The sequence below is a fragment of the Schistocerca americana genome, chromosome 1 (genome assembly GCF_021461395.2).
Source record: "Schistocerca americana isolate TAMUIC-IGC-003095 chromosome 1, iqSchAmer2.1, whole genome shotgun sequence".
Classification (NCBI taxonomy): Eukaryota; Metazoa; Arthropoda; class Insecta; order Orthoptera; family Acrididae; genus Schistocerca; species Schistocerca americana.
Genome location: NC_060119.1, coordinates 1,168,294,675 through 1,168,583,032, shown reverse-complemented (window position 1 = coordinate 1,168,583,032; position 288,358 = coordinate 1,168,294,675). Strand labels below are relative to the sequence as shown.

The window sequence follows — 288,358 nt, the reverse complement described above, 5'->3', positions numbered from 1 at the left end:
TGTTATTATCTCGCTACAGATCGACCGGAACCCGTCGATGTGCTATGACAGCGTATTTAATGAAAAATCGATGGTAGGTCCGCAATTACATTTCGTTTACTGCTTTTGAAAAGAACAAATGTCATCTCCCAGACAAGCTTGATCGTTCGTGCAGGTTTGTGTTAACGCTCAAGATTGCATTAATCTGGATAATCTATAGTGCACCATAGTATTTCGTGTTAAGAGGTCCAGGTTTCGATATATTACGCTATTAATCACGTTACACCCTATATATATGTGCTAAAGAACCATTTTCTACTGCTGGTAACCTTTTCCTTAATTATTAAATCTGGGGTTAAGCGGCAGTTTGTGTAAATTTCAATCTCTTCAAGGATATCCAGTGTTCTACCTCTTTGTTCCGATTGCAAAATGCTGAGGCTGTTTTTGCTTGAGTACAAACAGTGATATTGTTACATAATGGTTCTTTATCATTTTTGACGAGTTGTTGCTGAACAAATAGAGGTTAAAAGTAAGCACAAAAAACTGGTGTTTCCATGTATCTTTCTGTTAGTTTGTGGTTATCTGTATGCTTTATGGTTCATTTTGTATTTCTTAGCTCATGACACAAGGTTTAATCTGATCTTTTACGTAAATATGCTTACTGAAAAAGCATGTCATTTTAAAGCTGTCTCTATTCTTATGAGACTGTTAATTCAAGCTGGCCTTAACTCTTATAAGAAAAATTTACTGTTCGCGAAAAACTTCATAAATTCTGTAACTGATAATATCATTTCTATTTGTAATGACATATCAGTCATGATGGCGCGCCACAGGGTGAACGCCACCTACCTCCTATCACTTCTCTTGCAATACTGGAACGTGCCACAAAAATACAAGTGGACTTCCCCTTCTCCATGACAACACAAGGCTTCACACAAGAGTGTGCACCTGAAAGGAGCTCACAAAACTTCACTGGACAGTTCTTCCTCATCGACGCTACAGCTCAGTTCTCACACCTTCCGACTTCTATCTGTTTGGCTCAATGAAGGATGCACTCTGTGAGAAGCAGTATCAGGATTTTTTCTCTTGCATACTTGTTGCTGTGTAGCAGCACTGTTGTGGAAGATTTAGCTGGTATTAACCATTGCCCAGGGATCGCCTGATTGCAGTGCCCAGACTCTTCAGGGCGGCTTCTTTCTTGATCCCCAGTATGTGCATGATGGGGATGTTATTTATGCAGCAAGATATTAGCTCTGATGTCGATCAGTAGAGTGGTACCATGTGAACATACAGGCCCTGCCAGTAAGGTGGGTAATGCCTTCGCATTGAATGGAGATTATGTCGAAAAGTTGAGTTTTGTAGCCAAAAGAGTGGGGAATAATATGGTATATTGGAGTCCTCAATAAAACCAACCTGATTTCAGAAATAATTTTTTGCATCACTTATTGAATGTCCCTCACATTTTTTGAGCTGGAAACTTACTGAGTCTAAGTCTCTCCAAGGTCGTAAAACTCCATCTGAGCCATCAGAAAATATAACTATAGAGGTTGCACGAGGCAATCAAATCTTTTGAGAAGGTAGGAATGGAAATTTTAGAACCTATCAGCCAGGTGAGAAACGATTACATTCTTACTACTACTCATAATTTCTCACGAATTATAGTAATAATTGCCACTCCAAATCAACATGCAATTCCAGTGATGCAGGCCATGGTGAATAGTTGGTTGCTTAAGTTTGGTGTCCCTGAAATAATAAACACAGACCTAGGTTCATCATAGACAAGGGTGTCGTCAGAGGCGCTCCAGTGAAGCATGATAGGAATTCTGTTGTTCTCTATATGCATAAATGATTTGGCTGACAGGGTGGGCAGCAATCTGCAGTTGTTTGCTGATGATGCCATGGTGTACGGTAAGCTGTCGAAGTTGAGACACAAGAGGACTTAGACAAAGTTTCCAGTTGTTGTGATGGATGGCAGCTAGCCCTAAATGTGGAGAAATGTAAGTTAATGTGGATGAGTAGAAAGATCAAACCTGTAATCTTCGGATACAGTATTACTAGTGCCCTGCTTGAAACAGTGAAGTCGTTTAAACATCTGGGCATAGCACTGCAAAGCGATATGATGTGGAATGAGCATGTGAGAACTGTGGCAGGGAAGGCAAATGGTCCACTTCGGTTTATTAGGAGAATTTTAAGAAAGAGTGGTTCACCTACAAAGGAGACCCCATATAGGACGCTAGTGCGACCTATTCTTGAGTACTGCTCAAGCGTTTGGGATCTATACCAGGTCGGATTGAAGGAAGACATCTAAGAAATTCATAGGCAGGCGGCCAGATCTGTTACCAGTAGGTTCGAACAACATGCAAGTGTTACGGAGATGCTTCAGGAACTCAAATGCGAATCCCTGGATGGAAGGTGATGTTCTTTTCGAGAAACACTATTGATAAAATGTAGAGAACTGGCATTTGAAGCTGACTGCCGAAAGATTCTACTGCCGCCAACATACATTGTGCGTAAGGACCACGAAGATAAGATACGACAAATAAAGGCTCATATGGAGATATACAGTGTGACAGGAAAGGAAATGACAAGTAATGGTAGAGGATAACCTCCACCATGCACTGTGCCCTGGCTTACTGAGTATCTCTGTAGACGTAGATATAGAAGGTAGGTTGATTAGTTGATTTGGGGGAGGGGACCAAGCATTGAGGTCAATGGTCCCATCGGATTAGGTAAAGATGGGGAAGGAAGTCGACTGTCCCCTTTCAAAGGAACTATCCCAGCACTTGCCTGAAGCGATTGAAGGGAAATCACGGAAAATATAAATCAGGATGGCCCGATGCAGGTTTCAACCGTTGTCCTCCCAATTGCGAGTCCAGTGTGCTGGTCACTGTGCCACCTCATTCGGTAAAGACCAAGGTACTAACTTCATGTCAGACATGATGAAGCAGTGATTCCACTTATTTTGGGTTCACACACTATGGACTGCACCCACAAGCTAATGGTAGAATGGAACATGTACATCATGCTTTTGGTAAGATGTTTAGTTATTACATCAACAGCCACCATAATGATTGTGATGTTTACTTCCCATTCGTAGCAGTGGCAAATAATTCCAAAGTATATACTGGCACAGGGCTTTCTCCATATGAGGTAGTGTATGGGAGAAAAATGCCTTCATCGTTTGATGTAGTCAAACTGTGAATCTGGGGAAATGGAGAGCCAGCTCGAAATTTCACAAGAACATTGAAGAGAGTATGGAAACGTGTACACAGGACAAACACCAAAGCCCTGGAGGGTCAGGAAGAGGTAGGAAAACGTGTAGCAAAGGTGCCAGTGTATAGATTGGGTCAATGGATAGTGATATCAAGTCCGTACATCCCAAAGGACAAGACAAAGAAGTTTATAACACGGCACAAGGAGTGGTACCAGGTGATAGAGATGACGTCACCAGTAAATGTCAAGCTACAATTGCCAGCTCAAATGATTATAGTTCACGTCAAATGCCCCAGACCATTTCAAAGTGCTCCAGATTCATTGGCGAAAGTATCGGCACCAACCTCTTGGAAAAGGGCAGGGAAAAATAAGAAGAACGGAGAACAGAACGATCTTGCGCCGTCTGGATGCAAGATGCCGTGTGGTTTAAGATCGCGAAAGTGAGAAACGAGATAGTGAAGAATCGTTGTGTTATGTTTCAGTGTAGGCAGTGTGTAAGATTATTTTGGTTTTTAATGTTACTTAAGGTGTTATTATTATGCAGGAAGGGGAGGACAGCTTGCAGTTGCTTCATAATATGATTTCATTGGCAGAAGAAGTTTACAGATTAACCTTTGTTGTTGTAATTATTTTTTTTACGTCATGGGCGTAGTCACTCGTAAGGGATTTTATCTACAGGTACATCAGTACTCCATAAACTACCTGACGGTGTGTGGCGTAGGGTACTTGTGGTACCATTAATCAGATATCTACTTCCCTGTTTCTTTCGCGAATAGTGCATGGGGAGAAAGCTTGTAACTAAACCTCTGTTTTAGCTCTAATTTCTCGAATACTCATGTCGTGATCATTTCGCGAGACATATGTGGAAGGAATTAGCATGGTGTCCGACGCTCCCCGACACGTACTCTCCCGGAATTACAATGGTAAATAACTCCTTGATGCACAACATCTTTCTTGGACGTCTGCCAGTGGAATTTGCTAACCATTTCTGCAATGCTCTCCGGTAGATTAAACGACCCAGCGGCAAAACACACTCCTCTTAGTCGGATCTTAGTCCAGGTTTCGAGGAGGTGCGTTTCTGGATGAGGTATCGAATATATTGCTTCCCCCTACGTATACCTCCCGAGGAGATCACGAATGTAAAATCAGAGAGATTCGAGCGCTCACGGAGGCTTTCCGGCAGCCGTTCTTCCCGCGAACCATACGCGAGTGGAACAGGAAAGGGAGGTAATGACAGTGGCACGTAAAGTGCCCTCCGCCACACACCGTTGGGTGGCTGGCGGAGTATAAATGTAGATGTAGATGTAGATCTTTTCTTTTCATCTATTAATTCTATATTTTAAGGGTCCCAGAGTTGTGAGCAATACTCAAGAGTCGATCGAACAGGCGTTTCGTAAGACACATTTCGTCAAGATTCTTTCTGTGAATCTCAGTCTAGCATCTGCTTCCCCTACTTTTTGTTTTATGTGGTCGTTCCAGTTAAGGCCACTCTGATTGGGTACTCCTCGGTATATTAAGACACATACTAATTCCAGCAATTTATCATTAATAGTACAGTTGTGCAGCAGGGGACTTCTTCTCCTGTGTACGCGCGTTATGTTACGTTTATTTACTTTCAAGGTCAACTGCCAGTGCCTTCACCGTTCATCAATCACCTGCACGTCTTTTTGCAAATCATTACAGTCTTCTGGTGATGCTACATTCTGATAGACAGCCGCATCATCTGCAAACATTGTTAAAGAGCTTCGACTCTTTCTACTAAGTTATTTTTACTCATTGTAAACGGTAACGGCCATGTCACACTTCTGTGAGATATCCTGAAATTACCTTTACATATGTAGATTTTGTTCCGTTACGAGCGGCGTGTTGAGTCCTCTCTTCAGGAAAGTCTTGAATGCAGTTGAAAATCTAGGCTGATACTCGCGAAGCTCGTAATTTTTTCACAAAACAGCATTACGGGACAGTGTCAAATTCTTTCCTGAAGTGTAGGTACACGGCATCAACCTGAGCGCTGATGTCTGCAACAATGAGGATCTCGTGGAAAAACAGAGCGACCTGAGTTTCACAAGACTTCTGTTTGTGGAATTCACGTTGAGTTTTATAGAGGGGATTTTTCGTTCTCCAAAAGCGGCGCAGTACGTAAGCATAAAATGTGTTCGATAATTCCACAACAGATTGACGTGAGCAATATAGACCTATAATTAAGTGCATCTGTCCTGCGAGCCTTCTTGGAAACGGGAATCATCTACATATTTTTTTTTTCTTTTCGCTAGGTGGCTTTCGTTGCTCGACTGACCTATGATAACCTGCTGTTAGTAGGGGTGTAAGTTTTTTTCACATCATCTCTGTAGAACCTTTAGGTATCTCATCTGGTCCTGATGCCTTTCCATTACTAAGCGACTGCAGTTACTTTTCTATCCAACAATCACATATCTTGGTAACTGCCGTTTCTATGCTCGTGTGACGTTTGGAAGGAGAGACTATATTACTGTCTTTCGTGATGAAACAATTTTGGAAGACTGAATTCAGGATTTTTGTCTCCCCTCTGTTACCTTTCGTTTTGGTGACAGTATGGTTCCTGAGTGACTGAGTAGATGATTTCGCTCCGCTTACTTGTTTTATGTAAGACCAAAACCTGTGAGGGTTTTTAGTCAGATCGATTGACAAAATTTTACTTTCAGTTTCATTGAACGTTTCTCTCATTGGTCTCCTCACACTTCTCTTAGCTTCGTTAACTGTTCACTCGAGCAGTTCTGTTGGCGTACGTTGGGTCTTTTGAAAGAGGGAGGGAGTGTAATTACAGCTACCTTTTCTGAGGTTGCTGCACGCCAGATATGGGGTGAAATGGATCAAATAGCTCTGAGCACTATGGGACTTGACATCTGAGGTCATCAGTCCCCTAGAACTTAGAACTACTTAAACCTAACTAACCTAAGGACATCACACACATCCATGCCCGAGGCAGGATTCGAACCTGCGACCGTAGCGGTCGCGCGATTCCAGACTGTAGCGCCTAGAACCGCTCGGCCAGCCCGGCCGGCGAGGTGTAGAAGTTGGAGGAGACGTTTTCTAAATTACGTCGCCAGACAGAGAGGAAAGAAGTGTTCATAGAAGCAGGGGGGGGGGGGGGGGATACCGCGGATTGCATATGTGCTACAAGCGATTGTGAAAGTAACTGCAGCAAGCTTGTAATGGTGAAAGAGGGGATGTTTGGGTACTGCTGGGGAGATATGGGAAACAGTATTTGGGACTGCCGATGGGTATAATATCCGAGAGCTGAATGGCACCATGGAATGAATAGGGGAAGTTACAGGCAGAAATAAGGCAGTACTAGAAAGGCACACTAGGCAGTTCTCGAACTTGGGGCGGGCTATGCTAAGAAACACACATAAATTGCGAAAGCTGACAACGGGGCTGGAAAGTATACAAGGACAACCGTTGACACAGTGAACCGGAATCTGGACGCTATACAGACCTGACTGAATTCGCTGAACACGAGGGTGGTGGTGGCTAGGCTTTCACAGTCTCTAGCCATCAGCATACGGGATACTCAGACTGAAGTGACAGAGTTACAGGAAGCCACACACCTTGCAGTCCATAGTCAGCTGAGTCCAGAGTTGCTGTTGCCATTGCAGTCCCTCATGAGCTTACAAAAGGTTCAGATCGAGTTATCACTAGAGTTGGGACTCATTGCCATACTAGGGAAGCAAAATCTACCACCATACTATCATGTAGCGTCAGTAGATGTCAGGACTGACCAATCACAGCTCTATGTGTTGGGCCAGTTCCTGCATGCAAAAACCCATGCATGTTGTAAATGTTCCACCATCCACCATTACCCGGTAAAATTGGTGGCCCTAAGAAAGTATGTGCAGTTAAAGACAAGGGAGATGATGCTAATTTCTGAGGATGGGGACAAGTAAGCTTTAGTGTCAACAGAAGTATTCCATCCCTGTCACAGGGAACAGGTTGCAATATGCCCAGCTTGAGTGATCCAGACTGATAAGGACACATCGAGATACAGTTATTTTTAGGTGAAGTAGTCGGCCAGCGATATCTATAGGATATCCTGGAGCCGCAAGACTACTTCCAATGAACACGGCTACACTGGATCTACTCCATGTACGACACCTTAGTAGTGCTAACGAATTGCTATGAGGAGGGGAAGCTTGGAGAGGCAGTGTGACTGGAACCACTGATCAACTGGACAACTTGTGGTGTAATGGGGCCGACATCCAGCCTCTCATACACTGTTACGGGGATCAAGAGGACGAATATTACTCAGCCAGTGCTGTACTGGTAGGATAAAATGCTGGGGATACTCCCAACGCAAAACCTGACATAACTCAACAATGCTCTAGAACACAACCTTATCCTATATCTCAACCAACTCACAGCAACCCAGGAGAGAACGATTTCTGCATAACAGATGCTTCAGCACGTGCGGCAATACCGAGATAATCAACGTCGATGGTCGTTACCATAATAGCTCTGACTCTGTTCTGTGGAGCCATCATCTACGTTAGGTGGAGAACCACCCACCAATGTGTCACCCCTGTACACCAGCTACCAATAGATTCGACTACCTGTCGAATGTAGAGTACAACTAAGTGAAAAAACCTATTGTCAAGAGAGTTTGGTCATAGACAAAAGAATTTTCCAGTATTGTTTTTAGTTTCTTCCATATTTGTTGGTGATGGTATTAGATGGTTCGTTATTTGACGGGAACATTCCCTGTGATTAGTGTTAAGAATATAATTCTCAGTGATTAAGACGTTTAATGAGTGGCATTGCATTTTCCTCTCTTGTGCTGTAATACACTGATGCAATTAATGACATAGTGTCCTCAAGCAACTTTTTGTGTGATAATTAGCATGGAATGTAATCCATTTACAGCACATTGAACATTTGCTAGTGGTTACGTCGCCCAGTAGGAGTCAGTGTTAACAGTTGTATTCTGTTTTACAGAATTTTACAGGGTATTTAATAAGACAATTTCTTGTTTAATAGGTTCGTAAGTATTCATTCAAGAAGTCATTGATCATCTACATCTGATAATACGTACGTTAAGTTCACAGGCAATGAATCTTATGGTTTAAACTGACTTTTCTCAAGAAAACTGTGCTCTACACAAGTATCAGTGTGGAAATGTATGCTGAGTCTACGCAGAATTACCCTGATGGAGACCATATCTGCCAGAGAGGTGAGGTGTGTAGTGCTACCACTATTTTGGCACTACTGAGTACAATAGCGTCACTACCACAGTTATTGCAAAACGCCATGGAAGCCAGAGAGCGCAGAGCTGACGAAAAGACTATTACGTCAGATGCGATGCCATCAGTCGATTTGCACATATTGGACCGAACCAAGGGCCAGCAATTCAATAATGTCGATACAGAAGAAAGGCAGGGAAATAGTAGTACTGGCAGGCCAGCTACTGCATCTCCAAGCCATGCGCTTGTTTTAACACATGTGGTTGGAAGCAATGCTCTGGGAAAGCAAGTAGACAGTGAAGCAGTATAAATATCCATTATCATTAGTCAAAGGGAGCGGATGTCTATGCCAGTCAATGGAGCGACACGGTCCTGCAAGCAGCCACCACAGGATGTAGAATCCACCAACTACAGGCCTACTGCTGGTACTAAGACTTCCGCTGTGGCTTTAATGCCTTCCAGCCAGTGGGACACCTCTGGGTCCACTTCAGCCACAGTCAGCCTTCTGCTCTGGAGGGCAGCTGCTCGAGACCAGGACTGTGCAGCCCCTTACCCAATTGTATCTGGGTGGTCTGCTTTTGTACACGTCCACTTGTATCTACACCTACATGACTGCTCCACAATTCACAATTAGGTGCCTGGCTCTGATCTCTCTTATTGCAATGATCATTTCCTCATATGTAGGCGGGCGCCAACGAAATATTTTCGCATTCTGAGAAGAAAGTTGGTGATTGAAATTTAATGAGAAGATCCTGCTGCAACGAAAAAGTCTTTGTTTTAATGATTGCTGCAACAATTCACATATCATTTGTTCTTTGAACTTTTTGATGTCCTCCTTCAGTCCTATCTTATGCACATCCCACACTGCACTACAGTACTCCAGAACAGGACAGGCAAACATAATGTAGGTGGTCTCTTTAGTAGACCTACTGAATCTTCTAAGTGTTCTGCCGAAAAAACGCGGTCTTTGGTTTGCCCTCCCCATAACGTTACCCAAGTGATCGTTCCAATTTAAATTTTGTGTAATTGTAATCCTTAAGTATTTAGTTGAATTCACATGCTTTAGATTTGTGTGATTTATGCTATAACCGAAGTTTAGCGGATTGCTTTTAGTACCATGTGGGTAACTTCACACTTTTCATTATTTAGAGTCAGTTGTCACTTTTCGCACAGAACCGTTGCGCAATCAATAGCTCGCGCCACGTCTCATGGAACACGATCTTTGGCCTGAAGGGGGTGTGGCACGTTTACCTGCGAATGGCGCTCAGGTGGTCTTCAGGGATAGACAGGGAGTGAAACAGCACGTACAGCACTGGTCTGCAGGGCAACGGGCTGGCTGTTTGCTCTACCACCTATGTGACTTCCAAGTTTGTCTGGCTGAGTATCTTCTGGACTTAACGAACATGTACCAGAAATGGGAGTAGACACATTATTCCTTTCTCCAACAGATTTGGAGACGGATGGTGGGTCTTCGTCATCCACGCATTTCCTGGTGGCTCCAAGTTTCTCCACTGTTTGTCACCGCTCAGTGGATTTGGATGCTCGGCTGTCATTGTATGTTGTGCTTTGGGCACACTCCCATTGGTTACTTAGAAAAGGAGGGATGTGGTGAGATTCGTATCGGGCCTGCCCTAAGTAATTTCGGAGCCGTTCGTTCAGACCACATTGTCCAACGCGTGATGGTTTCACATCAAGCAGCTATAATTTTCTCGGTTTCCTTTTAGTGATCTCCCGTTAGGTAAACTTGAATTATTTGTTCTAATTTTGTCAAATGCATTCTAAAGATGTTTACTGCCTGCCTGTTTTGAAGATTGTTTTCCCATCGTGTTATACTTGTTATAAAACATTGTTATTTCCTCATTCTTGAGTTTTGTACTTAACATTTGAAGAGATTGTTTTATCGATTATTAATTTCTCTTAAATCGTTTAATCTACTTGGATGGTTTTATTTTAATATTTCAAGGCCCTGTTGACCTAATTGGTAAAGTTACTTTTCCTGAGGAGTGTTCATAAAAATCTTGATATCAATTATGTTTAATCCTTATTTTGACCGGTCCTTCCACTATCAGGCAACCTTATGCCAGTAGTTTGTACGATTCTGGTACCTAGTGTGTGGTTGTTTCTGGAAGCTGAAGGACTGAATTATACCGAAAAATCATTATTTTATATATATTATATTAATACTTGTATTGCGTCTGGCTAGGCACAATCTGTCATTTTTTTGCTTTGGGTTTCAGATGCATTCGTCTGTTATGGAGTCTCGACTCGTGGTGGGAGTGGGCTGTCTCCCCAAGGAGCAGTTGAAATATGAGAATAAAACCCGGGGATTGGCAGAGGATGGGAACGTCGCCGAGCTATCGGCACGTGTTCGCGCGGCTGTGGGGGCACCGGTGCAGGTGGCGGCGGTGCGTATTGGTGAGGTCAGCGTGGTCATCGAGCACTGCGTTGCTCCCCTGACAGAGATGGAACGGACATTAAAGTTTCTTCAGTTTGACGCCCCATCATGCACTCAGCTGAACCTCATTCATGCGCAGATTACGCATTGGTTGAGGAGAGTTGAAGATCTGGCTTCGGTAACCATGGACTTCCAGTTCAAACCTGAGGCTGACCAACTCGAGACTACAGTGATAAATTTCCAGATTAGTTTGAGTGCATTGAGTGGAGAGTGACAAGGGTCTCAGTGAACTGCAAAGACTTTGGTTACTGAGAACGGAACTGTTTCTCCGAGGCCCAGATGTTGTGATGTAGAGAATCTGCTGTCCAGTTTTGCTAAATTGCCTAATCCTTCTTGAATGTGTTGCACGGGATAGAATGCCTTATTATTGATACTCATCAAAAGTTTGTAAAATTTTTGTGGTTTACTGTTACCTTAGAAGAACAGTTAACGTTTTTAAAATGTCTTGGGAATTTGTTTTTCGGTTGATGTATCCTTTGTGTCAAGGGTCCTTGACTGAAATGATCGGTGAGGTCTAGCAAGGAAAGGCTATTTAAGGGAATTGCGCGTCCACATGCTAAGGGAGAGCCTATCTGGTCAGGGTTAAGGGCAACCTCATTTATCAATATTTTTGGTGTCCGGCATGATTACAAGAACCTAGTTGAGTATATTCGAGAAGTACACACTGCAGCCGTGGCCTTTGATCTAGCTTTGGATGAGCACGAGATTATTGCCACCATTTTTCAGAGGATTAAACCAGAGGTTCATTCCAGGGTCTTGTCTGTCGAGAGCCCAACTACCTATCGTCACTTGGATAACTTAGTCACTCTTGTGGAGGGCGTTAAACAAGCCGATAGAAGGAGAGGCTGTGAGAAGGCATCATCTCAATCTTACGCCAAACTCATCTCAGGCGTGGTTTCCGCTAGTAAGATGAGGTTCTCCCAATGTGGGTGATATAACTGTGGTCAGCAGGGGCATTTTGCTCGCCAGTGTGAGATCAATGGAAACCGGCGTTTCGACAGCTGACGCCACAGGCAGAGACAGCGTGACATCTTTCTCCCGTTGCCCAGTCCATGTATAAAGTAAAAGAAAAGACCCACAATCCTCTTCAGCTTGTGTGCGTGTACGTCAATCATGAGCTGATCTGTGCACTATTAGATTATGGAAGCAGTCTTTTCTTAATGAGTCGTATGTGGTACTGCAGATATGCTATGATCTTTCCCAATTTAAAGCCCGTGGGTAGAACTGTTAGCGGTCAAGCTCTCTCCTTTGATAGGATGCATACGCATTTCTTGTCCATGGAGGAGTTTGTGGCGGAGGGTTTAAGCACCGACCTCCTCTTGCGGTGCGATTTTGTATGTAAAACGGGATTAGTTTTTGATTATGCCCTTGGGAAATCTTACTTAACCAATTTCTACATGAATAGTATATATCGGATATAAACAAAGACATCGATGAATAATATATTTATAAGCATGCTGCTACCGCTTTTTTGTCTAACTGTGGAGTACTTATGGCCTGACACGATCGATAGCAATCGGCCACTTTGACCTCCAATAACTCATGTACTATTCAAGCTACATGCCTGTAATTTCTACCAATTTAGGTTTACACTAATAGCTTTCTAAAGACACATCGATCGACAAAATCGGATGAACAGTTTAGATTTTGGAAATCCGTTGCTTGGTGTTAACTTGTATAATTTACAGTCAGATACTAAACTTTAAACTGATAAAGATATTGAAAATCTGATTACAGCGTCAGAATCGTCGTTTCTTTTTGAGGTATCATGATTCATCTGGCTATTATTAATTTCTACACGAACTGTGAAATGTCTGCCATTAAGGTTTCACAAAGTCCGCCATCTTTGGCACTCCCGGTGTGTCTCCTTCATCGACACAACGTCACCATGGAGTTCCCAGCCACGCGGCTGGACCACGTGCTGGGGCTACCCATCATGCTCAGCTAACGTTCGACGCCACGTGGTTGCTTCTGGGCCGCGGCCCACCGAGATACCCCCGCACGGCCATGCCAACTCCGAACTTAGAATATTTCCAGGGCGCCACAACTCACCCGTTACCTCACACCCTTGGCATTCCCCTCCTGGAGATCCGAGTAGGGGACTGTTCCGGAATATTTTGACAATGGAGAGATCATCATGACCCTTCCTCAATTGCAGGCCACATGTCCTGTGGATACACGTTACTTGTCTTTAATGCAGTGCTTTCCATTGCCTTCTCCATCCTCATGCCATTGACCATTGCTGATTCTTCCGCCTTTAGGGGCAGTTTCTCAATCCTAGGACAAGAGTGTGCCCTGAACCTCTATCCGCTCCTTCGCCCTCTTTGACAAGGCCGTGGGCAGAATGAGGGATGACTGCTTATGCTGGAAGTCTTCGGCAGCCATTGCTGATCATTAATCAAAATTTAAACAGCGGCGGGATTCGAATCTGAGACCGTAGACGTTTTGATTATGAATCATAGACACTACCCTTCTTTATTGTATTCATTTTGTTTGTTGCATTTGTTCCGTGCGGATGTCCCATGACACCCGTTCGAGGTCATGATGAGCCGTTGACACAGTTTTTTTTATTACAGAGGGCAGCTAACCCTCTGACCGAACACGCTGAACTACCGTGCTGGCTAACCCTAGACCACAGGTACGACACAGAAGATAGATTAAGGAAATGCAAACCTACGTTTCTAGCATTTGTAGACTTAGAGAAAGCTTTTGACAATGTTGACTGGAACACTCTCTTTCAAATTCTGAAGGTGGCAGGAGTAAAATACAGGGACCGAAAGGCTATTTAGCCGGCCGGAGTGGCAGAGCGGTTCTAGGCACTACAGTCTGGAACCGTGCGACCGCTACGGTCACAGGTTCGAATCCTGCCTCGGGCATGGATGTGTGTGATGTCCTTAGGTTAGTTAGTTTTAATTAGTTCTATGTTCTAGGGGACTGATGATCTCAAACGTTAAGTCCCATAGTGCTCAGAGCCATTTGAAAGGCTATTTACAAAATGGTTCTGAGCACTATGGGACTTAACATCTGAGGTCATCAGTCCCCTAGAGCTTAGGACTACTTAAACCTAACTAACCTAAGGACATCACGCACATCCATGCCCGAGGCAGGATTCGAACCTGCGACGGTAGTGGTCGCGCGGTTCCAGACTGAAGCGCCTAGAACCGCAAGGCCACACCGGCCGGCAGGCTAGTTACAATTTGTACAGAAACCAGATGGAAGTTATAAGAGTCGAGGAGCATGAAAGAGAAGCTGTGGTTGGGGAGGGAGGGAGACAGGGTTGTAGCCTATCCCCGATGTTATTCACTCTATATATTGAGCAAGCAGTAAAGGAAACAAAAGAAAAATTTGGAATAGAAATTAAAATCCATGGAGGAGAAATAAAAACTTTGAGGTTTGCCGACAACATCAGCAAAAGCAAAGCGAGGATAATGGAATGAGGTCGAATTAAATCGGGTGATGCTGCGGGAATTAGATTAGGAAATGAGACACTTAAAGCAGTAGATGAGTTCTGCTATTTGGGGAACAAAATAACTGATGATGGGCGAAGTAGAGAGGATATAAAATGTAGACTGGCAATGGCAAGGAAAGCGTTTCTGAAGAAGAGAAATTTGTTAACATCGAGTATAGATTTAAGTGTCAGGAAGTCTTTTCTAAAAGCATTTGTATGGAGTGTAGCCATGTATGGAGGTGAAACATGGTCGATAAACGGTTTAGACAAGAAGAGAATAGAACCCCTTTCGAAATGTAGTGCTACAGAAGAAATGCTGAAGACTAGATGGGTAGATCACGTAACTAATGAGGAGGTACTGAACAGAATTGGGGAGAAGAGGAATTTGTGGCACAACTTGACTAGAAGAAGGGATCGTTTGGTAGGACATGTTCTGAGGCATCAAGGGATCACCAAGTTAGTATTGGAGGGCAGCATGGAGGGTAAAAATCGTAGAGGGAGACCAAGAGATGAATAAACTAAACAGATTCAGGAGTATGTAGGGTGCAGTAGTTACTTGGGACGAAGAAACTAGAACAGGATATAGTAGCATGGAGAGCTGCATCAAACCAGTCTCTGGACTGAAGACCACAACAACAACAACACAAGACTGGTTTGGTTTCTCGATTTGATAACGGCTATATTGGCACACACTGCTAGATGAAACAAAATCTTTCTAATATTGCGGCAATTGTAACACACGCCAAATAAGCGAGACTGTTTTGGCACAAATGGTCATTTTTATCCACCTCATCTACATAAATAACACGACAGAATATAATTCACGAAGTACCAGTATCAAATGCCTATTAGGCCTACTACAAGCAAGAAGGTTTGGGTCAGGAAATAGTTTCACATTTCATTCATACGCTCCGGTTTCTCAAGCATTGAGTCGAAAAGTCGTAGTACAAAATTTTTATATAAATTTGGAATCGTCATATCCTTCCATATAATTTGTGTAATGTTCCCGTTTCTTCACCTTCCTTGTTCTAACAAAATCTTGTCATCACTAATTCTGTAATTAGTCCTGCCATTCTCAAAATGTATTCTCAGGTTAACTTCGCTAGCCGTGCCACAATTACCAGTTTAGTTATCCCACCTTTATTCTCCGGTTAGGCGTTATTACGTGTTCGTACAACGCGTTTTCCGCGCTATTCCGAGACTACAACTTACAGCGGCAGCTAACCAGGGACTGTACAACTGGCCCTTTGTGGTGTACCGATCTGGCAAAAATTTTCTCTCAAAATTTCGTTTTCTTCGATGCACCGAGAAGATTAATTATCTTTCTTACCTGTTATTTACATTGTTAGTTGTTTATTTCTATTCTGGTAGTCTGAACCTATGGATTTCGCTAAGAATTATAACAACGCTGATCATTCGCACACCCAATCAACCACGTAATACTGATGTTTCCTTTGTGAATAGGCTAGTGCATTACGTACATGTGAGTGATCGTCTAGTGTTTAGGTGCTGCAGGGCACACTATCCAGTGTACCTGCATAAATGTTTTTATGTTGGGACATAATTCTCTAGCATTTTAACTATTCCCACTATATAAAAATAAAATATAAAAATATAAATACAGAAATAAAAAATGAATTGTGTTTGCATAGGCTGATTTTCAAAACAACCCAATTATTCGCTCAACCTTTCATGATCATCTTTTACTCTCTTCACAAAATATACGTCATAGTACTAAAATGCGTTAAACCTAAGAAATATTCAGCAATCTCTAAGTCTTCCTTCTAACACACAGAGATAACAACCTTATACCCCTACAGAAGACAAACTTGGCATTATGATATATACAGCAGTGTTTATTCACTGGTTTTGTGTACAGTGAAACTTTTTAAAATCTTTGTGTAGATAGAAACCTTGAATCTTATTGGTTCTAGGATTTATGAGCAAATAACTATCTGGAAAATGTGTTATGACATATGAACCTTCATAAAGTAGTGCCGACTTACAGTTTTGTTGTTAATCTGTGAAGATTTGCGGTGAGTGCTGAGCAGAAAAAAATTTCCTACTTGACAAGTTTACTTGCTTCTGATAGTCTTGTCGTAATGAAATTTTCTAAGATGAGCCTGGCGAGTGAGTGCAATTAACAATTGTCTTGGACGAGGAGATTAGTGTTTAACGTCCCGAATTGTCTTGGAAATTTTCTAAAAGTGTCTACCTACTCGTTGAAATCCAACATCAAGTCTGAAGGAGTGTATTGTGTGTCATAAATAGGAAGATGATTCTCAACCTACTCAAACAAATCTAGTCACTGCACCCAACACGTGTGTTGCTTATAGCTGTAAGTGCGTGTGAGCCTATTTCATTCGCAGAACGCACAATCACAAGGATTTGCTTGCGGGTTAAAGTATACTATGTAAACGATTTGTATGTCATTTTCTTGCAAAACCTGTCTCCATTTATAGCCAGTGGAGTAAGATGCATCGTCTGTTAGCAGTGACTTGGGTTTTTCTGCTGTGGGAATGTAATCATTTGAAACTCTTTGATAATTACTACAGCCGCAGCATATAGCTTTAAAAACTTGGAAAGAAATGTCATATAAAGCTATAACGTATTTGATACCTCTAAGAGCTGTCGGATGTAGACCAGCAATATCAAGAGCTAAGACTTCAAATGGCTTACTGGGCAAAATAGAGTGCAGTTCAGTCTTACTAGTTTTGTTGGTGGATTTTGCTTTCTGACAGATGACACAATGGCGTACTAATTGATGTACTGTTCGTCTCATATTGGCAAAGCAGCGAAATAGGATGAGTTTCCTTACACATTTTTTGGTACCGTTATGTTCCGAGGTATGACATGTATACAAAGTAAGTTTACCTTCGCTTTCAGATACTCACCAAATGTCAGTGTTGGAATGCCTTCTGTAGAACAAAACGTTATTGTTTGAGGGGTAATATTGTTTCAAACTGCTAGCATGATTCTATTTCAACGGTGTTCTCACCTTGTGCCAAGGTGGGTCTGCTTCTTGTAACTCTTTCTGTTTCTGCACATGTCAGTGTGCAGTCATGTCTGCGGCGTTTGCCTCCATGAGTAAAATGCGATATCTGTTACTTGTTCTAGTATTTCTGTATTTTCTGTTAGACCTTGAGGCAGTCTAGATAATGTGTCACCTCAGTTTCTTGTTTTCCTGCTATGTGAATTGCTTCAAATGAATATTCTAGGCCGGCCGGAGTGGCCAAGCGGTTAAAGGCGCTACAGTCTGGAACCGCACGACTGCTACGGTCGCAGGTTCGAATCCTGCCTCGGGCATTGATGTGTGTGATGTCATTAGGTTAGTTAGGTTTAAGTAGTTCTAAGTTCTAGGGGACTGATAACCTTAGAAGTTAAGTCCCATAGTGCTCAGAGCCATTTTTGAGTTTTTGAATGTTCTAGTAAAGACAATGCCCAACGTACCAAGAAACTCAAAACTTGGTGATCACTGTATACCTTTATGTTTCTGCCATAAATGTAGTATTTGAATTTTTTGAATGCCCACACAGTTGGTAGAGTTTCCAGGTCTGTTGTTGAATACGCACACTCGCAACCAGTGAGTGTTCTACTTCCAAAGCTAATCACTTTTACTTCATACTTACCCTGTTCTTGATCCATTTGAAACATACAGGAACCCATACCTGTGTTTGAGGCATCTGTAGTGACACAGATATCTTTGCAATTATCGAGATGTCACAGGGTATCTCAATTAATTAAAGGTTTTTATTTTCGTGAAATCATTGGTGCGTTCCTGTGTCCAAAGTTATAAAGAGATCATCTTAAGTAAACTTAGTGACGCTTTTCTACTTAATAATTGGTCTGGAACGAAACATCGAAAGAAAGAGCGGCGTCCATAGAATACTTTTAACTGTTTCTTGATGTTTGGATATGGGAAGTTCTTGACTGCGCTAACTTTATCAGGATCTGGTCATATTCCTTGTGAGGATGTTATATGGCCAAATAACGTGAGTGGTCTTCCCAAGTATCTGTTGCACTGAGAATGTCATCAGCATACAGTCTTATATTTTCTAACAGGACCTAGAATTGTTTCTAAAGCAGTGATGAAGACTCCAGAACTAACATTAAGTACGAAAGGTACACAAAACTTACACAAAACTGATAACTTCTACCACCAAAACTGAAGGCCACATGCCTTATAGATTCTGGCGTTTGTTTTACCTGCAAATATGAACTTTTGAAATCACTATTTGACACCATGGAATTTTTGTATCTGTTCTTCAAGGTTTCCAAGTCATGTGCATAAAGGTACAATTATTTTATTTATGGCTCAAGCGTCTAAAACGAGATGAAAGGAATGTTTACCACTAACAACTGACCACAGTATGGTGACATAAATGGTTCAGTTACGTTCCACATTAAAATTTGCATGTTCTCATCTTTTACTGCTGCTCGCTTTGACCAAGAGATCATATACGTGTTGTGGCAAAATACATCGTGGAGGCGAACTTATATATTGTAAGTATAGATTTTAATAACACATACCTGCAAATTGTGTAGTAGGAGGTCGTGTAACTTACTTTGTTGATCCCTTGTAGTTACTGTAGATTCAATCACTTTATCGCTTACGAGTTCCTTCAGGTCTGGTATTTTATCTTTTGTTATGTGATGGCTAATGTTATGGCTGTCGTAATTGCCTAACAATTATATATGATAGCTCTGGCAGTATCTGCCATGATTTAACTTTTGTCTATCCAGAATTACTTAAGTCTTTTCGCCATTGTGCATCAAGAAATATTTTCCCACGGAGAAATTAATTATTGCATCTTTTTCTCTCAGAAATTCTATGTTTATCAGGCAATGAGCAACTAAATGATCAGTTACTAGGAATGGGCATTATATCACTCTGTTCCCCAGTTTCTCACAAAAACCTGCATCCTAACCCCATGTAACTTAATGCCAGCTGGACTCACGATTCGGAATTCGCCACTTCAATTATATTCACACGAGGACGCTGTGGCCTCCAGTCACATTGAACCACATTATTTTGGCGAGCTATTTTGTTTGTTACTGTTTTTACTATTGTAGGTAAACGGGTTCCCAGGACAATTATTATTTTTATTTGATGGGTATCACTGCCATTGTCCGTTTCCATGACTAGTGTTATTGCCGTTACTATGGCAGTTACCACAATTATGGTTCCCATTGTCATTCCTGTTTCCATTCCAGTTGTTTCGTCTGTCTTAACTGCCATTATATCCTGGAGGGAAACGGTTTCCATTCTTTCTTTTCTTATTTGGCTATAGTTCTGAAGAACCGGATTCACATATGTCGGCTGATTAGCCGGCCCCGCGCATGTATTCCTGGATTAAATCCACTGAGTCGAGTACAGACATAAAGCATTCTGTGTCTATTTCTTGAACTTGTATAAGTCCTTCACATATCCCAAAACGTAATTTATCTGTAAGTATCCTCAATAGATCAAGTTTAGAGAGAAGAACGCCACAATACTGCGTCATATTTAGGTAGTTTTCAAAATAACTTATTAACCTACCTTCACGTGGACTGAACGATTCTGACTCAAAAACATATTTTTTACATCTCTCCCAAAACCGAGCCTAACCAAAATTTGTCCAGGAAAGCACGTTCAGATTTTTCGTAAAAGATAAGTTATCCGCTATATCGTTTGCCCATATGGCGGTCTCACACTGAATGTCTCACACTGCATGTCACATAATTAATCTTTTGTCGGCCAGCCAAGGACCTACGCAAAGCTGACTGTAATAAAACATGAAGACACTGATGTCTGCGGTAACGTGAATCAGATAATTCCTTATTTAAGAAACAAAATTATATTTCTGTGTGGTCGACTTAGTTCTTTCTGAAGTTATGCTGAAACGTTGAACTCTGAAAAACCGTGATTCAATATAAAATGGTTCAAGTGGCTCTGAGCACTATGGGACTTCTGAGGTCATCAGTCCCCTACAACTACTTAAACCTAACTAACCTAAGGACATCACAGACATCCATGCCCGAGGCAGGATTCGAACCAACGAACGTACCGGTCGCGCGGTTCCAGACTGTAGCGCCTAGAACCGCTCGGCCACCCTGGCCGGCCTCAAAATAAAAGGCGCAGCCTTTACTTTTGCGCTTTACATGGGAATCTCATGTTTGTTCAGACACGTAACGAGCCACTTTCTAGATGGACGCTTGGAAGACTCCATAACGCTTGCCCATCCGTAGCAAATGATTCATTTTGCCTCAACGACGCCACATCCCGAGTCGAGATAATATATAGACAAATTGTATGCTACTGTGAGTGTCCTCCTGAATTCTTTGGAGAAAGGTGTGAGATCAAAAGAAAAAGTGATGAAAATCCAGTGAGTAACTGTACGATTGCAGCCTGCAATCATCCAGAGAAGAAGTCAGACTTTTTCAAATCAATCATACAGCATGGAGAGGTTATCAAACCACGATATGCAAGACACTTACAAACTCCTTTCTTTTAAAATTTTGAAATATTTTAATTGGCAGAGAAGGAACCCAACTCATACTTTTTTTCCGTTTCCCAGAAAATCATGTAGCGCTAAATATCAGGGAGTAGTTAGATATAAAGTTGTTTCAAAATGGAACATCGAAAACAACGTCGGAAATATCACAGTTGACATCGCCAGTAACATTACAGCAGCCATTCAGCTTACTGACAGCAGCGGTATAGATAGGCAACAGGGGTCTTATTTAGCACACACCATCATTTAAGTTGTGAAAAGTTCTTAAAACAGTAACAGTAAAGCATTCATCGCGCGGGAAAAGTCCAGAAAAATGGTCAGTTATTTTGAAACAAACTGCAAAGCTAATGAAAAATTCCATAACATCCAAGATCTAATAGAAAAAGAACTCTACATAAATTGATTCAGGAAACCGAAATCCGATGGAACAGTACATTTTGTATGCTACAACATCTACTGGAGCAAAAGGAATGCACTGCAACCTGTTTATCGTCTTTGTATTCAAGCGCGCAGAACTTCACTGCTGACGAGTGGTGATTTTTGAAAGAATGTTTAAATGTAATGGAGACTTTTGAACTGGTAACAGGTGACATCTGAACTGAAAACTACACTTCTCGAGATCTGTTCCAACACCGAAACAGCAAATCCAGACCGTACGCCAAGGAAAGTGGGCTACTGCGATAGCGCAAGAACGGCAACACCTACACAACTCACTTATAGCTAGGCTAGAAACAAACGCAGTGTATACCGCTGCTTACCGTGCTCAATCCAAGATTCAAAGTCCCATTCATTCAAACAATGCTGTTGCAAGCCTAATTGCAGATCGCACGCACGTGATAGAGGCCTCAAGATCCACTAATTCGCTCGCTAAAGACATTCGTCACGATTACCATTTAGGGCAAAACGCCAGTAGTTCCTGATGGGCTTTCTCGATGAAGAAGCTTCCAATAAAAATCTAATGAAAAGCGGGCATGATAGTGTGGACCTGCAGGTCCAACGGGACTTGGAAGAACCGTGTCCACAATGCAATGTTCTCGAAGGGAAATGAGAACAGTTACCCAGGTCTTGCTGTCGTCACAAAAAGATATCTCGCAATATCTGCAACTTCTATGCTCAGTGAGAGAATATTTTCCAAAACAGGACTACTTACAAACAAAGAGGCAGACTAAAAGGCCAACTGGTTAATAAAATCGTATTTCTAAACAAAAATCGACGGTAGTACGTTTAACAGGGCGTAAAACTAAATTCTGATGAATAACTTTTTTTTTTCTTTCAACAGTAAGTAAATGTGTGTAAGCGGTTCCTGGGTACAACAGGTTATAACATTTCTCTTTTATTTAAGAACACATCCGGGCAGAATGCGTAAGTTATTTTTTAAGAACAAAGTTTTTGTTTCATGCGAGATCTGTGTTTCCTGATAAATGTGTTTGGTCAAATGTCTGTGAATTGCTAAGGGACCAAACTGCGGAGATCATCGGTCCCTACACTTACACACTACGTAAACTAACTTATGCTAACAAGGGAACCTCCCCATCGCACCTCCCTCAGATTTAGTTATAAGTTGGCACAGTGGATAGGCCTTGAAAAACTGAACACAGATCAATCGAGAAAACAGGAAGAAGTTGTGTGGCACTATGAAAAAAATAAACAAAATATACAAACTGAGTAGTCCATGCGCATGATAGACAACATCAAGGACATTATGAGCTCAGGAGCGCCGTGGTCCCGTGGTTAGCGTGAGCAGCTGCAGAACGAAAGGTCCTCGGTTCAAGTCTTCCCTCGACTGAAAAGTTTATTTTCGCAAATTTATCATCTGTCCGTTCGTTCATTGACGTCTCTGTTCACTGTAATAAGTTTAGTGTCTGTGTTTTGCGACCGCACCGCAAGACCGAGCGATTAGTAGACGAAAGGACGTGCCTCTCCGATGGGAACCGAAAACATTTGATCGCAAGGTCATAGGTCAACCGATTCCTCCACAGGAAAACACGTCTGATATATACGACACTGGTGACGGCATGTGCGTCACATGACAGGAATATGTTGTCGACCTACCTAACTTGTACACTTGGCGAATGGGTAAAAAGATTCTTCTACCTTGCCCGATTAAGGGTTTCTTGTGGATGCGATAATCACTCCGAAAAAAGTGATGAAAACATAAGAGTTTGTCACATAAACTGCAACAAATGAATACAACAGTTTCACGGCCGCACAGTTTTCCCTGTGCTCTGTCAAAACATGTTTTTAACGTTTTCAAATTTTTCCGTGTGTAGACCGTTAAAATCCTGCATGTGCCCAAGCAAATCTGAACATGTCCTGGAATTTCGGAGAGCGAAGTTGCTTATGTGTGAGTGCCTGAACTTTGGTAATTGTCTGAAAATAAAAAATTAAAACTTTCATTCGAGGGAAGACTTGAACCAAGGACCCCTCCTTCCGCAGCTGCTCATGCAAACCACGTGACCACGGCGCTCCTGAGATCATATTATCCTTGATGTTCCCTGTCTTGCGCATGGACCACTCAGTTTGTATATTTTGCTTATTTTTTTCGTAGTTCCATACAACTTCTTCCTGTTTTCTCGATTGATCTGTGTTCAGTTTTTCAAGGCATATCCACTGTGCCAACTTATAACTAAATCTGAGGGGGGTGCGATGGGGAGGTTCCCTTGTAAAAACACCACACACACACACACCCATGCCCGAGAGAAGACTCGAACCTCTGGCGGGAGGGGCCGTGCACTCCGTGCAAGTCGCCCAAAACCGCGCGGCTTCTGATAAATATACAACTACTTCAACATAAATTAATGAAAGTAATATACTTGATACCAATGTAGGAACTACAATTACAAATTATTCTTTGCACACAAGGAAGACAACGATTACGAGTGCTGCAACCATGGACCTCCACGTCTGCGGCTCAATGCTTTGTTGTTCCGTTCTACAATAGTTACGCACAATCTCATAGAGAGCACAGAACCGTCGATAACTTCTCGAGAGGACCAAGAAATTCTCAAGAATTTGCTTTTGCGTCGCGCGTTTCTCGAGCGTGATAATAGTGTGCGCACTGGAAACTGGACCAATGGGCCGTGTTGCAACTGGAGGTAGTCTTGAGTGGAAATAGAATAGATTTAACGTTTAAGTGAAATAAATGTCAAAGGTAGATAAGATGTAGAAATGTGATGAGATGAAGAAAATTGGAGGATTCGGCAGAAAAGGTGTGAATAAAAAGTTATGAAGAAGCAAGTTCATTGCGGTGGCCATTTCAAAAGACAAGGCTTAGACATTGCTTTCAATCCAGACAACTCAATCTAAAAGTATTCCCAAGAACAAAAAAGACATAGACATGTATCAGAAGGTAGGAATATACCAATTACTATGTAACACATGTGACAGAGGGTATTTAGGACAAACTGATACAGCATTTGACATCCAATTGAAAAAGCATATGAGAGCCTGAAAGTGTAGTACAAGCTACTCAAATTTTGCGTAACATTTAAGGGAAATGGATCATAGACCAATTAGAAGAGAGAAAGGCATCAGAATAGTTATAACAAATAATGAAAGAAGCCTGCCAACTCTATAAGCAAAGTGTAACCTCCCCCTCACTTGTCGACCTCAATGACAGTGAAAAAATTAAACCGTGTGCACCTAATGGAAATTTGGGAAAAGCAATCGTCACCGAAGTTAATTTGTCGGTAAAGAGGGAGGAAAGGGTTACATCTAAATGAAAGGAAAAATGCAAATGAAACTGGTGGAAATTAATTCTGAGAAAAGGGTAAAATTAATAAAGAAAGTAAAAGTGCGGTCGTTACATTAACAATTAACTAGCGGTAATTAGATATTTGAGATTTGGGGGAAATTACAGTCGCCAGTCCTATGGACAATTACTATAGTAACTGAAAAAGAAAGGTTATTACACATATAATTAGCACTAGAAGCGTGGCAACTGAAGGTTGACACGTGTAGTGTGAAAACTGAATGTTTGTCAGAAGTAATAAATTTCGCTACACTTTGACTTAATTTAGCAAAAGAATTAATAAAACCGGAAAATTAAAAGTTAATTTAGTGACTGAAATTAATAGTGAGCTTTGTTTCTGAAGCACATCGAAATTCAGTAAAAGACAGTTAGTCTTGGGCTACCTCAAAATCATTTCAAAAGCTACTTGAATCTATGCAATTTAGAAATAAGAGATTTAACTTTGAACTTGTATTAAATGATTCTGAACAATTAACAATAGTAAAATTTAGTACATACCAAGCCGAGCTGCAGTCACAGGTAAGCTAAAATACGGTAACAAAACTCGCACTCTTAATTTGTGCTTGTGTAATCTAAATATTGTAGCCAGCTATGAATACCTTAACTGAACTTTGAAATTAAAGCAGTGAAATCGAATCATATTACTTTAATGCTGGCGTTTGAATTTCAACGACACTCGGGCTCATTCCGGAAAAGGAAGGGACCCTGCTTGGTAATGCAATTGGGACAATGAGCAACAAAGGTTCATGCTACGTTGCTGTAATTTAGTGAGAAGAATTTAACAGTTTGAAAAGCTGAGGTCTGCCATACAGTTCTAAAACTTTACATGCTACCAGTCTTCCTTGTTGGTTGATTGAAGTTTTGAAGCAGTCGATCAAGGAGATGGCGACAGTCACTCATTGTCGGCCGTCGCTGATGCAGAAGCTGGATGTTGGCGCGCCTTCTTCTCGACACGGTCACCAGGCGAAACGGCCTCTCGACGTGCGCCAGCTAATGCTTCCCGTCCGCGTCACCGTGTCAGAAACTATCATAGCAATTCGAGCGCAATTACATGCTGCCAAACCCCGAAAGCGCGGCAACTCGCGGGAGCGTCACACAACACACCTGCTCCACTGCAATACCCCAGCCAGACCCTCTCTGCTCTGCCCGCGCTCCACACGGCAGAGTTAACACTACCAAAGAACCTAAACACTTTGGTTCCCCACACGACCTATCGACAGTGTTGCCAATTTAGGGACTTTGTCGCTAGAAATGGCGACTTTTGCCTTCGTCTTAGCGGCAAAAAAAACTTTTTAGCGACAAAAATTATTTAGCGACTTATCTGGCAACTTTTGGAGTACTGACGACTTTTGAAGTACAAATCAAAACTATTTTCATTAACAAAACTAAGATTTTAACTATAGAATGGGTACTACACTGACTTTATCCAGATTTACTAAGTTTAATTAAATTCTTAGCAGATCATGTAGCATTGTTCAGCATTTAGTAAACCTGAATGTGGGAATTGCCTGCAGAGTAAGAAAACCTTGGCTATAGAACAATTCATTAATCATTACCCACTAGCCTGTTATCGTCGATAGCTATCGATCTATAACTCTTCAACTTTTGAACTCCCTTTATTTTTCGAATTGACAAAAAACAAACGTAATATTAAGTATAATAAAATACATTTCTGTCCAGCAACCTCTAATTTTTCGAAATGTTAAGTCGCAGTCAAATTATTACCACATGCACAGTGGTAACGCAAGAACAATTCGGTGGGGGTATCTCAGACACTACTACGTTTTAAACAATGAACAATAGGACTGATATGGAGTAACCGAGTGAGTAGATTGTTTCATGACCTCTAGTTCGCCTGAGTTTTAATGTATTTTCAGTGATTATAAATTGGTGAAACTTATGTTGCGGTGGATTACATAATGGATTTACCACAGAAGAAGAAGCAGTACGCTCAAAAATATCGGGATGCGTGGGAAGCAGAACCTTAATTCAATGGGTGTGGCCGGCCGCGGTGGTCTCGCGGTTCTGGGCGCGCAGTCCGAAAATGCGCCGCTGCTACGGTCGCAGGTTCGAATCCTGCCTCGGGCTTGGATGTGTGTGATGTCCTTAGGTTAGTTAGGTTTAAGTAGTTCTAAGTTCTAGGGGACTGATGACCACAGCTGTTAAGTCTGATAATTTTATACATATAAAAAAAATTTTTTTTAAATCAGTGGGTGGCTGAAACCAGTCGTTGGAGACTTATTCAAGGCAAGATGTCAAGTACGTGCAACAGAGTTTTATGCTAAATTGTGTGATATTAGAAAGCATTCGAAAACCATTAAGCATAAACAAAAAATTGATTTAAAAGAAACACAAACCACCTTACCTGTGAAAATTGTTCCGAAAACTACAGTTAGAATAGCAAGCAGAGCGGAAGGCGCCCTTTCTTTATTTATTGCTGAACATTGTTCTATTTTAGCTGTAGATCATTTAGGAATACTGTGCAAGAAGGTTTTTTTCCGTTGATGAGGGCGCTAAAAACATGCAATTACATCGTACAAAGTGCACTAACATTATAACTGAAGTTTTGGCTCCGTATTTTACACAATCATTGGTTGAAGATATAGGTAACCAAAAATACAGTGTACTAATAGATGAATCCACAGATGTATCAATATCTAAAATGCTAGGTATCGTTATACGGTACTATAGTGTAAACAACCAAATCATTAGATCAGCATTTCTCAAACTCGCTGTAGTAGAAACGGCTGATGCAATAAATCTGGCTGCTTTTCTTGTGAATTCTTTGAAAGATCTCAAACTTCCAATCGCTAATATGGTGGGAGTTGGCACAGATAATGCATCTGCAATGGTTGGAATAAACAATGGGCTTTTCGAACAACTCAAGAGAGAATATGGTTTGAAGCATTTGGTATTGTTCCGTTGCAGTTGTCACTCTCTTCAGCTTGCAGTTTCGCACGCCTCAGTGAATACCCTACTTGGAAACATAGAGTTTCTTGTACGGGAAACCTACAATTGGTTCTCCATTTCATCCAAAAGACAAAAGGAATATAAAAAGCTTTCTGAAACCATAAATTGTGGAAAACAGCCACTAAAAATTTTGAAGGTCTGTGCAACACGTTGGCTTTCAATTGAACCAGCAATACGAGGAATTCTGGAGCAGTTGTAAGAACTAAAGCTACATTTTTCACTTGCCATGTTTCAAGACAATTGTTACACTGCCGATCTTTTGTACAATCTTTACATGTTTTACCTTAAACATGCTTTAAAAGACGTACAAATAGCAATAAAAGCTTTTGATGGAGAAGACAATGACCCCACTGAATTACTAGATACACTTGTATTTCTCATACAGTCACTCGAACAAAACATAGTTTTTCCAACCGTTGATTTGTTGACAACACCAGTTCCAAGCGAATGTATGTACACAAATCCGAACCTTGGCTTTATGTTTGAACAGAAATTGTCTGAGTCAAGTTTGTCTGAAGAAAAGAAAGTTTATTTGAAGAAGAGATGCATTCAGTTTAGTGTGAAACTCATAAAAGAAATTCAACAAATACTGCCAAGTAACGTTACGATCCTGAAAAAAATGTCAATGATGAATGTTGAAGAAACACTAAAAGTGAATGAAAATAGTGGTGTAGCGTATGTAGCCAAAGAATTGGGTTTTAGTGGCGATTTCATAGACGGTATGCTGCAAGAATGGCATAATATCAACTTCATTAGGTGGAATAACACTTCGAACACTGTTCGAGTTTGGAGTAAGGTTTTGCAGTATGAAAATGCCGCATGGGTGAATCCGTTCTCTTTGATTTCACAGCTAGCAATGACTGTTCTATGTCTATCGCATTCAAATGCAGAAGTGGAAAGAATATTCAGTTCTATGAACATTATAAAAACTAAACAACGTAACAGATTATCTTTAAAGACAATTAATGCTTTGATCATATTGAGAGACCAGCTGAAGAAACAAAATAAAGATTGTGCATGTTTTGACATACTGTCAGACGTATTGGAGCTTACTGGAACGAACATAAGTTACTCTTTTGCGACAAAACCAGTCGAAATGCAACATCATCTTTTCAGCGACGTTTAACCCTCTACATCAACTACACCTCTGTCAGAGCACGAAACAGAAGAGTTATTCGAACTTCTGAGTGACGACCATGAATAGCTCACATACCGGTGTGTATATATTTTGTAACCTAATTTGAGCTCTTGCTATCTTTTGTTACAAATATAGCTGTATATTTCTAGTATATTTGACTACTGTGATTGAAACAACAATTTATGTGTTGCGTCAGTTACGATAACAGCGTATTTTATATGTATGTTGTTGCAAGCGATGCGTCATTTAATTAAGACAATATAGCAATTACGTTTGAGACAATTTTTATTAACGTTTTATTACCCCCCCCCCCCCACTGGCTTATTGCACCTTTCACAGGACGAAATTTTCAGTACACCCCTAGTAAAATCAGTTTCAGCGACTTTCTAGCGACTTTTGATATTGAATCTAGCGACTGGGGTTTTTTAAAGTTGGCAACACTGCCTATCGATGTATTCCTTCGATAGCATAGTTTTCCCTAGACAAGACCCAGCGTAAAAATACAAATAGTATTTACAAAACAAACCAATTATACATCGTCATAAATGCATAAACGTATATATACAAATAGTAAAACAACTACAATATACAAAGACGCAGCAACGTCATATCTTCAGGTAACAAAATAAGGAAAAAAATTTATAGTACAATAGATGGAAATAGGAGGATACGCATTTCCGGCGTTACACGTGCCACACATTGTCTGAGGATGTTCGTGTAACCTAAACAGACTCAGAAAATGTCCCAAAAAAGAAACAGCGGAAATGCATATGCTCAAAACATCAACAAAATTTAGCATTCGTCTAATTAACCATAAATCAATTGTTAGACCATAATAATTGAGTGGAGACACTCCTAATCTTATTCCACTCTGTCATCTTGCACAAAATAAAACAGGTTTACAACATATTAAAATTCATAGAAAACATAGAAAATGGTTTAGCTATTCCAAAATCATTAAAATTCGTAACACTATCAAGAAATGGAATTCTATTTACAAAATTAACCAGAGTACATGGTCATAAAAAACAGGTATATTAAAATACCCAAAATAATAATTAATTACATAGAATACACATTTTATATAACATTTTCATAGTTAATATTCTCGTCATGTGAGTCCACTTAACGCTAAACAAGGAAATAATATACAGCAGATCGACAAAAACATAAATATTGACAGCAGAATTCTTTCACATTCGCTGTCCGGGAAGAAAAACTACTCCGTCTTCCGTACCCGCAAATACAAAGAATGCCGACAGCTGCACAAGAGCCGACAGCGGCTCCGTCTCGCCAGTATTGTTGCGCCCGCCTGTGCGGCACGCTTGATCTTACTCGCCCTCGTAACGGCATTTCCAGAACGTCCGTTTCACTGAATTCTTTCGGAAAAACTCACTCCGAAGTAATCTCAAGGAGTCCATTAACACTATCACAGAGGATAACTTGACACTGTCCATCATCGCACGCATGTACTAGCCTGAAACTTAAAACAGCGTCTAAGTACATCGGCAACTGACTAGTAAAACACATATTCATGAAATCTTACAGGTAGTTACAAAATCATATTTACATTGCTTAATCTACTGTGACTCAGCTGAAAACTTAAACTAGCAGCTTGGATTTTTCAATTGATAAATAATCACTCTCTCTTAAATCATTTAGTAAAATTAATTACTTATTAATTACAACTTCTTTAATGTCCTCTTGGTCAGGCAAAAGCATGGCAATCTAGCAAATCGTTAAATATTACACTCTATATTTACATACTGTACAAATTACCCATTCTGTGGTATTAATCAATCCGTGGTTGGTACAATTTCAAGTCTACAATGTTCCGTATACCTAATAGTTTTCCTGAGCTTGGATACTCTAAGCAATAAGCATTTGTGTGAGGTATACCAATGACTTTATATGGTCCATTACAAACAAACTTAAATTTAGAGATTTCATTGTCTATCTCGCTCGATTTCTCATGGGCTTTTACAAGCACTAAGTCTCCGATTGCAAACTTAGCGAAACGCGCTTTAGCGTCATGACGACGTATGCGAGCATCGGCTTTTAGCTTAATTACTTCTCGCAAACGATCTTTTTTCATACCAATACTCGGTTTGTCTGGAAACACACTCTTAATCCTCATTATTATTTCATACAGGCCTCGTCCCCCCCATGAACCATGGACCTTGCCGTTGGTGGGGAGGCTTGCGTGCCTCAGCGATACAGATAGCCGTACCGTAGGTGCAACCACAACGGAGGGGTATCTGTTGAGAGGCCAGACAAACGTGTGGTTCCTGAAGAGGGGCAGCAGCCTTTTCAGTAGTTGCAAGGGCAACAGTCTGGATGATTGACTGATCTGGCCTTGTAACAATAACCAAAACGGCCTTGCTGTGCTGGTACTGCGAACGGCTGAAAGCAAGGGGAAACTACAGCCGTAATTTTTCCCGAGGGCATGCAGCTTTACTGTATGATTAAATGATGATGGCGTCCTCTTGGGTAAAATATTCCGGAGGTAAAATAGTCCTCCATTCGGATCTCCGGGCGGGGACTACTCAAGAGGATGTCGTTATCAGGAGAAAGAAAACTGGCGTTCTACGGATTGGAGCGTGGAATGTCAGATCCCTTAATCGGGCAGGTAGGTTAGAAAATTTAAAAAGGGAAATGGATAGGTTGAAGTTAGATATAGTGGGAATTAGTGAAGTTCGGTGGCAGGAGGAACAAGACTTCTGGTCAGGTGACTACAGGGTTATAAACACAAAATCAAATAGGGGTAATGCAGGAGTAGGTTTAATAATGAATAGGAAAATAGGAATGCGTGTAAGCTACTACAAACAGCATAGTGAACGCATTATTGTGGCCAAGATAGACACGAAGCCCACACCTACTACAGTAGTACAAGTTTATATGCCAACTAGCTCTGCAGATGACGAAGAAATTGAAGAAATGTATGATGAAATAAAAGAAATTATTCAGATTGTGAAGGGAGACGAAAATTTAATAGTCATGGGCGACTGGAATTCGAGTGTAGGAAAAGGGAGAGAAGGAAACATAGTAGGTGAATATGGATTGGGGGACAGAAATGAAAGAGGAAGCCGCCTGGTAGAATTTTGCACAGAGCACAACATAATCATAACTAACACTTGGTTTAAGAATCATGAAAGAAAGTTGTATACACGGAAGAACCCTGGAGATACTAAAAGGTATCAGATAGATTATATAATGGTAAGACAGAGATTTAGGAACCAGGTTTTAAATTGTAAGACATTTCCAGGGGCAGATGTGGACTCTGACCACAATCTATTGGTTATGACCTGTAGATTAAAACTGAAGAAACTGCATCAGGGAGAGCATAAGGGAGCAATTGACAGGAATGGGGGAAATAAATACAGTAGAAGAAGAATGGGTAGCTCTGAGGGATGAAGTAGTGAAGGCAGCAGAGGATCAAGTAGGTAAAAAGACGAGGGCTAGTAGAAATCCTTGGGTAACAGAAGAAATATTGAATTTAATTGATGAAAGGAGAAAATATAAAAATGCAGTAAGTGAAACAGGCAAAAAGGAATACAAACGTCTCAAAAATGAGATCGACAGGAAGTGCAAAATGGCTAAGCAGGGATGGCTAGAGGACAAATGTAAGGATGTAGAGGCCTATCTCACTAGGGGTAAGATAGATACTGCCTACAGGAAAATTAAAGAGACCTTTGGAGATAAGAGAACGACTTGTATGAATATCAAGAGCTCAGATGGAAACCCAGTTCTAAGCAAAGAAGGGAAAGCAGAAAGGTGGAAGGAGTATATAGAGGGTCTATACAAGGGCGATGTACTTGAGGATAATATTATGGAAATGGAAGAGGATGTAGATGAAGATGAAATGGGAGATACGATACTGCGTGAAGAGTTTGACAGAGCACTGAAAGACCTGAGTCGAAACAAGGCCCCCGGAGTAGACAATATTCCATTGGAACTACTGACGGCCGTGGGAGAGCCAGTCCTGACAAAACTCTACCATCTGGTGAGCAAGATGTATGAAACAGGCGAAATACCCTCAGACTTCAAGAAGAATATAATAATTCCAATCCCCAAGAAAGCAGGTGTTGACAGATGTGAAAATTACCGAACAGTCAGTTTAATAAGCCACAGCTGCAAAATACTAACACGAATTCTTTACAGACAAATGGAAAAACTAGTAGAAGCCAACCTCGGGGAAGATCAGTTTGGATTCCGTAGAAACACTGGAACACGTGAGGCAATACTGACCTTACGACTTATCTTAGAAGAAAGATTAAGGAAAGGCAAACCTACGTTTCTAGCATTTGTAGACTTAGAGAAAGCTTTTGACAATGTTGACTGGAATACTCTCTTTCAAATTCTAAAGGTGGCAGGGGTAAAATACAGGGAGCGAAAGGCTATTTACAATTTGTACAGAAACCAGATGGCAGTTGTAAGAGTCGAGGGACATGAAAGGGAAGCAGTGGTTGGGAAGGGAGTAAGACAGGGTTGTAGCCTCTCCCCGATGTTGTTCAATCTGTATATTGAGCAAGCAGTAAAGGAAACAAAAGAAAAATTCGGGGTAGGTATTAAAATTCATGGAGAAGAAATAACAACTTTGAGGTTCGCCGATGACATTGTAATTCTGTCAGAGACAGCAAAGGACTTGGAAGAGCAGTTGAATGGAATGGACAGTGTCTTGAAAGGAGGATATAAGATGAACATCAACAAAAGCAAAACAAGGATAATGGAATGTAGTCTAATTAAGTCGGGTGATGCTGAGGGAATTAGATTAGGAAATGAGGCACTTAAAGTAGTAAAGGAGTTTTGCTATTTGGGGAGCAAAATAACTGATGATGGTCGAAGTAGAGAGGATATAAAATGTAGGCTGGCAATGGCAAGGAAAGCGTTTCTGAAGAAGAGAAATTTGTTAACATCCAGTAGTGATTTAAGTGTCAGGAAGTCATTTCTGAAAGTATTCGTATGGAGTGTAGCCATGTATGGAAGTGAAACATGGACGATAAATAGTTTGGACAAGAAGAGAATAGAAGCTTTCGAAATGTGGTGCTACAGAAGAATGCTGAAGATTAGATGGGTAGATCACATAACTAATGAGGAGGTATTGAATAGGATTGGGGAGGAGAGAAGTTTGTTTCACAACTTGACCAGAAGAAGGGATCGGTTGGTAGGACATGTTCTGAGGCATCAAGGGATCACCAATTTAGTGTTGGAGGGCAGCGTGGAGGGTAAAAATCGTAGAGGGAGACCAAGAGAAGAATACACTAAGCAGATTCAGAAGGATGTAGGTTGCAGTAGGTACTGGGAGATGAAAAAGCTTGCACAGGATAGAGTAGCATGGAGAGCTGCATCAAACCAGTCTCAGGACTGAAGACCACAACAACAACACAGGCCTCGTCTTTGTTCGTGTGTTACGTTTGACACACCGTCTACAATAGTTTCCAATTCACTTTCTACACTATTGTCAATGCCGAGATTCCTCACATTACAGTAGTTCAAATTCATACCTACGTCAATGGCATCCGGCCAGTTAAAAATGTGTATTGGCTGGTATTGCCTATGCACACCGTCTCCTGCCTCGTCAAAACTAACTACTATTGTTTTATCTTGTGACGTACATGTCAAAGTTTTGCTTTCGCAATTAATCACTACACGGTACTTTAATAGCCAATCTAACCCGATAATTACTTCCGTAGTTAAGTCTGGCACGATGACAAACTCTTGTTCAAATCGTGCCCCACATATCTCGAAGTTGACAAAAATCTGTTTTGTGACCGGTTTACTGGCCTTCCCAGTAGCACCGATAATTTTCACTCCTGTTACTGGCATAACTACGATACCAGGTCTGTCTTTCAGTAACTCAAATATTTTCCCAGATAAAGCACTCAATTCTGCACCGGTGTCAATCAACACGTTTAGTTGTAGGCCGTGCATATTAACAGACACTACTATCTGTCTACACTTGTTCTCGACTGTTTCTTTATTTTCCCACAGTAAATCCTCGTCTATATCCAGGTCATTCCAGAAAAAAACCATCCGGCTTTGATCCTAAATTCGGCTTATCTGGCGGCTTTTTCAGCCTCTGTTCACATACAGTTTTAATTTCAGCACGTTTGTCCTGAGGCTTAGTCTGTAGCTTCACCTCCAATGCCGAAACCTTTTCCTGTAACTCGTCAACTAGTGAGTGTTGCTTTGCTATCAATTCACTAATTGTCACCTTCGGTGATTCCTCTTTGGCCAGATTGATCTCATCCGCCAATCTACCTGGAGGAATGTGCCCAGTAGTCTCTGCAGTTGCTTCCTCTGGATCTGTGCAGCCCACACTGATACCGTCTGACCGTATAACGTCAGCTATAACCTCATATACGCTGTAATCTACGTGCTTTTCTACCAATCGTGTCCGGCTATCACTAAAATTCTCGTAATCTTTCTCCTCAATACTTTCGCAGTGTTTAAACTGGAGTTGTGCGTCGGATGGGTCGGCCACTTCTAACACTGTAACTTTCGGTAAAGTCTGCCGGTCAGGGCCAGAACTTTCCGTTACTACTTCAACATCCAACTCTTGCGGGACGAAACACGACGAATCTTGCTCGTGCTCCCCATTAACATCAACTATTTCTGGTAAAGTCTGCCGGTTAGGGCCAGAACTTTCTATCACTTCACAAACACTATCTTCCTGCGGGACGAGACGCAGCAAATCCTGCCCGCGCCCCCCATAAACACTTCTCCCGTACAGGCCCCTATAATCTCTTAGTTCCTCGTATAAGCGACCGAACTGCCTTAACCAGACCTCATCCCTCTCTGCATCCCCTCGCTCGATGACGGACGTGTTATCCGACATCTGATCTTCTCTCAACAATTGCGAATCATTCTTAAACTCAATCTCCAGTTTCGCTGTGGGTGTTACAGCTGCCACTTTATAATCGATTTCCGAAACACTACTTAAATTGTTCTCACAGTGAATGTATTTTCTACTGCCGTGTCTACAGCTGATCTACTACTCGTGGGCGCACTCCTTTCTCCGAACACTGGCACACTCTCCCGCCGTTGATTATTCCACACGGAATTTTCACATCGACGACACCTGGGTTTTCTCCTGTTATTGGGCCGCCAAAATTTCTCCACGCCCAGTCGGCCCCTCACCGGCGCGGCTAATGGTTTCCCTGTCTCGTCCCAGCAGATACGCTCCCCGGATACTGCTGAGGCGGCTGGTCACACCCTCTGGCGTTATTACTATTCTGTGAAGCCCGTATCACGTTAGTATGATACTGGTTTCCGTCATTCCTGTTATTATTTGCATTGTACCGATTGTTATTACGGTCCGAACCATTATTGTTATCGCTGCCATGGTTGCGGTATGCATTATTTCCATGGTTATCGTTGTTGTGGTACCCGTTGTTGTTACCACGGCCTCTACCACTGTCGCGATTATTGCGCCAATTGTCCTCGTCCTCAACTCTTTCCAGGAAATCATTGATTGTCTTGTAATTGCTTCCTATGTATCGTTTTGTATCATCTGGAAGCTTCTTGTAGAGTTCCCAGACTATTTCGGATTCCGTGCGGCGATCACGCAAATACTCCAACTTGCGGATCCAGCCCTCACAAAACTCCTTCATCGAGCCGCGCGAATTCGCATCGAAAGGCCTCGATACGACAAATTCGCGCCAGACACTTCGTTGTTTTTGCTCTGACCAGTATTCAGCCAGAAACAAATTTTTAAACGCGTCAAAAGTCAGGTTTCTAATGTTGAGGTTTAAGCCCCAACGCTTGGCATCACCAGCCAACACGTCAATAACTGCATTAATTTTTCTCTCATTAGTCCATGATCTGGGTAAAACTCTTTCACAATTTTTAATGAAATCCGTCGCGTGTATACCGCCTTTTTTCAAGGGGTCGAACCGTTCCTCTTTCGTCAACAATTCCGAACTATGTGCACATAGCTCTGTTTTTCGTCAAGTTTCTTTTCTAATTCCGACGCTCTCGTAATTACTTGGCAAGTGGTTGTCGCAAGCGTTTCCACTTCCCTCTTTTTCTCTTCGCAGGTATTAGCCTGCTTCCTCACTTTAGTATCTACTTCGGACACTGAAGCCTTTAAAGTTAACACCTTCTGTTGATCCTCTTTTCTCACTAATTGAATTTGTTCCTTCACCTTATTCTCGATGATCGGAGCAACTGCTTCTCCTACACTTTTCTCGATTCTGCTAATTTCGGAATCAAAACGAGTATTTATGCTCGCAATTTCCGCCTGAACACTTATCATTTCCTGTTTAAGATTACCGATTTCGGTATTAATTACAACAATATCTTGTTTGATTTTATCAACTTTTGTATTAACAACTCCAACATTGTTGTTAACAACATTAATAGCTTTGTTCTGATTGTCTAACTTCCGTTCAATTTTTTCATACTGAGCTTCTTGCTTGGCAGACTGAGCTTCTTGCTTGGCAGACTGAACTTCTTGCTTGGCAGCCTGAGCTTTAATTTCTGCCGATTGACTCTTGATTTCATTAATCAAAACATTCAATAAATCAGTTAAATTCCCGGAAACTACCGGTTTTACTTCCGTAGCTGGTTCCTCTATATATGTTCCCCCGTATTCGTCATCAAGGGGTACAGATTTGATTTTCGCTTCCGATTCCGAAACATTTTCTTAAGTTTGGAATTCCATTTCTGCTCTTTGTTGCGTTTCGGCGGTCGCGACTTTCATGCTAGCCGCCTGCCCCTGAACAATGGGTTCTGCGGTGCGTGTTTCCCACTGTTCGACCGATTGTTCCGTATCCAAGTTTACCAAATTTTGGTAATCGTTGCCTTCACTCATTTTAATAATTTTCAATATAAATGCCAAATCTCAAATATAATTAGGATTACAACCACTACTTATTCTCGCTGACGTAACGGCCTGTTCGTAATCAGTATTTGTTACGAGATTTGCACAATGCAAAATTCGTGTCCCGAACAACCTCAAATTTGAAGATTGTCCTGTCACCAGGTCGCCACGTGGAACCTCCCCCTCACTTATCGACCTTAATGACAGTGAAAAAATTAAACCGCGTGCACCTAATGGAAATTTGGGAAAAGCAATCGTCACCGAAGTTAATTTGTCGGTAAAGAGGGAGGAAAGGGTTACATCTAAATGAAAGGAAAAATGCAAATGAAACTGGTGGAAATTAATTCTGAGAAAAGGGTAAAATTAATAAAGAAAGTAAAAGTGCGGTCGTTACGTTAACAATTAACTAGCGGTAATTAGATATTTGAGATTTGGGGGAAATTGCAGTCGCCAGTCCTATGGACAATTACTATAGTAACTGAAAAAGAAAGGTTATTACACATATAATTAGCACTAGAAGCGTGGCAACTAAAGGTTGACACGTGTAGTGTGAAAACTGAATGTTTGTCAGAAGTAATAAATTTCGCTACACTTTGACTTAATTTAGCAAAAGAATTAATAAAACCGGAAAATTAAAAGTTAATTTAGTGACTGAAATTAATAGTGAGCTTTGTTCAGTAAAAGACAGTTAGTCTTGGGCTACCTCAAAATCATTTCAAAAGCTACTTGAATCTATGCAATTTAGAAATAAGAGATTTAACTTTGAACTTGTATTAAATGATTCTGAACAATTAACAATAGTAAAATTTAGTACATACCAAGCCGAGCTGCAGTCACAGGTAAGCTAAAATACGGTAACAAAACTCGCACTCTTAATTTGTGCTTGTGTAATCTAAATATTGTAGCCAGCTATGAATACCTTAACTGAACTTTGAAATTAAAGCAGTGAAATCGAATCATATTACTTTAATGCTGGCGTTTGAATTTCAACGACACTCGGGCTCATTCCGGAAAAGGAAGGGACCCTGCTTGGTAATGCAATTGGGACAATGAGCAACAAAGGTTCATGCTACGTTGCTGTAATTTAGTGAGAAGAATTTAACAGTTTGAAAAGCTGAGGTCTGCCATACAGTTCTAAAACTTTACGTGCTTCCAGTCTTCCTTGTTGGTTGATTGAAGGTTTGCAGTCGTCGGTCGAGCAGGTGGCGACAGTCACTCATTGTCGGCCGTCGCTGTTGCAGAAGCTGGATGTTGGCGCGCCTTCTTCTCGACACGGTCACCAGGCGAAATGGGCTCTTGACGTGCGCCAGCTAATGCTTCCCGTCCACGTGACCGTGTCAGAAACTATCATAGCAATTCGAGTGCAATTACATGCTGCCAAACCCCGAAAGCGCGACAACTCGCGGGAGCGTCACACAACACACTGGCTCCACTGCACTACCCCAGCCAGACCCTATCTGCTCTGCCCGCGCTACACACGGCAGAGTTAACACTACCAAAGATCCTAAACACTTTGGTTCCCCACACGACCTATCGATGTATTCCTTCGATAGCATAGTTTTCCCTAGGCAAGACCCAGCGTAAAAATACAAATAGTATTTACAAAACAAACCAATTATACATCGTCATAAATGCATAAACATATATATATATATACAAATAGTAAAACAATTACAATATACAAAGACACAGAAACGTCATATCTTCAGGTAACAAAATAAGGAAAAAAAATTATAGTACGATAGATGGAAATAGAAGGATGCATTTCTGTCGTTACAAAAGTTACCTCATATATAAAGCAAAGACAGAACAGAAACTACCATTAAATGACCAACTTAATCCATATCTATCTGCATCCACATCTATTCTCAACAAACACTGTGAAGTGTATGACAGAGGGTACATCTCACTGTACCAGTTATTATGCCTTTTTTGAGTACCATTCACATCCGCAGTGTAGGAAGAATGACTGACTGAATGTCTCTGCATGCACTGGAATTAATGTTGTCCACATGACCCCTATGGGGGTAATAAGTAGGGAATCATAGCATATTCCTAGTTATCATTTTAGGCTGCTTCTTGGTATTTTATAAGTACCATTTCTTGGAATAGTCTACAAGAACCTGCCAGTTCCATTCTTTCAGCATCTCCATGGTACTCTGACCATTCTGGCTGCCCTTCTCTGTATATGTTCAATGTCCCCTTTAGTACTATTTGATACACTTCCGACATGCTTTCTAGATTGATTGCATTTCCCTTGTATTCTATCAATACCTCAAAGTCTTCCACCAACTTTACCCCTGACTGAACCTACATAATCATTCCATTTCATGTACCTATAAAGTGTTACACCCATTTATTGGTATGAATTGACTGATTCCAACTGTAACTTATTGATATTATAGTCATAGGATACAACATATTTTCGTTTAGTGAAGGGAACAGTTTTATATTTCTGAACATATAAAGCAAGTTGCCAATATTAGGACTGCATTGAAATCTCATCAAGATCTCACTGAATATGTGTACAGGTTCTTTCAGACAGTACTTAATAATTATAGATGACTGCATCATCTGTGAAAAGTCTGAGGCTGCTATTAATATTGTCCAAAAAGTCATTAATACATAAAATGAATGGCAGTGCCCCCTACACACTTCCCAGGACTATCATCTATTGATGACTCTCCACCTAAGATAACTGTGTCCTCCCCACAAAGGATTCCTCAAACCAGCCACAAATTTTACTTGATACCCCATATAATCATATGTTTAATAACAAGCTTAGATGTGACACTGATGCAAATGCTTTTCAGAAATTGAGCCTGACTACCTTGATCCATGGCTTTCAGTATATCACGTGAAAAAAGTGAGAGTTCGTTTCACATGATCAATGTTTCCAAAATCCATGCTGGTCGGCATGGAGGACATAACTCTGTTCAAGATACCTCATATGTTTCAACTCAAAATATGTTCTGAGATTCTACAACAAATGGGCGTCAAGGATACTGGATGGTAGTTTAGTGGATAGCTTCTGCTACCTTCTGGGAGATGGGTGTGTCTTGGGCTGTTTTCCAGCAACTGGGCATGGTTTTTTGTTTGAGGATCTATGGTAGAATGTAGTTAGAAGAGGGGCTAACATGGTCACAAAGTCAGCACAGAAAATGATAGAGATTCCATTGGGCTGTGTGGCATTGTTCAATTTTAATGATTTTAGAAGTTTCTCAACATCATTGACACCTAATATCTCTCTCTCTCTCTCTCTCTCTCTCTATCTATCTATCTATCTATCTTTTCAGTAGTACAAGAATTAAATTGGGGCAGTACTTCTGGGTGGATATTCTTTTGTAAAGGGACATTTGAAAACAGAGTTTGGCATTTCTGCTTTTGGTTCGCTGCTATCAATTTCAGTGCCTGTCTCATCTGCGACCGAAACTTTGGTGCCATTAAAAGCCTTTGCACACCACCAGAATTTCTTTGGATTTTGCGATAGATCTTTTGACAGTATCCTGCCATGGTATTCCCTGAAGGATTCATCCATTGCTCTCTTAAAAGCCAAACTTATTTCATTCAGCATCTCTCTATCTGTAGCCCTGTGCTTTGTTTTACATCTACATACCTGCAGAGACAAATAACTCATTGTTTACACTATCTGAGAGGGGGAGGGGGGAGAGAGGGGGAGGGGGGGAGAGGGGGAGAAAGGGAGGGAGGGGGGGAGGGGGAGGGAGGGGGAGAGAGAGAGAGAGAGAGAGGGGGAGAGAGAGAGAGAGAGAGAGAGAGAGAGAGAGAGAGAGAGAGAGAGAACAAGGAAAAACATAAAAATCATGAACATTGGCAACTGGCATCACTTACAGAAACAAATGACATACTGCACACTGAAAATGGCAGTTCAATTAATGTTACTAAACACGAAAAAGTGCAACTTTCGACCTGTTTTCCACTGAAAGGGGGGGGGGGGGGAGGTCTGCATGATCTACAAATAATGAATTAAACATTTTAATGTATTTGTTCATTTTATTATAATAAAATATTTATGAACGGTTTAAAATCTAAAAATGAATATGTGAAAATGAAAAATCATGTTAACACCTTTTCATTTAATTATAGTTATATGAAATGTTTTCATCTAGAAACTAATACATGAAAACAGAAAATCATGACAATCGCAGAGTATGCCTTGTTAGAAAGGTGAATCGCATCTGGACGCATAAATAAAAATTCATTTGTAGCATGCATAAAGGCATTTCTTGCAAACTACTACAAGTTATGAAGGAAACTGCATTGAGAATGAAGTGGCTCAAGTGCTGAAAGTTAACAAGCATGTTCCTTGGAATGGTCAAGGATGATCTGAAGTAAAGAAAACCTCATAATTACCATATACCCTGCGAATACAGTTATGTCTTACATTGGTCATACCACCAGAACATGGACATAAGATGGAAAGAACACAAAAAAACATATCAAGCCACGACAGGCCACTAATTCAGCAATAGCAGAACACTGCCTGGAACTTGCACACACTGTGAATTATGACAAAACAAGGATCATGGCTCAAACCCCCACATCCTGTGATAGTGTCATCAATGAATCTACTGAAATCAAGATGGCCGAGAACCTTCTTGGCTGGGAAGCAGGCTACTAGCTCAGTACAATGTAGAACCTGGCTTTTGAAATACTACAGGAGCACCGGAAAAAAGTTCCCTTTTCCGGTAATGAACCTCAGATGATCATGGGTGTATTTAACAGGCTCAGTGTTCATACAAAGCACCATGCAGCAACTACCTCCTCCAGGCATAGCCACAGCAGCCACAGACACCATCACCCACCTGAAAACTCAGGCACTGCACAACCTGGAAGCAGACCTAATACGGTACACCAGACAATGGTTACCACCACAAGAGATTGCTGCAGCATGGGTTGACATAATACGAGACTCCAGCAGTCTGTCAAACCCTGGTCAAATGGTTGGAACTACATTTACTGGTACATGGGATCTACAACGAAAATTGAAGTCAGGCTTTATCTTTAGCAACAGTCAGTCCACAGGTGTATCGTTTAATTCAACAACTGAACCCTGAGCAGTCCCCTCGCGATCTCTCATTTACCCATATTAAGGGCTGCCTTTTTGAGTACTTTGACACACAAATACATGTCACCTCTGCCTGTCAGACTTCCTTTTCTTGTTGAAAGTCCCCAGGTCAGACATATCAGGAATGGATTATGACGCTCCAGGGTCTCTCACGCGATTGAAATTCCGGTCCCCGAAATTTTGCCTGCAAGCAGTCTAATTCCTCTTCTTTGATTCGCGATATGGTGGTGTTTCATGCACCAGACGAGGGCCTAGGGCTGATATTTTGAAATTACGGGACGCGTCCCTCGACACCTGTCGGCCAATCATTGGTGTGTTTGAACAATCTCACCGGCTACAACCACTGCGTATTTATCTGATTGTTTTTGTGGCTCGCCAGTTGCCTAGTGCTAAGCGGGAGTCTCGTCGGTATGTTGGCACATCCCGTGACAAAGTCTTTTGCCCGGCCAGTTTCCGGACTCACCAACGGTCGAAGTGCCCCCACTGGCAAGCAAGGTGCACAACTTGTAGCCTAATGGGCCATATCGCCATTGTGTGTCAGGCTTTCCAGAAATGTCGCATCGATGCCACGCTTCCCACAGATGCACAGGCCCATCACGAATCGACACCATCGGACCTGAAAGCCTCGCATTCCATTACCTGACGAGTATTCTCCATCATTTGGTTATTATTTTATTTTCAATGTCTTGTATTCTCATCTGGTTTTTGCCACCACAAGAATCGTTGTGCTTCTCGTTTTAATTAGTGCATGCCAAGAAGGCGTTTTTAGTTATAATAAAGTATGTTCAAACTTGATCGTTAGTCCTTTCTTGCCGACTGCAGGACACTATAGAAATGAGAGTAGTGATAAACTTAACATCATAACAAAATATTACACATGAAGCAAGGACATAAAAAATGCTAGCGGGCATTTCTGGCCAAAATAAGTATCAGACATCAGCCTTAATCTGATTAAGGCATTTATGAGAATGTACATTTGGAGCCCGGCATTGTATAGTAGTGAATGACGGACTGTGGGAAAACCGGAAAAGGAAGAATCAGAGTGTCTGAGATGTGGTACAACAGAAGAATGTTAAAGATTGGATGGACTGCTATGATAAAGACATGAGGAGGTTCCTTGCAGAATTGGTGAGGAGAGTACATGTGGCAAACATTGATACAAAGAAGAGCAGAATGACAGGTCACATTTCAAGCCACCAAGGAATAACTTGCATGGTTCTTGAGGGACCTGTGGAGAGCAAAAACTGTAGGAGAAAATATAGATTGGAATATAGTCAGGAAAAAATTGCAGATGTTGAGTGCAAGTCCTACTCTGTGATGAAGAGGTTTGCCCAGGGGGAGGAGGAGGTCATGGAAGGTGGCATTAAATCAGTCTGAAGAATGATGACTAAAAACATAAATCTATTACATCTATATCACTTTGATCAGTCAGTGCTATGGAGAAAGCAGCCTCTACTAAACACTGTAGCAGTGAAGCAGCAGCAGCTACGTTTTATCCACGTTTCACCTGATGTTCCCATGAATTTTCTATAGAACTAAGATAAGGTGATATTGTCAATAATTGTAGCCACTTCTCCTCACCTGCTAATTCAATTAGTTTTGCCATATGTTAGGAACATTCTGTCTTTTGCAACTGAGCCTATTCGTGTATACCAAACATGTCCATCACACTGGCCACACTTTCATACTGTACTTGTGCTGTCAAAACACTGACTTAATTGCTAAGGTATAAATTTACTGTCCTACTCAGTGTAGATACCAAAAGTCCTGCATCACTTGCCACATAGTGATTTGGTGGTCGTTAGAACAAATTTTTCCTTCATGTGGAACCGCAGTCATATAAAACTTAACGGAAACAAATGGTTCAAATGGCTCTGAGCACTATGGGACTTAACTTCTGAGGTCATCAGTCCCCTAGAACTTAGAAATACTTAAACCTAACTAACCTAAGGACATCACACGCATCCATGCCCGAGGCAGGATTCGAACCTGTGACCGTAGCGGTCGCGCGGTTCCAGACTGCAGTGCCTAGAACCGCTCAGCCACTCCGGCCGGCTTAACGGAAACATATAAATGCCATTTGACTGTATGATATGCTTCATTATACTATCCAGATTTCAGCCTTGGTCCATGTCCATTAATAAGTGTGTTCATAGTGAAACGAAGTGCAAACCTGTGATTTGGTCATCAATTTTATTTCACAGCCTTGTCATGTTAATAAGTCACGCAAATTGCCAGCCAATTAACACATCACAAAAATGTTCTCACTTTTACTTAGGAATCATCAGGTTATATGTATTTTAATTCCACACAAGTTAGATGATTTTTGACATTTGTAACACTTGACAATGGCCTAAGGCTGAAATTTGGATTGTGTACTAAAACATATCATATATGGTCAGTAACAACTAAGTTTATGCAAAGAATGGCTGGCTAGAAACAGTCCAAAACACAGGAGGCTTGTCATAATCATTCGAGATCAGTGTAGAGGGAATACCGAAAGAATGAAACTGTACAACAAGTAATAATAACAACACCCTACCAAACTCTGCAGTTCAAAGCCTTCTAGAGATGAAGTCTGCCCATTGTACTCTCTGCTTCTGCTGCTTACCGACTGATGAGAAGATGTTATTACTTACCAGCCACAGAGTCTCAGACTTCATATTTATAACGTAGCTTGATGGAGACTCCAAATAACAAGAGTAAAAAGCCAAATCTGTAATTGTAACTGTGTTGTCATAGTAAAGCTGGGTTATCATAGTATTGGTTATAGTTTCCAAGAAGAAGACAGGAGGAGTCTGTATTTGCAGTAGCCACCAAAAAGATCGCGGGAGGCGCACATCGCCACGGCGCGTCACGGACGGTAGTTGCCGCAAGTAAAGTCCCTCCTACCACAGGGCACGTGAGAATTCGGCCGCGCCCTCTGCCGGTGGAACAACAACAACTCAGGCAGCACGGGCCGTGCCCAGCCAGTTCACATTGGGCATGCCTAGCAGACAGTTCCCGGTCTACACTAGGTGAAGTGCGACGGAAACGTGAATCGTGTTACTACACAACTGGCGACGAGTAGGGTCGTTCTTTCGCGTGTTGCGACGTTGTTCCGGTTTTGCAGCTTATCCACGGCATGGAGGATTTAGTGCGGGTTTTGGTTGAGCAGCAGACGGAGCTCATGGCAACCACGAAACAAGTGCTTCCGGCGTTGCTCTCCGCGCAGTCTGCTCCCGCGCCGTTCCCTCCTCCCTTTCCCCAGTATGACGAGACGGCAGAGGATTGGGACGCATATGAACATGGCCTTCGGTAGCATTTCCAAGTGTTTCATGTTGCCGATGCGGAGGTCTGTCGTGCTCTTTTTTTGTCTCGGATATCTCCCTCGCTGTATCAAGTTTTGCGGCAGCTAGCGCCGTTGCAGGAACCCTCGTCCTTGTCTTTTGACGCATTGTGTTCATTTCTGTCTTCATATTATCGCCGCCGCACGCATGTTGTGGCGGCTAGGGTCGAGTTCTGTCAGTGCAAGAAACAGCCCCATCGGGCGTGGGCCGCTACCCAGCACGGTCTTAGTCGCAAGTGTCATTTTGTCACGGAGCAGTCACGAGAGTCGTATGCCCACGTTATGGTGCGCAACGTCATTGTTTGTTCGGCCCCTGATAGGGAGGTTCGGCAATGGGCCCTGCAGTTGGAAGACCATTGCCTTGAGCAAGTCCTGTCCATTGCTCAATCGTATGAAGTCTCTCACGCAGCAGGTCAACAGTTGGAGGGGTGGTGCGACCGTCGCGGCGGTTTAGGGTGGCGCGGCCGCGTCACTGCGTCCGGGGTGGACGACGTGCGAGCGGTACAATCCGGCCGTACGGCCGCTCCCGCACGGCGCGTAAACAGAGTTCCAGCCGCCGGCCCCTGTTACCGTCCTGTGCGTCGTGCTATATACATCATGATCGGTCAGAGTGCCCCCAGCATTGGGCCGTTTGTCGCAAATCTAATAAAAAAGGACACATTGCTAAAGTTTGCCGCTCAGCCTCAAAAGAATCGAAGGAAGCAGGTACAGAGGACATGGACTTTGACATTCAGGAGGTTTCATCGGGCCAGGCTCCCAACGCATCGGCACACAAACTCTTTATCGAAGTGTCGGTTCGGTCGCGCCGATTCCAACTGCAAGTAGATACGGGCGCGGCAGTTTCCTTGTTGAATGCACAAACGTACTCCGACCTTGGGTCGCCCCCGTTGGAGCCAGTTTACCAGCGTCTACGCGGTTATGGTAAACAGTTCATTCCCCTCCTGGGTCAATTCACTATCGACGTTACTTACAAATCAACTCGGCCTCTTACTTTTATTGTTGTCAGCGATGCGAGCTCCGCTAACCTTTTTGCATTAGATGCCTTTCAAGCTTTCGGTTTTTCTGTCGCAGACACCATACAGTTGGTCTCCGAAGACGTTCCCTATCAATCATTGGAATCTTTGATCTCTGACTTTCAGGATATCTTTGAGGAGGGCCTGAGGCGTGTTTCGGACCTTGAAGCTCACTTAACGTTGAAGGTGTCGGCTCGCCCGCGTTTTCTACGCGCGAGGCAGATCCCCTTGGCTCTCCGCCCTCAGGTAAAAGCAGAGCCAGACTGGCTCACAGCCCTTGGGGTCGTTCTTCCCATTTCTTCTAGTGAGTGGGCTTCGTCCCTCGTTATTGTCAGGAAACCCTCGGGAAAATTACGTCTTTGTGGCGATTTCAAGGCCACCATTAATCCCCAATTGGTGGTGGACACCTATCCTTTGCCTCGTTCTGATGAATTGTTCACCGCCGTGGCAGGAGGCCAATATTTTTCCAAAATCGATCTTTCGGAGGCTTATCATCAGATACCACTTGATCAGGACTCCAAACGGCTGGCGGTCATCAACACCCTGTTTGGCCTTTACCAATACCAGCGGTTGGCCTTCGGAATATCCAGTACACCGGCGATATTTCAGCGTTATCTTGAGCATGTCACGTCGACAATCGCTCATTGTATTAATTACCTGGACGACATAATTGTCACAGGCCGCAGCACGAAGGAACACTTGCACAACCTTCGAACCCTCTTTCTCAAATTCAGGTCCGTGGGCCTGCGTTGCAACCTGCGTAAGTCGAACTTCTTCCAACCGTCCATTGAGTGTGTGGGATACACCATCTCTTGACACAGCGTCCAGTCACTAGGAGGTTTGGTCCGAGGTATCGTCAACCTTCCCCGGGCCACTTCGCTGAAGGAGTTACAAGCTTTTTTTAGGCAAGATTGCTTATTACCACCATCTCATTCCCAGGGCTTCCACCATAGTCCGCCCCCTGTACTGCCTTCTGCGCAAGGGTGTTCCTTTTGATTGGTCGCCTGCATGCGAGTGAGCGTTCAACTCGTTGAAGAGCCTCCTCACGTCAGCGCCTTGTCTGGCTACTTTTGACCCCAATAAGCCATTGGTCCTGGCTACAGATGCTCCGCAGTATGGGGTGGGGGCGGTCCTGGCCCATCACAACGCGGATGGCTCTGAACAGCCACTGGCGATTGCGTCTAAAACTCTTAGTCCTGCGCAGGCCCATTACTCCCAGGTGGAAAAAGAGGCTTTGGACATCGTCTACGCTGTTACCAAGTTTCACCCTTTCTTGTATGGCTCGAAGTTTCAGTTAATCACTGACCATAAGCCGTTAATATTGTTATTTGGCCCCGCCTCTCAGACTCCGGGCAGCCCACAGACTGCAGCGCTGGGCCTTGTTCCTCTCTAACTACCATTATGACATTCATTTTCACCCTACCTGACAGCATGCCAACGCCAACGCTCTTTCCTGTCTTCCGGTGGGCCCGGATCCTAAGTTCGATTGGGAGAAGATTATGTGTTTTCATTTGGATGTGGCGTCCTGCCAAGCAATGGGTGGCTTCCCGATCACTAGTTGTAGAGTCGCCATGGAAACGGCAGCTGACCCAGATCTCTGGCAAGTAGTTCGCCTCGTTCAGCAGGGGTGGTCGTCCCGACCTCCAGGTCAGTCCTCGGACCCTCTTCATAATTATTTTGTTCTATGAGACTGCCTCTCAGTCTTGGAAGGAGTTCTCCTTCTGGCTACCGATGATACAGCTCCTCATGTGGTTTTGCGAAGCGAGGTCCTCACGTTATTACGTGAGGGGCACTGGGGTGTTTCCCATACTAAAACCTTGGCTCGCAGACATGTGTATTGGCAGGGTATTGACAGAGAAAATGAGCACTTGGTGGCCGCCTGTTTCCAGTGTGCGAGCCAACAGGAGTCTCCCAGGTCAGCGTTCTCTTCATGGCCGCCTGCAACCCAGGCATGGGAATGTGTTCACATAGAATTTGCGGGCCCGTTTCGCAATGGCTTTTGGCTCATTGTCATTGATGCTTATTCCCTATTCCCATATGTGGTTCACTGCTCCTCAACCACTTCAGAAGTTGCAATCCAGGCACTAGCAAAAATCTTTTCTGTGGAAGGTCTGCCAGTCACCCTGGTATCGGACAATGGACCTCAGTTTATTTCGCAGACCTTCCAGGATTTTTGTAGGCACTTCGGTATTCGGCACGTTTGCTCTCCCCCTTTCATCCACAATCGATGAATCCGCATGGTGCACACATTTAAGACGCAGATGAAAAAGTATGTGCACGAATTTCCCGCGGAGGATGCGTTGACGTTTTTCCTGACAGCATAGCAGACAACACCGAGCAGAGCTCCTCCACGGGCACCAGCCTAGGGCTCTGCTGCACCTCCTCCGGCCTGTTCCTCGCCAGTCTTCGCAAAACGGGGTACCTGGCTTTCCACCGGGTATGTCGGTCTGGGCGCGTGGGTTTGGCCGCAATCCATGTTGGATAATGGCGGTGGTCTTGCGCTGCAATGGCCGCCGGCTCTATACTTTGCAGGCGGGGGACCGCGAGGTACGTCGTCACCAAAATCAGCTACGTCCACGTTTGGGCACCCACCCTCCGACCCCTCGGGCGCCGGCTTCCCCATTGCTGGCACCCACATTGTTTTCTCAGGGGACAATACCACCCCTCCCACCTGTGACTCTGCCACATTGCGAGGGTTCTCAGCCTTGGCGGCCTCCAGTAGCTCCAGCACCGGCATCGCCATCGTTAGAGATGCCCCGGCGAGAGCCGGCCCCCCTCACAGGCCTGGTTTCCCGGGAGGCTGGTTCACCTGTGGTTGTCCCTTCCCCATCATCCCCGCCACTGGGTCTTGCCCCTCCCGAGGTGGACCGGGATCCGGCGCTCGACAGCTTGTCGCCCGTTCTGTCGCAGGCTCCGGTTGTGGGACGACGGGGGCCTCTTCGTGTGGATCACTTCCAACCGTATTCGAAGGTTCTGGCTCGAGGGTTGGCAGATCCCCCCGACTCCAGCTTTCCAATGGACGTGGAGATCATCGCTACTGCACGATGCTCCACCTTCCGACACAGTCAATCACAGTGGCTTCACCCCCCCCCCCCTTCCCGAAGGAGGAGGAGTGCAGCAGCCACCAGAAAGATCGCGGGAGGCGCACATCGGCATCACGGACAGTAGTTGCCGCAAGTGAAGTCCTGCTCACCAGAGGGCACACAAGAATTCGGCCGCACCCTCTGCCGGCGGAACAACAACAACTCGGGTAGCACAGGCCGTGCCCAGCCAGTTCACATTGGGCATGCCTAGCAGACAGTTCCCGGTCTACACTAGGTGAAGTGCGACGGAAACATGAATCGTGTTACTACAGTATTCATAACTAGGTCGATGTGGGTGAGAATTTGTATATAACTAACATAATGTAATGATGTGTGTAATTATTATTATAATAATATATAAATGACATATATCTAATTAAATTCAGGTTTTGACTTTCCACATCCTTGCATCTACACATGCTGATGCATCTATGGAATATGCTAAAAACGTAAATAATAAATTGAAAAAGGAAGAGCTATTTCACAACTTGTGCATATGAGTCCAAAGTGACCAGTTCATTTCAAGTGACCCATTTAGCGTTGTTATAAGAACTGCTCTCAATATCACTGCATGCATTTACAGGCACTTGCTTTCCTGTCCCGCACTACCCAGAGTAACTTCCCCCCTCCTCACCATCACAGTATAACAGTATGCAATAGTCACTGCCCATGCCTGTAAGCTTTCTCCGAGAACTACTTCCTAACTGCCTCTTCTGTATCAATGTCTTTCTTATAGCTTTCCCCTTCCTTCCTTCCTTCCCTTCATCTCCTCCAAGCAGGTGTGGATTCCACATTGGGTTCTGAGGTGGGTGTCGCAGTCTCTTATTTCCTCCTCCTGCACACTCCAATGGATACGCTGTCGCCCTTACTTTTAACATACCTTAGATGTCTAGAATTTTAATTATACCAACAATACATAAAATGTTTTAATATAATAATTTGTTTGTTAATTAAATCATTGTCACTTCTTGGTAGAAAAAATTCACAAATGAAAAGTACAATATTTTCTATTCTGCTATATTAATTTGTTATGTTACAGTTTTTGACTTATAAGTCTGATTATGGCCTTGTAAGCAAAAAACCATGTATATTACTTGGCTTGACTTGCAAGGAATTGCAGTTCAAGAAAATGTGTAAAATACTGGTTTGAAAATTTGAGGCATTCATGTGCCATGCTATTACTTTAACAAGTATAATAGCAACAAACTCTCAACTATGGCAACACCACAATATGTTGCTGTTATGGCCTTCAGTACAAAGGCTGGTTTATTGCATTTCTATTCAAAATGAACAATAAAGCAGCTGTCTTTGTATTTGATGTTAAGGATAAAAAAGAAAAGAAAAAAATTAATTTTAATGTGTATATTAACACAACTTTCGACTTCCACCTTTGCATTTATCAACTTTTCAACAAACTTGGAAACGTTGTTCCACTATTCTGAAATAAACAATGAAAACTTTAGAAAAGTCAAACACACAATTAGAATGGTGCTAACAAATCTGTGTAAATGTTAAATTATCTCATTTGTGTAATCAGTGCTTTGGTATGATTTTTAAAAAATGCATTTCCTCAAAAATTTACTTTTTTTCATTTATCAAGTTTTGAAAAATGCTGCTCAATTCCTTGATGCCTCAGGATGTGTTCTATTAACCACTGAAAATTTATTGAATTTCAATATTCCCCTCTCAATTTTTTTTAATGCACTATCTCTACATTTATGAGGACATCAATCTTAAAAATGGAGAATACATTGTTAAATTACGGTGATTTTTCTTCACATGGAGACACTGTATTATCATACGCCACAGCCAACAGTTTCTGAGACACTTGTGAGAACAGGAACTCAGAAACTCTGACTCCTAAATGTATCAGCAAACTATATGAAGTTTATTATGGGAAAACTGCATCTAAACAGAGCAACGATTAAAGCAATAGCATTACAATGAGAGGGGGAAAGTTGAGAAGTAGAAAAGTATTCTTTCAATACAATGAAAAGAAGTTGCTACTCACCATATAGCAGAGAGGCTGAGTCACAGATAGGCACAGGAAAAAGACTGTCGGAAAGTGAGCTTCCAGCCACAATGCCTTTATTTAAAATAGACAACATATGCACACAAACTCACACAAACACAGCTCACGCACACATGATCAGGCTCTGGCAGCTGAAGCTAGTCTTTTTACTGTGCCTATCTGCGACTCAGCACCTCCACTATATGGTGAGCAGCAACTATCCTTTTCATAATATTGTTACATTCCATCCCAGATTTTCCATTGTTTACAAGTATTCTTTCATTTCAATATTTATAACTAGCTGCCAACCCCACTTTGCCCGGTTATTCATTTTGCCAATCTCTTTTCTAATAGAGAACAAAAAAAAGAACTGTGTTTGTAGCGTAACATCCCAGACAGTTTGTATATGCTGAGCATAGCTGCTTCACGTGTCTACAACGCAATTTTGTAAAAATCTCTATGGCAGTGCCTATTCATAGCTCTATAGATGGCAACTGTTTTTACCTACAGCCATTTGCAATTTGCTGTTGACAACCATCAAAAGTGCTGCCAAGCATCAGGGATTTCCTCAAGTTGACTCAACTCTAGGAGAGTCTTGGTAGTAAAGAATAAATGTATTAAAACTTCATTCTGATATAGAACTTCTTCATGCATCTCAGTGTTTATGATGTCATACCTCTTGAACTGTACATCGTACAATGATATATTTGTGTAGGTATTTTCTGTGACATAAGTGGACACTATCTGCAAAATATGTTGTGAATGGAGTTATCAGCAAAAAAATAATAAATTTAAATGTCGTGTATGATGTGGCAGTTTTTCAAACATCTCACTGTTATGATGTCACAGGACATGAACTTTTTTGATAGGTAGCTGGTTCTTACCTCAACAGTAATTGTTGCCCAACACTAATGAATATGTGTACCAAGTTTTGGTGAATCCGGTCCACTGATTTAAGAGACGTGGAAGGCCCCCCCCCCCCCCCCCCCCCCCACACACACACATACATTCTTTTATAATATGTATGGATTTGTGTATTAAGTATGTACTCAGACGTCAGAGTGTATTAAAGGAAAAAGCAGCCTGAAAATTAAATAAAACGTAGCAAGTTGTGGGTGTACAGCTACTTGGCTGCTACAGCTATCTGAATATGTGTAAGATATTTGTTTGGCTGTCTCATTTTATTGTTGTCAAAACATTCTGTTATGACTTCAGGAAACGACTTATCTGTGATGGATAGATGTAATTCAACATATGAAGTGGATAGATTTCTTCTCACCAGGAAGATGATAAGTTGAGTTGCAGACAGATACTAGGGAAAGAATGTTACATATAAGTTTTTGGTCAAAGCCTCCTTCAGAAAAGAGAAGCAGAGTCTGGTTGGAGTGGTTGGAGGAAGTGGTTATATGTGTGCGTAAGGTGTGCTTGTTTGTGGGAATGTGTTTCTCTGTTTTGGAGTGAGCTTTACGTAACACTCTTTTCTTTGTGCCTGTCTGCAACTCAACAAGTCATCTTCATCTTCATGGAAAATATACCCAGATCAGAACAACAGAGTGATTGACAACTAGCTGTCTACAGGGCTGTTATCATAGCAAACGATAATCAGAGAACATCCTTGGCGCACCGCCTATTCCATTCACCATTGTCAAATCTCTCTGCTTTTGCAGGTAGCAGCTACTGTAGTCAGTTGCAAACAATGCTTGCAGCTGCTAATTTAAACAGCTGTGGTCGGTTTTGTTGTGTGCTTTGTTTCTCTGTGTGGTGAGTTTATTTTGCACTACAGAATGTCTGAAGCTCGTAGCGAAAGTGTGCAAAGAAGTGTGGTTGTTCAACAGAAAGTTCGGCAATCTTTCCATGTTTTGCATGATCGGACACTTGAGTTTGTTTGCTTGGTATGGTAATATATCAACAAGGTGAGAGACAATGGAGCAATTCTACTGCCCCTAACGAAGGTAGATGAAAGAACTGCAGACGCTTTGAGGAAACACAAAAATACTGTCCTCAAAATTTGTAAGGAAAAATACTGTGCAGAAGGGGAAGAGCCTGGTTCATCCAAACAGCGGATACCCAGTAAAAAGAGGACATTAGCATGTGTAACAAACTTGAACTCTTTTCAACAAGATGCAATTAATCGTCACATATATGGATATTACAGAGACGAGATCCAACTATTAAAAAGCTATGCAATTCTCTTTGTGAAGCAGAGCTACTCGGGGCCAGCAAGAGGTCTCTCTCAATGGTTGTCAGAGCACTCAGTTTTCGGTATTAAAAAATTAATGGACAGAAAGTTATAATGGAGAGAAGTGACATTGTAGCATGGCATTGTCGATTTTTAAGAAACATTGTTGAAGTGCCATTTGACGACATTGTGCAGCTTGATAAAACCTCGATAAACAGTTGTCATTCTGTCAGGAAAGGCTGGACAGATGATAGCATATGTGGAAGTTCTGCTGCTCTAATGGGAAAGGGTGCAAGAATTACTGTCTTGCATGCTGGAACTGCATCTAGTTTAGTACTTAATGATCATCTTGTTTTCAAATTGAGAAAACAGGCAGCTACCAAGAGGAGATGAACAACAATAGTTTTCTGAAGTTGTTCAAGGGGCAACTATTGGAAAATTTAAATCAGCTGTCTCCCATTGTAAGGAACTGTGCCCCATACCATTCAGTTATTAAAACAAAGCTCCAACAACGGCAACAAAGAACGCCAACATTGTTGAATGGTTGAAATGCCACAGTGTGAAAATTCAGGATGATTTATGTGAGGCTGAGCTAATGGAAATAGTGATGTATGTTGTGGGTGAGATAGCTAAAGAATATGGCCACAGGGTTCTTCGGCTTCCACCATACTACTGCCACTTCAACACCATCAAAATGATTTGGACACAGATTAAACGTTATGCATCAACAAATAACAAAAGCCTCACTGTGGCAGAAATTCAAAGACTATTGGAGGAGGCAGTGGCACAAATAACACCAGCGAAGTGGAGTAATGTTGTATGCCACACAGAAACGGTTGATAAAGAAGCATGGAAAAGTGGAGTGAGTGTAGAGAGTGATATTGAAAATATAATTATATCCTTAGGCAATTCCAGAGACTCCTCCATGGATTAGAGCTCAGATAATGACAGTGTTGAGGAAGAAAGTGATTCTGAACTAAGTGGCATTTACACTTTGCCTTAATTAGCAATTATTTTTGTGTTTGTGTTTCATATCTTTGGCTGAATGGTGTGTACTCCTCTGTACAAGTATGACACTCTACATGCTCACTACAGTGATTGATAAGTAGCTTCTATTATTTCAATGTTGTTAGTTGTATGTGCATCGATTCAGATCCATTATTGACAAAATAATTTAACTGGATCGATAAAAAATCTACCAACCAAGTGGCGGCAGACACACACATAAAAGACGGTTGTAATTGGCAAGCTTCTGGAGCCAGTGGCTCCTCCTTCAGGCAGGATATTTGAAAGGGAAGGAAGAAGGGGGGTGAAGTAGAAGGACTGGAGAGGTCTAGAAAAAGGTACAGATTTAAGGAAAGCCACCCAGAACTGCAGGTCAGGGGAGACTTACTGCACAGGATGAGAAGGAAAGACTGATTGCTGAGGACTGCCTCAAACGAGATTTGAAAACCTGAGAGCTTAAAGGTGGAAGACAGGATAATATGCAGACATCATGCATAAGTTAATAAGAGTGAAAAGCTAAGTGCATTGTACGTAACAGAGGTGAGACGGAGTGGTGAAAAATAGACGGGTAAGACAATGAAAGATTTAGAAAACTGAAATGGAGTGAAGCAAAGAGTACAAATACGTTTGCCTTGGATGCCAAGGCTGTATGGGAGGGAATGTTTGACATGGAAGGGATGGCAGCTGTCAAAATGTAAGTACTGTTATTTGTTGGTAGGTTTAACGTGGCCTCCTTCAGTGAGGACAAGATCAGTATCAAAATAAGTGGCGTGGGATTCAAAATACAACCATGTGAAATTTAATTGGGAGAAGATATTCAGAGATTCCAGGAATTTTAGCAGGTCAGCCTCACCAAGAGTCCATATGGTAAAGATGTCATCAATGTATCTAAACCAGACCAGGAGCTGAATACTTATGGATCCCAGGAAAGTGCCCTCCAAGTGACCCATGAAAAGATTGACATAGGAAGGAGCCAACCTGGTTTCCATGGCCGTACACTGATCTGTTTGTATGTCTGCCCCTCAAAGGTGAAGTAGTCATTGGTAAGTATAAAACTGATTACGGTGAGTAGGAAAGATGTCGTAGGTTTGGAATAAGGTGGGAACTGACAAGGAAATGTTCAGCAGCAGACAAACCATGTATGTGGGGGATGTTGGTATGGACGGAGGTGGCATCAATGGTGACAAGCAAATACCGCACATTAAAAGGCGGCGTGAGAAGGTCATCCAGTGAGGAACCACACAGATGTTGGTGCTGCACTCACACTGTGCATGCATGCACTGGCAAACCAATAACATTGGCCTCTTCTATGCTCAGTTGTGCTTCACTGTCGATCATTTTGTTATTCTAATCCAGGTATGGCAATTTTCGTAATACTGTTGATATTCCAATCTGGACCTTCCATAGTTTTATTTCAATATATGCTTGTTTAGCTTATTAATTAATTCATCATACGCAGAAAAAGTATTATATTTGAGTTTTATAACGCCAGAGCGAGATAAGACAGAAGACAAGAAATTAACTAAAATATAGAAGTGAGTCAATTTACGAGTCTTCATAACGGTAGCTGATCAAATCCTTGTGTAGACAACAAATAGACAATTTTTCAGATAGAGATACAGGAATCTTTATGGAACTGCACATGTAGATTCACATGGTGCAATATTATCATGCTCGTGTTTGATAAAAAGAAATAAAATTACGAGTGTTCAGTGTTTTATTTATCACATTACGCTTTCTTTGCATAAATACTGCAATGTTACTAAAATAACTTACACATGTTTACAACAGACAGTCAGCTGGTGAAGCAAGTCTAATTTTTCAATACAAAATTATTAAACAGCCTCCACTGCACTCTGCTACTACAAAAGTAGGCACTGTTTTTTCTGCTAACAGTATAAAGCACATACCAGTATTACTAATTAAATACAAAAATGTCAGTGGTTCTATCAACACTCCTGCATTCAAGCTGTCTGTCATCCATGTAGTAAAGCGCACAATTGTAAACCCAACTATGTACTACAAAAAGAATACTCATAACAACACAACAGAAGTAGTATTACCCAGTAATCACAATTTATGATCAAACCAGTGCAAATAAATCAAATATTTTGAAAAAAATTATGAAAAAACCACACACACACACACACACACACACACACACACACACACAGAGTCATGTATGTAAAGTGCAAAATCCACAATCTTAACAATTTACACTTCTGGCCATTCACAAGATTAAGGGACTTCTCAAGTTTAATTTACAAAGCACTGGTCAGAATTAAAACTGCTCATCCATGTTCCTGCATTTTCAAAAACACGATTCCAGAATCAAACAGAAAAAAGAAAAAGGCTATAAATTTCTCACTACAAAATTTCTGCAATTGTAACAACTGTCATACAGTAAACTTCTGCAAGATAATATGATGCAGTATATGTGTTAACAAAAGATGATCTGCATGCAGTGATTGAGATTTTTTCCCTTCTTATTGCTTTACAATTCTTAATTCAAACTGAAATAAAAACAGCAATAATTTTTTTTAAAAAAATAGACATAAAAACGAATTTTCAAGGAAAAAATAATAATATAGTGATTTTGAAAACTATGTTCTTTGCCTCCATCACAAATGAGAGTGGCTTGTAGATAGTGACCGCATCTAAGACAAAATGGCTATGACTGGTTAATAGAACTGACAAACAAAAATTCCATATTATCAAAACTGTAACTGCACCATAAACTGACATGTGTGCATAGTGGTTTATATTAATTCAGTATAAATCACACAAAAATAATAAATTATAAAAGAGAGAGACCCAACAATAATACTATGATTGCTGCAGTGCAGATGCTGATGTGTTATGTTACAGATATACAATAATAGGGCCCATAATGAATTGTTGAAGCCATGCCACTGAAAAAAAGTACACACAGTTACAGTGGTTATAAATGACCACAAACGGAAGACATTAATACCATCGGAAAAATAAATCCTTACATTTGTCATAAAATATATAAAATGGACAGCTGCCCATTACGTGTCTGAACTGTGTTTGATACTTTTATACCATCACTTTGTATCGATTTTCCTTAGCAGTCTTTAACACTGTACTTGCAATCACTATTCTCCAAAATTGAATTGTAATATGTCTGCTTTCGATGTTTTTTTTATTACCTGACATGCATTTCTAAATGCTGATAATATGTGATATGTGGACAAACATACAACATCCACCCACTATTTGCAAAATGGAATTAAGGGCTCTTCTTTTGTTCCACTTATTTCTCTGTCTTTCTCAATGAGACCACACCATGTCTCCAACAATGTGCTGCAATCTTTCATATTTGATAAGTGCAATGAAATGTTAAGACTTGCTATTACAAGTTTCCATAACTGTGATCCAACAGAAATCATTTTGTTCATATACTGCACAGGTTTAATTATCCTCAACTGCTGTTCTTGATCATAGTGATGCCAGGACTGGTTCAGAATGTAAAGCTGCTAATATGTTAACAAAATAACAACAGATCTTAATTGAAATAAATGATCAAAAAAAGTCTGACCATTGCAACTTTTTATTTACTTACTTTCTTGAATATTTCATTGGTTTCACTTTTACTGAAATGATTGTACTGTTTATGCCATTTTACTGCTATCCTAATGATGGATTAAAGCTGTTGTCGTCAAACTTTTGGTTCAAGAGACAATACTGATGTGGGGCAGCATCTAAGGTTGCATATGTACTGATTTTATTATTAACTGGTAATCTACATCAATTAGTATGTCATGAGCCCCCAACAGACTAGCTACAGTAAGGTCACGACAAGTTGGCCACCGGCCCCCCACGTACTGCTTGTTAAAAGTCGGCACCATTCGGAAGAAGCTTCATGTTCACTGAGATGTGGTCCAGATTGCAGCCAGCCTCAGCAGCCTAACAGTTGTGATACTACAGTTCCATGATGAAGCACTGTTGGTTTCATTATGTCTGTGAATCCCTTTGCTTAATAACAGTACTCGTATTTACACTTTGGGTATCACATAATAAGATCACCATTCTGCAACACACATTCACAAGTCCATGTAACTTCCATCTCAAAATTCATACCATAGCTGCTGATCAGTATGAGTTGCATACACCCATGAATTGTTAGTACTGGAACACAAATAGTAATATATTCCCCCTCTCATTCTCCAATCATGCAGTGGCCATGCCACGTCAATTACAGTAAGCACATCTTAAAATATTACTGTCTCTGTAAGTAATTTTGTTTGTTACAAAGCAGTTAAATTACTCTTAAGAACCTTTTAATGTTAGTTGAAGTTTTTAGATTCAGTTGTTAATTAGTGTATGCATATTATTATAAAATACGGCTGGGAACTGCAGGCCACATGAATACTTGATTTGGGCTGCATGTGACTCATGGGCCACAGTTTGACGACCACTGGCATAGAGGCTGAATTGTAGCCTAATATTCTAAATTTATAGATTCTGCTCCTCTCTCATTAGGAACATACTTTACAATGTTTTAGCCCCATGCAGTAATTGTTGCAATTGTTTAGTTGGCACTTAATTACTGCACTGTTCTATTTACAGATATGATTGTGTGATGTGAACCAGTTTGCAGACATTGCACTACAAACCTACTGATTGTGTTTCGTGTATGCAACTTGCTAGGTTTTGTTAACACAAGCAAACAATCATGACACAATAATATTGCACATATGGCTCAGTATTGATAACAAAGTTCTGCTGTATTTCATGTCAGTTCCAGTAAACAATAAAAATGTAATGACTAATTACACTGAACTCCATGAGATCAAGTGAATTATTTTGTAAATGCACCAGAAATAAAGTCTTGGTTTCCCCTCATAACCTGCTTGAATACAAACATATATAAAGACCATCATCAACAGGTCCACAGAATAACAAAAATGGTTCAAATGGCTCTGAGCACTATGGAACTTAACTGCTGAGGTCATCAGTCCCCTAGAACTTAGAACAACTTAAACCTAACCAACCTAAGGACATCACACACATCCATGCCTGAGGCAGGATTCAAACCTGCAACCGTAGAGGTCGCGCGGTTCCAGACTGAAGCGCCTAGAACCGCTCAGCCAAAGTGGCCGGCACAGAATAACAAGTGAAGCCCACAAAGAAATGTAAATTGATAGTAGTTGAAAATATACTATCAGTGTACTAGCCACAAATAATCACAATTATTAGAGCAACTGCACATTTACAGATTATATCTGTTACGTTTGTGCCCTGTGGATACGATTATCTTAAAGAAGTCATGTCTTCAGCTTCCTAATTCATTTATTACCTGTTCACATACTGTACCACTGTGAACTGAACTGCAGTATAAATTATAGTATAGTCTATTTTTCAGTAATGTGCCTTACACGCATCGCAAACAAAACTATCGTAATTACAGATCAGTTATACAAAGATTTATGAAAACTGATCGTGATTCTGGTCTTTCTTACACAATGTGACTGTTTCACACATATCTTCACTACATCCACTTGGGCCCCACACGTAACTCAGTGTAGCTGAAGCAGGAACTTTATCAAAGTTAACTGTTACAAAGGTAGTCACACCATACCAGGAACATTATAAAACTGTGCTATGTAAGTTGTAGTTTTTGTGGTTGTATGTTGTACATTAGGACTGCAATGCATACAACTAGAAAATTTTTCCATAATTTTTTATAATTTTTTGCTCCTTTCATGATACATATCCATGATTTTTTTTCCGTTTGGGGCATGGTAACCTTAGGAAAGTACAACCTAACACAAAACAAGTACATTATACCAGTAACAGATTTTACTGATCCTCTCTACACAGCACATCTGTTGACGATAAGCATACGGAGTGTGCACTTTAATGCAATCTCTTGCTACCTTTGTTTAATAGACACATGCTTCACCACTGATTTATAGCTCTTCAAATATCACAAGCATTATCACAAGCAATAATTTCCTGATAAAACCACAAACAATAACTGTATGATATTTGCAGTCTTTTCATTAAAATGAAAGTCATAAAAAATATATTTGTGAATGATGAAATGAATAGCTAACAAGACCATGTAAAAAGCCCAGCAACTTTTAACTTTCCAAAGGCAGACAGGATGAGGTAGCCCGTAAAATTGTTATAAATTTATGAATATCACGTGATATCAGTCTTCATTTGCCATCACATTCATCTTCTCAGGTCGACAACCTCTATACAGGCTCTATTATCCAGTCTGGAATGTTCTGCCGTCTTAAAAAAAAAAAAAAAAAAAAAAAATAAAGACATGTAAATTTCACGTATATTGTACATACATTAAAATGAAGATTAAGCAATTACCAAGAAACATCTAAAGTAATTTAACTGGTACAAATAAGAAATAAAATATGTGTCACACAGCCAATAACTATAATGTGTATGTGTTTTACGAAGAATGAAACAGTACTGTCAAACAATAGAAGACATCATAACTATATAAACAGAAATAAACAGATTTTCACAGCTCTGACAGAGCCATTCCTTGAGCTCAGAAGTAAGAAAATAGAAAGTATTATACAAGTTCTTTCTAAAAGTAAGTGCATCCTGTGTCTTCTAGCAGATCATCTACACTGCAACACATAGGCAATTCTGTCTTATTACGATAGTAAATAAATATATAAATGAGATTTCTGTTCCTGAGCACACTTCTAGTATGACTTTGGGAGAAAGGGGGGGAGGGGGGGGGGGAGGGGGGGGGGGGAGGGAAAGATGAAGGTCTCATTAGGAGTGGGGAGAGCCAGCCATTCCACACTTGACCAGTTTGTCAGTAGTACTCACAATGTCAGAGCAACAGGTGCACCCCTCCATTGTGCGACACATAATTATATAATTTCTTGCTCATGAAGCAGTTCAAGCGATGGAACATGATCCCCGTCCTCTCACCAGCATTACAGATGAAAACAATCATGCTGTTTGAGACATTCTTGAAGAAAATCATTTGGTGAATGTATCTGCAATTGCAGGATAGGTCGAAATAAGTTATGAGACCTGTCAAGCCATCATCACAAATGACCTGAAGTTCTGTAAAGTTTGTGCCAGATGAGTCTCTCAGCTTTTGACCACAGTTCAGGAGTTGAGACATTTTGAGGTCTGTCAGATTGTCACCTACGATGAAATGTGATTCCACCAATACACCATTCCTGAGTCAAAACAACCTGGTACAGAGTGGCAGAGGAAACGGGAGACAGACACATCAAAAGCCAAGACTCAACTATCAGCTGGCAAGGTTCTTTCAACTGTTTTCTTTGACTGGCAAGGCATTCAGGTAATTCATACGAACATAGCACAATCAAAGCTGCTTACAACTGCGAGCTGTTGAACCAGGTGAGATCTGCATACTGCCACAAAACATGAGACCACCCAATCTGAGAGGCCATCCTTCTTCATGACATTGCCAGATCCCACACTGCATGTCTAATGGTCTCAAAACATGAAGAAATGCACTGGACTCAAATTGATCACCCTTTTTAAAGCCTGGACCAACTGCCCTGCAATTTTCATTTGTTTGGGCTGCTTAAAGGATTTCTAGGAAGGTAACGATTTGGAGATGACCAAGGCATTGGGGGAGTTGAGTGCAATTGGCTACTGACACACTGACACAACCAGTTTGATTGTTCAATGCTGAGATTAAAAAAATCTTCCTTTTCCCCAGGGAAAATGTATTTCTAAAGTAGGAAACTACGCAGAAAAATAAATTATAGTTGCCTTTTATTTGTCAATAAATATTTTTTAAACTAAAATCCTGTTTATATTTGATTTACCATCATACTCAGTTTTCATATGTTTCTTTGGTCACTATCTTAACATACATTTTTTTTTTAATTTCCCTTCTCCTCTACATCTACATATACTCTGAAAACCACTGACATGCAAGACAGAGGTCTTTTCACTGTACCACACATGAGGATTTATTTCCTTACCAATCACATATGGAGCATGGGAAGAATAGCTGTGTAAATGCTTCTGCTTGTCTTGTAATTAGTATAATGTTGTCTTTGCAGTCACTGTGGAAGTTTTATGTAGCAGGATGTGGTATATCCCTAATTTTCCATGGACTACTGGTTGTAAGTAGGCATTCACAGTATATTTAATGCCTGTCATCAAGCAGCTGCCGGTTTAAGTTCTTCAGCAATTCTATATGCTCTCCTGAGAGGCAAAATAACCTCTATAATCATTTGTGCTGCCCTTCTTTGTACACTTTAAATACCCCTGGTTAGTCCTATTTGGTGTGAGTCCCACATTCTTGGGCAATATACTAGAATGAGCCACACAACTGTTTTGTGAGCAATCTCCTTTACAAACTAAATGCATTTTCCCATTAACCTACCAAAGAACCTTTCTGCCATCTGGTTTACATACAATTGTATCATTTCATTTCATATACCCACAAATTCCTATGCCTAGGTGTTCGTATGAGTTAGCTGATTCCAACTGTTACTCACTGATGTACAGGGTGGGCAAGACAAAACTGAACCAAAAAATATTTACTGCATGATGACATAGAATTAACCCTTGTTAATTAACATCACTGAAAATGCTGGAAATGACCACCAATGACGCTTATGCAGTGCCTCACTCAAATTATCAAGCTGAGAGAGAGAAGCATAGCAGCTTTGCCTGAGGGACAACAGTAATAGAGCACTTTCAATGTGCTGCTGTAGCTCTTCCAATGTGTGACAATATTTTGAGTATTTTGTCCCACATGTAAAAATCACAGGGAGAGAAATAAGGTGATCGAGGTGGCTAAGAGACTGTATTGCCTCTGCTGATTGTCCTCTCTTCGCTAAATACCTCATGCAATGTGTCGAGGCTGTCAAGGTGGCATGTGCTGCTGCTCCACCTTGCTAAAATCCCTACGGTCTTTCATCTTCTGAGAGTTGCTCCACATAAGAATTAAGCAGTTTCTGGACATACTGATTAGCAATAACAGTTTGTCAAAAGCACTGTGTTACGATGCGGGGACTGGGCAATGTGCACGAAGCATCAATCCTGAGATTATGCGCAACAGCCCTTCAGAATACTGACAGGGTTTTCTGATGCTTAATGGCACATGGTCTGTGAGTTCACATATTCTGACAGATTGAACCAGGCTTCATCTCAAGAAATGAAAAACCGAGGATCCAAACGTCCTAATTCCAATTCACTTAGAAACCACTGGCACAACTCAACATTTGAAAGTTTGTCTGGTCACTTTAACTAGGGCACAAGAGAAAATTTTCTGTGATGGCTAGTTCTCCTGTTCATTACCAAGGAATGTGGAATGTAGTTTATTCGTCTCATAACGTACAATTACAAATCAAAGATTTTTGTACAGGAGACAAGTCAAATTACTCTAAAAAAATAGGCTTATGGTAAGTAACATATTTCAGCAGGCATTTCTGCATTTTTACACAAGAACAATTTAACAAGAACGTACATAACACTTATGGTCATTTTGCAGCTTGCAATACAATTTATACGATATATTAACAATTTATTATACAATAAATAATCTTTATTGTTTCTCTTCTTTTCAAATTACCAAACTGTCTTGCATGAATCCTTCAATTTAATAATAACATTTTTCCACTGGTGTACTAAATAACAATCTTTTTCATGGGTCATACTCCATATTTAACAGATTTTTGTTATTTAATTTATTGTAAATTTTTAATCTCATGTACAATGGTGTTTGAGCATAAAGTTTTAAATTATGAGAGGGAAGTTTGAAGCTGTGTCTGTGGCGAGTACTGTAATTGTGGTTGAAATGAAAATTGTCAAGTGAGTTTTGATTTTTATATATGAAAATAAAAATTTCGTAGATGTACAGAGAAGGAATGGTTAGTATTTTTAATTTTTTTAAATAATGGGCCACATAATATTCTTTTTTGGACTAAACAAATGTTTCTTATGATTCTCTTTTGAAGTGTAAGTAATCTCGGGCTGTTCGTAGAGTTTCCCCAGAAAATTATTCCGTATCGAATTATAGTCTCTAAGTAGCTGTGGTAGACTATCTACCTGGTGTCCATAAGGGTGGAACCACATAAGACATTCATCGCATAAGCTAGGCTGTTTAGTTTGTTTGCTAAGAAGTCTATATGTGCCTTCCAATTTAAATTGTTGTCAAGTTTTAGACCTAGAAATTTTACATAACTTGCTTCAGTCATTTCCTGATCACTATGCACTATGGGGGATACTGATGATTTTTTAGCACTGAACTGCACTAATTGTGTTTTTGTGACATTGAGTTTTAATCCATTGTGCTGAAGCCATAATTCTAGGTTTCCCATTATATTTTCCACAGTATCATGAATTTGTTCTAAATTATCATTTTCAATTAAAACTGAGATGTCATCTGCAAATAAAATGGAGTGAACATCAATGTTTACAGGTAAATCATTTCTGTACAGCAGAAAAAGATAAGGTCCTAAAATTGAGCCCTGTGAGACCCCTGTACAAATCTTTTTCCAGTCTGAGAACGATTTTTTTCCATTTGAATTTAGAATAACTCTCTGTTATCTTTCTGACAAATAAGATTTGAACCATTGCAATGCCCTGCCCGTGATCCCATACCTCTCTAACTTGTGTAGAAGTAGTACATGAATGACCAAGTCAAAAGCTTTGGTCAAATCCCAAAAAATGCCTGTGACCTTTTTACCCTTGTCTAATGCAGAGTGTATCTTTTCAGTGAATTCCCTGATAGCATTTATTGTATTTTCCACTTTTGAGATGAAAATTGATTTTTAACTATAATATTGTTCTCTAAAAGAAAGTTTTCAAGATGTTTTGCAACAATCCTTTCTATCGCCTTAGCAAAAACTGGCAGCAGGGAAATAGGGTGGTAGTTTCCCATGTCATCTGGTGAGCCTTTTTTGAACCATGGTCTTATTTCATCATATTTTAACAAATAGGGTCAATCTGCGTAAGTTTTATACGTATTTTCCAGGACAGCTTCATTTTATCCATTCTCTAGTACAGGATATTACATTCTGCATTTTGTGAAAACCACAATTTTATAATAGTTACTACTAAAATCAGTCTTGATCACAAATTTATTTATTCTGGTAACCAGTTTTGACCATGCCTGTGGTCATCTTCAGACCAAAATGTTGTATTTTATATTTCTGAACATTGTGTACAAGTGCGCACATATATCTATCTGGTTCTTAAATATTGTGCTATCAATGACCAATGTACAGTAGGCTTAAAATATAGTGATAACAATCATTCAAGCACAAATACGAGTACATCTACATCTATTTATACACCCGTATGCAATATTCAGGACTTGAAATTTTTCTGCCAATATATTCTCATGGACGGGCAGTGTGGTTTCAGTTGCTGAGACTACAGTTGTGTGTGTAAGTTGCATTTGTGTGTGTGTGTGTGTGTGTGTGTGTGTGTGTGTGTGTGTGTCTACTGTTGACAAAGGCCATTGGCCTAAAGCTTTAAGTGTGAAAATCTTTTTGTTGTGCCTATCTGCGACTCAGCATCTATGCTATGTGGCGAATGGCAACTTTCCTTCTCAGAACATTGGAACTTTAAGTTTAGCTACTTAATCTGTCATATGGTTACTATTATGCATGAATGACTGTTATCAATATATTTGATGACTATATTGACGGGGGGGGGGGAGTAGCAAATTGTTTGGCTAGTGGAGGGTTGGTGGACAAATATGAGTGCATCTAGATCTACTTAAGCAAGTTGCCAATCTCTGCACCACTTTTTTTCTGATTGTTCTGTGAAGAAGCTATCCACTTGTAACGACAACAACGCTGTACTATTATACAAATAATATTTTTTTCTGATTTTTCGATAAATTAGTGTAATCGATGTACCAATTTCATTTCTTTTTTTTGTTTCATGCCATTATGTTAAAGAAACTGTAAACAATTTTCAATGTCAATATTAATGTTTATGTCAAATTTCAAGCAATATTGTAATAGAATTGAAGTGTAACAAATGTTGAATCTATTGTAACATGTTTAAAATTGTAATTGTGCGTCTGGTCCATACGTAGGCAATGTGTTAGAATATGTAGAATGCAAAACCTCTGGTGAATACCCTGTCTGTAGGGGAGCGGTAAAAGGTGGATGGCAGGTGAGCGCGGGAAAATGCACACGGGTGCTGCACGGCACAACGGGCTCAGCGGTAGTAGCCGGAGTTGGGCACTGGTCTGAGCAACACGTTCTGGATCGAGGAGGCTCTCCTGGAAGACGTAGTTTCATTGAGCCTCGGATATGCCGTTCCGACGCCCTTACAGCATGGCAAAATTCCATAGGCACTAAATGGAAAAGTATTGCGACGCTATGAAGAAGTAAAGTGCCGATACATCAAGAGCCATTGCTGTGGTTGTATGTGTGCTCCGTGCCTCGCCATCTCGCCGCCCGCCAACCGCCGCATCGATACGAACAGGTTGAAACTTTTAGTACTGTATTCGTGTGGACCAGTGTTACTTTTGTTCCATACTGTTCAATAACAACTTAAATTTTACCAGAACTGCCCTATCATTTAATTATCCTCACAACTAACCTAGCCAGGGTCCTTTCCAAATGTTGTGCAATCCGAGTGTCCCGAAATGAAGAATTAAAGTTTATGTTAATAATAATTACCTGCAGACCTAACTATGTTAGAATGATGTTTAAAGAACTTTTTTGTTAATGAACTAATAGACGAATAACAAAGGTCTGACAAAGTTGGAAGATAAATTTGATATTGATTTAGTAGTGAAGTTTAATCATTTCGAGACAGATATAATGGTATTTAAATGAGCAGGAAATAAAATGAAAAGAGTAGTAACTAATATATTGGAAATCTTGAGCACATAATGATTTCAGTAACGAATTTTTTAATACAGTGATCATAACAGTTTCAGGCCCCCCCCCCTTTTCTTTATTCATTTGAATTCTGAAGTGTTCTAAATTGATTTGACCAGCAAAAGTTAAAGTCAATATAAAAGCCAAAATTTATCAGTGTTTTATCTTTATCAAAATTGACATTGTATGTGTGACTCAAAAGTGCTATTTCTAGGGTAACCTATGCCCGATTTTAATCAGATCAATAGACAGTACGAAGTTTTGTAGTAAACATTATAGTGTAGTGTTATGTATTTATGGTTTATCCCTATCAGTACAGAAAGTGAAATTATCAGTTCAATAGATTTTCTGGTTCTAAAATTTACCATATTATGCTGTGTTACTACGTGTTGTTTTGCTTGAACGTACATCAATTTGTACAGGGAAGAAACTCAGTTAATTCCTAATTAGGCTGGCGACCATATTATTAACAAATTGGTAGCATCTTCTGTGTTGTTTCTTGTCCGTCCTGACGTGTAGTTGCATTTCGGACTTGCTTGATGTATCATTGTTATTACAGAGTGGGTGTAAGTCTGATTTGCCTCCATTCAGGTACACGCGGTCAATTTCTATACAAAAATCCTTTCTCATAAGGTGAAGCCCGTCAACTTACCATAGTACAGGCTTTAATGAGTATCGTGCCCCAAAGCGCAGTGTTACACACTGAGTCACGAAAGTAGCTCAGTCTTGGACTGTGTTACATTACAGGGAAAATGGCAAAGAGAGACATCTAAAAGAATAGGAGATTGAAGGAAAGCAAAAAGGACAATCTGAAATTCCTAAATTTGAAAACCAGTTGCCAATCATAAACAGTGTTACATGAAGTTCTAGCTAATTTACATATTGATTAGAGTCTTGGTAGGTAAATAATTTCATCTCTTCACTTTTAACCAATGTTGTGAAAAATATTTTACTCTCCAATGAAATCACATAAGTTACGGCAAGTGTTATACTACAGATTTCAGAAATCATATGGCTCTAATGACTAGCACACTTCTCACTGTGTGTAATAAGATCCTTATCTTCACAAAATGTACCAAATAACAATTAAATATAACCAGATGTTATCACCAATATATAAATAGATCCTCAATTTCATGTTTTACAAACTCAGCTCACATAGGCAGTAGTCTGGAAAGTTACTACGACGTCTTTTGCTTTTCTGCCTGTTCATTCTTAGAGATATTAATATAATAGAGGGAACCATTCCTCGTGGGCAAAATATATCTAAAAACAAAGATGATGATATATATAAAAACAAAGATGAGGTGACTTACCGAACGAAAGCGCTGGCAGGTCGATAGACACACAAACAAACACAAACATACACACAACAGTTTGTTGCGAAAGCTTGAATTTTGTGTGTATGTTTGTGTTTGTTTGTGTGTCTATCGACCTGCCAGCACTTTCGTTTGGTAAGTCACATCATCTTTGTTTTTAGATATGTTCATTCTTAGAAACGCAAAACTGTCCTAGAAGCCAAAAAAACCATGAGGAGAATAATTTTCCCAACTGGCGCAGCATCTACACAAACAGCAGCAACTATAAGACATGGTTGACACGGAATAATATATCAACATTCATATTACAATCTTCTTTCAACACTGATAGACAAGCCGCCACCTACACACACGATGAACACATCAGTGAGTCATCTTCGCAAATGACCATAAAGCAACTAAGTGGTTGCTCATGTAGAAACACGCAAACTGGCTGATGTCACTGACTGTTTATTTATCTATTTATTTATTTACATGTCAAGTTCCGTACGACCAAATTGAGGAGCAAATCTCCAAGGTCATGGAACGTGTCAGTACAGAAAATTACAACATAAAAGTAATAACAGATAAAAATAAAATGTTTATGAACTGAAAAAAGTCAATCCACAAGTTTAAGTAACACAATCAACAATACAACAAGAATCAGCTTAATTTATCGAGGAACTCCTCGACATAATAGAAGGGGTGACCCATGAGAAAACTTCAGTTTCGATTTGAAAGTGCGTGGATTACTGCTAAGATTTTTGAATTCGAGTGGTAGCTATTTGAAAATGGATGCAGCAGTATAATGCACACCTTTCTGCACAAGAGTTAAGGAAGTCCGATCCAAGTGCAGATTTGATTTCTGCCAAGTATTAACTGAGTGAGCATAAAAAATCTTTTATTGTGCCATGGTTAGTGATCCATCCCAAACCATCCCAGTTACTGGTCTGAGTCATATTCTAATTTGATCACTCGCCATAGAGTACGTAGCAGTGTTTTGACTGCTTAAGATGTTGCAATGTGCTGACTGCCACCAGAAGACTTAGCTGTACATTACAACTGGAGTCTTAACCCTAGGACGCCCAAGCCTTTTTTTCTAACTTGGATGCCTAAGAGGGGATTGGGGGGGGGGGGGGGGGGGGGGTTCGGCGAGCCCACAGGTATTAAATAAGTTTACTGACGAAAAATTCCAACTTTCAAAATGGTTTATGTATTTTAACTAAGGCATCGGTTTATAAATGTTGTTAATTGTTATAAATATTGGACTGAGTGAATAAAAAATTGACATATTGCAATACAAAATACAGATGTGTTCATATACAATAGACTACTCTGAGTCGTCAACTTCAAGGCAAGAGACACACTTCACAATTTTTTCTGAATGTGTGTACACACATGTTTATGACACTGTCCACAATACTGTTGTGGTTTACTTAGATTGTTGTACTTCTGCTTCTTTGTTTTAGCTTTTCTTACACAAATATGGCATCGACCTTTCCCTGCAGGAGGCTGACGTGCTTCTGTTGTCACTCCTTTGATTTTATTTTGTAGAATAGTCTCCATTGATTGAACAATTTAGTTGGATAACCCTCTTGCATTGGCACTTCTTTCTTTCTCCTGCAATTTCACTAGTTCCATCCCAGCTTGCAGAAGATAAAGTTTCCGTTTGTTGTGTTTCTTTTCATTCCATCTTGGATGTTGCTGGATGTATATGGTGGTTGCATTGATAGCACAAATGTCGATGAGAGAGTAAAATACAGATAGAGGCCATCTCTTTGTTCCTCTCTTGCAGGTGTACAGACGCGCCATTTGATCAATGGTATCAATGCCACCTTTAGTGGAATTATAATATGCATTTATCTCTGTTTTATTCTTCTCTCCTCCAACAGTGCCTTTATCTTGGTGCAGTGTTGCCAAAAATCAGTAAGTTTTTACTTGGTTTCGTTTTTGCTCTGTAGGACACCAAAGTTACTGGAGGCCTACGTGTTGGGAACTGCACTAACTCACTGCAAGTTTACAAGATAAATAACAGCTGACTGACATCAACAATCACTTCCTCTGAAAGTAAACCGATTGTTGTGAATAGTGAATATCTAGAATACCAACCAACAAGAAACTAACTTGCGTTGTTTTAGAGATGAGAAATACGAAATCCTACTAAGGGAAATTTTCTGTAGCATGGGAGCCTAAGGGGGGGAGGGGGGGGGGGGTTGTTGGACCCATAATAACTTTATTTATTTTTTTTTTTTCAAAGCAGGAATTTTCTATAAAATATATTGATACTAAGGTTTCATAAAATAGCCAACAAACACTAACTCAAAGGGAATATGTAGTATGAAAGTTACTTGGGCAAAAGCAGGGGACATAAAAAAATTGTGGGTTCAACGAACCCCCCCCCCCCCACCCCCCCTTAGGCGTCCTAGGCTTAAGACATTCACAGGATAAAGTACAAAAGATAGAAATGTAAATGAAACAAAATCTCACTGACAGAAAACATGAGGTAAAAATAGCTATTAATAATTGTAGAGGCAATTAAACTATAGTCTGTGGATACTGCAGACAGGTTTTTGGAAGGAAAGTGTTTTCTGACCTAAGATTATCAACAAGTCATGACACAAATACTATCAAAATAATTTGGAAAATTTATATACATAGTGGCAAGAAATGTCAACAATCTATAAATGATGATTTTGAAGAAACAAAAACAAAGCCATATGCATAAGTAACTGTAAAAGACTCAACAAAAGTATGTGCAAATGTTAAAAAGTGTTGGAAAGCAATTTGGCACAATATATGCCAATAACAGAAATTACTGGATAAAACAAGGAACTTAAATATTAGCACAATGATATGTCAATGGAACAAAAACTTTGAAAAGACTGTAATACAGTTTGGGCTTTAAAGTCATGTTCAGGGCATCAGCATTGTTGCATCTCCTCTGAAGGAAGTTCTACCAACACAGTAACAGAATCAACCAACATTTAAGAAATTGCGATTTACTACAATGCTTTACATGAAGCATCGTTCATAAGTAACATGTTTTTCTGAACACCTCCCAAGCATATGATGTGTACGTTCATATTTTCCCCAGTGTCAGAAGCATTTTGAAATGAGTGTATTAGCAGTCTCCAAGCCTATTCATTTTGATTGTCTCATTTCTTTGTCAAGAAACATCAAGAATTTCATGGCTCACTGGTAAATATGTTAGGTTAACTATTAAACATTTTACATAACTAATTTTGTGATAATGTGTGTACAACCTGCAATGAGTAATTAATTAAAATCCGAAGACTGATCTGACTCCAAACTGATTTAGTTGTCATAATCCATCTGGAGATCAACTCACTTAGCTTCATACTTGGTCCAGTGGTGTTCCAACAGCAACAACATAGTGCAACAGTGCCCAAAAGTTGAGTACAATCAAGAAACAAGAGTGTACTTCTGGACATGATGTCAAACAGGCTACAGAACAATGTGGACCTTATTAACAAAATACCTGGCACAGCATAGGGTCCTATACAAATAATTATAAAGGGTAAAGCCAAATAAACAAATTTTTTTAAAAGCGATGAACACGGAAAATCTCTTGTGTAATAACAAAAATGTCAACCATGTGTATGATTACCCCTAATGAACACACAATGACTCAGTCTCCACTGGAAATCAGTCCCATCCCGAGAAGAAGCTGCGCACAGCTCACAAGAATCCTTGATGTTAACTCACATGTGTAGTTCAACTTCCAAGATATGCTTTATTCAGATCCAATGACCTCACTGGTCAGTTCCATGTGATATACAGGGCTATTACAAATGATTGAAGTGATTTCATAAATTCACTGTAGCTCCATTCATTGATATATGGTCACGACACACTACAGATACGTAGAAAAACTCATAAAGTTTTGTTCGGCTGAAGCCGCACTTCAGGTTTCTGCCGCCAAAGCGCTCGAGAGCGCAGCGAGACAAAATGGCGACAGGAGCCGAGAAAGCATATGTCGTGCTTGAAATGCACTCACATCAGTCAGTCATAACAGTGCAACGACACTTCAGGACGAAGTTCAACAAAGATCCACCAACTGCTAACTCCATTCGGCGATGGTATGCGCAGTTTAAAGCTTCTGGATGCCTCTGTAAGGGGAAATCAACGGGTCGGCCTGCAGTGAGCGAAGAAATGGTTAAACGCGTGTGGGCAAGTTTCACGCGTAGCCCGCGGAAGTCGGCGAATAAAGCAAGCATGGAGCTAAACGTACCACAGCCGACAGTTTGGAAAATCTTACGGAAAAGGTTAAAGCAGAAGCCTTACTGTTTACAATTGCTACAAGCCTTGACACCCGTTGACAAAGTCAAACGCTTTGAATGATCAGCAATTCATGTCATGGCCTCCACGCTCTCCCGACTTAACAGCATGTGATTTCTTTCTGTGGGGTTATGTGAAAGATTCAGTGTTTAAACCTCCTCTACCAAGAAACGTGCCAGAACTGCGAGCTCGCATCAACGATGCTTTCGAACTCATTGATGGGGACATGCTGCGCTGAGTGCGGGAGGAACTTGATTATCGGCTTGATGTCTGCCGAATCACTAATGGGGCACATATCAAACATTTGTGAATGCCTAAAAAAACTTTTTGAGTTTTTGTATGTGTGTGCAAAGCATTGTGAAAATATCTCAAACAATAAAGTTATTGTAGAGCTGTGAAATCGCTTCAATCATTTGTAATAACCCTGCATTGTCATGAAAAAAAAAAAAAAAAAAAAAAAAATTCATTCACCACAGCAGGTTCATATGGACAAGCATTTGTGTCCATGAAGAGAAAGAATGGAGTAACAGACCTCAACGTGTCAAGTGTGTGGCTACAATACTTCATCTCTGCACTTCTGGGCACCGACAGAATCCCTCACAGTATGTAAGCTCATTCAACCACATCCACCAACAGCCAACAAAAAATTGGTCTCTTTCTATAATATTTTAGTGATTTTACTACCACTTTCCTACTAGACAAATGTGTGATTGGAACTGTTCTGCAAACTGACAGGGATTTCACCCAGTGAAGTGGACATCTTTCCACTGACTCGTGGTCTAATCTCAGGTGATGCTTACTCTACAATAATCAGATTCCACTCTGCACTCTCACAAGTGGGACAGAGTAACAGTGTTGGATGTTTGGCATACAGACCAACAACTTTGAACCTCTTATATACAGCTTGTAAGGAAACTGCAACTCCTGAAGCAGCTGTAAGCTTGGCATACAATGGTTATGCACAACATCATTCAATTATGTTCTGTACATGAGGCCAGATGATGGTCTCATGAAATGGTACTCTTTATCAATTTTATACTGGCAAGAACGAACATTTGTTGTATATTAGAAATGTCACCAAAGGTTCAAATGATATTTTGTCACATATTCAAGGCTTTTGAGACAACACTCCACACATGACTTTGATAGAGGCTACTGAGGATCACCCACACTATAATCCATAACTGAAAGCATTTCTGGAAGGCTTCTATTGGAAGGGCATTCAGCTGTTACACCGTGGCCCTCTCAATGTCGGGGAATGGTGACAAAACATTTTCCTTTAAGCATAGTTTTAATTTTTGAGGAGAGCCAGAAGTTGCATTGTACTAAGTTTGGGTAAGGTGGATGTAGACAGACCGGAACATTTTTCTGGCCAAAAGCTCATGAATCAAAAACAAGGTGCGGCACAGCATGTTGTAGTGATGAACAAGAAAGCTATTGGCCCAATTTTTCTGGTATTTTTCTTCGTGCATCATTTTGCAAACACTGCAGTACACTCCTATAAAATTGGGCATTTACAGTTGTTCACCTTGGAACAAACTCTGACTGCACTATGCTCTCAATATCGGAAAAAAACAATGAGTGTGACTGAATCCTATTTTGACTGACGTGCCTTTTTAGGGTGAGGAGATTCACTCGTTTTCCATTGGAAACTCTGGATATTCATCTCAAGGTCAGACCAACAGACCCCAGTTTCATCTCCAGTTATAGTTTGGATATGAAGTCCAGATATGAATGAAAATGATCCTTCACCTCCATGCAAACTGGCACATGATTTTCCTTCTGTTCATCACTCAAAAGTCTGGGTACAAATTTTGCGATCACTTGTCTCATTTGCAAATTACCTAGTAAAATGCTTTGCACAGATCCATATAAGATGCTAAGTTCTTTAGTAAGTCCTCAAAAAGTTAACTGCCTGTTTGAACGAACAATTTCTGCTCAAATGGCTCTGAGCACTATGGGACTCAACTGCTGAGGTCATTAGTCCCCTAGAACTTAGAACTAGTTAAACCCAACTAACCTAAGGACATCACAAACATCCATGCCCGAGGCAGGATTCGAACCTGCAACCGTAGCGGTCTTGCGGTTCCAGACTGCAGCGCCTTTAACCGCACGGCCATTTCGGCCTGCTGAACAATTTCTGCATCTAGGTTCATGGACGTTCTGAATGTTGTTCATCTTCTATTGACTCATTCCCACTTTAAAATTGTTCATATGAATTATAAACAGCCTTGAGAGTTACAGCATTATCACCATGCACCAATTTCAACATTACGTGAGTTTCTTTGGCACTTTTTTGAGACTTGAAGCAGAGCCTAATGTTCATCCATTGTTCGAAATCCATGCTGCACGCTGTTTAAAATCCATGGTGTGTTACAGACGCAGTAAATACAACCTCAATCCATCGTCTCTGGATGCTGACTGACAAGTCAGAACATAGACGCTACCTGTTTCAATGTATCAGGCTATCAGACAAATAACATAAATGATTGTAGCATCAGCAGATGATGCTAAAAAAATTTCATCCATCATATTTTTGATCACACTGCATGCAACACTTTGAAAAAAGAACAACTGAATAGGCCACCAAGGGCACTCACAACTATGAAGCAATTCATGTTATGAGTGCCTCCTCTGGTACATTCAGTTGCACTTTTACTGAAGTGCTGTACATATCCTTTTGTTGAGTTACATACTAATATATTAAAATCATGAAATGATAACTTTCTAAAAAGTCAAAACTTAACACACTTTGCTTTCTGAATCAGACACCCTTTCCTATACAAACTGCGTAATTTCCATACGTAAGAATATTTACTGTTTTCAGTAACTACTTTCCTTTTTCTTTCTACTCTTCTCTTTTCCTGATTATGCTTAATTTCTGGAAGCAAGTGTGTTTGTCTGTTGTTGAAACAAAAGACTCGTATTTGATAAATTAATCTGTGTCAATAAAATGCTTGCTAGGGAATACTTTATTATCTCTTGGTAGCAGCAAAAATGTAAAGTGTTTTGTTCTAATTATATTCTTCATCTACAATAAACTTATTCATAGCAGAAAAATGAGAGGAAGTAACTTACAGTAAACAGTGGTGGTTCAGTGGGATGAGGGTGGAATCCTGTCTGCCTGCAGTTTGCTATGAAGTCTAGACCATAATTTGGTGTTAGCATAAAGAATCCATTTCTGAAATAAAGATCATTTCCATACTATTAGTGACATATGGTAAAAATAAATTATTAATACAATGCATCAAGTAACAAAAAGAAGACACAAGACACTGGTAAGACAAATTAGAAAACATGCCCAAATTACTAATTGTTTGTGTGTGTGTGAGAGAGAGAGAGAGAGAGAGAGAGAGAGAGAGAGAGAGAGAGAGACAATGATGCACCAATAGTCAACATGTTGACCTTTCAAATAGGAACATACACATGAATGAAATCTTTGAAGCTTCTGGACAAAGTGCTTCCTCAGAACTAATTGATTAACAAAACCTCACATATGTAAAACTACATTGTCCTAGTGTGATACATTGTCCTGGTGTCGCAGGCTGACTGTGTGTATGTATGTGGTTTCGTTAGTCAGTCAGCTCAGAAAAGAACATTGTCCATGTCCTAAATCTTAGTAACAACTTCAATCTAGTTTAAGCACCAATCAATTGCTAAATGGCTTAAAATACTGTAATATGATTTTCTCAAGTTCATGGTGATAAAGTGTCCTGCAACCATTTCATCACTTTGCTGGCTGGCACTGACAAAATATTTGACACCTAAGAAATGGTTCGAAATTAAAATACACTACAAATTTGATAAATAATATAGGTAACGTGTGTCATCTCCCAGGTAGGACTTCTTTTAGTGCATAAGTTCTCTTAAGTGACAGGGCTGGCAAATATTATGATAGGATGATCCTGCTGGCACTTCTCACAAGGATATTAACATAATCGTAATAAGCCTCACAATAGTTCTTCGAAGCAAATGTTTGTCATTGTTAGCTGATAAGAGTAGTTATTGCTACAAGACTGGTGACATTCTTATGGCAGCATTCAAGTTCACTGGGCCAAAATTAGCAACCATGAATGAGTGCAAAAGCTTTTAGAGTTGAATGAAAGTAAGTGCTTGTAGGGTTTACTGCCAGGAGCTGATTAGAGGCCTCCCACATGTGCACTGTGACCAAAGCTTGTGCTGCCAACTGTTGGTGAGACTAAAAGCTGAATTAAACCTATGCAATGCACTGTACTGAGTCTGTAATCAGAGGGTCCTGTTTCTACCATTTTAATTAAACAACAGCTAGCACATGATTCAAGGCAGTGCTTAGATGAAATCTCACATCTCTATTGATGAGACTGCTGCAAAGTCATTCCAGTCAGGTTTCTCTTCCGGTTCTGGCAGTGGGCTCTGTGAGTCTTTCCAAGTACAAGGGCTTTTCCACACGTGTGAGTACCACCTGTGGCCCCACTGAATTTGGATGCAGCTGCGCAAACATCATCATCCATGTCTTGCAGCAGTAACTGCTGTAACCACCTGACGGTATCTAACTGGTGTTCTGAGGAAATAATATCGGACTCATATAATGTCATTCAGAGGCAAACACTGGTAAAGTATTTACAATAGGATCCTCCGAGCAACCCTGAAAGGTCAGAATATGGTAATAAATGGTTAATGATGGCACACAATATTGCCAGTATATTGAGAAGTGTTTGCACATTTCACAACAAAATCACTGAAAAATCATGGCCCTACTTTGCATTCCAGGATTGGTCAATACACTTCCTTGATTTTTAGAGGGCTCAGTAAGTTAGGACTGGTTATTGTGGCACAGGAATGTTGTGTGAACAGGATAGTGGGGTAAATGTGAAAGATGAAGGTTGTATGTTGCATACAATTTGAAATTACTTGTCTTTAGTTCATAACACAAGAGCTCTCTCTCTCTCTCTCTCTCTCTCTCTCTCTCTCTGTCTGTCTGTCTGTCTGTCTGTCTGTGTGTGTGTGTGTGTGTGTTCTTTCCACACCATAGGAGTTTAAACTTTACTAGGATTACAGGAACGCCACATAGAAATAATGGCCACATTACATATGCATAATTGTGACAACAGGCTGTACATACATATGTGCACTACCTCATTTAATGCCACAATCAGATGTTGTCATACAATGTGAGATCAGTAACTTTGCATTATTCACAATGAAAAAGTGTTTACTAATTAGTTTCGGAACAGTCTGAAGTCTGCAGCTATCAGTGGTAGAGTAATTATGACACTGAAGACCAAATAATTTTCTTATATGCTTTGTTAAATACTTCACAGTAATATATTTTAAAATGAATTTATACTTACTCATTGTACCTAGGTGCACAAACAATAGCAAGTGCCTCTGGCATCATACGTTGGTAAGAACAATGTGTGTGAAGATCCACACTAGAGAGGAATGCTGTCTGACTAGGATGTGTCTGTAAAAATTAGATAAACATGTATTTAAGTCAAGTGGAACCATATTAAAACATATTTACGTATGAACAACAATAGTGGAAAGTAACAGTTTGCTCTCCTTTTTTTACATATATATGTTTGTTTGTTTGTTTATATTGTAACTGGATGGATCTTCTCACCAAGCAGCATCACTAGAACACACATATATAGAAGTATTGAAATGCGAAAGCTTTCGGAGACAGTGGCTAATTCTGGCAGAAAGGTTGAAGAGGGAACAAAGAGGGATGAAGCAAAAGGACTGCGTGGTTTATGATATGGGAAGACTTCAGAAAAGTTGACAGAACCCCACATCTGGGAAGACTTACCAAACAGGATGAGAAGGAAAGACCGATTGTTGGGGACTGAATTATACCAGATTTTAAAATACGAGAGGTTAGTGGTGGAAGATAGGATAGTAAGCAAGACGAAGGTTACTGACAAAACATCGTGCTTTAGTTAATAAGAGCGGAAGCTAAGTGGTGGTTGGATGGGGAGGGGGCGGGAGAATAGACATGTCAGAAAAAAAAAAGATACAGAAAACTAAAAGGAAATCAAGACAGGAATAGTTACAGAGAAGAAATGCTGAAATAAAAAAAATTAAGGTCACATTAAACCTACTAACACACAGCAGCATTTACATTTTAATAGTTGCTATCCTTTCCATGTCAAACAGTCTCTCACATACAGCTATGCATTCAAGGCAAGCATATTTGTTCAGATGCAGATTCTTTACATCTACACACCAGCATTCTCACCTCAGCCTTCACTGGACATTATTACCCCACCAGTTTAGTTCAACAGCAGGCTTCCTGGGCCATCACAACCAATCCTGGTACTGTTTATTTCTCCAACAAACAACTTCGGAGTACCCCTCTTGTCATTCAGTATTGTCTTGGCCTTGAATGGATCAATCAGCTACTTCGACAAGGCTTTGACTTCCTAAAATCATGCCCTGAAATGAGGTCCAGCCTGTCCACCACTCCTAGAATATCTTTTTGTCACCCTCCCAATCTCTGCGATATCCTTTTCACACCCTATGCTCCTTCTGCATCCATTTCCCTGTCCTATTGCTCCCACATTTGTGACTGTCCCTGTGCTAAGGCTTGCCCTTCCTACCGCCACTTACACCAGCCCTGTAACTAGAAAAACATATTTTCAAAGGGAAAGCCACCTGTGAAGTGGCACAAGTCATGTACCAGCTGTTATATGGATTCTGTTTGGACTTTTACATTGGCATGACTACCACCAAGTTATCAGTAAGGATGAATGGACAGGGCAGAGAATGTATGGTGGCAGCACATGATATCCTGTTGCAAAGCATGCTCTACAACAATGTAGTCACGACATCCATGATTGTTTCACCACACGTGCCATCTGGATTCTTCTGCCAGACATGAGTTTCTCAGAATGCCACAGGTGGAACAGATCTTTGGTTCTCGCCACCCACCTGGCCATAACGTACATTAATTTCTCTGGCCTCCGCATTTCTTTTCAGTAACTATTCCTTTCTTCACTCCTGTTTAGTTTTCCTTCTGACCTGTGTATCCCTCCACCTCTACCACATAAAATCACTTAGCTTTTCTGGTCTTACTGATTCGTGCACAATGTTTCATCAGTAATATCTGTCTTGTGTATTGCCTCATCTTCCACCTTTCAGCTCTCAGGTTTTCAAATCTCATCCACTGCAGTCCCCAGCCATTCAGCCATTCTTTCTCATCCCGACCCCCAATCCACAGTTCTGTGCAACCTTTCCAACTCTCCCCATTTCCTGAACCTCACCAGTCATTTTCCTTCACCCTTCTTCATTTCCCTTCAACCCCATGGACCCATTGGCTCCAAAAGCTTGTAAGTTTCAATACCTTTATACGTGTGAACTTCTGGAGCCACATGGTTAGTAGACTTTTTTCTATCTATCCAATTATAATATATTTTCAAAAATTGAGTATTTTTGTTGCTATATCTTTATTTATTTTTTAATTTCATGGGTCCTTGATGTAAATGTATCACTGGATGTAGAACATGTCAGATTATTACAGTAATAACTATATTTAAATAGTCAATCTAAAACATACGTAAACAAATACATGAAAAGTGAGTCCCGAATGATCAAACATTAACACACAGAACAGCAGTAATAATGATCGTATGAACAAATTATAGAGCTTACATTCTATTTCATATAAAAAGCATTTTGTCAACAAGTGATATACCAGTGCTACATAGAAAGTTCACATAGTAATGATTAAAATTACACATATTTCACAGAGTATTACACACTGTCAAAAAATTTCTGTAAAGAACAGAAAGAGCTATCTAAAAAAAAAAAAAAAGCTGCATTTACACCACAGAATACAGAAACTTTATTCATAATTCAGGATATATGGCCTATCCCTGCCCTGCTTCTTTGGCAGGTATTTCACTTAGCAATCTGTCAGGCTACTTCACAACTATTTCATCAATACCTAGTTGCATTCACTACGAGTGAACTGTGGGCTTAGGTCAAATTCAAACTAGGCATTCTGTTTCCTTCTTGTTGGAAGTTTCAACACAACAAATCATTTATTTCAAATCATCTCCACTCTATAAAGCAGAAAATTTGTGTCAGTTATATGGTAGTGGCGTATAACATTACTAGTATACGTAACTCTCATGCTTTTCTGTTGTTTTCCGCACAATTCAATTTTTGCAATTATAACCCTCACTTGACTCCTCATTAGTTTCTTTACAGCAATTTTAATACATGTGCATTATTTTAAAATTTTATTACATGCCCATTATTAATAATCATTCTTTTCTTTATGTTGCTGTCTGATTCCTCTTAACAAATTAATGCCTATTATCTTCAGAATTAATACATTGATAAAACAATAAATCATCAGTTAGTAAATAAGTGAAATTATAAAAGGACTATGACTTACATGAATCCAACCTAATGTAATTAAATCATGCTGGTCCTGATAGTCAAATATTTCTTCCTCATTCTGTGTAGTGCATGAATCTGGTGTACCAGTCTGCTTAGGAACCAGCAAATGAGTTATAATCAACTGATTCTGTTCCTGTACAAAAGAAAGGAGTATATTACACAAAATAACTCAAAGAATAAAGTCACATTTATTATTATTTTTTATTAAGAGAGATGAATAATCAGCCATTGTGAACTGTATATTTCATAATGCAGGAGAACCTTCAGGGATGAGCTACAAGCCATTAAGTTCATTGGCACAAAGAGGTAGCTGTTAGCAACTGCATTTGTGTGCCACACAAATGTTAAACTTTCATTTCCCTGTGACCAGTTGGGTAAACCTATTCTCAGCCACGGTCATGAACACCACAGTGCTTTAAAAATCTTCAGACTGATAACTGCTTTCCTCTTTTTACAAACCACTGTGATTAATTTCTCCACTCTTGACTTCACTACATGAACCCCTGCGTGACTTACCTCTGTTTCACACACTCCAACTGCCTATTACTCTTTTGTCCTTGAGAAAGGAATTAACTGTTCCTAAAACTAGTGGTCTTGTCTGCTTCTAAACATTTGTTGGCGGTACTAGGCAACCATTATATATCCTTGTAATTTTATTGTTAGAACAATGTTGGATTTTCATATTTTTAACAAACACCTTTATGTGAACTTCACATGTGCTTCAAATTTCAATCTGCAAACAAGTTGCTGCTTTCAAATAAACCACTGTTTTTCCACTCACATTATTCAGTTACAATTTGTATACTACTGTGTACTTTCACAGCAACAAGTTTTAATAAGACGAGTAAATTTCAGTAGAATTTTAAATCTGGGGAAAGGGATTAAGATGATTACAAATAACCTGCTGAAGAGACTCAATAGCAGAATTGTAAATATTAAAATCTAAATGAATCATTGCCATGTCAGTCATTTTCCGTGCTGACTGTAAAACATTATCTGTTTAATAAAAAATATTCTCAGAATTTGTTCAGCTTGATATGGTTAGTCACAATGCACAAAAGCAAATGTTAACAAGCATCACCCTACTTTAACACAGCCCATTTTTCTCTTTTCAAAAAAGAAATCCGAGTCTTAGTTCTCTTCTCTATGTACTGCCCTGTTTCAATTGTCACGTAACAACTGACTTCATTATTCTGCAATGTCAATAGGCAGTCCAAAGCCAAGATGCCTGTGGATGGGGCAGGTGTGAGAGGTGAGGAGGAGGGTGGGGGGGGGGGGGGGGGGGGCTACTTACTGCCTGTTCTATTCTATCAGATATGTGACAGGCAGCAGTGAATCTGCAGTTCATAACCAGGAGCAATGTTTTCTTATGGCAAGATGTCAGTGCTGCGCGGCAGTTCTCTTGTGGATGCTTATACTATTTAACCTAGGTCTTGAAGAGATGCTGACTTGCAAATGCACATGGCACATTGGACTGGGACTACTGGCAGCCAGGACATTGGCACCTTTTAACGATCCTCCCCGTTCACACTGCTGGGGGAGTTAATCATCTAATACCCTCTCTTATTTTCTACTGCTCTACCTATGGTTGTGGAACAAGCACACAGGCTTCTTGAAAATTAATAGGTCAGCCACAATCCAAATGGCGTTTGGCTATTGCTGATCTTCTGTTTCCCTAGGCACACATAACAGTCACGCTCCGATATACAAGTTTTAATCAGTCACAGGTTTTGTCAATACAGATAGAAATAGATTTATGATCTTTGGTGCAGCAGACATAACATACAATTTGAAAAGACGACAGCCTTGTCTCACTTGTCAACATATTGTGATTCTGTTATAAAGGAGGTCATCAAGATTTGAATAAACAGTAACAATTTTAATGCAGACTTATAGACATTTCAGGACAGGCATAACAGTTTATATTTGGCATCGATGCATTGATTTTGAGTTTATGTTTCTGTATGTGATGCACTTGTGATGCCACAGGCACATTGTGTATTCTGGTTTGATCTCTTCCTCTAGTTTACACTGTTAAGTGGGACAGAATGAGGGAAACGTCGTCATGATAGATGGAGCAGAAGTGGAAGAAACTTTTTTACATGTACTACAGAAGATATCTAAATTGAAGAAGAGAGAAAATTTTGTCATATTACATAAGAGAAGCAGAAAGGAGAGTGTGAGTAAATAATAGAATTTTATAGGCACAAAGTAAAGGAAATCATTTAAAAAATATATAATAATAATAATAATAATAATAATAATAATGAGTAGTTGGCACTTTCCACTAAGTAATGCTTGTTTCCTAGTCAGTATAGTACAAATAACGGGAAAAAAAGAAAACACTCGTAACCTTTCGTGTAGAAGCCCAACACCTTGACCGTTACGGTAACGCAGCTCGTCTGTATACATTACTCCTTGAGATGTATAACACATCACGCAAAATACTGACAAACGCTGTTGGTATGACTATGAATATTCACGCTTCGTCGAAGTACAATAGGAAATAAACAATTACCGCTGTTCTTTATTGCGAAAAAGCGGTTCGTAAGATTGATACAAACACCTTTCGTTGCTATCGCTTGAATTAGGAGTCTTATTGCTTGTTTGGTTTAATTAATTAATAGAATATGAAGCAATTGGTATAAAGAATGCTTTTTCCAAACTTTCTATTAAAGAAAGTCTGCTATCAAGACATTGCTTTTGTTCTATTACTTTATTTATGACTGAACGTTTCTAAAACTGAAGACACTCGTCCATGCTCTGCACTGCAGCCGAGATCTGGGAACGTTGTTCTCTGTTCATTGGCTGACTGTGTTTTGTGACGTCAGATGCGCAGAACGAACCTAAACTCGGCCGCCAACATAAATGACGTGCACTTTAGTAGGGTGTAAAACAGGCTTTGGACTTCAGAAGAAGGTAGAGACAGATGCTCAATGCTTGTAGAGAGGAGGGCACGGTGGTTTCAAATGTGGTGCTTCTTGCACCACCTTTCGCATTGGTCCCATGATGGACTGAAGCCTGAAGATGCACAATTTGCCTTACTGACACACACACACACACACACACACACACGCACACACACACACACACACACGCACACACACACACACACACACACACACACACACCAGTTCGGTGCTTTCTGATTGGTTGCAAATGCTGTAATCATTCCCATTAAGTGGAAAACCATACCAGCTCCAGCAGTCAGTGGTTTATTACTCGAAACACCGATGGTGGAGAAAGGGATCGAAAGCTTGAGTGTTTCATTTGAAACAATGCAATTTGTAAACTGAAAAGATTTTATTCAGGCATGCTTTCTGTAATCATTTCATCACCCAGACTCATCAGCTTGTTATTTTTCATTAGACAAAAAGTAAACAATGGCTACTACCATTGCTATGTTACCAACTGTCTTTGGGTATTGTTATTGTCAAAACTCTTCAGACAGTTTTCTAATTTGGTGATTGAGTTGCTTAAGGCAGATGATGAAAACTGGTGGTCAAAAAGAGAAGTCCTTAAAGAGTTTCTCATTTTTGACTCTACAATAGTGAAGATAATTACTGGCAGATATCAAATTGTGGCACTGTTCAAACCAGAGTTAAAACACATCAGAATGTCTGCACACTAAGATATAGAGATTTCACTGCATGTTTGATTCAAGCAAGCTAGGCTTCGGAATGCTCTGATATTAGCAATTTCATTATTAGAGAGTCGATGAATTTTCAAAACAAATGTGTACTGAATTTTCTGCAAATCCAGGCTGATTGGAAAATTTCGAGGGAAGTTGAAAAAGTGGTTCATGGTGTGGGTTCCTGGTATCATGTCCTAGTTCATGAACCACAGGCAACGTATGAGTGGCCAAGTAAGTGGTCCTGACAGTCAGGATACCAGTTACTTTGGAATAAGGCTGGGCATCTCGGGACATATTCCGAGTCTTGGCCACCTTTGTGCTCAGACGGCAAAGACTACCAAATCCACCAGTTAGTCCCTCAACCATTAGGGGTAAAATTCAATGGGACCCGGGGCAAGTAGGGCTAGCAACCTGCTTCTCTGGTACTATAAATTTGATGCTGGCAACAATCAGAGCAAAATGCCTCGGACCTTTGGAGGCGACGGAGTCCCACCTCTAATTGACAAACCAGGAACTCCTACGATACGACTCGGCAAATGAATGGTAATGAGATGGGGAGCTATTAATATCAATGGGGGCTACTCTGGGAAGAAGGTAGAGCTGGCAGAGGCTGCAAGTAAGATGGGGTTGGACGTTTTAGCTGTTAGTGACATTCGGGTAAGGGGTGAGAAAGAAGAGGAAGTGGGAGAATACAAGGTCTACCTGTCAGGAGTCAAAGCAGAAATAGCACAATGGGGTGCAGGGCTTTTCACCAGGAAAGAAATGGAACCCAGCGTAGTTGCAATAAGGTATGTAAATGAACGACTGATGTGGGTAGATTTGACAGAATCTAGCAAGAAAATTAGGATTGTGTCAGTATATTCGCATTGTGAAGGGACAGATCAAGATAAGATGGATAGTTTTTATGACGCACTCAGTGAAGTAGTTGATAGGGTGAAGGACAAGGACAGTGTTCTGCTCATGGGTGATTTTAATGCCAGGATTGGAAATCGAACAGAAGGATATGAAAAGGTTATGGGTAAATTTGGAGAGGATATGGAGGCCAACAGGAACGGGAAACAACTCTTGGATTTCTGTGCCAGTATGGGCTTAGTAATCACAAACTCCTTTTTTAAACATAAGAACATTCACCGGTATACTTGGGAAGGCAGGGGAACCAGATCTGTCATTGACTATATAATAACAGATCAGGAATTCAGGAAGGCTGTGAGGGACACACGTGTATTCAGGGGATTTTTTGAGGACACTGACCACTATTTAATCTGCAGTGAAATTGGTATTGTGAGGCTGAAAGTGCAGGAGGTCAGGTCCATGTGTAGGAGGATAAGAGTGGAGAAACTTCAGGATAAGGAAATAAGACACAGGTACATAACAGTGATCTCAGAAAGGTACCAGTTAGTTGAATGTAGTCAATTGCAGTCACTGGAAAAGGAATGGACAAGGTACAGGGACACAGTACTAGAAGTGGCCAAAGAATGTCCTGGAACAGTAGTGTGTAAAGGTAGCATGAAGCAAACAGCTTGGTGGAATGACACAGTCAAGGCAGCCTGTAAAATGAAAAAAGAAGCCATATCAAAAATGGCTACAGACTAGAACTCAGGTAGACAGAGAAAGTTATGTTGAAGAAAGATACAAAGCCAAACAGACAATTACAGCATCCAAGAAGAAATCTTGGGAAGACTTTGGAAACGGGTTGGAGACCTTGGGTCAAGCTGCTGGAAAACCATTTTGGAGTGTAATTAGCAGTCTTCGAAAGGGAGTTAAGAAGGAAATGACAAGTATTTTGGACAGGTCAGGAAAACTGCTGGTGAATCCTGTTGATGCCTTGGGCAGATGGAGGGAATATTTTGAAGAGTTGCTCAATGTAGGTGAAAATACGATCAGTAATGTTTCAGATTTCGATGTACAATGGGACAGGAATGATGATGGAAATAGGATCACATTGGAGGAAGTGGAGAAAATGGTCAATAGATTGCAGTGCAATAAAGCGGCTGGGGTGGATGAAAATTAAGTCAGAACTCATCAAATACAGTGGAATGTCAGGTCTTAAATGGCTACACAGGATAACTGAAATGGCGTGGGAGTCGGGACAGGTTCCATCAGACTGGATGAAAGCAGTAATCACACCAATCTTTAAATATGGAAACAGAAAAGATTGTAACAACTACAGAGGTAAAATCTTCTCAGGTATTGTTGAAAGGAAAGTGCGAGTATTAGTTGAGGACACATTGGATGAAAATCAGTGTGGGTTTAGGCCTCTTAGAGGATGTCAGGACCAGATCTTTAGCTTACGGCAAATAATGGAGAAGTGTTACGAGTGGAATAGGAAATTGTATCTATGTTCTATAGATCTAGAAAAGGCATATGACCCCCGGTTCCTAGGAGGAAGTTATTATCTGTTCTACGTGATTATGGAATAGGAGGCAAACTTTTGCAAGCAATTAAAGGTCTTTACATAGATAGTCAGGCAGCAGTTAAGAGTTGATGGTAAATTGAGTCCATGGTTCAGAGTAGTTTCAGGGGTAAGACAAGGCTGCAACCTGTCTCCACTGTTGTTCATATTATTTATGGATCAAATGTTGGAAACAATAGATTGGCTGGGTGAGATTAAGATAGGTGAACACAAAATAAGCAGTCTCGCATATGCGGATGACTTAGTTGTGATCGCAGATTCTATTGAAAGTTTGCAAAGTAATATTTCAGAGCTAGATCAGAAATGTAAGGACTATGGTATGAAGATTAGCATCACCAAAACAAAAGTAATGTCAGTGGGAAAGAGATATAAACGGATTGAGTGCCAAATAAGAGGAACAAAGTTAGAACAGGTGGACAGTTTCAAGTACTTAGGATGCATATTCTCACAGGATGGCAACATAGTGAAAGAACTGGAAGCGAGGTGTACCAAAGATAATGCAGTGAGCGCTCAGCTACGATCTACTCTCTTCTGCAAGAAGGAAGTCAGTACCAAGACTAAGTTATCTGTGCACCTTTCAATCTTTCGACCAACTTTGTTGTATGGGAGTGAAAGCTGGGTGGATTCAGGTTACCTTATCCATAAGGTTGAGGTTGGTTGGTTGGTTGTTTGGGAAAGGAGACCAGACAGCGTGGTCATCGGTCTCATCGGATTAGGGAAGGAAGTCGGCCGTGCCCTTTCAGAGGAACCATCCTGGCATTTGCCTGGATTGATTTAGGGAAATCACGGAAAACCCAAATCAGGATGGCCGGACGCGGGATTGAACCGTCGTCCTTCCGGCATTTGCCTGGAGTGATTTAGGGAAATCACGGAAAACCTAAATCAGGATGGCTAGACGTGGGATTGAACCGTCGTCCTCCCGAATGCGAGTCCAGTGTCGAACCACTGCGCCACATAAGGTTGAGGTTACGGATATGAAAGTAGCTAGGATGATTGCAGGTACTAGTAGATGGGAACAATGGCAGGACGGTGTGGACAATGAGGAAATCAAAGAAAAACAGGGAATGAACTCTATAGATGTAGCAGTCAGGGCGAACAGGCTTAGATGGTGGGGTCATGTTACACGCATGAGAGAAGCAAGGTTACCCAAGAGACTCATGGGTTCAGCAGTAGAGGGTAGGAGGAGTCGGGGTAGACCAAGGAGAAGGTACCTGGATTCGGTTAAGATTGATTTTGAAGTAATAGGCTTAACATCAGAAGAGGCACCAATGTTAGCACTGAATAGGGATTCATGGAGGAATTTTACAAGGGGGACTATGCTCCAGACTGAACGCTGAAAGGCATAATCAGTCTTAAATGATGATGATGATGATGATGATGATGATGATGAGTTGAAAAACATCTGCAGCAATGTTAACTGAATTTACCATCTACACCTAAGATTTTCTGCAGTCTCCATTGCCTTCAGCACGGTACAATATGATGCAAAAGGTAACTTCAATGTCAGTAAAACTGACTTTTTTACTTCTTTTTCCTTCGGGGATGACAGTGATCAGGGGGGAATTATCTCAAACAAACGAATTAATGTTCTGGCAGGATGCACTTTGGATGGACCTGAAAAACTACCCTTACTATCATTGGCAAAAGTTAAAAAAAAACATCACCAGTCGAATATATGGAAAAAAAAAACGAAAACTGGGAAAAAGAGAATGGTGACCACTATGTTCACCAACTGAATTCTCAATTTCATTAGCGGTTCCTATGATAAAAAAAAAAGATTAAAGTGCCAATTAGATTTTCAGAAATTTATTATTTTCATAAAAAGCTATATTATATTTTGTCCCTAAACAATAGGATAATTTTACAACTTGTGGCAACCACTGATATGCAATTACTCTGGAATGAGAAGTGCTCTATCTTTGGATTCAGTGAGCTTTGGCTGTTTTCGTATTCTGTGCTGTACTTTCATGTGATCTTGTGTGAATTAAAGTGTTTCACCGTAAATGTTTGTTATTTCTATCCAATGACTCATTAGCATAGATAGAAAATCCACATTGGTGAGTCCAAGTCACATGAATACACTTGTGCATCACTTATTACCAGTTTTACGGCAACTCAAACAATGACTCAACTCCCAACCTTCCCAACAATGCAGGACGTCACTATTGTGGGACTAACTTTCGATTGTGAAGCACAACATTTTTCTGTGGGTGCTAGAAATACAATGAGAATGCTTGTTTTTCCATTGTTCATTCTGCCTCCTTTGTCATGGCAACCCAGGTGCAGCACGCACTTGCACTGATGCCTACTACTGGATTCTATGTCCAGCAGGAAGTTTCTTCTGCAGGAGATTCTGGTTTCCTCTCTCTGACGTTTCTACTTCACTCCACTAGGGACCACTTGGCTGTACAGTTTTGGGGTCGACATGCACGGCTCCCATCTCCCTAGTGTGGTCTGCTACTACATGCTTCGCACACCTTTGACGCCAACTTTCTCACCTATCACTCTCTGCCATTTAATGCGCCCATTTCCGACGGACCAATGGGACATTCTAGTTAACTGCGCTGGGATACTCCTGCATCTGCCCAACCTACTGTGCTGTGCAGATCTCAAGCGACGAACTAGCCATGGTTCCGCCATGTCACTTGGCACTCAACTGCAATCTTGTGTCTTCCTTCTGGAATCCATCCACGTCTGTCGTTGATGCTTCCACCTCAGGTTTTGCTTGTGGTCACGTGCTGCCCCTTCCTACACAGACCATGGACGATGAATCGCCTGCAGCACACCTCAGCACAGCTGCTTTTGTTTCAACCATCTTGCTTCACAATGCTCCATGCTGGCCATGCCGTGTTCGTTGTGTGGCCATACAGGTCCCTTCTCCACACGACCTGTGAGTGCTGGGCATCATATTGAGCCAATACAAGTGCTAGACTATCATCAGAACATCATGCCTGTCGCCATTGCACAGTTGATCCCAGTGGATGCTACTTCTCTGAACCCTCGCGCGGTCCATGCCCTACAGACTCTGCTGCAAACTCTCCCTCCAGGCCATTTTTCGAAGCTGCCGACAATACAAATGGACAACCCTATGATGTGATTTACCTACGTGGACAACTTGTTGGACAGACACAGTTTTATAGATCATGGTACTCATTTTGTTTGTTTGTTTGGCGAACCATTTGTATTACCATCTGGATCTTGTTAGTGCCTTGTTGCTAAATCCACCTGAGCATAACAAATAGGCTTCTGCTTGTGCTCGCCTCATCGAGTGTCTTTCACATATGCCAGCAGGTGCAATCCATGGCATCATTTACAATGACAGTGTAGGCGTCAGAACCCCTTCCCAGCTGTGATGACACCTTCATGTTGAGGTTACGACAGAGGTCATGCTGGACTTTAGCGCTCTGGGCACTGTGGTTAGTTAAACTGTCGCAGGAATTACAATTACAATTACTTCTTCATACCTCTTCATCACACAAGGATAAACTATGGTTGGCTGACCAGGTATGATGAATCGCCTGCAGCACACCTCAGCACAGCTGCTTTTGTTTCAACCATCTTGCTTCACAATGCTCCGTGCTGGCCATGCTGTGTTCGTTGTGCGGCCATACAGGTCCCTTCTCCACACGACCTGTGAGTGCTGGGCATCATATTGAGCCAACACAAGTGCTAGACTATCATCAGAACATCATGCCTGTCACCATTGCACAGTTGATATGCCATTAATCGACACCACTACCTACTTTCCTCACACAGTGCAGCTCTGCTACTGAGGCCGGAATGCCAGCACCTATACTTCCTCTCGGCTGGTAGAGATTGGGTGCAGGCTCACCTTGAGCAATGCAATGAACCACAGGCACCTAGCAGCCAGTAACAGTAACCACCTGCTGCCTCTTGCCAAACTTCACCAACTACAGCTGAGCCAGTGCAAGACCCCCACTCCCTCCAGGTTCTTATGATTCTAAGAATCTTATTCATTATGGCGACTTCTCTGCAAGAAGACGGGTTGAGAGTAGGCAGAGTTCCATATAACAACAATCCAAGAATCCTGAACATCCATCTCTTGAAACTTTTAGCTCCATTTCAAAAATAATCCCGAATTGTGTTTGACAAGTTAAAGCACAACGGAACAGGACTCAAAATCCAATACCTGCATTTCTCAGGCTGTCTTCTGTTCACTTCACTATCAAGTACATAACATTCTATCCAAGTGCAGCTTGCCACAGTCTTCTTTCCATTCCTGCCAAGTTTTACAGGTACTTTTCAATGCTGTTGTTGGGCTAGCACATTTGGGAGAGTGAATAGAGAGCTGAGTTCCGTTTCTCAATCAACTACAGTTTGTTACTGGGATGGAGTACTTCTACTCCTTTGCAGAGTATGCCTTTGTTAACTGAAATGACAATTTAAAACTGTGTGTAACAACTCAGATCACACCTGAAAACTGCTCTCCATGGACAGTGCTTGTATTAAGTTAAAACTGTCCACCAGTCCCTGTGGCGTGAAGTTGGCAGTGAGATATCTGCGAAAAAAATATATCCAGTTTTGGGTCCCAGACTAGTGCATAGATTTAACATGTCATATATAATCAACACAGTGTATGTTACTAAAATGGGAAGAAGGCTTCCACCTAAGTAACTTGATGTGTAGAGCACCTACTGAACTACAATTGTTTCTGAAGTGCAGAAACGTGCACAAAATAAGCTCACAAGGCACATACCTCTATAAGTAATAATCAAACCTTTTTAATAGAACATCTCAGTTAAATTTCAGTTACAATAAATTTCTCAAATCGGGAGCTGCAGAGTAATCAAAAAGCAAATCTATTGGGATATACTTTGTATATTGTCTCTGCACTGCCAATTTTACAAACTATGAATTTATTTGAATCTTTCTGGCATATTAAAACAGTGTGCTTGACTGAGACTGGAAGTGTAACCCCTGCATTTCATAGGAAATGCTCAACTGCCTGAAATACCAGGCACAAATAATGACCCGCTCTCACATATTTACTTCTGCCAGTACTTACCTCTTATTTGTTTATCAGATTTGGTAGTAAGGAAATGAACAATAAAACAAGATGCAGCAGTTACATTTGGCTTTGGGATTTTTTTTAAAAAAAATCAGTTACGATTTTGCAGTTTAACTCTAAATTTAGGAAACAAGAATACAAAACTGTCAATAAAATTCTTCTGGACTGTTGACCGCACTGTCAATATATTAAATGCTTGATGTCGGACAATTTTATATATTGACAATGCAGTAACAGCCCGGAAGAATTTTATTGAAAGTAACAATGGCCGCAGAAGCCTATGCTTATAAGAATACAAAAGTTTGGAAATTGTTATTCCATTTTCTTTTCCTTAATGGAATTGGCTAGAAAGATGGCAAATGAAACTAACTCCTTGTGCAACTATTCTATTCCTTTAGATAACTATCTCTCTTCTTCGAATTATAACACCGGTGGCAGATGAACCTCATTTACTTAAAAAGTCAAAATCCCTATCCAAGCAGCACTTCTGAAATTCATAGTTCACTGGATTATTTGAGTGCTGCTAATTCAAATGACACAGTTACTTTTCTATAAAACTTTAGTTTTCAAGATAAATCTGTAATTGAATTTGTTCCAATATCAAGTGATCATAAAAATTCTGTGAGCTACGAATTGTTTATTTATAAAGAGACATAGTTCATTCAAAATCTCTAATTTCCTTCTTTACAGTATTCAGTTTACTGTCCCTGAAAATACATTAACTACGAAATTATTTGTAATTAAAGTGTCGATTCAACTGAAAACACTTCTGTTATTTGAGCCTTTAAGCTTGTTCATCCCGGATCTAATGTTATACTTTTGTTGCCCTACTTTTTGTGATCCAGATAGTACATTTAATTATCTGAATAAATTATGGAAATTATGAACATGAGAAATTTACATGAACCCTATAAACCGCACATAAGTGCATATGGTATCAATAAAATGTCCAATGAACTTTATTACATATACAGTTGTCTTTCATACACTTAAACAAAATTACTACTTGGTTTAATAGAATGACACAATTACTAAATTTGACCCTTACATTATGAAGTGAAATGTGATTACTGATTTCATTAATTATCCCTTCGCCTGTCTTTATATACACTCAGTGAACAATAGGTCAGCAATCTGCATCGAACTATCACAAGCTAACATCTCTGTCAGTTCAGTTCATGTAATCACCAAGCAGCAGTCATTTTGTTACTCTGTTAGCAACAAATTTTGCACACTCTATGTGATTAAAGTGTGCACCCAAGAATCATCACAACCACCTAAATGTAACCACCACTCATGGATTAGGCTGCCTGCTGCCTGCAAGGCATTACAAGGACTGATCTTTTATCATGGAACATGTGATCAACATGTTGCCAAACCCTCCAGTCATTATTACCAGTGGATTACATGATGATGGGTGTCCTGTTGGGTAAAATATTCCAGCAGAAAAACAGTTCTACATTCAGATCTCTAGGTGGGGACTACTCACGAGGATGTTGTCATCAGGGGTCACAAAACTAGAATTCTACGGATCAGAGCATGGAATGTTAAGATTCCTTAATCAGGCAGGTAGGTTAGAAAATTTAAAAAGGGAATGGATAGATTGAAGTAAGATACAGTGGGAATTAGTGAAGTTCGGTGGCAGGAGGAACTGGACTTCTGATCAGATGAATACAAGGTTATAAACACGAGGTCAGGTAGGGATAATGCTGGAGTGGGTTTAAAAATGAATAGGAAAAAAGGAATGCAGGTAAATTACTATGAACAGCATAGTGAACACATTATCATAGTCTAGACAGACACAAAGCCCATACCTACCACAATAGTAGAAGTCTGCATGCCCACTAGCTCCGAGGATGATGAAGAGATTGAAGAAGTGTATGGTGAGATGAAGAAATTCTTCAGATAGTTAAAAGAGATGAAAATTTAGTTGTGATGGGGGACTGGAATTAGATAGTAGGAAAAGGGAGAAAAGAAAATAGGTCTGTTGCTATCTTAATATCAGCTTTCTGCAGAATTCTAGAACATATTCTCAGTCCAAATATAATAAATTTCCTAGAGACTGAAAAGCTCATGTCCATGAATCAGCATGGCTATCGAAAGCATCATTCGTGCAAAACCCAGCTCGCTATATACTGCGAAGTATGGATGAAGGGCAACAGGCTGATCCCATTGTTATAACAAGATGAAATTTTGAGCCATAGAGAAAAACACCAAACTTATGAAGTGCATAAATAATGGCCAAAGCTTCTTTCTCAATTTGAGAATACTTTTGTTGGGCATCCGTGAGCGTTTTGGAGGCGTAAGCAATGTGTTGTTCCGAACCGTCAGAAAAACAGTGCGCAAGGACTGGACCGACCCCGTATTGAGAGGCGTCTGTGGCAAGAACAAGACGTTGGCCAGGTCGACAAGTAGCCAGGCACGGGGCCTTTTTCAGCATCGTCTTCAATTTCTGGAAAGCAGCTTTGCATGACGCGGACCAGTGAAAAGGCACATTTTTATGCAACAGGTGATGCAACGGCTGAGCCACCGAAGCCGCAGACGTAAAAACTTGTGATAGTATGTTATTTTCCCCAAGAAGGCCTGCAGTTCCTTAACAGATGTAGGACTAATACCATCCCGAGAGAGTTGAAACCCCAAGTACGTGATAGATGCCTGAAAAAATTGTGATTTCTGAAGATTACACTTAAGACCGGCAGTCTGTAAGACATGAAAAAGTGTGTGGAGATTTTGAAGATGTTCTTCAGTGGAGGAGCCAGTGACAACAATGTTGTCCATGTAATCGATACACCCAGGGACAGGGAGCAATAATTGTTCCAAGAATCGCTGAAAGAGAGCAGGGGTGCTAGCAACTCCGAATGGCAAGCGTTGGTATTGATAGAGGCCAAAAGGCGTGTTAAGGACCAGAAACTGCCGGGAAGCAGCATCGAGAGGAAGTTGATGATAAGCTTCTGACAGGTCAATTTTAGAAAAATACTGGCCTCCAGCAAGTTTAGTGAACAGTTCTTCAAGACGGGGCATAGGGTAAGTGTTGATGGGGCATTGAGCATTTACAGTGGCTTTGAAATCACCACAGAGACGAATATCACCACTTGGCTTAGCAACGACAACGACAGGAGAGGACCACTCACTGGAAGTGACAGAAAGCAAGACCCCTGAAGTAGTGAGACGATTCAACTCCCGTTTTACCCGATCACGAAGGGCCACAGGAATGGGCCGAGCCCGAAAAAACTTAGGGGCCGAGCAGTGGGTTTGAGCGTGAAATGAGCTTCAAAATCGTTTGCACGGCCTAACCCAGGAGAAAAAAGGGACGAAAATGTCGTCGACAAGGAATCCAGTTGAGCATAAGGAATAGCATCAGAGACAATATTGACAGAGTCATCTATGGAGAACCCAAAAATGCGAAAGGCATCGAAACCAAAAAGATTTTCTGCGTTGCTCTGGTCGACCACAAATATGGGAACAGTGCGAACGACGGATTTGTGAGATACCTCAGCATTAAACTGTCCCAAGAGAGGAATCTTCTGCTTATTGTATGTCCGTAATTGCCGAGTGACAGGTGACAGGAGTGGAGAACCCAACTGAAGATACGTCTGAGAATTAATTATAGTGGCAGCAGAACCGGTATCCACTTGCACGCGAACATCTCGACCAAGGATTTGGACAGTGAGGAATAACTTCCCTGAAAGGGAAGAAGTGCAATTGACAGACAACACAGAATTAGAATCAGTATCATGTTCAGGAACATCATGTATGCGGTCGGATTTGCAAACAGAAGACACATGACCTTTCTTTTTGCAATTGTGACACACAGCCCAATGTTGGGGACAATCCTCGCGTGAATGTTTCGTAAAAAACCGCGGACATGAAGGAAGTTGCCGGGGGTTTTGCTGCAGTTTCTTAGCGGGTTGTTTACGGCTAGGCCGAGGCTGCGTGTGGGAGCGCACTGCGGCCATGTCGGCCGGTGGGGACGTGCCGCACGCGTCATCAACAGCGCACAGAGGTTGTATTTCCCCGACATCACCCCTCGCCTCTATTTGCGCCCCAGCGGCACGAGAAATTTCAAAAGACTGCGCAATGGAGAGAACTTCATCTAGAGTCGGATTCGCCAACCGAAGGGCACGTTGCCAAACTTCTTTGTTGGGCGCCGACCGGATAATACCATCCCGTACCATGGAATCGGCATAGGATTCTTTGTGAACGTCAGTAACAAATTGACACTTTCGACTGAGGCCGTGTAGTTCAGCAGCCCAAGCATGATAGGATTGATGTGGCTGTTTTTGACAACGATAAAAGGCAACACGAGAGGCTACCACATGCGTTTGCTTTTGAAAATAGACAGACAGAAGTGAGCACATTTCAGCAAAGGACAAAGATGCAGGATCCTTCAAAGGAGCCAATTGCAACAACAACCGATACATTTGAGGTGAAATCCAGGAAAGGAACAGAGACTTACATGGTTGTTCGTCCGTGACATGAATTGCCAAGAAGTGGTGTCGAAGACGTTTTTCATAATCAGACCAGTCTTCCGCGGTCTCGTCGTAAGGAGGAAAAGGAGGTACAGCCAACGACGAGAAACGCCCCGCATTTGACGCCGCGACGAAATCGTGAATCGCCGCCATGAGAAGCGTTTGCAGTTCAAGGAGATTTTGCAATAGTTGCTCGACAGTAGCCATGGAACCCTGTGGGTCAACGGTGAAAAGGAAAAATCCACTAACTTGTCGCCAATTGTTATAACATCAAGTTTAACAAATATATTTCAGAACGACACAACACATATAAGTCAGAGAGTAAGTTGACAAGCAAGACATGTGTACACATTAGCATTCAAATGAGCACTGAGTCCCAGTCTAGCGGCCGCTGCTCGGCTGGCCGCTTAGGTGGCGCAGCTGCTGCATGGCTGACAGACAGCACCGCACATAGAGGACGCACGTAATTGCGCGGCGGCGCTTTGAATGATCGGCAAGTCACAACACCCATATTTCTAGATTTTCGAAAAGCATTTGACATTGTACCCCACTGCAGACTGTAAACGCTGGTATGCGCATATGGAATAGGCTCCCAGATATGTGACTGGCTCAAAGACTTCTTAAGCAATAGAATCCAGTATGTTGTCCTCAGTGATGAGTGTTCATCAGACACAGAAGTGTCCCAGGAAATGTGATAGGAGCGTTGCTATTTTCTATATACATAAACGATCTGGCAGACTGCATGGGCAGTAATCAGCGGTTGTTCGCTGATTATGCTGTGGTGTACAGGAAGTTTTCAAAGATAAGTGACTGTAGGCTGATACCAGGTGACCTAGACAAAATTTCTAATTGGGGGTAATGAATGGCAGGTGGCTCTTAATGAAGAAAAATGGAAATTAATGTGGATGAGTAGGAAAAACAAACCTGTAATGTTCAGATGCAATATTAGTAGTGTCCTGCTTGGCACTGTCACATCATTTAAATATCTGGGCAAAATGTTGCAAAGCGATATGAAAAGGAACGAGCATATGAGGATTGTGGTAGGGAAGGTGGGGAGAATTTTAGGAAAGTGTGGTTCATCTGGAAAGGAGACTGCATATAGGACACTTGAGTGACCTAGTCTTGAGTGCTGTTTGAGTGTTTGGGATCTGCACCAGGTCAAATTGAAAGAAGACATCAAAGTAATTCAGAGGAGAACTCCTAGATTTGTTACATGTAGGTTAGATCAGCAAGCAAGTGTTACGGATATGCTTTGGAAGTTCAAGTGGAATCCCTGGAGAGAAGAAGATATTCATTTTGAAGAACACTACTGAGAAAGTTTAGAGAACCAGCAATTGAAGCTGACTGGAGAACAATCCTATTGCTGACAACATACTTTTCACGTAGTGACCACAAAGCTAAGATATGAGAAAACAGGGCTCGTACGGAGGGATAGAGACAGTCGTTTTTCTCTCACTCCGTCTGCAACTGGAACAGGACAGAAAACGACTGGTTGTCCTCAGGGTACCTTCCACCATGCGCCATATGGTGGCCTGCGGAGTATGTACATAGATGTAGATGTAGGAAAAGAGTAAGAGAATGAGGACTGGGTGTAAGGAATGAAAGATGAAGCCACTTGGTAGAATTTTGCACAGAACATAATTTTATCATCGTTAACACTTAGTTTAAGGATCATAAAAGAAGGTTGCATACATGGAAGAGATGTGGAGACACCAGTTTCAGGTTGATCATATAATGGTTAGAGAGATTTAGGAACCAGATTTTAAACTGTAAGACATTTCCAGGGACTGATGTGGAATCTGCTAACAATTGATTGGTTATGAATTGTAGATTACAGCTGAAGAAACTGCAAAAAAGTAGGAAATTAAGGAGATGGGACCTGGATAAGCTGAAAAAACAAGATGTTGTTGAGAGTTTCAGACAGTGCATTAAGTAACGGTTGACCAGAACAGGGGAAACGAATACAGTAGAAGATGAATGGGTAGGTTTAAGAGAAGAGTTAGTGAAGGCAGTAGAGTATCACATTGGTAAAAAGACAAGGCCTAGTAGAAATCCTTGGATAACACAAGAGACGTTGAATTTAATTGATGAAAGGAGAAAATTTAAAAATGCAGCACATAATGCACACAAAATGGAATACAAACATTTAAAAAATGAGATTAAAAAAAAATGGCTCTTAGAACTTTGGGACTCAACTTCTGAGGTCATCAGTCCCCTAGAACTTAGAACTATTTAAACCTAACTAACCTAAGGACATCACACACATCCATGGCCGAGGCAGGATTCGAACCTGCGACTGTAGCAGCCACGCGGTTCCAGACTGTAGTGCCTAGAACCGCTCGGCCACCAATGAGATTCACAAAAATTGTCAAGCAGGAATGGCTAGAGAACAAATATATGGGTTTATAAGCACATTTCACTAAGGGAAAGATAGATACCATTTACAGGAAAGTTAAAGAGGATTTTGGGGAAAAGAAGTAGCTGTATGAATATCAAGAGCTCAGATAGTAAACCAGTCCTAAGTAAAGAATGGAATGCTGAAAGGTGGAAGGAGTACATACAGGGAGATGAACTAGAAAGCAACATTGTAGAAAGAGAAGTGGAAATAGGTGAAGATGAGATAGGAGATATGATACTGTGACAAGAATTTGACAAAGCTCTGAAAGACCTAAGTCGAAAAAAGACCCCAGGAGTAGATGATATTCCATCAAACTGCTGATAGCCTTGGGAGAGCAAGTCATGACAAACCTCTTCCATCTGGTGTGCAAGATGTACGAGATAGGAGAAATACCCTCAGACTTCAAGAAGACTGTAGTAATACCAATTCCAAAAAGGCAGTTGCTGATAGGAGTTAAAATTACAAAACTTTAAGTTTAATAATTATGTTATGAGAAGGAAGGTTGCTACTCACCATATAGAGGAGATGCTGAGTCGCAGATACGCACAACAATAATTCATGGTTGAAAAATACTAACACAAAGTCTTTACAGAAGAACGGAAAAACTGGTAGAGGCTGGCCTCAGGGAAGATCAGTTTGGATTCTGGAGAAATGTAGGAAGAACATGCAATGCAATACTGATCCTACAAGTTATCTTAGAAGATAGGTAAAGGATAGACAAATCTACATTTTTAGACCTAGGGAAAGCTTTCGACAATGTTGACTGGAACATTTTCTTTGAAATCCTGAAGGTAGCAGGGGTAAAATACAGGGAGTGAAAGGCTATTAAGTTATAGACAAAACCAAATGGCAGTTATAAGAGTTGAGGGGCATGAAAAGGAGGCTGAGGTTGAGAAGGGAGTGAGATAGGGTTGTACCCTATCCCCGATGTTATTCAATATGTACACTGAACAACAAGCAGGAAAGAAAACCAAAGAAAAATCTGGAGGAGAAATTAAAGTTCAAGGAGAAGAAATAAAAATTTTGAGGTTTGCTGATGACACTGTAATTCTGTCAGAGACAGCAAAGGACTTAGAAGAGCAGTTGAAAGGAATGGACAGTGTCTTGACACGAGGATATAAGATGAACATCACCAAAAGCAAAACTAGCATAATGGAGTGTAGTTGAATTAAATCAGGTGATGCTAATGCAGGGTGTTTACATGGACAAGGAAAAAAATTCCCAGATTTTTTGCAGATTTCCCAGTTAAAAATACATTTTCTCACGAGTGAAAATACATTTTTTCCTTGTTAAATGACAGTATGCTTTCCCTCGGAACTGTAAAAGTTATCAATCCTTTGAATGGCTATCTCGGCACTTTAGAAAATGAATCTCAGGGTGAGGGGGGGGTCACACATTTGGAAAGATCTTTGATGTGCAGCAACACGTACGCTGCATATTTTTGTATTACAAAAGTATAAATGTGAATTGCACCAAATACAGCATATTACTTTCTGAAGCACTGAAATCAAGAGAGATGCGCTTTTGTAAGCCAGTCACAGCTTATGTCATGTGATCTCGGCAGCCGATGACAGCAGATAGAGTATAGGATACATGATGTAGTCAGCCAATAGCAACATCACTTAAGTGGCGCAAACATACAAATAGGAAAAGTTAATGGTTTAAATTAATATATACATCTAAGATGATTTCTAGGGGCATAGAACCACTGGCTCACCCCCCAATAATATCACTATCCTAAAACAGTGAGAACAACTATATCTTCGCCAGATCTGTTCTCTGTAGTGCGCGCTCTATGCTACACGCATTGTGTATAATGCTGCAAGTGTCACAGTAAGTGACAGAAGTGTGAGTGATTATCTATCATCGTAATAGATTAATAAGCTGCAGGAGAAGCTATGCATTCACATATAATGTTGATTTTTTTTGCACGGGTTACACTTTAAGATACATCACACAAATATGCCAGTAAAATGTTTAATAACAACATATATGTCTGATCTTCTGGGCTCGAAATTCATCTAAATGGCTCGTCCTCAAAGAGTTGCTGTTCAAATGAGAGTCAAACACTCTGTAATTTAAGAAATTCATTGTACATTCTCGCACATAGTTCATCTAGTGTAAAAGGAAATTTACTTTGAAAGTAAGCCTAGTTTACACGACAACACTACCGTATTTACTCGAATCTAAGCCACACTTTTTTCCGGTTTTTGTAATACAAAAAACCGCCTGCGGCTTAGAATCGAGTGCAAAGTAAGCGGAAATTCTGAAAATATTGGTAGGTGCCGCCACAACTAACTTCTGCGTCGAATATATGTAGCGCTACACAGGCACACTTTGTAGGCACAATCTCTGTGTCAGTAAAAAAAAAGGCGGAAGATTAGCTTTTTTCTCCGCCCCGAGTTTCAACCACTGCATTTTCATACATTATCCAACGAAATAAATACAAATTCTGTATTGTTCACCTTCGAATGTAGCAGCATTTCATTGTACTACAAAAATCCGACTGATAGGGATGTTTGTCAATATGGCCAACTCTACGTTGTGAATTTTTTTCTACCTGTGAGAAGAGATGGTTGCTAATAGGAACTTCCATGAATTGTGAATCACATGCAGTATTCTCTTCACCATAAGAATAATAGGAATATAAACATTTTGCCACGTATTCTTTCATGTTTGCTGCTATCTCATTTAAATCCTGTCTGCCTAATAAACTAAGAAACTAGAGTAAAACAACAGCAAACGCGGAAGAATATACATATCATGTCATGAAACTCATATTATTATTATGCCTAATAGTGATACAGTCAGAAATGCAGCACGGCAATTGACTAGATTTTAAATCTCAGATGACTCTAATTTCTGTGCAGAATGTAATGTACTAAAGAGGCGTCTGCAAAGATTTTCAAACGGAGAAAATTTTTCGCTAAACTCTCATTCGGAACATCATCTATCATACGCAGTCTATTATTTGGTTCTTGTTGATCATTATCAAAGAAGGCAGCAGTGTAAGTAACAACAAATAGCAGTCTCTTGCCATTGTTTCATGCAAAAGCAAGCCATGCCGCGAGCGGCGACAGGCTGTAAACACTCATTATCAGAATGCGACAAACAATGCATGACACAGTACAGTAATGCATTTTCAGCTTAAAGTGACGTAAACACCTATAACAAAGAGAACGGCACTCATCAGATCAAAGAAAACTAAGCAATCAATTCAAACCAGACGAAGCACGTGAAGAAGGAAGGGTACCCGTATAAATAAGGACGGAGCGCCTGACGCAAAGCAATGGCTACCTGGTAAAGCTTAACTGCTAAGCTTACGATTCGAACCAAACTACCATAGCTGTATCGTCATTTATTCGACCTAAATTATGTCTCATATTACAATGGACCAACTTTGTTTCGATTTGGAGGTGCGGCCTAAAACTTCTCTCTCCCCTTGAATTTCGAGTCTCAAATTTCAGGTGCGGCTTAAATTCAGGAATTTTTTTTTTTTTTCCTTTATTTCGAGTCTCATTTTTCAGGTGTGGCTTAGATTCGAGTAAATACAGTAAGTTGCAGGCAACTGCGCTACCGGCCACTGCGCATGCGCACTGTGCGTTTGAGATTATGTTTGTTCATAGTGCATGTGGACAAACTGAAATATGAGGTGGGAAACGGATAATAATGTTTGATTTTTGGATATCTATGCTTTGCATAGGTGTTTGTGGGATTTCAGTGATGCCGATTACAAAAATAAGCAACATATTGCTGCTCCTGTGACCATCATGTGCAATCAGAACATTGAGGGTTTGACAATATCTGAGCTGCAGGGCAAAATTTATTGAGTTAGGAGCACATATACTATTGAATTAAGAAAAATACAAGCAAGTACAATTCTGGCTGTGGAAATGTTCTCGTCTACAAGCCTAAAATCCCATTGTTCGAGTTGGCCGACTTTTTTTTAAGGACTACTGTTGACAGGAGGGAAAGATACACAAATCAAGAAGCTTCATTCTTTATTCAATATTCATCTGTTTAAAATGTCGCAGCAGCACTCCCCATTCACACATGATTGAATTTTGAAATATTGCCACTGTACAAATCTATCTTCAAGACAGTAGTTTGGAAACCATTGTCTTCTTAATGTGGTCTTCTTCGAATAATTATTGCTATTAATGTTAATTATTATTAGTTAATGTTAATAATTATTGGTGTTAATGAGAAAAACGTCATCACCAACTAAAACTGCTCTCTTCTAGCATGCCGAGTGTTCTCGACTGTAATGCATGCAATGTGATGTGTAATTCCAGTTCTGGCGACAATGCTTCATGCATTACAGTATATTTTCCCTATCATATAATTAACTGTATTTTGAAGGAACATGAACAGTTCTGGTGACATTCTAAGATAATTAAAAGAACTTGGGTCTTCCATTATCAATTATTTCAGCAAGGCTGCTGAGCAATGGAGCTGATTGGGGTTGTTTTGGGGAAGGAGACCAGACAGCGAGGTCATCGGTCTCATCAGATTAGGGAAGGACGGGGAAGGAAGTCGGCCGTGCCCTTTGAAAGGAACCATCCCGGCATTTGCCTGGAACGATTTAGGGAAATCACGGAAAACCTACATCAGGATAGCCAGACGCGGGATTGAACCGCCGTCCTCCCGAATGCGGGTCCAGTGTCTAACCACTGCGCTACCTCGCTCGGTAGCAATGGAGCTGACATCGTTTCTTCATCCAGTCACGAATCCAAACACGTTTCTTACTTTTTTCCTTATGCAGAAACTCCACGCAACAAGCTGTAACTCCATCACAACTCGTGCAGTGTGCAGCTGCCAAAACTTTTATTTCAGACATGACTCAGGAACCCACAAAATGACAAATCTGAAATTTATACTGGTGTCGCTGTGTCTACAATCCTTTATGAAACCATTTGCCTGTCACTCATTCCACACAACGAGTGGCGCAACCCAATGTCATCACGTAAACTACGCTTAACGCTTTTCGAAACACCATTCGCAATATTTTCCTGCGACCTGTTAGAAATAGGTTCATTTCAGCAGTTGGCAGAGAGCGCCAGATAATGGACGTCACCGCGCTTGTGCGGCTACGATGACGTAGGAAGCCTGTATGTTCGTATATTAAAGGATCTTACACTATGTCCTAAAGAAAACAAGACATCAGAGGATACTCCAAGAGCATCAGAATTTTGTGAACCATAGTAAAATTCATAATTCGGCTTATAGTGCACATTTGCATGTCCATATTCCCAATGAAGTAGGCCTCGACCTGATATTAAGCTTTCCAATGTGGTTTTCAGGATGTAAATTTTCTTGGCGTACTAGTACTGTATCATCTCATGTTTGGTTCTTTATTATGGCATAATGCCATACATGCTAGAAGATGAAAATGTGCACTTGAAATGCAGTGAACAGTTGAAACTAGCCAATAGTGTGGAATTAAACACTTCCGATTCAAATAAATTGACTGCCTCAGCGGAAAAGATTAATAAAAGCCAAATTTCTTTAGCAAACTGACAAAAATAACTTCATTTTTCTGCACGGCAATTAATGCTTGACTCTCACAAAGGTGAAAGTAAAATAATATCTGAAACTAATAACATTTTAGTCCTTCATAATTATGTGAATGTATTTTAATTCACTTGATAGTTCCCGGCCACAGAAATCATTTTGTTTTTATTTGACGTGAGAGCAGTAAATGAAGAGGCAATATCAAAATCACTAAATGTAAACATGGGTCACGTGGAGACTACCCACCTCCCCACTACAATTCAGACTGCTCTGCACATCTGCCCCAGATCTATGATATTTCAGAACCCGCCCCCCTCCCCCCCCCCCCACCCCCACCCAACTTCCCCACCAAGCATTTGAGATAGGATGCCAAAAAAATTAAAAAAATTTGATTTTTCAAAAAATGTTCATTTTTTAGTGCACATCTTTCTGAACAGTCTGATGTATCATATATGTTCGAGACAATGTAAGACATGTTATTTGGTCTTATGTGTGCCAAAGTGCTGTGCCACACCTCTTCACACACTATTCTTCTATCGCACATCACTGTATCTCATTCTGTGGAAGTCAAATGTGTATATTTTGTAATGGATGCCATCAAATTAAATTCACAACAGTGGAAATTGAAATATCCTGTGGTGTCTCTATTGCTCCCAGTCAGCCAGTTTGACATCCTGCCTCCCCCCCCCCCCCCCCTCCCTCCTCTCTTTTTTTTTCCACCTCGCAATTAGTACTGGATGGGATTATTTGTAACCAGGAGAATAAGAGCTCTTCAGAAAATTTGCACTCTTGTTTGCCTGTTAGTTAGTAACTTGCTGTTTTGTCTGACAAAAAACTAAATATATATAAAAAACAAAGATGCTTTAACTTACCAAACGAGAAAGCACTGGTATGTAGATAGACACAATAAAATAAAAAACACACAAACACACACACACAAATATTCAAGCTTTCACAACCCATGGTTGCTTCATCAGGAAAGAGGGAAGGAGAGGGAAAGGCGAAAGGATGTGGGTTTTAAGGAAGAGGGTAAGGAGTCATTCCAATCCTGGGAGCAGAAAGACTTACCTTAGGGGGAAAAAAAGGACAGGTATACACTCGCGCGCACACACACATCCATCCACATATATACAGACACAGGCCTGTGTCGTTTGGTAAGTTAAAGCATCTTTAACTTTTATATATATTTTCCCATGTGGAATGTTTCCCTCTATTATATAAAATTAAATATAGTATACATGAAACCATAGAGACAAGAGACAAGCAGGACAGTACACATTTGATCAATCCTTAGGTTTTAGCATTTTTTTTTCTCTCTAATCTTGCTACAGCTTTACATGGTGTGCTTTCCTTTCTGCAAAAGAATCTATTACCTCATCAAGTTCGTCAAAAGTTTTCAAACAGGAAAAATTGAAATGTCGTTGTCTTACACCGAAAAAGCTGTTAATACAAATAATATCCAAGACTGGTGTGATTTCTCGATCTGATTACATCTGTTTTGTCACTGTCTGCTAGATGAAATGAAATAGGCTTGTCTAATATTTCAGAAATTATAACACACACACCAAATAAACGAGACTGTTATGGTACAAATGGTCATTTTTATAGCACGACAGAATATAATTCAAAGTACCAATATCAAATGCCTATTAGGCCTACTAAAAGCAAAAAGCTTTATGTTAGGAAATAATTTCACATTTCATTCATATGCTCCAGCTTCTCAAGCATGGGATCGAAATGTAGTAGTATGAAATTTTTGTATAAATTTGGAATTGGAACATTCTTCCATAATTTGAGTGATGTCCCCAGTTCTTCTTCTTCCTCATTCTAACAAACAAATCTTGTCATCACTAATTCTGCAACTATTCCTGCCAGTGTCAAGACTCATTCTCTGGTTAACTCCACCAACCCTGCCACAATCACCAGTTTAGTTACCCCGCATTTATTCTCCAGTTAGGCATTATTACGTGTTCATACAACACTTTTTCCGCACTACTCCCAGAATTTAATTTAAGCAGCTCTAGCTGGGACTCTACATCTGGCCCTTACTAGTGTAACGATCTGGCCAAAACTTTTCTGTCAAAATTTCATTTTCTTGGAGACACCGAGAAGATAATACACGATCTTTCTTGTATGTTATTCCTGTTCGTTGTTTATTTCCACTCTGATAGTCTGAATCTATGGATTTCACGAGTAATTATAACAAAGCTGATAATTCGCAAACTCAGTCATCCACATAACAAACAGCAATTGGCTTTCACCCGTTCGGCTTCAGTCCACTCAGCTTGTATAGCCCTGTCCTGTTTTGTCTGCAGGGAAGTTTATTTCTAATGCAACCAGGATTCCTCTGGCAGAAACATTGTGTACACTATGCACCCATTCAAAAACCAACTTATTATTCAGTAAGAAATCAACTAGGAATGTGTTCAAAAATGTCAAAAAATCAACAGGGATGCATTTCAAAATCTTATGAATAATCGCTAGAACAAAGTTCGCTGGATGCTAGACGCTTATGAAGCAATGTTTTTTTCCTCAAGAATATGAATTTGGTGCCCCCCTCCCCTCATGAAATTGCCGCCCAGGGCAGACACCCTGGCTCGCTGTATTGTGCACACCTAATATTATTTGTTGTATATCCTACAAGCATTTTCATAGCTAAAATAAAAAACACACACAATCACAAATTTTCAGAACTTTTAGTACAGGGTTAGCAATTTGTAACAGCCTAGTGGAAATTATTACATACTTTTTTTATCCAATTTAATGTGTTACATTACAAAATTTTTATTTATTTATTTATTTATTTACTCATGTCCAGAACATAACATACATATACAGCCGACAGACAGCAATCTACAAACAATATAAATACATCATTAAATTCCATATGACATCCAAAATTTCGCCATTTGAACACTACATCTGATTGGGTGTTTTTTTCTTTTTTTTTCCAAAACATTAAAAATTATTTTTATTTAAATAACGATTTTCTGATTTTTAGTCTTGTGTGTGTACAATTTTTCAACCAATTTTTATTTTTGGAAACTACTGTGACAAGAATTTGAGAAGGTTCCGAAATGACTCGGAGAACGAGCAGAGGCTGGCCAACCCGCCAGACTGTCAACAGCAATTAGCTGAACGTGGACAGGAGGACAACAATAAGAGGAAAAAGGACAATGGAGACAGCTGGCAGAATAACAAAGTTCAAATAAGTAACTCAAAAGTGAAAACCTTTTCACCTCCATCCCTGTCCAATGCCCATGGGAGCTAGGTGAATTAGACAGACAAGAAAGTGAGTTAATATTGCATTCTCATCCAGTTTTGTGCTATTTTTAAAATTTCAAGTCTATGGTTCATTGGAAAGTTAGTTTAAAAACAGGTGCAAAATTTTTACTAGAGAGACAGAAAAGAAAGTGGCCTTACAAAAAGTCTTAAAAAGAGGCTGCTGTCACAGCTGTTGTCCAACTTTGATACGGAAATTTATTTTGGACAAATTACCACTGTTTAGAACCTACTATGGGCAGTAACCAACTCTGTTTAGAAGTATTAGTGTGAAGGAAAGTGGACTGATCAGATGAGTATTACTGATGATTTTTCTTGCTGACCAATTTTTAGGACTATGAAAAGCTCTATTGTGAGCTAATCATTGCCAAATAAGAGTGAAATATCTCAAACTTAACCAATGGTGTTGTGTCTGTTAGTGAACTGAGAGACCACCATTACAGAAATTTGAGAGTGTGGGACTACATTTTATCAAGTGCCACTGAAGATTTGCAATGACAAAACCCGGTGAGTACCATTTCACATTCTCCAATCTGTCAATGTGTTACTGACTGTGTACTTCTAATGAAATGGTGGAAGGAATTCGGTAAATGTTTGTGCAGCGGCCATGAAAGTCTACTTGCTACAGGAGTAGTGAACCTGCAATGCCTCATACAACAAGTGCTAAGGCTACATTTGGTCTACAAATCATACAGACTACAACTACTGCAAGCTCTTTGGGTTGATGATAAAAGGAAATGTGTTGACTTCAGCTTTGTTAGTCTGGAAGACATGGAAGAAGATAGATTTTATCACAGTTAGTTTTCAGTGATGAAGTTATGTTTCATAATAGCAGCAAAGTGAACCAACATACATATGAGGACTTAAGAACCCTCACACAATTGTCGAGCATGAAAGAGACTCACTAAAGTGAACATCTGACTTGGCTTTTCCCAGAACTTGAAAAGGTCTCTCAATGGCTTCATATTCCAAGAGGCTGGAACTCCTCAGCATTTGCACGATATTGTATGACAATTCAACTACACGCTGCCTAAATGCTGAATAAGGTGCACGGGACCCCGAGACACTGTTCTACATTCTTGGCCTCCAGGATCTCCAGACATGACCCAGTGCAATTTTTTAGTGTGGGGATATGTGAAGAAAAGTGCTTTCATCCTCCCTTTACCACAAAGCATAGATGAGCTGACAAACAGGATAAGAGCAGCAAAGACTTCTGTCAACACAAAGAGATTACATGGTCTGTATGACGAATTCACTTATCATCTATATGTTGTCTGTGTTGTTGGAGGTGGACAAAGAGACCAATTGTAATATCATAACTAAAAGTTCTAAGACTTCGTAAGTGCTTCATAATTTGTCTCTGTTTTCTAGTATGTTTCTGTCAATAAATATGAAGTTTTTAAATCAGGTCATTCTTTTCTAATGGAGTGAAACTATATATAATTTGAACTTACCAATTTGCCAGCCAAAATACCACATGTCTCAACATTATGTTCTGTATTCCGTTGAGCTAATGCCATGAATTTGCCCATAAGCTTAGAAGGTATGACAACATCTCTTAGACCTGGTTTGCTGTGTATTGATGGACTCAGCAAACTCAGAGGCTTTGCTGATCTGTCAAAAGTTGGTCTTGATGGTACTCTGAAAATAAGAAAAAAATAGCAATAATATTGTATCAGTTAAATATTTCAAATTAGTCTGCGTACTTCTAAACAGGAAAGCACAAAGATATTATGGATAATTTTATTTCAGTAGGCTGAGTACCAAAATTCAGCACATAACAGCACACTATTCGAAAAAATAAGATTATGAAGAAGACAAAACAGAAACCAGTTGTGACTAAAATTACAGAGCAGAGCAATGAATATGAAATATGTCCATCTAGAACTAATTGGCTGTGTGTTAGAATTTGACTAGAGTCTACAAATTTGTAATAACAGCACCAGAGAATCAAAGTAATGAATAAATATATTAGTATAGTGAACAATATAAAAATCTGTGGCACAACTTCCAGGAGACCTCATCAAAGCAGTGGGAAACTTCAAACTGACACAGGAATCAGGCATGATGATTTCATCAAAAATACCTTAGCAGCTATAGAGAAATTTTCAGACTTTTGAACTGGGAGAAATGAAGTCAGTGTGTGTTAATGGGAATATCCGAACAACTTTTGTTTGTGTGACGACACTGTATTATATGCCACTTGTACAGATAAATGTCAATAAAAAATTGAAGTACTCAATGGAGCAAGTTTGAAAGTAGGCCTGAAACAAATAAGAAATAAGACTAAAATAACACACAATAAATAGGAAAGGGAAACAGTACAAATAAACAACGAAGTCACAGCACAAGTTGATGAGATTTTGTGTTTAGGGCTGTACAGAAAACAGCCAGACACACACCATACGAAAGAAACACATGGACAAAAATTGCCTATACTTATTTATATGGAAGTACATTGGATTTTCAAAAGAAATCTTCCAATAGCTCCTGAAGGAGAGCTTATAATTGGAGTGTATTACCAGTTTCGACTTGTGACAATTAAACTTAGATTTTGAACATGGAGACCACTTACAAGCTGAGGTCTCCACAGGGAATAATGGAGTGCTGCATCTCAATACTGTACTAAGGCATGCTGGGGATTGCTAGGAAAAAGCAGGGAACCAAGCAAATGGATTAGGGAACAGACAGTAGTTGGATATGTATTTATGTCTGTAATGAAAATGAAATTAAAGCAGATGAGACATGAAGACAGATAGAAGTTAGATGGATTGAAGATGATCTTTGATAGATACAAAGACATAAAAACAGTGAGATGATGACCTAAGGGGAGGTGGGTGGATGACATTAGAAACAGCTGAGGAGCAACATGGATGGATACAGCTAAAGGCTACAAAGCATGGAAAAGCTTACTGGTGGCCTTCATCTGTCAGCGGATGTCAAATGGCTGATGATGATGATGATGATGATGATGATGATACATCAAAATATTCAGTATTTTTTCCAGTTAAAATAGTTTTTAAAGCCTTTGTCTTCTTTCCCTCAGTGTTTTAAATGGTGATACTGCTTGATTATTTCAAAGGAGCAATTCAAATGAAATTTTTGTTTCATCAAATTTACAATATTAACTATTTTTGTATATGACAACAGCTTTCTTCCTAGTGTGACACTGTTAATGATCAACATACAGAGGATATGAAATGAAATTTATGGTACAACCTGTCTAAAGAAAGATGGGTTATTCCATGTCAGTTCAACCAGGGGCTCCAGCTCATAAGTCTTAGATTTGACTAAAATTCAGTACACTAATTCTACCATGTGTGGAACACTCGTGTACAAAGTATTAGTTTCCCCTGCCAATTAGTTCCAGAATTATGACTTGTGAAAGAAGGTGGCGTGACCCGGAAATTGCAACCCGCATCTGGCAATCTATCTTCAGACCCAACTTCAGGTCTTAATAACTTTGGAACTATTCCACACAGTCCAGTGAAATTTTTACAACCTAGTAACACCCATTTAGAGAATACACTCCATGAATCAAAACACCAACAACATATTTCTGAGGGAAAATAAAAAATTCCAAAGTGTGATTAAAAAATTGTAATACGTTAAAAGGTACATATTGTAGGTGCCCTCTATGCCATATATAATTCACTCAAAAAGGGTATAAATTTTTTTGTGGTAAGCTTAATGTGGCCTAAACACACACAGAACTCATCATGCCCATAGCAGTCACAAAAACTGAGTTACATGCACACGAAAATACAAAAATTTGAAAAATTACCTGAAAAACCTGGATTTTCGAAGTGTGGTAGCACAGAAGGGACAAGTGGTATCCAAGCCAAATTTCACACACTGCATAAGTAGACCATAATGATATATATCTCAAACTTTCAGCATGTTATTGCAAGACATATGTGTACAATGGGAGTTGACAGATGTATTTGGTGATGTGGCCATTGTTCCGAATATACAATTTTGTAGAAACATATTGTAAACTGTTCTGCCTCTTTTTATCCTCTCCCACAACTGTTTAAACACTAAGCAACAACATATAGACAGATTAACACAACCTATCATTAACGTTTACTGCACCTTAACTGCTAAATACCAGTTGATTGTGCTTCGAACAGAAATTCTCCCATACTTTAGCTACTGTACTCTGTACATTGAGTGACAAATTGTACTGTCTTCCTGATACTGTGGTAGGAACTGGAACTGTCATAAGAATATGTTCAAAAGAAATCCAACACCTGTCTGCCAAACGTGGCCAATGAAATGATCTTGCTGGTGCCATGAAGTTCACAAATACATCACCTTCTGCTTCACAGCACTCTGCAACACATCCTAAGTACCATTTGTCATCATAAACAGCAATAACATAGCAATATAGTTGTATCCTGATGCTTTTGCTTCTCAATTCTGAGTCAGACACACTGTGAAGACACGTTGTGCATGAACCTATCGTTATAACCGGACAGTCTGCTCATCTGCACATTATCAGAGTCCGCCGGAGAGAAGTGATGATGGCTCCTTGTGCCTGCAACAGTTTTAACATGTTCTAGTCTGCTTTTTAGCAACTCTTTGACTGATTTCACCTCATCTTTCAAAAAACAGAATGATTGTATGCCAGAGATATTTTTCTGTACCCAGGTAAATAATTGAAGAGGTGTTAGAATGTGACCTTCTGTAGGTTGCAGCAGACTAGCTCATGATGCCATGTGCTTAATGGTAGCACCAATACCATTACAAAGATATTTACCATGACTTGTTGCGAAAAAATTCCATTATGCGTGAATCTGAAAATCATGGTAATGCATGCATAAATTTTTGAGATTTTTACAGTTTTTGTACTGACTAGCTGCCCCATCACAGAAGTATTTCGCAAAATGTATGTGAGGCAGCTTGTTTTTCACATGTGCCACAACAGTGCGAATGTGGGCATGAACTGCAATGGCATCATGAATTAAACAGTCACTAAAAACGCACAGGTTCATGACACACACATCACCTGATTCGCCTCTATAGTAAATCACAAACGGCTGGAGAGTTCCTCGACTGTTGTCCCAATGATTTCCTTGGATGGCTTCTTGAACTATAAATGCATAATTTTCAGAAAAGTCTAGTATTACTATAATTTCATCTTATAATTTCACCTTGCTTCAAATTATCCTTACAAAACTGGAGATAAGTCGATTGTGCTGTTGCTGTGAAGCTGTGTGGTCAGTTTGTCCGTTTTTTGACAACACATTTCAACAAAATCTTTCACTGTGCTTTGCTTTGTTTCATGACTTGTGCAATCCATGTGCGTCCATAGTTTATAAGAAACAAGTTCATCATCATCCATAAGTAGTTCACCAAACAGTTTGTTATTCATGCTTTCTGCAAGATTTGCCTTACCAGGAAACTTTTCATACCTGTGTATCATGCACTGGTAGGAACTGATGTCACACACTAGCAGCTTCATTGCACCTTTGTAATCCAGACCAGAATCCTTTATAGCAGCAAACATCAGCTTAGCATTTTGATGGGTCTCACATACACAAACATTGTGTGTGCCCCTTGCACTTACAGGCACAACCCATTTTGGCCGAAGATTGGAAAAAGATGATAAACCTACTTTTTTGTATTGGGATACTTTTCCTTGAATTCTACATATAGTTCTGATATGTAGCATAGCAACAGTCTTTTTTCCATCTGTACACGCAATTTCCCATTTTCACCATTACATAGTCTTTTTTTCCAGGGATTATTCGGTTGTAGTCATTATTTTCATAAACTCCGACACTAACACATTTATTTCTGAACTAAATTGCTTACCCTGAGCCTAGTGAAGTTGTGGAAGCACTCCTTGGGTTGCTTTTATTTTCCTAGCTTGCTTTACCATATATGTAGAAACATTGAACTCCTTTGCAGTGTAGTCAACAGACAAGCTGGAAGGTGCAAGGGTAAGAATAGCTACCTTTTTCTGGTGTGTGGATATGGCACATTTTTCTTTCAAATCATGCACAATTTTGTCCAAATCGGAGCATTTCTGACATGATTTCTGTTCCTTTGGAGTAGATAGTGCTTCCTCTCCCACCATTAATGTGTCAGCTATTTTGTGTTTTAATTCCATTTGAGCTTCTTGTAGTTTTCTTCTACCATAGCCAGGCCTATCTCTTTTCCCAACTTTGTGTGTCCTTGTGGGAGACAAATCAAGAGCAGTCACTGAAGTATTCTGTGGTTGTAGGTGGCAGATACTCTTCATCACTGTCATGTAAATTATCAGAATATTCTTCATTTTTTAGCAGTGTAACGCATCTGGAACATAACTTTTGTCCTGGTTTCATGTTAAATTCCATGCACTGATTCACTTTCAACACTAATTTTATATCAATTTCTCTGAGGCTACACTTCACTGTCTTCTTATGAATCCGAAATGGGTCAAAACAACTTTTTTGCAGGAAAGAATACTTATCCAGAAACACTTTCATATGAGGATAACAAACACTAAAGTTTCTTGGAACTGTACTTCTTGTGCCCACAGGGTGTATCCTGGATCTCCATAGCAACAAATCTTGGTCCGATTCATCCAGATCATACAGTACAAAGCGAATGCCACATTTTGTTCCATATGTTGTTTTATGACATTCAGATACTTGTGCTCTACCAATACTGCAACTTGTTTGAACAAAAGCACCACTAGTACACTCTTCTGCCTCCATACTGACTTTCCACAGCAGTACTGACCAGTCTGAACTAGAATCTTAAAAACATGAGTAACCTGTAATTGTTGCTTGTTTCCTTTGTTGTTAATTGCTGCAGCTTGATCTGAAACAAGCTGTCTGCACTATCACTATTACTTGCTAAATCGTGTTAAAAGAAATGTAACCAAACACATCTCTGACAACTTTTATTGTACACAAATGCCTTGCAATAACAAGTTGAAATTTTGCCACATGTTATATTATGGTCTACTTAGGCAGTGTTTGAAATTTGGCTTGGATATCACTTGTCCCTTTTGTGCTACAACACTTCAAAAATCCATGTTTTTCAGGTAATTTTTCAAATTTTTGTATTTTCATGTGCATGTAACTCTGTTTGTGTGACTGATATGGGCAAGATGAATCCTGTGTGTGTTTAGGCCACATTAAGCTTACCACAAAAAATTTATACCCTTTTTGAGTGAATTATATTTGGCATAGAGGGCACCTACAATATGTACCTTTAACGTATTACACTTTTTTTAATCACATTTTGGAATTTTTTACTTTCCCTCAGAAACATGTTGTTGGTGTTTTGATTCATGGAGTGTATTCTCTAAGTGTATGTTACTGGGCTGTAAAAATTTCACTAGACTGTGTGGAATAGTTCCAAAGTTATTAACACCTGAAGTTGGGTCTGAAGATAGATTGCCAGATGCGGGTTGCAATTTCCGGGTCACGCCACCTTCTTTCACAAGTCATAATTCTGGAACTAATTGGTAGGAGAAACTAACGCTTTGTACACGAGTGTTCCACACATGGTAGAATTAGTGTACTGAATGTCAGTCACATCTGAGACTATCAGCTGGAACATTTTCTCAAACTGGTTGAATTGACATGGAATGACCCAGATGTCAGTCGATAGGACACTTCCTGAGGCATCAAGGAATCATCAGTTTGTTAATGGACGGATTAAGGAGAGGGAGACCGAGGGATGAACAAAGTAAGCTAGTTCGGTTTGATGTAGACAGCAATAATTATTCAAAAATGAGGAGGCTTGCACACAACAGACTTGTGTGGAGAAATGCGTCAAACCAATCTTCAGGCTGAAGACGACGACATGGTGGTGTTTATGTTATCTGTGTCTTGTTTTTATTATTATTGCACTATAAGAAAGCAAAGATATAGTTTCAAAACCATGTCATTCTTTTACTGATAGTTTAAGTCAAATGACTAGTAAAAAGTATACATAAATAGCAAATAATATAGACACTAATTGATTTTGTATAACCGGACCATGGCAACCTTAAGCAGTTTACAAATGCAGTAACCTGCCAGTTACTACACCTACTGCCCACAACAGACACAAGTCACAGCGTCTATTCAAACAGTGCACTTGTAATTACCCGAGGTGGCCACCAACTGCAGCCTTGTCACTGACAACCATCACCAGGTCCATCATGCATGTGCAGAACTACACAAGTAGCACCTGACATGTATAGCTTCTTCATAATGGTATGCATCGGCCTCTGAGATCCCCCCAATTGATAATGTGTTTCAGACACGTATTCTTGTTGATGTCACTCCATGACCCAATAAATTGTACCTTTTTCAAAGGTCTTGTGTTCCCTTGTGTTTCTAGTTAGAACACAAGTGTGATGTTGAGGGCCAAATATTTGTGTGTTTTGAATTCTGTGATTTTTCACCATTTGGCTCTTCCATGGAGGCTTTACCCCAGCCACTTCTATGATAACAGCATGTGCATATGGCTGTGTTGGAATGGTTGTTGGCTGTGTTGACCCAGGCTCAGGTGTGTCAGTTGTTCACCCACCACTGCGCCCCCCCCCCCCAAAAAAAAAAGATCAATCCATAGAAGACTGGGACATTTACAAGTGGCAGTATCGCCTACATTTCGCGGTATTCTGGGTTGTCGACACAGATCATGGATACCCCCTCATTTGTATCACTTACTGTGCCAGTTAGGTTTTTGGCAAGAAGAAGTATCAGTTTCTTTTGATGGTGTAGAGTCTGCTTTACTCCTATCGCCACAAGCACTCACATGTGGTCATTGCGCGTGTTGAATTCTACCAATGTTGTAAACAGCAGCAGCAACTGTGTCAAGTTTGGGTGACTAAGCTTCACGGTTGGTTCATCACAGTTAAGTCTTAAAATAACTTTATAGGTCAGGCAACCACAGCTAAAGTACTTGTACATAATGTAAAGAACAATCAAACAGTTTAAAGTCAAAGATAGTTTATCTTAAACTGAGTGAAAGTCCACGTTCGCAATAGCTGTTTCCCAGTGTGATGACTGGTTTCATATCCTGGAGGTATATCTTCACGTCATATAAAACTAATACTTCATGTGCCACAACTCCCAAGGTGCAAGTGGGCATAAAAACATATCACTCTTCAGGAAAACCATTGGTGAACCGGCAGATGGGCATCTGATCCAAACCATACACGATCAGTAAAATGTCTCCAAAACTCTGTCAAAAGACGAGCACAGGTAGCAAGTGACAGTCCACGTCTGATAGGTTGAAACCATCATCAAAATCCAGGGAGTCAACAAAGAGTTAAATGAGAGATAATCACATGTTGACAGGATCCACTCAGTAAATTGTTCCACTCTGTTTGCTTGTTGTGATTTAACCCATTTTCTTTGACCACGTGTGGGCTAATTACATTCGTTCCACAAGTGTATGTTTTTTACCACGTGCATATTCTTTGTTCACGAGGTGGGCATTGTCTTCATTTAATGGTTTAAGACGTTGTGTGCTTTGACATGTTTCAATGAAGTATTTGACTGTCTTGGGCGTTTACATTGTAATTTTAGGTGATGTGCAGTGATCCAGGTGCCTTTCAATGTTTCTGTACACATCGAGAAATTTGTTCTTGGACTACAGGATTCATGAATAAATCCAATAAGAAACAGTACTTCCAGACATTTAAAGAATCATGTTCTGCTGATTTTCTGTGCATAATAAAATCAAGAAAGGGAGAAAAATTTGGCTTTTGCACAGTATGTGGTTGTGATATTGCTCAAGGTGGAAGGAATTATTTAAGTAATGTGCAGTAAAAATGTAAGTTATGTTAAATCGAACGAATATAACAAGAAAACCAACAGCTTTTTTGCCAAGCCTGGAAACAATGACAGTGATGTAATTAGGGTCAAGTGTCTTGTTTAATTCCTTTCTGGTGGAACACAACGTGCCTTTAAGTGCACCTTATCATGTCGGCGTTTTACATGTTTCCCACATCAGCAGCTGCAAAGAAATACAGCTGTTGTCACATGAAAATGACAAGCATTGTTAATAAAATGGCAAAAAATGCATCATATGAAGTAGTAAAATGCCTTCAGAATGGACCATTTTCTTTGGCAATGGATGGAAGCAATGATACAAATGTCGAGTTGCATCGTACTGTTGTTACATTCCATGGTATACTGCAGGAAGAAGTAGTGAGCACTGTGCTATCTGTACCAGCGTTAGAAGGTGACTCAATAGGGCAAAAAATAGGTAACCTGAAGTTATCACAGCTGAATTCTCGTAACGTACCAGTTGAAAACTGCATGGCTTTCTGCTCTGACAATGTTCCTGTTATGATAGGATGCAAAAATGGGATTTCAGCAGTTGTGAAGGAAGTTCAACCAGTTCATAAGCTGCATTTGCCACCTGATTAATCTATCAACTGAAAAAAGTGCTGGAAGATTAGGACCTAAAGTGGATGAGACACTTGTTGATATATTTCTTAGAGAAGAGGGTCACACAAAAAGAACACTTTCAGTAATTTCAGAACTTTCACAATGAAGAGGCAAAGAAAATTCTAAAGCATGTATGTACTAGGTTTTTATCTCCAGGCAGAAGATTGGATAGACTACCGGACCAGTGGGATCTGATACTTTCTTTTTTCAAGGAGGAAGTAATATTATGTAGCCAAAACATTTCCACAAGCTTGACATCTTTCAGAATACCTAGAGTTGAACAAATTGGATCAAAAGAGTATCAGAAGAAGAGAATTCTTAATTCTGCTACTAAAACAAAAGCATATACTTTCAAATGTGACAAACTCTTCCTAAAAAGTAAAACTTCTGCTAAAACTCATGAGGAAAAATTGATTTTGTTCCTGTCCTCAAACTTGAACAAGGCCTTTTGCACTTTCCTTCATGTGACTACTCCTAATTTAACAAACTCAAATGTTGCCCTTCAGACTTCTACCCCCAAAGACCACTTTTTATTAGAACCATTAGCAATTGTTCACCAAGTTTATTATGCCCAAAATTGTAAAAAGCTGAGTTCAACCTGATTCACAATCTAAGAAGTGATGTTGAATTAGCTATCAGCATTCAGACTTCAAACATAGTGAGTGATCTCCAGAATACAGATAAATCCCTTTCATTTCATCAGTGAGAAACTACTTTTGCACTGCCTGTGACTACATCATCAACAAGTTTCCACTCTAGTATGATGTATTAAAGCATGCTCAAGTTCTTAGGTGAGAAAAAATTTCAGATGCACAGTTTTCTTCCATTCTACATCTACATCCATACTCCGCAAGCCACCTGACAGTGTGTGGCGGAGGGTACCTTGAGTACCTCTACCTGTTCTCCATTCTATTCCAATCTCGTATTGTTCGTGGAAAGAAGGATTGTCGGTATGCCTCTGTGTGGGCTCTAATCTCTCTGATTTTATCCTCATGGTCTCTTCGCGAGATATACGTTTTTTCTTGGAAAAGTTTACTATCATGTTATGCAATGGAGAGAATGAAACTACCGATGAGGTGGTGAATGCACTTCAGAGGCAGCTCGCAACTCTTCAGGTAGATGACACTTTGGCTGCAAATCAAGATGCTGCAAGTGATTCCCGATGGACACAAATATCAAGAATTCATGGAGCCAATGACAGAACAGATTGGTTGGTTGGTTGGTTTGGGGAAGGAGACCAGACAGCGAGGTCATCGGTCTCATCGGATTAGGGAAGGACGGGGAAGGAAGTCGGCCGTGCCCTTTGAAAGGAACCATCCCGGCATTTGCCTGGAGCGATTTAGGGAAATCACGGAAAACCTAAATCAGGATGGCCGGACGCGGGATTGAACCGTCGTCCTCCCGAATGCGAGTCCAGTGTCGAACCACTGCGCCACCTCGCTCGGTGACAGAACAGAGTTCAGATCATCCATGCCCACTGCATCTCTGGAGTCTATTTCTGTTTTGAAGACCAGGAGTTTTGGTCCCCCACATTTTCTCAAGACTTTTTGCAGGAAGCTAAAAAGGCCATAAATATGACTTTAAAGTCAAACTAGCATGTGATCTGCAGTGTGTATTATATTATTTCTTGCCTGTGTTATGTTAAACAAGTTTTAATATGTAAAGCCTTTTTCAATTATCGTCTGTCTACTGAAATTATCAAGGAAGTTCTGTTATGTATGCTCCAAACCAATATTCACCAAGCATGCTGCTGTTTGGTGTGGATTTCTTTTTGATTGTTAGGTTCATGTACGAATCATTGGCCTATGATGTAAGTAGATGTGATTTCAATGAAGTATCCCATTTAAAGCATCCCCTTTTCAAAAGTTGGCAGGTATGCACCCACCAACAAGGGAAACCTCCACTAAGAAAGTTGTAGTCATCCATAGCCAGGATTTAAGAAGATGTCTGTCTGCAACCGGCAGTTCAGTCATCTGCTGGAGGTTAATGTTCATCTCTGCAGTCACCACAGCTGCTGCTAACCTGCCCATCGCTCACCGTCATTGCCATCTGCCTACAATGTTGGGTTTCTGGGGATGGGTCCTGCTCAGCATAACACTTTCAGACTTGGAAATGTCTTCAATGGTGGCTATTAAACTTAGACAATTTTTCATAACTTATGCTTGAAACAGACTTGAGCTCAGAACCATTGCAAGACATGCTCCATGGTAGTAAGTTTGCCTGTTTTCCTTTGTTCTGAGTGTTGTTTGAATATCCTTCTAGGAACTCACAAATTTCGTTCTTTGAACCTGGACATTTTAAGAAGTAGTTAACTTTTTGTTAAATATTCAAAAAGACTTTTTTTGTTTCCTTTTTTGATTCAAGCACCAGATCAGTTTTCTTCAAATTGTGTGTTAATAAACATATTAAGTGAGAGTGTTTCCTGTTCTCAGTTATCTGGGAGATTTTTCACTGACCTCATGTTCAAGCAGAAGGAACTGCTTTGTTTTCAACTGGATGCAGAGATGCAAGGCACATGGTGGATAGCTTCACCATCACTGGTTCCTGTATTGCTCTGCTGTGGCGGGGGATCCTTTCTTCTGGTAGGTTGTACACGATACAACATGGGTGGCCCGACTATTCATCAGGCGAGGCACCGGATATGCTTTGGAATTTTTACGCTCTGCGCCATCGGCTCTTGCATGGCATTAGTCTCCCATTGATGGAAATGTTTACTCTTCATGTTATAATTCCAGTGGCTCTGCAGTGGGAGGTCCCCCACTTATTACATGAAGGTCACTGGGAGATCTCTCGCACACAACTGCTGGTGTGTCACCGTTTGTTTTGGCTGGGCATCGATCAGAAGATGGAATACTTTGTCGTGGCCTGCAACAAGTGTTCAGTTCAGCAGGCAACACTATACCCTGTTTTTTCGCCATGGCCAACCCCTACACAACCTTGGGAGAGTTCATACAGATTTCGTTGGAATTTTTTAGAAACTATCTGGTTGTGGGCAACTGATGCTTCTTCTCATTTTCCTTATGTCATTCACTGTCCATCTGTGACAGCATACACGATTGTCAAGGCCCTGTCAAAAATATTCTCCATAGCAGGTTTGACTTGCACCCTAGTTTTGGAAAATGGTCCTTAGTTTGTGGTGCATCTTTCAAGGATTTTTGTACCCACAATGACAGTCACCATGCCATGGCGCCTTATTTCCATTCTCAGACTAATAATGAGGTCGAATACCCAGTCCAAACATTTTAAGATTCAGATTCCCAAGTACGTAGAAGATTTCTGGCTTAGGAAGTGGTCATAGAACGTTAATTGGGGCCAAGGTCCCATTGAGTTCGTCGCCACAGACACTGTTCATTCTCTTCCTGCTGGGCAGGCATCCCCCAATGGCACCAGTTTTGTCAACGTTCACACCCAGTACACCAGTCTGGTTCAGAGCACCTTCACTGGACTCTGACCGTCATCCACAGGAAGTACAGTTGTCGCTTCTTCATGGTTCACACTGAAGACTGATTCGTAGCATGCTATAAGAACCAGTCGCATCCCTGGATGGATGCAGGGACCTCTGCTCATCCCATGGGCCCAACACCTTGTATTTCATTGGCACTGGACCCTCTGGGGGTCAAGCAGGCCTGGTCATGCCTGCCTATCCTGGCAGTTGGGGTTTCGTCAGCACTGATGGTGGGTATGCTTCCTGCAGCTGGTGCTGGCACCTCCCACTGCATGGAGCAGCCACCGTCATTGGTGGGTCAGAAGCCTGGCTCCATTGCCATAGTCTCTCCTCTCCAGTTTGCCATTATCGCTGCCATGCCAGTACTCCTTGTCATATGCTCCGTAGTCCGGATGGCTCACACCACCCTGTCACCAATCCTGTCCACCAGATGTAATGTCTCTTGCAGTGGTCTCTCCGCAATATTTTCAGAAATTTTATAAATTATATCACTCAGTACATATCTCGAAATATCTCTTCTTATCTTAACGATTCCTAAACTTTAATATACGATGATTATCAATGCAACGTAGTTTCAAGCCCTATTATTCCTTGGAGCGTCCATTTACTCCATGGAATAGCTTCTCTGCTATCTGTTTTCACTTATGAAAAGAATGAGGCAATGCTTGCCGATTAGCTGTGAAAGGAGGAGGATGTATATGTATGTATTGTTGAGCTAGTCGCCATCTTGATGAGATTTTGTATGAGAAGGAATTTAATACATGAACTAAACTAAAGTAAGTGTGTTCACGTATTATTTAACTGATTATTATTGACAGTGTCTGCTTACTACGCTGTGTTGCACGGGATCAGTGGGGAACGTCTGATTTACACTGGACGAACCTGCCGTTTTGTATGCTCAAGATATCCAGTTACTTCAAATAAATAAGCTAACATGGTCTTACCAGCAGATCTCCGGTCTCCCCCATGTGATCACTGAAAGTTACTAATTATTACAAATGTTTTCAGGAGATCGACTGACAATTTTCGTCGCACCGAGACTTCGAAATTGCTTCACTGCCTTATAGAATTTAAGTTAAGCTCAATTTAATCAGGATAGAACAGTATTGAACTGTGTGACTGTGATAAGCCGGCTTTGTGAATGAAAATTCCCTTAATATATGCATGTTTTTTACTATCCTGATCAGTGAAGCTAAATCAGGCCGGTGTGAGAGAGGTTTTTAAAATTTTAGATCCCACAAAAAAAATATTAGACAGTTAACTTGAGGTCTGCAGACGTGAGGGGTGCCCTTGTCCGACTCACTTTCATCCATACATGCCGGTCCATGCAGATCGAGAATGTCTTGTGTCTTTGGCTACTGTCCCCTGCATCATCACGGATGTCTCTTCTCTCACAGCATTTTGGAGGGCGATGCCTGGTCTTAAAACCCTGCAAGGAAGGAGGAGTGTAGTAACCTGCCAGTTACTACATCTACCACCCACAGTGGACATAAGTTAGGCAAGCATAGTGCATGTCAACTTTCAAACAGCATCCCCACAATTACCTGAGGCGGCCACCAGGTGCAGTCTGGTCACCGACCACCAACAAATCAACACGTCTGCCGTGAGCATGCAGCACTACACCTGTGGCACCTGACGTGGTTAGCATCTTCGCCACGCATGACCCTCTGTTGTTAAATGTGTCTAAAACAAGTGGTCTATTTTCATTGTATTCTTGTAGATTTCACTCTGTTATCAAACAAACTGTATCTTTTTCAAAGCCGACCAAGTGTTTCCTTGCTTTCCTAGTTAGAACTACAAATTCCATGATTACATTACAATCTCTTTATCAACAAGGTATATTTCCTTCCACAATCTATTTCTCATACACATCACATCGTTAGCTGCTCCATTTTCATTTACCATTAATATATCAATCCTTCATTTGTGACTTCCGTGTTAAGATTTGGTAGTTTATCTAAGAAACCAAACCTCATATCTGCATCAAACAGGAAACAGTATCATACTAAAGATACATTTTTTTGTATTTGTTTTTAAATCTTGAAGTAATAAGATTTCCTCAAGAGAAATAAAAAAATTTCCAATCAGTACCTACCCTGGTGCAGGCAATTCAAGAGTGTCAGGCTTGGGTATTTGTGGTTTCACTGGTTCCAAACTCTCAGGATATGATATCGCATCTGTTGAAGGTGGAGGAACAAGTATCACTGGTGAGATCAAATCCCCAGTATTAATTTCTGAGTTTTCAGCAACTTTGGGAGGAAGTAATTTCTTCTTTTCTTCAGACTCCCTTCTCTTACGTTCAAGCTCCCTCTCCTTCTCTTCCCTGCGCCGCTGTAAGTACAGAGAAGAATTCAACGTAACATCATAATACAAATCTTACTTTTTATTAAATTAGTATTTTTAAAATGCGAACCTTATCTTCCAGATATCGCTGATATTCTTTAGTGTACTGCTCTAAAAGTCGTGATTTAAGTTTCTCAGCTCTCGGTAAAACTTCCCTCAGTTTCTGGGCATTAATGGCTCGATCTGCCACAGATACTGTCTTGAAATCAGGATGTTGTCGTATCTTTTCAATGAACAGTCTATCAAACAAAAACAGTACTTAGCAATACAATTATTCATTTCAGTAATTAGCAAACACTTAGTTGTGTAAATTAAAAATTAAAGTAAAAGCTAAAATTTGGAGGGAACAAACATAAGCTACAAAGTCAACCACAAAACAAATTTTACATTAGAAACTATGGATTTTAAACTTCTATGAAGTTTGGAAGGTAGGAAGTAAAGCTGTAAGGATGGGTCGTTACAGCACTTGCCTGCAAAAGGCAAAGGTCAACAGGTCGAGTCCCCGTTTGGTGCACAGTTCTAATCTGCCAGGATGTTTCATAACAGCACACGCTCCACCGCAGAGTGAAAATTCATTTTTGACAGGTCATGTTTCCTGCAAGCTCCTCTTCACATACCAAATACGAATAATATGAGGTAATCAACACATACAAAGCAGGGCAGTACAAATAGTAACAGGTTCATTATGAAGAAGTCACACATTTGTTTGATCCATGGGAGAGCACCACAAAATTGTTGAAACACCTGAACTGGCAGACACTTTAAGATAGCTGTCAACTAGACCACAAAAGCTTGCTTACAAAGGTTCAAGAACATGTATTAAGTGGACTCAGGGAATGAACAACAGCTCACTACATATTGCTTCCATAGGGACTGTGAAGACAAGACTAGACTAACTACAGCATGCACAATAGCATTTATGCAATCATTACTCCTGTGCCCCAAATGTGAATGGAATGGAAAGAAACTCTAATGAGTAGTACAATAGAAAGTACCTCTGCCATACACTTGATAGTGGTTACAGAGTATGTTTGTAAAAGTAGACTTTTGAAGTTGAATTGCTTCCTGATATTTAAAAGTGGTGTTTGCAAACTTTCTTTAGTCCATTAACAACAGCCTCACAACAAATTCCTCTCTTATAAAGTTTGTTGCGAGCAATCAGCCACAATCTGAAAATGATTGTAGCATCCATAAATATAACACCAGGAACAAATAGTACACTCACTTTCTACAACTTAATCTTACTCTTGCACAGAAGGGATCAATGTGCAAAGCTATAAAAATATCTGACCACATCTTTTGTGAATGAAAGGTTCTGAAAGATAATCACAGTTTTAAAAACAAATTAAATAATCACTGTATGGGAACTACTACTACTACTACTACTACTCCACAAACAAATTTCTAATTGGAGAGTTCTTATACAGTTGGGTTGTATTTAAGAAAATTGTTGTAAGATGGGAAAAAAGGGAGGGAGGGGAAAAATCAAGTTGTGTAAAGGGCAGCATGTAGCCATCATTTCACAGAGAAAAAGTATCTAACTTGTAAACCTGTAGGCACGTTCCACATGCATTGCTGTGGATACGATCTATGGAAGAAGCAAAAAACTAAATTAAACTACTAAGTTAGAGGCTTCAAAAGTTTGTTTTTTATCTTTATTTGGTTAAAAGTAACTGATATATAGCAACTGGATGCTGTGGCTAAAATAGCAGGACATTGTTTCCCCAAAATAGAACATTCCTGCACCTTGAATAAAAGGTTTCCTTGCAGTGATTTAAAAACAAGGGGCCTATTATTATTGACAGATAGCTTGTTACCAGGTGTCCATTCAGGTTGATGATCCCATACTAATAAAGTCTCAGTCTTCCAGAAAGTTTCCAGACTAAGTGACTAAAAACACTGTGTGGCTGCTGTTGTTGTGGTCTTAAGTCTGAACACTGGTTTGATGAATCTCTTGCCACTAGTTATCTTGTTTCTTGGCCACAGTTTGTCGGAGGCCATTCATGCAGGCAAATAGCTTGTTGGTTGTCATGCCCACATAGAATTCAGCACAGTGGCTGCAGCTTAGCTTGTAGATCACATGACTGCCTTCATAGGTAAGCTATGCCTTTAATGGGATAGGTGATGTCTGTGACTGGACTGGAATAGTTGGTGGTGGGAGGATGTACGGGACAGATCTTGCATCTTAAGCTATAACTGGGATTTGAGACACGAGCAAAGAAGTTGGGAGCAGGGGTTGTGTAGGGATGGACGAGGATATTACATAGGTTTGGTGGGCAGTGGAAAACCACTGTGGGAGGAGTGGGATGGATAGTGGGTAGGATATTTCTCCTTTCAGGGCATGGCGAGATGTAATTGAAATCCTAGCGGAGAATGTAATTCAATTGCTCCCATCCTGGGTGGTACTGAGTCATGAGAGGAATGCTCCTCTGTAGCTGGACAGTAGGGCTTTGGAAGGTGTTGGGTGACTGGAAAGATGTGGCATGGGAGATCTGTTTTTGTACAAGCTCCCATGCCTTATCTTTCGAATCACCCAACACTTCCCAAAGCCCCACCGTCCAGCTACAGACGAGCATTCCCTTGTGCTTCAACCTTTATTAGTCATTGTCCTTACCCATCTAGCCCTTATCTGTTCCCATTCCAGAACTACACAGCCCTCTGTTCCACTGACGTAGCCAGTCTTTTTACTTCTCTTCTTTTCTGCTAATCCCTCCCTGCACCTAGCTGCCCCACTCTCCACCTCATCTCTGCACACTCCCAGTAGCACCAATAGCACTTTACTGTCCCCCACCCCTACTCTGCTATCCCTCACCCTCCCCGCCCCAGCTTCCTCCTTACTCTCACACAGTTGCCTCTCCCATGATGCCCTGCTGCTCGCAGTCTGGTTCCAGCTGCCAGAGACTGTGGTCATACATGTGTGAATTGCGTTTGTGTGAGTGTATGCATGTGTGTATGTTGTCTATTTTTGACAAAGACCTTTTTGGCCGAAAGCTAACTTTCCGACAGTGTTTTTGTCGTGCCTTTCTGCAACTCAGCATCTCCACTTGATGGTGAATATGTTTTCTGTATTCAAGATTTGATCTCCCTCTACAATTTTTATCAACAACACTTCTCTCCATACTAAACTGACAATTCCTTGATGTCTCCATGTGTACTATCACGTAATCCCTTCTTTTCATCAAGTTGTGTCATAAATATATTTTTTCCCAAATTCAGTTCACTACCACCTCATTTGTTATTTGATCTACACCATCTAATCTTCAGCCTTCTTCTATTGTACCATGTTTCAAAGACTTCTCGTTTGAACTGCTTATCATACACATTTCATTTCTTTACAGTACTACAGCTCAGACAAGTCTTTTCTGAAAAGACTTCCTAGTGCTTAGATTGATACTGGATGTTAACAAATTCCTCTTTTTCGGAAATGCCTTTCTTGCTATTGCCTGTCTGCAATCATATCCTCTCTACTGTGGGCATCAGTTAATTTGTTGCCCAAATATCAAAACTCAAAAAGTACTTTCAGTTTCTCTTAATTCCCTCAGTGTGCCTGATTTAATCAAATTACCCCTCATTATCCTTGTTTTACTTTTATTGATGTTCACTTCATAAACTCTTCTCAAGACACTATCTGTTTCATCCAAATGTTCTTCCATATCCTTAGCCATCTCTGACAGAATTACAATGTTGTCTTTTTTTTTTTTTTTTGCTCCATTAACTTTAATTACCTTTCCAAATTTCTCCTTGGTTTCCTATACTGCCTGCCCTGCTCAATGTACAAATAGAAAAACAGTGGGGATAGGCTGTAAACCAGTTTCACTTCCTTCTTAAGTACAGCTTCTCTTTCATGTAGTTGGGTTGGGTTGGGGTTGTTTGGGGGAAGAGACCAAACTGCGAGGTCATCGGTCTCATCGGATTAGGGAAGGAAGTCGGCCGTGCCCTATCAGAGGAACCATCCCAGCATTTGCCTGGAGCGATTTAGGGAAATCACAGAAAACCTAAATCAGGATGGCCGGACGCGGGATCGAACCGTCGTCCTCCCGAATGCGAGTACAGTGTATTTTCATGTAGTTCCATTTACAAGTGCAGTCTGGTTTCTGTCCAAGTTGTAAATATTCTTTCACTTCCTGAATTTTATCTCTGCTACCTTCAGAATTTCAAAGATTTTTGTTCACTCAACATTGTTAAAAGCTTTCTCTAAAGCTACAAATGTGATAAACTTAGGTTTTCCTATCTTCAACCTATTTTTTTAGCTTTATATGGTCATTATTGCTTCATGTGTGTGCACATTTCTCTGGAAACCAAACTGATCTTTCCTGAGGTTGGCCTCCATCAGTTTTTCAGTGCTTCTGAAAACACTTTGTGTCAATATTTTCATCAACATTGGGTACAAAACTTTTTAGATAACCAGCCTCCTATCACTGCACACTTTGCTTCAAACAGTCCCCAGAAATGCACTGGAGATGTTTTTTATTGTATGCCTTTCAGGTGATCAGTCGCTGACAGTAATGGACCCATAATGGTTCTCCCTGAAGGCCCCATCAGTTTTGGAAAAAGACAGAAATCCACCAGAGCCACAGCCTGTGAATAAGAGCTTACAGGGAACAGGGAAGGCCCCCCCCCCCCCCCCCCCACTGCTCTTAGGAACTGTCAACAATTGTTAATTGTTAAGCCATGCATTAGAGTATTTTCGTGCAACACATATTTTTGATGAAGATGGGTTTCATGTCTGACACTGCACCTCTATTTACAATCGGCCATTAACAGTCTATCCTTTGGCTGCAAAACATCCAATGATGATGATAATGAGAACTGTCAAGTTCAGGCGCGGCTCGTGGTTTCTATACTGGGGAAGGCTGCGGCATTTATCAATCGGAGCCAATATAGACCTCTGGTTACGTTACAGATTAGTCTGACATAAACAACTAAGAATTCAGGGGAAGGGGGTGGGCAGATCACTCTCTACCCATAATTTTACGTACTGTGTCTTCTATAATCAGGTATTTATTAAATATCATTAGAGGCTAACTTCGAGTTAAAATCTTTGGTTAGTGTTTTTATACGTCATCATTACATTTTCTGACACTTTGCAGCAAATCATATGAAAAGACGCGTTTCGGAGAGATCTTTAATGCGATGAATGTTAACTTTGCGGCTGCTTAATATTTTTGGTGTTTTCAGTTCTAAATTTAAGGCGTTTATTGTAGTTTACCTCCAAAGCTCGAAGTTAAATGTTTCTCGCTGGAATTATGTTTTTTCACCTTTGCGTGAAAATTCTTTAAGTCAGTGATACCAGTTTCAGTCCAGGCACTGTCAGTACTATTTGTACGAAGACAGGTGAAACAGAAAAATGCATTTTTCACTTCACAACCACACAACCACTCGGGTGCATCGTACATTGCTCTATTAAAACTGCGGTTGTATCCTTGCCTAGATTTGCACTGTTTCTGTTCTTGATTGATCGTTAGATCGGGTCTGGGTGCACAAAGTTCTTTCACTTGCATCCTATGGCCGTGTTCCAAGTTTTTACCTATTGAATTGCACACTGAATTCATATTGCGCTGGTTTCACAAGCAAGTAAAACTCACTAAAATCTTGCAAAATACACTCCGAAAAAGAAACTTGCTAATATCACACGATATCAACAAAAGCAGTCAGCATCAGCAAGCAAGGAAACTAAAGTCACGGGACAAATTTCGCGCGCTTTGTCCTCTAATCACTTATGAAACTCTCGCTAGATGGCAGTACTGTTGTTCCGGTTAGAGAGCCTGTAGTTACGGTAGTCTAGTGCACTCTGGCGGGATATTTGCAAACTTATTCTAAATGTGGATAAAATAGCCAATGGTAGAAACAAAACAACAATGTAAAACATTATCAAAACAATAATACTAAACGTCGATTAATGACGCATCGAAGCGTAGTAGAGATGTGCAGAGACAGAGATTGGATAGCGAAGTTTCGGCCACTCTGCATTCCTTTATTACATAGATAGTGGAACGTGAAAAACGTGTGGTGGTTGGTATGACACCCTTAGGCTGCAAGCTCTGAGCCTTCGGGTCGCCCATAAAGAGCGGTACTATGTAGAAACCACGCCCCCAAACCGCTACTACATGCAGCTTACGGACGTTCCAAGGCGCAGCCTAAACACTACTAACCGTTCCGAAAACATCTATCAATACAAACAGTTCCAAAAACGTTGACCGTCGTTATTTTAATCGGAATGGGAAATGTGCGAAATTCTTCCTGATAATTTAAATTTTGTAATATGTTCTTGCGAAATTTACTTTAACATATATTTTGGGGCGGCTCCGCCTCAGAGCCTTTAATTACGAGCCGCGCCTGGTCAAGTTATTTGATCTAAAAACTCTTACCTATGTTAGTTTGCTTTATTTAGGATTGTCCATTGGTTGGTTCAGCAAGTTCTACTGCTGTGACAAAAGGGACATCAAGAAGATCGGATTAGCGGAGCCAAATCATTATGTTCATCTACACTTCTTTTTGTAAATGTGATACAAATTATGCAAATTTTTTGTTTTGCCACAACACAGTGCAAAATGGTTTGAACAACAGTCTTGCTAATATGCAATGCATTTACTGTTATTTTAAATATCAGACTTTGTAAATGTTTGTCCAAGCCACTTCTAAATCGTACTCCAAGGAATGTTACATCCCATGAAATCATTTGCATCAATTATTCATAGCAGGCCTGGTCTGTGACAAACGAACATCAGTGTAAGTCACCTCCATTGTTGAAGATTTTGCAATATATTTTCCCATTTCTGAAGCAAGTCTCAACTGCCATAAACAGCCAGTCTCTGACAAGCACACATGCATGATTGACAAGAAGAGATATCCTTGGCTCTTCTCAGCTGAAAGAAATACTCATTTCTCAGAAAGACATCCAGAGCATTACCCCCAATGAGTACTCAAAGATAAAGCTGAGGATACTCCTCTGTAAAAGTCATACCAGAAACTTTCTGAACACACAGAGTGCTGAACTGTTAACCTAATGAACACTCCGATATATACTACATAACAATTATACATGGGAAACATTAGATAGTACATTATTACTAATATTTTTTTTTAGCTGTCAAAGCACAGAAACAGCTTCTAACACTTGCTTCTCACTTCCATGTTGGTATACAGACATAATGAACGGAAATGTTAATGAATCTAGAAACAAAAATGTTAATGATCTGATCTGGTGGAGCTACTTGGCAGTGACACAAGCAAGAATACTTGCAGAACAAATGCTGAATGAAATTTCGAGATTAGTTAACAATGTGATACTTTGCCAACAGGACAATGTCATAAACAAGGTGGAGATAAGAGCCTTAAGCAACAGCCAACAGTTGATGTCACCAACAATATGAAAATGTCAGCAAAATAAAATTTAACACACTACCGGAAAAAGGCAATTTTGGGCTGAGAATTTTCTTGGTATTAACACCTTCAAATATATTACAACCTTGAAACCACAACAACACACTGGGAAAATAATTCTTTTGATCATGAACATAAACACAGCTGTGGAATGCGCAAAGTTTATTTAAAAAAAAAAAAAGGAAATACGGAAGCGTCCGATCCCACCCGTCTGCTTTGACCCATGACGTCACAAATATGGCGGAAACTAAAACAAACACACACACTTTCCACAAGAAGCCTAATGACACTAACGGAACAAGCGCGGGAAATGGGGGGTTTTGGGTGGGGGGCAAACTAAATAGAAACAAATTTAGACGCCTTGCGTAGCTACAACGTGTAAGTGAAGACAGCCATGCATGAATACCCACCCACCTCCCCAGGGGTCGTAACCCCTGCAACCCACAGAAGATAAAGATGGTTCAGTAGCTGATTAGTGTTTTCTGTCTTCTTAAAAAAAAATCTCACGGGATAGAACGAACAGATCAGAAAGATAAATATAATAAACTAAAACAGAAATTCAAGGAAACAGATAATTAAAATAAGTAATAAGTGTTTTTAAATTTTAAAAAAATCTCACGAGATAGAACGAACAGATCAGAAAAGTAAATAAAGTAAGATAAAACAGAACTGGAGACAGCCACACTCAAACCAAACTCCGCACCGTCATGACGTCACACACGACAACACCCTTACGTCGTGGGTCAAAGCCGACGCGTGGGATCGGACGCTTCTGTCGACCCAAAAAAAATCACATCACAATAGTTGGCTACACCAAGTCACAACCAAACTGTCATCTTCCAATCTAATATATACCCTGGGCTACACTACAGCTCAATCTTACAACAGAACCTCTAATGTTCTGGTGGGCAACACAATCCGAAACACTGTTTCGCTCAATAGATCTCCACTACACTTGTATAGGTCTAGAGACAACAAAATCTAATCCACCACCCACAATAAATGAACAACATATTATAAACATACCATATATTTTTTACAAGAAACTTATTTGCTTGCATGTAATGTATGCACACATACCCGAAGGACTATTGCATCGTACTTCGGAACAACACACAAACTGCAGTATTGTTATTTCTACAAGTAAAATACACAAAGAAAAACATCCCACACTAGTTCTGCACAACATATGACATTATATGTCAAAGAATATATACTGTGGCTCACACTGTCCACTACACCCCAAATTTCAGGAAAAAAAGGACCAAAAGAGAACAAGATTCTACAAAACTAAACACTGACACTCACTACTCAGTAATTAGATATTTTGCAGTGTGTAGCGCAGATCATTTAATGCAAATGAAGCAGGCAAGTCTATCTAGGAAAAATGCATTTATTTAATTAGCTACCTACAATGAATTAGTTATGAAATATAATGTAATAACTAATTTTTATTTGTGGGACATCCACAACTGTTCTGCAATATGTTTGTGATAAATAAGTATGCCACAGTGGTAAAATACTTCTAATGACTGAAGTCCTACATGACAGAAGTCACTTGTGTGCCACTTCTGTCATGTAAGAGTTTGGTATGGTGGATATGTTTGCCATGAAAAAGTAATTCCACCACAGATAAAAAGTAAAGGAAGAACAAACCAGGAGTACCTGTAGCCCATAATTTAAATGAATATTGGTATAACTTAGATTGTCAAATGCCCAGAATGCTCAGACTCTTCCAGCAGTTCATTTCCCACATCACGGAATAAACACAGTGAATGTATCATATTGCCTACAAAAGTACATTAGGCCTACGTGTGAAGTAAATAATAACTATGGTTGTTGTTGAAATCTAGTGAAAATATCTCTGGACACTGTTGCTTCCAGTTATTGGTAAAACATTTCTAGCTACTCTACTTCTGACTCATTAATTACGCACCCTGATGTCTTTATGTTTCATAAAGTGCATACTTTTACCTTTGGATGTATTAAGAGCAAGTTTCCTCACTTTGCACCAGGCTGATACTTTGTTGAGATTCAACTGGGTATTAGCATTTCATTTTGGATAATACGTTGCTACTGCAGACATACACAACGAAATATGTGAACAATTATATAAAAAAAGCAGTCTGCTAAAAGGCCAGGAGGAAGTAAGCAGAACATGGCTGAAGTACATCATAACTAAATGGACATAAAAAGGTACCACTATCTTCAACCTAAAAGTAGGCTTGAACACCACCAGTGCCTTGCCTGGCACAGTCCTATTGGTGGTGGTATGCTGTTGCCTAGCTATAAACTGACTCACTCAGTGGACATACAGTTGAACGCAGACTCAGAAACAAGATACAATTTGACATTCTTCACATTAACAAACACTGCCAGAGATGAAATAAGTGAAAAATGACAGATAAAAATTCTAGGGCTGATCGGATACTGAACCCCAAAAATTGCAATATGCATGCAAATAAGTAAACATTGGCCCTTCTCTGGAATTTCATTATTGATCCATGCACCCTGAAAATTAATCTTGCATTTTCATTTTGTGTGTTCGTTTCCTAATTTATTGTTATAAATTAAAAGCATTTTTAGATGAGATCTATAGATTATTACAATGTTTAAGCAACCAAATGAATTACTCTTCCAGGAAGTATATCGGAATCAGGCAGAATACTGATCATATCTAAGATTCAAAAACTATTCATGCGATTAGTACAATATATTTAACTGAAAGCCACAGCTACAAGAATCTCATGTAAACAATATGTGAACATTTATGTCACAGTGTGTGATATAAAAAGTAAGAGCGCAACCAAAACTTGCTATACTATAAAACATTAAGTCTACAAGCAAAATGAGTATAAATGTGCTTACGTCATAAACTTCATATAAAGAATGAAGGCGTTTTCCAGGCTTCCTTCATCAAGGTAAACATTCGCCATTCTGACCATTTCCAGACCGGATCTAAAATATCTGTGAACGATAATTGTGAAACTGTCAACGAATATTTAAGATCATTATGATGCGAAAAGGATTAACAAACTCAATCAGAAGTATTCACAAAATCATTCCCATGTACGTGCTGATGACAACTGAACTAGGCTATAAACAAACTACTCTAAAACACATCTGATTATTACCTTCGAGGAGGAATATTGTAGTCTATATCCACGGTATTTCCGTAATCAGACAAGGCTTTCAGTCGGCTGTGTGGTTCCATCACTCCCAAATCCGACGACGTTTGCGGTGCACTTCCATCACGTCCGAAATTCATGTCTATCTCAACTGCGCATTTAAAGCAGGTATAGTGAGTTAAACATTTTGTAACCGAAAGGAAATGTCAGAAAAATACATTTGCACGTTATTGGCACTTTTTCGAGCTTCGAGTAAAATATTTACAAGCATGTCAAACATTGTATGCATCTCTTTCTTGACTTTAGGGTGATCCACAGATCACAAGCCCCGCAGAACAACTGTAGCTATTATTATCCGTGGAGAAAGGCACTTGTGACTATGACACACGGTACCTTTCGGTGACGCTGTGGATTTAGAATCAATAGCAGCTGGTGTTATTGACAGGGTGACACACACAGTTCCCCAATACTGGAGCGGACTATCACCTAGTTGTCAACGATGTAAATACAAGAGCCAGCAGTACAAGGAAGTCCATTCTACTACTGAGTGAGTTCACTGACAAGCTCCCATGTGTCCTCTCTTCAGACCTAGGAACTTTGTAAGTGTTTGTAATCAAAAGGTAAACGAAAAGTTTACCAAAGAAACATGCGAGGGCTGTCTTGATTAGTATGTAGTGAGTTGTATCTAAGGAGTTGGTGATGTTCATTTATCAAGGAAGTTGACAGTGTTCGTTTTTGTTAGAAGAGTTAGTTGTTTTACAGGAATTTTGCATTATTTTCATGTATCGTATATATGGCAGGAGTGAAAGATGGTAATAGCAACTCTGGGAGCTGGTTGGTGCCAGAAAATAACACGGAAAGACATTCATCGTTCACATGTCAGTATTACATTTTTTGGTACATTATAAGTGTTACTGTTTTCAACATTTTATTCATCTTCTTGTACTATTCCAGCGGCCTTCCAGAATCTTAAAAAGTCGGAATTTTACAAGAATATTGAAGAGCAACTGCCTGAGTCAGCGGATAAAGATATCGGAGTAAACAATTCATCAGCAGCTGGACCTTCAACCACAATAAGAAATACCGTCACAAAATCTAACGCTCTCTTAGTCAATCCGAGACAAGTAAAGTATATTGAAACTATTGACTTTACGTAAACATATTGTGTATCCTCTTAGTTTGTCTACAAAACACTGCTTTAGTACTTTGATGCGGTTGAGAGAAAGCTATGGTCTTGACCTTCAGCACAATCTCTGTTGTTAGAGTACAGAAGTTGAAAGTTTTCGTGTCCAGTGTACGTTTGTTCTTAAGGACTAAAATATGAGAGTGACAATTTCTTGTTCTCCACTAACATAATTGCACAGTGTCAATGCTTATTTTATTTCAACGTGGCCAGTGTATGTTATTTAAATACCTACTTCAAACTGGATGAGAACACATTTCATGATCGACAAACCTGCAACACATGCACATGGATCAAATCTGCACGTAATTTGTTTTACTGAATTATTTAGTTGATTTTTCTGAAAGTAAATCTGTTTCAGAGGAGAAATGTGGCTATTACCTTTTACAGCCTATCTACAGTTTTCTATATTTTTATCATTTGTAACACTTGTTAACCAGTTTAATACTTGGTTTGATTTGATGTTTATCATTTTTCTGCTTAGTTCCTAAATAATTAAAATTTTGGAAATACTTAAGTGGTTGATACTGATCTTTGACTGTGATGTTATCAAAATGGTGGACATAAGCAGTACAACTTAATTCAACATGTCAACCATGAAATCACTCACTCCGCCATCTAACAACCAGTATCTAACTTAAGGGGTGCTCGCTGAGAAATGATGGTTTTGGGAGGGGAGGAAGTAGTGCCACTCCCTCCTTCACATAAGAAACAAATCCATTAACCTCACATTATATAAACCATACTAAAAACACCACAAATTAGATATCATTATTTTCAATAAATCTACATCCGGGTATAATGAATGGCACAACTTGGCAGCAGCCATGAGCAAACAATAGGCCTACTCACAAAGAGACAAAATAAGATGACAATATTGACATGTGTATGGAATTGGGCATTTCACACTATTTTGGACATTATATGTATATTTAAACTTTTAAGAAACTATGGAAAATGACATATGTAATGTAAGGTAATTGTACATATTTTGCAGATATAACAAAATTAACCACCAGGCTGATGTAACAGTAGACATGAAAATTGTAAAATTCCTGTTAAGCATGTGATATTAATTTTTGTTTCTGTTCAGATCTAGAGGAAAATATTTTACGAAGTTGGTGCCATTGACAGTTGATCTAGCATCTGTGAATAATATCTAGCAACAATGCTTGAATTGTTCAAAATGGCTGGCAACAATCTGTTTGAACTTGCGGCTGAAGTCACAGGCCTAACAAACATACCTAATTTTTCTGTGCTGAAGTTGTGTAACAGTGCTTTCTGGATTGAAAACTTGTATATTCTAATTTCGTCATTAAGTAAGCCTAACTGAACAATCGGTTCTCATTTAATTGTGGTTGTTTCTGAAATATGAGGATAGCATTCTGGTGGTCTTGTTCCAGTATTTGCCAAATCTAGTGTTCATGTCTAATACACCTGGGAAAGTAAGATGGCAAAAGTGGAGAAAGAAGCTAGCAGGTGAAGAAGAAAAACATTATAAAGCCAAGTTGCAAGAGAGAGGTAGATAGTAAAAAGCAGCAACAAGACACAAATGTGCCTAAAGTTTCTCCTCGAGCATTTAGGAAAAGCTGTCTGCAGAGCTAAGAAAGCAGTGCCGAAGTCGCCAAATAGACAGGCAGTGGTACTACAACAAGTTGTGAAAAAAAAGACAGTTTTTGGTGAAACAACACACAAAGAGAGATCTGACAAGATTGCATGCTAGACTGTATCAGTGACATGATTGAGACTTTTGATGTTTGTGATGATATTAGGCTTTTGATGTTTGTGGTGATATTAGCCGAGTGTCTCCAACCTGCAAGGATGTCAGATCCGTAAAAGTTGGTAAAAGGGAAGTTCTAATGTACAAAAGGTGCCAAGGAAGAAGCAAGGCAGTTAATGGAAGAGGCCTTACCCACACAATTTGATACAATTGAAATTCCACCCACATCTCTTTCTGAAATTAGGAAGAAAATAAACTCTCTCAAGAATAAAAGCTCACATGGAATTGATGTCATTTCCAGCAGGATAATAAAAGCTTGTTCCCAAGAGATAAGTGGAATTCTTAGCCACATATATAATAGCTCTCTGAAGCAGAGTATTTTCCCAAATAGACTGAAGTACGCCATTGTTAAACCAGTGCATAAAAAAGGGGATACGTCTGATGTTAACAACTACTGCCCAGTCTCTCTTCTGACTGCCTTATCCAAAATTCTTGAAAAAGTAATGTATTGTACAGTAGTTACACACCTTTTTAAAAATAAAGTTTTGACAAAATGTCAGTTTGGTTTCCAGAAAGGTTTTTCAACGGAAAATGCTATATATACTTTCACTAATGAAATATTAAATGCTCTTAGTAACTGGAAGTCACCCGTTGGTATTTTTTGTGATCCCTCAAAGGCTTTTGATTGTGTAAATCATGGAATACTTCTAGATAAGCTCAAGTACTGTGGTATGAATGGGACAGTGCTCAAATGGTTTAAATCATACCTAACTGGAAGAGTGCAGAAAGTTGAAATAAGCAGTTCACATAGTATGCAAAAAACTGGCAATTTCTCAAACTGGGAAACAATCAAGAATGGGGTGCTGCAAGGTTCGGTCTTCGGTTCTCCGCTGTTCTTAATATATATTAATGATATGCCATTCTATATTCACAAAGATGCAAAGCTGGTTCGTTTTGCTGATGATACAAGTATAGCTGTCACACCCAACAGACAGAAATTAACTGATGAAATTGTAAATGATGTTTTTCAGAAAATCTTTAAGTGGTTCTCTGCAAATGGGTTCTCATTAAACTTTGACAAAACACAGTATATACAGTTCCACGCAGTAAACGGAATGACACCATTTATAAATATAGACTTCAATCAGAAATCGGTAGCTAAGGTACAATATTCAAAATTTCTAGGTGTATGCATTGATGAGGGGTTGAACTGGAAAAAACATGCTGAAGATCTGCTGATACGTTTGAGTTCAACTACTGCTTTAGTATGGCATGATATTCTGGGGTAACTCATCATCGAGTAAAAGAGTGTTCACTGCACAAAAGCGTGTAATCAGAATAATTGCTGGTGCTCATTCAAAATCATCCTGCATACACTTATTTTTTATATATATATATATATATATATATTTTTTTTTTTTTTTTTTTTTTTTTTTTTTTTTTTTTTTTTTTTTTGTACATGGCTACAACTCTAGGAGAAAGGATGATCTTCACTACTCAAGGTTCAGTCTAACTTTGGCTCAGAAGGGGGTAAATTATGCTGCCACAAAAGTCTTTGGTCACTTACCTAATAGCATCAAAAGTCTGACAGATAGCCACGTAGCATTTAAAAGGAAATTAAAAGAATTTCTGGATGGCAACTCCTACTCATTAGATGAATTTTTGGATATAGTAAGTGGGTAATTTCCCCACCCCCAGCCAAAAAAAAAAAAATAAAATAAAATAAAGTGTCATGTAATATTTTGTGTAATGTAATATCTTGTATAGACACAACCTGACACATTCCACATCATTACGAAGTGTTGTATTCATGATCTATGGAACAAGTACTAATCTAATCAACATGCATATCAAAGAGGCTTACAAATTATTTGAACAGGAATATTCACATATAAATGAAGATCTTCCAAAGTTCTATTCTTATCGACCACTTCACGTACTTCTTACAACAGAGAAAGATCAGAAGTTTGAAAGTGCAGATATTATGAAAATGGGCAGTTACTTATGAATAAACTTTCTCACAAGATACCATCATTTCCACGCAGCGCAGATGCATCGGTTGCTGAAACTGTTTGTGCACCTTATAATATCACCTGTGCAAAGGGAGAATGCTAAAATTATTGAGTAAACACTGTGGTCAAATTTATTTCTAAAGTTGACATTACTGAAGAACTACTTTCTTCCAGTGGTTCTGTAGAAAATGAGCTGCAACCAAGATGATTCAATTCATGACCATCACAAAAGCATTTGGCCTTTTAAATAAGTTGCTAAAAGATTTATCTATCCATGTCTGCAGCAGCGTTAGACAACATAGAGAACTTCATGTACTGAAGGCAAATTTCAAGGACTGTGAAAGAATTCTGCATTCTGAATTCTCAGAGAATTTTGTCATAAAGTTGCAGAAGGAAACACTGCAAACTCATAGGGGTACTTAAAGTGTCACATTATTCACAGCTGTGATATACTGTCATGATCCTGCTAATGAACTAAAGCCACTTTCGCATGGTGTTGTATCAGATCCTACAAATCATGACAAGTGCGCTGTTGTTGCCTTTTATAAGGCTATTTTAATTGATTTTCCTCAGCGAGTCCACATTCTGTATTATAAGACTGATGGAACAGCGTCTCAGTTCAAAAATAGATTCATTTTTGAGAATATTCTGCACAGCGAAGGAGACTGTGGATTTCCCACTGACTGGAACTGCTTTGCAACTTCTCACAGAAAGGGTGCTGTTGATGGAATTGGAAGTGATATCAAGAGGATGGTATGGCTGAGTGTACTGCATGGGAAGGAACATGTACAAATGCAGGCACATTTGCAGAGGTTGTATCAAGAGTTGTGAGAGAACCTAGCATTTTGTATGTTCCTACAGAAAAAATTGTCCACAGTACTGTTGATCTCAAGGAATGATGGAAAAATTTGCAAAAAGTGCAAGGAACATTGTCCTCACTCTATGTGAAGTGCGGCGAAATACCACACCACATTTGCATTAGTTCAAATCCATCATTTACAGGACACACACACACACACACACCGTACAAAGCAATTATGGACATCATTCTGATACCTTTTTGTGAAGTATAGTCATCATTAAGAGGTTTCCTGATAAGTCCATAGAATATGTAAGCCTTTAGGGTCGACAGAAGCGTCCGATCCCACGCGTCGGCTTTGACCCGTGGCGTAAGGGTGTTGTGTGTGACGTCATGACGGCGCGGAGTTTGATTTGAGTGTGGCTGTCTCCAGTTCTGTTTTATCTTACTTTATTTACTTTTCTGATCTGTTCGTTCTATCTCGTGATTTTTTTTTTAAATTTAAAAACACTTATTACTTATTTTAATTATCTGTTTCCTCCAATTTCTGTTTTAGTTTATTATATTTATCTTTCTGATCTGTTTGTTCTATCCCGTGAGATTTTTTTTTAAAAAAAAGACAAAAAACACTAATCAGCTACTGAACCATCTTTATCTTCTGTGGGTTGCAGGGGTTACGACCCCTGGGGAGGTGGGTGGGTATTCATGCATGGCTGTCTTCACTTACACGTTGTAGCTACGCAAGGCGTCTAAATTTGTTTATATTTAGTTTGCCCCCCACCCAAAACACCCCATTTCCCGCACTTGTCCCGTTAGTGTCATTAGGCTTATTGTGCAAAGTGTGTGTGTGTGTTTTTGTTTCCGCCATATTTGTGACGTCGTGGGTCAAAGCAGACGGGCGGGATCAGACGCTTCCGTATTTCCAGCCTTTACTCTTGTTTTGTAATGTTCTTGTGGTATATTTAAATAATTTTTATACCCTATAGCAATAACTTTTTCATGGACAAAATGTCACATGCCTAAAAGTCACATGGTTAATTCAAAGTATTGTATATAATAATACATAATAAGTTGTAGAAATGTAAAAATAAGGTACCATTAGCATTCAATAATAATGAAAGATTTTGGGTACCAGTAAAATATTAAAAATCAAATATGGAACAAAACTTCAGAACATTTTCTCAAATTATCAGAATGACTTTTTGCCATGTCTTCTCTATCACATGCCTAATAGATGTAAATTAATTTACTTTATGCTCTAAACTAAAATTCTAACTTGCATGTAGTACTTATCCTAATTGTATTAGTTGCTATAATTATTTGTAAATTGGAAGGTACATGACAGCTATTAAACAAAAGAAGCAATGATAAAATTAACTTTCAAATGTCAGATGCCTAACGAAAAAAATACTGTGAAATGCCCTTATCATTAACTTCAGTATACCTACACAGAGAAAATGAAACCCATGATACCCACCAAACACGCATGGATGTCTTCGTAATAAAATCCAAAAACTGAATAAACTCATCTTAACAACATACATGTCAAGAACACTACAGTATAAGAACATCCAGACTAACAAGACAAAATAAAGCACCATTCAGTATATAAATCAGACAACATAAAAAATAATACAACAAATACCACAATTACTTCCCCCAAACAACCATTTCTGTTTATCCCTGCTCCCCCTTATAAACAAAAATGCACCGGCCAATAACTACATTCTTACACCAAATGCCATATGAACTAAAATTTATTTGGAAATGATAGGAAACACTCCTTTCAAAATAAATAAATGATGTTGTTGTTGTGGTCTTCAGTCCTGAGACTGGTTTGATGCAGCTCTCCATGCTACCCTATCCTGTGCAAGTTTCTTCATCTCCCAGTAGCTACTGCAACCTACATCCTTCTGAATCTGCTTATTGTATCAACTCTTGGTCTCCCTCTACGATTTTTACCCTCCACGCTGCCCTCCAATGCTAAATTTGTGATCCCCTGATGCCTCAGAACATGTCCTACCAACCGGTCCCTTCTTCTCGTCAAGTTGCGCCACAAACTCCTCTTTTCCCCAATTAAATAAATGATATGTCACATGAAAATAATGTAAAAATCCTGAAATACCACTAAATCTTCTAACTAAATTGTACACTGTCAGCTTCCTTGATAAATAAACATCACCAACTTCTTAACATACAACTCACTACATACCCATCAAGACAGTCCTCACATGTTTTTTTGAACCTTTCATTTACCTTTTGATTACAAGCACTAACAAAGTTTGTAGTTCTGAGGAGAGGACACATGATTTTTGTCAGTGAGCTCACTCCATATGCATCTGAGAAGAGGGAGTTTTGAATCAAGTGTGTTACTTGACGTGATACTCTTTCAAACTAAATTTCTGTGTGAGGAAAGTTGTTGAGTGTTTTGTCATTTGTAGATGATGTATTGTTGTGTGATTGATCAGACAGTGATGCTTGACAGCCATGTTTTGGTGAAGCAGTTGTGCGACATACCATAACTTTCACTCAGTCGTATTTAGTATTGGCAGAATGTATGGAATGTCAAAAATGTGGAAAGCCTATCAAAATTGTTAAAATGACTCCTTCCAACAGCAATGGTGGTTATTATATTGTGCTGTTCTGAAGACAATTAGTGATGATCAATTCAGTGGGGAACATGGTTCAGAAAATCTAGGCAAGCAATCCAAAATATCATTCACTTGACTTGTTATTTTCTATATCATTTTTACATGTTGTTTCATGCAGGCGTTTGGGGTTCCATGGTTGTTCAGTTGTTGATTGGCAGGGAAGAAGAGTGTGGGAAGTTTTATACTTTGAAATGGTTCTTATATAAAATCTGCTGCTGTTATCATCTTCAGTACGAAGACAAGTTTGATGCAGTTCGCCAAGCTAGTCTATCGTGTGAAAGCCTCTTCATTTCTCAAAACTACTGCAACCTACATCCATTTGAATCTGCTTACCATACTCATCTCGTGGTCTCCTCGTACAGTTTTTACCCCCCACCCCAACAAACACACACACTTCCCTCAAATTCTAAATTGACGGTTTCAAACAGTTAAAACTCCAGGTTGGAATATCAGCAATACTAGGAAAAGGGTAGATTGCTACCCACCATAAAGATGTCACAATGAGTTGGAAACAGGTGCAATGAAAAGACTGCTACACATTATAGCTGTAGGCCAAAACCTTCTTCAGCAAAGAAAAAACACACTCATTCACGCAAGCAAACACACTTCACGCACATGTGGCTCATTGGTTAGCACACTGGCCTCACATTTGGGATGACAATGGTTCAAACCCACATCTAGCCATCCAGATTTAGGTTTTGCATGATTTCCCCAAATTGCTCCAGGCAAAGGCTGGTATGGTTCCTTTGAAAGGGCATGGTCGATTTTGTTCCCTATTACTGACAAAATCCAAGCCTCTGCTCCATCTCTAATGACCTTGATGTCAACAGGACATTAAACACAATCTTCCTTCCTTAGCTCCGTCTGGAATCCTGGTCAGAGCCGTCATTGGTAGCAGTCATCTGTGCTTGAGGTGTGCGTGCTTGTTTGAATGTGTGTGTGTTTCCTTTGCTGAAGAAGGTGTTGGCTGAAAGCTGTAGCATGTAACAGTCTTTTTGTTGTGCTGTCTGCAACTCAGCGGGTAATCTTCATGGTGAGTAGCAATCTATCCTTTTCCTAATGTTGTTAAATTGACAACTCCTTAATGTTTATTATCAACTGATCCCTTCTTTTAGTCTAATTGTGCATAATTTTTTTCACTCCCCAGCTCAATACGTCCTCATTGGTTTTGTGATCTACCCACCTAATCTTCAGCTTCTATTCTCCTCTTATCTCAACTGCTTATCGTACACATTTCATTTCCATAAAACACTACACTCCAGACCAATACCCTCAGGAAAGACTTATTAACAGTTACATTTGTATTAAGTGTTAACATATTCTTCTTTTTCAGAACTGCTTTCCTTGATATAGCCAGTCTGCATTTTGTATTCTCTCAACTTTGTTTATCATCACTTATTTTGCAGCCCAGTGACAAAACTCATGTCTTACTTTAATTTCTCATTTCCTGATCAAATTCCCTCAGCACACTTGATTTAATCTTTTCAATTACAGTGTCATTGTCAAACCTCAAATCTTTCGTTTCTTCTTCCCCAACTTAAATTTCTACTCATCCCCCCCCCCCCCCTCTCCTCCTCTTTTTACTGCTTGCTCAGTGTACAGATTGAATAACATTGGGGTTAGGCCACAACCATGTTTCATCCCTTCTCAGCCGCTGCTTCTCTTTCCTTTCCTTCAGCTCTTATAACTGCAGTCTGTTTCCTTCATAAGTTATAAATGACCTTTCAATACCTTTATTTCATCCCTGCTACCTTTAAAATTTCAAAGAGGGTAATCCAATCAACATGGTCGAAAACTTTCTCTAAATCTACAAATGCCATAATTGTAGGTTCGCCTTTCCTCAACCTGTCTTCTAAGATAAGACATATTGTCAGTATTGCGTCATGGCTCCCTACATTTCACTGGAACCCGAAAACTCCCATATTGGTTTCCATCAGTTTTTTCATTCATTTGTAAATAATTCATATCAAATCATGACTTATCAGACTGACAGTTTGGTAATAGGGTCATTCTGTACCAAGTGGTCCAGGCAAAAAATTATTGGTAGCGTGACCATCTCAGAAAAATTTGGTATTTGCTGCATGCATTCCCTAATGTTTAGTGGACTCAAAAACGTTTTTAAACAGTTTTGTTGTTTATCATTTAAAATGGCAGCCATTTTTGTTTCAGACGGCAAGCAATTTTTTGCTGCAGGCATCTGCAGTTTTTTGTGTTATTCAGTAATGGGTTGCCCGAGGTCTTTCAAATAAAAAGTGTTTGGTTCAGCACACACTGGACTACAAATTAAAACCAGTATAGCCTAGTTGAATGTATTCCTTAGTAGGTTTTTAATAGCTCATAGCTATTAAAAAAATAAAATAAAAAAACCCTCATTTTTTTGAACAGTAGTTTTCCACAGGAGTAATTTCTCAGCCTAAACATTTTTTGCGCTGTTATGCTATACAGTATAGTTACATTTTATAGACTATCCATGGTGAGAAGTTTACACATAAAAAATACCCTATTTTAAAGACCAGATTTTTTGAATTATTTCTTTTTTTTTTCCTGCAATATTTTTGTCACGGGACCAGATAAAAATCTGGAAGTTACATGCATAATAGACTGTATGATATCAAAACTCGGTACAAATGTCAACTTTGAGATTCAGTTGGGAGCTATGAAAAAATTGCAAATATGAGTCAAAAATATGTTTTTTGAATATGCAGTATGTAGGCTAATACAATAAAAGTATCAATTTTATAATCTAAACATATCTATGATTACTTGTTATTTTTTATTGAAAATTATCCTACTAATTGCTCTATGTTCTCATCTTCTTTGTTTTTGTTATGTCATTCATAAAACATCTGAGAAATTTCTTCATTAAGTTTGGGTGTTAGGTTAAAAGTTCACCTAGACAGTGCTGTAAATTCCAGGGAAGACATCTCGTCAGTACACTTTTAACTGGCAGCTGAACTTCATTCTTCTCAACTTTTTTGAACGAGGTCCTTGGTCCTGGTGGGTGGTAAAATGTAACATGTGCATCTTGGTTTTCACAATCAGTATTGTCAACTCTGGAAGTCCAATGCAGTTCATCAGAAATACAAGCCCGCTTTGTCTTTATTTTGGAGTGTTAGTGGTACAAGTTTTCCGCATTATTGAAGTTCACTATCACTATATGTTGATCTGATCATGTACTATAGCAAGTTGACACTATCATGTGTGTTCTTCCCATCTTCCCAGGGCATGATGCGAAAACATGCCATTCCACATCAAATCCAAAATCTTCTCTGTGAAAGGAGATATTATTTATTATTATTATTATTATTACTATTAAATAATTATTATTGTTATAGCACCATCAGAGAAGTAGATTAGTTTGTTTGTGAATTGGTGGTGCTGTCTTATGTAGTCCATTAATTACAGTTAAAAGTGTGCACTTCTGTAATGTTGTGTTCAAGGTGGTCAGTTATGGCATACCAACTGTGCTCTGTAGTTTATCTTGATTTTTATAATAGAACACAAATAGATGAATTGTAGCCTTTTTGTTTACTCATTGGTGCTTTTGTACTTAGTCTTGAACAACAAAGGATTAGTTTTCCAAAAAGTCAGCAAGAACTAAGCAATCATTAACTGCCAATGTTTCCTTTTTGTCTATCATAAATTTACCTTGAGCTTTAGCAATAAAATGATGCATTTTCATTGTTAGCTACCAACGCTTCAAAAAATCATCTCATGGCTTTATAATTGTCACCATTTCCATCCCCCTCATGAACCATGGACCTTGCCGTTGGTGGGAAGGCTTGCATGCCTCAGCGATACAGATGACCATACCGTAGGTGCAACCACAATGGAGGGGTATCTGTTGAGAGGTCAGACAAATGTGTGGTTTCTGAAGAGGGGCAGCAGCCTTTTCAGTAGTTGCAGGGGCAACAGTCTGGATGATTGACTGATCTGGCCTTGTAACACTAACCAAAACGGCCTTGCTGTGCTGGTATTGCGAACAGCTGAAAGCAAGTGGAAACTACAGCCGTAATTTTTCCCGAGGGCATGCAGCTTTATTGTATGGTTAAATGATGATGGCATCCTCTTGGGTAAAATATTCCGGAGGTAAAATAGTCCCCCATTCGGATCTCTTGGCGGGGACTACTCAGGAGGACGTCGTTATCAGGAGAAAGAAAACTGGCGTTCTACGGATCGGAGTTTGGAATGCCCGATCCCTTAATCGGGCAGGTAGGTTAGAAAATTTAAAAAGGGGAAATGGATAGGTTAAAGTTAGATATAGTGGGAATTAGTGAAGTTCGGTGGCAGGTGGAACAAGACTTTTGGTCAGGTGAATACAGGGTTATAAATACAAAATCAAATAGGGGTAATGCAGGAGTAGGTTTAATAATGAATAAAAAATAGGAGTACGGGTAAGCTACTACAAACAGCATGTTGTTGTTGTTGTTGTTGTTGTTGTGGTCTTCAGTCCTGAGACTGGTTTGATGCAGCTCTCCATGCTACCCTATCCTGTGCAAGCTTCTTCATCTCCCAGTACTTACTGCAACCTACATCCTTCTGAATCTGCTTAGTGTATTCATCTCTTGGTCTCCCTCTACGATTTTTACCCTCCACGCTGACCTCCAATACTAAATTTGTGATCCCTTGATGCCTCAGAACATTGGCACAACAAACAGCATAGTGGACGCATTATTGTGGCCAAGATAGACATGAAGCCCATGCCTACTACAGTAGTACAACTTTATATGCCAACTAGCTCTGCAGATGATGATGAAATTGATGAAACGTATGATGAGATAAAAGAAATTATTCAGGTAGTGAAGGGAGACGAAAATTTAATAGTCATGGGTGACTGGAATTCAAGAGTAGGAAAAGGGAGAGAAGGGAACATAGTGGGTGAATATGGATTGGGAGTGAGTAATGAAGGAGGAAGCCGTCTGGTAGAATTTTGCACAGAGCATAACTTAATCATAACTAACACTTGGTTCAAGAATCATAAAAGAAGGTTGTATACATGGAAGAATCCAGGAGATACTAGAAGGTATCAGATAGATTATGTAATGACAAGGCAGAGATTTAGGAAACACGCTTTAAATTGTAAGACATTTCCAGGGGCAGATGTGGACTCTGACCACAATCTATTGGTTATGAACTGTAGATTAAAACTGAAGAAACTGCAAAAAGGTTGGAACTTAAGGAGATGGGACCTGGATAAACTGACTAAATCAGAGGTTGTACAGAGTTTCAGCGAGAGCATAAGGGAACAATTGACAGGAACGGGGGAGAGAAATACAGTAGAAGAAGAATGGGTAGCTCTGAGGGATGAAGTAGTGAAGGCAGCAGAGGATCAAGTAGGTAAAAAGACGAGGGCTTGTAGAAATCCTTGGGCAACAGAAGAAATATTGAATTTAATTGATGAAAGGAGAAAATATAAAAATGCAGTAAATGAAGCAGGCAAAAAGGAATACAAAACGTCTCAAAAATGAGCTCAACAGGAAGTGCAAAATGGCTAAGGACACATGTAAGGATGTAGAGGCTTACCTCACTGGGGGTAAGATAGATACTGCCTACAGGAAAATTAAAGAGACCTTTGGAGAAAAGAGGGCCACTTGTATGAATATCAAGAGCTCAGATGGAAACCCAGTTCTAAACAAAGAAGGGAAAGCAGAAAGGTGGAAGGAGTATATAGAGGGTCTATACAAGGGCGATGTACTTCAGGACAATATTATGGAAATGGAAGAGGATGTAGATGAAGATGAAATGGGAGATATGATACTGCGTGAAGAGTTTGACAGAGCACTGAAAGACCTGAGTGGAAACAAGGCCCCGGGAGTAGACAACATTCCCTTGGAACTACTGACGGCCTTGGGAGAGCCAGTCCTGACAAAACTCTACCATCTGGTGAGCAAGATATATGAGATAGGCGAAATACCCTCAGACTTGAAGAAGAATATAATAATTCCAATCCCAAAGAAAGCAGGTGTTGACAGATGTGAAAATTACCGAAGTGTCAGTTTAATAAGTCACAGCTGCAAAATACTAACGTGAATTCCTTACAGACGAATGGAAAAACTGGTAGAACCTGACCTCGGGGAAGATCAGTTTGGATTCTGTAGAAATGTTGGAACACGTGTGGCAATACTGACCCTATGACTTATCTTAGAAAATAGATTAAGGAAAGGCAAACCTACATTTCTAGCATTTGTAGACTTAGAGAAATCTTTTGACAATGTTGACTGGAGTACTCTCTATCAAATTCTAAAGGTGGCAGGGGTAAAATACAGGGAGCGAAAGGCTATTTACAATTTTTACAGAGACCAGATGGCAGTTATAAGAGTCGAGGGGCATGAAAGGGAACCAGCGGTTGGGAAGGGAGTGAGACAGGGTTGTAGCCTCTCCCCGATGTTATTCAATCCGTATATTGAGCAAGCAGTAAAGGAAACAAAAGAAATCTTCGGAGTAGGTATTAAAATCCATGGAGAAGAAATAAAAACTGCGGTTCGCCGATGACATTGTAATTCTGTCAGAGGCAGCACTAGATCTGGTAGAGCAGTTGAATGGAATGGACAGTGTCTTGTAAGGAAGATATAAGATGAACATCAACAAAAGCAAAACGAGGATAATGGAATGTAGTCGAATTAAGTCGGGTGATGCTGAGGGAATTAGATTAGGAAATGAGACACTTAAAGTAGTAAAGGAGTTTTGCTATTTGGGGAGCAAAATAACTGATGATGGTCGAAGTAGAGAGGATATAAAATGTAGACTGGCAATGGCAAGTAAAGCGTTTATGAAGAAGAGAAATTTGTTAACATCGAGCATAGATTTAAGTGTCAGGAAGTCGTTTCTGAAAGTATATGTATGGAGTGTAGTCATGTATGGAAGTGAAACATGGACGATAAATAGTCTGGACAAGAAGAGAATGGAAGCTTTCAAAATGTGGTGCTACAGAAGATTGCTGAAGATTAGATGGGTAGATCACATAACTAATTGAGGAGGTATTGAATAGAATTGGGGAGAAGAGGAGTTTGTGGCACAACTTGACAAGAAGAAGGGACCGGTTGGTAGGACATGTTCTGAGGCATCAAGGGATCACAAATTTAGCATTGGAGGTCAGCGTGGAGGGTAAAAATCGTATAGGGAGACCAAGAGATGAATACACTAAGCAGACTCAGAAGGATGTAGATTGCAGTAAGTACTGGGAGTTAAAGAAGCTTGCACAGGATAGGGTAACATGGAGAGCTGCATCAAACCAGTGTCAGGACTGAAGACCACAACAACAACAACAACCATTTCCATTCTGTCTTTTGTCACCCATTGTTTGCATTCTGTATTGTCAGGCATCAAATCACCTTCTTCCAGTTCTTCAGACATGTCAATTAAAGCTTGTTTGCTAGGACAGTCTTGACATTTTCCCATGATCATACAGTTGTAACCATCAGTATTATGTACCAGAACTTCCAAGAGGTCTTTGTAGCCAGCTCTAAGATAGGCTTCATCTATCATCAACTTCACATTTTGGTGATACCAACAAATGCAAATTAGCCGGTTAACTCTTCAACAAAACAATTGTGTCCTGAATGGTACAAATAGTTAGTGAGAACCTTCATGAAACTAATAGATCTGAAACCTCCTAGTTTTTAGCCAGTTCAAAAACCGATAGTGCATACAAGGAATAAGATTAATAATATGCAGTTAGCCCAGCCACACTTGTATAAACCATTTAAGTAAGTAAATCTAGTTACTACTCAGTTGCCAATTTAGCTAGTTAACACTCCAGCAAATTACCTGAGTTAGAAATAAAAAAGAAGTAAAAGGAGAGCTACAGTAGGCACACAATGATTAAGACACAAATAAGTATCTTGACATGCTATGCAAACCTGTCTTGGCAATGCATAGTGGGCTCAGGATGATTAAGTGGCCATTCAGTGGAATGCTGACTTGGCTCCATCCGGGCAGATTTCAACCAAATCCCACCAGAAGAAACACAGATGACAGCCTAATTAACAGAGAAATAAATAGTTCAGTACAGGAATTCAGCCAGGCCTCTACTGTAGACCGAATGCCGCCACACAACGGTCAGAATTACAGCAACAAGAAAAACAAGTAACTAATTTTTCAATGAGTTAATGGAGTCAAATCAAGGAAACTTAAAGTCAGCCAAAATAAACAAACAAGTAACTGTCATGTGGAGCAGAGCACTAAACTCCAAGCTAATGCGTTCAGTTGGCTAACGAACCCCTGACTTACAGTAGATAAACATAAACTTTTAAATAACATTAAAACAACATATAAGATAGTAGAACAAATGCAAAATAAAGTCCTCACTGAGAAAGACTTAATAACGAAGATTAAGATGCCCTACCTTAACCACAAATAATGAACAAATGCAATCAAACTTGATAGTATAAACTTCCAATAAGATAACAGATGAAACTGTGTACTCTAGTAATAGTACAAGCAAGGCATGGCACATGAAGTTAACCCACTTGATATATAATTGTGTGCTGCCACAAATGAAATGTGTTACAGCAGCCATCTAGAGAGGTGAGATCATATTTTGCAAATAGCACTCAGATTGGAGCATTAAATAAAGAAACAAATCAGTTTTATAGGAGTGCACACACTAGTTTCCTGCCTAGAGACACAAGTGGAATCAATAATCATAAACACATCCACACAACAATCCAGGAAACACAATGTGGAGCCAACACACAGCTTCAACAGAGTGGTGGTACACCTGCAGGTCTGGTTGATCAGTGAAGCTTACAATGTGTTCCTTCCCTCTGTACATGACCCACATGTCCAAAAGTTTTCAGCTGGCTATAACTGAGGTAATAATGGTTCGCAATCCACGAATTCACCGGATTGTCTCTTCCTGTTATTGCTGCTATGCTCGGAGCTGGTAGCTGTTAACTACCGAACTTGTGCTAGCCATCTACTGCCAGTTCACATCCCTATGAACCTGAACCAAATAACGCCACCAGGGGCAGATCCCTTATACCTCGCCAAGAGTATCTACAGAAGTCTCCTACCTGCCATCTTCCACAGATAACAGCAGTTGATAGCACCAGGTCGTTGACTTGTTGAGATGTCTGAGTACTGTTAAGTGAAAATTGTGGGACAGTGAGGAACTTGACGTCAATAATGAACACTTCAAGTAAATTTTAGGAATGCCAGCTTCAACAGCTGTCTGCACGTCCTACCACAGCACAGTATGAAGACATTTTTTTTAATCACTGATGTCATACAGCACATGTACCCAATGGTGCCCAACAGTGCAATGCATTCACATTCGATTTAATAATTACTATTGTCAACACTCTTTTAACCTTTTTCTGTTGCCTTTTGAATATCATATTGACTGTAATTAATGATAATTAAGACATTGTGCAACAGTTTGTGCAAGCTGTGACTGACGCAAGACTCCTCAAGCAGTGACAATGGCGTTCCTGGTCTGAAAGTGTTTGTCCAATCAGGGGCCTGGATTTTTCTTATCTCTTATATGAATCGGATACCGTCAGAGAAAAACTAGCAAGGATGTTGTTAGCAGGCAGGTGTCGCTGTGCCGTGTCAGCAAACTGCCGTGGTGGAAGCTCCTGGTCATCAAAACACCACATTTATCTCCTTCCCAGATTGGAAGTCTGAAACATTATTGCATGACATTAGGGTAACCGTTTAACATAAGTGTTACAGGTTGTTGAGAGTTTCTGATGGAGCATTAGGCAACTGCTGACTGAAGTAAGCAAAATAAACATAATAGAAGATGCATAAGTAGCTTGGAGGGATGAAATAGTGTAGCAGAGGACTAGACAAATGCCATGCCTAATAGAAATACCTAAATAATATGTAATGTATGAACTTTAACTGATGAAAGGAGAAAATATGAAAATTGTGCAAGCAAATGGGAAAGTGGACTAAAAATGAAATTGCTGAAAAGTACAAAATGGCAAAGCAGGTGTAGTTAGAGGAACAATTCAAAGCTGTAGAAGCATGTGCGTCTATAGGAAAGATGGTTGCCATGTATAGGAAAGTTAAAGAGATTTTTGGAGAAACAAGAAGCAGTAGTTTCAACATAAAGAGCTCAGCTCAGGTAATACTAAGCAAAGAAGTGAAGCCTGAAAGCTGGAAGGAATATATAGAAGGACCTAAATAATGGAAGGATACGTGAAGACAAGTTGTATGGAAAAGGAAGAGAAGTAGATAAGGATACGATGAGATATATAGCAATGCTAGAAGAATTTGACAGAGCACTGAAAGACCAAAGTCTAAGCAAGGCCCCTGGAGTAGAGGGCATTCCCTCAGAATTATTGAGATAGGGACAACCAAAACTATTCCACCTGGTATCCAAGATATGTGCAACCAGCCTTCAAGAACAATGTAATAATTCCAATTCAAAAACGGCAGGAATGAGTATTATTGAACCATTAGCTAATAAGTCATGGCTGCAAAGTACAAACAAACATGAGTTATTTACAGGAGTTAGAAGCTGACCAAGGAGGAAAAAAGTTGGGACTCCACAGAAATGTTGGAGCATGGATAGCAATACTGGCCCTATTACTTAGAATATAGTTTGCAGACATGTAAACCCACATTTGTAGATTTATGGGGGGAAAACTGTTGACTGGAGTACAGCCTGAAATTCTGGAGTTAGAAGAGAAGAAATCCAGGGAGCAAGTTTGCCTTCAACTTGTACTAAAATCAAACAGCACATGAAATGGAAGCAGTAGTTGAGAAGGCAATGAGACAGGGCTGTAGCCTGTCCCCAGTGTTATTCAGTCTGTACATGTAGCAGGCTGTGAAGAAAACCAATGAGAAATTTGGAAATGGAATTGAAACTCATGGAGTAGAAGTAAAAACTTTAAGGTATGGCTGTGAGCTTGGAATTCTGTCAGGGATGGCTTAGAAGATCAGTTGAAGAGAATGTATAAGGTGATCATCAATAAAATAGGAAACTACTGGAGTGTCCTTGATGTAAATCGGGCAGTGCTGAGGGAATGAAATTAGAAAATGATATGCTAAAGGTGGTAGATGAGTTTTGCTATTTGGACAGAAAAATAACCAATGCTGGTAGAAATCTAGACAGTAATTTGTCATCAAAATTATTGTCATTCGCATTTTGTCTTAGACACTCCTCTAAAAGCTCTATAATCTCTCCCTCATAAAGGACTATGCGTGAAGAACTACCTATTTCACATATACTAACTTGAATGTAATAATTACAACCTTTCGCTCAATACAACTGCTGCAGTTCAACACTGAGTTAATGTCGATGTCCCTAGATGACATTACTATGCAGCAACGATCGTTAGTAAAGTCGTATTCGAGAATGGAGCATGTGAGACGTATGAACATCCATTTGTAAACAATCATATTGAAACGACAATGGAAACAATCCACACTGAAGATTGCAAAAAAATATCACACAATGAAAAGTTTTGTGTTGTAATGAGTAATTAAATATATTTGAATGAAAGTGTACTTTTTTGTTTTAATGTAGACCATAACTGATGGTCAGTGGCATCATTGTTTCCACAAAGAGACTCGCACAATTCTCTGTGATGCGCTGCCCCCTCCCCCCCCCCCCCCCCCCCTTCCTCCCTTCCGAGCTACAGCAGTTTAAATAAGAGCGCATGGAAACACCCTGTGTTTGCATTACAGAGTACAAAGGGTTAAATTTACTGCTCTCCAACACAAAATCATAGAAGCAGAAATTTTGATGGGAAGTGGCACATGCAAGTGAGTTTTTATACCCAAAATACCATCTATTCCTAACAGTTTACCATTTCTCTTTAAATGTGAACAGTCCCCAGTGAACTTGTCATGCAATGACCATAAACGAAGAACAATTCAAGACACTGCCTGTTGTGGGCATGGAGCTTACGGTCAGTTGCTTTTCACACGGCCAGTTCTTCGTGGTTGTCTCCTGCATTAGTAAAGTGAACAAGATCTTCATTCCTATCGCAAATCATACTACTTCAAACATTGTATACAAAGAAGCTTTATAAGTAAAAAATAAATTTCACATGTACAAAGTCTCGGGCACAGCTATAAAGAAATACCCAGGAAAGGCCAGGTTTCTCAGTTTGTCACGCATAAGACCACTGGTGGCAACACCTGATGAAGATGATTAAGGCAGTTGTCAAAACATTGCATGGAAAAATTCATTTGTATCTCATCTGGGCATCAGAAAACACATTGTTTAAAACTATTAGATTACAAAGAGACAGAATGGCTGGCCGGTACTTTACCTCCTTGATGTGGTTCCAGTATACATTTAAAAACGCAAAAAAACTATTCTTAGCTTTTGGGATTTATGTGTCCCTTCTGTAGGGGGTTGTGGCTAACCTCCCCCTCCTGTTCAAATGTCCTCAACCACTAACAGTTTGTTTCCTTATGAAGAAGCATACAACTTCTGAAAACTAGAAATAATTTTGTTTTCTAATTTTAAGTGTTTCTAATGACAGTAACCCAGAGAACATCAGAATTGGAAGATCTGAAAATTATATAAGTTTAAAACTGCTTGGGATTTGTTGATGATCTTGCTTTCCCAGTCTACAATGTTCAAGAAACCATATAAGTTAAATCACAACAAGAAACAGCTCAGATAATCAGTATTAGAATATTGTTTGGAGAAAAAAAATAACAGAAATTATGTTAATTAGTCCCCAATTGCAAACAAAATTACAAAAGAAAAAGTCATTGATAACGTTAAAAAACTAGGTGTAATCATAACATAAACCTAAATGAGAAACTAACGTGGCAAGATAGAATAAAAACATGAACAAAGCGAATTACATTATCAAAATCACTTCATCAAAAAAAGTCTGTCAATTGCTGCAACATAAAACATTGACACAGCCAAAAATAACATACCATCTTTAAAAAAATCTCATTCCTTGGAGACCTTATCAGAACATCGGGAAACAGAGTTAGTAAGAGAATAATAGATTTGTGGAACAATAAGAGCAACATTAAACAGATTATAGAAGTTAAGAAAGATATAATGCCAAATTGCAGCAGATGACTTATGAAACAAAACTGAAATTTGGGTACACACACAAACCAGATTGCAAAGGAAGATCAATAAAAGGAATACAGGAAAGGTAATCCCAAACAAAGAAAGAATGAGGAGATATTGGGCAGACATAAGAACAAAAACCACTTTATACAATAATAAAGTATAATAATCCTTAATATGACCATTGTAGTTTTAATTGTATTATTGAATAATGGTAACTCCTTGCACAAACCTGTGCATAACTGATTAGAGTGGTCTAATGATGACCATAAAATATAAATATTAAGAAATAGTAATGGTCATACTGCACTACCATGCTTAAACTGACTGCCACAGTTCTCATATTGCAGGCAGCATAAATGAAAAGAGCTTTCTCTGAATTAGCCGGCAAGATAAATAGTCGTAGATCATCAGGATCTCGTATTAATATCCTACCCAGTATCAGACTGGCCTATGATCCTACTTGCAGGGAGTTACTTGTTTTTATGGATACTGGGGAAAGGCGATATGAATCACAACACTAAAAAACACAAGATTAGAAAATAAAACAGAGATATCCTGAAATCAGTACAAGAACAAGGTACTCTTAACTGACAGCAACCTCCACTGACATAAAATATTCACAGAACGACATATAGAAAGAGCATTGACCTGTAACTACACAACTTTAACTGAAACATTTCGGAGAGAGGATACTGAACCATAAGAACTAGATTTAGGCAACTGGAAGGAGGGCAGCGTACTGTGGTGAACCTTACAGCATAACTGCACTGCTGCTTTCCCACAGTATCGCAGAATACTCATAATTGCCAGACTACCGAAATGGCGATCAAGTCTGAGTGTTACTACTTAACTGTACCCTTAGTAACGGACTGTTAAATTTTACCGCAGCATGGTGGAGTGGATGTATAGACAAAAAGCAGTTGAGGGAAGGTGGCGGTCCTTCCAAGGAGCTGTTACAGAATGTTCTGGAGCAGCGATGCTCGGGGCTTTTGTTAGCTGCTTGGCACCTTGCACTAGTGTGCCTACACCTGAGGGGGGGGGGGGGGGGGGGGACAGTTCTGGTGCCAACTTGGTGGTTGGTCAAGTGGCTATCTGTCACCTGCTGGGCTGTAGAAGTGGCCACTTCTTTTCACCCCAGAGGTTTCCTAACCTGAGCCACTGGAACAGTGGGCTTTTCTGTATTCATGTGCCCCTCAGGACCAAGGAGACATTCCATTTAAACTTGAATCTTTTTGACAACCACTGCCTTGTTGAACAAATTATTAATTCATCTCCAAGTGGTGGCAACTGAAATCTGTTTACAGATTTTAGTTCCTCTGTGGGTAGGGAATTGTTATTATTATTATAAGGTTTTTTTCCCTTTCTATAATTATTTAGATGCTTTAATTCACGGTTGAATCTTTAGATACTTTGGAATAAAATTCATAAGCAAATTATGGTACAGCAGAGATTTGTTCCTCTTAAAAGGACACGAATCTGTCACCTGATTTTATATTTATTAATTACTTCTTGACTTATCTTTATTTCTGGCCCTGCACAGCTGCCCACACGCTTGCCACAGCACATGGTGTTTTGTAACCAGATGTATTATAGTACTTCATATTTTATTTGCTGAAGGTAGTTAATGGCCAGCCATTCTGTGTTCTCATAATTTAACAGTTCCTCAATGGAATTTTATTTTTGTTTGGAACTATTACAGTAATTATTGATTTTTTTAATTGGTAATTCATTAATAGTTTTTCACCTTAATAAAATAACATACACAAACCAAGCATGCTGCCTAAGGGAACGCAATGATGGTCTTCTAACAAAGTTCTTTTATTGTACTTTTCATATTTCTCAGCCTCAAGTCACACAAATAGTTTCATTACTGGTTTTGAAACATAGATACTTCAGACGATACTGGAAGTGGGATAGACGATGTCTATCTACAGGCATGATCCACTAATAGCACATTGTAAACTGGCAGTAGCAAGTGTATACTAAACAGACAGAATGTGTTAATTTGGGCACTTGTGGATTGCATCTGGAGACAAGCATCATCTAGCCTGCTTGTCTAGTATCATCTGATGATGACTTGTTAAGGAGTCAAAACCAGTAATGAAACTGATGATGATGATGAGGAGGAGGTCCCATACTCAGAGGCATAGGGGCGATGCGGGGAGACCTGCACTGCTGTAATAGGCAAGGTCCTAACAGAGGTGGTTTGCCATTGCCTTCCTCCGACGTAATGAAACTATATGAATGATTTAATTTAATTTCATTTATTTACCCAGGGATCATCTTATAATCATATTGGATTTGTCATCACAGTTGAATGAAAATAAATAGCTCAAAAATGTACATACACACAAAATATGTAAGTATGCATTGTGAGAACAGGGCAGGTGGTTGGCTGTGGCCTTGATGAAGGAACCATCCCAGCAGTTGCCTGAATGATTTAGGAAAACTTAAATCAGGATGGATGGACAGAGACAAAATTTCCATCCATCCGAAAATGAGGTCAGCACCTTAACAACTCATTTGGTTGGTCCCTACTGTACAATGTTCTATTGTTCATACACAGTTTGCACAAGATAAGTTGTAATGAAAAATATTTTGCACTGTTTCTTCAGCATCTCTCTACACTGTCACTGCACACTCTATAAACAACCAGCGGTGACTCCAGGACCATAAAAATGCTGCTATGCCCCTTGTGCTCCTTTCAGTACATCTGGAAAATTTACTCCAGGACCAAAATGAAACACACAATAAATGAATAGCTAACGTTTTTTTAAAGATGTTTTCATCTTAGGTTTGCATCTTTTGCTCTGTTTGTTCATATTTGTATTTGAACCTATGACTAGTACTCTTGACTGAACTGTGCCTTTTTCCCAAGAAAAAGACAATATTGAAATTATTATTCTTTACAGAAAGGAAACCCACTGCTGAAGAGTATTTATAATGTTCCATGGGAGTTTTCGGAAATTATTCCTGACTATGTCATGGGCAGAACAACCTGTGCACTGTTTCTTAGTTTACGATACCACACCTTGAATCCAGATTATATTCATGAACGACTCAAGCTCTTGGGTAGCCAGTATGAATTGAGAGTGCTACTTGTGCAGGTACAGCATTTGTATTTTTCAATTATTTGTTTACATACATGCCTGTGTGTGTGTGTGTGTGTGTGTGTGTGTGTGTGTGTGTGTGTGTGTGTGTGTGTGTGTGTGTGTGAGAGAGAGAGAGAGAGAGAGAGAGAGAGAGAGAATAGACCATACTACAGAAACTGAAGTATTTAATATTGAAGTATGACAGTCATTTTTTAATTTTCTGAAAATTTGTCATAGAAAATTATATATTTGTGCATATGATTAGTTGTTCGGAGAAAGCATGAAACTGGATATATTTTGGATCCTCTTTATTGTTTTTGTTACTTTCCTCTTTCCCACTTCAGTCTGGGTCTTCTCTCTGGTGCCCTCATAGAACACTGTGTTCTTATCTTTTTTTTCTTTTTAATTCCCATTTTATTTGATGATTAATTTAGAGACATCTGCTTCCATTGCACCAATTATTTTTTAAAACCATGACCGGATTTGGGATATTATAAAATCCTATTGTCAGTTGTAAGAAATTATTGTATTTGGTAACACACAACATGCAGTCGGGCCAGTCAGTGTAAGAGCTCCAATCACTCCATGTTGGCAGAAACTGTTCACCGTAGGGCAGCCGCACAGTAGGAACACCATGGTTGGCATTCCTACGGTACGGCTGCGTAGCTGCGGGCAGTTCCTGCCAATGTGCAGTGATTGGAGTTCTTACACTCACTGGCCTGAAGAAATGTTCTCTGTTACAAAATACAATATCATCGTACTTCTGAAGATACCGTTTTAAAATCCTGTCACAGGTCTTTGTTTGAATAAATAATTAATACAGCTGAAGCAGATCTATCTGAATTAATTATCATACCTCTCAGTTGTGGGTGTCCCACGTACCAAATCTCGGTCACATTTTATTGTTTCAAATCCTGTCAGGTTTTCTGTAATGATAAACTTTGAAGTAGGGATACCTTCATAATGGCATCTAGCATCCCATTTAACCCTGATGACTGAAGCCATGCAGTATGAGAATGCCCAGTGCCTCGATGGCCTCTAAAACAGTTTATCTCATATGTTGGGCAACCAGGATAAAATGCACTGATTTTATGCATCTAGCTCAGTCTGTTCTCGACCATTGTGCCATTAACTGGTAGGAGACCTAATGACATCCCAATCTTGTTATACAGTGAACCATTTATGTCACTGTAGTGGCAGTAGTTTTCTCCCTCTTATACAATAGGTACTTCTAATTCAATTTTGTGTGAGTGTGTTGGATATACTACTTATCTATTACCCTTAATCTTATCACAAAGTATTCCAGCTACTCCTTATGTGATCTTTCAGTGATTCTGGGCCATCCAACAGTTGTCCTGCATATTTTGCTTTCCTTGGTATTAATTTATGGGCATAATTAGTTTTTATCCATTCTCCACAGTATTTACGTGAACATCTGGACATTTCTAACATATAGAATATGCTGAATAGGTGGATTAGTGACTACTTCTCTTCTGAGTGTGATGCCATTTGTAATAGAGGATGTTGTATTGATTTGATAGCACCATCCTTAAGCTATTTTTGTAAATTATCAATAACTCGCAGCATATTTCCTGACAGACTTTAATTTGCAATACCTGTGGAAAGTGAGATAAGATGATCAGCCTGTATTACAGAGTTGCTTTAATCATTTGAGTCTTTTTTCCATTTTCTTAACAAGAAAATAAATTATACTTCAGCTTCCAACAAAATACTCATATTTCTGAACAGTGTTTAGTAGTTGCTTCTCAGTTTGATGTCTGTCAATGACTCTGTACACAAATGACATAATGGCTATGGTAAGAAACCATAGTTTGTAAGGGCCAATTCCACAGTTAATGTCACTCATATGCTAAGAAGATCTATACCTAACTGTGGCAGTGTGAATTAAAATAGATGTTCTATTTCAGTCATTTAATTAGTGAAACCTATTTTTGACACATAAGGTTGTACATGAGCACAGACACCTTTCCCGTTCTATGCTTCATATGGTTATTTGGAAGTAATAGCTTATTGTTTTTGACTTGTTACCCATTTTCTTATGCATAAATAATTTTCTTGTGTTTCTTCAGGTGGACACCTTGGATCCACACCATTCCCTTAAGTACTTAACGCGCATGTGCATCCTTGCAGATTTAACATTAATGCTTGCTTGGAGTCCAGAAGAAGCTGGACGCATAATTGAAACTTATAAAATGTTTGAACATAAGCCACCCGACATGATAATGGAGAAACAGGACCGTGACCCATACCAGCAGGTAATGTAATACATATTGTTATACAGACTATTAAATAAATATTTTATTAATTATCATGGAACATTCGAAACTGGTAATATCACATATATGTGAGGATTTACTAATATGTATGGTCTAATATAAAACAATCTGTTGTTTTTTAAACATAATTAACACTAGAACAGTGAAAAAATCAATACCTTTAGAATAGTGGGAAGATGCCATTTGATCCCAATAAGATTTGCATTAAAATTCACAACAAGATTAAAGTAAGACCTATATTTTCATGGCATCCACACATTTCAGATTCTTAACCTAAAGCTGTAACACGTTTAGATAACACTTTTGGTTACAAAAGCATTGTGTTTTGTTCTAAACATTGAAACCACACTTTAAACAGATTATTGATATTCTTTATACAGATTTTCTGCAGACAGCCTATTTTCTTTTTATTTTTTTTTTATTTTTTTTATTATTATTTTTTTTTTTTTTCATTTCTCACAGATGTCTCGTTACCTTTGCACTTTCCAAGTAGACATGTCTTTCCTGGTCCTACAGTTGTTTCTTTGTTTGATTGACTTTCTTGCTATTGCCCTGCTTTTTGTTATTTCCCATTCTGGTTTATCAGTCACTAGCAAGTACCTTGACAGGTGTTGCAGTGCCACTCAGAGAATAAAAGGCTTTGTGTTTAAATTCTGTTTATTGAAGTGCTTTCCGTTACAAAATATTTATTGTTTTCCTGTCTGTTGCATACAGGAATAAATCAGAGGATATTCTGATGTGTGAGCAGCCTATGTATCTGTCCATATGAGAAGCATAAATTTGGCAAATTTAGTTGATACAGTTGTAGCAATTATCCCTGTGCTTCCTTGACGGTCACTGCAAATGCATGCCCCACTGGAAACTGCCAACATTTGAATTCGGATGGCATCTGTCAGAATCATTGGGGTACACGACAACAGTACATCTTTCCTGACAATTTTCCATTTTAAATTGTAGCTCAATAATATTGTTCATCATCTTCTTCGCAGAAGGCCTGGAACCATTGCAAAGTCACACTGGATTTATGTTTTAGAGAAGAATTATAGGCATGCCAGTTTTTAACCTTAAAACATGAGGTGGCATTCCTGGCAAAACGAGTGAATTCAAGAACTCTGTCGGATGGTTGACAACTTCGTCTTGATTCATTGCTGTCACTTCACTTGGTATTTCAGTATCATTGTTGAAACTGATGTGTTAACATCATTGTTTTGGCTGTTAACATGAGCCACTGACGATTTTGTGAATCGGTTTGTTTGGGATTTTGTAGAAGTCTGTTGGCAGTGTAATACATTGTGTACATTCATCACCTTATCTCTTATAAAATTAGGCCCACAAGAACCAAGATCATTTGAGGAAACACTTTTAGTGCAAAAAGCACATCTGGTGAATGTGATAGCAATCATTGTCTCAAATTACTCCAATGACAATGTTCAGGGGATGTTTTTTATTCCATTCCAAGTATTTAATTGCTGTGATGATTTGATGCATCAGTCAAAAACAAGTCAGAATGCATTGATGATGAGCTACCCACTTGGTGGCAGGCACATATAGTGAGCCCTCCTGCAGTATGTCCAGTGCTGACTTCTTTCATGTGACGGCATGTTTGAGACCTTTCATTCTGTCCCATCTCTGTCTGCCATCTTTGGTTGAGTCAGTTGTCTCTTGACACTGTTGTGGAGAGAACTGAAATGGGGAGTCATGTAGTGATTGTAACTCCTCAGTCTCATTATTTTCACTGCCAGTTGTGTCTGACGGAAAATCACCATCTGAATCTGATAAATCACATTATGGATTCTGTAGAATACATAAAATCTCTTCATCAGTAAGAATGTGCTGAAACCATATAATTTAAATGTCTTTTGCCAGGAAAAAATACTAACTAACTGGTGAGGAGGAGAATGGCAACAGTAACACACAAAACATGATTCAAACATCATGTGACAGTGTCCAGTGTGCACACCATTGCACCATTCAAGACAGTGATTCTACTTCTACAAACCAATGTGAAGCGCATGGCAGAGAACGTTCCCCATTTTACCAATTTTTAGGGCTTCTTCCCGTTCCATTCCTCAACGGCAGCTGGAAAGAATGATGCATTACACTGTTCTCATGAACTCCTATGAGAACAGTACATAAGAGGCTTTGTAGTATATTCCTCAATTCATCATTTGAAGCTGGTTCTTGAAACTTTGTAAGTGGGCTTTCTCAAGATAGTTTGTGTCTATCTTCAAGCATCAGTCAATTCATTTTCTTCAGCATGTCCATGGAACTCTCAAAGTTCAAACAAAACTGTGCCCTTTTTAAAAAATGACTTAATATTCACCATTGACTGTACATTTATTGCAGTATCTACTATTGCAATTTTGACCTATTGGCTAACAGGTGCTGAAAACATATCACTAGTCAACATCACTAAAAAGCATTAAAATGATGAGAGCCTCTATGCCTCGTATCAGCTTTTGCCGCATAAACTATCCTTATGTGACCGACAGGATAAGAACACATGAAACTAAATTTGTGCTTACTTTACATATTTGTAATGAGCACCCTACTCTACAGTATATGGTGTTCATTTCTGACATGTGCAGTTAATTCAATTTCTTAGGTTTTTATCTTATCTGTCACATAACAATGGTGCATTGGGCAAAGGCTGACACAAACCATATAAGCTTACTTCATTTTTGTTCTTTTTATTAATGCTGACTGCTGCTGTGTTTTCAGCACCAATACTAAACTAAACTAAACTAAACTAAACTCCATCCGAATAGGCCTTGGAAGGCCCAATGGTACTGACTGGGTGCCATGTCATCCTCAGCCCACAGGTGTCACTGGATGCAGATATGGAGGGGCAGGTGGTCAGCACACCACTCTCCTGGCCATGTCAGTTTACGAGACCAGAGCCGCTACTTCGCATTCAAGTAGCTCCTCAGTTTGCCCTCTAAGGGCTGAGTGCACCCCACTTGCCAACAGCACTCAGCAGACTGGGTGGTCACCCATCCAAGTGCTAGCCCAGCCCAACAGTGATTAACTTCGGTGATCTGACGAGAACCGGTTTCAGCACCAGTAGCCGCTTGAAAATGACCAAAAGATCAAAACTGCAATAATGGATATTGTAACAAATGAACAGTCAGTAGTGAACATGAAGTTACTAAAAAATACTATGTGACAGTCAGCCCACAACAAATACCATTCTGTAAACCTGTGGCTACTTGTGCTGCTTTTCTCTGTATACGATCAGTTCTCCTGCTAGTCCTATTTGGTATGCATTGCACTCAGTTGAGTGGCACTGTAGGATGGTCCACATGAATGTTTTGTAAGCAATCTTCTTTGTATATTGATTGCATTTCCCTTGTACTCTACCAGCGAACCAAAATCTGGCACCTGATCTACCTATAAATGTGTTTATTTGATCATTCCATTCCATATCAATGCAAATTGCTACATCTGTGTATTTGTTTGAGTTGACTGATTCCTGTTGTGATTCATTGACACTGTAGGTATCAGAAACTACACTTTTTTCATTTTATGAAGTTCACAATTTTACATTTCTGAACGTTTAAAGTAATTTGCCAATTTTTGTACCTCCTTGAAATCTTATCAAGACCCGACTGAGTACTTGTGCAACTTCTTTCAGACAGTACTTCATTATAGATAACTGCATCATCTGCAGAAAGTCTGAGCTTACTAATTAATATTGTTTTGGAGGTCATTAATTACAACATGAAACTCAAGTGCCCCATCACAGTTCAGTGGGGCACACCAGGAGTTACTTCTACATCTGTTGGTGACTCTTTATTCAAGGCTATATGCTGCTTCCTTCCTACCGAGAAAACCCGAATTCAGTTATCGGCACAAGTTTCACTTGGTACCCCCCATACGATTCCAGTGATTACTGTAGATGTGCTACCGTTTCAGATATGCCTCACAAAGAAAATGCAATGTAAGTCAAATCACCAATATTCAGAAAATGAGTCATGTGTCAGGGGTCAATTGAACCCTCCACTGTTCTAGGTATACTACATGGAATTTCCAAGAAATCATGAAATTTAGCAAATAGCAGTACACTGTTGTCAGAAGTAAGAGAAATAAGGATAGTTATGAAGTTCGGTGGAAAAATATCAAAAGGGGCCTTTTGACCTCTTCCATTGCTCTAGTGTCAAAGTAAGGGGCAGAGAGAAGTATGAAGATAGAGTAGGGGGGGGGGGGGGAGGTGGAAGATAAGTTAAAAGTGGGTTTTTGTGTAGATTTAAGAAAGGGATTGGAGCAGGTTGATAACATAACTGAATGTATTGGAGAGAGATTGCTTATCTGTGCAATTCAATAGGGTTGTTTTTAGAATATTGGAGGGGCAGAGTGATGATGATGATGAGAGAGAGAGAGAGAGAGAGAGAGAGAGAGAGAGATCCAGATGACAGTTGTGTGACCATTATTAAGTTGACCAGGTTGTTCTGAATTGCATATTCTGCATGTCAATGGTCAAACTTTCACTTAGCCACAGTTTGACAGTTGTCATTCCTACAAGTGGACTGTTGATTACTGGTTGTGTCCACACAAAAAGTTTTACCATGGTTCCATTGAAGTTGCTGTATGGCACAGCTGCTTACACAGTTGGCTCTAGTTCTAATTGCAGTGACAGACCTGCAATAGAATGTGCTAGGTTTAAATGTGACAGGTAATGGGCCTAAATTATTCACACTCATGTGACTCAGGTGACAGGAGATTTGTATTAGGTGGGGCATAAGGTGGGAAGACGTGGGATAACACCTGGGTAATGTTAGGAGCAGAACAGAGTCAAATGTGTACAAGAGTGGTGGAAAGAGAGTGAGAAAGTTAGTGGGAAGGAATGAGCAAATGAGGAAGGGATAATAAGAAAAGATGGGTAATTGTGGAGAATAGAAGAGGAAAATGGGTGGTGCAGATTATACAGACAGGTTTCACCTCATGGCTCTGTTATGTACAGGAATATGTTACCCATTTCTTTCTTTGAATCTACTCTACTACCATAGTAAGCATGCAAAACTTTTCTGTCAGTTTCTGAGGAACAGGTAAATTAGTGGTAAACTGCAAACTTTTGGCTGCATCAACTCTGTTGAAAGTGCTGCGTTCTTTATTCATTATATTATGTTTTAATTGTGATGTAAAAAGAGACAGCCAGAATTCCAATTAAAATGGATGTTTATTTTATTTTATTTTATCCATATTTTGCAGCTTCAAATGTCACTGTACTCAATACACTTGAGGTATGAATTAAAAAAAGTTGGTAAGTTTACACTATTCATCTGTTCCACTATTTCGCATATATTTTCCGCATCGGACTTACAAAGCTCGTAACCTAACATCAAACCTTTTTGTAACAGGAATATGCATTTCATCTTATTCAAGAGAACAAATAAATCGTGTATTAAGACGAATTACACCTGAAGATGGACCCACAGAGTCAGAAATGCATCGTGTACTGAATAAACCTTTTTAATTCATACCTCGAGTGGGATGTTTATTTAGTTGGTGATTGGTTTCGAGCTAAGCCCATTCTCATGCCAACCACACTGGAATTATGCAAATTTTCTAATTAATTTGTCATTGCCACATGTGACTGTTGAAAATATTTGAAATGTAAGACAATGTAACAAAGATTTTATTTTTTTACTATATCTTTTTAGATTTCAAATGCTCTCACATCTGTCAGATCAGTTAACCGGACAGATGCTGCAACCTTATTATCAACTTTTGGATCATTAGGGAAGATAATAAAAGCATCACAAGATTCTTTGACACTTTGCCCTGGGCTTGGCCCACAAAAAGCCTCAAGATTGTATAAGGTGCTACATCAGCCATTTCAGAAAGACAGGGTAAAAAAGCTGAAGAAATAAGGTAAGAATAGTCAAATTTCCTATTAATTTCATTATATTTTTGAGTTAACAAACAATGATATTTGTCTTCCATTTTAACAGAAAGATAGAAGAAGAGAAAATGTGTCATCTGACCAAGGTTTTCTTCAATCCGGCCAATCCCATATTGTTGCTGTTATTGTTGTTGTCTTTAGTCCGAAGACTGGTTTGATGGAGCTCTCCATGCTACTCTGTCCTGTGCAAGCCTCTTCATCTCTGATTAACTACTGCAACCTACATCCTTCTGAGTCCACTTATGTATTAATCTCTTGGTCTCCCGGTACGATTTTTATCCTCCCCCCCCCCCCCCCCCCCCCCCAACATTTCCCTCCGGTACTAAACTGGTGATCCCTTAACGTCTCAGAATGTGTCCTATCTCCTACTCATGTTGTGCCACAAATTTCTTTTCTCCCCAGTTTTGTACAGTACTTCCTCATAAGTAATATGATCTACCCATCTAATCTTCAGCATTCTTCTGCTGTACCACATTTCAAAATCTTCTATTCTCTTCTTGTGTAAATTGTTCATTGTCCATGTTTCACTTCCATACATGGCCATACTCCATTTAACTGCTTTCATAAAAGACTTCCTGACACTTAAATCTATATTTGATGTTCACAAACATCTCTTCTTCAGTAACGCTTTTCTGGCCATTGGCATTCTACATTTTATATCCTCTCTACTTCAGCCATCATCATTATTTTGCTGCCCAAATAACAAAACTCATCTGCTTCTCTGCTACTTTGTGTCTCATTTCCTAATCTGATTCCCTCAGTATCACCTGATTTTATTCGACTGCATTCCACCATGCTTGTTTTTATTTTGTTGATGTTCATTTTATATCCTCCTTTCAAAATGCTATCCATTCCATTCAGGTGATCTTCCAAGTCATTTGCTGTCTCTAACAGAATGACAGTTTCATTGACAAACCTCAAAGTTCTTATTTCCACTTCCTGGACTTTAATTCGTACTCCAAATTGTTCTTTGGTTTCCTTTGCTTCTTGCTCAATGTACAAATTGAATAGCATCATGGATGGGCTACAACCCTGTCTCACTCTCTTCTCAACCACTGCTTACCTGTCATGCCACCGAGCGAGGTGGCGCAGTGGTTAGCACACTGGACTCGCATTCGGGAGGACGACGGTTCAATCCCGTCTCCGGCCATCCTGATTTAGGTTTTCCGTGATTTCCCTAAAATCGGTTCAGGCAAATGCCGGGATGGTTCCTTTGAAAGGGCACGGCCGATTTCCTTCCCCATCCTTCCCTCACCCGAGCTTGCGCTCCGTCTCTAATGACCGCGTAGTCGACGGGACGTTAAACACTAATATCCTCCTCCTCCTCCTGTCATGCCCCTGGGTTTTTAACTGCCATCTAGTTTCTGTACAAGTTGTAAATAGCCTTTTGGTCCCTGTATTTTACCCCTGCTATCTTCAGAATTTCAAAGAAAGTATTCCAGCCAAACATTGACAAAAGCCTTCTCTAAGATTACAAATGTTGGTTTGTCTTCCCTCAACCTATCTTGTAAGACAGTCTTAGGGTGAATATTGCCTTGCGTATCCCTACTTTTCTCTGGAATACAAACTGATCTTCCTCAAGGTTGTCTTCTATCAGTTTTTCCAGTCTTCTATAAAGGTTTCATGTTAGTGTTTTGCAACTATGACTTACCGATAGTTCAGTTAATATTTACATCTGTCAGCACCTGCTTTCTTTAGAATTGAAATTATTGTATTCTTCTTGAAGTCTGAGGATATTTCACCTGTCTAATACATCATGCATATCAAGTGGAAGAGTAGATTAGATTAGATTAATACTTGTTCCATAGATCATGAATACGACACTTTGTAATGATGTGGAACGTGTCAGGTTAATAAAATATGTCTGTACAAGATATTACATTACACAAAATATTGCATGACACTAATGTTTAAGTTGTGTTCCCCCCCCCCCCCCCCTTAATTTATATCTAAAAATTCAGCCAATGTGTAGGAGTTGTCATCTAGCAATTCTTTTAATTTATTTTTAAATGTTAGTTGACTATCTGTCAGGCTTTTGATGCTGTTTGGTAGGTGACCAAAGACTTTTGTGGCAGCATAATTTACCCCTTTCTGTGCCAAAGCCAGATTTAACCCTGCATAGTGAAGATCATCCTTTCTCCTGGTGTTATAGCTATGCACACTGCTATTACTTTTGAACTGGGTTGAATTATTAACAACAAATTTCATAAGTGAATATATACTCTGTGAGGTTACTGTGAGGATCCCTAGATCCTTAAATAGATGTCTGCAGGATGACCGTGGATGGGCTCCAGCAATTATTCTGATTACACATGTTTGAGCAATGAATACTTTTCTACTCAACGATGAATTACCCCAGAATATGATGCCATACGAAAGCAGTGAATGAAAGTAGGCATAGTAAGCTAATTTACTGAGATTCTTATCACCAAAATTTGCAATAACCCTAATAGCATACGTAGCTGAACTCGGATGTTTCAGCAGACCATCAATGTGTTGCTTCCAGTTTAACCTCTCATCAATGGACACACCTAAAAATTTTGAAAATTCTACCTTAGCTGCAGACTTCTGTTCAAAGTCTATATTTATTACTGGAGTTGTGCCATTTACTGTACGGAACTGTATATACTGTGTTTTATCAAAATTTAAAGACAGTCCGTTTGCTGAGAACCACTTAATAATTTCATGAAAAACATCATTTACAATTACATCACTTAGTTCTTGGTTTTTGGATGTTATTACTATACTTGTATCATCAGCAAAAAGAACTAACTTTGCATCTTCATCAATGTGGAATGGTAAGTCATTAATGTATATCAAGAACAGTAAAGGACCTAAGACCAAGCCCTGTGGGACCCCGTACTTGATAGCCCCCCAGTTTGAGGAATCAGCTGTTGTTTTAACATTACAGGAACCACTTATTTCAACTTTCTGCATTCTTTCAGTTAAGTATGAATTAAACCATTTGTGCACTGCCCCACTCAAACCATAATGATTTAACTTATCTAAAAGAATTCCATGATTCACACAATCAAAGGCCTTTGAGAGATCACAAAAAATACCAATGGGTGGTGTCCAGTTATTCAGAGCATTTAATATTTGATCAGTGAAAGTGTATATAGCATTTTCTGTTGGAAAGCCTTTCTGAAAACCAAACTGACATTTTGTTAGTACTTTATTTTTACAAATATGGGAGGCTACTCTTGAATACATTACTTTCTCAAAAATTATTGATAGAGCTGTCAGAAGAGAGATTTGGCAGTAGTTGTTGACATCCGATGTATCCCCCTTTTTATGCAATGGTTTTACAATGGCATATTTCAGTCTATCGGGGAAAACACCCTGCTCCAAAGAGCTATTACATACATGGCTGAGAATCCCACTTATCTGTGGGGAGCCGGCCGCTGGTGGCCGAGCGTTTCTGGCGCTACAGCCTGGAACCGCGCGACCGCTACGGTCACAGGTTCGAATCCTGCCTCGGGCATGGATGTGTGGGATGTCCTTAGGTTAGTTAGGTTTAAGCAGTTCTAAGTTCTAGGGGACTTATGACCTCACCAGTTGAGTCCCATAGTGCTCAGAGCCATTTTTATCTGTGGGGCTTGCTGGAAATGCCATCAATTCCGTAAGAGCTTTTACTTTTCAGTGAGTTTATTATTTTACTGATTTCAGAGGGAGAGGTTGATGGAATGGTTCTCCCATGGCTATCATAGTTTTTGACAGATTGTCGTCTACTCCTGGGGCCTTGTTTCGACTTAGATCATTTAGTCCTCTGTCAGATTCTTCTCCCAGTATCACATCTCCTATTTCAACTTCATTTACATCCTCTTCAATTTCTATAATCCCATATTTATTATAAACACAAAAGTTTAATTTAATTGAATGGACAAAATACCTACTCACCAAGCAACGGCAGAACACACACACAATAAAAAGTTATAATTTGGCAAGCTTTTGGAGCCAGTTCAGGAGAGACTTACCAGATGGGATGAGAAGGAAAGACTTCTGTCGCTGCTTGTTGAGTAGATTTTTTATCTATCCAATTAAATTACACTCCTGGAAATTGAAATAAGAACACCGTGAATTCATTGTCCCAGGAAGGGGAAACTTTATTGACACATTCCTGGGGTCAGATACATCACATGATCACACTGACAGAACCACAGGCACATAGACACAGGCAACAGAGCATGCACAATGTCGGCACTAGTACAGTGTATATCCACCTTTCGCAGCAATGCAGGCTGCTATTCTCCCATGGAGACGATCGTAGAGATGCTGGATGTAGTCCTGTGGAACGGTTTGCCATGCCATTTCCACCTGGCGCCTCAGTTGGACCAGCGTTCGTGCTGGACGTGCAGACCGCGTGAGACGACGCTTCATCCAGTCCCAAACATGCTCAATGGGGGACAGATCCGGAGATCTTGCTGGCCAGGGTAGTTGACTTACACCTTCTAGAGCACGTTGGGTGGCACGGGATACATGCGGACGTGCATTGTCCTGTTGGAACAGCAAGTTCCCTTGCCGGTCTAGAAATGGTAGAATTATGGGTTCGATGACGGTTTGGATGTACCGTGCACTATTCAGTGTCCCCTCGACGATCACCAGTGGAGTACGGCCAGTGTAGGAGATCGCTCCCCACACCATGATGCCGGGTGTTGGCCCTGTGTGCCTCGGTCGTATGCAGTCCTGATTGTGGCGCTCACCTGCACGGCGCCAAACACTCATACGACCATCATTGGCTCCAAGGCAGAAGCGACTCTCATCGCTGAAGACGACACGTCTCCATTCGTCCCTCCATTCACGCCTGTCGCGACACCACTGGAGGCGGGCTGCACGATGTTGGGGCGTGAGCGGAAGACTGCCTAACGGTGTGCGGGACCGTAGCCCAGCTTCATGGAGACGGTTGCGAATGGTCCTCGCCGATACCCCAGGAGCAACAGTGTCCCTAATTTGCTGGGAAGTGGCGGTGCGGTCCCCTACGGCACTGCGTAGGATCCTACGGTCTTGGCGTGCATCCGTGCGTCGCTGCGGTCCGGTCCCAGGTCGACGGGCACTTGCACCTTCCGCCGACCACTGGCGAGAACATCGATGTACTGTGGAGACCTCACGCCCCACGTGTTGAGCAATTCGGCGGTACGTCCACCCGGCCTCCCGCATGCCCACTATACGCCCTCGCTCAAAGTCCGTCAACTGCACATACGGTTCACGTCCACGCTGTCGCGGCATGCTACCAGTGTTAAAGACTGCGATGGAGCTCCGTATGCCACGGCAAACTGGCTGACACTGACGGCGGCGGTGCAAAAATGCTGCGCAGCTAGCGCCATTCGACGGCCAACACCGCGGTTCCTGGTGTGTCCGCTGTGCCGTGCGTGTGATCATTGCTTGTACAGCCCTCTCGCAGTGTCCGGAGCAAGTATGGTGGGTCTGACACACCGGTGTCAATGTGTTCTTTTTTCCATTTCCAGGAGTGTATTTTGTCAAATATTGTTTGTTTTTATTGTTACAAATGTGAAAGTTTGTGTGTTAGTATGTTTGTGCTCTTTCATGCTGAAATGGCTGAATGGATTTGGAAGAAATTTGGAATGAGATTAGCTTTTACCCTGAATTAACAAATAGGCTACTTTTCAAGATTTGAAGTAAAGATATTGATTGATTTGAAGAATATAATGCAAAATGTGGAACATTAATTACTCTTAGAAAAAGCTATTTGTACTTTGACTTTTGAACTGTATCATATTTGTTAAAATGCTTTCATTGTTTAATATGTCCTACATAATACGATTCGACACAATGAGTACAATCTTCGAAGCGTTTATTCTCTATTTCCATACAAGCCCATAGCATATTAGCTGCTGAGCATCAAGCTTATCTTCTAGCTTCTGAGACACTTGAAGACTCATAACGGAGTCATTTAAATGCTATACAACAGAGACATCATGCCTTTATGTGTAGAACATGGTAGGCTTTTAGTGAGGCTGGATTTGATTAAGATATGCAAGTACATCCGCTAGTAAGAGGCACACACATGAAAGCAGATGACGTTGTTGCATGTACAAAAACAGGGTGTCCCAAAAAGAATGACCCAATTTTAACTTGTAATAATATTGAGACAAATGTCACTAGGTAACTGAAACAGTGCTAGATGAAATTGGCATGGTCTAGAGTTTCAGAAAAAATCCTCTAGATGTTGCTACGAGCACTGACCTGGAGTGTGCAGCCAGTCTCACACAGTATGGCATCTGCGCAACGGAAGGTGTATTGTGTTATTGAATTTAGTCACACTCAGTCAGTGATTGCATTTCAGTGGGCATTTCACATTTGATTTTGTGCTAAATCACCATCACCCAAGAACATTCGACGGTGGTATAAACAGTTTGAAGAAACAGGGTGCCTCTGTAAAGGCAAAAGTCCTGGCTGGCCAACAAACATTTGAGCGGAGCCCCCGCAAGCCTATGCATCGCGCTAGCCGAGAACTTGCGTTACCGCGCATGACAGTGTGACGTGTGTTATGGCATCGTTTAGCCCTCAAACCGTACCGATTACAACTGGTACAAGCTCTTCAAGATACTGACAAAGTGAAGCGAGTGGACTTTAGCAGTGCTATTCTAGAGGACATGGCAGATGATACGTTTATGGCACGATTGATATTCAGCGATGAGGCAACTTTCCATATTAGCGGTAAGGTTCACAGTCATAATGTGCGTATATGGGGGCTCAAAAATCCTCATGAAACAATTTAACATGAACGTGATTCACCAGAAGTGAATGTTTTTTGTTACGTCTCGCAAAGCAAGGTTTATGGACCCTACTTTTTTGAGGAAGAAACTGTAACAGGACAATCATATCTTGCAATGCTATGATACTGGTTATTCCCACAACTTGACTCTGACAATTTCATCAATCAGCAAGATGGAGCACCACCGCACTGGCACAACAACGTGCGCAGTTTCCTCAATGCCAACGTGCCTCAATGTTGGATAGGGTGTACAGGACCGTGAGACCAGGCTTTACACTCTTGGCCTCTTTGGTCCCCTGATTTAACACCATGTGATTTCTTCCTGTGAGGATATGTTAAACAATGTGTTTATGTTCCTCCCTTACCTTGTGACATTGGTGAACTAAAAATCAGAATATCAGCTGCTGTAGATTCGGTGACAGAAGACACCTTACGCTCAGTTTCGGATGAATTCGGCTCTCGGCTAGGTGTTGTCCGTGCAGCCAATGGAGGACATATTGAACATTTATGATGGATTTTTATAAACTTTTGTCTTTTCTGAGTAATTTAGTATGCAATATGTTGGTGTTAAGCAGTTCTTCCTAATAAACAATTCTATTTAAAATCAGGTCATTCTTTTTGGGACACCGAACTGGAAATTGCTTGTCTTCTTCCTTCGTTAAGTTAGAATGTTTATTACTCATTCACACTGAAGCCACTGGATGGATTTGGATGAACTTTTGAATGAAGATTACCCATATCTGAATTAACATATAGGCTAAAATCAAACAATGGAAAATCCAGGATGCTACCTTTTATTCTGAAAACAAATCACTGTTCCAATGGGATGGTCAACATGACTACTGTTCCCATGGGATGGGTAATATGAGTAAGGAAGTGCACATTTTTATGTGATCATTTCCCACAATTCTTCTGATTTTCTCTGTCTCCTCTATTAATTCTGTCTAATAAGGGTTCCAAATTGACAAGCAGCATTCTAAATTTGGTTGAGGGAGGGTGTTGTCAACTGCCTCTTTCATGGGTGTGTTTGATTTCCATGGTTTCTTCGAATGAACCTCAGTCTGGAATCTGCAACAAGTCGTAAGTGGTCATTCCACAGGAAATGCTTCAGATCCATACACCTGCAAATTTTATGATTGTGGCTGTGTCCAATGATTGATTGCCAATTGTTTTATCAAACAATGATGGGTGTGATGTGATTCTGTAGATTTTCCCAGTGTCTTAAATGTTTATGGTCTTCACAGGTATGCTGCCGGATATGATTGTCGTCGCTACATGATATTTCGGTGATCCATTTGGCTGCGATCTTCAGGTGCGATTGCTGGGTACACAATCACACCGGAATTGAATGAATATCAGAAACGGCGGCTCCTTTATACCCCAGGTATAGGCCACTGCGCCTGTGCAAGAAGCGGAAGAGCTGCCCCCTGCGAAGTGAAGATTTGCAGCAGTGCTGATATGGATATGGAACACTATTTTATCTGATATAAAACAACAACGGTCTGGTTATGACCCGCTACATCTTAATTTGCAATTTATCACTTTTGCCAGTTTCTACCACCAGCGGCGCTGCAATTCTTCGCTTCACATGGGGCAACTCTTCCGCTTCTCATGCAAGCGCAGTGGCCTATGCCCGGGGTGTAAAGGAGCCACCATTTCTGATGTTCATTCAGTTCCAGTGTGATTGTGTACTTGGCGATCACACCTGAAGATTGTGGCCAGTGGATCACTGAAATATCGTGTAGTGAAGATGATCATATCTGGCAGCATACCAGCGAAGAGCGCAAACAGTGATGGGTCTTTGCATCAAGTGTTGATCCTCTGTGGGTCGTCTGGCATTTCACTACAGTTTTCTCGCATTGTGACTTCGTGATATACAGCAGCATCATCTGTGTGAACAGCATCATATAGCTTCCAGTCTTTTCCACGTCGTATCCACATTGAATAAAAAATTAGTCAACGTCTGGAGACATCAGGCTAGCCTCAATTAGGGCATCAATTCAGCAAGGAAGAGAGTGTCCAGAAGTTTCTTCAGGTTTACCATATCAGCTGGAACAATTCACATTGATCAGATCCCATAGTGCTACCTAGTTGCAATGTTGTTGATTACTATGGTTCACTTGGTATCCTATGTCCCAGACATTTTCTGAGACATTAAGATTGGGGAATATAGTGGGCTAGTTAAGGTATGATAGGGTTACTGAGTGTTCTTCAAACTAAGCTGGCTGCTCTTCATGTCGATATAAAAGAAATGGCCATGTTTGGGCCCTGACAGTACTGAAATAAACACCTTGATTTATGTTCACTATAACCTGAGTGTATGGCCTCAATTTATAGTTTGAAAAACACCTCCAAAACATCATGGAAACACTCTTTCTTTACTGCTTCCATACACAGCAGGCTAAGTGCCTCACTGAGCCATCAGCGTACTCACCGCCGTGCCTTGTTTGAATAGGGGCAAGAACTTCAACTTACCAAACCACACTACACACCTCCAACTAACTACAGGCCAGTGTCTGTGTTGTTTGACCCAAGATGTGCTTAAATCAAAAAAGAAATGATTGTCAGATGGACTGACTCAGCATATAGGAAAGTCAAAATAACCTTCAGTGAAATTAAAAGCAAGGGTGGTAACATTAAGAGTGCAACGGAAATTTCATTGCTAAACTCAGAGCAGAGAGTGGGTAGGTGGAAAGAGTACATGGAAGGCATCTATGAAGGAGAAGATTTGTCTGATGTGAAAGAAGAAGAAACAGGAGTTGGTGTAGAAGAGTTAGGGGATCCAGTATTAGAACCAGAATTTAAAAGAGCTTTATAGGACTTATGATGAAATATGGCAGGAAGGATACATAACATTCCATCATAATTCCTAAAATTGTTGGGGGATGTGGCAACAGAACGACCATTCACGCTGGTGTGTAGAATGTATGAATCTGGTGATATAGCATCTGACTTTTGGAAAAATTAAAGACTGCAAAAGCTGACAAGGTTGAGAATTATGGCACAATCAGATTAACAGCTCATGCATCCAAGTTGCTGACAAGAATAATATACAGAAGAGTGGAAAATAAAATTGAGGATGTTTTAGATGACGATCAGTTGGGCTTTATGAAAGATAAAGGTACCAGAGAGGCAGTTCTGACACTGTGATTGATAATGAAAGCAAGACTAAAGAAAAATCGAGACATGTTCATAGGATCTGTAGACCTGGAAAAAGCATTAGACAATTTAAAATAGTGCCAGATGTTCAAAATTCTGAGAAAAATAGGGCTATGCTGTATGGAGAAATTGGTAATATACAATGTGTGCAAGAGCCAAGAGGGAATAATTAGAGTGGACGATCAAGAACAAATTGCTTGAATTAAAAAGGTGTAAGACAGGGATGTAGTCTTTCATCCCTACTGTTCAATTTCTAAATAAAGGAAGCAATGATGGAAATAAAAGGAAGCTTCAGGAGTGGAATTAAAATTCAAGGTGAAAGGAAATCAGTGATAAAATTCACTTATGACATTGCTATCCTGAGTGAAAGTGAAGAAGTAATACACGATGTGCTGAATGGAATGAACAGTCTAATGAGTACAGAATATGGATTGAGAGTAAATCGAAGAAAGATGAAGATAATGAGAAGGAGTAGAAATGAGAACAGCAAGAAACTTAATGTCATGATTGATGGTCACGAAGTAGATGTAGTTAAGGAATCCTACTATCTGGACATCAAAATAACCAATGATGGACAGAACAAGGAGGACATCAAAAGCAGATTAGAACTGGGAAAAAAGGCATTCCTAGCCTAGAGAATTCTACTAGGCCTTAATTTGAGGAAGAAATTTCTTAGAATGTACATTTGGAGCACGGCATTTTATGGTAGTGAAACATGGACTGTGGGAAAACCAGAACAGAAGAGAATCAAAGCATTCGAGATGTGATGCTACAGATGAATGTTGAAAATTAGGTGGACTGATATGGTAAGGAATGAGGAGGTTTTGCACAGAATCAGAGACATGAAGGAATATGTGGAAAACTGACAAGGTGAAGGGACAGGATGATAGGACATCTGTTAAGACATCAGGGAATGACTTCCACTGTACAGGGCAAAAACTCTAGAGGGAGACAGAGATTGGAGTACATTCAGCAAATTATTGAGGGCGTAGGTTACAAGTCCTACTCTGAGATGAAGAAGTTGGCACAGGAGAGGAATACGTGGTGGGCCGCATCAAACCAGTCAGAGGGCTGATGACTCAAAAGAGGGGGCAGTTGAATTGAATTCAATTCTTATGTATGTGTTGGAGTAAATGAGAATGAGATGTTCATTTTCAGCATGTAAGGAGGCAATGTGTGAGCCAAGTTGGAGGAAGAAGGCAGACAGTTTCAGGGCACGGACTAACTGGACCCCGATTGATAGTACTTAATGGTGAATGAATATTAAGTAAGCAACATTTATTACATATAAAAGTAGTGTTCAGGTAGCTACTTATTGAAGCGTTTGGTGCGTGAAGTGATGTATAACAAACCACTTCATGGCCCATTCCCGCCTGAAGCAATTCAAATCATTGTCAGAAAAAGAAAAAGAAACACACACCATTTATTCACACAAGCAAGCCCACCTTATGCACATGTGACTGCCAACTTCGGCAGCGTGGACCAAAAAGCAACAGTCATGTGAAATGGAAGCAGCAATCTGAAGAGGATGGTGATGGGGAAGGAGAAGGAGAAGGAGAAGGGGTTGCAATGTACAATTGGGGGGAAATAGTAGCACTATCTGGTGGACTGTGCAGGGACTAGACTGCCAGCAGGCACAGCATCAGGAGGTTGTGGGGCATGGAAGCAGGGAAAATGGAATGAAAAATGAGAGGAGTGAGGAAAGACAGGCAGGTGCATTGGCAGAGGATTTCTGGCTACCCAGCTCACCTCCTAGCTGCAGTTCTGTCGGTAAGTCTTCCTGAACCTTCGTCAGTCCCTTCAATACTCCTCAGGGGACAGCAAGACTGATTCAGCTGCCCACGAAGTGCGTGATGCAGAGTTTCCTGTAAGTTTGTCATCTCCACTCTTGCAACCAAACTGCTATCACCTATGGATTGCAACAATCTTGTCAGTCAATTTCAAACATGGCTGTCTCTCAGGAATCATATATAAGTTTCAGCATAGGAATCAGACAACCAACTGGTTGCAAAAAACTATGTGGTACTTATTGACTTAGGTTTTGATGCCTCTAAGGATGTCTTCACCAGAGTGAAATAGTCTGATGTTGTTCGTAGCAAGGAATATGTATCAGAGGCTTGAATGCGTTTAATTTTGATTTTTGACTTGAACATATCTACTCAGAACTTTGACCATTGATTTCTCACAGAGTAACTTTACAGTTTCTTAAAATTTCATTCTCATGAAGACATCCTTAGAGGTGTTGGAACATAGATCAATGTACCAAACAATTATTTCAGCTGGTTGGCTGTGAGATTCCTATACTGAATCTTGTCAATGTTATCCCCACATCCTGTGCCTGCACTTGGGCTTGTACAGCGCCCAAATCTTAATTCAGAACACTAGCTGAGGCCCCAGTATACTCCATAACCTCCTAGGTAAGCTGTCTAAGCATGCATGTAGCACCACACTTGAGCTTCATAATCTGTGTAGAATGCCACTTCGTTGTTGCTCTATTTGTCTCATCCAACTCTTTTGCAGCTCCTGCAATTTCATTCAGCCTGTTCACATCACTTGTGTCTGCCGTCCTGCACAATGTTTTCAGTATCCTACACCCTCTGCATGTATCCATCCCCTTCTTACCCTTCTGGCCCTGTGCACCGTGCTGACTGTTGTCACTGCCCAAACAGTAAACATTGACCTCACTGATCAACTATAGCTGGACAATAATACGTCTTATATGAAATGTATTCACAATTGTGAATATGGGCAGCCATCAGCTGTGTAATGGAATGATGACAAGGAAAATTTGTGGCAGACGAGGACTCAAACCTGAATTTCCCACATATTGTGAGTGGAAAAAGATCCAGGAGGGGAATCTCTCTCAACTCATGGAGTTTCTCAATGAAGGGGGGGGGGGGGGGGGGGGGGGGAATGTGGCGTTTGCCTGCTTTATTTCTTTGTTGATAGTCCTTGGTGTTGACATACTGCATTTTTATACTGGCTGAAAAATGGGGGGGGGGGGGGGGTGGAAGTTCAACACTGACTACTGTAAATGATGTAGCCAACAGTTGCACAGTTGCTTTTCACAGTTCTTTACTTTCACTGTTCACAACCCCACAATATTACATAGTTATATGGCCAGTTCACTATTGGTTATCTTTTGATAAGCCTCATTTATAGTTTACAAACAAATGTCAGCATACTGCTACAATAGTTTATTGAATGTCTATGAGCAGTAAAAACCTAACCACTCAGTTCTTGCAGAATAATACGGTATGTGTGGCACTATTGAACAGACACTGTCATTATTTTAACACACAGCCTATTTGTGTTGCACTTATTTCACAGTTAAGTTGATGCATTGTTGTTGACCTAACCAATATAGGTTTCTCGACTGAAAATAGGCCGTAAACTGACTGACTCGGAACCAAAAATTGGGCCTTTATACATCCTCACAATAATAGGTACTGAAACTACACGTTGGTCGATGTTTGATTGACAGAAATAACAATTAAAACATAACTCATTCAATTAATTGAATATATAGAAAAATTCCTTCTTTTCAACAGTTTCTTCTACTGCAAGCTTTAAGCCAATTTATGTGTTCAATTGATGACATTAACAAGTATAATTATACAAACAGTACTTATGACAAAACTGGTAATTACTTTGGAATTAATTAAGGGCTGGCTTTGCTAATATATTTTCGAATAGAGCCAAATAAATACTGTAGGAATCCTAGTGGTTCTTCTTCCAAATGTGATAAACTGGCAAAAGTGATAAATCGCAAATTAAGATGTAGCGGGTCGTAACCAGACCGTTGTTGTTTTTTATCAAATAAAATAGTGTTCCATATCGGCAGTGCTGCAATTCTTCACTTCGCAGGGGGCAGCTCTTCCGCTTCTTGCACAGGTGCAGTGGCCTATACCTGGGGTATAAAGGAGCCGCCATTTCTGATGTTCATTCAATTCCGGTGTGATTGTGTACCCAGCTATTGCACCTGAAGATCGCAGCCAAATGGATCACCGAAATATCATGTAGTGAAGACAATCATATCTGGCAGCATACACGTGAAGAGCATAAACATTTAAGACACTAGGAAAATCTACAGAATCACATCACACCCATCATTGTTTGATAAAACAATTAGCAATCAATCATCAGACACAGCCACAACCATAAAATTTGCAGGCATACGGATCTGAAGCATTTCCCGTAGAATGACCACATAAGACTCGTTGCAGATTCCAGACTGAGATTCATTCGAAGAAACCATGGAAATCAAACACACCCATGAAAGAGGCAGTTGACAACACCCTCTCTCAACCAAATTTAGAATACTGCTTGTCAATTTGGAACCCTTATTAGACAGAATTAATAGAGGAGACAGAGAAAATCAGAAGAATTGTGGGAAATGATCACATAAAAATGTGCCCTTCCTTACTCATGTTACCGATCCCATGGGAACAGTAGTCATGTTGACCATCCCATTGGAACAGTGATTTGTTTTCAGAATAAAAGGTAGCATCCTGGATTTTCCATTGTTTGATTTTAGCCTATGTGTTAATTCAGATATGGGTAATCTCCACTCAAAAGTTCATCCAAATCCATCCAGTGGCTTCAGTGTGAATGAGTAATAAACATTCTAAATTAACGAAGGAAGAAGACAAGCAATTTCCAGTTCGGTGTCCCAAAAAGAATGACCTGATTTTAAATAGAATTATTTATTAGGAAGAAGGGCTTAACACCAACAATTTGCATACTAAATTACTCAGAAAAGACAGAAGTTTATAAAAATCCACCATAAATGTTCAATATGTCCCCCATTGGCTGCACAGACAACACCTAGCCGAGAGCCGAATTCATCCGAAACTGAGCGTAAGGTGTCTTCTGTCACCGAATCTACAGCAGCTGATGTTCTGATTTTTAGTTCACCAATGTCACGAGGTAAGGGAGGAACATAAACACATTGTTTAATTATTACAGAATTTATATTTGATTATAAGTCAATAATAGAATCTAAGTCATGAAACAATTACAGGTTTCACCCTATAACAAAAGTATGAACTAGGAATGGTCAAAATAAATTAGGAAATTAATTACATACACGAAACTAAGCACAAAGTTAGATATGGCGCTATATTTCTCATGACTGAGGACCAACCCTTCTCTTTTATGAAAATGCAGATTATACTCATTTATGTTAAAGGGAATTAGGCAAAAATGAAAATAAAATGAATTTAAGGAGGCAGATGGTAGAACAAGAGAGGAAGTAAAAAGATCTCAACTTTCTTCGTCACAGGAACCATCACCAAAAGCAGAATACATGGAGATACTGTTCCACAACATAGTTATGTACCCTCAGCATCTGCCTTGCACGTGGAATTTAAAATTATGGCTGACAAGAAAAAGAAACAACATAATTCACTCCTTTTCTGTGTGTACTGCAAAGAAAGGGAGCACAGGGGCCAAGATTGCTGAAACGTTGCAACCTTGCAAAAGAACTGCTGCTTCTAATGCCTTAGGTGTGGCCACAACAAAAATCAGTGCTTTAAATGGGGAAAGGCATACTGTTGAAATGTAAGGGTGAGCACCACATTTCCATTTGCAACAGCCACCTCACAGCAGACAAAACCACCTACAATAAATCAGACCACAACACAGAAACCAAGATGGCGGCAGTCTTAGACCAAGTATTTCAGCGGTACCCTAATATGAATTATTTACTAACTTCATAAATGGAAAATAGGTTCTAAATTGTGTAAGAAATGATGTATTGTTATGTATTTTTCTATATTAAAATAAAAAATGTTGTATTAAAGTCACAAATTATGCAACAAGTACTATGACGAAGTAAAATTTGGAGATGCAACTCAAAATCACATCCAAACAGACTACTACACTACACAAGCAAATTGCATATTTGGACACTAACAATAATTTACAAAGAAGGAACTACACAGCAATAATAAGTGAAGGGTGCAGCTAAAGCTCATAATTGTATTAAATTACGTGCAGTTAATTCTAGTCACTGTCATTATGTAATATGCTAGAAGTGGTTTGATTTTGAGTACCTGTTGGATTTATTTGCTGCTCAGCTTGGCCTCTTTGTGTTTTGTCATTTTTGCTGCAATGTCTTCATGAGTTGCTCTTTTTTGTTATGCTAGTGTTTGAGCAATTTCCTTAGAAACACACTTTTCATTCAAGAGTTTTGTATAATCATTAATAAAAATATTGGAAAGCACTTTAATGCTTTCGTTGATTATTGTCTTTAAAGGAATGCCACATTTGCACTTGTTACTGAGGTTACTAATGGCATTTTCACACAATTCAGTTCCTAAGGCAAGTACTGCCTCTCTTTGATTTTCAAGTTTGAGAAATTCTGATTCATATATGCTGCTAATCAGAACTTGAAAAAATTTATATGTGTTACAAGACTAGGAAATCATAATGGAAGAAGGACATTTTAATCCCCCGCAATTCAGTTGGTTGAAATAGGAAAGGAGTTCTTTGGTTTCACACTGCAACAAAATTTCATCCTCTCTCTGTAACATGTCTTCACAATCTGAACATTTACCATCTTTTGTTAGCTTTTCAAGTACTGTTGTGCTAGTGTAGATAGCAATACAAACCAAGACTTTCAAATCTTCATTCATCATGGGAATGTTTGCTAGTTCCTCTAGAGCAAATTCTAATATATCTAAATTTTCATATGTTTGGTGTTTTATGCTATAATTCACTTTTGCTGCAAATTCACTTAAAGTAAATATATCATGTTTAGTAGATCTGAGCTTTAGTAGACTTTAAGTTAGAGTTTCCTCTCAGATTCCAATATTTGCTTGACTGAAACATTGTGTGTTAAGCCACTTAGCATTCTATAAGCTCCAGATCTTGCTTCTTAAAGAATCAGTGTGTAATTTTGCTGTAAGAATGCAGGACCAGTTGTATGTGTTAAAAATATATCTGCATAATTGAACTGTTGTTGCAAGTGTGTGAGAGAAAGCAGTATATGTTTCATTGGTTAGTTTTCCATGAGTATGCAGTGGATGTCAGATATCAAAATATGTTTTCAAATTTTCAAGAAACAGAAGTTTGGAGTCAGTGGATCAGTGAATGGGCTAGCATTATCATCTGATATGTATTTGCCTTTCATGGGATGCTTCACATTAGAAACTCTCCACCATTTATTGATTAATTTTGAAAACTAAGTAGAGCCATCAGAAATCTCAATCCCCTGACTTTTTAAAGTTTCTAGTGCTGCCACATTTTTAGAATCAAAAACACTGAGAGCAAGGGAAACATTCTGTCTCTCAGTAGAAGTTGTATACAGGGTGAGTCACCTAACATTACCACTGGATATATTTCGTTAACCACATCAAATACTGACGAATCGATTCCACAGACCGAACGTGAGGAGAGGGGCTAGTGTAATTGGTTAATACAAACCATAAAAAAATGCACGGAAGTATGTTTTTTAACACAAACATACGTTTTTTTAAATGGAACCCCTTAGTTTTGTTAGCACATCTGAACATATAAAGAAATACGTAATCAGTGCCGTTTGTTGCATTGTAAAATGTTAATTACATCCGGAGATATTGTAACCTAAAGTTGACGCTTGAGTACCACTCCTCTGCTGTTCGATCGTGTGTATCGGAGAGCACCGAATTACGTAGGGATCCAAAGGGAACGGTGATGGACCTTAGGTACAGAAGAGACTGGAACAGCACATTACATCCACATGCTAACACCTTTTTATTGGTCTTTTTCACTGACGCACATGTCCATTACCATGAGGGGTGAGGTACACGTACACTTGTGGTTTTCGTTTTCAATTACGGAGTGGAATAGAGTGTGTCCCGACATGTCAGCCCATAGATGTTCAATGTGGTTGCCATCATTTGCTGCACACAATTGCAATCTCTGGCGTAATGAATGTCGTACACGCCGCAGTACATCTGGTGTAATGTCGCCGCAGGCTGCCACAATACGTTGTTTCATATCCTCTGTGGTTGTAGGCACATCATGGTACACATTCTCCTTTAACATACCCCACAGAAAGAAGTCCAGAGGAGTAAGATCAGGAAAATGGGCTGGCCAATTTATGTGTCCTCCACGTCCTATGAAACGCCCGTCGAACATCCTGTCAAGGGTCAGCCTAGTGTTAATTGCGGAATGTGCAGGTGCACCATCATGCTGATACCACATACGTCGACGCGTTTCCAATGGGACATTTTCGAGCAATGTTGGCAGATCATTCCGTAGAAACGCGATGTATGTTGCAGCTGTTTGGGCCCCTGCAATGAAGTGAGGACCAATGAGGTGGTCGCCAATGATTCCACACCATACATTTACAGATCACGGTCGCTGTCGCTCTATCTGTCTGAGCCAGCGAGGATTGTCCACGGACCAGTAATGCATGTTCTGTAGATTCACTGCCCCGTGGTTTGTGAAACCCACTTCATCGATAAACAGGTAGAACTGCAACACATTCTCTGTTAATGCCCATTGACAGAATTGCACTCGATGATTGAAGTCATCACCATGTAATTGCTGATGTAGCGACACATGAAATGGGTGAAAGCGGTGGCGATGCAGTATGCGCATGACACTACTTTGAGTCAGTCCACTGGCTCTCGCAATGTCCCGTGTACTCATGTGTGGGTTCATGGCAACAGCAGCTAACACACCAACTGCACCCGCTTCTCCTGTGACGGGCCTGTTATGGACCCGTTTGCGTGCTACGACCATACCTGTTGCATACAGTTGGCGGTAGATGTTTTGCAATGTGCGGCACGTTGGATGCTCTCTGTCCGGGTATCATTCTGCATACACCCTGCAGGCTTCAGCTGCATTTTGTCGACACTCGCCATAGATGAGTATCATCTCCGCCTTTTCAGAGTTCGATTACACCATGGTCACAGTTCCTACAACACTACACTATCGCAGACGTCTGGTAACATGGTGTACTACAGTTGGTCTGCGTGCGGAGACGAATGCAGAATAACAATAGCAGCAAGCGCTACATGCAGACACTGCGACAGCTAGACCAAACCACAACAGTGCACTACAGCCACACTAATAAACACGGTCGTCATCGTAAACATGTCCCTGCAGATGCTGCTCGCCGACCGTGGCCCATGTTTGTTACAACACGCAGCTGAACGTTGGAGGTTTCAAGTGTCAACTTTAGGTTACAATATCTCCGGATGTAATTAACATTTTACAATGCAACAAATGGCACTGATTACGTATTTGTTTATATGTTCAGATGTGCTAACAAAACTAACGTGGTTCCATTTTAAAAAATGTAGGTTTGTGTTAAAAAACATACTTCTGTGCATTTTTGTATGGTTTGTGTTAAACAATTACACTAGCCCCTCTCCTCACGTTCGGTCTGTGGAATCGGTTCGTCAGTATTTGATGTGGTTTACGAAATACATCCAGCAGTAACGCTAGGTGACTCATCCTGTACACTTTCTCACTAGCTTTGGGCCAAGTTTCAACAGTTTATTAGTGTATCAGAATTAACATATTTTACAGAAAAGCGAGCTATGACATTCTTTATAATCAGAATGTAAAGATGATGTCATGAAAACCTGCATTCTACCTGCTCTTGTAGTATCTGAAGTATTCTCAGCAACTGCCTCATAAGAGAATTTTGAGTTAACATAAACTTCATCTAGCATCATTGAAATTGCCTTGTCATTTCCATAAAGAAATTTATTTTTTCCCTCAAAAAAGCTATCTGTGATATATCCATAAAAGGTTTATTTTGACCCATTTTGCATAGAAAGGATGAGGTAATGCTAGCACATTTGTTTTTCTCTGGCAGGCACCAGGAAATGAAAAGCAAATGGTTGCTGCCCACATCAAAAGCTCAGGAGAATATCGAATTTGCTTTGTTATTGCAAGTTGTAATTGCTCCAAAACAAATTATATTTTAGGGGCTATATCATCATCAAAATGACTACCAGCTTTCAGTGCTTGTTTGAGAACATTGACTAAATTTATAACCTTGTCGATGGTACAAATCTGTGAAACCATTTAGGTGACTCATCAGTTTGTCGAATTTCATCCATTTGTCACATTTCAAATTCTGTTGCTCCCTAGGCTGTAGTATCCATTTCAAGGTTTCTGCAGGCAAACACACATTTTTGTGAAACACTTTTACTTCCAAGGAACTTGATATCTTGAAGCACACTGAAACAAATGGCACATCACTGACTAAATCATCCTTTAATTTAATGAAAGACATGTAGTCATCCTTTACTAAAAGTGTAAATGGATAAACATTCCTTTTCTGCATTTCACTTTTAAAATGCTGAAAGTCAGGTATATTGTCATTTACGCACCAATTACTGAAACTACATCTATCATGGTCCAGTAGCTCTTGAACATGCTCTTTGGGACTCTTCCTTGCCTTAGGAACTGGTACTTTATGATAAGAAGGTCAATTAGGAAAGATAGTTGGAATTGCATTATTTGTTAGTTTTAGTATTTTTTGCGTCACACGTATGGGTTCACTATTTTCCACAGGAAAAGTGTCTTCCCTAACCACAAACTTAGGTTCAAAAATCTTAATGCATACCACAGTTTTATCGTTTACTTCTAAATTATCTCTATGAATTAGTTTAATCCATTTATCCCTCAGTGCTGTTTCTTAGGGAAACTTAAATGTTGAAGTATCATATGTTTTACCATAATTGGATTTACACCCTTGTACGCAACAGTTACGACCCATCTCAAGAACAGTTTACACTTTAAATTATGGTGAACTTACTAGAGAATCTAGAAAATAAATACTAGTGTAGCACTTGTGATGACATTCAGAGCATATAGCATACGTAATAGGTAGCAATAAATGCTTTAGCTAATAATCTCTTGAACATCATGTATACAGTGTTACACAGACATTACAAAAACATAAGCGTGCTGGTTTGTTTTCCCCCACGATTGCTGCCATATTGTCAACTATCGATATCTGCCTTAAGTTCTAATTTATTGTAGGTTAGTCTTGCAACAATAAACAGAATTGAAACAGTGACTTTCAGTTTCACATACAAACTGCTTGTGTCAGTATCAAAAGACCAACTGGTAGGAGTAAATTGATGTGACATGTTAGACACAGGACGTTAGTCAAGTTTTGTACACCATCCACTGATAAAATTCCTCCAACTCAAGATCACTGCAGCCACAACTCTGGAGATAATGACATGAGAGTCATCCTGCACTTCATCCCTCTCAAGGAGAAAAGTTCATTTTGATACAATGGGATACTCCACCAACGCCGATGTATCACTTATAGGTTTTGAAAGCAGTAACAGCAGGGTAGCTGCAATGAGATCTATGTGCCTTTTTTCTTACTTGGAGTCAATTGGCGTAACAGAGCATCAAGAGTGAGCACTGACACACATGCACCACCCTGTCCAGAAGGAATTCTGAGAGTCTACTGCATGGAGAATGGCTGCAGAGTTTTATGCCTGCCTCGTAAGGAGGATGTACGTTTCTCTAGCAAACGCACTACTGCTGAAGTACATCTTTGCTCCTTATAATGAAGCACTGAAGCTCATTTATCAAGAGACTATGTCAAATTACATTAAGAGGGCTCAGGTAGAAGCTGCACCTGAGGACTACGCAGATAGAAACATATTTTATTTGCCACACCACATAGTGAAGATGTCCAGCAGTGGAAACATCAAGTACAGGATCATGTTCAATGCATCATCACATGAACCAGACTTTCCATCTTTTAATGATGCCCTGGAAACAGGATCAGATTTACTGCCAGACTTACTCGCAACCTTGTTACAATTCTGCAAAATTCCGATGAGACTTGTATGTGTTGTAGACCAAGCCATCTTACAGTTGACCTTGAATGAGTAAGACAGAGATCTCACTAGGTTCTTTTTGTATTGTGTTGAACAAACTGAAAATAGTGCCTACTCCAGACAATGTGATAACATATCAGTTCAAATGTTTACCGTTTGGACTTACACCAAGCCCATTCCTTTTATCAGCTGCTAAAGGGAGATAGCAACACTAAATAATGACAAATACATGTGAGTGTCAGCATTATTTGACAATTCTATATTCAGGGACAATTTTTTAGTTAGTGTAAGAGACAGTGAGGATGCTGCAACTATTTACCAGAAGCTGATAGTACTCTTCCAGCAAATAAGTCTTCCACTTTTGAAATGGGCAACCAATTCGAAGGAACTGAGGACAATATGGCATGCCAAAGACCTTGGAACCAAGCCCACAACACAAGTCTTGGGAATCAGTTGGAATAAAAAAGATGACTCCATCTCCACTGACTACCAAAGGATAGTGGAAGACCTGAATGACAAACTGGCAACCAAGCAGACACTCAGTTTTATGTCCCTGTTGGTCTGTTCACACCTGTTGGGGTAATTGCTAAGCTAAGAGGTTGTGCAGGGAAGGTAGTTTTGTCCACAGATCTTGTATGTAGTTGGCACTCTTGGGTCTCAAAGCTTCATCACTTGTCATAGCTGCACATTTCCATTTGGATAGGCCTGAGAGACATAAATGACTGTGCATAAGTGCATGTGTTCTGCGATGCATCGGAAAGAACCTATGGTGCTGTTCTCTATGTTCTCAACTACTGGAGTCAGTTACATAGCATATATTGTTTGCAGCAAGAACAATTTGACACCAGTCAAGAAAGTAACTTTACCTAAGTTGGAATTGCTTGCTGCATTGGTTGGCCCACAACTCCTTCATTACTTTTGCCAGGAAATAGGGTTTGGTGACAACAAGGCTACTTTGTGGAGTGATTCAGCAGTTACCTTTGAATGTCTATGAAATGATCTCAACAAAGGGAAAACCTCTGCTCCCAAAGTAATGGTGGAAGCCAAAATCTGGACAAATGTAACTCTGATCACTATCATTGAACCCCTGTTCAACATTGCAAAATTTAATTCCTGCTGGTGAATAATTCAAAAAAGTGCCCTTATATTTCAATTTATTGAGAGTATGAAGAATAAGATTAGAAATGCTGTTGGTTTGAGTGCTGTGGACTTATACAACACGCCTGAGCATAATGGATCAGAAGAGTTCAAGAGGAGTTTTTCACTACCAAACTATCTGGATTGTGGCAAATGCCGGGATGGTTCCTCTGAAAGGGCACGGCTGACTTCCTTCCCCGTCCTTCCCTAATCCGATGAGACCGATGACCTCGATGTTTGGTCTCTTCCTCCAAACAACCAATCTATCTGGATTGTGTAAGGGAGAACAGTTACCCAAACCATTAAAGCTAGCTCGATACAATCCTTTCGTGCTGGATAGCGTGATTCGGCATGGTGATAGGCTACAATGTGCTACAGTGTCCAACTTGGAGACGCATCCAATTACACTGATCGGAAGTCATAATTTCATGGAAAATTTCATAAAATGCATGCATTACAACTGCACCATATCAGAGTATACATTGTACTAGGAGAACTATGTCAAGAATTTTGGATTTTGCTAGGACAACAAGCTGTTAAGAGGGTTCTCCCCTCTTGCCTGCGCTGTAAGATAATGTACAATTACCGATATGAAGAAATGGAGGCTCCATTACTACTAGACAGAGTTCAACCTTCAGGAAGTTGTACATGGTCTCCTATTCACATGCACTACAACATGTGCAGTTCACATTAACTTGTCACTGGTATGTCCACCGATAGCCATACAACACTTTGTAGGATGTAGAAGCTTACCACCCACTATTTACTCAAACAATGTCACAACATTTCATGCAGCCAATACAGAAATGTCTGAGCACTTCAGAACAGTCCAGCATACTGATATATAGTATTACTGTGCCCACTGTGCAATCACCTGGAAATATATACTACCACAGGTGGTTTGGTGGAGAGGCTGGTGGGAATGCGCGATACACTCTGCAAAGCGTTGCTTGAGGAAGGTGGATGGTCACTTGGAAGAAGAGAGCCTAAACACCAATTCGATAGGAATAGAGGCTGCAATAAACTCAAGATCCATCACTCAACGAGAGAATGATACAGCATTGATGCCAACTGGTTTTCTCAATGATGACAAACTAGTAACCATTACATTTGGCCCAAAACCAGCAACTATAAGGGACCCTGCCAAGAGCTCTAAGACAAATGGTCAGTGACATTTTATGTAGATAGAAAAGTGAATACCTCCTGCTGCTAAGAAGCTAAATATAAGGTGAATGGGTGCCCTTCAAGTTGAAGACCAATAGTTGGAGTAGTTGTTCTACTTCAGGAGGACATCAAACCACTGCGGTGGAGGAGGTGTCGCATTACTGATTATGATAAAATAAGATGCATCATTCTCCAATAGCCGGATGGCACAAACATCTATTGGCTGGTGCAGCTGGTCATCCCCCTTGAGATATAACAGGGTAGGAAGGATGTTGGAGAATAAGAGACTGTTAAGCCATCTGTTGATGTTGTATAGAAAACTGTAGACTGTGCTGCCATCTAAAGAGAGAGAGAGAGAGAGAGAGAGAGAGAGAGAGAGAGAGAGAGAGAGAGAGAGTGAGTGAGTGAGTGAGTGAGTGTGTGTGTGTGTGTGTGTGTAAATTACACAGAGTACAACTTGTAGGCACCAATCGTTCATCCCTAGCATTATCCCTAAACTGTGACAAATCCACTGGTTATTCCAGTTTTACAAAGGTAACACTCATATATCACATCCCCTATACTTTGACCCCATGCAGTCACCACACTAGGACAAAATGGTCTGACTCACCCTACACAAAGATACTGTGGGCTGTGGCTCGGATGTCACACTTCGGGGATGACAACCCACTCCCCCTCTCTCCTGCTGGTTGTGACGATTTCGGCACCCTGACAAAACTCTTAATTGCCAAGGTGGTAAATGATGGGCCATGGTGTCCAGGGCAAAGACTGTCAAAAAGGTGAAAATGATTTTTGTTGACCTCAGTACATGATGTAATGAGTCAGGCATCTGTCTTCTCGTTGTCTCTGGCTGGGGCTGATAAAAGGACAGTGACATCCGTGCAGAGCTGCTGATCCATTGCCCTTCACTAAGGCTGGCAGCCTTTGGAGCCCACATTTTTTAAAGTCATCAGCACTATGTATTGTGCTGTGGTGGCGCTGCACACAGAAAACTATTCCTCGGCTCTGCACATGGGCGCTGTGGCAGCACATGGAGTCCATTACGTGCAGAGTACAACTCGCTGCCTTTGGACAGGAGTCAGATGACAGCTGGCGCTATAGCGCCAAATCCCATTATGAATTTAGCTTTGGTGGGAGCAGACAACGACAACAGTTCAGTGGCTCTGTGGCACCAAGTCCACTGGAGGACTTAGTGCAGATGGCAGGTGCAGCCATGTCTCAAACCCACGGCTATTGCTTGGGGAGCCCAGTTGTCTCACTGGCTGTGTCACTTTGGTGTCGTGGTGGTGCAGCTGCTGGTTTCCAGTGACAGGAAGTGATCCATGCCTTGAAATCCAGATTTATTTATATGCCTTCGGTACTCATTTGTTTCAGTAGAACTCAGCAAGTAGTCATGTTGCTATAAAAGAGACTTACTCTAGTGTGGTGACACCACCCCATTTGCTACATGGTTACCATTGTGTGGCACCATTTACCACTGAGCTTGGCTACTCTTGCTTCACAATCCATTTTTACAATAGTATCCACATGTCACCGCACTTGTGGCTGCCGACCCACAGTTGTTAGTGCAGTGCTCTTTGACAGCATCCATGCCATTTCTCATTACTTTTGTTAAAGACTTATAATAATCTATTGTGCCTGTGCTCGCTGAAATGATTCTGTGAATCAGCTAGGGTTTTGCTATCGATTACTGTCCATCCTCAGAAATTGAGCCGTGAGGCTACAGTCCCAGACTCCTACAATTGTCAGGAGAGAACTGAGTGGGATGTGCTGGTGAGGGCATAGCTGCACTAGAGAGCATCAAGAAAAATGATTGATAGTAACACATTTATTAAGCAGTAACACAGCACTGCCTTAAAAAGTACCTCACCACAGCTGGGCTGGCAGAGCAGCACCACATCAGCAGAAGAAGGTTGACATGCACTCAACTTGCAGTTTCCTAAGGGCAGCAAAGCGTTGGGTGGTGGCTGTTACATCACAGGGTACCTATTGACCTGTGGACACTGGTAGCCTCCAGCTCTATATACCAACTCCCAAGTGCTCTTGTTGACATAAAATATTTGCCACTCAGTCATGCCCCCATATCCACCTGAAGTATGTGCTGGCTCGCAGGGGTCAGTTCTCAACCCACATTTAGGAGACAGGTCCCAGTAGCATCAGTAACAGCCTCAGGAGTGGGATGAGCAGCAGCAATGCCCCTCGCCCCCTCACCTCTCGAAGGCGGGTGATGGAAAGCTTCCAGGTCATGCAGGTCAAGCCTCCAGTAGACCTGCAGAGTGATCACAGCCTCCCCATCCCATCAGTGTTGTCTCAGAAGTTGCCAGTGCAGCAGACAACAGAAGCATCCTTCCAGCTGGACTATTGACTCCATACATGATCAAAGACAGCTATGCATGCCAAGGATCAATCTCCATAGCCTCGCCTCTCACTGGATTAACCTCCTCCCCCCCCCCCCCTCCCTAGCTGGCAGTCTACTGGTTGTTGACACAAGCAATTCAGCTTCTAGGAGCTGCCAATGCAGAACTTGGATGAATTTTTAGTGTCTGCAGCGGATACTATCCTGCGGCATTACAGTACCCTTGAATTAACCTGAAAGGTGGTTCACAGTGACATTCATTCAAACCGGACATTGAAATCATAATGTGCAAGCTGTCTGGAAATTTAAGGTACTCTTGAATTAACCAGGAAAGAAGTCCATAGTGACATTTTTTTAATTCATTGAAACCACAAACTGAAATCATAACATGCAAATATTATCAAAAGCTGACTCTCAGGATAATCTGTTACTCCATACTAAACAGCAGCTCATAAAGGGACAAGAGAATGTTACACAAGCATTTCTGAGAGCAACTGGTCCAATACATTATAACAAAAACATATAAATTTTTCCGTACCATAAGTTCTGACGGCTTCCCCACCCCCCTCCCCCTCTGACTTAAAATTAATAAACTGCCCTTGGTGACTCTGCCATTAAATAACCAACAATATCCTTAATTCCTATTACTAAAGCATCTGTTAATGAATGCTTACAACTATATACATAAAACATCAGTATAATAGACTGTGATTTACTCAACATATCTTTAATTGATGAGACAGAGCATCCAGTATAATTCCATATTTGTGTCTTTGAGTGAGAACATTTTCAGAAATGCCATGCATACAGTTGATCAAGAACCAAGTCCTTCATTCATGATGCTGAGGTCTTCATCCTCCCAGTTCCCTGTTTCACAGGGTAGATCGAAGATTCATACACAAGAAAATGTGAGACTGGCCAGCACTATTCCACCAGACAGTATTCTAAAATCCAAGTGACAACAGGATGCTCATCAGCACAACTCGTATCGACTGCTGGCCACAACCAAAACTACCCATGGGTAGCACACAGCAGCTTACAGCAGCACATCATCATGAGTTCACCTAGTGAACTGAACATCTTTCTCCAGTCTGTCGTTACTTGTCACTGAGCTGGAAACTTGCTTTCTGCTGTTGTCACTTTGTGGCTCCTTTCACAACCATTCATGGCTCTGTTCCTGAGGAAAAAGATGCTAGATTTTAATCAATAGCAAAACCCCAGTTGATTCGCAGAAATTGTGCCAACTGGCAAACTGTCCAAAGACTGTGTCATGGTGCTACACCAAGCAAGTGCTCTGCAATTCAAGCTCCAACCCCACAGTTTAAAAATTAATAATTGCCAGAGATGACTCTGTCATAAAATAACCAATAATACCCTTATTACTTATTACTGAAACACCTGTTAATGAATGCTTACAGCCATATGCATAAGACACCAGTATAACAGACTGTGACTTACTCAACATATCTTCAATTGATGGGACAGTGCATTCAGTAGAATTCCATATTCATGTCTCTGAGTGAAGACGTTTGATAAATGCCATGCATATAGTTGATCAAGAACCAGTGGTTCTTCACTCTTAATACTGGGATCTTTCTCCTGACAGCTCCCTGTCCCACAGGGACGATCAAAGATTCATACACCAGAACCCATAGGACGCATGCTCAGTACCGCCCTCAACTATTGCACCTCACTTGCAATGTTATTATTAGAGTTGAGGTACTCAAACACGATGCACAACCTGACCTCAAAGCCTTACTTCCATTAATACCTCATATCGTACCTTCCAGGGTTCACAGAAGTTCTCCTGCGAAACTCGCAGGACAAGCAATCATGGAAGAAAGGAGGTCCTAGGTTCGACTTTCAGTCTGACACACAGTTTTAATCTGCCATGAAGTTTCAAATGGTGCACACTCCACTGTAGAGGGAGAGATCATTATGAAAATAAAGGTTTCATATTAATTTTAACACTAAGATATGAGTAAAAGAAATTAGTAATTAATATTCCGGCATCAAGTTACGACAGCAACGGAGTAAATCAAGTAGAAGGAAACTGATGCAATTAAGTATATTGATTGAAATTTTACTGGCCACAGTTCATGTACTTGCAATGTCTTCATAGCACTGACTTCTGTGAGATGACACCAGGCATCACCCTACATGCTCCAATGTCGTTCCCCTCTAAATATTCCAGGAGAAGGTTTGCAATGAGGCAGAGTCACTGATTTACAATGGCTTGAGGAGATGGTAACTCATTGGTCCAGATATCTTTTAAGAGTGTTGTATTCCCAGCAAACGTGGTAGCTTTTGTAAATGCAATTCTGACCCATGACTACATTAAGATCAGTCAGTAAAATGCCCTTCCAGATAGCCTTTGAAGCTATGGGGGATGTTTGGCAAGATGGTGGCAGTCCCTTTTTTTACATGGCAGAGGACGTGGCAGCCTCCTTTACTTTCAAGGTTGCTACCCATCCAATCCCTGGAGCCTAGATTTTATGGGCTGAATTAGCACATAATTGTGGGCAGAATCTCCAAAACAGCAGCAGATGCATAGCCTACAATGGCGACATCATGTAGAACCAGGTGCAGCATTCTCCTGTGCTGAAGAAACTCTGCTGGCTGCTATTATCATCCACACACAGTGGCGAGTGTCCGCGTCTGCCAACCTTCTGCCTTAATCGGTCTCACAAAGCACCCAACCTTGTGTCTCTTGTACTACCCACTGCCCCGCCACCAAGAAACATTCTCATTGGTCATGTTTTGCCCCATTTATTTACGTGAACACTTCAGATCCATGGTTTGGAATAGTACAAAAAATTAGTAGCTGCATTCTTCATCTAAAATCAGGACCTCAGCTGTAAAGGGACAGTCAGTGAGGAACACAGTTTTTTTCATGTAGAACATGGGGAGTGATATGCTTTATTCATTTTATAGGTATTTCCACAATAAACTGAGCTCTGTCTCTAATTTCAGATTCTCACTAAAGGCAGCTGCGTCACGTTGTGTCCATGTAAACTGTGGTAACTGCGAAACATTGCTGCGTATTAGTAACAAGTGCAGTGTTTGTGCCCAGAAAATGCTTTTCAGGGACAATTTCTGTGTATGTGAGGACAATGTGGACAACTACGAATCAGATAATTATCATGAATATGTTGCTGAACACAAATGCGCATAAAAAATTGTTGCTAATCATGTAAATGTTAATATTATTTTTAAGCAAGTAAACAATGTTAAGTTGTGTTCCGTACCATAGTTTACTTGAATTTAGATGGCAGGTTTTGGTGGGAATGTTGAGAGCCATCCTTAACCCTGTTTTACATGCTGTAGCGAGGTACTTGCTAAAATTAATTTTATATTGTGCTGAATTGGAGATTAATTTTGCAAAAATCTCAGTTTCAAAAACTGAATCATTTCAGACCTTTTAAATGTATATTTTTGAGAGGTTTATGTTTGTTAATTCGCCCAGCAAGTGAACATGGTAAGCAAATGTTAGCCCATGTTATGTACAGTCAATTTGCTAGTAAACAATGTTTAGTACCCGTATAGTAATATAAAAAGTTTCTGTTTGAAATTTTGTTTTAACAGTTCCTTCTACTACAAGGGTTAAGCAGAATTATTTGTTTAAATGATGAAATTAACAGATATAGTTATACAAACAATACTTCTGACAAAACTGTTAATTATTTTGGAATTAATTAAGGGCTAGTTGTGCTAACATGTTTTCAAATAGAGCCAAATAAATATTTAAAGGATGCCAGTGTTCTGTCTTTCAAATGTTTATAGTTAGTATAGAATTTATATTTGTTTATAAGCCAACAATAGAATTTAAGTTACAAAACAATTACTGATTTCACCCTATAGCAAAAGATATTAACTAGGAATACTTGAAATAAATTAGAAAATCAATTATATACATAAAACTAAGCACAAAATTAGATCTGGTGTTATATTATTTAAAACTAAGGATCAACGTTTCTCTTTTATGAAACTGCAGATTATACTTACGTATGTTAATAGTGATTAGTTAAAAATGAATTTAAGGAGTCAGATGGCATCACAAGAGGGGAAGTAAAAAGATCCCAGCTTGCTTTGTCACAGTGTGCCCAAATGAAAAAGTAATAAAGATATATTCACAACACTATTGCATCTCATAAGTGGTTTGAGGTATCAAAACAAGATTCTGGAAAATCATAGCATACAAAGAGGACTGTAGGTTGTCGTATGGTTACTGTGCATAACTTCCTTATCTAGCTCAATAAAGTACAACTAGCTACCTGTTTTTCAATGGAATAATGAAAACAAAAATTGTTACATGAGATAAATAAATACTGACAGATGTAATTTTGTTAATTATTTTAGTGGAGTGCTAGTTTTGGTGCCTCATTGGCACCACCTTCAGACTCCTGTGTAAAGTGACAAAATCAAGCTTAAAATAGACAACAAATCTTATATGCAACATCAGTTGTCATTCTTTAAAATAAATTGATCATACAAAAACATTAGTAGAAAGTATAAGAAGAGAGATAAGTTATCAAGGTGGTAAACTAATGACGTACAAACTTTAGTCACAGTTCCATCAACTGTATTAATAAAAACTGCATAAAGTACAGTGCTGTTATAATATTGTGAAATAAAGTAAAAGTTCTCATACTGAAGTGACTAGAAAAGCCTTCACTGGAAAAATAAGCTGAGTGATGTTGTACAAACAATGGTGCCACATACAGTGGTTGTACTGTAACAAAACATCCTGAAGATAAAGACTCTGTCTCATTATATAAATACTGAAAAATATAGATCCAGAATAATTGCATATATATGATAAAGGAATAAATCAGACTAACCCTAGTATAACTGAATTGTGAAGGAATGCAATATTCATTAAAAAGACTAAAAAACCATAAATGAACCATGCATGTAAGTCAAAGTAAGAGCCTAAGATCAAAAATGTAATTTTTTTTAAAGCTGTGATTTACATATTGCCTGCTTGGTTGATTTGGGGGAGAGCACCAAACAACAAGGTCACCGGTCCCATCAGACTATGGAAGGATGTGGAAGGTAGTGTGCCGTGCCCTTTCGTAGGAACCAACCCAGTATTTGCCTGAAGCGATTTTGGGAAATCATGGAAAATCTAAAACAGGATGGCCGGATGCGAATTTGAACCATCGTCCTGAATGCAAGTCCAGTGTACTAACCACTACGCCACCTCACTTGCTTGATTCACATGTCCTATTACGCTTGTATCATATCAACCAAAAAAACAAATTTTAGAAATATAACAAAAGGTGTAAAGCACAGGAAAATAAAATGAGAAGTCATCAACAAAGTAAACTCGCAAGCCGTGTATGCTGCTGTAGAAGCATAGAGGAAGCAAACTCTTCAACCTTTACATGAGCTTTCCCCATATAATGTAAAATGAAAATTATTGCAATAAAAACTTTGTCAATTGTTATAAGCTGTAATAGTGTAGAATAAAATAGTTCGTGAAGAAAACTGATATATTTAAATAATGAGAACAGATGCTCAAAATAATATGAGTGTATGAATAAAGAACCAAGACAGATTGAAAAATATGAATAAGAAGGACATGAAAAAATATCTGTCAAATCATTTGAAACTCTGTGCAAACATGGGAGATAAAACAAGAACAAGCACATAGAAAACAAGTGCAGATATAAATACGAATGGTGTACCAAAGTAGTCAGTATCTAGGAAAGACAACTCAAACCATAGAAACAAAGTAGTGTCGTTAGTGTGTTCCTTTTTTATATAGTTTCGAAAATCCCTTCTGGGTTTCTGATCTTTCTTGACATGAGCTTTCACCTATATGATCAATCGTCTACTATATTTTTAATAAAAGGTCCTCCTGTTGTCTCCGTCACTATTAACTACTTCTGAAACTGTGGGTGCTAAGTTACTAACATAATATGTTTTGGCGTTTACACACATTGCCACACAACAAATACATGTAGTATGGGCATAATAATAATGACACACAACTATTTGTGACCATTACTCACCTTCAAATACTTATTTGTGTATCTGACAGTTGATGATTGGGTGTTTTTTGCAGATGTAATTATGTATATAATTCCTTCTTGCAGCCTTGCCTCATTTGATAGTCTCCTTTGTTAACCACCCTTTCTTTAACATAGCTTCCAAACTTAGCTACATTGTTTTGCATTTTGGCTTCATTGACATGCAACAGTGTCTATACACAATGTTACTTTGTACTACCATAATTTTACTGATGGTTTGTTTTGTAAATAAAACTGCCTCTTCTTGCTGCTACTTAATTTATTTATCCTATACGCATTTCGCCTTATCTTGTTCTAAGGCACCATCAGTGGGATCTACAACAATACATTTTTGTTAGTTTTAGATTATTAAACAGTTCACGTCGCGATTTTTTTTTTACAAACTGATGATGCCTTAGAACAAGATAAGGCGAAACACATATGGGATAAATAAATTAAGTAGCAGCAAGGAAAGGCAGTTTTATTTCAAAACAAGTATTTATATGCTTGCTGCAGAAGATGGCCACACAAACAAACTTGTTGCTAACTGTTATTTTGTATTACAGCTGATCCTTAAGAGAACTTTCTGTATTTGGCATTTTATTTGGCCATTTTTCCTGTAATATTTTCCAACTTGTTCACAAGTGAGGTATCCTCTATACATTGTCCACTATAATGTGTATTGTTATCACTTTAGTTTACTGCATCCACTAAATGTGGACCTGTAATAAGGTTTGATTTTGTTACCAACATTTTTGGTGTTGTGGTAATTATGGTGATAAATGTCGCAATGTGGTTACAGTTACTTTTTAGCATCGTTCTTTACTTTAATTAATTAATTAATTTACTTTTTTATTTATTTATGTAGTGAAGAAGTCTGACTGGCAGGTCATCCATCAGGATTTGCTTAGCTTCTCAGTGGATTTTATGGTTCGGGAGAGCATGCTGTCAGTGTGTTACTTCATTTCATATGTTAATAATCTTTTTTGGCTTTTAACCTTTTTGTCATTGCGTTAGACATTCTCATCATTAATTTTTAGATACATGTCTTATCAGCTGACAGAAAAGTGATTGCACACTGCTTTTCTTTATTGGTTTCTATGGTTTGAGTTGTCTTCCCTAGATATTGGCTAGTTTAGCACACCATCCATGTTTCTATTTGCACACGTTATCTATGTGCTTGTTCACGTCTCATCTCTCATATTTGTGCAGCATTTCTACAATTTGACAGATATCGATTCATATCCTGTCTTATTTATATTATTCAATCTCTCTCAAATCATTGTGCGTACACTTGCATTTTTTTGAGGCTCTGTTCACATTATTTTAACATATCAGTTTTCATCATTAACTAGAGTTTTAGAGTTCACTTCCTCTATACTTGTACAGTAACATGCACAGCTTGAAATTTTACCTTGTTGATGACTTCTAGTTTTATTATCTTGTCTTTTATACCTTTTGTTATGTTTTTAAAATTTATTTATTTATTTGTTGAGTTGAGATTTTTTTTTTTTGGTCAATTTGGTCGATGTAATAGGACATGTGAATCACACATAAACACAAGAACAACAACAACAACAAATTGCTTTTTTAGGCTCTTACTTTGACCTAAATGCATGGTTCATTTCTAGTTTTCTAATGGTTATTGCATTCCTTCACAATTCAGTTACACTGCTAGAGTTAGTCTAAGTCATTCCTTTATCGTGTTTATGCACTCATTATTTTGATTCCTTATTTTTCGATATATATGTACTGAGACAGATTCTCTGTCTTCAGGGCGTTTCGTTACAGTATGACCACTGTATGTGATGCCATTGATTGTACAAAATGACTCAGCATATTTTTCAGTGAAGGCTCTTCTAGTTACCACAATATGGAAACTTTTGAATGTCACACAGTTTACCATCTTGATAACTGTGATATATCTTCTTATACTTGTTGCTAATATATATGTATGGTTACTTTATTTTTAATAATAAAGACTGATTTTGCATTTCAGATTTGTTGTTTATTTTAAGCTTGAGTTTGTTGATTTGTACAGGGGCCTGAAGATAGAGCCAATGAGGCACCAAAACTGGTAGTCCAATAAAATAATTAATAGAATTATGGCTGTTGGTATCTGTCTTCTTCAAGTCTTCGACCAACTGCAGTGCCATACTGTTTATAAAGGTGAAACTACAGAAAATTGTTACAGGTTTGTTCCTAGAAATCAGATGTAGTTTTTGAGACGTTGCTCTAACATTCACAATCATTGTAAGAATTGTGGAGTCAACTACCAGATTGTTGTGGGCATGCCTCCAGCCACCCCACATGAGAGTGCCTTTTGAAAGTAATTTTATAAATACTGAAAATGATTTATATGACATGTAGAACTTTTAAAAGGCAGTTGATGATGATGATGATGACAGGAAAGGATTTGTCTAAAATTGCCTAAAAGTTCTGCTACAATATTTTGTAATTATAAACGTTTTCATTCAATTCTGCTACAAGTAGTTGCAGATCCTCGTAGGAAATTCATCATAATCAGTGCTGGAGGGTATGAGAAGGAAAACGAAAGTGGTAGATTTCATTCTTCTAGTGTATTTTGCTAGATACATCACCAGACCCTTGATGCATCACCAGACCCTCCACTGCCAAAGACATCACTTGCATTGCCTTTTAATTCGCTGGCGATTAGGCACATCCTGCATTGAGGCATTTTATCAAATATCACAGTTAATGTGTTTTAGATCCAAGGAAAGAATATTTCTACGGGCACGTCTCCATGCCACAATGATTAATTGAATGTGCTTTTGGAATAATGAGCGCTACTTGGAGTATATTTTAAAGCCAGTTGAAACTGCTGATGATATTGTGAATGTACACGTTCTCCTCAAGACTATTATTGAGCTAGAAATATACCTGAGTGTGGACGAGCAACATCGAGTTGAAATTGAGTATTCTACACGAGGCACTTATCAGACAGGACAAAATCTTAACAGAACTTCAAATAAAGCTTTCAGAATAATAGATTCAAATACTTTTTCTCACATAACAAAACATGATTTTCATTTGTTGGTCAACTATATTACTTGAACTTTGTTATCGCCTCCTGTTTTAAGACAGTGAAAGAAATAAGGAGATTAAGGAAATGTGTTGGCTATAGTTTGTAATTCTGCTGACACCTCAGCAGACAACTTGTTGAAAATGAATCAGTTGTGATGATAATTGTTTTGCTGGTCTCAATAAAGGATGCCGATTAAAAAAAGCTGCTACAATCAATGCTTCCCCTGATGAAATTTTTTCTCAACATCACAACAAAAGAAACGCAAGCGCCGGCTATAGTACTGACTCTGCTACCCGCAGCAACAGCCGAATGCTGCCGGCGTTGCCCAAATGCAGCCGCAGTCACTTCCCACTCTATGCCGCTCCACTATAATCTGACGCACTGAGCAGCACTTCTTGCTCGTGTCACCAGCACTGATCTGGTTGTGCCGCACACCACTCTGCTATAACTGCATCCATACATTCGGTAGTGGTATGATTGACAGTGAAAAAGCATTGTCATCTACACTCATGCTCATCAATTAAGGGTAATGCTGATACATGGTGAAACAACGCTTTGGTGCACCGTTTGCGGGTTTAAATCACCTCAGGGTATGACCATGCGGTGCATTTTGACCTGCGGTCATCGCACGGTGTTACTGGCAGTAGTCCACATACGCAAAGGTGTGTTGATGCATGTCAGAGTACGGTGCAGCGAGTAAGTGTGCAGACGCTTTCAGACGTTTTAATGGTGACTGTGTGTTGAAAATGGCTCAAAGAACGTATATTGATGACATTATGAGGGATAGAATATTAGGGCGACTGGAGGCTGGTCAAACACAGCAGGTCGTAGCACAGGCCCTCCGTCTGCCACAAAGTGTTATCTCAAGATTATGGCAACAATTCCAGCAGACAGGAAAAGTGTCCAGGTGCTACGGTATGGGACGTCCACAGTGTAAAACACCACAAAAAGACTGATATCTCACCATCAGTGCCTGCAGATGGCCACAGAGTAATGCAGGTAGCTTTGCTCAGGAACTTACCGCAGCCACTGGAACAGCTGCCTCCAGACACACAGCCTACAGACGACCGAACAGACATGGTTTATTCGCCTGAAGACCTTCACGGTGCATTCCACTGACCCCTGGTCACAGGAGAGTCCGTAAAGCCTGGTATCAAGAACACAGTACATGGTCATTGGAGCAGTGGTTCCAGGTTACGTTCACGGACAGGTCCAGGTATAGATTGAACAGTGATTCTTACTGGGTTTTCATCTGGCGTGAACCAGGAACCAGATATCAACCCCTTAATGTCCTTGAATGGGACCTGTATGGAGGTCGTGGTTTGATGGTCTGGGGTGGGATTATGATTGGTGCACATACACCCCTGCATGTCTTTGACGGAGGAACTGTAATAGGTCAGGTGTATCAGGACGTCATTTTGCACCAGTATGTCCGCCTTTTCAGGGGTGCAGTGGGTCCCACCTTCCTCCTGATGGATGATAATGCACAGCGCCACCGAGCCGCCATCATGGAGGTGTACCTTGAAAAAGAAGATATCAGGCGAATGGAGTGGCCTGCCTGTTCTCCAGACCTAAACGCCATCGAGCACGTGTGGGATGCTCTCGGTCGACGTGTCGCTGCACGTCGTAAAACTCCTACGACACTTAAGGAGCTCCGACAGGCACTGGTGCAAGAATGGGAGGCTATAGACTAGCAGCTGCTCGATCACCTGATCCAGAGTATGCCAACCCGTTGTGCGGCCTGTGTATGTGTGCATGGTGATCATATTCCATATTGGTGTTTGGGTACATGTGTAGGAAACAGTGACGTTTTGTAGTGCATGTGTTTTGGGACGGTTTTCTCGATTTATCACAAATACCGTGGACTTACAGATCTGTGTCGTCTGTGTTCCCTATGTGCTTATGCTATTAACGCCAATTTTGTGTAGTGCCATGTTGTGTGGCACCACATTCTGCAATTATCCTTAATTTATGAGCACGAGTGTATATTCGAGATGTGTTAGCATTGCTTACGACACTTGATCTTATGAATTACTCGCATTAAAGATTTGACTAATTTAGTACAAAAGTTTTCGCTTTCTCCTTGCATGCCGTGGCATTATTTTGCATTACAGTGGAAAGCATGGGCAAAGCATATGTGGAATAAAGCAGAATCAATTTTATGATCTGCTTGTCAAAGTCCAGACCTCTCGAGATTTGTGAAACAATACAACAGTACTGACACAATTTCCTTTCAACTAATTTTGAAATAGACTGTTTTGGTCTTCTCCAAAAGATATTGGGCAGTTTGAAAGTATTTTCTTTTGCATTCTATTAATACTCATTGCCGCCATGTTGTAGTTACGTGGATCTCTGGCCGGCTCTGCTGCAGTTCGACAGCCGGGTAGTATAGATCTCACCGGTGACCGTCCAGCACCAAAGGAACTGTCAATGAGGGGCCAAGTTTTCCATTTGAGTGGGAATTATTTTGGTGGTGCGCAATAATTTTCGTGAACTTTGGCCTCAAAACGTGACGCCAGACTTACATTGAAAGGATGGACTGCTGCGATGAAAAGCATTAGGATATTTCCTTTTGGCGGGACGCGCACGGCACGGCGTTAAACAGCGCTGTGTACGTACTGGCCGCGAGCCAGGCAAGCTAAGCTGTTGCTGTAAGACTGGTTGGGCCGGCGCCTCGTGGTTCACGTTTCTTACGTCAGGCGCATCCTCGAGAACGACGCTCGCGTGCGTATGTAAATACTGCCGCCGGGGGTGGATGACCGAGCCCCCCACTCTGCCGTTGACACCTCGTGATCCCCCGCCGCTTCCCTAGTCTCCTCCGGAGTCCCCCGCTCAAGCAACTACGTCGCTGTCTTCGGTCTTCGTGCGCGGCTAACCACAGGACCGTGCTGCACTGAGTGCTGACCTCCAACGTAGCAACAACGTGTGCAGTCTCCCCTCTCTCGGGGTGTACACTTTTATTCCGTTCAGTTTTGCGCATGCGCGTGACGGCGGCACGAGGAAGACCCATTTCGAGTTTGCTTGTTTTTTCAAAAGGCATAGTTCCCAGCACTTGGTGACAATATCGTATGCTATTTGATGTCAACAGCCAAGATAGGACGTTTATCAAGCGTACATGCACGAGGTCTGTTCAAACTTACCTTTACTTATTGTGCATGGTCTCCTTCGAAATACTCTCCTCCACAATTGATGCATCGCCCCCAACGCTGGAAGCAGTCTTGGTACGCCTCTTGCTGGATAGGCGAAGCGCCGTCTGCGAATTTTGTTTTGTCTTGTCTATCGTTGCAAATCTTCGCTCTTTCAACTGGGTTTCCAACTTTGCAAGAAGAAAAAAAGGTCCGCATATGCCAGGTCCGGAGAGTACAAAGGACGAGACATCAGAGTAATTTCGTTCTTTTATACAATAGTCACGCACCAACGGGGATGAACGTGCCGGTACGTTATCGTGATGCAGGAGCCATGAATTGTCACATTTCAGGCCGTTTCCATCCCACATTTTCTCGCAGACGTCGCAACAGTACCACCAATTAACAGTTTGTCCTTGTGGCACGTACTCATGATGAACTAATTCTTCAAAGTCAAAGAAAACTACCAGCATGGCTTTGACATTTGACCTGACCTGACGAGCTTTTCTTGTTTTTGGAGAAGCTTTCTCGACCCATTGTGAAGATTGAACCTTGGTTTCAACATCACATCCGTAGACCCGCGTCTCATCGCCAGTTATGATTCTCTTAAGGAATATTTCGTTCTCATTTGCGCGACACAAAAACCTCCATAACGGGTTGTGAAGCGAAGATATTTCTGGTCTCGACTCCTGAGTCGGCCGGCCGAAGTGGCCGTGCGGTTAAAGGCGCTGCAGTCTGGAACCGCAAGACCACTGCGGTCGCAGGTTCGAATCCTGCCTCGGGCATGGATGTTTGTGATGTCCTTAGGTTAGTTAGGTTTAACTAGTTCTGAGTTCTAGGGGACTAATGACCTAAGCAGTTGAGTCCCATAGTGCTCAGAGCCATTTTTTGAACTCCTGAGTCGTGGGACGAACTGGGCAGCAACACGATCTGTACCAAGATGCTGTGTCAGGATTTCATGACATGATCCAACTGAAACGTTACATTCTTCTGCAGTCTCTCAGACAGTCTGTCTTCGATGGGCACGTACAATTTCGTTGACGTTCCTGTCATAAGCGTCGAAGGGCGTCCTGGTTCAAAAATGATTCAAATGGCTCTGAGCACTATGCGACTTAACTTCTGAGGTCATCAGTCGCCTAGAACTTAGAACTAATTAAACCTAACTAACCTAAGGACATCACACACATCCATGCCCTAGGCAGGATTCGAACCTGCGACCGTAGCGGTCGCTTGGTTCCAGACTGTAGCGCCTAGAGCCGCACGGCCACTCCGGCCGGCAAGGGCGTCCTGAACGAGGTTCATCTTTAACTTCCGTCCGGCCATTTTTAAACCGTGTGAACCATTCATAATACCAAGTATGGGTGAAACCATCATCACCGTAGACGTCTTCCATCATTTGATGTGTTTTTGTAAAGATTTTCTAGAATTTCATGCAACATTTAATGCAGAAGCGATGCTGCTCTAACTCTGCCGTCTCGAAATTCGCAAACTGTGCGACACTTGATAACAATGTTTGGTTTGTGAGGCTCTCAACTGCGCGGTCATCAGCGCCCGTACGATGTCCCAATTTTTACACAGTACAGTTTTTGCACACAGTCCAATCTAGCCACTGCCATGAATGATGATGATGAAATGATGAGGACAACACAAACACCCTGGCCCCGGGCAGAGAAAATTCCCAACCCGGTTGGGAATCGAATCCGGGACCCCGTGATCCAGAGGCAGCAACGCTAGCGTGCAGTACATCGTTTTTCTCAATATTGCACTGAACAACAGCTTGCAGACATACAACAATGAAACTTCCGGCAGTTACACATTAAACACAGGCGTGTGCAGGGATGCCAACCGCATTTAGCTCGAACACACCATAGGCGCGAAATTACGAATGTTCCTGAATTTTTTGAACAGATCTCGTATTTAGTAGTGTTTTGTTGAGCATTTGTGGCGCTGACACTGCATTCTTAAAAAGAAAAAATAAAGAAACGCCACAGTTCCTAGTTATTGCGGAAGTTCATAAGGTTATACGAAAGCAGATGCAGATGACTTAGAGGATAGTATTGGGTACAATATCAGACAGATTCGATGCATTTCCACGCTGTCGTCCATTGAACAAAATTAATATCAGACCAGATGTATGACTCAATTTAGGGCTCTCTAGCAGATAGAACATAACAGTTTATTCTAACGGCACGCAAACGATAGATGTACTCGTAAATGCAATTTCAACAGTATCCCAAGCGAGCGTTATACTGTTATTATATTAAAGATTTGGTGGTTAAAATGAAAGACTCCGCGAGGCTCCCCACGGATGATGCTGTTCGTTGCAGTGGTGATTACGTATGGGGGGGGGGGTGCTCGCACCCCCCCCCCCCCCCCCTTGTGGAGCCGCCCGCATTGCCACCCGCGCCGCCCCCGCCAGCCATCCCGCACGCTGTTCGTTCGTTTCTTTCGTCAGTCCACTCGACTGAATCGAGTTGTCGAGTAGTTAGTTGTACTTTCTGTGTAGCACCCGTGTCCGCGTCATCGTATTTTATACGTTTCTGCTAGCACATAGATAGCCAACACATACATTTGACAAAAGTCGCGGCCATTCTAGTGATCTTGATACGTTATTCTGTCTGGCATTTGTTCGAGAAAAGTCGCGAATATTCTACTGTTTTCTTGTACAGAGAGCCTTCGATACGTAGCGTTATAAATACGGACTATTCACCGAATAGGAAGCTAGTTTACATTCAGAAGCAGAAACATTAAGACTGAAGAATGAATAAGTAGAACGTCCTAGTTGTAGCAATCTATCTATTACATCTGTTGCTACGGTAGAAAGAAGTTTTTCAACATTGCGGCATTAAAGGCATGGCTGAGGTCGACAGTGAAGGAGGATCAACTTAATGGCTTAGCTCTGTTGAACACTCACTATGACATTGATAGTCCTATTGATGATGTAATTAACCAACTTGCCAGGAAGAATAGGCGTATAGAATTCATCATTTAAGGAAGAGAACCACAATTGTAACTTTGTTATATCATAAGATGGCATTGCTTTGTATATGTGTATAATCAGTTTTAATAAAATTTTCTTAAAATTTGCATATTACTTGATTATTTTTTATTTCGGTAAAAGTAAAGGTAGCTCAAGATATCTTTTAGTGATATGTAGGAAGGCCTGCCGAAGATCGATGATAGGTTAAGGGTTTGGTGGTTTAGCCTGAACGTAAATAAAGAAGAGATGCAATTACAGTAAAATCAGACGCCAGCCTAAAATCAGTTAAAAGAATATTAAGGAATTGCGATTCTTCTACAAAAGAAGTGGATTACAAAAGTTTGGTTCGACGTGTTCTTGAGTATCGCTCGTCGGTCGGACACCCTTACCAAGTAGTACCGGTATTAGTAGAGGAAATGAGAAGAACAACCGCCGGCCGGAGTGGCCGAGCGGTTATAGGCGCTACAGTTTGGGACCGCTACGGTCGCAGGTTCGAATCCTGCCTCGGGCATGGATGTGTGTGATGTCCTTAGGTTAGTTAGATTTAAGTAGTTCTAAGTTCTAGGGGACTGATGACCTCAGGAGTTAAGTCCCATAGTGCTCAGAGCCATTTGGACCATTTTTTGTAGAAGACCAACGAAGAGCGGCGCGTATCGTAATTGGATCGTATTACGGAGCCGCGCGGGGTAACCGTGCGGTCTAGGGCGCCTTGTCACAGTTCGCGCGGCTCCCCCCCCGTCGGAGGTTCGATTCCTCCCACGGGCATGGGTGTATGGTGTACGTGTTGCCCTTAGTGTAATTTAGTTTTTGTCGTTAGTGTAATTTAGTTTAAGTTTGTTTAATTAGTGTGTAAGCCTCGAGACCGATGACCTCAGTAGTTTGGTCCCATAGAACCTCACCGAGTATTATGGAGACTGCTCAGCTAACTCCAAGACAAGCGCTACAACGGAGAGGTTTTGCTGCTGAAATTCCAAGATGAGTCGGCGAACACATTACTTCCTCCCACACACTTCTCGCGAAATGACCGCGAAGAGACTATTAGAGCTTATTGTTGTTGGTGTGGTGTTCTTCAGTCCGAAGACCGGTGTGATGCAGCTCTCCACACTACTGTATCAAGTGCGACCCTCTTCATCTCCCAGTAATTACTGCTACCCACATCCATTTGAACCTGCTTGCTGTATTCATCTCTTGGTCTTCCTCTGCAATTTTCATCCTCCCCCACTTCCCTCTAACACTGAATTGCAGATTCCTTGATGTCTCAGATCGTGTCCTGTCAACTGATCCGTTCTTCTAGTCCGGGTATACACAGATTTCTTTTCTCCCCAGTTCTATTCATTACCTCCTCATTACATGGCTCATTACCACGCGATCTACCCATCCAGTCTTCTGCATTTATTTGTAGCACTACGGACAGATGCCTTCAGAAGAGACTTCCTAGCCCTTAAATCCGTATCTCATGTTAACAGATTTCTCTTCTTTAGAAATACTTTTTTGCCATTGCCAATCTACATTTTATATCCTCACTACTTTGGCCATCGTCAGTTATTTTACTGCCGAAATAGCAAAATAGCTACTACTCTTAGTGTCTCATTTCCTAATCTAATACCCTCAGCGTCACCTGGTTAATTTCGACTACATTCCATCAGCTTCGTTTTGTTTTTGTTCGTTTCATCTTATATCCTTCTTTCAAGACACTGCTGTTCCATGTCTTTTGCTGTCCCTGAGAGAATTATAATGTCGTCGGCAAACCTCAAAGTTTTTACTTGTTCTCTCTGAACTTTAAAATTCTCTCTTCAAATTTCTCCTTACTCTCCTTCACAGCTTACCCAGTGTACAGACTGAACACCATTGGTGATAGCTTGCAACGCTGTCTCACTACCTTCTGAACCGCTGCTTCCCTTTCATGCCCTTGGACACTTGTAACTGCCATCTGGTTTCTGTACAAATTGCAAATAACCTGCCGCTCCCTGTACTTTATCCTTGCTGCCTTCAGATGTATTTATAAAAATGTATTCCGCTCAGCATTGCCAAAAGCTTTCTCTAAATATACAAAAGCTATAAACGTAGGTTTGCCCGTGTTCAGCCTATATTATAGGATAAGTAGTAGGATCAGTATTGCTTCGCGTGTTTCTACATTTCTCCGGAACCCAAACTGCAGTTTCCTGAGGAGGTCGGCTCCTGTCAGTTTTTCCATTCTTCTGTAAATAATTCTTGTAAATATTTTGCAACCGTGACTTTTGAATTGGAATTATTACATTAGGGTCTATACTGAGGTTTGGGGGAATTATAATGGTTGTAGAAATACCGTCAGCCTCACACCGTACAGTAAGGTTGTCTGCGTAGTTTATTTGTATATCTAGACGATTAACAAATTCCATTCGGTAAAAATTACACTAATATCCAGGTAGATGTCGATTAACGTGGTACAGAACCTAATAACTTCCAAAATTTAGGGAAATGTAAAACCGTGCACATCGAGTAAAGTAAATTATTGATGTATTTCGGCTACCGAATTAATAAGCAGCAACTACAACCACGCCATACAAGTATTTGGGTGTAACAGTGTGTAGGGATATAAAGTGGAACAACAACATAGCCTAAGTTGCATGTAACGATTCGTTGGTAGGATACTGAGAAACGGCAGTCTGGCTGCAAAAGACATTACATACAAGACACTTGTGCAGCCCATATTTGAGTACTGCTCAAGTGTGTGCGGAAATCGAGCGTACACTATCTGACCAGAAGTATTTTGACAGCTATTAAAAAAGGTAAGGCAAATTTCCGCATACTGGCCCGAGACGGGCCATATGGGTCCCATCGACTGCCGCGTCATCCTCTGCCAATGGCGTCATTGGATGTCGCGTGGAAGGGCATGTGGTCAGCATACCGCTCTCCCGATCTAAGTCGTGTTCCTGACCTTGCAGACGGTGCTAATCGGTCGAGTAGTACCTTAGTTGGCCTCACGAGGCTGAGAGCATTCAGTACCAGTCCGCCCATCGTGGAAAACTCTCTGGCAGTACGGGGAATTGAATCACGGTTCTACACATGGCAGTCTGAACACTTATTAGTGAACACTAACGTAGGATGTGTCCACCTTTCGTCTTTATGATGACTTGCGGACACTTTCAGTGAGATGCCCAAATGTCTGTGGAGCAACGGCAGCCCTTTCTTCCTCCAGAATCGAAACCAGAGAAGTTAGTGATGTTGGGCGCTGGGATCTGGAGTGAAGTTTCTTTGGCTTCAGGTCTGGACTCTGGGCAGACCAGTCCATTTCAGGAATGCTGTTGTTCACGAACCGTTGCCTGTAGTTGCTGCTTTATGAGAGGGTGCACTGTCATGATGATACAGTCATCTTCTCGGAACTGTTCCTCTGCCGTACGTAGTATAGAGTGCTGTAAATGTTTGCATATCGTGGCCCATTTAGCTTTTTCGTAAGCTCAATGAGAGGACTGCACCCTGACCACGAAATGCAGCCCTATATCGTAGCACCAGTTGGACCAGGGGACGCAGTCCATTCCACGTAAATGTAGCTCACACCATTATGGAGCCACCGACAGCTTGCACTGTGCCTTGTCGACAACTTGGGTTCATAGCTTCGTTCTATGCCACACTTGAACCCTACCATCAGCACTTACCAGCTGAAATAGGGACTATCTAACCTGGCCACGGTTTTCCAGTCGTCTAGGGCCAACCGATATGGTAACGAGCGTGGGAGAGGCGCTACAGGTGATGTTTTCTTAGCAAAGGCACTCGCATTGTCCGTCTGCTGCCATAGTCCATTAACGCCAGTTTTCGCCCCACTGTCCTAACGGATACGTCCCACATAGACTTCAGCGATTATTTCACGCAGAGTTGCTTGTCTCTTAGCACTGACAACTCTACAGAACGCCGCAGAATAGCGAAGTAGCAGCCGGAAGGACAGCGGTTCGAATTCCCCTCGTTCCATCCAGATTTAGCATTTTCGCTTAAAGCGTATATTGGCATAATTCCTGCACTGAGGACATGGCCGATTTCCTTCCCCATTCCAAGCTTGTGTTCCGTCCCTAATAACTGTGTCGTCGACGGGACAGTATACAATAACCTTGCTTCTTCCAGTATTGACTTCTAATCGAGTATCACATCTCGTTAACTGACTAAATCCTAGACGTTTTTGTGGGTGTCAAGTCACTATATAAATGGCAGCAGAATATCGGGTTTTAAAAGGATGAGGGAAGAAATTGGCCGTATCAAAAGGAGCACCCCAGCACTCGTCTTAAGTAATTTAAGGAAACCATGGAAAACATATGGCTGGATGGAAAACTGAACCATGTTATTTTTTAAAGCGAGTCCAATGTCATTAACCATTAAGGGACGGATCAGGGAAGTAGCGATATCAGGAGCCCATTATGTATATAGACAAACGTTATCCTGTGGGAATGGGTTGGAGTAAGGAAATGTATCACTTGGAACCTCAGTACGCCCCTGAATTTGCAGTAACTGTGGGCTAAACTTGAGGGTACCTGCAGTTCATAGCAGCTGGGGTCGCTCATGAGACCCAATGGTGTCCAAAAAACAGCACAAGGCCTCCGTCTTGGGTAATGGATGATATGTTTTCGACCAACGGCGCTCAGATTTATCTTCTCACACGTATTTGGCCTAATGTATAAGCTACCTTCATGGGGAAGTAACGCGCGAATTACGAACCCATTGTTACCGAGGACACTTGTGTTTTGGTATTGCGAGCTTCCTTGGTTAAAAGCAAACGTCCAAGGGAGTACAGGTAAGCCGTATTGTTCTCTCCTTGTATCATTTGTCCCAATTTGCGGTTTTCAACGTACCACCCTGATGGGGAGAGTTGCAGCGTTGCGAGTAAAATGTTTGACGGTATGAGACCGTGGTTCGGCCAGAGCAACCGAAGAGGTGGCAGCAAAATGGTGTTAAATCGTGCTCTCTTAACAGTGCACCAGAAGCGGTGCCTTGTAACGGCCCTTGTCAGACTATAGTAATACTTTCTGAAACGCTGCTGCCGAAAATGGTTGTTCCTATAAATTTCGAAACTGCTCTCATTCGCAGACGGCGCCATATCACTGATTTGCATGGCGCGTGCATACGGTACACGTAGCCAGAATTGGCCGTTGCGACGTTTCCTTGAAGCCCGATCTGGTTGTCAGGCGTGCGCCCGACCCGGCCGTGTCGCAATAGCCGACGGGTCACGAGTTCGAGTCACGAACAGCCACGCCTTGTCCCCAGGCGTCACTCCAGCCGAGCGGCTCCACTCTAGCTGCCCCATTCTATGGAAATGTTATCCCTTCAGCGCGGGACGAGGCTCCACTCGTTCCTGGAAACTGCTGCTCTCTGCTTTTTCTATGTAGCTTTCACCCGCTTCGCCAGTATGCTACGCTTTGCGGTGTTACCTGATGATATCTGTATTAAACGAAAATTGAAAGGTTGCAAGCTTCCTTCTTATGATTTAACGTCTCGCCGACAAGGAAATCATTAGGTATGAACTGCCAGTTCGAATGGATAAGATTGAAGGAGTAGTCTGCCACATCCTGTCTTGATGTAAGCTCTCTGAGGTATGTCTGAGTAGTTTAAGAAATAGACTAAATATCTTCTTCGGCATTTGAAAACAGCAAAACTGAAGCTTCACAGATCTGTAGAAGGATGTAGCAGAGATAATACAACTGGGCGGTTATAATTAAAATGCGTCTACACATAGACGTCTAGAGTGGGCTGTAATTACTGTACGAAAGCGAAACTTTATTTTATTTAAACGTCAAGTTCTGTAGGACCGAATTGAGGGGCAAATCTCCAAGGTCACGGAACGTGTCAGTACCTGAAATTGCAACATAAAAGTAATAACAGATAAAAACAAAATGTTTGTGAAGCCAAAAAATGTCAGGCAATCAACAATACAACAAGAATCAGCTTAATTTTTCAAGGAACTCCTCAGCAGAATGGAAGGAGTGACACATAGCAAACTCTTCAGTTTCGATTCGAAAGCGCGTGTATAACCGCTAAGATTTTTGAATTCTTGTTGTAGCTTATTGAAAAGGGATGCAGCAGTCTTTCTGGACAAGAGTGAAGGAAGTTGGATCCAAATGCAGCTTTGATTTCTGCAGAGTATTAACTGAGTGAATGCTTTTTATTCTTAGGAATAAGATAATATTGTTAACAAGAAATGACAGTAAGGAATATATATATATTTAGAGACCAGAGTCAAAATATGCAGACTGGTGGATCGATAAGAGGTTCGCGAACTTACACCACTTACTGCCCGAACCGCCTGTTTCTAAGCCAAAAATATCCTTTTAGAACGGGAATAGTTACCCCAAAATATAATACCATACGACATAAGCGAATGAAAATATGATAAAGTAGACTAATTTTCGTGTCGAACGATCACTCACTTCAGATAATCGAATAGTAAAAATGGCAGCATTAAGTATTCCTGAACGTGGGCTTTTCACGACAGTTTAATATCTACCTGTACATGTAGAAATTTGAACTGTTCAGTTTCACTAATCATATGCCCATTCTCTGAAATTAAAACGTCAGGTTTTGTTGAATTGTGTGTTAGGAACTGTAAAAACCGAGTCTTACTGTGATTTAGCGTTAGTTTATTTTCTACAAGCCATGAACTTATGTCATGAACTGCACTATTTGAAACCGAGCCAGTGTTCCACACAACATCCTTCACTACCAAGCTAGTGTCATCAGCAAACAGAAATACTTCAGAGTTACCCATAATACTAGAGGGCCGGCCGCGGTGGTCTCGCGGTTAAGGCGCTCAGTCCGGAACCGCGCGACTGTTACGGTCGCAGGTTCGAATCCTGCCTCGGGCATGGATGTGTGTGATGTCCTTAGGTTAGTTAGGTTTAAGTAGTTCTAAGTTCTAGGGGACTGATGACCACAAATGTTAAGTCCCATAGTGCTCAGAGCCATTTTTTTGAATACTAGAGGGCATATCACTTATACAAATAAGGAACAGGAGTGGCCCCAACACTGATCCCTGGGGCACCCCCCATTTGATCATACCCCACTCAGAGCCCACATCACAGCCATTCTCAAAATGATTGTTAAATACCGTACATATATCTCATTTATCAGTTACAGAAATATTTTTACTACGAATTGACTTTATATTGTCGACCTTGTACTGCTGACTAGAAACTTCCTTCACAACTGACCATATGGTTTTAATTTTATCCTGTGAATTAGCTATTCTATTTGCATACCACGTACCCTTTGCCTTCATAATAACATTTTTAAGCACCTTACGATACTGGTTGTAATGGAATACTGTAGCTTGGTTGTGACTGCTTCTGACATTCTGCTATAACTTCTGCTTTGTTTCTATATCCCACTAGTCAGCCACCCAGGCTGCTGATTATTTGTAGTACCTCAATTAGAACGTTCTAATGGGAAGCAACTCTCAAAGAGCATGAGAAATGTGTTGAGGAAAGCATTATATTTATTATCTGTGTTAGCAGCACTTAAAACATCCTCCCACTCTTGTTCCTTGCCAAGTTTTAAAAAACTCTTTATTGCTATTGGACTAACTTTCCCACATAGTTTGTAATTACATGTGACATTCTTTGAGTACAAAAGCCTTTTAGTGTTAAAATTTGTGCATCATGGCCTGAAAGGCCATTCACCCTTTTACTAACAGAATGCCCATCTAGTAATGAAGAATGAATAAAAATATTCCCCTAGTTGAAAATACCACAGTCTGCATCAGATCGTATGAATTTAGGAAATCTACCAACATCCTTTTTCTTGCACCACCATATACAAAATTAATATTAAAATCACCACATACGAGGGCAGTTCAATAAGTAATGCAACACATTTTTTTTCTCGGCCAATTTTGGTTGAAAAAACCGGAAATTTCTTGTGGAATATTTTCAAACATTCCCGCTTCGTCTCGTATAGTTTCATTGACTTCCGACAGGTGGCAGCGCTGTACGGAGCTGTTAAAATGGCGTCTGTAACGGATGTGCGTTGCAAACAACGGGCAGTGATCGAGTTTCTTTTGGCGGAAAACCAGGGCATCTCAGATATTCATAGGCGCTTGCAGAATGTCTACGGTGATCTGGCAGTGGACAAAAGCACGGTGAGTCGTTGGGCAAAGCGTGTGTCATCATCGCCGCAAGGTCAAGCAAGACTGTCTGATCTCCCGCGTGAGGGCCGGCCGTGCACAGCTGTGACTCCTGCAATGGTGGAGCGTGCGAACACACTCGTTCGAGATGATCGACGGATCACCATCAAACAATTCAGTGCTCAACTTGACATCTCTGTTGGTAGTGCTGTCACAATTGTTCACCAGTTGGGATATTCAAAGGTTTGTTCCCGCTGGGTCCCTCGTTGTCTAACCGAACACCATAAAGAACAAAGGAGAACCATCTGTGCGGAATCGCTTGCTCGTCATGTGGCTGAGGGTGACAATTTCTTGTCAAAGATTGTTACAGGCGATGAAACATGGGTTCAACACTTCGAACCTGAAACAAAACGGCAATCAATGGAGTGGCGCCACACCCACTCCCCTACCAAGAAAAAGCTTAAAGCCATACCCTCAGCCGGTAAAGTCATGGTTACAGTCTTCTGGGACGCTGAAGGGGTTATTCTGATCGATGTCCTTCCCCATGGTCAAACGATCATCTCTGAAGTGTATTGTGCTACTCTTCAGAAATTGAAGAAACGACTTCAGCGTGTTCGTAGGCACAAAAACCTAAACGAACTTCTCCTTCTTCATGACAACGCAAGACCTCACTTAAGTCTTCGCACCCGAGAGGAGCTCACAAAACTTCAGTGGACTGTTCTTCCTCATGCACCCTACAGCCCCGATCTCGCACCGTCGGATTTCCATATGTTTGGCCCAATCAAGGACGCAATCCGTGGGAGGCACTACGCGGATGATGAAGAAGTTAATGATGCAGTACGACGTTGGCTCCGACATCGACCAGTGGAATGGTACCGTGCAGGCATACAGGCCCTCATTTCAAGGTGGCGTAAGGCCGTAGCATTGAATGGAGATTACGTTGAAAAATAGTGTTGTGTAGCTAAAAGATTGGGGAATAACCTGGTGTACTTCAATGCTGAATAAAACAACCCCTGTTTCAGAAAAAAAATGTGTTGCATTACTTATTGAACTGCCCTCGTATAACTAATTTCTGGTACTTCCTATGAAGTGAATCAAGAACCCTCTCCATCTTGAACAGAAATGCTCTAAAGTCAGAGTTATGGGACCTATAAACAACAACAATTAGAACATTAGTTTCACTAAATTCAACTGCCCCTGCACAACATTCAAATAACTGACAGGCACTCTGATTCATTAATGTGGAACCAATTTACGCTGAAAAAAAAGTAGTTCCAATTTTGAGCACCAAGTGCAAAACTGGCGCTATGAACGCAAGAAAGAGATACAGAAATGTTTCCACATCTGTTGGAGGAGAAATTGGACGTGGGCCGAAAAGATCAAACAAGTGAGAAAGACGTAATGTTGATGTAGTTATTAACCACCATTTACACAATTCACTCAGTGTGACCACCACAGAAGTCGATGAGATGCTGCACCAGAATTGCACATGGAGGCCAAAATTGGAACTATTTTTTTCCCCACCGTGAATCGGTTCCGCATTAACGCATTAGAATGTCTACCAAGTTTCGCTGCCTCACGATAATTACAGCTCACGCTGGACCTCTGTGAGTAGCTGCACTTGGTATAAGGAACAACTACATAAGGGCAGAATTAGGTGTGAAATCCGTATGAGAGAAAGCTGCACAGCACAAAAAGGAGTGGAAGGAACGGGATCCCAAGGCGAACCTTACATTATAAAACTTTGAGGAGTAGCTTAGTGGGCAGCCCAACGACAAGACTGTGAAATCGGAACAGGGTTAACTTAAGAATCTGGAAAGCCAAAAGGAGAAGAACAGAAAACCTAAATCAGTAAGTCCGAACTGCACCAACGATTTACGAGTCAGTAAGTGTCATTACAATTGAATGTGTTGTATTTGTTAATGTTTTGAAGGGAAAATGGAAATGAAGGCGCATGCTTCTTGACAGAGCCTACTGGAACGATACGGGAGACCCGCACCGCCGTACTAGGCAAGGTCCTAATGGAGGTGGTTTGCCGTTGCCTTCCTCCGACCGTAATGGGGATGAATGATGATGATGATGACACAACTACACCCAGTCATCTGGGGGCAGATGAACATCCCTGGCCCTGCCGGGAATCGATCCCGGGACCCCGTGCTCGGGAAGCGAGAACGCTACCGCGAGACCACGAGCTGCCGACCAATGTGTTGAATATTTTACATTAACCATGCAAACAGCTACTCTTTCACGCATCTCTTTGTTTATGACGTCATCTCCTGAACTATGTGTCGTACGATTGTAACTTCGCAGATACATCAGTAATATATGTGGATACAGCATGAACTGTGAAAATCCTAGTAAGCGATAAACTTTTTCCCATTTATTATTTTGTGTGGGGTGTCACTGAGAAATATCTTCGAAAAGGCTTCAGGCTGAAATTTCCCGGCTGTTTAAAACTGTGTGCCAGACCGAGACTCGAACTCGGGATCGTTGCCTTTCGCGGGCAAGTGCTCTACGAACTGAGCTATCCAAGCACGACTCACGCCCCGTCCTCACAGTTTTAATTCCGCCAGTATCTTGTCTCCTGAAGAAGCGCTAGTTCCGCAAGGTTCGCAGGAGAGCTTCTGCGAAGTTTGGAAGGTAGGAGACGACAATTGGGTGAGCACTTGCCCGCGAAAGGCAAAGGTCCCTTTTTCGAGTCTCAGTCCGGCACGTAGTTTTAATCTGCGCCCACTCCGCTGCAGAGTGAAAATTTCATTCAGGTTTCAGATTATGGGTACAGTTTGTTGGAAGTCGCTGTGTGCTCTCAATTTCAAATACTGGATGGGTGTAGTCTGGGTAATTTGCGTGCCATGAGTTATGAAGCTCAAGACACGTACACTGTATCTAATTTTCATACTTGACTTATTGTGTTAAGCCTTTAGCGTAAAATTGTAATTCTTTATGAGTAGATTATGATCGTATTTAAAATTTTTAAATTCGGTCAGTAATTATTGGTCAGATGATGAGCGAAGCGAAAAAGACTGCCTAGAAATTACACATTGAATTTTTGTCATAATTTTCGTAACAAAACGAACACCGGGAAATGGACAAATTAAGGTATCAAACTGCCAGACTGAGATCTATTTCTGCAAAGAAAGATTTAATTGCTTGGAAGTAATCAGGGTAATTGAGAAAAACTTAGTGATCTGAGGGAAAATTTTTGTCCGAATTTTCGTAGTCAAACAAAGAGTCGGAAATGGACGAATTGAACGCCGTGATGTCTAGTTCTGTGAAAAAATATTTACTTGCTTGAAAGGAATTAGGCTAATAAGAAAAATTTAGTTAGTGATTTGAGAGAAAATTGAAATATCTCACAGACAGCTGCTGCTAGCTACGTAAATGAAGTATAAAAAGTTCTGGGCAAGGCCTAGCCATTTTACACATTAAAAGGTGTTTTTGTGTGATATTTCATGCTTTCTGGGGAAAACTTTAAAATAAAAAACTAAGAAATGTTCTAATGTTGTGTGAATTGATTCGTCTAAAAGCAAAAAAAATAGAACAGAGAAAAATGTGTATGATACCCGAAATCCTGTGCAGCAGGAGTATCTTAATTGGTAAAATATTTCACCGCTTGACTGTACCTAACAACAGTAGGCCTTTCTCAAGGCCACACAACAGCAGACTGTGCGGTCTACGTAATCCACCAGGCAAATGTGCTCTAGTACTCTTCAGAAATATAAGTTAAACATTAAACTTTAAATTCTCAATCGGCATCTCATTTGCTTTACATGATTTCGAGCATCATTCAAACGTGTGTCAAACGTTTCTTTACTTTATTTTATTTCTTACGTTTAGATGAATAATTTCACAAAACATTTGACCGTTTTCTTTCTTAAACGATGAAAATCAAATTTTTGTTGCCCCTAAGATCCGTCAGGTAGACAGCCTGCTACTGGGACTGGGTGACCATAGAAACCCTTTTAGTAATATAGATGTGTTATTTATTTATTTATTCATTCTTCATAATTACAGCCTCTTATCTGAAAAACTAAAATAGGTCACACAGATCACATTTCCTTGAATAGTAATAATTATGTATTTACTATTTATTTCTGATTCTTAATTTTTCAAATAGTACAACTGCTGCTACTACTACTTCAAAACTAAAATGAAAACTTTAACCAGTTACCCGCCTACTAATACTACTACAAGCACTACAGAATGCCAGGATGGCTCATTTGAATAAAAATCGGAAAAAAAGGTCACAACCGATTTCCTGCACCATCCTCTCCCATTCCGAGCTTTAGTTTTGTCTCTGACGACCCCGTTCTCGGCTAGACGTTAAATCCCAACCTTCATTTGAATACTGCCAGCAGCAAGGGCTAAGCTAGTGGTTCTTCCTCTTTCAAAAGGCGAAGCCTTGTCTCCGCATCCACAGCTCCAGCTTCATCTCATTGTATGAAGAACGTCCCATTCACTGATCTTATTTATTAAGTAGGATGTTCTCGGTCGTCCCTTCGTTTTCACCAGCCAGTCTGTTGCGTCTGCCTTTAGAGTTTGTTCATTATGTCTGTGACGTCCTTTCGCTGACTAAAACGTGGTTCGAACCGTGCAGCTCTGCTTTGAATATACATATATCTCCCTCCCTCTCCCTCTCCCTCTCCCCTCCCCCCCCCCCCCCCTCTCTCTCTCTCTTTTCTGTTAATGCAACTTTACAACTTCGTAAGGGTTCCAACCAACGAGCAATACTCAAGAATCGGTCATATGAGTATTTAGTAAGCGTCCTCATATCCTTACACTAAATGTCAGTCTTGCATTTGCCTTCCCCACAGCTGGTGGCCGTTGCACATGCAATCGCTCCAGACAGATATTCGTAGATAGTTGACGGTTGTGACTGAGTTCTGTGACTGACTGCCGATCATATCGTCAAGCAATATCGGCAGTTGCAGTAAGTCTTTCAACCAAACGTTTACCATCTAAAAGCCTGTCTACATTTACCAACAGTTTTCTAAAGATGCGACCTTCCTGTGTAAAACTGTGACGAAGCGAAGAGCTTCAGAGTGCTATAAACTTTTGCCATGTATCTTGAAATTTCGGTCCTATCACGCATCTTTCGGGTACACCGAACACTGCATTCCTTGTGATGATATCTCTACGTTAAGAATTACGTACTGAGTTCTGCTGGCTTCGAAGTTGGAAACTTTCACTCCAATCTTATGCCTGTCTTTTTATTCCGTAATACATAATTTGTTGAAAATGTCCAGAAGATTATAATTGTGTGCTGCGGAGAGACACGAATCTGGGACATTTGGTTTACGCAGGCGGGTACTCCACCAGAAAGTTTTAAGTCTCTGCGCTGGAGGGCGAAAATTTCATTCTGGAGACGATCCTTAAGGATGCGGCTAAATCCAGTTCCCCGCAATATTATTTCTTGCAGGAGTAGGGTCCCTCGTGGTATCAGGAGAACTTCTGTGAAATTTGGAAAGTAGGCGCACAGCAACTGGCGAAAGTAGAGCTGTGAGGTTCGTGAGTTGTGAGTCGTGCTGTATGGCTCAGACGATACAGCACGTTCCCGCGAAAGGCAAAAGCCGCAGGCACACAGTTCTAATCAGCCATGAAATTTTAAACTAGCGCATTTACCGCTGAAGGGTGATAATTCGTTCTGGAGGCATACATAATTTGTTTGCTAGGTGGTGTTGTGGAACTGTATTGAAGTCTCTCCGAAAGTCTATAAACACAGCATCATTCTGGCTCTACGTGCTGCCGTTATGATCTTCTGAACGAACTGAAGAAATTCGTCTCACATTTCCCAAACACTTGACAAATTCAGTAATGCATCTCCTAAAAGTTCTGTTCCAAAGCGTATATGGATCAATGCTTAAGTGGTCGTATGTTAGCTCTGGATTTTGACAGTAGACGTGAAATAGTGACATTGTAAGGCAACGGGGGATACCGCTGCGTAGCCGCCGTTAGAGATACAATAATATTAATTTTAACGACAAAGGCAAATTGGCAAAACAAGTTGGACAAAATGTCCAGACAACTGTGTTTTGAAAATGTATAACTGCTACCAGCGACAAATCCGACACGGTTCGTGATTCCACAGGGGGAACCTGCAAACCATAAGAAGGTAGGACACGACAAAAAGGGAAAGAGCCTCCATTAAGAAAAAACTAACAAGGACTGCCTTCCCGAATGTCGGAGGAAACGACTGAAAGAAGTAGTATTCTCCTCATTTTCATGCTCGCATAGCCATATTATGCAAACCTCTGTGAGTGCATAGTTCGATTTTGAAGTTGTGATAGTTTGTAGCTATTATAGTTCTTACCTCATCTACATGACCAGTGTACTTATAGTACTTCTAAAGTTACTTCTTCGTCGTCATTAATCTTTGGATTGGTTGGCAGTTCTCCACCTGCGTCTGTCAGTAGCCAGTTTCTTCCTTTGTACATAATTAGGAACTCCTGCATTATGTGTAACTTGTTTTAAATATGCCAGACACGATTGCTTTGGCCTTTCTTCCCTTATAATTTGACTTATAGGAAATTTATAGGGAACTGGTTGTGTCGTTTCATGTGACTAATCCAAGAAGACACGAGTGACTCGGTCACATAATATGGTTTGATATATTTTTCTGAATTGCAATTTCTTGAAGTTATGCAAACGGTGTACGCAAATTATAACTATTATCTGAAAAAAGATATTGTTTCATTGTTATCGTGATTAAAATACAAGGCATATGCGGCAGGCTAAAATTTGACGTCATAGACTGCTATATTTGAGAAAGGGGAGGGAATACAGTAAGAAACTAAAATCCTTCCCGCTCCCGTACCCCCCCCCCCCCCCCCCCTCCACCACCACCACCTTTCTAGAACCAACACCGAAACCCTGTATCCGCGCCTGTCATATTGCGAGCATAAATTAATGTAAAAGCACCTGATCCTATGATGTATTCTCGAAAGACATAGTGTCGATTAACGAAGTAAACATAAAAATTGTGAGTGATGCGGTAAAGCATTCTCGTACACTGGAATGAATAGTCACCGACGTCTCAGTTTCTGAATACCAGATCAAGAATCCACGCCATCCTACCTACACTTTGTTGGATCCGAGTTTTTCTTACCGGTATGGTACAGAGCGCTACGCGAGTTCGTGACTCCGCACGCACCGCTGGCGCCAGCGCGCTGCAGTTGCGTGCGTCTGGTGCTGCCCCTAGCGGCGACGCCCTGCTATCTCGCAGTCGCAGTCGCCGCCGCTGTCGCCGTCTCAGGCCGCGGGCTGGCGCTGCTCATGCATTATGCAGTGGCGCGGGCTCTCTTCCGCGCACAGCTCGCCGGCCAAGATTGCGCCGAGCGCGCGGGCACAACAGCCAAGCACTGCATCGAGAAACAAAGCGCAGCGCCGCTGCGCATGCACTCACCCCAGTCCTAATCTGACGACACGCAGACGGAAGCGGACGGGATTTCGCGCCCTGTCGTTGAGAATCGCTGTAAAGGTCCCTCCCTGTAAACGATCAAATTCGCAGTTTGCTTTCCACGGGTTTGACAAAACAGGCGAGCGGAGGTGCTGACGAAGTTTGTAAAACGTAACTTCACTTTTGGAGCAACTCTCGCTTTGTGCAGTTTTCGCGTCGCCGAGTATTTGTACACAATTGGGAATGGGTACCAACGCAAAAACTTTCGTACGCTGACTTAATATACAGGGTGGTCCATTGATCGTGACCGGGCCAAATATCTCACGAAATAAGCGTCAAACGAAAAAACTACAAAGAACGAAACTTGCCTAGCTTGAAGGGGGCAACCAGATGGCGCTATGGTCGGCCCGCTAGATGGCGCTGCCATAGGTCAAACGGATATCAACTGCGTTTTTTTAAATAGGAACCCCCATTTTTTATCACATATTCGTGTACAACGTAAAGAAATATGAATGTTTTAGTTGGACCACTTTTTTCGCTTTGTGATAGATGGCGCTGTAATAGTCGCAAACATATGGCTCTCAATTTTATCATTTCTGAGATGCATGGTGTTACAGCGTGATTACCTGTAAATATCACATTAATGCAAAAATGCTCAAAATGATGTCCGTCAACCTCAATGCATTTGGCAATACGTCTAACGACATTCCTCTCAACAGCGAGTAGTTCGCCTTCCGTAATGTTCGCACATGCATTGACAATGCGCTGACGCACGTTGTCAGGCGTTGTCGGTGGATCTCGATAGCAAATATCCTTCAACTTTCCCCACAGAAAGAAATCCGGGGACGTCAGATCCGGTGAACGTGCGGGCCATGGTGCTTCGACGACCAATCCATCTGTCATGAAATATGCTATTCAATACCGCTTCAACCTCACGCGAGCTATGTGCCGGACATACATCATATTGGAAGTGCATCGCCATTCTGTCATGCAGTGAAACATCTTGTAGTAACATCGGTAGAATATTACGTAGGATGTCAGCATACACTGCACCATTTAGATTGCCATCGATAAAATGGGGCCAATTATCATTCCTCCCATAATGCCGCACCATACATTAACCCGCCACGGTAGCTGATGTTCCACTTGTCGCAGCCATCGTGGATTTTCCGTTGCCCAGTAGTGCATATTATGCCGGTTTATGTTACCGCTGTTGGTGAATGACACTAAATAGAACGCGTGGAAAAAATCTGCCATCGTCCCGTAATTTCTCTTGTGTCCAGTGGCAGAACTGTACACGCCGTTCAAAGTCGTTGCCATGCAATTCCTGGTGCATAGAAATATGGTACGGGTGCAATCGATGTAGATGTAGCATTCTCAACACTGACGTTTTTGAGATTCGCGATTCTCGCGCAGTTTGTCTGCTACTGATGTGCAGATTAGCCGCGAGAGCAGCTAAACACCTACTTGGGCATCATCATTTGTTGCAGATCGTGGTTGACATTTCACATGTGGCTGAACACTACGTGTTTCTTTAAATAACGTAACTATCCGGCGAACGGTCCGGACACTTGGATGATGTCGTCCAGGATAGCGAGCAGCATATATAGCACATGCCCGTTGGGCATTTTGATCACAATAGCCATACATCAACACGATATCGACCTTTTCCGCAATTGGTAAACGGTCCATTTTAACACGGGTAATGTATCACGAAGCAAATACCGTCCGCACTGGCGGAATGTTCCGTGATATCACTTACTCATAAGTTTGTGACTTTTCTAGCGCCATCTATCACAAAGCGAAAAAAGTGGTCCAACTAAAACATCCATATTTCTTTACTTACTACACGAATATGTAATAAAAATGGGCGTTCCTATTTTTAAAAAAACGCAGTTCATATCCGTTTGACCTATGGCAGCACCGTCTAGCGGGCCAACCATAGCGCCATCTGGTTTCCCCCTTCAAGTTAGACGAGTTTCGTTCTTAGTAGTTCTTTCGTTTGATGCTTATTTCGTGAGATATTTGTCACGGTCACTATCAATGCACCACCCTGTATAACGGAAAGAACTGTGTTCCAGTGAGTACGTGTAATTGATAGATAAATATCTGTGAAACATCTACTAAAGGAAATATGCTCGAAGAAAGTGAAGACGCACCACACAGGAAGTGTCCGAATGAGACGGAAAAGGGGTACATGTACAGACAAACAAATTTCACAATATCAGAAAAACTGGACGATTTACTCAAATTGAGCAAGTCAGTAAGCCCTTGGTCCATCTTTGGTACTTAAGCAAGCAGCTATTCTGCTTGGCATCGATTGACAGAGTTGTTGGGTATCCCGAGAGATATCGTGCTAAATTCTGCCCAGCTGGCGTGTTAGACCGTCAAAATTCCATTGTAATTGGAGGGCTCTGCACATGATGCCCCAAACGTTCTGTGAAGAGATCCCGCGACCTTGCTGGCCACGGTAGGGTTTGGCAAGCACGAAAAAAAGCAGTAGAAACTCTGTCCGGGGCGTCTCCAGACACTTCTTCGCTGGTCATCGGGGCTCATTCCGAAGTGGGACTCAAGACAATTCTACTCCAGTCAATTAGATTCCAGCCCGAAGACGCCTTTGGAGACACCCCAGTCGGCTGAGTGTCACCCACCATGCGGTGCGACAAACAGGCGTGATGGTGTGGTGTGACATGTCTTTTCACAGCAGGACCCCTTTAGTTGTTATCTGCAGCACTCTTACAGCATAGCTGTACGTCGACGATATTCTACGGTCTTTTTTTCCCTTTATGGCATACATTTCAGAGAGCTAATGCCCGCCTGCACACGACGACAGTTGTCGTCCTTGCCAAACATTAACTTGGCCAGCAAGGTCGTCGAATCTCTCCTCAATTGAGAACTTTTAGAGCATTATGAGCACGGCCTCCGACCATTTGGAATTTTGACGATCTAATGCGATAGTTGAACAAAATTTGGCAGTATATCTCTCAGGAAGACATCCAACAACTCTTGTCGATCAATACCAAGCTGAATAACTGCTTGCATAATGACCAGAAGTGGATCTACGCTTCATTGACTTGCTCAATTTCAGAAGCTCTTTCTCAGGCATAAATCATCCAATTTTTTCTGAAATTGTCATAATTTATTTGTCTGTCCATGTACATCACATCTACTGATTTCCGACCCATGTGGAGAATTTCTTCGTGGCGCATCTTTTTTGTTGTCTTAGAGTGTGTTAGACAAAGAAGTGAACGACCGCATCTACTTTCAGACAATGAACAAGGAAACGTCTAATAATGAAAAGACAATTAAGCGAAAATTATTCCATCTTCTCAGCGATTATCTATAACTACGATATACCTGCCAGTTGTAGCAGGTGTCGGAGATTTAAGGTTTGTACCCTGAATTACACCTTGTACAGAGGAAGCAAGCCATAAAATAAAAATTAGGAAGTCCTCTACTGCAACACAAGAATAGGTTAACGTCATTTATTACCTGACTACGGGGCTGCGCTAGATAAGTCAATTGACCCACACTATAACACCACCTCCTCCGTGCTTCACCTTTGGCGTCAGACATGATGGCAGGTAACGTTTTCCATGCATTCGCCAAATCCAGACCCCCCCCCCCCCCCAATCGATTGCCAGAGGATAAAACGTGATTCCCCTTTCCAAATCACTCGTTTCCCGTAAAGCACAGCCCAATGGCGTCGCTATTTAAATCACCTCGAGAGTCGCCTAGCAATGACTACAAAAATGTGCGCCTTGTTAGGAGCTGCTCGACCATTTTGTACCCCTTTTCCTTTCAACTCCCTGCACACAGCTGGGCTGCCAGTAGCACTTTCGAACTCGTGTGTGATTTCTTCCGCTGATTTCATATGAATTTGTTCAGCATCCCTTCGCAGTGTTCAGCGGTCTCTGTCCGTCAGTACATAAGTTCCGCCTGATCTTGTTTTAGCTGTGGTAGCGCTTCTACTTTACAATCGCATCACCATCATTCGACCTGTGCAGCTTTAGAAGCGTTGAAATGTCGCTTATGGATCTGTTACTCAGTTGTTGTTGTTGTGGTCTTCAGTCCTGAGACTGGTTTGATGCAGCTCTCCATGCTACTCTATCCTGTGCAGGCTTCTTCATCTCCCAGTACCTACTGCAACGTACATCCTTCTGAATCTGCTTAGTGTATTCATCTCTTGGTCTCCCCCTACGATTTTTACCCTCCACGCTGCCCTCCAATACTAAATTGGTGATCCCTTGATGCCTCAGAACATGTCCTACCAACCGATCCCTTCTTCTGGTCAAGTTGTGCCACAAACTTCTCTTCTCCCCAATCCTATTCAATACTTCCTCATTAGTTATGTGATCTACCCATCTAATCTTCAGCATTCTTCTGTAGCACCACATTTCGAAAGCTTCTATTCTCTTCTTGTCCAAACTATTTACCGTCCATGTTTCGCTTCCATACATGGCTACACTCCATACAAATACTTTCAGAAATGACTTCCTGACACTGAAATCTATACTCGATGTTAACAAATTTCTCTTCTTCAGAAACGCTTTCCTTGCCATTGCCAGTCTACATTTTATATCCTCTCTACTTCGACCATCATCAGTTATTTTGATCCCCAAATAGCAAAACTCCTTTACTACTTCAAGTGTCTCATTTCCTAATCTAATACCCTCAACATCACCCGACTTAATTCGACTACATTCCATTATCCTCGTTTTGCTTTTGTTGATGTTCATCTTATATCCTCCCTTCAAGACACCATCCATTCCATTCACCTGCTCTTCCAAGTCCTTTGCTGCCTCTGACAGAATTACAATGTCATCGGCGAACCTCAAAGTTTTTATTTCTTCTCCATGGATTTTAATACCTACTCCAAATTTTTCTTTTGTTTCCTTTATTGCTTGCTCAATATACAGATTGAATAACATCGGGGAGAGGCTACAACCCTGTCTTACTCCCTTCCCAACCACTGCTTCCCTTTCATGTCCCTCGACTCTTATAACTGCCATCTGGCTGTTACTCAGGTAACATCCAATAACTAGTCCACGTTCAAAGTCACTGAGCTCTCGTGCCCGACCAGCCTGCCGTTACTGCTTCTTCTACTGACAATTTATATTGGCATTTGAGCCTCTTGTTATATCTAATGGTCAAATCCTGGTTGCGTAGGGTCTACTTTCGATCAGATTGTGCACACAGAACGTAGATGACGTTATTCCTATCTATTTCTGAAATGGTAAACACCTGCCGATATTAGCATGTTGTACTCTTCATTCTGATTTGACGTTTTTTGTATGCTGTGTACGTAATATGGCAGTTTTGATCTCCAGCAGTGTAGTACAGTACTGTTGCGTCTCGCGGGCAAGACGCGTGGCAACAGAGCGGTGCCTGTGATTGAAGGAAGGAAGGAAGATTAGGATTTAACGGCCCATCGATAACGAGGTCATTAGAGTCGTGCACAAGCTCGGTTAGGTGAGGGTGGAAGTTGACAATTTCGCGAACTGCTCCAGCATTCACTGTATTCGGTTTAGGGTCACCACTGAAAACTGCAATCCGGCTGGCCTCACTGGATTTGAAAATTTTTAGTTAATAGTGCTGTGTGTACGCGTGTGCTGTTTGTGTGTGTGTGTGTGTGTGTGTGTGTGTGTGTGTGTGTGTGCGTGCGCGCGCACGCTCTTACGTTCTGCTAATATTTCCTTAGACTCTTGATTTTCTCGGTAATGCGTGGGTGGTTGTGTACCATTGGCGGCGTCCGTTGCGTTTACATGGCGCCACGACCTCCTTGCTAATGGGAGGGGCTGCTGGTTAGCTGTGCCGAGTTTGCTGAGTGTCTTGTTTAGGAAGTGCCACGTCATCACAAGGTTTAAGCTTCGAGTTTTCTGCAGAAGTTCCTGTGTGGTACGCACGAGCGCGTCTGTGTGTGTATTTTCCACTTCTCACCTTCCACGTTATTACAGGCGCTGCCCTGCCTCCTCGTTTACGCCGAGTCCAAAACGAGAAATGGGCAGTACCCCACGAGTAGGTGTCGCATATTGACTTTTTCTGAGCAATTAATAAAATTCTAGCGTGTGGCGGTGGTGGCGGAAACGTGAGCCCTGTTGCTCCCAACAAGTGTTTTTGTCTGCATGCACGTGACGGAAGGTTGAAACTTTTAGAAAAAAGGGAACATCGAAACATAGAAGTTGCCGTCCAATAACCGTCACATCCATTCGTTTTAGAATCTTAGAACATATTCCCAAGTCAGACGTAATGAGGTATCTCGAACAGAATGACCTGCTCCATGCTGGCTACCATTGATTCCGAAATCGTTGCCGACGTGAAACCAAACTTCCACTTTTCTCGCATGATACCATGAAAGCCAAGAAGCAGGGCAGCCGGGTAGATGCATTATTTCTCGATTTCCGAAAAGCATTTGAGTCAGTAGCATTCCAACACTTATTAATGAAGGTGCATTGTTAATGTGTATCTAACGAAGTTTGTGAGTGGATTGAGTTTTTCTCGATGGAGAGGACGCAATATGTTGTATTAGATGGAGAGCCATCGACAGATGTAAAAGTTAACTTCACCTGTGCCCGAAGGAAATGTTTGTCGGACTCTTCCTGTTAATGTTGTATATCAGATAATATTACTGCTACCTTCAGACTTTTTGCAGATGACGCAGTTATCTTTAATGAGTTACTCTCTAAGGAAAGCTGAATAATAATCTGGCGGATCTTTTTAACATTTCGAAAATTGGCAGCTTGCTTGAAATGTTCAGAAATATAAGAACTGTCCACTTCACAAAACACAGAAACACAGTATCTTATGACTTCAGTGTCAATGAGTACCAGTTGGATTCAGTAAGCTCATACAAGTATCCGGGTGTAGCCATTTGTAGAGATTTCAAGTGGAACCATCACTCAGGCTCAGTCGTATGCAAAGCAAATGGTCTGCACGTTGTTGGGATATTGGTAGAATGCAGTCAGTCTGCAAAAATAGCCGAGAATCCCATCCTAGAATTTTGTCGAAGTGCGTGCGGCTCATATCAAGTAGAACTAACAGGGGGTATTGGGCGTATGGAAAGAATAGCAGCACGAACAACGACACAATTGCTTGACCTGCGGCGGAGCCTCAGAAATTCTGAGAAATCTGAACTGACGGATGCTTGAAGATAGGCGCCAACTAACCCGCGAAAGCGTACTTATACACTTCCAAGAACGACCTTTAAGGGCGGAATCTAGGAATATACTACAACCCCCTACATATCAGTCGCATAGGGACCGCGAGGAAAAGAACAGATTAAATTACAGCCGGCCGTTGGGGCCGAGCGATTCTAGGCGCGTCAGTCTGGAACCGCGCGACCGCTACGGTCGCAGGTTCGAATCCTGCCTCGGGCATGGATTTTGTGATGTCCTTAGGTTAGTTAGGTTTAAGTAGTTCTAAGTTCTAGGGGACTGATGACCTCAGAAGTTAAGTCCCATAGTGCTCAGAGCCATTTGAACCAGATTAAATTACAGCTCGCACAGAGGCATTAAAACAATCATTCTGCCCGCAGTCGGTAGGCGAATGGAACGCGGAGTAGCCCTAGTAAATCGTGCAGAGGAACGTACCCTTTGCCTCACAGCACATCACATAGGTTTCGAAAGCAAGGATGCAGAAGTAGATATTTTCAAGCCCACTGTATGCATACGTAGCGATATCGCACTCTAAAAGTACATTAACTGCATCGGACGCTCTGAGTTCTACGGCGTCGTTCGCAGGCCTCAAGAGGGGATGTTTCTACACCTTCATCTATACTCTGCAAACCACCGTGAGGTGCATGGCAAACGGTACCTCCCATTGTACCAGTTGTTAGGGTTTGTTCTCGTTCGATTCATGTATGGAGCGCGGGAAGAATGATTGTTTGAATGCCTCTGTACGCGAAGTAATTATTCTGATCTTATCCTCATAGTCCCTATGTGAGCGATACGTAGGGGGTTGTAGTGTATACCTAGAATCACAATGTAAAGCTGGTTCTTGAAAGTTTGTTAATAGACTTTCTCGGGGTAGCTTACGTCTGTCTTGAAGAGTCTTCCAGTTCAGCTCCTTCAGAGTATCTGTTACATTCCCTCATGGATTAAACAAATCTGTGACCATTCGGCTGCCCTTCTCTGTATACGTTCAATATCCCCTGTTAGTCCTATTTGGTATGGACCCGACTCACTTGAGCAATATTCTAGGATGGGTCGCACGGGTGATGAATAATCAATAATCCTTTGTAAACGGAGTACACTTCCCTAGTATTCTACCAATAAACCAAAGTTTACCACCTGTTTTACCCGCGATTGAGGCTATATGATCATTCCATTTCATATCCCTGCGGTGTGTTACACCCTGGTATTTGTATGAGCTGGCCGAATAATCGAAATCTATGAAAATGAAAGGAAAGCTAGATCAGAAAAAAAAGTGAAACAATACTGGGCTAATGAAAGGGACAGAACGTTAAAAACTGAATTTAAAGTACTCTGAAGTCGGGTGAAACGAAGGAAGGAGAAAACCGCTATGTCCGCCAGGCGGACCACACCGACGTTGGGGCGCAGCACGCCTGCGCTATGGGGTGCCGTTTACGGCGGAGTTTCCGCTGTCAGGTGTGTGCGAGGAGGGACCTCCGGCCGTGGGAAGACAAGCGCCGGGCGGATTTGTCGTCCACAGTCTACAGGTACAGGTAAGGCACCCCCACCCCACCCCACCCCGGGCGGTGTGCCGTCTGATCCAGAGCCCTACCTGTCCAGCGGACAGCACGCGCGCAGCGGTGCCCCGCTGGTTCACTTCCACGAACGAACGCTGCGTGCGGCCGGTCCTTTTGTGCGGTTTCGCAGTGACAGCTCAGTTATTTACTCTGCCGCGACTGTTTCACATGTGTTATATCCCGTATAGCTTTGTTTCTCACAGAGGCCTGCACACGTTCTGCACTATTTTACTGTAAAGATTTGTTCTTAAAAGCTTCAAGACGTCGAAGCAAGATTTAAAAAAAAGATATCAAACGAATGTTTTTAGGTACCAAAGGGAATTAACCAGCATGACTGCCTTTTTTTTGTAACTTTTTTTGTAACAAAGATTTGAACAGCTGTACCTATTTTTAAACGGAACCCTACAATTTTACGCGGTTATCCAGTTCCTCTCCTAGAGCTGTTCAAAAACGTATCACAGCAGACCATCCGCGTGAACATGACGTTACCTTTACACGTCCCTGAGGAAAGGTGATAAACAGTCGGGCAGACAGACATGGTCAAATAACTCTAAGCACTATGGGACTTTTTGTGCAGTGAACTGGTGAGAGGCTGAGTAACAGGAATTGACATTTTCAGTTTCCACCAAATTGGGCAGGCATTTGGCGCCAGGGGTCATTTCTTGCGACGATCGTGTGGCGGCACTCCCACTTTGGGAGTTTTCACCAGAGCGCAACGTCTGGAATGTTTTAGGAAGTAGATGTTAACAATAAGTTGTGATTTGACGCTGCTTCCGAGTACACGTAGGAATAACATTTTAGTTGGGAATCCGGGCCGGCTGGTGTGGCCTTCTGGTTTCTGTACGAATTGTAAATAGCCTTTCGATCCCTGTATTTTACCCCTGCCACCTTCAGAATTTGAAAGAGAGTATTCCAGTCAACATTGTCAAAAGCTTTCTCTATGCCAGAAACGTAGGTTTGCCTTTCCGTAATCTATCTTCTAAGATAAGTCGTAGGGTCAGTATTGCCTCACGTGTTCCAATATTTTTACGGAATCCAAACTGATCTTCCCCGAGGTCGGCACCTACCAGTTTTTCCATTCGTCTGTAAAGAATTCGCGTTAGTATTTTGCAGCAGTGACTTATTAAACTGATAGATAATTTTCACATCTTTCAACACCTGCTTTCTTTGGGATTGGTATTATTATATTCTTCTTGAAGTCTGAGGGTATTTCGCCTGTCTCATACATCTTGCTCACCAGATGGTAGGGTTTTGTCAGGACTGGCTCTCTCAAGGCTGTCAGTAGTTCTAATGAAATGTTGTCTACTCCCGGGGCCTTGTTTCGTTACGAAACCAAAACGACTCACCAGATTCAAAAAAAAAAAAAAAAAAAAAAACTGGCTCCGAACACTATGGGACTTAACATCTGAGGTCATCAGTCCCCTAGACTTAGAGCTACTTAAACCTGACTAACCTAAGGACATCACACACATCCATGCCCGAGGCAGGATTCGAACCTGCGACCGTAGCAGCTGCGCGGTTCCGGACTGAAGCGCCTAGAACCGCTCGGCCACAACGGCCGGCGGCAGACAGACATACTGTGACAAAGTGATCGTATAACGGTTCTATTTTTACCGTTTAAGGTACGAAACCATAAAAATCAGGCAAATTCGAATAAAGTTTAATTTTATTCGATGCGCGTCTGATTAATATTTTTTTTTATTTATATCCCTGATCAGCCGTAACATTATGACCACCGGCCCACTATCGACATAAACCTGTCCAAGCGATAGCAGCATCACCTCGCGAGGAATGACTGCTAGTCAGACACGTGCTGTCCGTGTGAAGAATGGGGAAGGCGCCCGATCTATCTGAGTTTTGCCGAGGACAGATTATGATGGCCCGGAGGCTCGGCACGAGCATTTCTGAAATTGCACGAGCTGTTGGGTGTTCGATGAGAGCTGTGGCTCGTGTCTTCACCACGTGGCAGAACCAAGGTGAAACCACATCCAGATGTCACGGCGTTGGGCGGCAGCCCCCATTCCACGTGTCGAACGTCGTACGATGGGCAGACTCGTGAAACAGGACAGGGGGCAAACTGTGGCGGAACTACCACAAGACATGAATGCTGGGCAGAGTACAAGTGTGTCTTAACACACAGTACATCGAACACTCCTCACGTTGGGCCTCTGCAGCCAACGATACATGCAAGTGCCAAAGCTAATGCCACGACATCGGCAGCCACGACTGAAATGGGCACGTAACCATCGGCACTGGAAGTGGGCGCAGTGGCAGAGCGTTGCATGGTCCGATGAATCTCGATACCTTCTTCATCGTGCCGACGGAAGGGCGCGAATCCGTCGCCTTCCAGCGGAACAGTTCCTTAACACTTGTGCGGCGGGACGGAGAAACGCTGGCGGCTCCATTATGCTCTGGGAAACATCCACGTGGGCATCCACAAGTCCATTGGAGTTCGTGCAATGCATCATGACGGACAAAGAGTATCGTACACTCGTTCCAGACCACGTACAACCTCCATGACGATCATGACATATCATTTCGTATTAAAAAAGCAAATTTTATGGTTTGTCAGTACCATGACGTGTGATTTTTTTTATGTTAAAGAACAGTTTTACAGAACAAAAAGTCAAAAGACCAGTTTGACAATTCCAGAGACAGTACCACAACTAAAGATTGTATGTAAGTGCGTTGTATCTTAGTCCAGAATGTTTGGTTCGTAAGAACGCAAGCTACGTGTAAACAATAGCCAGTAGTTATCTGAATATGGCTTAATAAGCCGAAAACTAGTTCATACAAATAAAAATCAATAACACAAAACCGCCTAAGTGTTAGTCAACCCTCAAAAACGTATTTGTTTTACAGAGAAAAGGCTCACATTATGAATAAGTAAGAATGTTCATAGATTAACCTGTTTTATCCAATGAAAATTATTTCGTAGTGAAAAAGTCAGAATTATTTGATGAGGAGTATAATTTTCGATGTTACTTGCCATTCAGCAAGAAAATAAAATATATAGGCTAAAGCAAAAAGCCACTATTTACCGCGTTCTACGTAGTGTTTGATGTGATGCAAGTACATATTTTCTCGAGCATGTAAATGTGTATGTTCTACAAATGTTTGGATGTCACTTTCCTATTCTTTCAGTTCTCAGGTGTGTACAGAAGTTACCACATGACCTTTGGCAAGAATGCCAATTTGAATTCTGCTTTAGTCATTAATAAACTCGACTATCGTTACCTGTTCACTACGCCCCCGGATAGCTGTGCGTGTTTAAGCGCCGCTTCGGGGTGGGAGAAGTGCGCCGGCCTCGTATCGAATTCCGCCCGGTGGATTAACACGGAGAGTCGGTGTGTCGGCCAGCCTGTATGTGGTTTTAGGCGATTTTCGCATCCCACTAGTTTAGGGTTACACCCGTCCCACATCGGGACTGTTACCGTTATGGACTTTCTTCTCCGACAACACTCGATTTTGCAAAATACGGTTACGAGCTTGGCTCAAGTACTGAAGTACGCCATCTGTTAGCGCAACACGTAAGTGCATCCTCAGTTAGTTGTATTTATGTCAACAAATTTCTAATGAAAAGGTCATCTCACAGATGGTATTGCATGTTGCGTATCCTGTATCGACGATGCAAGCACCTTATAGATCCAGCGCCATTATTCGAGAAAATACTAGACTTCTCAAGTAGTATGGGGCTGGAACTATTTAAGCAGCGCCACGCGGTAGAATCGGCGATCTGATAAGACGATTCTTTCTCAACTAATTGGAACAAACTAAAGAATGAGGACCCTAACCAAGAAATAAATATTTTGACTTCGAAATTTGAGGAAGAGACAGTGGCTTTCTGTACCATACCATTTGGTTGCTTAGAGAAATGGGCTATTTCAGGTGATAATTGTTTTCAGGAATCTGTTTCAGGAATCCGAGGAAGAATCCTCGGAAATCGTAATCCATCAACGAAGGAAGTAGCTCAAAAAACACTAGTTCGACCGATACTTGAATAATGCTCGTCAGTCTGGGTTCGGTACCGGATAGGATTGTCAGAGGAACTAGAGAGGATCCCACGAAGAGCAGGGCGTTTCGTTACCAGTTCATTTAGTAACTGCGGAAACGTCAAGCGCGAAAACGTCGCGGAGCTGTTCACTCAAATCCACTGTCAGACGCTGCAAGGGACGCAATTTGCATCACGCTGTGGTTTACTGTAAAGTTCCCAGACCGTACATTCCTGGAAGAGTCAACAAATATATATCTCGCGAAGATACCATGAAGATAAAGAAGTACCCTTCTCCACAAACCGTTAAGTGGCTTGTAGGGTACAGAAGTAGATGCAGACGTTATTTCGCTCCCAAGATAGCAGAATTCCTGGACGTCATATACTGCGTGATCCTCAATTTTTATCTTAAATTTAACGCTAATCTCTTTTCTGCTAATCCTCATTACCTTCTTCTTTCTTCTGTATACTGCCAGTCCGTATTTTTTACTCGTTAAACTGTTTGTTCTATTCAACAGATCCTGTAATTGTTAACTTTCAATAAGGATCTCAGTGTTATCAGCCAATCTTATAGTTGATGCCCTTTCACCATGAATTTTCAGCCCACTTTAGGATCTTTAACTTATTTTCGTCAGTGCTTCTTCAAAGTACAGAGTGAACTGTAGGGGCGAAAGACTCCATCGCTGTGTTACACCCTTTTTAATCCGAGCATTTGCCGACCGCGGTGGCCGAGCGGTTCTAGGCGCTTCAGTCCGGAACCGCGCGACTGTTACGGTCGCAGGTTCGAATCCTGCCTCGGGCATGGATGTGTGTGACGTCCTTAGGTTAGTTAGGTTTAAGTAGTTCTAAGTTCTAGGGGACTGATGACCTCAGATGTTAAGTCCCATAGTGCTCAGAGCCATTTGAACCATTTGAATCCGAGCATTTCGTTCTTGTTCTTCCATTGTTGTTGTTCCCTCTTGGTCCTTGTATATTTTGTATATTACCCTCTTTCCCTGTAGTTAACTCCTATTTTTCTCAGAAATTCTACCATCTAGCTGCATCATTTTACACTGTCGAACGCTTTTTCTAGGTCGACAAACTCTATGATTTTTCTTCAGTCTTACCAGTCTTTCTTCCATTATCAAGCGTAACGTGAGACTGCGTCTGTATCGTGACTTTACCATTCCTTGAGCTAAACCGATATTCATCTAACAGATCCTCAAGTTTCTTTCCCAGTCTTCTGTATATTACTCTTGTCAGACGCTTGGGTGCATGAGCTGTTAAGCTATTTGTGCGCTAGTTGTCTCACTGATCTGCCCTTGCTACCTTCAGAATTGTGTAGATGGTATTTTTCCGAAAGTCAGATGATACATCTCTAGTCTCATAAGAGTCTACACAACGTGTAACTGACAGCCAAACGTAGACGTCATGGCAGGCAGGTTATGCGACTGAGGTCATATTATTAATTTCGTTGCCCATACAACGTTTCAGCATATCTTCGCTAAATCTGTGGGTCCATTTTTGCCCTTCCGTTTTTGTGAGCTAGGGAGTGTGTGATAGTTTTTCTCCCTTGTCATTTGCTCCTCTTTAATCTCTTCACTTTGTCCCCTATCGTCTTTCTTCAGACCACTTCACACCTGTTCTTCTACTGCTTCTGTTTAGGAATGCTTCTTTCCTTCTGAAAATATGTCTTTCTAATACTTCTGCTTCTATTTAGTGTGTTTCTAAGTCTCCTTGTAACTTCTTGGATCCTGCTTGTTTTTCATTTATGTTCTCAGAGATGCTTGAATATCTATTTTGCCAGCCTAGTGTCACTCACCCTGTACAAATGCCCAAAAAATGTCTTCTTTTCTTTGCTATTTCTGTCATTTGCCTCATGATTTTACACTCTGATATCTCTAGTTTCTCAGATTTATAGTTCAGTATTCGGCATCCACTTGCGTAGAGGCTTTCTTGTTTCGTTACCCCGTGTAAAGAAAGTATTAGCTTTTCATTTCTTGACGTGGAGCCGAGAGCGGTGAGTGGAGAATTATGTACGGAGTTTATAAACGAAGTTACACATGCCGTATTGCGCTGAGATCATTGTGCAATAAAAAATGGTTCAAATGGCTCTGAGCACTATGGGACTCAACTTCTGAGGTCATTAGTCCCCTAGAACTTAGAACTACTTAAACCTAACTAACCTAAGGACATCACACACATCCATGCCCGAAGCAGGATTCGAACATGCGACCGTAGCGGTCTCGCGGTTCCTAACTGCAGCGCCCAGAACCGCGCGGCCACTTCGGCCGGCCATTGTGCAATAAGAATGGCGCATTGTCAGAGTAGAGTATATGTTCCTGGTTTCAAGCAGACACAGTTCTGCTGCCGTACAGATAACAGGTGCATCGCTGTGTACCACTGAAATGGCGTGTCAGCTGGAAACATACTCCAGAGTTGAAGTACGCGGTACACTATGATTGTTGTGGGCAAAACATCTAAATTGCACACAGATTCACTGTCAGACTCTGCGGGTATGTGGATCAGATGGTATGTCGCGCATAGCCGTGCTGAAATGGTGCCAATAGTTGTGAGCGATGCTGATCCGCCATACAGTACAGACCATTTGCCTTGAGATTTCCATCTTTTCGGCAAGATGAAAGAACATTTGCGGGAAAGCCATTTTCCAGTGGTGAAGAGGTTCACACATCGGTTCTCGATGACCACGGAGGGGAATTCTATCGCTAAGGAAATAAACGATTGATAAAACGTTTCGACCGTTAGTTACAGAGACTTGGTGACTGTTGAAAAACATTGTCATCTGTGTGTGCCACTTTGAAAGTGTAGTACAGCATTCAATAGAAGTTACTTGGCCTGTCGTATTAATGTGTAACTTGAGTACTTTTTGAAGTCGTCCCGTGGCTTTCTATCTGTCGCGAGTCGGTTGATGGCAGCTTGTTCGTTGCCGAATGAGCTGCCGAGAGCTTGCACTCAGTATAGCATCATCTTATGGGCCAGCATGGCAACTCATTACAAGTTGCGTTTCAAATCAACAGGGTAAGTAAGAGGCGAGAAACTGTTTTGTGCGTTAATGCAGCGTCATAAAGAACTGACCTGACTTCCCATTCTGTTCTTTTCTTGGCTGACAAAAGCTGCTCACAGCACTAAGGTATATAAACACGTACAGGCACACCGTCTATAGCGTATTTTTGTGGCGCCTGAGAGAAGTTTCTTACTACGCTGCTCAAAAAGAATTAGGGGAACATGGCTTTGGGTGTCTTCCATACTCAAGTGAGCAATAATTGAGGACTTGGTATGTAGCTGCCACATTATTATTCTTTTACATAGTACGTTTGTTTGTGTGGCCATCTTCCGCAGCTGCTGTTAACATCTGTTATTATAGGTTATCTGTCCTGAGCTGACTGCAGTCTAATTAAAAAGAATTACACCAGACGCGTTTCGCTTTTGTCTACGAAGCATTTTCTGTGGTATTCTGTAAATTGAATACCCACGTTAATACTTTTTTTATTGTTTTACATTAAAAACATCGCTTTCTTTATAAAGTAGGTCTGCAAGCTACTGAAGGTGCTTCTGTTCATAATCTGCTCTTTCCATTCTTGCTAGCAGTGGTTGGTGTTTATTTCGTATCTGCACTTGGGAGGTTTTTGGCATTTTGCGTTATTTCCTGCGCTGCATTATGTACTATTGATTTTCTTAACTGTTTTTCATTCATCACTGCCACAGTGTTCATGCTTATTCGTATAGGCATAAACACTGTCGCATTGATAAACGTAAAACAGTTAAGAAAGCCAATAGTAAATAGTGCAGCGCAGGAAATAACGCAAAATGCCAAAAACCTGCGAAGTGCAGATATGAAATGAAGCCAGTCGACACCAACCACTGTTAGCAAGAAGGGAAAGAGCAGATTATGAAAAGAAACACCTTAAGTAGCTTGCAGATCAACTTTATAAAGAAAGCGCTGTTTTTAACGTAAAACAATAAAAAAATGTATAAAAGTGTGTATCCAATTTACAGAATACCACAGAAGATGATTTGTAAATAAAAGCGAAACGCGTCTGGTGTAATTCTTTTTAATTAGATTGCAGTCAGCTCAAGACAAATAACATATAATAACAGATATTATACTTTTATCTTTCACAAATTAAGTCTAGGCGCTGCAGTCCCGAACTGCGGGACTGCTACGGTCGCAGGTTCGAATCCTGCCTCGGGCATGGATGTGTGTGATGTCCTTAGGTTAGTTAGGTTTAAGTAGTTCTAAGTTCTAGGGGACTGATGACCTAAGATGTTAAGTCTCATAGTGCTCAGAGCCATTTGAACAAATTAAGTACACAACAAAACATCATTATGTTCTCGTTCATGTACATATCAAGAACTGAAATGTCCACCAGGTGTCGAAAACAAAATGGGAACAGTCATTTATCTCACCATCCTGGATGCTTTTCAATGGACCTTGAGAGCTTCGATATCGTGTATGCCATATATCACCGTTTATCACTGCCTTACGCTCCGTATTAAGTCGGCGGAGGTCACCTTGTGGTATCCATTCCCATTCTTCAGTGAGAGGCCTTGAGAGTTCTGGGAGAATCTGTGGTGGAACAGCCTGACTGTGAACACGTCTGTCAAGCAACACCCACACATGCTCGATGGGCTTTAGATCGGGACTCCCGCTCGCCATACGATATCCAGGCTTCGCAAGACTTCGCTGGTGATGCCCGCCCCGTGTGCTCTGACATTATCATGCATGAGAAGGAATTCAGGGTCACCATCGCTACAACATGGCCCAACAGGATCTGTCCCATGTACTGCCTGGCGGTAAGGCGATCATGAACAATGACCAGATCCATGCGGCTGTGAAAACCGGTGTCTCCCTACACAACCACAGAACCTTGGCCAACTCTGTCGATATCCTGGACAACATTTGGCAGGTACCAGTCACCACGGTGTCTCCAAACACGAACACGGCCATCACCGTTTCGCCAGTGACGAAGTCGCCAGTTGATATGGGAATGGCAGAACTAAAGGCCAGCTGCGAGATGACGTGTCGATTGGGTACTCGAACAGGACGTCGGGATTTTAAGGGCCTTTCTCGTAACGTGTTTCTTACAGTCCGATCCGACAAAGCAGCTCCAGTGATCGTTCTGCAATCGAGCTGCAGTCGTCGACCAGATATGGGTATTCACGTGGGGCTGTAATACATCGACGACCTTGTCCATCTTGCCTTGTAAACTGGCCTGTCTCCCTGTAGCGTGTCCACAATCTATGGATCACACATGGAGAGACATTAGCATCTACAGCAACATGACGAAAAGTCCATCCTTCTAGGATTAAACAGACTGCCCTTCGAAATTGCACTGCATTAAGATGTTGTATTGCATATCCTTGGTTGAATACAACGTCCATAAATGACAACTGCTGTCCGTGTGCCTCGCTGCATGACACTGGGGCACTGGTAGTGACTTCCTTTCGAGATTCAACTGATACTCTAATGCGTAACATAGCTGATAGATTGTGAATCACTTTAGCTGTTGCATACATGGAAACTGAGGATCTTAGGCTATGTAGTAAGACCACAGGTAGGCCTGCATCCTGTATCAAAATAGATTTAACGTACTGAACGTTGATATACAAGTTCACCTAATTTTTTGAGCAGTGTACACTCATGTATGCCATAGTAACTAATTCAGCACGTTGCGTGGGACGCTGTTACAGCAGTCCAGCCTAGATTATTCATTTGCTCACTCACGTCACTGCGGAGACATTTCGGATCCGAAGAACTACCGCTCCTTTTTTTGCGAGTCATCGATCGCTCCGTCCATAGACGGATCTAGCTCTTGGAATCAGTTCAGTGGAGCGGATCGCCTGTCTCTAGTATACAAGCAATTAAGTGGCACCCCGCGGCGCAGCGTGGTGACCGGTGCCTAGAGGGAGAATCCTTTGAGTAATTTTCCTTTGTAAGCGTCAGCAGCCGCACTTATAACACCTGGGAGGCTCACGTAGCGCGACGGCGAGCTGCAGTAAGGGTCTCAATAGCGGGCAGACGGATCAGAAACGGCGGCTGCGTGCGCGGGACAAAGGCCCCGCCACACAAAGGCTGCGCCGCCATCGCAGGCCGGCATCTCGGGCCAGCCTGTGGGTGTGGGCCGGGCGCCGCGGGATGTGGGTGCTGCCTCGGGAGACGGCGGCGCCCAGTGCGACTGGGAATGGCCTAAAGTGTGACACTCCGATAACGGCGATTTCCATTAACCCATTAGCGTCGGAATTAATTTTTTCGTGATTTTTTAAAAAATATTTGCGTTATTATGTCTGTAAAAGGCATAAATTACACACCAGAGTTGTTTCGACGAAAGTCATTACCGCTATTAGCGAGATATTTGATGTTGCCATATAGCAACGCTAGGCGCTTTCACTACCTAAATTTATATGGATTACAACTTCAACTAAAATAAGTAGGTTATTGAAATGTCTTATTACATATACAAGTTTTGTTCAAATTTATTATTCAGTCTTTATCATACAATTGATATTTTATAACACAGTACAATTAATAATCAAAAATCAAGCCTTGAACTCAGCATTATTTTACATGAAATGGAATAAAACAGTCAGTACACAATCCCACATTACAGTTTGAACGCATTGTTCTCACAATAGATTTACAGTCCTTGTGTGCACACCTTTTCTTCTTCTTTCCTTATGTGTGCTAGACGAGGTGGTCAGTCTTATCAAACCTAATTGAATCTGATATGCGGTTGTCGGGACATGCTCTTGATGCAAATGGTCTCCCAGCTCCTTTTGGTAAAGCTTGGTGTCTTTGCAAGTACACTGTTGCTACTTATCTCTTGAAATCAAGCTGAGAAATAGTTTGGTTTCTTGCTATATTATACAAAATCCAACTGTTTTGTATGGCGACATCTAATATCCATGTAAAGAGACACCAGTACGATTTCTTGCTTCTTATTGCAATGCGATGGCATGCTAGATTCTGGTCCATCTGATCAGTACCTCCCATATATCTATTATATTTGGCTACCAGTTTTGGTCTGGGAATCATTATATTTCGCATTTTTAGTTGCGAGATTCTCTTGGCTTGGCCAACTTCTTGTGCACCACATGAAGAAGAGATCATTGTGACAACTGAGTTGTCCAGCCACCGCACATACAAGAATCCATCATTCTTCTCTATTCGGATCTGGGGGCTCAACAAAGACATCACCTTCAATATCGTCATTATAAAGAATCTCCAGCGCCTCAGCAAGCGAGAAACCTCTTGTAAAACAAAAAAGAGAAAATTCGTCCTTTTACTGAGGACAAGCGCCTAGCGTTGCCTTATGGCAACACCGACGTTCAAACGGCCTAAATGAACGTAATTCATTTCACAGCAAGCAGTAACCTCCAAAGAATGTATATTTGAGTATTTAAAGCTCAACCATACTAAAAAACCAAATTATATATCGTAAGTTACTGTTTAAAACATACTTACTCGAACTTATACTCCATTTTTCTTCGTTATTCAGCAAACAACGACTTCCAACACTGCTTACGCCACAGAATTTAAATGTATCGTTAAAACAGTTGCATTGTAGTGATCTTTACAGTCTTGCGGAATGGAATCCAGTGCTGCCAACACTCTTGCTTCGTTGATGTCGTGGAATCAACGATTTTAAAAAAGTGTTACAAACGTTGCCATATGGCAACGCATGGCGCTAATGGGTTAATCGTACTTTTCGGTAACTGATATTTTTAGTTGTGATTTGTCACAGTTTTAAATAACAGTTTACACACTCAAAACCGTATCCCTCTGCACTGCACCAACGTTATAATGTTCATTCTGTTATTTATCACCGTAACTGCCACAAGACAATTAGTAACAAGTAACAGTCACTGCTAACTGGTACACTGAAGAGACAATGAAACTGATATAGTTGCCTAATATCGTGTAGGGCCCCCGCGAGTGCGCAGAAGTGCCGCAACACGACGTGGTACAGACTCGACTAATGTCTGAAGTAGTGCTGGAGGGAACTGACACCATGAATCCTGCAGGGCTGTTCATGAACCAGAAAGAGTACAAGGGGGTGGAGATCTCCTCTGAACAGAACGTTGCAAGGCATCCCAGATATGGTCAATAATGTCCATGTCTGGGGAAAAATTTGGAAGGTCTTATGGGATAAAACTGCTGAGGTCATCGGTTCCTAAGCTTACGCACTACTTAATCTAACTTACACTAAGGACAACAGACACACGCATGCCCGAGGGAGGACTCGAACCTCCGACGGGGCAGCCGCGCGGGCCGTGACAATTCGCCCCAGACCGCGCGGCCACGTCTGGGGAGTTTGGTGGCCAGCGGAAGTGTTTAAACCCAGAAGAGCGTTCCGGAGCCACTCTGTAGCAATTCTGGACATATGGGGTGTCGCATTGTCCTGCTGGAATTGCCCAAGTCCGTCGGAGTGCTCAGTGGACATGAATGGATGCAAGTGATCAGACAGGACGCTTACGTACGTGTCACCTGTCAGAGCTGTATCTAAACGTATCAGGGGCCCCATATTACTCCAGCTGCACACGCCCTACACCATTACAGATCCTTCAGCAGCTTGAACAGTCCTCAGGTGACATGTAAGGTCCACGGATTCATGAGGTTGTCTCTATACCTGTACACGTCCATCTGCTCGATACAATTTGAAACGAGATTCGTCCGACCAGGAAACATGTTTCCAGTCATCAACAGCCCAACGTCGGCGTCGACGGGCCAAGGCGAGGCTTAAAGCTTTCTGTCATGCAGTCACCAAGGGTACACGAGAGGGCCTATGGCTCTGAAGGCCCATATCGTTGAATGGTTCGCACGCTGACACTTGATGATTGTCCAGCATTGTAATCTGCAGCAATTTGGGGAAAGGCTGCACTTCTGTCACGTTGAACGGATTCTCTTCAGTCGTCGTTGGTCCCGTTCTTCCAGAACTTTTTTCCGGCCGCAGTGTAGGAGATTTGACGTTTTACCGGATTCCTGATATTCACGGTACGTTCCTGAAATGGTCGTATGGGAAAACCCGATTTCACCGCTACCTCTTAGATGCTGTGTGTCCCGTCGCTCGTGCACCACCTATAACACGATGTCCAATCTCACTTAAATCTTGATAACCTGCCATTGTAGCAGCAGTAACAGATGTAGCAACTGCGCCAGACACTTGTTGCCTTATATATCCGTTGCCGACCGCAGCGCCACGTTCTGCCTGTTTACATATCTCTGAATTTGAATACACATGCCTATATCAGTTTCGTTGACGCTTCAGTGTATTATGTTGCCTAGTGAACCATACTCAGGTGACGAAAGTCGTGGGATAGCGATATGCACATAATATGGCGTTAGTGTCGCTACACAAGACATAAAAGAGCAGCGAATTAGCGGAGTTGTAATTTTTACTCAGGTGATTCACTTGAAAAGGTTTCCGATGTGATTATGGCTGCACGACAGTGGTTAACTGACTTTCAACGCAGAATGGTAGCTGGAGCTAGAAGCATGAGTCATTCCATTTCGGAAACTGTTTGGGAATTCAGTATTCTGAGATCCACAGGGTCAAGAGCGTGCCGAGAATAGTACGGACAACGCAGTGGCCGACAGCCTTCACTTAACGCCCAAGAGCAGCAGTGTATGTGTAGAGTTGTCTGTGCTAAGAGACAAGTAACACTACGTGAAGTAACCGCAGAAATCTATGTGTGACATACGACGAACATATCTGTTAGGACAGTGCGGCGAAATGTGGCGTTGACGGGCGACGCAAGTGCCTTTGCTAACAGCACGATATCGCCTGCAGCGACTCCCTTGGGCTTGTAAACATATCGGTTGGACCCTAGACGACAGGACAATTGTGGCCTGGTCGGGTGAATCCCAGTTTCTGCTGGTAAGAGTTGATGGTAGAGTTCCAGTGTGGCGCATACCATAGAAAGCCATGGACCCAAGTTGTGAACAAGGCACTGTGCAATCTGGTGTTGGCTCCATAATGGTCTGGATTTTGTTTAGATCGAATGGACTGGGTCCTCTTGTCCAACACAATCGATCATTGATTGGAAATGGTTATGTTTGGCTACTTGGCGACCATTTGCAGCCGTTCATGGATTTCGTGTTCCCAGACAACAGTGGAATTTTTATGGATGGCTGTGCACCACGCCAGAACATACTGGAACGTTCGAGAGAATGGTTTGGGCTGCCAGATGGCCCGACATGAATCGCATCGAACATTTATGGGACATAATGGGGAGGTCAGTTCGTGCAAAAATCCTTCACCGGAAACTCTTTCGTAATTATGGGCTGCTATAGAGGTACATGGCTCAATATTCCTGCAGGTGAGCTTCCAGCAACTTGTTGAGTTTATGCTACGTTGAGTTGCTACTATGCCTGGCACAAGGAGGCATACCATACACGATATTAGGTGGTACCCCACGACTTTTTCATCTCGGTGTATGTCAACGCAGTGGATGTGGAACGTCCCCTCAGAAAAATTATAAATGACTGTGCTTAAACTGACACACAATATTTTTAGCGCAACGCAATCTGACTTTCAAAAATCCCTACAAAAGAATGGCCCTGACGGACAATAACCTATACCTTTCATGAATCACTTACCTCACAAAAATCTTCCTTACTCGTACTACTGCAATACAGCGTGCGCCAATACTGCAGCTGTATAAATGATTCTAACTACTGAAGGCACTAACTACTGATAGGCATAGTTAGCAAATGAAAGATTTTGATAGAGAGCAAACAACTTAATAGTGTTCAAAAGTCATAATATATATATAATCAGTTCATGACATCCAGTCTTACAAATTTACTGTCTCTGATGGACACATGTCCAGATCATCCGCTCTCAAAACTCCGCCATCTCTCTCCCCACATCCACCATTGCTGGCGACACACCTCCAACTGCGCAACGCTACGCGCTGTTCAGATCCCTGCCCAACACTACAATAGCGAATATTGCAACAATGCCGACCAGCCTCAGACTGCACACAGCACGGTCAGTGATTTTCATACAGAGCGCTACGTGGCGTTACGAACATAGAAACGTAAACAGCCTACTTAACAGATGTAATACGTTCCCCCTGAACAGAGATTACTTATCAGGATCTCAGATTAGCGGTTTCAGCAACCTACCTGAGAAAAAGTTGCGCCGTATGATATTGTTAATATTCACAGCTATTCTTCCTCAGTTACACCATAGGCTAGAGCGGTGTTTGCCAGCCTTTTTGACAGCGAAACACCAACTCTATCTCATATTTTAAGTAGAAAACAGCACACATGTGAGATATCAGGGCTGCCAATTGATAGTTTAGGACTTTGTTCTAAAAGTACGCAGTTATAATGTTCTGAAAGAATCGCGCACACTGTTTGTCACTCGCTCCGACCCGCTCCGCCGTCAAATGCCATAGCACGAAGAACTGTACAGAGCTCTCGTATCCGCTGTATGTTGAAGGTGAGGGAACTGGAGGGGGAAGGTAGACACATCTGCCCAAGGTGTTTTGAAATATTGTTCGAGAACACGGCACTTTACGCAAAAAAAGAATACTTAATGAGTCAATCTGACACACACATACATTCAATGTTACTTTAACAGTATTCTCGTATTGACGTTCTAAAGATCCCTCAAAGTCAAAATGAATAAATGTGGGCATCGGAAGAATTATTATGAAATGAAGTTAATGATTTTCGTTTTACAATTTAACCATGTCAATCACATTGAAGAATAGCGCATCTCCTGCAAATATGCTTCATTTTAACAGTGCCTTCATATTCAAAAACGATAACGCACAACAGCAATGTTAATAGTTGAATAGCGCTACGCTACTTCTTTAATGACACTATAATTCGTTTCGTTCATACACACTGCATTTCCGTTCAAAGAAAATAAATCTCTGGGACCAGTTACAGTTTAGAAATCGCGCAGTTTGACACAATGAACAATGCATGTTACACAAACGTCAAAACAGTATTTCTCAAACCTCTTATTCACTCCAATATGCAGCAATTCGCGTCGGGCGTTAATCGACCGCAGCAGGGTGGATTGAGTGACAAACGGTGCACGCGTAAGTTTAAAAGCTGTACTTGCCGAAGGTCATAACTGCGTACTGTCAGAGTTACGGTCCAGACTTTCTAGCGGGACCGATTGCTCGGGCCGATACCTTTGTACCGTACTTTTTTCCTTCTTAAGATATGAATTCGATTTGGTGATCGTTTCCGTGGGAGACCATTAACACCAAGCGCAGTCATATGTAAGCTAGCACCACCCACCACCATCAACATTCGCACCTAACTAAACTTTAGTATGAAAATTAAGTTTCTTCGAACATATATTTTTTAATGTCGAAAGATAAATGATATTTAGTTGTTGTAGGTGTTTTATTAAACCACGATCTAATCAGCCAATGAGACAAATGGTGATGCTTATTTCTAACAACTTTTTTTATATATAGAATGATGAGAAAATTCTCAGTGCATTGCGAGTGTTACCAACAACGCCTTCTCAGAAAAGAACGCTAACTGTCCAGATTGAGGGTAGACACTCGTTACAAAGCATTAAATCGCTTTGATTGCTGGACTTCGTGTTCCTGAACTGGCAGAAATTGGAAGATTTCAGACTGCCAGTGCCTTGTGTATGACTACTGCCACGAACAACACCAATAACAACAGCAACAACAATATAGTATAGTATGGGCCCTACAGCAATGTACTAGCCATAACATAGTGAGTTTTGTTGTGCTGTCAATTAGTGCCTTTCTTTGTTGCGAAGTGAATGATCAAGCAATTTTTGGTCCATTGTGGTAATTATCTACAAATCGGAGAAGTGGTTTTCATTAGCTATTGAAGCATATGTATTTCTGTGTTTCAATTTTATTGTGATAATGAATGGTGCAAAGCGTAAACTGTGTGTGCAAGTGGATGGACTATGTGAGAAAGAAGATGTTTGTAAATTCGTTTCATAGGCTATAACCTCCACCACATTGTGTCACATGTTAATGGCAGTATTAAAAAGCTTTTATTATTGGTAACTTAGTTTCGTGGCCGAAACAAGATGAACACTTTTGTTTTTACTCTGCAGAAAATTTCATTTTACCCCTCACGGGGTAAACTATACCCAGGTTTGGAATCACTATATTATTGCCTTAACTGATGCTTTTACGGAAGAGTCGTTTCTATATTCTGTGAAAAATCCCAGTTATTACAGCAGACGTGTGCGTGCTGAAACTCTCGAGTGAGTGCTGTGTACGTTGGGAGACCATATACACACATGAAATAAAGTTTGCATCACCTCGATTCCGAGAGTTCCCAAATTGGTACAGAAAATTGGAATAGAGATCAACATAAACATCATTTCCGCCCTTTTTATTGCTCATGAAAACCACACATTGCATGTTGTACCACTATAGAGCGAGGCCTTCAGAGGTGGTGGTCCAGTATCTCTAATACTCAGTAGCACGTCCTCCTGCATTGATGCATACCTGTATCCGTCGTGGCATACTATCCACAAGTTCATCAAGGCACTCTTGGTCCAGATTGTACCGTACCTCAATGGCGATTCGGCGTAGATCCCTCAGAGTGGTTGGTGGGTCAAGTCGTCCATAAACAGTCCTTTTCAATATATCTCAGGCATGTTCGATAGGGTTCATATTTGGAGAACATGTTGGCCGCCCTAGTCGGGCGCTGTCGTTATCCTGAAGGAAGTCATTAACAAGATGTCCACGATGGGGTGCGAATTGTCGTCCATGAAGACGAATGTCTCGCTAATATGCTGCTGATGTGGTTGACTATCGGTTGGAGGGTGGCATTCACTTATCGTCCAGCCATACGGCGCCTTCCATGACCAACAGCGGCGTACGTCGGCCCCACATAATGCCACCGCAAAACAGCAGGGAACCTCCACCTAGCTGCACTCGCTGGACAGTGTGTCTAAGGCGTTCAGCCTGACCGGGTTGCCTCCAAACACGTCTCTGACGATTGTCTGGTTGAACGCATAGCGACACTCATCGGTGAAGAAAATGTGATGCCGATCCAGAGCGGTCCATTCGGCATGTTGTTGAGCCCACCTGAACCGCACTGCATGGTGTCGTGGTTGCAAAGATGGACCTCGCCGTGGACATCGGGAGTGAAGTTGCGCATCATGTAGCATATTGCGCACAGTTTGAGTCGTAACACGACGTCCTGTGTCTTCCCGAAAAGCATTATTCAACATGGTGGCGTTGCTGTCAGGGTTCCTCCGAGCCATAATCCGTAGACAGCGGTCGTCCACTGCAGTAGTAGCCCTTGGGCGGCCTGAGCGAGGCATGTCATCGACAGTTCCTGTCTCTCTGTATCTCCTCCATGTCCGAAAACGTCGCTTTGGTTCACTCCGAGACGCCTGGACACTTCCCTTGTTGAGGAGAGCCCTTCCTGGCACAAAATAACAATGCAGACGCGATCGAACCGCGGTATTGACCGTCCAGGCATGGGTGAACTACAGACAACACGAGCCACGTACCTTCTTCCTGGTGGAATGACTGGAACTGATCGACTGTCGGACCCACTCAGTCTAATACGCGCTGCTCATGCATGGTTGTTTACATCTTTGGGCGGGTTTAGTAATATCTCTGAGCAGTCAAATGACTGTGTCTGTGATACAGTATCCACAGTCAACGTCCATCTTCAGGAGTTCTGGAAACAGGGGTGATGCAAAACTTTTTTGGTGTGTGTACATAGCCAAAATACATCTTCTATCCTATTAAAACAGTATCTGGTGTAACAACCATTGTTAAGATAGAAAGTAAATTTGTAAAGGAATGTGGTACTCATTAACACGGCACTTCTAACTGATAATATAAGTTTTACGCAAACACTATACTCAGTTCTCTATAAAAATCCGCACAGCTCTTGCAAAGTTTCTCCACATTCTTGACTTATGATTTTGTCCCTTTTCTATATATCCTTTTCCCCCCGCAAAGAATCTACAGGCTGTCCATAAATTCCAGCTATCGTTTTAAAAAATCATAACTTGGAAACCATTAGAGACAGAGAATCTTGTCCGCAGCTCGTGGTCGTGCGGTAGCGTTCTCGCTTCCCACGCCCGGGTTCCCGGGTTCGATTCCCGGTGGGGTCAGGGATTTTCTCTGCCTCGTGATGACTGGGTGTTGTGTGATGTCCTTAGCTTAGTTAGGTTTAAGTAGTTCTAAGTTCTATGGGACTGATGACCATAGATGTTAAGTCCCATAGTGCTCAGAGCCATTTTTTGAACAGAGAGTTTGTTGTAAAACGTTTAGCAGCTCTCAAAGGTGTGTTTTTTTTTCACCTATTACGCCCGATTTTCAGTGTGTGCATCCCCATTTGTCCACATTTCTGGACATGTGAATCGCCACAACATTTGGATTTCGGGCTCCATAAACCCACACAGCACACGTGAACACATGCGTGACAGCCTGAAGTTTAATGTTTGCTTTGGGCTGATACACGGCAGTGTGATAGCCCCATTTCCCTTCGTAAAGACAACCATAACTGGGAGTATCTACCTGGATATTATCGAACAGTTCTGGGCTACCACAGATCGAAAAGTTGCAGCCTTCTATCAACTTCCAGCGTGATGGTGCTCGTCCACATTGGGGTTGGTTGGTTGGTTGATTTGGTGGAACGATTAGGGAAGGTTGGGGAAGGAAGTCGGCCGTACCCTTTCAAAGGAAGGGCTCTCAACAAGGGAGGTGTCCAGACGCCTCGGTGTGAACCAAAGCAATGTTGTTCGGACGTGGAGGAGATACAGAGAAACAGGGACTGTCGATGACATGCCTCGCTGAGGCCGGCCACGGGCTACTACTGTAGTTGATGACCGCTACCTACGGACTGTGGCTCGGAGGAACCCTGACAGCATTTGCTTGAAGCGATGTAGGGAAATCACGGAAAACGTAGATCTGGATGACCGGATGCGGATTTGAACCGTCGTGCTCCCGAATGCGAGTCCAATGTGCTAACCATTGCACCACCTCAGCCGGTTTCATTGGTGTCTGAACGTGGTGGATGTGCTAGAGGACATATTTCTTGAGAGATGGTTGGGTCGTGATGATCCATTCGCACAGCCCCAGCGCTCTCGCAGTGCCACGCCGTTAGACTTCTTTTTGTGGGTCTCTCCACAGAACGCGTGTACACAACACCAGTCAGTGACATTGCTACCCTTCGTGCACGAATCAGTGAAACAATCATAACTATTGATGCTGCCATGCTGACCCGTACATGGGCAGAACTCGAATGTCGCCTTGATATTCTACTAACGGAGAATGGGCCACATATTGAAATTCTAATGCAATAGAATAAAAACTGAGAGGTGCTAAACGTTTTACAACAAACCATTGCGCCCTTTCTCAAATATTTTCCAAGCTGTGAAATTTTGAAATGGTAATGGGGCGTTATGTGCAGCCTGTATGTCGTTCGTATTACAATCTTAAATGAAAAAAAATAAACACTTCATTTAATTGCATGTAGTAACTTTTGTGACATTCCTGCAGACTGCCTTCCACGAGCAATGTGTTCAGATGTTGGCGTTGGTTTCGAATAGTTAAGTAATGATCTGTTTTCAGTTTTAATACCGTTGTCACGAAATGGCGAAAGGATTATATTGGCCATTTTTATAATACGCAAGCTCCTGATTGTTGGAAGTGAAATGTTATGCTTCCATCCTTTAGTAATGAACTTGGGTACAACACAGAATGTGTAATATTTTCCTTATTATTGTTCGGTCAGAGGTCTAAAATTGTGTTTCTTTTCATTTTAGGTGGACTGCCACGGAAAACGAGTGTTCGCACACAGCAAGATGGACTCTTGGCTCTGACAAAAGTGAAACCAAGATGGACATTGGCAGTGGGAGAAAAATGTTATTGTTGTATTATTTTGGAAATTTAAATTGTTTGTAATTAAGATTTGTCATATGGAAAGTGGCTTTGTTTTCCTGAAGCAGTCTTTTTAATTGTGATTTTAGTGATGAAGTACAGTTTCTTGCACGGAGCGCTTGAAAGGAGTTTTCCCTGTGTTTCAGTGCTTTTTGGTTTGTAACATATAATATCACTGATTCCAGTAATTTATGGTAATTTTATGCCCGGATGTACGAGTGTTTATTTCTGTAAGGATCTTGGTGAGTAACGGGGACTTGGAAAACGTAGTCTTAGTAGTCGTGTTTCTTCTGGCAGGGGCAAGTTTTGGGGCTTGTCAGCCAGGTGCCAGTGCAGAGAAAGGAGGTGCAGGTGGCTTTTGATGTTAGCTGGGGCGTCCCTAGCGGTCAAAAGGACCTGTCGACGAGGGATTATTTATTTGGTGACGCAGGACAGGAGCCGTGCGGTTCAGTGTATGGAGGGAGCTGCCTTATGCATAATACTCCCTCACAGCAGCACCTGTATAAAAGAAGAGTCAGTGGCTCCCCGAAGGTGTGATACGGTAGCGTCAAAGGCTTGTTTTGCTCTGCGTCTCTCAGTTAGGTTATAATCACCTCTCAACAGATACTGCACAGTGTTTATTGACGTACGCAAGTAAATGTCTTGTTAAGTGCACTGAATGCGGAAGAAATTCGTACATTTCTGATGTGTCTAGGGTAAATTCAACAGGTAATGAAGTAGTGATACTGAGAATGTCAGAGATAAAAGGGGGAAGGGGGAGAAATCTATTGTTATTTACGTTCTCCTGATTCTCTTTCTTATTTTCTAGTCTTACAAATCGTTGTAATTTGAAGTTGCGTTGTTAGTAAAAGATTTTCAGTGTTTGAGAAGAAACCAAAGTCATTTGCCGAGTAATTTTATTCAAAGAGTAATTTTTTCAAAGAGTAATTTTTTGTGCAATACCTAATTTACGATTGATAGGGAATTCAATGGATTGTGACTCTCGTGATTAACTAAAATGGAACTGTGTCGAAATACAATTGGTATTAGTAATTTTATATCCATGGTTTTAACTTGTAAAGTTATTATTGTTCATAAAAATAAATGTGCGTGATATTTTTACACTGTAAATGATTCATTATTATTGTTTTTTTAGACATTAACGAAGTTCATATGCGTTGTTTGTAAGCTGGCAAATGGAGTAGATTTACGTAGATAGACGTAGTTACTCCAATGCTAGGTATCGCATCGGGAACAAGATTCTTCCAGCGACCTCGATCAGCTCCCATGTTTGCAGATTCCTCCCAGTTTCATGTCCATCCTTTGCCAAAGTTCATATGCGTTGTTTGTAAGCTGGCAAATGGAGTAGATTTGCGTAGATAGACGTAGTTACTCCAATGCTAGGTATCGCATCGGGAACAAGATTCTTCCAGCGACCTCGATCAGCTCCCATGTTTGCAGATTCCTTCCAGTTTCATGTCCATCCTTTGCCAAAGTTCGTTTCCAACTGTTACACCGGCCGATGTGGCCGTGCGGTTAAAGGCGCTTCAGTCTGGAACCGCGTGACCGCTACGGTCGCAGGTTCGAATCCTGCCTCGGGCATGGATGTGTGTGATGTCCTTAGGTTAGTTAGGTTTAATTAGTTCTAAGTTCTAGGCGACTGATGACCTCAGAAGTTAAGTCGCATAGTGCTCAGAGCCATTTGAACCAGCTGTTACGAGGTCTTCCTCTACGTCTGTACATGTCCGTTGGTTTCCACAAAACTGCTGATTTGGGAATTCTTCCATCTTTCATGCTTAGAACGTGGCCCGCGATTTACAGTATTTTTTCAGCGACGATTTTATGCAGGTTGCGTAGACCATTTCTTCTCAGCACTTTATCAGTTGAAACGCGGTCGCGACAGCTGATCTTCAAGCGTTGTTAATGTAGACGTTACACTAATTACGCCACACAAAAAGTGAAACTTGAAAGAATCGATGGACGCTGCCCCATGAAATACAATTACGTGCTAGGTATGGAAGATTAGGACCCAGCGATCCGTCGGCAGGAAAGACGTAAATAATGTAAATGTCGTACGGCATTCTTGCCTGGGATATCTAACCGAGTGATTTCAGCTACGTATAGGAAAGCGTGTTCTACCGCACACGTCGGCCACTTTCCTTGAGGAAATATGAGACGTGCCGTATGTATAATTGTGGAGAGTAGGTGAGAGTAATAGGTGCGTGTTTAATGTAGTGTTGTATGAGTTATGCTTATGATGATGATGATGATGATGATGATGATGATGATGATGGTGAGAGAAGGGAGCAATGGAACCTGGTACCGACACATAGCCTAGTCCTCTCGAACAACACCAAGGCAGCCGCCTAGTTTAACGTCCCCATCCGACGGGTGGATCAACATCAACAGTGTTTCCAGAATGAGATTTTCACTCTGCAGCGTAGTGTGCGCTGATATGAAACTTCCTGGCAGATTACAACTGTGTGTCGGACCGAGACTCGAACTCGGGACCTTTGCCATTCGCGGGCAAATGCTCGACCAATTGAGCTACCGAAGCACGACTCACGCCCCGTCCTCACAGCTTTACTTCTGCCAGTACCTCGTCTCCTACCTTCCAAACTTTACAGAAGCTCTCCTGCGAACCTTGCAGAACTAGCACTCCTGAAAGAAAGGATATTGCGGAGGCATGGCTTAGCCACAGCCTGGGTAATGTTTCCAGAATGAGATTTTCACCCCGCAGCGGAGTGTGCGCTGATATGAAACTTTCTGGCAGATTAAAACTGTGTGCCGGCCCGAGACTCGAACTCGGGACCTTTGCCTTTCGCGGGCAAGTGCTCTACCAACTGAGCTACCCACGCACGACTCACGCCCCGTCCTCACGGCCATGTCTCCGCAATATCCTTTCTTTCAGGAGTGCTAGTTCTGCAAGGTTCGCAGGAGAGCTTCTGTAAAGTTTGGAAAGTAGGAGACGAGGTACTGGCAGAACTAGAGCTGTGAGGGCGGGGCGTGAGTCGTGTTTGGGTAGCTCAGTTGGTAGAGCACTTGCCCGCGAAAGGCAAAGGTCCCGAGTTCGAGTCTTGGTCCGGCACACAGTTTTAATCTGGAGGAAGTTTCATGTCAGAATAGGTTCTAATATATGTGAGTGGCTCGAAGACTTTGTAAGTAATAGAATCCAATATATTGTCCTGCACGGCGAGTATTCATTGGAGATAAAGATATTATTACGAGTGTCCTAGAGACGTGTGACAGAACCACTTTGTTCCTTCTTTACACAAACGCTCCAACGTATACGGTGAACAGCAATCTGCGACTGCTTGTTCATGACGGTGTTCTAGACGGAAAAGTGTGGCCTTTAAGTAACTGTAGTAGGATACAGGGTGACTTAGTATTTCTGTTTGGTGTGATGAACGGCAGCTTGTTCTAAATGTGGTAAAATGTAAATGAATTCAGATGATCAGGAAAAAGAGTCCTATTAAGATAGAATACAGTGTTAGCGGTGTACTGCTTGACACAGTGACGCCGGTTGATACCTAGCGATGGGAAATGGAACGAGTGACGTCCGTTGCAGGAAAGCCGAACAGTCCCTTCGGCTTACCGCGAGAATTTTATCTCGTCTACAAAGGAGACAACGTACAGAAAACTACCGATTCTTAAGTAGTGCTCGAATGTTTGGGTTCCCTCCCAGGTCGGATCAGAGGAATACATCGAGGCATTCTATTCTGACATGCTCGGATCTTTGTTAACACTCAGCATTGTGGCTCTGCGTCGAAAGCTTTCCGTAAATGTAGGAGTATGGAATTTGCCTGTTACCCTCATCCGTGGCTAACAGGGTACAGTGCATGGAAAGGGCAAGCTGAGTTTGGCACGAACGAGGCTTCGTAAATCCGTGTTGATTTGTGGATAGAAATTTTCTCTCTCAGGTAAATTTACTAAATTCGAACTTAGATATGCCCAAGAATGCTATAGCACATTGATGTTAAGGATATTGGTCTGTTAATTTGCGGGTTCACTCTTATCCTTCTTACATACGAGAGTCATCTGCGCTCTTTTCAGTTGCTTCCAACTTTGCGCTGGAAAAGAGATTAGCGATGAATGCATTGCGCCACGTAACTTTGTCTTCGCGTTCAGTCCTTGGTGAGACATATCGAGTATATCGGTTGTAACAATATGTAATACTAAACGTTTTCCTTCGCGGTCTCCGTTTTAGCTGCAAGTTTTGGAGCAATCTATACAATAATATACATACGACCCAAGGCTACGCTGCATCTAAGATGTTAAAGCGTATGTGGACAGGGAGAGAGCATCAATCTTCATAGCTCAAAGTTTTCCTTCTTTAATCCCAGAATTCTTCCTTCCTTAAACGAACATTCTTTCCTTAATCGAACACGCACAGGTTAAAAGGAAAGTTTCTCTTGAAGCTGCAGCGTATCGATCAGTGTCGTAGAACTTTGTTTAAGTCACTTGCTCTTCTTACGATAGCATGCAAATCATAGAATGACTAATACAACTTCTCTACACGGATAACTTGTTGTTTAAAATTTTTTACTGTGCATAACGTCAACTTGACGTCGTCAGAAGAGACACCTTAAACTCCAGAACGTGTCTTTCACTCTGGAGCGGATGGTGCACTATTTTGGAACTTGTCGGCAGATTCAGACCATCTTCCAAAAATGCTCTTACCTACTGAGCTATCCACGAACGTCTCACGATCCACCCGCGCAGCTTTACTTTCACCAGTACCTTCCTCTTAATGTCCAAATTTCACAGAAGGTCTCCAGCATAACTTCCTGGACTAACACTCGTGGAAGGAAGGATATTGCTGTCAAATACCTTAGCTACTGTCTAGTGCAGTTTTTTCCAAGCTTTCTGAGATCTTTACCTCTGAGGGCAATCAGATATTAGCTAGTACACCCCCCTCTCCTCCACCACGTTTAGTATCAGTTCCCAACTAAACTTAAGAATTTTGTCTTTGTTGATCCATTATGGACTGTAGGAGAATGGCTGGCAAGTATTTCTTGGTGCAATAATTTACCAAGAGCCGTATGCATTGTAGTAATTTATTTTATGAACTTCTTATGCGCTACCAGTTTCGGCATTACATTGATGCCATCTTCAGGTCCGTGTGCAATGAGTAGAACAACTGTACTATTATAAAAAATATAGAACACACATTAACAATTGACAGGTATCATGTTAGCTATATAAGTGTCTCAAAAAGACATATTGTATATCATTAAAACTATCTGTAACATTAGGGCAAATATGCTTCTGCCTATGTCATTCTGTTGTTAAAAGTTTTCACTGTTTTACTCGAACATATGTATACGCTATTATTCATAAATCCGTACCACACAGTTGTAATAGGCCATGCAACACAACAATCAAATGTACTGCAAACAATCATATGTCCAGTGGAATTTTAAGTAATTAACTAATATAAGTAAATAATAAAATAGATTAAAGTACAAGAAAATGTGGCATAACTGTGTCAGAATACGTAAGTTACAAATGTGTAGCCTAGGTCGTATTATGTGTGGTACGACAAATAGCTGTCGCAATATTAGCGATAAAAGGGGCCTGAAGATGGCATCAATGTAATGCCGAAACTGGTAGCACATAAGTTCATAAAATAAATTTCTGCAATACATACGGCTGTTGGTAAATTATTACATCAAGAAATAAGAATCTTGTGTGGGCACATACATTTTTAATATGATGAAGGATAAGTGATGTTAAGCTTTTGCAGATGTTTTATTAAACCATGAGACAATTGCTATGGCTTATTTGTGACAGTTTGTTTTACAGAATGATAAACAATTCTCAATGCAGTGCGACTGTTACATAAACCACCTTCTCCGAAAAGCAAGCTAACTGTTCACACTGAGGGTAGACCCTTGTTGCTAAACATGCTTTCTGCCCGCCACTCCTCTCCCTAGCGACACTTGCTTTACGCACATCCTGCACCCCCATTCAGTATCAACCGACTGAAAATGTGCGAACTATATTTAGGCCCATTGGTTTTAAACGATTCCTTACCTGTAAACAGGAAGACTTCAAGCTACCAATGCTTTGTGTCTGACCACTATTACTACTACTACTACGACGACTACTACTAAAATTAATACTATTACTACTACTACTACTACTACTACTACTAATAATAATAATAATGCAGTGTAGGCCATAGAGCAATGTAATAGCCGTTATATAATTACTGTTGTCCTGTCAGTTAGTTCATTTACTGTGACGAAGTGAATAATGAAACAATTAATGGTCACTTGCGGGAACTACCTACAACTCGAGAAGGAGTTTTCAGGAAACATTTAACCTTATGTGGTGCATGTGTCTCAATTTTACTGTCACAGATGCGTGGAACAAAGTACAAAGTATGTATGTAATGGTTGAACTACTTGAGGTAGATGTTCGCACATTCGTTTCACAGGCTGAAACCTGGAAAACATTGTCATGCATTAATGTTAGTGTTTGGAATAAAGACGTAATTTTTGGTAACGTATGTAACTAGTATTACAGTCGTACGAAATAATGGTAATAGTAATGATCTTTCAAAAGTACTTTTAATTTTGTGACCGAAACACAATGGTACTCTTTTGGTTTTACCTCTCAGAAAATTACATTTTATCTCTCAAAGGGTAGTTACCTGCTGGATGGGAACTTTCCAGAATGAATTCCCATGTGACTACGCGATTCTATGTAATATCGCTTCTTCCGTGAGTGTTAGTTCAGTGAAGTATATAGAAGAGCTTCTGTGAACTTTAGACAGAAGGTTAGTAAGTTACGTGTATAGCTCAGTAGATAAGAGCACTACCCCCGAAAAGCAAGGTTGTGGATTCGAGTTCATTTACACAAGAAGTGTCACATCTCAAACACCTTGCTTCGTATCCAACCGAGTCACGCCTATGTGAAGTAAAAATTTATGGCGAAAGGTGCGTCATATTGCTGGATGGGTTGGTTAAGTTCTCGTGCAACTCGTGAAATCTCAGCTTCGTTTGACGTTCGAATAATCCCTGCCTGTCCCGAGCTGTCAGCAGCCTATTCATCCTCGGTCACGTTCGTTACGATACACACTATTCATCCTAGACCCAATGTCTCGCTACTGTATCTAAACCACTGACGGCTGTTAATTCTAGTTATCCAACATTCACATGTAACTTTTTGCTTCTCCTCTGCATGTCTGCCTTCGTACCAATTTCACCAAAGGTCGTCAGTATTCAAACCTGTGACTGTACACTACATACTAAAAATGGTGCACTCGATTGTCACGGGGAACGTTTGAGTTCACAATGAGGCTTCAGGCTGAGGATCAGCTGACCTATTAAATATGAAGGACTCGTCTAGATCAGGGACCTCATATGACAGGACAGAAGCAGACGAAGGAGAAAACACACGAGCTGTAAGTATCACTGTGACTTCTACCAAAATCATAATGGGGAAATAATCGTGTAAGACAGGGAGAGGAAATTGTTTTGGATGACGGGCCGCTTTGTGGAAGTGGAAGTCAGCAGAAAGCCGCACCTTTTAAAATGATTACTTTCATTAGTTAACTTTCGCATTTCAGAAAAAAATGTAAATTGTACCATAAAAATCAACAGATAATAGTGGCAGTTTTAATTACTTTATTTGTTGAATTGCTTTCATATCATTTATAGCTACAAGGACATTTCATTTTAGAATCAGTTTAATGAGATAAATGCATCCTATCACCTTTTTTTTTACAATTTTTTAAAAATTCAGTAGTGATATTGCTTGTTGAGATTCTCATCACAGCCTGCAAGTTAATACCCATCAAAGACCATCTAGGAGCTTATATTTACTCTTGTTGATCTTCGAGCAAGAAAACCTTTGCTCACAAATATGTGTAAACCCATATATATATAGAACATTTTCCCAGCAAATTTCTTCATATCTGGAAATTTTTCAGCAGACAAAGATTTCTAAAAGTCAGGTAGTGTCACAGCATTAAATATGTCTTTGATAGTGTGATCTGACTGCACGTCAGGAAGTAAATGGTAATGCTTTTTTTGTCGCTCCCACCAGCCACCAGTCAGAGTGTCAACTCAGGGAAGGAAAAAAGTCCATCAGAAAATTACGTAATGTAAGAGTTAAGCTGAGTAAAAGGTTATCTGAGTGTTGTTATGTAATTGTCTCTGTTGGAGGAACCCATGTAGGACTCTATATTTACAAAAAGGGAAAAATTGGTAAAGTGTGTTTGCCTGACATCACTGTAGCCCAGGAAACTTAGTAGGGGTATCGCGGACAATTGCTTAGGAGAACGCATTGGATGTTGGCTGAGGTAGAATGTGTGTCAATGGTAGCTCCAGCTCGCTTGCCCAGTAATCCTTGTCCTTGCTCGTTTTAAGTTTACAATGACAGCCGTGTAGGAAGTGCTTGGCAGACAGTGCCGCCATGGTCTTTTATAGACGAGTAACTATTCCGTTGGAGGTGGAAGGACCTTTGCAATGGGGAGCAGTTCTTGGTCGCGTAAGTTCCGTGAATTCTGATAAGCACACTTGTCACTTCCATAATTTTTGTAACGTTCGTACGCCACCCAAATTTGACGATGCACTGCCTCAACAATATACAGGGTGTTACAAAAAGGCACCGCCAAACTTTCAGGAAACATTCCTCACACACAAATAAAGAAAAGATGTTATGTGGACATGTGTCTGGAAACGCTTAATTTCCATGTTAGAGCTCATTTTAGTTTCGTCAGTATGTACTGTACTTCCTCGATTCACCGCCAGTTGGCCCAATTGAAGGAAGGTAATGTTGACTTCGGTGCTTGTGTTGACATGCGACTCATTGCTCTACAGTACTAGCATCAAGCACATCAGTACGTAGCATCAACAGGTTAGTGTTCATCAAGAACGTGGTTTTGCAGTCAGTGCAATGTTTACAAATGCGGAGTTGGCAGATGCCCATTTGATGTATGGATTAGCACGGGGCAATAGCCGTGGCGCGGTACGTTTGTATCGAGACAGGTTTCCAGAACGAAGGTGTCCCGACAGGAAGACGTTCGAAGCAATTGGTCGGCGTCTTAGGGAGCACGGAACATTCCAGCCTATGACTCGCGACTGGGGAAGACCTAGAACGACGAGGACACCTGCAATGGACGAGGCAGTTCTTCGTGCAGTTGACGATAACCCTAATGTCAGCGTCAGAGAAGTTGCTGCTTTACAAGGTAACGTTGACCACGTCAATGTATGGAGAGTGCTACGGGAGAACCAGTTGTTTCCGTACCATGTAAAGCGTGTGCAGGCACTATCAGCAGCTGATTGGCCTCCACGGGTACACTTCTGCGAATGGTTCATCCAACAATGTGTCAATCCTCATTTCAGTGCAAATGTTCTCTTTAAGGATGAGGCTTCATTCCAACGTGATCAAATTGTAAATTTTCACAATCAACATGTGTGGGCTGACGAGAATCCGCACGCAGTTGTGCAATCACGTCATCAACACAGATTTTCTGTGAACGTTTGGGCAGGCATTGTTGGTGATGTCTTGATTGGGCTCCATGTTCTTCCACCTACGCTCAATGGAGCACGTTATCATGACTTCATACGGGATACTCTACCTGTGCTGCTATAACATGTGCCTTTACAAGTACGACACAATATGTGGTTCATGCACGATGGAGCTCCCGCACATTTCAGTCGAAGTGTTCGTACGTTTCTCACAAGGGAACCTCCCCATCGCACCCCCGTCAGATTTAGTTATAAGTTGGCACAGTGGATATGCCTTGAAAAACTGTACACAGATCAATCGAGAAAACAGGAAGAAGTTGTGTGGAACTATGAAAAAAATAAGCAAAGTATACAAACTGAGTAGTCCATGTGCAAGATATGCAGCATCAAGGAGAATGTGAGCTCAGGAGCGCCGTGGTCCCGTGGTTAGCTTGAGCAGCTGCGGAAAAAAAGGTCCTTGGTTCAAGTCTTCCCTCGAGTGAAAAGTTTACTTACTTTATTTTCGCAAAGTTATGATCTGTCCGCTCGTTCATTGACGTCTCTGTTCACTGTAATAAGTTTAGTGTCTGTGTTTTGCGACCGCACCGCAATACCGTGCGATTAGTAGACGAAAGGACGTGCCTCGCCAATGGGAACCGAAAAAATTTGATCGCAAGGCCATAGGTCAACCGATTCCTCCACAGGAAAACTCGTCTAATATATACGATACGGCATGTGCTTCACATGACAGAAATATGTTGACGACCCACCTAACTTGTACTCTTGGTGAATGGGTAAAAAGGTTCTTCTACCTTGCCCGATTTAGGTTTTCTTATGGATGTGATAATCACTCCCAAGACAGTGATGAAAACATAAGAGTTTGTCACATAAACTGCAACAAATGAATTGTCTGAAAACAAAAAAATTAAACTTTTCAGTTGAGGGAAGACTTGAATCAAGGACCTTTCGTACCGGAGCTGCTCACGCTAACCACAGGACCACGGCGCTCCTGAGCTGACACCAACCTTGGCGCTGTCTATCTTGCGCATGGACTAATCAGTTTGTATATTTTGATTATTTTTTTCATAGTTCCACACAACTTCTTCTGTTTTCTCGATTGCTCTGTGTACAGTTTTTCAAGGCCTATCCACTGTGCCAACTTGTAACTAAATCTGAGGGGGGTGCGATGGGGAGGTTCCCTTGTCAACAACAGATTCAGCGACCGATGGATTGGTAGAGGTGGACCAATTCCATGGCCTCCACGCTCTCCTGACCTCAACCCTCTTGACTTTCATTTATGGGGGCATTTGAAAGCTCTTGTCTACGCAACCCCGGTACCAAATGTAGAGACTCTTCGTGCTCGTATTGTGGACGGCTGTGATACAATACGCCATTCTCCAGGGCTGCATCAGCGCATCAGGGATTCCATGCGACGGAGGGTGGATGCATGTATCCTCGCTAACGGAGGACATTTTGAACATTTCCTGTAACAAAGTGTTTGAAGTCACGCTGGTACGTTCTCTTGCTGTGTGTTTCCATTCCATGATTAATGTGATTTGAAGAGAAGTAATAAAATGAGCTCTAACATGGAAAGTAAGCGTTTCCGGACACATGTCAGCATAACATATTTTATTTCTTTGTGTGTGAGGAATGTTTCCTGAAAGTTTGGCCGTACCTTTTTGTAACACCCTGTATTGCGATTTTACCAGTTTGTTTTATGGTGTATCTCTCTCTCTCTGGGAGTGTTGTTGTAAGCCGATTTCGAAATTGGGAGTGCATTGTGTGATCAGTTGCATAACCGCTGAGGTCAGGTAAGTTTAACAGGTGGAGTAGGTGCGGCTGGACTTCGAATACGCTTCACCAGAAGGTAGGTCAGTGTCACACACACTCACCTCTTAGTCCGATTACTGTGTCTGGCAGTTTGTACTATATTACGTTGCATTTCAAGACTTCGGCTGTTATTTTCTCTAGGCTTATACCGTGTATGCATAGGTCAGGATTAGTTGGTTGGAGAACTGTTGATTATGGCAACTCTTATTCTGATTGGCATAAAAATGCTAAATCGAATTACATTCCACCACCTGAGGGCAATTTAACATGTGTCAAACTGATATACGAAACATATGTTCCACCGATTCTTGAGGACTGGTCATCAGTCGGGTGGTCCTTACTAAGCTGGATTAATAGGGAAGATCCAACGAAGAGTGGCGCGCTCCGTCACGGCATCGTTTCTCGGTGCGAGGACGTTACGGAACTTCAGTCAAGGTCTTGAATAATGATAACAAAACCAGCGGCTGTATTTGAATCTAACGTCGTTTATTCTTTTTGACACATGCCACTAGTTTCAACACCAAATGATGTCATCTTCAGGTTCCGAACGTAATGTAACCTGGCATCCACAACTATAAATGGGTGTGACTGGATTGTGGCCCGCTGCATACGATCTGTTCATTACACGTGAAAAAGGTTGTGGATGGCAGTTTACGTTCGGGGCCCGAAGATGACACCATGTGGTGTCGAAACTGGTAGCTTGTGTTACATATAATTAACGATGTTAGATTCAAATACAGCTGCTGGTTTTGTTATCATTATTCAAGTGGTACGTATCCGGCTGCAGTCCCACTTTCCTTGATTGATTACCAAAGACTTCAGTCGAAGACGCTTCAAGAGACGCTTTGTGCATTACACCCAAGCGCCATTCGCAAATGGGACTGGAAAGGGGGAACAGAGAGTGGATTCAAAAGTAATCTCCGTCACACACCATAAGATGACTTTCGGAGTGTAGATATACAGGGTGATTCAGAACACATGTCCAATAGAAGAAAGTCTACATTGGTGATTCAGCAGTCTTCGTCCATAGGACAAAGTCGCATTCAGTGACGTGCAGGAACGATCATACGAAACAAAAAAGTACAGTAAACATGGGCTTCAAAATGCGTACTTAAGAACTATGAGTACTTGTTCAGTGGAAGATGAGTATCACAGTAGCAAATGTGAACAAGTGCTCATAGCTCTTAAGGTACGCACTTTAAGAGCCGAAGTTTTCTGGACAATTTTTTTTTGTTATGGTCTGCAATACTACTCCCGAAAATATGTAAACAAAGAGCTTGTCGTAGAAGAAATTTATTTCACATATCGAAGATGTAGTAGTGCTCATAGCCCTTACGTAGGTACGCATTTTAGACCACGCGTTTACAAGACTTCTTTTTTCGTATGATCGTTGCTGTCACATCACGACTTTGTCCTGAGGGCCTACCAATGTAGACTTCATCGTATGGCCATCCATATTTGGGTTTTCCGTGATATCCCGAAACCGCCTCAGGCAAATGCCGGGATGGTTACTTTCAAAAGGGCACAACTCATTTCCTTCCCCATCCATCCATGGTCCAAACTTGTGCTCCGTCTCAAATGACCTCAATGTCTACGGGACCTTAAACTCTAATTTTCCGTCCTCTCCCTTCCTTTTACCTATAGGACATGACTTTTGAAGCAAACTATAGATGCAGAGATAAATGGAATTAAACGGATCACGAGGAACTACCACTTGCCGCTATATGATATTTTATGGCTTGAAATTTAACCAACTGCAACGACGAAAAACATGGATGGTGATCGGTAACTGTCCCACATCATCATTTACCATTTTTTGGGTTAATTTCACCTACCTAAATTTTTTTAACTACCACGTACGTCTTGACGGGGCACCCTTGCACCTTAGCACTCTCGTTCGCAAGAATGAGACAAGGCTGATAAGCGTACCAATCGTAAGTAGAGGCATACGTTTTGAATTCAGTTGTTCCACTTAAGGGGAGGTTTACTACCTTTGGCCCAAAAAAAGCATGCTCTTTGAGAATTTTTTCTCTGGATGTATTATAGATATCAATGTCAAATTTGGTCAAAATGTTTGTTGATATTTCCTCTACAATCTGGAATTTTTTCGGTCAGAAATGTCGAAGAGCAAAGGCGGAAGTGCCGTCGGAATCGGAACGAAACAAAATTTCGATGTAGACCTCCAAGCGCGGTATGTCACAGGTCAACCAGCTCGTCTGAAATCAAAATTGAGTTGACGTTAGCGAAGTATATAAGATTCTTAGGAGTTGTACCTCGCTTAAGTCATTTGGACCATAGGAAATAAAATGGTGGCCATTTGAAAAAATAGGGTTTTTCTCATCGATTTTTCGACTTCGTCGGCCAAGTAAAGATATTTATAGTTGATGGATCGGAATAAAAGTGGTACAGCTCCTAGACAGTTTAGTTAGCTTCGTCGGAAACAGAGAATCATGCCAATCAGTTCAGTAGATTTGACGTTACCATACAGTGCGATAAAAAAAGTCATTTCGAGAAAAACGCGTTTGTAGTTTTGACTACAGCTAAATGCAATATTATGCAACTTACGTTCAATCTGCTATTCCAGGTCCATAAACTAGTCCTTCCTCTTCCACATAGAGGGCGTTATGCTCGATCTGGGCTATCCTTCGCTGCTCCAGAGCCGCTCGTACGGCCGGCGAGAAGCGGTTTTCGGCCGCTTGAATCCTGTGGTCGTCCGAATGCTTGGCGAACTGCGTCGAATAGAGTCCCAGGATGACGTCCATCGTTGTCATGGTCTTCAGAATTGCTGAATACCCTTCGTTAAAGCTGCTCACTGCCAGGAAAGTCGCACTTTCCACAGTCTTCGCACCAGAATGCAAATGCTTGGGGGGGCTAACTTCCAAACACACGCGTTCAAACTTTCATTTGAATTTTTTGTTTCCTCCCAAGCACCGGTACAATAACTGGTCCTCCGAAAGAAAAAAAACTGGTGCGTGAAAAAGGCCGATTTCAAGCAGGTGCATTTTTTTGTTCAATCGCGAATAACAAACATTTCCGTTTCGTATTCGGAGAAACTATTTCAGGGGTGGATTCTAAACACTTTTATGGATCCAAAAATGCAATTTTAAAAAAATTGATTTTTTTGAACCAAAAGATAATAACGTCCCCTTAAAAAGCGCTAATTTGACTTCAATTCGAGATTGAGAAATCTGTAGCGGCCCTTGTAAGATTGTCGTTACGACAGTAATCTTGAATCGGTGTGGTCTGACTTAATATATGAGGTCTGTATAGCTAAGAGAGTTGTGACCTATGTGTTTGTTCCCATCAGCTCCAGGCACCAAGTTCACCAGACCTTACCACCTTCGTTTCGCTCGACGATAGTCGACACAAGCTATGTTATTTCTTCGTAAATTGCTAGTCTGGCAGTATCCCTGGAGAACAGCAAGAGCGCCAATAATTACAAGGATAAGTAGAGTACATAAATTGATCGTGGGCTGCGCTTATCCACACACACACACACACACACACACACACACACACACACACACACCGAGAAAGATGTGCATTAGTGCCGCAGCAATTGAGTTGTGGGAAACTGTAACGTCTAAAGCAGCAGAAAGGGCAATATCGCCAAGTGCGAAAAATTACTGCTATTGAGTTTTATTAAACTTAACTTTCCGGATGAATCTCATGTTTTCTGCCATACAATTCTGTGTTTCACTGTTTGATATCTTACATTTACAAAACTTCCGGTAATGCATTTTCTTCTCGGAAAGATTCTCTCTCCGTAAGGCCGTAACCAGTCGTGTTTTTCCTTCCCGCCCGACTAGCCACAGCTCCTTCAGTGTGCTTGCTGAATCACCCGTTTATGCAGATTATAGGCTAAAGGTGCGAGTCTCGGGCAATCTATCAAGCAGGTATCCGTATATGGATAGCTCGCTCGTTGTACGGAACATTTCGATCATTGATTGGGTGTGAGAAATACGGTGCCTCGAGTCGAAAGTGGCCAGTTGATTCCATGTTTGTTGCGGTTAATGAAGTCGAACGCTTCGGGGAAAAACAGCTGCGCGAATACTCAACAGCAACTACGGAAGCTGCCCAGCGGTCAAATCTGGACTACGAAAGACAGGCGTATTGTTAGTGAAAAAAAAAAAAAAAGAGTGAAGCCCCATCACGCACACCCTTGCCTGGTCGCCATCACAAAAAATTGTAATGTCTCCTCTTGCGAAAACGGTTTGTTTTTCTGTCGGAGAATCACAGGATACGCGTCTGCGATGTTGTCTGTACGTCACTCATCAGTATGATCCCATATGGGATACAGTTCACAGAAACATTTGGAGGGTAGCGGCTTAGGGCAAAGAGGAAAAAAAAAATCTCTGCGACAGTCTGGACGGGTGGTTAGAGTTGTTGGCGGACTTGCGTTACTAGCAGCGACAGTTTATGTAGGTTGCAAGGATATTTGTTAGTAGGAAAGTTACCGTAGTTACTGGACACCGACGGTATCAGTTGGACCTGCCGCAGCGGTCTTGATCCTGTCTCTTGTCAAGTTCGTCATCAGAGTGGACAATTTTACTGTAGAATCAGCTGCTCAGTGCGATTTATCGTGTGGGAAATGTTTTTTATTCGTATGTTGTCAGCTTCCCTTTAGCAGCCGGTTGTTTGGATTGTGGTGTCACCGCCAGACACCACACTTGCTAGGTGGTAGCTTTTAAATCGGCCGCGGTCCGATAGTATACGTCGGACCCGCGTGTCGCCACTGTCAGTGATCGCAGACCGAGCGTCACCACACGGCAGGTCTAGAGAGACGTACTAGCACTCGCCCCAGTTGTACAGGCGACTTTGCCAGAAGGGGATCACTGACAATTACGCTCTCAATTGCCGAGACGATAGATAGCCTAGCCTTCAGCTACATTTGTTACGACCTAGCAAGGCGCCGTATTCAATTGCTAATTAATATTATGAAGCATGTATCATCAAGAGCGATGTTCTACAATCATGGATTAAAGTTAAGTATTCCAGAAGCTACGTACTTTTCTTTATAGCATTCACTACGTATCCTGTTTCAGACCTCACGCCAGCCTGCGTGAGTTTAAGCGCGTGCCTTTCGGCTTCCTCTCATTGTGTCTAGGCTGTCTTGCCTAGACACAACATGGATTGTGTAGCTAGAAGGGCCAGTCAGACTTGCTGTGATAAGGTACTGCGGACCTAGTATTGTATGTGTTTTTCTGGGTCGCGTAAATCGCACAAGTAGCGTGGAAGTACCCTCATATGGCGAAAGGTGGGGACCCGTTATGCACCCGCGAACATCGTCCAACGTGATCGTTTTGGTGGTCGAGGTGTTATGGTGTGGGGATGCATAATGTTACACGGGTGCTTTTTTTTTTTTTTTTGTCGTCAGTCTTCTGACTGTTTTGATGCGGCCCGCCACGAATTCCTCTCCTGTGCCAACCTTTTCATCTCAGAGTAGCACTTGCAACCCACGTCCTCAGTTACTTGCTAGATGTATTCCAATCTCTGTGTTCCTCTACAGTTTTTGCTCTCTAATACCATGGAAGTCATTTCCTCATGTCTTATCAGATGCCCTATCATCCTGTCCCTTCTCCTTATCAGTGTTTTCCATATACTCCTCTCCTCTCCGAGTCTGCGCAGAACCTCCTCACTCCTGACCTTATCAGTCCACCTAATTTTCAACATTCTTCTGTAGCACCACATCGCAAATCCTTCGATTCTCTTCTGTTCCGGTTTTCCTACAGTCCTTGTTTCGCTACCATATAGTCCTGTACTCCAGACGTACGTTCTCAGAAATTTCTTCCTCAAATTAAGGCCTATGTTTGATATCAGTAGACTTCTCTTGGCCAGGAATGCCCTTTTTGCCATAGCTAGTCTGCTTTTGATGTCTTCCTTACTCCGTCCGCCGTTCGTTATTTTACTTTCTAAGTAGCAGACTTCCTTAACTTTATCTACCTCTTGACCATCAATCCTGATGTTAAGTTTCTCGCTGTTCTCATTTCTGCTACTTCTCATTACTTTCGTCTTTCTTCGATCTACTCTCAATCCATATTCTGTACTCATTAGATTGCTCATTCCATTCAGCAGATCATGCAATTCTTCCTCACTTTCACTCAGGATAGCAATGTCATCAGCGAATCGTATCACTGATATCCTTTCACCTTGAATTTTAACTCCACTTCTAAACCTTTCGTTTATTTCCATCATTGCTTCTTCGATGAATGTACTGACTTCCACATCTTTCAACACGGTACACTCACCGGTGAATGTGGTTGTGACACTTTGCTCCTTCCCCTCGAGCGTCCCTTCAGGAGTGCATTCGGTCCTGGCTTCATTCTTATGGATGATAAAGCGCGACCGCATTGAACAGTGGCACCGGAGGAACTCTTGAAACGAGAGGATATTTGGCGAATGGACTGACCTGCCGGTTCTCCCAACTTGTATCACATTGAGCACATGAAGGACGCGTTGGAGAGATATATTGTAGCAGGTCCCCGTGCACCAACGACCGTCCAACAATTGTCAACCTCGAAGGAACGGAATCCTCCACCCCAAGAACTCCTTACCAGCGTTCTTCCTAGCATGCGAACATGTTAAAGAGCACGCAGTGCCGTCCGTTGTGATCACACACCCTACTAAGAACCATGTCCCACCATTTGTAATACCATGGGGACTATCATAAATCACGGTGACTTCGGTGTAATGATTGTTTTTGAATATAAATGTCATTTCTGTTCGTGTCATTGCTTATTTCTTTCAGTTGTGCTCGGTACCGTACTGTAGCAGTTCTTTCTATGTGTGGTGCAAGGTTTATTGAGCTATGTTATTTGGCAGTGATCCATTAAGCGAAGGTTACTTTCGTGCTTAAGTTTTGCACACTAGTGTACCTTACAGTGATGAGGCTGATATGTCTGCCCTTATTTTACTTTATATTCTCCATGAAGTAGAATACTTACATACTTGATTGCCTTCCTTCTGCAGAATTCCAGTAAATAAGGAGGCAAGTTTCTTTAGCTTTTCTGCGAGCTTTAACAATTCATAATGATCCCTGTCCTCTTTAGGCGCCGGCCGGGGTGGCCGAAGGTTCTAGGCGCTATAGTCTGGAACTGCGCGACCGCTACGATCGCAGGTTCGAATCCTGCCTCGGGCATGGATGTGTGTGATGTCCTTAGGTTAGTTAGGTTTAACTAGTTCTAAGTTCTAGGGGACTCATGATCTCAGAAGTTAAGTCCCATAGTGCTCAGAGCCATTTGAACCATTTTGAAACTCTTTAGGCGTCTTTCATATCTTCGTGCCTCGAATAACTCCAGTACACCTCATTCTGTTCAGAATTTCATTATTAACGTTCTTTGTTTTTTTTCCTCATCTCTTGATGTTTAAAAACTTCCACAGAAATCTTGTACTGCATATATAATTTGCTCTCATTTATTAGTTACTGTGCAGGTCCATTAAAAATAAAAATAAAAATGTTGTTCAACCTCTTTCACTCGTACACAGATTATTAATACAGAATTACATGTCTTCTTTACCTAAAGCAAATTTTGTGTGATGTATTTTGTCTGTCACTAATTTATTCATTTAATTTATTCTCCGTGTGCGATGTGAGCCCAAACTACTTAGTCATGGAATCAGTCACCTAAAATTCTAACAAAAATTTTAAAAATTAAAAAAGAATCAAGATTGTCAAAGATCTGAGCTGTTGAAATAATAAATGACTAGTACAAACTAGCGAATGGCTGTAAACCATAGCGACAAACACATGTACTCAATAAAAGAAGGATACCTAAAAAATACCTTTCAACTTACCTTTGAAAATGTGAGATTTATCTGTCAAAATATTTATTCTTCGGGAGCCTATTGAAAATGGAACTTTCAGTATAGAGGACAGCCTTCTATCCAGTAGTTAAGGAAGTATAGTGTAGTCTGTTACTCTGTACTTTGTTCACTGAGTGGGTGATGCATTTCCTTTTGAACGTGTCTGCATTTTTACCACAAATCCTGTCCGCTGAGTGGTCAGCGCGACGGAATGTCATGCCTGACGGCCCGGGTTCGATTCCCGGCTGAGTCGGAGATTTTCTCCGCTCAGATACTGGGTGTTATCATCATCATTTCATCCCCATCGACACCCAAGTCGCCCAAGTGGCGCCAACTCGAAAGACTTGCACCAGGGGACCAGTCTACCCGACAGGGGGCCCTAGCCGCACGGCATTTCCATTACCACAAATCCTGTATGTATGTTCACAGGGTTGATAAAATTAGAACTTCAAGTCGCTTTGAAAATAGCCTTCATGAATTTCGCGTATAGGTGACACAAACCAATTTCACCTCCTGTCCTGGGCCAAGAATATTCTTTGTTACTGCACAGACACGCCATAAAATATGATGCCATAGAAATTCATAAAGACAATAAGCATAGTAAAGAAGCCTTCGCTAATGAAGATAGTAACAGTTTCTGCACAATAACGAGAATATGATACTCCTAAGAGAACTTTCCAGCTACCAAATAATATAAAATTTTAAAATATTCGGCATCACTGATTATTTGCTTGGGCTGTGATAACGACATTTCCATTTTGCTGCTGTTCTGAGTCAGAAATTCACTGTGTTTTACTACAGTTAAGAGATTGTCTCTTTTCTGTGATGCTATATATTAAATTATTTCTTACAATATTTACATTACATTCCGCATATTTCACAATGACATTTGTACCAGCTACACAAAAGAAAATAGCTGGTAGGCCTATCATGTGTCATGTAGAGCGCCGAATCGTAGACACCTATTAAGAAAGGCAGTGGACCTATAACAAAACCCCACCCCCTTCCTCTACTTTTCAGTTTTCTAATCAAATTCACGCCTGCCCCCTGTTTGCTTGACACTGAAGAACAACCTTTTGCTTCGTATTTGCTAGGTATGAAATACTACTATAATGAATACTTGACTAAGAATGCCCATATTCTATGTGAATCAGTCCATAGACGACAATTGTGAAATGTAAAAATGTGCTGAATATAGCGCCAAGATAATTTTCGAGCTGGGGAAGGAGACTACCTTAGTACTTCCACAGAACAAAAGTATGCTGGTACAATGATTTTTGGGTAAGAGTTTTGTTTAATGGGTTAGTGGTGCATTACAAAAGAGGATGAAGCTATAAACCGTACTGCTCTGTCGAACGACCAGTTCAGGTCAACATTATCTTTTTTATTTTATTTTTTTAAAAATTTGTGTTTCTAAGACACTAAAACTGCGACAACACCCTGAATGAAGTGCAAGGTACTAATCAAACTAATTTCAATGTCCTTCATTTACACATAAAGAGTTGGTGGCGTAAAATATTGAGTACTTGGCTCTCGGTAAATGGCGAACGGAAAGACATTCCTAGAGCAAAAGCGGTTAAAGAAAGATATTGCGCAGAATAATGGCAGAAAAGTGTAGACATGCGAATATGGCCAGTAAAAATTATGTTTTCAAGTGAAATAAAAGCGTTTATGACTGTGACTGCCTGCCTGCCTGCTGTAGCTGGGGAGACGGGCGCTGAAAAACTGAAAGGAGACAGGGTAAGAGTTAAACGTCGATGACAAGGTCATTAGGGACAGAGCTATAGCTCAGTTGCACAAGAAATGGCACGGGAATTGTTCGTAGCAGTATTCAGAAATAACTCCAATCTCAATTTACTTAGAGAAACCAACGAAACTTAAATTAGTACGGCTGGACTAATATTTGAATCCAGTGCTTAACAACTGCAGAAATCGCTAGACCACCGGAATTCCGGTAGTTGTCGGTTAAAACTGGAGTAAATCGCGCTGGAATCAACGACAGAGAATATTCTTGTTTAATGTATTTTACTACTGTGACTTCAACCTTGTGGCATACTACCATGGCAGTGTTTGTTGGAACGTTTTAATCATAAATGTATTATCTACTCTTAGAAATACTACACTATGTGATCAAAAGTATCCGGATACTTGGCTGAAAATGATTTACAAGTTCGTGGCGCCCTCCTTCGATAATGCCGGAATTCATTGTGGTGTTGGCTTGATGACAGCTTCCAATCTCGCAGGCATACATTCAATCGGGTGCTGGAAGGTTTCTTGGGGAATGGCAGCCCATTCGTCACGGAGTGCTGCACTGAGGAGAGGTATCTATGTCGGTCGGTGAATCCTGACACGAATTCGGCGTTTCAAAACATCCCAAAAGTGTTCTATGGTATTCAGTTCAGGGCTCTGTGCAGTCCAGTCAATTACAGGGATGTTATTGTTGTGTAACTACTCCGTCATAGGCAGTACATTATGAAAAGGTGCTCGATTGTGTTGAAAGATGCAGTCGCCATCCGCGGATTGCTCTTCAACAGTGGGAGCAAGAGGGTGCTTAAAACATCATTGTAGGCCTGTGCTGTGATAGTGCCACGCAAAACAACAAGGGCTGCAAGCCCCCTCCATGATAAACGCGACCATATAGTAACAAAACCGACTCCGAATTTTATTGTTGGCATTACACACGCTGGCAGATGACATTCATCTGGCATTCGCCATACCCACACCCTGCCATCGGATGGCGACGTTGTGTACCATGATTCGTCACTCCACACAACGTTTTTCTACTGTTCAATCGTACAATGTTTACGCTCCTTACACTAAGTGAGGCGTCGTTTGGCATAAACCGGCGTGATGTGTGGTTTATGAGCAGCCGCTCGACCATGAAATCCAAGTTTTCTCACCTCCTGCCTAACTGTTACAGTTCTTGCAGTGGATCCTGATGTAATTTTGGATTCCTGTGTGACGGTCTGGACAGATGTCTGCCTGTTACACATTACGACCCTCTTCAACTGTGGGCGGTCTCTGTCAGTCAACAGATGAGGTCGGCCTGTACGCTTTTGTGCTGTACGTGTCCCTTCACGTTTCCACTTCATTATCACATCGGAAACAGTGGACCTAGGGATGTTTAGGAGTGTGGAAATCTCTCGTACAGACGTATGACACAAGTGACACCCAATCACCTGACCACGTTCGAAGTCCGTGAGTTCCGCGGAGCGCCCCATTCTGCTCTCTCACGATGTCTAATGACTACTGAGGTCGCTGATATGGAGTACCTGACATTAGATGTCAGCACAATGCAGTTAATATGAAAAACGTGTGTTTTTGAGGGTGTTTGAATACTTTTGATCACATAGTGTAGGTTATGTTGCGTACTTCATATGCAATACACACAGTATGCAATCTGATTCTTTCCAGTCGTATTTATAACTTGTAGAATTGTCGGGTGTCCTCCAGGGTCACGTCATAAGCTCTTCACCATATTTCGGCAAAGAGATTATTTACCGAAATATCGTGTAGAACTTAAGACGTGATCTGGGGACATTTGGGGACTCTACGAGTTAAAAATGTACAATATTTTCCATCACAGTATTTTGAGCAATCAGCCAACAAATACATGATCGCACTTGAAAATGGCTTAAGACAGAAGCAGTGCAGTACTTACCAGAGGAAAAATGCTCGTATCAGAGCACCAGAAATGTGAATATGTTCCTATTTATTTAAGAGCCTCTGATTAAAAAGCGGTGTGGCAGCTGCCTCATTCTACCTTCTCATCACCTTCAAAAATTTTCCCGAAAATTTTGTCAGGCGAACATATTCGCGCTGTTTTTAACATGCAACTCCAGTCTGTCTTCCAGTAGTTCTTATAACTGTAACTCGCTCACAGCCATTAATCCATCGCTGTGAGTAACTCGTAACGACCCACTCCCACTTGTCTTTTCTTACTGACTCACTCAGCCCAACTCATTGTCATTATATCTTTGTGTCTCTCTGTCATTGTCTCCTGTGTAGCAGCCACAATGTCTTCGTTCTGTCCTGCTAATACAATCTTGTCTCACTGTCTCCCTCTTGCACTCTTTTATTGCATCTACGTAATTCCTTCCCATTGGTGCTGTCTCTTCACTGTCATTATACCTGTATTCCTCACTGTCTTTGTCATAGACTCTGGCATTATCAGTGGCTCTCACCCGCTTCCGCGTTCTCCTCCTCTTTATTCCTCTCCCACTGGCACCAGTCTCCTTCACTCTTTTCCTAGCACTGTTCTGTCACTATCAACTGTGTTCCACTTCCACTGTGTCCCTCTCTTTCTCTCACACTTCTATTGTCTCCTTCTCTCTTCCTACAGCACGACCACTGTCTACTGTCTTCCAGTGTTTTCTTTCTATAACACGACCACTGTCTTCTAGTGTTTACTACTTTTACCGTCTCTTTCCCAATGCCACCGTCTCCCTGGTCAGCATAAAAAAGCGCTAATATGTTCGCATTCCAACATTTTTGTGAAAAATTTTAAAAGTGCTGAAGAAGGTAGAATGAGGCAGCTGGTAGCATACTTTTCAGTCAGAGTATTTGAAACAAACATGAACATATTCGCATTTTTTTCCTCTGATAGGTGCATTTTCCGCTGGTTCCCTTCTTTTCTCAGCAACAGAAGAGCACATGTCACTCATATGAAAATAAATTATTGATCAGTAAGATTCTTATAGTTTACTTACGTGAAATTTAAATAATGCAAAACTAATTCTACACCTCAGTCCGGATTTTACGTGTAAAAAAATTTTGCGAGTGATTCAGTACTACAACATGCGGTTCCGAGAACCATTATGATAACGGAGTCACTATACAGCATATTTCTCTGTGCTACGTCACTTTATAAACTACGTATTCGCCTCATACCAGATTTTACGTGTACAATTAGGGTAACTTTGAACCTCTGTATCCAGGAATATCAAGAAAATTTAAAGATTGTTCGAGATCGAGATCTTAGGAAAATATTGTAAAAATTACAGCCATTGGCTACGCACAGCCGTCTTGGAACACGTGGCTCGGTTTTGGTACGAAAACAGTTTAAAAAACGCCTTTTGTGGGTTTTGCGAGGAACCGCTCGTGAACTAATGGTGCCTCCGTAAGTCCCTTCAAGCCCAATGTAGACCAAATCAATTGCAAAAAGATGGAAGTGTGTAATATTCATACTTTGACCCTATACCGTAGGACAGTGACACTAAGACGATCCTTCTGTTGAGTGTACAAATGGTACCTAGGGCAAGGGCTTTCCAAAACATTGGACCCTATCTTTGCATCATCAACAGAACCCGAGGTATTAACACCGGAAAAATCCCGTTTCTATGCGCGGTGTTTTGGTACATATTAGGTAGCACATGCTATCGCATTCGTACCGATAAAGCGGCCGTCGGCCTTCACAATGTCAAACACATTTCATATTGAGGAAAGTGGATCTGAGGTCTATCGTACACCCTGCGTCCTGTTGCAACTAACTTGAGTGCAATCACGCTTGATAAGAGCAATCTAACGTGTGTTTTGAAAGAAATCTTTCAAATTAGATGAAATGATTTACGAGAGGTTGATGGAGATGAGACAATTTCATTGAGGCCTAAGAACACTTCTTTTCCATGATACATCGCATAACAAAACCATGGCAGTGTTACAGAACTACAGTCAAACATGTCATAAAAAAATATGAAACTGGAAAAATTCATTTGCAATATAATAACGCTGATATTTTTTAGTCACTGTACTGCTTAGAAATAACTGTGAAGACGTGGGAACAGTACATACCTATGGACGATGACAGATTGTGAAGATCATGCGCCGACTTTACAATGTTCCTCCGTAGTTGGATCTGGTCCTCATGTGGACACCCAACTGCTCATTGTCCTTCTGCAGTTCATCCTACCATCGCTTCCTTGGTCTTCCAACTGGACGAGTTCCATCAGGTTTTCCCATAAGCACAGCTTTAGCCCGGCGTGTTTCTGATCGTCTAGCAATGCGCCGTGAAAGGGTTACTCTCTGCGCTTTCATTTCCTGCACGATTTTCGGTTGTTTCATTTGGTTTAATGATCTTTTTCATGACCTTCCGTTCAAAGATCAGCAGTTTTTCTTATCTTTTTTGTGGTGCTTAATATTTCTGTCTCACACAACAACACTGGTACTATCACTGCATTCGAGCGGTTCTAGGCACTACAGTCTGGAACCGCGCGACCGCTACGGTCGCAGGTTCGAATCCTGCCTCGGTCATGGATGTATGTGATGTCCTTAGGTTAGTTAGGTTTAAGTAGTTCTAAGTTCTAGGGGACTGATGACCACAGAAGTTAAGTCCCATAGTGCTCGGAGCCATTTGAACCATCACTGCATTATAGACTCTAAGTATGATCTTAGTTGACAAATTTCTTGATGGCATTATCTGCTTCAGACTGAAATAAGTTTTAGATCAATCGACACCACCCCGTTTGATAGGTGCCCTGACGTCATCGTTGACATGGTCGTCCGTTGACCGAAATGCCATTTTCCGCACAGAACGCGATTGTACTGACATCTGTTGACAATTTGTATGATTATACGTGATTTAGACACAAGACGGAGAATTAGTGGTTTGTTGCTTTAATTTTGGACACAAGTGAAATTTGCACTACTGTATACGAAACAGATTAACAAGGAGGTGTAAACATCTGCACGAGTGAGAGAGGTTTGGAATAGCACATAAAACCATTTGAAAGACTGTTGGCTGAAAATGCAAAGTGTACCAGTATTTTGAGATTTTTGTTCATGCTTCCAGAGACCACTTAGTCTCTACAGAGCAACAGGTGGAAGTCGTTGAGAGTGCGTGCGCAGTGCCCCAGACTGTGGGCTCGCCTGGAAGGCGAGACCAACAAGGGAGCAGCGTGTAATTGCTCGTGGGGAGACGCAAGTCATCGCGGGCCGATTTAAAAGCGCCCCTGACCTTGTGATTGGTCGCAGCCGGCTCAGGGCCCGTGTCTCCCGGACGCCGAGGGCTCATTTCACGCCAGAGCACCTCTCCTCACACAACCAGCCGGGCGTCCCTATTCTCGGCCCGCCTCGCTCCATCGGGCGAGCAGTTGATCTTTGTTGCTGTTCTCCGTATGTGTACAGCGTACACTAAACAGAGCGACAACGGCAGTTGTTTCGTGAACAAGAGTGGGTCGTATTCTCCACTGGAAAGCGAACACTCGTACAGTGGCTTGGGAAATGTATGTTAGGTGTAAGAGTTCTATCTTGGATGCAAGATTAGATAGGATGGCAGACGTAAGAATGTGCAATGGTGCCAAATGACCGATGCTGATTTCGATTTCATCAACAGTGGCCGATAATAATCGATGTTTGTAATATGGATGTCAAATGATGAATTTGTCTCCCTCTTCTTCAGTGAATCTGTTTTATGACAGGTTTCAACTGGAGGCTGTCCATCGTGTCCCTTTCTGAGGAACTTCCTTTGTCATTTGTATGTTCGTCCTCTTATAATGTCGCTCATCATCCCAATTATCTTCCTGTCTCATTCTATCATTCCTTTCATTTTCTCCTCTATAATTCTTTATTGCAGACACTTCCTACACAGTATATGCCCTAACCAAAACTTTCAAATCTTGATGATCACTTCCAATAATCTTTTTCCTTCCCTTGTTTTCTTCGCTACTTTTTCATTCTTAAGTGTGTCAGTCCAATTCTCATTAATCATTCTTCTCTGTAACCACATTTCAATACTTTCTAAATATATTTCTTCTTTCTTGTTAATTGTTCATGATTCACTGCTGTACGAACTGTTGTTGTTGTTGTGGTCTTCAGTCCAGAGACTGGTTCGATGCAGCTCTCAATGCTACTCTATCCTGTGCAAGTCTCTCCATCTCCGAATAACTACTGCAACCAACATCTTTCTGAATCTGCTTGGCGTATTCACATCTTGGTCTCCGTCTACGATTTTTACCCTTCACCCTTCCCTCCAGTACCAAATTGGTGATCCCTTGATGTCTCAGAACGTGTCCTAACAACCGATGCCTCCTTCTAGTCAAGTTGTGCCGTAAATTCCTCTTCTACCCAATTCTGTTAAGTACTTCCTCATTAGTTATGTGATCTACCCATGTAATCTTCAGCATTCTTCTGCAGCACCAAATTTCGAAAGCCTCTATTCTCTTCTTGCCTGCACTATTTATCGTCCATGTTTCGCTTCCATACATGGCTACACTCCATACAAATACTTTCAGAAAAGACTTCTTGACACTTAAATCTATACTCGATGTTAACGAATTTCTGTCTACATTTTATATCCTCTCTACTTCGACGATCGTTAGTTATTTTGCTCCCTACATAGCAAAACTCATTTACTACCTCAAGTGCCTCATTTCCTAATCTAATTCCGTCAGCATCACCTGATTTAATTCGGCTACATTCCATTATCCTCGTTTTGCTTTTGTTGCTGATCATCTTACATCCTTCAAGACGCCGTCCTTTCCGTTAAGATGCTCTTCCAGGTCCCTTGCTATCATTGACAGAAACACAATGTCATCGTCGAACCTCAAAGTTTTAATTTCTTACCAATGAATTTTAATTCGTACTCCAAATTTTTGTTTTGTTTCCTTTACTGCTTGCTCAATATACAGATTGAATAACATCGGGGACATATACTCCAAATACACTCCTGGAAATGGAAAAAAGAACACATTGACACCGGTGTGTCAGACCCACCATACTTGCTCCGGACACTGCGAGAGGGCTGTACAAGCAATGATCACACGCACGGCACAGCGGACACACCAGGAACCGCAGTGTTGGCCGTCGAATGGCGCTTAGCTGCGCAGCATTTGTGCACCGCCGCCGTCAGTGTCAGCCAGTTTGCCGTGGCATACGGAGCTCCATCGCAGTCTTTAACACTGGTAGCATGCCGCGACAGCGTGGACGTGAACCGTATGTGCAGTTGACGGACTTTGAGCGAGGGCGTATAGTGGGCATGCGGGAGGCCGGGTGGACGTACCGCCGAATTGCTCAACACGTGGGGCGTGAGGTCTCCACAGTACATCGATGTTGTCGCCAGTGGTCGGCGGAAGGTGCACGTGCCCGTCGACCTGGGACCCGACCGCAGCGACGCACGGATGCACGCCAAGACCGTAGGATCCTACGCAGTGCCGTAGGGGACCGCACCGCCACTTCCCAGCAAATTAGGGACACTGTTGCTCCTGGGGTATCGGCGAGGACCATTCGCAACCGTCTCCATGAAGCTGGGCTACGGTCCCGCACACCGTTAGGCCGTCTTCCGCTCACGCCCCAACATCGTGCAGCCCGCCTCCAGTGGTGTCGCGACAGGCGTGAATGGAGGGACGAATGGAGACGTGTCGTCTTCAGCGATGAGAGTCGCTTCTGCCTTGGTGCCAATGATGGTCGTATGCGTGTTTGGCGCCGTGCAGGTGAGCGCCACAATCAGGACTGCGTACGACCGAGGCACACAGAGCCAACACCCGGCATCATGGTGTGGGGAGCGATCTCCTACACTGGCCGTACACCACTGGTGATCGTCGAGGGGACACTGAATAGTGCACGGTACATCCAAACCGTCATCGAACCCATCGTTCTACCATTCCTAGACCGGCAAGGGAACTTGCTGTTCCAACAGGACAATGCACGTCCGCATGTATCGCGTGCCACCCAACGTACTCTAGAAGGTGTAAGTCAACTACCCTGGCCAGCAAGATCTCCGGATCTGTCCCCCATTGAGCATGTTTGGGACTGGATGAAGCGTCGTCTCACGCGGTCTGCACGTCCAGCACGAACGCTGGTCCAACTGAGGCGCCAGGTGGAAATGGCATGGCAAGCCGTTCCACAGGGCTACATCCAGCATCTCTACGATCGTCTCCATGGGAGAATAGCAGCCTGCATTGCTGCGAAAGGTGGATATACACTGTACTAGTGCCGACATTGTGCATGCTCTGTTGCCTGTGTCTATGTGCCTGTGGTTCTGTCAGTGTGATCATGTGATGTATCTGACCCCAGGAATGTGTCAATAAAGTTTCCCCTTCCTGGGACAATGAATTCACGGTGTTCTTATTTCAATTTCCAGGAGTGTATAACATTTAGCAACTTTTTTACAGCTCAGTTGGAATTCTTTGTAATTGTTGGCAACTGCATCTTTTCAAATGCTCTCTTTCCCGTACATATCCCCATCCTTATTTCTTCTGCACAGCTTCCGTTCCGTGCCATAAAACTTCTAAGGTACAGAAACGATTTTACTTGTTCTGTTTTTTTTTCTGCCTAATGATAATAATAATAATAATAATACTGGCACTTCCTGCGTGCTTATTTTCGTCACATTTTCCTTTCTTATATTTATCTTCATTCCATACTCCTCGCTCCTTTTTGTAGAACGACGTAAAAAGCAACATACAAGTACATCTACTATACTCGTATTTACTAACCAATAAACACAACAATATTTAACACTGCATTTACCACAGTTTTTTATCTACAGGGTGTAAAAATAACGTTTTTTTGGGAGAAATTACATCTTCATTCTCTTGCGTTATTGGTAGAGACCTACTTTTGAAAAAAGCCTTTCAGAAGCTGGCGATATGGCTACATAGCTCAGCCACTGATGTCCAACTTATTTTAGTTTTAAGTAGGTACGGGTAGTGCTGCTGATGAGAGTCCACACTTCCAATAAAGCTTCTTTAAAATCTAGAAATCGATCTTTCAGATGAGAAATGAACTGTGACAGTAGGTCCGTTTCTGTTCCATTTTGCAAATTATTTTTTCCTTGTGCTGTTTTATAATGTTCATTTCATAAATAAGATTTGGTTTTCTTCTTTGCCCTAGTTGTTTACACTATTTGAAACATCGAAAGCAGGAATTGAGCCAATTATGAAAAGCATTAGCCCACACTTAGCTACAACAGTTGCAAGATTTTAAACATGGCTGCAGCAGCAACTGTTAAAATTCTTCACAATAAAGGATGGCAGCCAAAAACAGTTGCAGGATAGAATTTTTTTATTAAAATTCTTGACCAAGGTTTCGGTACATATAAATATACCTTCATCAGAAGTACATTTCTAAAATTACATCATGCACTGGAGAATAATGAAACAATTATGCCAAAAGGCGTCGTCAGTAATTAAAATATCATCTCCATTTGTACGACATGTGTAATGGGTACAGGATCAAAGCTTTCCTACAACAGTTGTCAATTTTTCTGCCTTATTTCAAAAACATTGCTCCCTCCCTCCTCCCCTCCTTCCTAAGGCCACGTCTGGACGTCGCAAAATGTTTGGACTGGTCTTTTTGACAACAGTGAAGATCGATATTTAACCTTAATCGACGTTACGACGTTTCAAATACTTCTAGACCGATACTGAAACATCATTGTTTAAATCCCACTGATGATTATCGGACATCTCTAGGCAGGAGAAAGGAAGTTTTGGAAGATTTCAGAAACATACTGTCACAAGCGAAGAAAGAATTCTTCGTTAAAAGATCTCCAGTGATATCAGATGCTGATATAGAAGTAGTAAGAAGTTCTTGAAAGTGAACGTAAGGAGCGCAGCATTGTTAGGAAACGAAGCATGGACTGTCGGAAATTAGAAGAAGAAGAAACTGGAAGCATTTGAAATGCTTAGAAGACAAGTAAAATGTAAGTGGGCAGAAAAACTACGAAATGAAGAACTAAAAGGAATAGTTAAAGAAGGAATATGTGGAGGAACATTACCAGAGGAACGATCATGTCATCTGAATCATCCCTTTCGACATCCAGGAATACGTTAGTTACCTTTATCTGTGTTAATGGTCGCCGACCACTATATCGAATACAACGAATATCGTGGTGCAAACGCTAAGGAGATGGGTCAGTATAACTAAGGAGTCCCTCGAAACAAAAGATATCGCAAAATTTAATGATCTGTAAACTGTCTTAAGTCAAACAATTTTCCTCCAGCCTGGAAGGTTACAAAAATCGTTTCTACCCCACATCCTAACAAGAGTTACCTGTTTCTGCAAAATCACAAGGCTGTCTCTCTACTGAATCACCTTTCTAAACTGCTAGAATTCTTAATACGACCCCTCCCCCCCCCCCCCTCTCTTCAATAGTTCCTAGTCACAAACAACCTCTTTACCCCTGACCAGCTTAGTTTTCATGTTGGGCATAGCATAGCATAACAAGCCAATCGCCTGCTAGAGCACATATATGCAAGGGGGGGGGGGGGGGGGGGGACAGAGTAACAAACAGCACAGTAGCAACTTTCTCGGATACTGAAAAACTGTTCGAGCGTGTTTGGCATGGTGGACTATTGTATAAGATGGCGCAATGCAACTGCCTCCTCCATATGCTGCAGATAATAAAATCTTTTCTGCACAGCAGAAAATTCTACTCTACAACAGACGGGGCAGAAAGCTCAATTACGAACATGGAGGAAGGGGTGCCGGAAGTCTCTGCTTCGTCCCCTTCTACACCTCTTGTATACAAATGACATGTCCAACAAGATGGGTGGTTGGTTCGTTTGGGGGAGTGGACCAAACGAGGTCATTGGTCCAGAGATGGGTGGACAGATAGCATTATATGCAGATGACGCAGCGTTTTATCATGGTGGAAACGTAAATGACATTCCCGTCAGACTACAAAGTTAACAAGTGGTGTAATATTTGGAAAATGAAAATAAATGCAGTTAAATGCCAAACCACTCTATTTTCACAACCAGAAGGAGGCTCCCAATTCGCAACATCCGAATCAACTATCGCGACCTCCCCTGGTGTGACTCAGTACCATATCTAGGACTCAAAATTAACAAACATCTCACTTTTCTCTAACAATAACTGAGGCATGTAATAAAGGTGCCGCACACCTCCTCCAACTGTACCCTCTGTTAAAAGGCAGAGGAATAGCTTAGTATTCAAAATCAAATTTTGGAAAACCGTAAACCTGCCTGTCGTATCTAAGGTTCAGAAGTATGGATCATAGCAGCAGACACAAACCTGACAAAAATAGAGCGCCTGCAAAACAGTATCCTTCGCTTGATTGCAGACGCACCTCGATTCACAAGCAACGAGGAGACTCGAATCCAGTTAGGTCACGCAACCATCTACCATATCCTAATACATAAAACATTCACACCCTGTTAAATATGTACCGAGCGAGGTGGCGCAGTGGTTAGCACACTGGACTCGCATTCGGGAGGACGACGGTTCAACCCTGTCTCCGGTCATCCTGATTTAGGTTTTCCGTGATTTCCCTAAATCGCTTCAGGCAAATGCCGGGATGGTTCCTTTGAAAGGGCACGGCCAATTTCCTTCCCCATCCTTCCCTCACCCGAGCTTGCGCTCCGTCTCTAATGACCTCGTTGTCGACGGGACGTTAAACACTAATCTCCTCCTCCTCTGTTAAATATGTCACACTTCACCACATCATCTCATCAACACAGTCGGTCGAGAATACGGCCCAGTTTCCAAAACACAGTTGAATCACAGTTGAACGCCATTTTAGGAATTAAGTACTAGAAGATGCCAAATACACGCAAAACCACCATTTCGATCCATAAATAATTGAACAGAAGACGGAAAGTCACTGGGGCACTGGGTCTTCTAAAATACCAAGGTTTTAAACAAGCAGAGTGCGACTGGCAATGGTTTACAGTCTGGTTGGAATCCGTAACGTCTGGTGGCAATAACTGGGTCGTTCGTTGAAATATTGTTCATAAAATGAAATCAGAAACGCAGCTGGACGCCTGGAAGGAAACCATTAACCAGTCATGCAGAAAAAAAGTGAAGAGATCATAACGGCCAGCCACCGGATGGTGCTGCATTTCTTTAAATACTCGTTCGCTTGGTGTTGGGAGGGGTAGCATAGAGGGGAAGGAGAAGAGGCAGGCAAAAATTAGATTTTTTGTTTTAATCTGCTGTTCATTCTCTATCCCTAAAACTAGTACAGGTTGTTTGAGATGCGGCCCTTTGTAGCGTCAGGGTCTTTTCGGCTAAATGACAAGATGGTTGTGGGGCAGAGTAAGTCCTTGTTGGGGAAATTTGGGACGGGATTTACAGTTCGGGAATTCGCCTTGCAACCAAGGGAAATCTCCGGAAAACCTTGTTCAGAACCGGGAGGTGCAAACTGTTTTTTTTTTTTAACAGTATTACTGCACAGCAAAAAGCCATACTTCAAAAATGGAATGACTTTATTGCTCGACATGACGCGTTTCGGACTTAGCCATCTTTCTTGGGAAGAAATATACCATAATGCGTGCTGCATTTCGCCCGAACTGAAACTGCAGATCACATTGAGATTTTTTTCGAGAGAGGGATTATTTATTCGTCTGTACAGTACATATTTGTGTGCCGTAATCAGCAAAGCTTGTTACGTGTACATCTTGTAACTTTTGTATCTACGTCCAGCATGTTGCTCCTAAATATATGAAAATGGTGAGGTCCGAAACATGTCATAAAAAAGTGATTCCGTTTTTGAATCATGGCTTTTTGATTAGCGACCAACCCAGCCTGCATGCCGTGCTATTATACCGTTCATTTTCAGCACAGTCGACTGCCTCCTATGAGACTTTATGTCGTAGATGTGTTTTTTTATATTCTTCTGGAACAATAAGTCGCAGACAAAATGAG

General features: G+C 41.0%; 2 protein-coding genes across 6 annotated transcripts; one reads left to right on the top strand and one right to left on the bottom strand.

Annotated features, from left to right (window-relative positions):
- Positions 1–56,889: 56,889 nt before the first annotated feature.
- LOC124619588 (STAM-binding protein-like A) lies at positions 56,890–135,930 on the bottom strand. Its single transcript, XM_047146092.1, has 10 exons — positions 135,712–135,930; positions 135,453–135,597; positions 135,187–135,285; positions 125,006–125,174; positions 124,688–124,923; positions 110,214–110,400; positions 82,016–82,153; positions 78,966–79,078; positions 76,714–76,816; positions 56,890–61,457 (listed from the first exon to the last, which is right to left on the bottom strand). Exons 2-10 carry the CDS (start codon positions 135,584–135,586, stop codon positions 61,395–61,397), a joined length of 1,242 nt encoding a protein of 413 aa, XP_047002048.1. The 5' UTR covers positions 135,587–135,597; positions 135,712–135,930; the 3' UTR covers positions 56,890–61,394.
- Positions 135,838–254,809, top strand: LOC124619597 (DNA excision repair protein ERCC-1). 5 transcript variants are annotated; one of them, XM_047146118.1, is made up of 6 exons: positions 135,838–136,324; positions 136,401–136,570; positions 159,727–159,921; positions 161,997–162,182; positions 167,864–168,074; positions 202,526–202,544. In XM_047146118.1, exons 1-5 carry the CDS (start codon positions 136,240–136,242, stop codon positions 168,071–168,073), a joined length of 846 nt encoding a protein of 281 aa, XP_047002074.1. In that variant the 5' UTR covers positions 135,838–136,239; the 3' UTR covers position 168,074; positions 202,526–202,544. The 5 variants fall into 5 exon arrangements, with proteins under 5 accessions (XP_047002074.1, XP_047002065.1, XP_047002089.1 ...); XM_047146109.1 differs by lacking the exon at positions 202,526–202,544 and adding an exon at positions 197,444–198,118; XM_047146133.1 differs by lacking the exon at positions 202,526–202,544 and adding an exon at positions 196,261–196,279.
- Positions 254,810–288,358: the final 33,549 nt, after the last annotated feature.

Bases quoted from the DNA above. Each gene is read 5' to 3' on its own strand.
- LOC124619588 (XM_047146092.1), bottom strand. From the start codon at position 135,586: ATGAATTTCGGACGTGATGGAAGTGCACCGCAAACGTCGTCGGATTTG. The intron at 79,079-82,015 runs GTAAGTCATAGT...TAATTTTTACAG, and splicing joins TTACATTAGGTTGGATTCAT to ACACATCCTAGTCAGACAGC. The intron at 61,458-76,713 runs GTAAGTTACTTC...TTTTTTTTTAAG, and splicing joins CTGAACCACCACTGTTTACT to ACGGCAGAACATTCCAGACT.
- LOC124619597 (XM_047146103.1), top strand. From the start codon at position 136,240: ATGGCAGGAGTGAAAGATGGTAATAGCAACTCTGGGAGCTGGTTGGTG. The intron at 136,571-159,726 runs GTAAAGTATATT...TATTCTTTACAG, and splicing joins TCTTAGTCAATCCGAGACAA to AAAGGAAACCCACTGCTGAA. The intron at 162,183-167,863 runs GTAATGTAATAC...ATATCTTTTTAG, and splicing joins ACCGTGACCCATACCAGCAG to ATTTCAAATGCTCTCACATC.